At 43.5% G+C, this 288358-nt stretch overlaps 3 protein-coding genes, 2 non-coding genes and 1 pseudogene across 11 annotated transcripts; 2 read left to right on the plus strand and 4 right to left on the minus strand.

Moving 5' to 3' along the window:
* Positions 1–78721: 78721 nt before the first annotated feature.
* On the minus strand, positions 78722–174603 carry OTOA (otoancorin). Of its 3 annotated transcripts, XM_054455614.2 has the most exons (29): positions 174339–174603; positions 160029–160123; positions 159693–159721; positions 159570–159600; positions 159425–159452; positions 157117–157204; positions 153620–153751; positions 151329–151564; positions 147288–147391; positions 141078–141178; positions 137927–138066; positions 133664–133787; positions 129040–129255; positions 124594–124761; positions 122686–122826; positions 120578–120636; positions 120265–120382; positions 116814–116887; positions 113122–113257; positions 111360–111550; positions 108854–108947; positions 103043–103172; positions 98490–98677; positions 94326–94481; positions 87357–87499; positions 86963–87099; positions 86342–86439; positions 82197–82392; positions 78722–78981 (listed from the first exon to the last, which is right to left on the minus strand). In XM_054455614.2, the coding sequence occupies exons 2-29, from the start codon at positions 160117–160119 to the stop codon at positions 78911–78913; spliced, it is 3420 nt and encodes a 1139-aa protein (XP_054311589.2). In that variant the 5' UTR covers positions 160120–160123; positions 174339–174603; the 3' UTR covers positions 78722–78910. The 3 variants fall into 3 exon arrangements, with proteins under 3 accessions (XP_054311589.2, XP_054311590.2, XP_054311591.1); XM_054455615.2 differs by lacking the exons at positions 157117–157204; positions 159425–159452; positions 159570–159600; ... (1 more) ...; positions 160029–160123; positions 174339–174603 and adding an exon at positions 154397–154520; XM_054455616.1 differs by lacking the exons at positions 137927–138066; positions 141078–141178; positions 147288–147391; ... (6 more) ...; positions 160029–160123; positions 174339–174603 and adding an exon at positions 133919–133993.
* A 6507-nt stretch (positions 174604–181110) lies between these two features.
* Positions 181111–239203, minus strand: METTL9 (methyltransferase 9, His-X-His N1(pi)-histidine). 4 transcript variants are annotated; one of them, XR_010124234.1, is made up of 6 exons: positions 238746–239203; positions 225844–226034; positions 220569–220778; positions 213470–213654; positions 182725–183339; positions 181111–181896 (listed from the first exon to the last, which is right to left on the minus strand). XR_010124234.1 is itself a non-coding variant. In XM_054455618.1 (5 exons), exons 1-5 carry the CDS (start codon positions 238908–238910, stop codon positions 183134–183136), a joined length of 954 nt encoding a protein of 317 aa, XP_054311593.1. In that variant the 5' UTR covers positions 238911–239203; the 3' UTR covers positions 182630–183133. The 4 variants fall into 4 exon arrangements, 2 of the variants coding, with proteins under 2 accessions (XP_054311593.1, XP_054311592.1); XR_010124235.1 differs by having other exon boundaries at positions 182725–183336; positions 238746–239178; XM_054455618.1 differs by lacking the exon at positions 181111–181896 and having other exon boundaries at positions 182630–183336.
* On the plus strand, positions 185659–199042 carry IGSF6 (immunoglobulin superfamily member 6). Of its 2 annotated transcripts, none has more exons than XM_054455619.2 (6): positions 185659–186029; positions 191103–191462; positions 194213–194319; positions 195017–195067; positions 195462–195539; positions 197004–199042. In XM_054455619.2, the coding sequence occupies exons 1-6, from the start codon at positions 185963–185965 to the stop codon at positions 197061–197063; spliced, it is 723 nt and encodes a 240-aa protein (XP_054311594.1). In that variant the 5' UTR covers positions 185659–185962; the 3' UTR covers positions 197064–199042. The 2 variants fall into 2 exon arrangements, with proteins under 2 accessions (XP_054311594.1, XP_054311595.1); XM_054455620.2 differs by having other exon boundaries at positions 191151–191462; positions 197004–197826.
* LOC129016374 (U6 spliceosomal RNA) lies at positions 196216–196304 on the minus strand (annotated as a pseudogene).
* LOC129016445 (U6 spliceosomal RNA) lies at positions 196434–196540 on the minus strand. The gene has a single exon (XR_008494834.1). It is a non-coding gene; the product is annotated as a U6 spliceosomal RNA (small nuclear RNA).
* A 16797-nt stretch (positions 239204–256000) lies between the features above and the next one.
* On the plus strand, positions 256001–256284 carry LOC129016404 (small Cajal body-specific RNA 6). Its single transcript, XR_008494806.1, has one exon. It is a non-coding gene; the product is annotated as a small Cajal body-specific RNA 6 (non-coding RNA).
* The last annotated feature ends 32074 nt before the right edge of the window (positions 256285–288358 follow it).

Genomic DNA, 288358 nt, shown 5'->3' on the forward strand with positions numbered 1-288358 from the left:
AGTCTGGTTATTTTATTTTTTCATTGCTATTGCACAAAATACTTTTAATAATAGTTTCCTTATTTGTTACTGATTTTCAGAGGTTTATCTCACATCTGACCACTTTCCTGAACTGTCTTATTGAGATTGTTATAATTCTTATCATATAATCATGTCACTTATAAATGATACATTGGTTTCTTTCATTCTCATAGTTCTGTCTCTTATTTCTCTCTTACACCATTGGTCAAAAACTTCACAGCAGGCCAGGAATGGGGTCTCAGGCCTGTAATCCTGGCACTTTGGGAGGCTGAGGCGGGAGGATCACTTGAACCCAGGAATTCAAGACCAGCCTGAGCAATATAGTGAGGCCTCATCTCTTAAAAAGTAAAAAATAGCTGGGTATAGTTGTGTGCACCTGTAATCTCAGCTACTCAGGAGGCTGAGGTGAGAGGATCACTTGAACCTGGGAGGCTGAGGCTGCAGTGAGCAGAGATCATGCCACTGCACTCCAGCCTGGGTGACAGAGCAAGACCCTGTCTCAAAAGAAAAAAAAAATCACAGCACACTTAGATCAGTAAACAAAAGGATATTAGTTTACTAGGGCTGCCTAATGAAGTACCACAGACGAGGTGGGTGGCTTACACAACAGAAATTTATTTTCTCCTGGTTCTAGAAGCTAGAAGCTTAACATCAAGGTGTCAGCAGGGTCTGTTTCTTCTGAGGCCTCTCTCCTTGGCTTACAGACGGCCATCTTCTCCCTGTGTCTTCACGTGGTCTTGCCTCTGTACATGTCTGTGTTCTTATTTTCTCTTTTTATAAGGACATCAGTTATACAGGATTAGTACCCACCCTAACGACCTCACTTTAACATAGTTACCTCCTTAAAGGTAATGTCTCTAAGACATATTCAGAGGCATTTGGGGTTAGGAATTCAACATAAGAATTTTGGAGAAATGGGTCAGGTGTCGTGGCTCACACCTGTAATCCCAGAACTTCGGGAGGCAGAGGCGGGTAGATCACCTGAGGTCACGAGTTCGAGACCACCCTGGCCAACATGGCTAAACCCTGTCTCTACTAAAAATACAAAAATTAGCTGGGCTTGATGGCAAGCACCTGTCATCCCAGCTACTCGGGAGGCTGAGGCAGGAGAATCACCTGAACCCAGGAGGCGGAGGTTGCAGTGACCCTAGATCGCACCACTGCACTCCAGCTAAGGTGACAGAGTGAGACTCTGTCTCAAAAAAAAAAAAAAAAAAAGGAATTTTGGGGAAATGCAATTCAATCCATAACAGTGAACTCTTCTTGTCTCTAATAGGAAGATATCTGATGTTTCTTCAAGCCTGATGTGTACTTTGATTTAAAAGAGATATTTTTATCACATTTCTATCTCAAATTTTCAAAGAGCTTTTCTATCAGGAATGGATATCAGGCCTATTGAATGCCTTTTGGTACTTATTGACTAAATCATACAGAATTTTTATCTCTTCCTTTGATAGAATACATTAATAGGTTTCCTGTTATTAAACAGTCCTGGGTCGGCATTGAGAATATAAAAAGAAATCCTACAAATCAATAGGAAAGGGATTTTTTTTAAATCTAGTATAAATCAGACAATGGATACAGACAGACAATTCTGGATATGGGAAGTACTCCAGATCAATAAACAGTGGAAAAATTTCCACCTCACTAGTAATCAGGGAAATGCAAATAAAAATGGGAATAAAATCACATCCCACACAAGAGTTAACAAGAATGTGGAAGACAAAACTCTCACACTCTGTTGATAGGACAGTAAACTGCCACAACCTTATTCATACATGACAGTGTAAAAAATGTGCACCATGTTTGTTATAGCATTGTTTATAATAGCTACCGAAAAAAATAAAACAACCCAAATTTGTCTTAGTTCAGGCTGCTATAACAAAATATCATAAACTGGGTAGCTTATAAACAACAGAAATGTATTGCTCACGGTTCTGGGGGCTGGAAGTCTGAGATCGGGGTGCCAGCATGGTCGGGTTCTGGTGAGGGCTCTCTTCCGGATTGCGGGTGGCTACCTTCTTGTTGTATCCTTACATGGGGGAATGAGGGGAAGAAAGCTCCCAGGGGTCATTTGTGTAATGGCACTGACTCCATTCAGGAGGCTTCACCCTTGTGACCTAATCACTTCCCAAAGGATCTACCTTCTAATACTATCAAATCGGGAGTTAGGATTTCAACATTTCAATTTGGGGGACGAGGGACACAAACATTCAGTCTACATGTAAAAAATTATAAATAATGGCACTTTTTTTTCTTTTGAGATGGAGTCTCACTCTGTTGCCCAGGCTGGAGTGCAGAGGCATGATCTTGGCTCACTGCAACCTCTGCCTCCTGGGTTCAAGCGATTCTCATGTCTCAGCCTCCTGAGTAGCTGGGACTAAGGCACGCACCATCACTCCCGGCTAAATTTTGTATTTTTAGTAGAGTCAGGGTTTCACCATGTTGGCCAGGCTGGTCTCGAACTCCTGACCTCACGTGATCTGCCCACCTCTGCCTCCCAAAGTGCTGGGATTACAGGCGTGAGCCACCATGCCCCACCAGTACATTTATACAATGAATGAGCTAGATCTACTTGTATCAACGTGGATAATCTCAAAAACAGAAGGCTAAATGAACAAAGGCCAGTTCCACAGGAACACACCTAGAATAAAACCAGTTATGGAATTTTAAAGAACATACAAGATAATATGTAGCTAAATATTGATGGATACTTATAAAAGTTGTAGGGATATGAAACATATATTGGAAAGATAAATATCAACTTCAAAATAGTCCTTATCTCTGGTTTTTGCAAGTTATAGGGGATGGAAAAAGGAAGAGAAGAAAACCCAGGAGGGGTACAAAAAGTGTCACTGTAACCTATAAGATTTATTTTTTTTTTAATAAAATGATTTGAAAAACAAACGTCTTTGCATTCGTAGGCTAAATCCTCCTTGGTCATGGTTAGTGACTCTATTAATGTATTATTGAATTCTGTTTGCTATTATTTTATTTATAGTTTTTCATCTAGTGCCTTGGTCTTCTGTTCTATTTTTTTTTCCACTATACTCTTCAAGATTGAATTTCAGGATTGTATCGTTCTCGTAAAATGAAAGTTTTCCATGGTTTTCTATAATCTGGAACCATCCATTGAGTATAGGAATAAATTTGTCATCAGAAAATTTGCAGAGAAAAAAATACATTAGAAAAATCTATTTAAGGAGGCTATTTTAAAATGACCATTTGATAATACTTTAACTTTTTTATTTTTATTTACTTTATTTTTTAAAGAGATGGGGTCTTATTCTGTCACCCAGCCTGGAGTGCAGTGGTGTGATCATAGCTCACTGCATCTTCAAACTCCTGGTCTCAAGGGATCCTACCACCTCAGCCTCCGAAGTAGCTGGAAATACAGGTGCACACCTCCAAGCCCAGATAGTTTTTTATTTTTTGTAAAGATCAGGATCTCACAATGTTGCCCAGGATGGTCTCAGACTCCTGGCCTCAAGCAATCCTCCTGCCTCGGCCTCCCAAAAAGTTGCTGGGATTATAGGTGTGAGCCACCATGCCCAAGCACTTTTATTTTTGTATATTTACTTTTTTATTCCAGACATTACTTTTTCATTCCAGACATTACTTTTTCATAAGTCAATTTTTATAATTCATATTTTATTAAAAATATCTGCATCATTGAATCATTTGTATTTCCTTACATAGAGTCACACTGTAATATCTTGGTTATTATTATTATTTTTTTTTTTTTGAGACAGAACCTCTCTCTGTTACCCAGGCTGGAGTCCAATGACACAATCTCGGCTCTCTGCAACTCCGCCTCCTGGGTTCAAGCGATTCTCTTGTCTCAGCCTCTGGAATAGCTGGGATTACAAGCATGTGCCACCACACCCGGCTAATTTTTGTATTTTTAGTAGAGATGGGGTTTCACCATGTTGGCCAGGCTGGTCTCGAACTCCTGACCTCAGGTGATCCACCTGCCTCGGCCTCCCAGAGTGCTGAGATTACAGGCATGAGCCACTGCACCCAGCCCCTCCTGATATATTCTAAGTTGGGCCTAAGATTTCTCCGCACTTAGTGAACTGTAACCTAACTGGATGTGTCAGTAGTCTGTAACCTACTCTTGTGCCAGTCACCAAGTTTCGGCCAATCACGGGCAACCAACTGTTCAAACTGTGTTCAAATATGACAAATGCCAAGCTGTGACCAAGCCAGCTGTTTCTGCACCTCATCTCCCTTTTCTGTCCATAAATCCTCTCCAACCACACGGCAGTGCAGAAGTCTCTCTGAAAAGGAGGACTGCCCTATTCTCAAATTGTTCTTTGCTCAGTTATACTCTGTTAAATTTCATTTGTCTAAAGTTCTTCCTCTGGGCCAAGCATGGTTGTTCACACCTGTAATCCCAGCACTTTGAGAGGCTGAGGCAGGAGGATTGCTTGAGACCAGGAGTTCGAGACCAGCCTGGGCAACATAATGAGACCCCATCACTAAAAAATATTTTTAAATCAGCTGAGGTGCGGTGGTGAGCAGCTGTAGTCCTAGCTCCTCAGGAGGATGAGGTGGGAGGATCATCTGAGCCCAGGGAGGTTGAGGCTGCAATGAGCTGTGATTGTGCCACTGCACTCCAGCCTGGGCAACAGAATGATACCCTGTCTCAAAAAACTATACACCATGGAATACTACACAGCCATAAAAAAGAATGAGCTCATGTCCTTTACAGAGACATGGATGAAGCTGGAAACCATCATTCTGAGCAAACTATCGCAAGGACAGAAAACCAAACACCACATGTTCTCACTCATAGGTGGGAATTGAACAATAAGAACACATGGACACAGGGTGGGGAACATCACACACTGGGGCCTGCTGGGGGGTGGGGGGAGCGGGGAGGGATAGCATTAGGAGATATACCTAATGTAAATGAGTTAACGGGTACAGCACACCAACATGGCACATGTATACATATGTAACAAACCTGCACGTTGTGCACAAGCACCCTAGAACTTGAAGTAAAATAAATAAATAAATAGGAAAAAAAAGAAAAAAATAAAAGTAGAAGGCAAAGAAAAAAATAAAAATAAAATAAAATAAAATAAAGTTCTTTAAACACCCTGAAACAGACCTTGACAAGACATGCATATCCCCGTATGCCTACCCCAAGATTTAGGATGTCACACAGGATGTACCTGTATCTTCAGGACACAGGTACAAGTTATCGTGTTTTATATGCACTTTAATGAATTTTCACTTCAAATTCAAGTTGCAGTATATGTCACATGCCCCCTTCCCTTCAAAGTAACTAATGTCAACAATTTACTATGTATTTTTCCATGTTTTTCCTGAGTTCACGCAAACATCATACATGAAAAGCCACATGAAAGGTTTTCTTTTCTTTTTTTTTTTTTCCAGAAATAGGATGATATTACACAAATGTGCTTCTTTACTTAACAAGAAACTATAGGCATCTCTCCATATACCTGGCTTTTTTCAACAGTTGCATAAAATTCTAAAACATAAAACATTATAATTTATTCAATAAATCCCTGCTTTTGGATATTAATTTTGTTTCCAGATTTTTGCAAGAATCAGGTACTTAAAGTAATAAACATTTTTCTATGGAATTGGTACTTCTATTTCTGCATGCAAAAAGTGAAATTTCTGAGTCAAAGCATAAGTACATTTTGAATTCCAGTAGCTACTTTCAGATTTTTCTTGAATGGTTAAAGCAACTCTTACTCATAACAGCAAAGTATGAGAGTCTTTTCTTCCTCCATACAATCATAAGTGATGGTGATAAATCATTTCTGTTAGGGTCAAATTGATTAATTTCTAAAGTAATTATTGTCATTTTTATTTACATTTCCCCTTCCCCCATAAGAATGAGCATAATTTAATTTGTTTATTGGCTATTTGCATTTCCGCTTCTGAAGATTGCCTACTTCTATTCTTTACCTATTTCTGTACTGGATTTTTAAGTCTTTTTCAATTTGCAGAAGTTATTTGTGGATTAGAAAAACTAGCCCTGGTTAGATCAACCTAAATACCCCTCAATGAGAGATGGATAAAGAAAATGTGGTACATATATACCCTGGAATACTCTGCAGCCATAAAAAACAAGATTATGTCCCTTGCAGGCACACGGATGGAGCTGGGGGCCATTATCCTTAGCAAACTAACACATGAACAGAAAACTAAATACCACACGTTCTCATAAGTGGGAGCTAAATGATGAGAACACATGGACACATAGAGGGGAACAACACACACTGGGTCCTTTCAGAGAGTGGAGGGTGGGAGCAGGAGAGGATCCAGAAAAATAACTAATGGGTACTAGGCTTAATTCCTGGATGATTAAATAATCTACAGCAAACCCCTATGACACAAGTTTACCTAAGGAGCAAACCTGCACTTGTATCCCTGAACTTAAAATAAAAGTTTAAAAAAGAAAAGAAACAAAAAACTAGCCCTGGCGCCCTCCCAACAATTTTTCCTGAAACTATCAAAAAAAAAAAAAAAAGAGGCCATCTTTCTTTCTGGGATCACTGGAATAAAAGCAATGGGAACCTACAGGTGCCAATGCCATATTTGCTGCCATGTAGATAGAGTTTGATAAAAAAGAAAATAGATATAGAGAAAACAAGTCAGAGTGGGGGAAAAGAAAGAGCTAATGACATCATTTGGACACCTACATACAGCCATACTTGAAGCTGGAAGGGTTTATCCATTAAATTTCTGGGTTACAAGAGCCAATGATTTTCCTTTGGGGTTTGTGCTGGGTTTCTGCCACTTGCAACCAAAATCTTCCCAACTGTGGTGAGTTTGCATATATTGAGACCACACCCTGATTCTAGAACAAGACCTTTGCATCCATAAGAACTGGACTTTCTAAATGCTGGGTCCAGGTAATATTGAACTGGTCTCATCATTGTTCCTGGATAGCTCTCTGGTTTCCTACTATAAGGCAACCTCTAGAGGATTCTTGGCTCAATAATGCACCAAGCTCATGGGACGAGTTCACAGTGTGTACCCATTATATTGGTCACAACAAGAATTTGAGTCTCTACAAACCTCATGGCTTACACCACTGTATATTGGCTGGACACACTTAAATGAGGTCCAGGCCAGAACATGTACAGAAACCCAAGTTATAAATTACAAGTTACTCTGGATAATTTTGGAAAGGGGGTCCTTGAATTCACAGGTCTGCCAGAAAGCCTATGCAGGCCAGATCTCCAAAGGCTCATTTGAAAACACAGTACCTTCCTAAACAGACTTTTATCATAAGGCTTTTTGCCCTTTCTTAAACTATATACCACAGGACTATTCAATAGTGTTGTAAGGGAAAGAAGGAAGTCAATAGAACTGTGCATTAGAAGGCTTTGTAAACTCTTTAGCAGAGGGGAATAAAAGTGCTCGATGTGAAGCTTCTGTTCTGATCAGGTGGAAAGGCAAGACATTGAAATACTAAGAGTTTAAATAAACTTTGAACATACCATCAGAATATTCCAAATAGGATCATTTAGCTGTAATACATAGACATCCCCAACTACAACAACAATAATAGGAAGCACTAATATTTACCGAGTACTTGTGTGCCAGCACTAAATGAAACACTTTTTGTTAATTACTTCATTATTCTTCCTCATATAACAACCCAATGAAGTCGGTACCAAAGCTTAGAAGAAATCAAAGCTTATAGAGCTTCTATAAGGCAGGATAAGCTACGTGACGCTGAAGTAACAAAAACCTCAACATCTCAATGGCTTAATTTCTTGCTCATGTTGCACAAACAATTCAGGCTGGCAGAGAAGACGCCACTCGTCTTGGGCTAATGGGGCTTTTGTCTGAATTGTGTTTCCATGACCACTGCAGCAGGAGGAAGAAAATATGAGAAATTGCACTCTAGTCCATATGGGTGCTTCCAAATGGAACAGACAGATATTGCTTCTTCTTGCATTTCATTGACCAAACGAGTCCCATGCCCATATTTGACTTCAAGGTGAAGAGAGCGGAGGAGTATGATCCAATTTGTGCCCAGAAATAACAGAATTGGAAATATTTAATTAACAGCATTGAACACAACCGCAGGGCACAAGCTGGTCTGTCCTCTTCTAGAAACACAGATGTCACAATAACCGTGGAAAATTCAGTTTATCTTTCTGCCGTTGCTCCAAGTGAAAACTTTAAAGTTGAAAATCTCTTTGCTTCAATTGCCCACATCATAACAGAAATTCTCTCTCCTTTCCCTCCGGACCCCCATTTCTGTCTGTAACAGCTTCCTATAGGAATTATCATCTTTTCACTTTATTATAATAGAATTTGTGGTCTCCTGGGCATAAAACTCTTTAAAGGGACACATTTGAGTCAGGGGGATTGTGAGGTTTTTTTATTTTTTCCTCCAAAGAAAGTTTAAAAACCTTCATTTTGTATTCAGGAATAAATGAGAAGTGGTGTTATTTATAATTGGCTCCCTCTAATTCAGACTAAATGTAGATTAATCCTAATTGATAAGACATAAAATTTAATTAAACCTTAATAAAAAACCTGGGAAAGAGTTCTCAATAGATGATATCAATGGTAATGTTGGATGCTGCATGCTGCAGTACTTGAGATAAAACACAATTCGCAGAAGTATTTTCAGGGCTTTGTGCAAGTCAAGATATGGGTCATTATCTCAAACACAGCATTCATTAAAATTATGGATAAATCTGAGAGATGGTGTTCTCCATACAGCTCACCAATAAGAGTCTGGCCCACAAGAACTCCCAACAATCTCCCCAGCCTGTTGGTCAGGAGGCCGCTCAGTTCCTTGACCTTGAAGCCACACTGAGTCACAGAAGTTGCTGTCACAGACTACAGTGTAATCAGATAAACCCCAACCCACTGAATATCCCATTGTAGAAATCCAATTAACAATGCTACATAAACATCACCCTTCTGATCGATGTTCCCAGCACGTAACATTTTTATTTCATGTACTCATGGTATTTTTATGTGTTCAGGAGTGATTGAGAACTGATCTTTCATGGTCAATCAACCCGGTATCTAATTACTGGAAACATGAATAGAGAGCCCAGGCAGAGGGGAAGATCCAGCTCCCAGGAACGGAACTCCTTCCTTGCAAATGGGAGCATGGACACTCCCGTTGCTAGCAAAGCATATCAAAGGAAGCAAACCCAGATACCTCCAGGTGCCAGAATTCAAAAAGGAAAATGAGCTCGGTTGGCACCACAGCAAACTGGAGAGGGTCTGCCTGATCTAAAGAGGGCAACTTTTCTCTACTCTGCCCACAGTTGCCATGAAGGAATGAGGGTCCAAAGCTGGCAAATCATTTCACTCTTCTTTAAAATTTGTGTATTTGGATGGTAATCTGAAACAAAACCACGTTTTTAAGTGGGAAGAAAAAACTTTTTTCAACAAAGTTTTTTTAAAAAACTTATTCCTTCCCTTTGGTTATTCCTTCCCTTTGGTTCATTTTTCCCTTTAACAAATACTTAATGAATGCTTAATATGTCCCAGGCGTTGTTGTAGGCACTGGAGATAGAAAAATGAAGAAAACAAAGATCCCTGTCTTTAGGAAGCCTATATTCTAGAAGAGGGAGATTGACCATAAGCAATAAACATGATAAGTAAGGCATGTGGTATGTTAAATGGGAGAGGTGCTAAGAAAAGACAGAAAAAGCACTGTGGGGAGGGAACTGGAAATCATGCAGGGGTTGCCTATTGGTATTTAGACACAGTGGTCATACAGAAGGTGACATTGGAAAAGAGATTTGTAGAAGAATAGGAAATTAGCCATGCAAATATCTAGGAAAAGAGCATTGGAAGAAGGAATGGCCAGTGCAAAGTCCCCGAAGTAGAAATGTACCCAGTGTGTTCAAGAAACAGTAAAGAAAGTAGGTGGCTGAAATGAATTGAATGAGGGAGAGACTGGCAGGAGGTGAGAAGAGAGAGGTATCAGGGAGGGAGCAGAGCACATGGGGCTTCCTAGGTCATTGGAATGACTTTGGTTTTTACTCTGGGGTAGTTGCAGAACCACTGGAGTGTTTTGAGTGAAGAAGAGACACAGACAGACTTGTATTTTTACCGGGATCCCTCTGGCTACTACGTTGAAAGAAGCCTGTAGGAATCAAGGATGGGGAGGCACGTTGTGCACATGTACCCTAAAACTTAAAGTATAATAATAATAAAATTAAAAAAAGAAGAAGAAGGCAATGGAGGTGTTAAGAAGTAGCTAGATTCTGGAATATCCAGACTCTATAAGGGATTTAAACAAATTAACAATCAAAAAACAAACAACTCCATTAAAAAATAGCCAAAGGTCATGGACAGACACTTCTCAAAAGAAGACATGCATGTGGACAACAAACATATGAACATAATGCTTAATATCACTGATCAGAGAAATGCAAATCAGAACCACGATGAGATACTATCTCACACCTGTCAGAATGGCTACTATTAAAAAGTCAAAAACAACAGGTGCTGGTGAGGTTGCAGAGAAAAGGTAATGTGTATACAATGCTGGTGTGAATGTAAATTAGTTCAACCACTGTGGAAAGTAGTTTGGAGATTTCTCAAAGAACTTGAAACAGAGCTACAATTAGACCCAGCAATCGCATTACTGGGTATACAACCAAAAGAATATAAATCATTCTACCATAAAGACACATGCATGCAGCCAGTTGTGGTGGCTCATGCCTGTAATCCTGACACTTTGGGAGACCAAAGCAGGTGGATTGCTTGAGCCTAGGAGTTTGAGACCAGCCTGGGCAAGATGGCAAAACCCTGTTTCTACAAAAAAAAAAAAAAAAAAGAAAAAAAGAAAAGCACAAAAATTGGCCAGGCATGGTAGCACATACCTGTAGTCCCAGCTACTCAGAAGGCTGAGGTGGGGGGATCACCTGAGCCCAGGAGGTCAAGGCTGCAGTGAGCCCTGATTGCACAACTGCACTCCAGCCTGGGCAACAGAGTGAGACCCTGTCTCAAAAAATATATAAAGATATATGCATGCATTTGTTCATCACAGCACTATTCACAATAGCAAAGACATTGAATCAACCAAAATGCCTATCAGTGGGGGACTGGATAAAGAAAATATGGTACATATACACCATGGAATAATATGCAGCCATAATAAAGGATGAAATCATGTCATTTGCAGCAATATGGATGGAACTGGAGGCCATTATCCTAAGCGAATTAACGCAGGAACAGAAAACCAAATACTGCCTGTTCTTACTTATAAGTGGAAGCTAAACACTGAGTACACATGGACACAAAGAAAGGAACAACAGACACTGGGGCCTACTTGAGGATAGAGGGTGTGAGGAGGGCAAGGATCAAAAAACTACCTGTTAGGTACTATGCCCATTACCTGGGTGACAAAATAATCTGTACACCAAACCCCAGTGACACGCAATTTACTCATGTAACACATCAGCACACATACCCTCTGAACCTAAAATAGAAGTCGAAAAGGAAAAAAAATCACTGATCGATAGAGAAATGTTATTTGAAATGCATTTGATAATATGTATTTTACATTGTCCTCTGAATTTTGCCAAAAAAAAGAAATGAAGTATCTTGACTCTACCTAGATTATAAGGTAGAATCAACAAGAATATCCGATGGACGGATTGTGGGAAGTGAAAAAAATGGAAGATTCAAGGACAACTCTAAGCTTTTTAGGTTGAACAATTGAAAGAACAAGAAGTCTCTATAAATACCCACCAGATCCCACATTTCTGACACAATTTAAGACAGTCAGTATACCCCATTTATCACTTGCTGTTCAATAATAAGGATGGTAATAACAATTACTATCTTTTTATTGAGCATTTATTATATGGCAAGACATTTTATATGTATATTGCATTTAATCCTACACCCACTCCATAGCTAGACAGATTTTTAGCCCTGTTTTTCCCGATGAGGACACTGAGGCTCAGAAAAGTTAAATAACTTGTCAAGTTCACTTACTAGTGGCAGGGCCCATAATGAAGCCCAGGACTCTATGGCTGCAAGGTCCATGACCACAATGGCATGGCATACTGTCTCTTCAATTCCATAATTTTCTAACTACTTATCATGAGTCAGGCATAGGCTGAGGCATTTTAAATACGCAATTTCATTTAATCTTTACAATAATCCTATGAAGCAGGTATTCTCATTCCCATTTTCAGATGGAAGCTAATTGAAATATCCAAGCCCTACTTCCCTTGTTCCAAAACCACGGTTCTCCAGGAAAATACGATAGAGCATGCTGTGGGCTGAATGTTTGTGTCACCCCAAAATTCATACATTGAAACCCTAATGCCCTATGTGATTGTATTTGGAGATGAGCTTCTGGGAGGTAATTAGGTCATGAGGGTGGAGCCCTGTTGATGGGATTAGTACCGATTTATTTATTTATTTATTTATTTATTTATTTATTTATTTATTTTGAGACGGAATTTCACTCTTGTTGCTCAGGCTAGAGTGCAATGGCACAATCTCTGCTCATTGCAACCTCCGCCTCCCAGATTGAAGCAATTCTCCTGCCTCAGCCTCCTGAGTAGCTGGGATTACAGACGTGTGCCACCACGCCTGGCTAATTTTGTATTTTTAGTAGAGATAGGGTTTCTCCATGTTGATCAGGCCGGTCTTGAACTCCCAACCTCAGTTGATCCACCCACCTCAGCCTCCCAAAGTTCTGGGATTACAGGCATGAGCCCCCACACCCGGCCAGGATTAGTACCTTTCTAAGATGAGATGGAGCATTCTTGAGTTCACTCTCCTTTCTCTCTCTTTCTCTCTCTCTCTCTCTCTCTCATCCCTCACTCCACCCCCATCTCTCTCTCTTTCTGCCATGTGAAGATACAGCAAGAAGGTGTCTGTCTGCAAACCAGGAAGAAAACTCTCTCCAAATCAAATCATCTAGAAAGTTGATCTTGGACTTCCCAGACTCAGAACTGTAAGAAAGAAATTTCTGCTATTTAAGCCACACAATCTATGGTATTTGTGTTACAGCAACCTGAACTAAAATAGGGCAAGTAGTGTCCCACCCACCTGCCCTGATATTAGCTGGAGGGGAACAAGAAACTGAGTAAAGTGGGAGAGGGAGTACAAAAAGGCACAAGGCACAGTCTCTGCATTTAGGGGGCATGACTCTCCTGGGGAAGATGATCAATTACCCACAGCCAGCCAAATGCCAATACGTCTCAAGTATGTACCTTCCTTCAGTGGGTAGCCCACCCACACTGAAGGTTCGCCCCATGCCACAGACACTACTGTACATTGAGGATACAAAGATGGACCAGAGGAAGCTCCCACAAAATCTATGAGCAATGAAGAATTTTGGAGGCATATGCATTCTGTAAATGATTTGCAAGGCTTATTTAAATGCATCATAACTGCTACTGAGCCGAACGTCTATTCCCAGTTCTTTTCCTTAAATGTTAAAGACTAAAGACAGCACTTACCATCTGCTGTAGCTTGAGATCTGCTCCTTCCCCCAAGGTCTCTCGACATGGCAGGCCCTGGCTGGCAGTCCCATATGACACAGCACACAACCCACCAGGAACATCTAACAGTCAGAACATCTGCTGGCCTTTTCTCTGCACTTTGCAGCTGTTTTAAACTTGTAACTGTTCCCTCTCTGAGGTCACTTCAGGCTTGTGGACAAACATGAAGTGTCTTAGAGTATTTATCTCAGTCTCCAACGAGTCTGGGTCCTTGGACTTCTGCTTATTTATTTAACAAATACTTACTAAGCATTGGCTATTTGCCAAACATGGTCTCGATGATACAATGGTGAACAAGAAAGATGCAGGTTCTGCCCTCATGAAACAAAGTCTAGAAGGGAAAACAAACTTTCAGTAAGTTAACTGGCTATTGGGAAGATGTACAGAGTATGGCTATTGGAAAGATGTACAGAGGACACCAGGAACATATCATGGTAGATCTAAACCAGCATGGCGTCTCCTGGAGTAAGTGATATCTGAGCTAAGAAGTGAAGCAGTTGTTAGCTGGATGGTAGGGGGGACAGATGAATCATTCCAGGCAGAAGGAATAATGTGAGAAAAGGCCCTGAGTCAGGATACAGCATGTCAGCTTTGAATAAGAGAAAGAACTGTAGAACAAGGAAGAGAGTGATGTAAGATAAAGCTAAGATACTGGATCATATTGGGCCTGACAGGTCATCTCAGGGAGTCCATATTTATCCTGAAGGCAGGGGAAAGCCATTAAATGATCTAAGCAAAGGAGTGACTGGATTCTATTTGCATTCTTAAAGATCATTCTAATGGCTGTGTGGGAAGAAATAAGAGAACAAGGAGGAAGTAAATTGCAGTCCTTTGCAGTTGTCCAGATGAAAGCTGGCCATTTTCAGTGGCTAAACCATTGGAAATGAAATGGACGGTATCTAGGCATGTTTTTGGTAAGTGCAACAAAACCTGGTGAAAGACTGCATGAGGCCAGAGACATACAGGCAGCCAACAAGCATATGAAGGTAGAGAAGTTAGCATGGAGGCTGATTTAACCTTTTAAGGACAATGGTGTCATTCTGAGATAGGGAAAACTGAAGGAGGGGTAGGTTTGATGAGTAACGGTGGTGAGTTCATTTCTAGACATGCTGAATTTGAGATGACTGCAAGGCATTCAAGAGGATATGTCCAGAAAGAAAATTCAACCAGCCTCCTATATTTGTTCTGACTCTCCTTATGTAAAGAAGAAACAGCCAGGAAAGAAAAGCCTCTATCCTGTGAGTCTTATTTGATTTGTGCCCCTGCTGTTGCTGACAAAAACCATGCTGATACATTTCATATTCAGGAATGTGTCAAAACCCATTGTGTAGCACCTTGGACCGCTCCCCCAGTGGCCCTTTTGACAAATCTAGGTTTAAATCAGCCTCCTATGTATCTTGCCTTCTATCCTATCCTTCACTGCCCCACTGACCTCCTCAAATGCTATACTACAAGAGAACTGGCTGAAAAATTATTCATGCTCAACAGATCCTTCCAAAGGCTAACGTTCATTCAGGGAGTCAAGATTACAGTGAGCCCTGCAGAATATAGGGTGAGAGAAACTGGGAAAATGGCCTGGGGAGATAATGGAAAGAAGGGTAGCTTCAGGAGAGCACTCACTTTTTTAAACTTTTATTTTAGGTTCGGGATACATGTGCAGGTTTGTTATATAGGTAAACTTGTGTCACAGGGGGTTGATGCACAGATGATTTCATCACCCAGGTACCAAGCCCAATACCCAATAGTTATTTTTTTCTGATCTTGTCCCTCCCCTCACTCTCCACCTTCTGATAAGCCCCAGTGTGTGTTGTTCCCCTCTGTGTCCATGTGTTCTCATCAACTTTGCTCCCACTTATAAGTGAGAATATGTGGTATTTGGTTTTTTGTTCCCACATTAGTTTGCTAAGAATGATGGCCTCTAGCTCCATCCATGTTCCTGTAAAGAATATGACTTCATTCTTTTTTATGGCTGTGTAGCATTCCACTGTGTATATGTACCACATTTTCGTCATCCGGTCTACCATTGGTGGGCATTTAAGTTAAATATATGTCTTTCCTATTGTGAATAGTGCTGCAATGAACATATGCATGTATGTATCTTTATAATGGAATGATTTATATTTCTTTGGGTATATACCCAGTAATGGGATTGCTGGGTTGAATGACAGTTTTGTTTTTAGCTCTTTGAGGAATAGCCATACTGCTTTCCACAACGGTTAAAGTAATTTACACTCCCACCAACAGTGTATAAGTGTTCCCTTTTCTCCACAACCTTTCCAGCACCTGTTATTTTTTTACTTTTTAATATAGCCATTAGCCATTCAGGGCTGGGCACAGTGGCTCACGCCTGTAATCCCAGCATGGTAGGCCAAGGCAGGCAGATTTGAGGTCAGGAGTTCGAGACCAACCTGGTCAACATGGTGAAACCCCATCTCTACTAAAAAAATTACAAAATTTAGCTGGACGTGGTGGCACACCCTGCAGTCCCAGCTACTCGGGAGGCCGAGGCAAGAGAATTGCCTGAACCTGGGAGGCAGAGTTTGCAGTGAGCCGAGATTGTGCCACCGCACTCCAGCCTAGGTGACAGAGTGAGATTCTGTCTCAAAAAATAATAATAATAATAGCCTTTCTGACAGATGTGAGATGGTATTTCATTGTGGTTTTGATTTGCGTTTCTCTAATCATCAGTGATATTGAGCTTTTTTTCATATGCTTGTTGGCTGCATGTATGTCTTTTTGTGAAAATGTTCACGAGGAGAGGACTCGATGTAGTTTCAGAAACACCGAAGAACTGTGTACACTTAAAAATGCAGCCTCAGTTTAAGGATGTAGCTTGGTATGCAGAAAAACACTGCAATAACAGTATTGGTTTAGGTCCAAAACTTCTAATTAAGAGATAAAAGAAAGAGCAAGAGAAAAAGAATTCTTTATGTGCTCACATAGCATCATACTCACAATATACTCTATTTTGAGAGGGAAGGGAAGGACAGCTTGTAGTATAGAATGCATAGTATAATCTTGTTTATGTTTGCATAGAAAACTTTTCAAAGTCTGGAAAAATATACCCTAAACTGTTAATGGTAGGCATCTCTGAGAGGAGGGATCATAGTGAGATTTTACTTTCTCACTAGTATTTTCATTTTTTATAATAATTCTGTCTTAGTCTGTTTGGCTGCTATAACAAAAATATCACAAACTGGGTGGCTTATAAACAGCAAATATTCTCATGACTCACAGTTCTAGAGGATGGGAAGTCCAATATCACTGGCAGATTCAGTGCCTAGTGAGGGCCCATTCCTCACTGAGAGCAACTTTTAGCTGAGGTTTCGGCCTTCATGACCTAATCACCTACTGAAGGCCCCACTCTTAATACCATCACACTGGGGGTTAGGTTCCAACTTATGAATTTGGGGAGACACCAATATTCAGACCATAGCAGATTCTATATTGGGTTGACATGTGGCTAATATGCAGTATGTTTCACCAGCTGTGTGGGTATTTAAAATAATAAAATGCTTCTGTACTGGTTGGAAAAAGCCACTGTCCCAAGCCCCACAAGAAGTCTCCCCAATCCACTCATGATCCAGCAGGTGAAGGGTTAACACCAAGAACACCCGGGAGCTTCCAGATTCCCTAATGTAACTCTAAGACCGGGGTCCATTCAGCTTGATCTGTTTACAGGCTGGGAAAATTGTTAATTTTTAAAATATCTTTTGTTCTTTTCCCCTCCCCAAAAAAGTGTTGTTGTTGTTGTTGTTGTTTTTTAAGCCTCATGTTGGCTCCAATCAGAATCGCATAATGATGCTCCTGCTGGAAGAATTTTAGAACATCGGTTCGCAATTTTTATTGCGGTCATGACTCACATGTCAAATGACTTTTACATAAAAGACTCACTCCCATAGGCTTACCCAAATTTTAAAAATGATTCTGGTTTGCATTTCGCCCAGATGCAAGCTGCTGAATTGGGATTGCTACCCAAGACTCTCCCTGATGTCATGTCACGCACCCGAGTGTGTTCATTGTTTTCTGCAGGCCTGTGTCAGCTCCCTTCCTTCCACTTATTTCATACTTAGCCTCTGTTGCTTAATATTTCTTGTTATTACGTTCTGTCACCCCGACTGCTTTGTAAGCACTGTGAAGACATACAGCTGGGCAACTTTTTTTTTTTTTTTTTTTTTTGGCCTCACTGTGTACCTAGCCTACTGACTGGTTTATAGTAGACCTTCAAGGATATTTATTGGCTGGTTCACATCTATAATCCCAGCACTTTGGGAGGCCGAGGTGGGAGAATTGCTTGAGCCCAGGAGTTTGAGACCAGCCTGGATGACATAGGGAGACCCTGTCTCTACAAAAAAAAAAAAAAAAAAAAATACAAAAAGTTAGCTGTGCATTGTGGCATGCAGCTGTGGTCCCAGTTACTTGAGAGGCTGAGGTGGGAGGATCATCTGAGCCTGGAGGTTGAGGCTGCAGTGAGCTATGATCACGCCACTGCACTCTGGCCCTATTTACTGCTATTGATACATGTTATTTGTAAAGGGATCCTCTTCCCTGGTTACTGCCACAATTGTCACTGCATGGTTAGTGCTTGGACAATACAGAGCCTATTACTGGAGGCTTGAACAGGACTGGGGTGAGAAATACTCTCCCATCTTAAGGGGCAGAAATTATTTGTCTGCCTGTTTGTCACAATGGACATTGCTTTTACAGACCTCTCTCATCCTTAATATTTTTATCTACTCTTTTCTGATAACAAATATTATTCCCTTTTCACCTAGAATGTTTGTCACAGGACAAAAACTTTTTACCCATCCCATATGCTTCGTGCCAGACATTAGAAACCATCTTTGCTCTTAGCAGCATCCCTGTGTCAGGAAGCCAAAGTGCCTCCAGCCAGGTGAAAGTCTTCAGTATCCTGATGATTGGTCAGTGTATGGTTAATGAGGGTGATCCAAATCAATGTCATAAGAAAATCCCTCCAATTCCAGTGGTTTCGCTTATTTCTCATGCACATAAAGCACAGTGGGGGTGTATCTGATCAACAGGCAACTTTCTTCCACACAGTGATTCAGGGACCCAGGCTCTTTCCATCTTACAGTTCCACTTTTCCCTAAAGCTTTGGGATTATCTGCACTCCGCTGGCAGAGAAGGAAAGAGAAATAAAGAAGGAAAGAGGGTACCCACTTCTTAAAAAAAAAAAGAATCCTGACCTAACACATGGACATAAAGATGGGAACAACAGACATTGGGGAATACAAAATGGAGGAGGGGCGAAGTGGGGCAAGATTTAAAAAACTACCTATTGGGTACTATCCTCACTACCTGGGTGACAGACTCATTTGTATTCCAAACTTCAGCATCACACAATACACCTTTACAACAAACCTGCACATGTACCTCTAAAATAAACGTTGGGGAAAAAAAAGAAAAGAGAGAAACTCGCAAAACGTAAATAAATAAGTAAAGCTAACCCAGAGGTAACACACATCACTTCTGCTCGTGTTCCTGTGATGAGAGCTAATCACATGACTCCCTGCTGATGTGAGAGAAACTGGGAAATGGCATTGCTGGCCTAGAAGTTGCCTCACAGCAACCACTTCATGCTATAGAAAGGGGATCAGGAATTTTTCATGGATAGCTAGTCATCTGCCATAGCCAATGAATTGCAAAGGACTCAAATTATCTTCTAATTAGAATTAGAAGATCATCTAATGAGACTCTTAAGAAATCTCCAGGCCGGGCGCCATGGCTCACACCTGTAATCCAAGCACTTTGGGAGGCCGAGGCGGGCGGATCACTTGAGGTCAGGAGTTCAAGGCCAGCCTGGCCAACATGGTGAAACCTGTCTCAACTAAAAATACAAAAATTAGCCGAGTGTGGTGGTGCATGCCTGTAGTCCCAGCTACTCAGGAGGTTGAGGCAGGAGAATTGCTTGAACCTGGGAGGTGGAGGTTGCAGTGAGCTGAGATCGTGCCACTGCACTCCAGCCTGGGTGACAGAGTGAGACTGTCTCAAAAAAAAAAAAAAAACGCAACATTTTCAGATTTATTTATTTTAATAGGCTCTCACTCTGTCACCCAGGCTGGAGTGCAGTGGCGGGATCATAGCTCACTGCAGCCTTGAACTCCTAAGCTTAATCAATCCACCTCCTTTAGCCTCCCAACTAGCTGGGACTACAGACGAGCGCCACTATGCCTAGCTATTTTTTTTCTTTTAGAGAGATCAGGTCTTGCTATGTTGCCCAGGCTAGTCTCAAGCTCCTGGCCTCAAGCATTCCTCCTGCCTGGGCCTCCCAAAGTGCTGGGATTACAGGTGTGAGCCACCACACCTGGCCTATTCTTTCCAAGTCTCTTAACACTCCTGTTCCCTGTCACAGGATATAGGTTTTTATGCCAATGGGTAAAGACTTCGAACTGGGAGGGGATTATGCAGTGTGACAAGGTTATAACCTACATAAACCTTTAAATTAGGCTTTAAGCATGGTCTGCTGCCATAAAGCTTGTGGGCATCAGGAAGCCAAGAAAGCATCCTACTATTCTCTGACTGAAATTAATCTCCATTCTCTATGTGACTGCTCTTCACCAGGGCATCGTGGTGCTATGATCAGCCACACTTCCTGTCCTTGAAATCCGAATCAAGCCTGTGAAGGAAGCCTGGAATAAACTCCCAGGACACATGTCTAATAAAGCTATTTTCTTTTTTAAAATATAAGCAACTGCTACGGTTCCATAATGAACATTTTTATTTTTAAAGTACTTTCTTTCATAGGAAAGAAATGTAATGCATTCTTTTCCCCCAAAATAATAAAGAAAATTGCTACTGGGAAAGGTTTGGCATTTGAAACCTAGTGGGAGATTTCTCCAGCAGATGGTTTAGTGGCAAAAAGCTTTTAAGAATTTCTGACTGCTAGAGAAAGAGGGAGAGGGAAGGTGGGGGTTGGGGGGAGATTGATTTGATGTGATAAAGAAAAGATGTATCCAAAGAAAGCAATTCTTATTCAAGTTCTGATGACTCAAATGATCCATAGACTAGATCACAGATTCCAAAGCCTGACTGTGCATCAGAATAGCATGGGAAGCTCGTTTAAAATACCGATGGAATCAGAATATCTGTGGGTGGTGACCAGACATGCATATGTTTTCAAGCTCCATAGGTGATTTTGTTGAAATGCAGTGGCCTATCTCTTTGTTTAATTCTGATGGTAGCCACGGAGCTAGGCAGTACTATTAGCTTAGCAAATATTTTGTACTCTTAACCACTTCGCTAGCATTTGCTTTATACCCAAGCCCACCAGCAGCAGGCTCTTTACTGGGTCTCTCATCTTTTTACAAAAAGCATTTGGATGATATACTTGAGAACCCCATGGATGAGGATGCCAATGCATTTGATTATTTCATTTGGAAGCAAGGGAGGCAAAATTCACAGCCAATCCACCCAGCACTCTCTGCAAAGAATCACAGCTATGTTACAGCAAATAGCTCTGTTGAACACCTTTGGCTGCATCCCCTGGGAAGGCAGGATGGTGTCCTGGGAAGAGCAGAGACTGTAGCAGATTGGCTTTAACTCCCAGCACAGCTGCCTGCTAGCTGGGGGCCCAGGATACGTTCTTTCAACCCTGTTTGTTGTTTGTAAAACTGGAAAGAATTCTACTGACCCCATAGTAATATAAGTTTCAAATGGGGCCTGACACAGTGGCTCATGCCTGCAATCCCAACACTTTGGGAGGTCAAGGTGGGTGGATCACCTAAGGTCAGGAGTTCGAAACCAGCCTAGCCAACATGGTGAAACCCCATCGCTACTAAAAATACAAAAAAAAAAAAAAAATTAGCTGGGCATGGTGGCAGGGACCTGTAATCTCAGCTACTCAGAAGGCTGAGGCAGGAGAATCACTTGAACTTGGAGGCATGGGTTGCAGTAAGCCAAGATCATGTCATTGAACTCCAGCCTGGGCAACAAGAGCAAGACTCCATCCAAAAAAGAAAAAGAGTTTCAAATGGGGAAAATGTAAGAAAAGCATCTGGGGAAGAACCTGCCATGGAGTAGGAACTTTATAAATGGTACTCAACTCACTACATTTCTTTTAACCTCCTTACCCCTGGAAAGAGGAGAATCAATTAGCAACAGCTAAGAAAAGACATTCACGTTTTCCCAATACTCCTGAATTTTCTACACGAGGGTTATCCAGGGTAGAATTTGGAGACAGACGTCCTTCTCTATTTTCCTTTACGGAAGTTGACTACCACTGTATAGACACTTACCTCCAGTCCCAGGTGTCACCCCAACCAGAAAGCCTCTCCTAAAACATGGGACCAATCCTGGGAAATGCCAGATATAGCTTTTGTAACTTAGGTAATAGAAACGATCTCTGTGAGTCCCACATGATCAAATACAAAATTATACAGGATTCAAATTAATCACATGGACAGGCATAAAACACCAGACTCTAAATATTATTTATCCAGCATCAAGCAGATGTTTGTTTCCAAAGCTACAATCTCCTCTAATTGGCTGACGCTGTGCTGTATAGACTCCAATGCAAGCTTATGTTCTATAATGAATGACAAATGCCTAGAAGAATCCTCTGTGAATTGGCAACCTCCCCCTCTAGCATGCAAATTATGCCGCAATCCCATCAGCAGACACAGATAAGCTCATCTGCATGATTGGCAAACTAGTGGATAAACACCCCAGGATTCATTGTCCAAATTCAATTTGGTGGGTTCATCTCCATTTTCAGTGATCATTTATTTGTTAATTTATTCATTCAGCCAACACGATGGAGCAGCTATTCGGAAACAGGCACTGTCTTAGGCTTTAGGAATACAAAGGTAAATAAAGATATGGTCTCTTCCTTCAAGAAGTCCACGATGAAGGAAGTGAGATGAGGCCGGGAAAGAAAACGAACTAGGAACAAGTACAAAACTAGAGATGTGGGCAAATGTCAGTGGTGATACAGAGGAGGGGTGATCAACTCTGCCTACAGGGGTTGGAGATGGTGCCACAGATTTTCATGGTGTAGCTTAGAGGAAGATGTTAGCTAGACAGACAAACTGTAGAAAGCGGGGTTTCCGTCAAGAGTGTTCTCTTGCTGTTGCAAGAACACATGACGACACGCGTCCTGTTCTGGGAACCATAGGAGTTTTATCTGGCTAAAGCAGAAGGTGCCAGTGTCTGTTCTATTTTGGCTCCTTTAAAAATCCACCCAAGGCCAGCTGTTGTGGCTCACGCCTGTAATCCCAACACTTTGGGAGGCCGAGGTGAGAGGATCGCTTGAGGCCAGGAGTTTAGGACCAGCCTGGACAACATAGCAAGACATCCCCGTCTCTACAAAACATAAAAAATCAGCTAAGCATGGTGATGTACGCCTGTAGGCCCAGCTACAGGGAGGCTGAGGCAAGAGAATCCCTTAAGCCCAGGGAATTCAAGGCTGCAATGAGCTATGATCTCACGTCACTGCACTCCAGCATGAGTGACAAAGTGAGATCCTGTCTCTAAATAAATAAATAATTTTTCAAATTAAATAAGTATAAATAAAAAGCTTTTAAAAATAAAATCCACCCAGGTGGACATGTAAACTGCCCAACCCCTTTGAAAGGCAGCATGGCTATGTCTACTGAAATTTAAAATGTGCCTGTCTCTGTAATAATGACAGAGGCAATGGATTCAGGTCCTCATGGCCCAGTTAGTTTTTCTCTGTCTCACAAGCCTAATTATAATTTCCTCCACAAAATGTGTGATCACAAGGGAAAAAAAAAATCTTGGGTGGGTTAACAGAGGTTCATATTCATTATGGAAATACATTACAGTTGTGTTTTCTTTCTAAGGCCTGTTGTCCTAACAAGATCTTAAGCATTGTGAGAAGAAAGGCTGTGCCTGTTCTGTGAATCCTGTTATCAGCAGTGCCTAAGATAATGCCACCACACAAGACCTCAGCAAATATTTAGTACAGACATACATGCTTGGATAACTGAATGAATGAATAAAACATCTCAAAGCCTAAATCTACAAAAATTTTAAAAAATAATAAAATGCTTGTGTCTTGTTTGTAGTAGCAAAAGATCAGGGAAAAGTGATCTATAAGAGACTAGTTAAAAAAATTAAAGCACATCAATGTAAAGAAATACTATGTAAATTAAACATTATGTAAAAAGGCACGAGTTAGCCAGGTGCCTTGGCTCACACCTGTAATCCCAGCACTTTAGGAGGCCGAGGCAGGTGGATCGCTTGAGGTCAGGAGTTCAAGACCAGCCTGGCCAACATGGTGAAACCCCGTCTCTACTAAAAGTACAAAAATTAGCCAGGCATGGTGGCACGTGCCTGTAATCCCAGCTACTCAGGGGGCTGAGGCAATAGAACCACTTGAACCCAGGAGGTGGAGGTTGCAGTGAGCTGAGACTGTGCCACTGCACTCCAGCCTGGGCCACAGAGCAAGACTCTGTCTCCAAAAAAAGAAAGAAAAATAGCATGAGTATACAATCTCTATAGTTATAGAAGATTTATGGTTATGGGAAGAGCTCCAGGATATATTATCAAGTGAAAAAAAATGTGAAATAAAGAAGAATATATATACATAGTATGGTATCTTTTGTGTAAGAAAGAAAAGAAAGAAGAGAAAATAGGAATACATGTTCTTCTTTGCTTTATTTTCATAAAGGAACCGTGGAGGTATACACAAGAAACTAATACCTACAGGGGTGAGAGAAGGGAAAATGGATCAGGAAAAAGATGGGGGAAAGACTTTGTGACATATATCTTACATATCATTTTTTATTTTTGAATTAACTAAATGTGTGACCTATTCAAAAAGGAGAACTTAATTTTAAGATGGACCTGCCTCATGGCCCAGAAATTTCAGTCTTGGTATCAACCATAGAGAATCACTCACACATGTGCATAAGGAGGTATATAGAAGGATATTTGTTGTAGTACTGCTTATTATAGAGGAAAACACAGTAGAAATAACCAAAATGTTCATTAATGGAGTTACAGAATAAACTGTGGCATGTTCATACTTTGAATATTATGCAGGAGTTAAAACCACACGGTAGATCTATGTCTACTAATATGGACAAATCTCCAAGATTTACTATTGCATAAGAAAAAGCGAGAATGGTGATTGTCAGGGGCAAGGGGAGGGGAAAGCGATGGGCAGAAGTAGGTCAAAGGGTACAAAGCTTCAGTTAGGAATAAGTTCAGGAGATCCATTGCATAGCATGGTGACTGTAGTTAATAATAACATATTGTAAGCAAGGCTCAGTGGCTCACGGCTGTAATCCTAGCCCTTTAGGAGGCCGAGGTGGGCAGATAACTTGAGCTCGGGAGTTCGAGACCAGCCTGGCCAACATGGTGAAACCTCATCTCTACAAAAAATACAAAACTTAGCCTGGCGTAGTGGCGTGCGCCTGTAATCCCGGCTACTTGGGAGGCTGAGACATAAGAATCACTTGAACTGGGGAGGGGGAGGTTGCAGTGAGCTGAGATGGTACCACTGCACTCCAGCCTGGGTGACAGAGCAAGACTCTGTCCAAAGTAATAATAATAATAATAATAATAATGTATTGTATACTTGAAAATTGCTAACAGTAGATTTTTTTTTTTTTTTTTTTTTTTTTTTTTGAGACGGAGTCTCAATCTGTTGCCCAGGCTGGAGTGCAGTGGTGTGATTTTGGCTCACTGCAACCTCCGCCTCCCTGGTTCAGGTGATTCTTCTGCCTCAGCCTCCCGAGTAGCTGGGACTACAGGTGCACCACCATGCCCCGCTAATTTTTTTGTATTTTTAGTAGAGACGGGGTTTCACCGTGTTAGCTAGGACGGTCTCTATCTCCTGACCTCAGGTGATCTGCCTGCCTTGGCCTCCCAAAGTGCTGGGATTACAGGTGTGAGCCACCGCGCCCAGGCTAAGAATAGATTTTAAATGTTCTCACAACAAAAAAAAAATAAGTCTGTGAGGTGGTAAATATGTTAATTAGGTTGATTTAGCCATCCCACAGTGTATACATATATCAAAACATCACACTGTACACCATAAACATACAATTTTTTTTCTGTGACAGGGTCTCTCTCTGTCGCCCAGGCTGGAGTGCAGTGGCACAATCATCACTCACTGCAGCTTTGAACTCCTGGGCTTAAGCGATTCTCCAGACTCAGCCTCCTGAGTAGCTGGCACCACAGGCACATGCCACCATGCCCAGCTACTTTTTGTATTTTTTGTAGAGACAAGGTCTCACCATGTTTCCCAGGCTGGTCTGAAACTCCTGAACTCAAGCTGTCCTCCCACTTTGGCCTCATAAAGTGCTGGGACTACAGGCGTGAGCCACCACACATGGTCAACATTTACAATTTTTATTTGTCAACTAGACAACAAGAAAATGTGCAAAAATATATAATACCGTTAATGTCACACACACACACACACACACACACATCAATACAGAGCTTTATGAGCTGAAACAATTCACATCAAACTGGCAACAGTGCTTGTTTCTGGAGATGATCTAGGAGAGTGGTTGGTAAACCTCTTTTGTAAAAAGCCAGATAGTAAATATTTTAGGCTCTGCAGGCCTTAGGGGCTCTGTCATGACTAATCAGCAATTCCTTTGGAGTGTGGATGCAGCCACAGATAATATACATATGAATGAGCTGTGTTTTAATAAAACTTTATTTCAATAAAGACGGCGAGCCAGATTGGGCCTGCAGTAGTTTTCCAACTCCTGGTCTAGAGAACCAAGAGGAGAAGTGTGAAGCCGCTCATGTTTAATTTTTTTTTTTTTTTTACAGGGAGAATGAAAGCATCTCTTACATATGTAATTAAAATGAATTTGAAACAAAGATGTGGGTGTATTAGTCTGCTTAGGCTGCTAAAAGAAAATAGTACAGACTGTGTGGCTTTAAAAACAGACATTTGTTAGCCAGGTGTGGTGGCTCACGCCTGTAATCTCAGCACTTTGGGAGGCTAAGCCAGGTGGATCACCTGAGGTCAGGAGTTCAAGACCAGCCTGCCTCCTAAACTCAGGAGGCAGAGGTTGCAGTTAGCCAAGATTGCACCACTATACCCCAGCCTGGGTGACACAGCGAGACTGTCTCAGAAAAAAAAAAAAAAAACAGACATTTATTTTCTCACCTTCTGGAGGTTAAAATCCATGATCAAGGTGCCAGGGTTGGTTTCTATAATTTTATAAATACGTACATACAAGATTGACTGATTTATTTATTAAGAGATAGGATCTCGCTATGTTGCCCAGGCTGGTCTCGAACTTCTGAGCCCAAGTGGTCCTCCCACCTTGGCCTCCCAAAGTGCTGGGATTACAGGCATGAACCACCACGCCCAGCTCAGGGTTGGTTTCTAGTGAGCCCTTTCTTCCTGGTTTGCAGACGGCTGACTTCCCACTGTATCCTCACATTGTTTTTTCTCTGCACTTACACCAAGAAGGAGGGGAAGAGGCGCTCTCTCTAGTATCTCTGCTTCTTCTTCTAAGGACATCAGTCCTATTAGATTAGGGCCCCATCCTTATGACCTCGTTTAACCTTAATTACCTCCCTAAATGCCCTATATCCAAATACAGTCACACTGGGGGTTAAGGCTTCAACATATAAATTTGGGAAGGACACAGTTCTGTCCATAACAATGGGCCATGACTTGTATCCTGTAACAACAACACACAGGCTCCTTTTCTCAGAATCCTGGACAAATCAGTCAAGATCATGATGGTTCCCAAAATGAGGAGGCCCAGCCAGAGATTATACCTTCCTCCTCTAATTTTCTTCTCCTTCTCCCTAAGGGTGTGCTGTTGTCCTGCTCTAAGAAGTCTTTGCCCCACCATTCGCTTTCCCTTGGATATCTCCTTACCTGTTAGACATCCTAGAAAAGGGTGCATTGAGAAATAACTATGGCAATAGACCCAGACCCCCTTTGGTTGAGCTGTACCAGTACAAAGCAGGTCTCTAATTCCCCACCTTTGAAGAAAGAAAGAGACACAGGACCAGAGCCTGATGAGGGGTAATAAGGTGAAGACCTTCAAACTTCTAAGGTCTAAGTATTTTTTCAACATGTATTTAGGAAGACACTGGGCCTATCAGGGGAAAGGGAGAGACGATGGGTGTGTGTTGACAATGCACAGCCTCTCCTACGCATCCTCAGCAATTCCTCTCTGATCTGATTTCATGCCCCAGCCAGCAAAACCAAAGCCCCAAAATCAATAAGGCCCCTTACAAGGCCAATTAGCAGCCACCTGTAATTCTACTAAGATCATACCCCCTTCTGCAAAGAAAGGAGAGGTTCCTGTTCCCTGTCCCAAAGATCTGAGAGTTGGATTCTTTCCAGCTGCATTTAGTAGTCTCCCAGAGTGTTCCCATGGGTAAAATGTTCTCCTCTCATCACATTTCCGGAAGTTTTTAGCATCATAGACATACTTTAATGTCCTTTATAAGCGAGCATTGCATGCAGCAGCCTGGCTGGCCCATTCCATAATCCAGCATTAAAGGAGCATATGGACTTAAAGGTGAGAAAGGCACAATCTTTCTTTCTTTCTTTTTTTTTTTTTTTTTTTTTGAGACAGCGTCTCACTGTCACGAAGGCCAGCATGCAGTGGTAGTGGCACGATCATAGCTCACTGCAGCCCCAACCTCCTGGGCTCAAACAATCCTCCCAACTCAGCCTCTGGGGTGGCTGGGACTACAGGAGCACAGCATCATGCTCAGGTAATTTTTTATCTTTTTGTAGAGATGGGGGTCTCACTTTGTGGTCCAGGCCGGTCTTGAACTCCTGGACTCAAGCGATTCAAGTGATCCGCCCACCTTGGCCTCCTAGGATTACAGGTGTGAGCCACCACACCCAGCCACAATCTTTCTTAAAGTCTCTCTCTCCCCCCCGCCCCCCGCCACCGCTCTCTCTCTCTCCCACCCCCCTCTGAATTTGGCTAACCTTCTATACTGGAACTAGCTCTACCTGTCTGGAGCTCATCTTATTGGTGTAAAATGGAGAATATTCTTCACAAGTCCATCCATCCACCCTCTTTAGGTGAGCCAGCCTCTTTGGAGTAGTAATGCCAAACTTACTACTCTTTGGAGTAGTAAGTTTCATGGGCTTCTTGTTCTTTGTAAGTATACAGTGATTGATCCTCATGAGATTACTTAACAGTGTGTGTCTGCTGGTTGAACCCTAAAGGCTGGGCAGTGCGCCAAGGTCATAGCGCCCAGCCAATGAGCAGGTGTCCCTGACAACCCAAACATCCCACAGTATATCTGGGATTATACCGAGAAAAAGTCTCATTGTATGCAATAGGTAAAGAGCCAAAATAGGTAGCTTAATAGCAGCTTACAGACAGGAGGCGGGTGGGTCTCTGGAGCTGTCTTGCTGCCACCCAGGAGTACCCTGTAGGTAAGTCCCAATAAACTCATCTACTCATCAAGCTGGACTGGTCCAAGTCATTCTTTGGTCTCTTGGCTCCTTCCCAGTTTGGGGGGACATTCTTCCATACAGTTCCAGGTTTTTCTCATAACATCCTGTGGCTCAGAGGTAGAGGGACTTTCTTCTTCACTGTTGCCTCTCATCTATAGCTGCAAAATAAACTTACACCCACATTACCTTTCCCTGTCAAGGAACTGGATCAGGTATTTTTATAGTGCTGCTTAGCCAAATGAAGAAGAGAAGAATCTAGAATAGCTTGGAAATTTCTGGGCTGGGTCTCATTACCCAAGCTAGGAAAATACAAGAAGGTCCTGGGCTGAGGCAAGGAAAGAGGTGATGATTTGTTCTCTTTGGGGCTATGGTAAATTTGAGGCACATCTAGGATATCCGAGTAGAGTGTCAGATGTTCAAATCTAGAGCTTGGCCCTAGAGAAAAACCCAAATCAAAAAAGGGACAAAGAATATGATCACTCAGTTCTCAGAAAAGGACATAAACAGCTCTTAAATATAGGAAAAAGATGTTCAACCTCACTCATAATATAAGAAATGCAAATTGACTACCTGAATAACATTTCTCACCTATCAAATTGGAAAAAACCCAAACGTTTGGTAACACATTTTGTTGATAAGGGCTGTGGGGAAACAGGAATGCTTCTACATTGCTGGTGAGGATTTAATTTCATATAATCACTCTGCAGAGCAATTTGGCACTCCAATGAAATTATGAATGTACATATCCTTTATTCAAAAAATTCCACTTTGGAGAATTTATCCTAAGGATATACATGCACATGTGTGAATTGTATTTGCACAAAATTACTCATTACAACATCATTTGTAATGCAAGTGTATTAGTCAGGGTCCTCGAGAGAAACAGACCAACAGGACACACAAACACAAACACACACACACACCCTGTTGGTTCTGTTTCTCTAGAGAACCCTGACTAATACAAATGTGTATGTATAAGTACATGCATATGTATGTGAGTGTGTGTTTGAAGAGGAGAGAGAGAAAGGGACAGAGAGAAAGAGAATACAAGGAAATGGCTCACACAATTATGGAAGCTGAGAAGTCCAGACCCAAGAGAACCGATGGAGTAAGTTCTATCCAAGTCCATGTCTGAAGGCAAAATAAGACTGATGTCTCAGCTCAAAGACAGGCAGAGAAAGAGCCTTACTTAGCCTTTTATTTTATTCAGACCTTCAATAGATTTGATGAGGGCCACCCACAGTAGAAGACAGTTTGCTTGATTGATTCAGCCCATCAATTCAAATGTTAATCTCATCCAGAAACACCCTCATGTCAAACACACCCAGAAATATGTTTAACCAAACATCTGGGCAGCCTGTGGCCCAGTCAAGGTGACACATAAAATTATCCAACATGACAAGCAACTGGAAACAGCTCACATGCCTATCAATAGGAAACTGGTTAAGTAAATGATGGGACATCCAGACAATAGAACACTTGCAATTATAAATTTTAAAAAGAAAAAGAAGAACGAAGATATTCTGTGTATGCTATCACAGAAAGATCTAAAGTGAAAAAAGCAAAGTGTAGAATTTGTGTGTAATATGACACATTTGAGGGAAAATGAGGAAAAATTACAATTTTTATATGAATCTTTTTGCATACGTGTAAAGAACTTCTGGAATGAGTCATAAGAAACCAAGAGTGCCAGGCATGGTGGCTCTCACCCATAATGCTAGCACTGTGGCAAGCTGAGGCAGGAGGATCACTTGAGCCTGGGATTTGGAGGCTGCAGTGAGCTATGACTGCACCACTGCATTCTAGCCTGGGTGACAGAGCAAGACTTTGTTAAGAAAGGAAATGAAAGGGGCTGGGGGAAAGGAAAGGAAAGGAATGCAAAATTAAGTGCAATAATCTCTCATGAGGACAGAAACTAGGCATATACAAGACAAAGAAGAGAGAGAATTTTTACTGACTGCTTATACTATCTGGATTTTTAACTATGAAAATGCAGTGCCCATTCAAAAAGATTTTAAATAACTGAGAAGGGAAAAAAAGAGCTGTGTGCCTAGGAAGGTACAACTTGGAAGCCATCAGCACACAGCCAGCATTTAAAGCCATGAAGAAGGTGAAGTTGTCTAGACAGATGTGAAGAGAGAAGGAAGTTTAAGGAGTGGGGTAGAAGAAAAGGTGGTGGAGAAGCAGTCCAAAAAACAGAAGACAGAAGAGGCAGGTGGTCTCAGAGGGTATATAATGGTCTCACGGCAAGAAATATAAAATGCAAACTCAAGCATTTGGCAGCTGGGTCGTTTCTGGGATGATATATTTAACCAGATAGTCTGTATTGTGTTTGCACTTTCTGTAGGAAATATATCATGTAGTTACATCTCATCCTTGGAATTCCTTTCTCTCCTGTCAGTGCAACCTGATTTGAGATGTAAATAAACTGCGGAGATAATGCGGGAGTCTCGTCAGATGCCCAGTTCTCCTGCCAGCCGAGGATGGGAGTGATGATGAATGGTGCCAGGCCCGCTGCATAATCTTTTCTGTTTTAATACTCGATTATCATGTCCCTCATCTTCCCCGGACCCGAGACTCAACACATTAAAATCTCTTTGTTTCTTCCACAATGCTTCTATCTCCATTGCATCTCCAGCCTCCTTTAATATTGTTCATTATTGAAGGGAACACAGAAAACCAATTACCCAGGTGGCAGCCGGAGTTGGTCATGTGCCCACCCAGCCACACGGAGAGACCGGTTCCCTGTTCAGATGAATGAGAATCCTCACGCCCTGCCAAGTCCCTCACCTGTCCTCAGGCTCCTGGGAGCTACCACTGACATGGCCACACAAGCATTAGACATTCACATTCAGCTAATTCAATTGGTGTTTGTCAATGCCAGGTGCTTTGGGAGGGCCAGGCAGTTCTGCAGGCAAAGCAGTTGTTCACACAGTGGTTGAGAGCAGAGACTTCCAGAATACCTGAGTTTGAATCCTGAGTCCGCTGATAAAGCTGTGTGACCTTGGACAGATTCCTAATCTTTCAGTCCTTTTGAGTTCCCATTTGTAAAATGGAAATAATAATAGTACCCATATGTTGTGGGTTAAATTGTACCCCCCCCCCAAAAAAAAGATATGTTAAAGTCTCAACCCCTGGTACCTGTGAATGTGACCTTATTTGGAAATAGGGTCTTTGCAGATGTAATCAAGTGAAGAAGAGGTCATGCGGAATTAGGGAGACCCCTAAATCTAATGACTGGTGTTCTTATGAGGAAGGAGAGATTTGGAGACGCAGAGACAGATGCATCAGGAAGGCCACATGAGGCCACAGCAGAGAATGGAGAGATTCATCTGCAAGCCAGGGAATGCCAGTATCCACGAGAATCTGGAAGAGGCAAGGAAAGATTCTTCCCTTAAGGCTTTGGAGGGACTTTAGACTTCGAGCTTCCAGAATTATGAAAGAATACATTTCTGTTGTCTTAAGCCACACAGTTTGTGGTCATTTGTTACAGTAGCCCTGGGACATTAATACCCCAGCTCAGAGGGTGTCGATTGACATCAGAGGGTGTCAAATGAGGATTGATTATACATGCAACACATTGAAGTGCTTAGGAGAGTGTCTGACATCTGGTGAATCATACAAGTGTGGGGTAGTTGTTATTATTTGTTGATATTATTGTGGTTGCTTTGCCCCATAAGCAGACATCCCTTATCATTACAGCAATAGCAGACAATGGATAGATAAGTTGCCTGCCCATCTGCACAGACACCTGGAGTTGACTACTGGCAAGCAGGCTCTCAGTCCATCCCCTGATACAAGGGAAGAGGCCAAGCTCTCCCACGTACAGGGCTTGCATTGCTCACCTTTGCAGGGAAATTATAAGAGGGAGGATGCCAAGCACATGTGCGTAGGTTGACAACTTTCTAAAGACTGAACTGGTTTCTGTTATACTGAGACCTCCTAAGGGGAAGAGTCAATTCCTTAGTCAACATAATTGGGGCAAGGGATAGCGTTGTGGTGAAGCACATGGGTCTTGGGGTCAGAGTATCTGGCTCAAATCTCACTTCTTCTACCTACTAGTTCTGTGACGTTCAGCAATACTTTAGCCCTTTTTTTTTTTTTTTTTTTTTGAGACCATGTCTCACTCTGTCACCCAGGCTGGAGTGCAGTGGTGTGATCTCGGCTCACTGCAACCTCCGGGCTCAAGCGATTCTTGTGCCACAGCCTCCAGAGTAGCAGGATTACATGCATGCACCACGATCTCCAGCTAATTTTTGTTTTTTGGTAGAGATGGGGTTTTGCCATGTTGGCCAGGCTGGTCTCAAACTCCTGACCTCAAGTGATCTGCTCGCCTTGGCCTCCCAAATAGCTGGGATTATAGACACGAGCCACCCTGCCCAGCCCTTTAGCCTGTTTCCTCATGTGTTAAATGGCAAAGGCTAACATAAAGTGTATCATAATGTATTGGTGGATAATCTAGAGTGGATAGAAAAGGGCAGTTTTTTCAGGGCCAACACAGCTCCCTTGGTCCCGCACACACACACATATCTGTTGGCACTCTGAGGTCACTTTCACACCCACTGTCATTATCTGTTCCCTGTAATTATCTGTTGAATTTTTTGCCAAAATTATTTACCATTCAGTCCTCTACAGAAAAAGTTTGTTGATCCCTGCATTAAATCAACTCACTTTTTAATTTAAATGTATTTCTGAATAGGACACATGATATAGCCAATGTAATTGAAAACCACTATTTCTTGCCATAGATGGAAGGTAACAATAAAATAAATGTGTAACTACAATTATTAGTGTGAGTCAAAGAAGGAACACTCAGAGTAGAAGGAGAAAAAGGAGGATTTATAATGGCAGGGAATCAAAGGAACTCGGGGGAAATAGGCCATTGAGAAAGGTAGTGAAGGCTGTAATAGAAATACAGCTCATCACGAGGGAGCAGAGTAAATAAAAGCGTCAGGGAAAAAGGACACTGAGAACCAAAAAAAAAAAAAAAAAAAATGATTTCTTTTCAACATCTGAAAGTAATAAGCATAATTTATAAACTAGATTAGAAAAGAACTTCTCAGCACATTTATAATGAAAACCGCTGATGCTAATGAGAGCAATAACATTTAAATAGAAATCTGTTTACCTTTGGGAAATTCATGCATAACTTCAATGCTGTACTGATTGACTTAAGGACCAGGGACTGGACTGATTAACCTTCCCAGGTTTTTGTTTTCAAAAGGGGAGCTGGCTGAGGTGCAACAGCCTGACGAGAACTCAACAGCCTAAACCTATGATTGGGAGTAATTGGAACCAGTGGAACCGAGGTCAGAGTAGCCAACCTGGTCATATGCTACAGTTCTTTCCGGTATGAGCATCCCAGGCTTCTTTGAAAACCTGAAGAAAGCTATGCTCTTCCTTCTCAGAAAAACACACAAAAATACACACACCAAAACTTTTGCATTTAATTTGTTTTACATTGGAAATGTATGTCTTGTATATCAATAGAAGTTAAAAGCTGTCTTAAAAAAAAACAACCCTGATCTAATTATTTTAGAACTTATTCTAAGAGTTAAGGCCTATTTAAATGGTAAAGGGGGTCAATCCAAAATTGCAAATAAAACAGAAATGTTTAAAATTTTCTTCTTCTCAAAATCACATTTTAATGAAAATACTATAACTTCTTGGCTTGAATTAAAAGTTGGCTTTGTGAAGTAGTCTTTGATATCAATCCCAAATCAATTTTAAATTTTCCGTTAAATGGCACTAAGGGTCAAAAACCCTGAACCCCCAAAATGCACAGGAAAAGACAAAATTAACATTCCCATTGCTTGCTTTGCTGAGTTAGAGTGGGGCTATGTCAATAAACACCAAATCCTCCAAGACTTTGTAAATTAAATTCATGTCACCTGTTTTCTTTTGTCCTTAAGTTAATGAGGCTGGGTCAACGAGGGAAGAGTTTATGAATCTATCATTAAATTTGAAGATGATCTGAGTGTAAGTAACCTTCAAATGACTTTATCAGTGTTTCAAGGTGTTTTCAGATTTGGATGCGCCATGAAATTTATAAGGCTGTCATTTTTGGCTCCAATCTGCAGAAGCGCTTTCATTCAGCCTTGAGAAGTTTGCAGTTATCCCCCCGCAGGGTAAGATTTTGGTTCACACAGCAGTTCAGAGCAGAGACTTCACCACTGCAGGTTAACATTTTTGCCAAAAAAAGCTCCCGATTTGTCTGCACTGACTATAATGGTAACTGAAGGACCTTGCATGGAAATATTGGCTTCATTGTGGTGAACAATAATTTCTTCCAAGTAAGTCCAGTGGTAAAAGAATTTCCTGCCAAATTGTTCTGCAAAGGAGCTTTTCTTCTTCTTCTTCTTCTTCTTCTTCTTATTATTATTATTATTATTATTATTATTATTATTATTATTATACTTTAAGTTCTAGGGTACACGTGCACAACGTGCAGCTTTGTTACATATGTATACATGTGCCATGTTGGTGTGCTGCATCCATTAACTAGTAATTTACATTAGGTATTCCTCCTAATGCTATCCCTGCCCCCTCCCTATTCAGCCATAAAAAAGGATGTGTTCATGTCCTTTGTAGGGACATGGATGAAGCTGGAAACCATCATTCTGAGCAAACTATCACAAGGACAGAAAAGCAAACACCGCGTGTTCTCACTCATAGGTGGGAACTGAACAATGAGAACACTTGGACACAGGGTGGGGAACTGCAAAGGAGCTTTTCATACTCTCATAAAGGTGAAAATTCTGCCCCATGTTCAATCAAGAGCTTGGGGGAGTTGTTTTCTGGAAAGGCAGCATACTTATATGTAAATAGGAAGAACACGATATTCTGCATCCATTCGGTAGCAAAAACTCCTCAAAAGGCCAGCTTTTAGGGCACGAGACAAGACTCCCTTCAGGATTTTGGCCGAGTCCCCATGCCAGTATAGAAAGTAATAAAGCACGCAGCGTCTCCATTAAAACAAGGAAGCCATATGTGTTGTAAGGCATGCCAGATGCTGTCATCCATACCCAGACATTTTCCCCAGTTAAAGTTGTGTCTGAAGAAAATTAACTTTTCAGGCATGATGTTTCCAAAGGGACCCACCAAAAGAAAATGTTTCTTCTGAAGGCGTCAGAATGCACATAGTGGATGAAGAGTGCATGAAGAGTACTACCTCCGCACTGAAAGGCGTCGGCAGTTGCACGCAGTTGCAAGCTGAAGGAAGGAGAAATCGCTACAATTCTTGCTTTAAAATATCCCAAAGAAATAAGCGTTCATCGGCCGGGCGCGGTGGCTCACGCCTGTAATCCCAGCACTTTGGGAGGCCGAGGCGGGCGGATCACGAGGTCAGGAGATCGAGACCATCCTGGCTAACACAGTGAAACCCCGTCTCTACTAAACATGCAAAAAAAAAAAAAAAAAAAAAAATTAGCCGGACGTGGTGGCGGGCGCCTGTAGTCCCAGCTACTTGGGAGGCTGAGGCAGGAGAATGGCGTGAACCCGGGAGGCGGAGCTTGCAGTGAGCCAAGATCGCGCCACTGCACTCCAGCCTGGGCGCCAGAGCAAGAAAGAAAAAAAAAAGAAATAAGTGTTCATCTTTTGGAGTAGGTGAGGTTATTTGAGAGAGGCACTACTTTATTGATTTCTCTGCTCCAAGTTATAAACCAGCTTGATCACTGCTAGGGTACTGGCTTCTTCCAGATATCCCCAGTTGTACAGATACTCTGTATTTTTGCCAATGTGAGTGACAATGTTGTAGAATGTTTCTAAATATGGCATTGGGGCTGGGACAAACGTAAGATCAGGTGGAGTTCCAGCCTTTCCAAATTTAAGGTTTGTCTCAGGAAACACACCCACACTGCAAGATGCTGAAATGGAAGTTGCTTCTTCGGTTTTGTTTGTTTTATGCACCCTCTGATGAGTGATTTGCATTCACAGAACCATTGTGGCTTTAGTATCCCATAATGTTCAATGAGGAAAGCAAAACCAAGGGATACGTCAGTTGCATCATGCTTTTATCTCTTGATACTTCCCAATTTAGCTAAACTTGATGTGAACAAAGACAGATTCCCTTGAGTATTAAGGCAAGGCATATCTTCTTTAATTTTTGTCAGTGAGAAATTAATATAGGCATTGACACAACCATAACCATAAACTTTGTATATTACCATTCCACAACTGTTTGAAATGGAACAATATCATAATCATATAATTTGACACCAAATTTTTTTCAAAGATGACTTTCAAAGTAACAGAAAGAAAACTGGAAGAAAAGCTGTGTGTGTGTGTTTGTGTGTGTGTGTGTGTGTATGTGTGTGTGCGTGTGTGTGTGTGTATCTGATTCACAGAACTCTTCTGAGATGGAGTGTCGCCCTGTCGCCCAGGCTGGAGTTCAGTGGCACAATCTCAGCTCACTGCAACCTCCGCCTCCCAAGTTCAAATGATTCTCCTCCCTCAGCATCCTAAGTAGCTGGGATTACAGGCATGCACCACCAGGCCCAGCTAATTTTTGTATTTTTAGTAAACACGGGGTTTCACCATGTTGGCCAGGCTGGTCTCGAACTCCTGATCTCGTGATCGGCCTGCCTCAGCCTCCCAAAGTTCTGGGATTACAGGCATAAACCACTGCGCCTGGCCTGATGCACTGAACTCTTGATACTCATCCATATGCCCCTTCTCTGACCCCTTCTTTCTCCCCCACTACTCTAGGCTAAGAAACTCTGCAATTAATATTGATACTAGACACCAACCCACCAATGTTTTTTGTTTGTTTGTTTAGACAGGGTCTTGCTTTGTCACCCAGGCTGGAGTGCAGTGGTATAATCCCGGCTCACTGCAGCCTCCACCTCCCCGGGCTTGGTTGATCCTCCCACCTTAGCCTCCTGAGTAGCTGGGACCATAGGTGCACTCTGCCTCACCTGGCTAATTTTTTACTTTCTTGTAGAAACAGAGTTTTGCCATGTTTGTCGGGTTGGTCTCAAACTCCTGGGCTCAAGTGATCCGCCCGCCTCAGCCTCCCAAAGAGCCGGGATTGCAGTCGTGAGCCACTGCATCCAGCAAATCCACCAATGCTTGTACGGACTACTGGGACAGCAACTTTAAGTGGGGATAATCAAATAGAGTTATAATGAATTGCTCTGACCAACCATACCAAGGGACAGAGATCTCTAGTCAACATACATTTCAAGCCCAAATTGGCCCACACTCCCTATTCTTCTCTGTTTTATACTCTAATGTTGTCCAACTCCTTATTAATGGATAGAGTTCTTCACTGATAACTGATGTTCCCTTCATGATATCTGTAGAGCCTGGATTGTTAGAGCTTAGACCCTTCACTTTCTTCCTGAGGCAATGTAGCCTAGTGGTCAAGTGAATAGGTTTGAGCCAGGCGTAGTGGCTCTTTTTAATCCCAGCACTTCGGGGGTCCAAGGCAGGTAGATCACTTGAAGCCCAGAGTTTGAGATCAGCCTGGGCAACAGGGCGAGACCCCATCTTTACCAAAAAAGGAAAAAAGAACTGAATAGGTTTGGAAGTCAGATGGGCCAGAGTTTGACTCTAGTTCCACTATTTTATTTTTTTAATAGCCCTGTGGCCTATTTAAGCCTATTTTCTTCTCTGTAACTAGGTATTAAAGGAAATAATATATCTGTAATAATCTCACTCCATTTTTGATATCTGACTGCTGATAGCTTTCAAGCCCCAACCTTTCCTCTTCCTCTTCTGCCTCACATCTGAACAGGCCAATAACAGAGCCTGGATGTTCTGTCCTTTGGTGATGCCAAGAAGTTCAACACTATATAAGCCTGACTTATGGGCAGGAACCCACAACCCAACCCTATCCCCCAGCTACCATCAAACCCAAGCCAACCTCCATTCTTTGCTTTCTCAAGCCATTTTGGACCTACTAGGGAAGCCTGCCTTGCTTATTACGTGAGTAATAAACCTTGTCTCGTGTGTGTGTGTGTGTGTGTGTGTGTGTGTGTACGGCATATGAACAAATCTGGAGTGATAGAGTCCATCCCCCTTTTGCAGGGTGACCACAACTCTGTGAGCAGTATGCCTAGGCAATGACCACCACCACCGAGGGTCATTCTTCTTTGGCTTTGACTTGTGAACAGGCCCTGCTGCCTGCTGGCTTGCATGCGCTTTGAGTTGTGCCACTGCCGGCAGGCTGGCTTGCTCTTTGAGCTGAGCTGCTTTCTGCTGAATTTGCTGAGCTTTCAAGCCTCTGTTATATACTTAACAAACCTAAATCAGAAGTTTCACTAATTGGCATTTAGAAACAGGAGCATGGGATTGGGGCCCTCCTTGAAGTGACCTTGGATAATGTGTCTGGACTCCTTTGTGTGTCTTAATTCCAGCATAAGCCATGACTGCCACTGGGCTCAGGGGAATGACTCTTACTCTGTTACCATTCATTGTATGTCTTAACAGGACTTTAGTCCCCATTTTATAGAGTGCTTGGGGAAAGACAGATACCCTATGCAATATGCATGCCATTGAGTGGTCCTTGCATGGAAGTATATGCTGAAGTCATACTCCTGAAAACAGGTGACTCAGTAGGACCCTACAGAATGGTTTTGCTGCTGCCGCTGCTGCCTATGTGTTTCTCACAACAAAGTTCTCAATCCTGAGAGTTATACAGAAAAAAAATACGCTTTGCACCCTGGTGGCATAGCCAAAGGGTTAATTCAAACACAACTTAAACCCTGGGTCCTTAAACCCAATAAAGCAACCATTTCTAAAAGGCAGGCCCCTAATTTGGACTGTATTAATTTCACGCTCTTTGAGATGAAATTTCTAAATATAAGCAAGGTAGAGAACATCCACTCCCTGAAGTATATCAAGTAACCATCAAAAAATAATAACAATAATGACACCTGGATGCCAGAGCCAGAGGAAACAACAACAACAACAACAAAACAGAAACAGAGGTCCTCAATTTGACCCAATTGGAAATCCAAGATGCACCAAAAAATGTATACAATAAAAAGATAAAAGATTGGCCTTTACAGCTCTGCAGCATAGATTGTGAATTAACTTCAAAATCTACTGAGATGTACCAGTTGGCAAATTGTAATGGCCTTCATCAACACGGGGGCTAAAATTATGGTCATACCTGGGATCCCACTAAATTTAAACAAGGTACCCCCTATAATCTTGGGAGAGTTACTGAACATAGGTGGAAGACAAATAGGTATGCCTCTCCTTAACCACCAGAAATATTGCCTTACCTAAACTCCGCCTAGTTAATATGCCCATGGCCCCAAAATATCTCATAGTGGGCAGGGATGCTCTAACCCAAAGTGTGATAACTTAAAGTTAAATTAGGTTTTTGACACTTACAATGGGCTTAACACAAAATGTGACCCCCTGGACCTCCCTGACCCTAGTTAGAATATTTAAGATGTCCCTGACCCTAGTTAGAATATTTAATAAGATCTAATATAAATTAAAACTAGGCATTTAAGATTGAAACTCATCATGCAAGGTCCGTTTTGAAAAGGGAATGATTATTCCCACTACTTCTCCATTTAATAGCTCAATTTGACCTCTTTTACCTTGGAAGGAAAGAATAGTGCCTCACTATAGACACTGAAGTCTTCGTTTCTTTTTTTGAGACAAGGTCTATCTGTCACTCAGAGTGACTGTAGTGCAGTGGCGCTATCATAGCTCACTGCAGCCTCGAACTTCTGGACTCAAGCAATCCTCCTGCCTCAGCCTACAGAGTAGCTGGGACTACAGCTGTGTACCACCACACCCAGCTAATTTTTTTTTTATTTTGTATAGAGACAGGATCTCACCGTATAGTCCGGGTGAGTCTCAAACTCTTGGCCTCAAGCAATCCTTTCACCTTGGCCTCCCAAAGTGCTGGGATTACAGGTGTGCACCACTGCACCTGGCCGATACTGTAATAATGTCACAATGCCTTACCCATTGAGGTCCTCATACCCAATATTACTTAAACTATTGACTTCATCGAATCAGCAACTTGTAAATACCTTGCAGTCATAGATTTAGCTAAATCTCTTATGTTCAATGCCTATTTTTACAGTCTCTTAGCTGCACTTTGTCTTCACCATCAAAGGGATACAATATACCTTTGCTGGAGCACTCAACAGCCTTGCCATTGCACACAATCTTTGTGGGAGAGATCTTAACCACATTCAATGTGATGGGGCTTGCTAGAAAGCTGCTGCATTCCATCCCTAACCAGGACATTCTTGAAAAAGGAGAGGATCCAAAGGTTAACACAGTTGGCGGAACTTCAGGAAGTAATCTTAGCCCAGGATGCCTTGGCTAATAATCAGCCCCGTCCACACATCTTTACAGACTCATGGACCACTGCCAATCATCTGGCCATCTAGTCTTGCCAATGGCAGGAACAACAATTTCTTACCCAGAGTTTCTGCCTTTGGAGTACAGAACTCCACGAATCTCTTGCCTCATAGATACCCAACATATAAATCAAGGTCACTCATGTCTCTGTACCTACAAAAACCACAGTACGAAGCCTCCCTAAGACACTTCTTATATCATTTTGTGTTCCGAACAAAGCACGCATTTCACTTCTCAACAGATATAATGCTGGGCTCTGGAATGAGTCATTCAATGGGACTTTCAATTTCCTTACCAGCCTCAGGACACAAGCCTCATAGAGAACCATAATGGCTTAATTAAACCAGTTCAAACTCAATTAACTGAAACATGGCACATTTTTAGTCATCAAACATCAAGGGCAAATTGCAATGAAAGCCCTGCCAACAATTTTGACTCTGGGTATATAACCCAAAAGAATTGAAAGCAGATTATTGAAGAGATATTTATACACCCCTCCATGTTCATAGCAGCACAATTCCCAATGGCTAAAATCCAATGCTTATCCATTGACAGACAAATGGATAAGAAAAATGTGGTATATTCATACAATGGAATATTATTCAGCCTTAAAAAGGAAGGAAGGCCAGGCACAGTGGCTCACACCTGTAATCCCAGCACTTTGGGAAGCCAAGGCAGGCGGATCATGAGATCAGGAGTTCGAGGCCAGCCTGGCCAACATTGTAAAACTCCATCTCTACTAAAAATACAAAAATTAGCTGGGTGTGGTGGTGGGCGCCTGTAATCCCAGCTACTCAGGAGGCTGAGGCAGGAGAATCACTTGAACCCAGGAGGCAGAGGTTGCAGTGAGCTGAGATCGTGCCATTGCACTCCAGCCTGGGTGACAAGAGCAAGACTCCACCAAAAAAAAAAAAAAAAAAAGGAATTTCTGCAATACGCTACAACATGAATGGTTTTGTAGGACATTACGCTAAGTAAAATAAGCCAGTCACAGAAAAACAAATACTGTATGGTTCTACTTAAAGGAAGCCCATAGAGTTGTCAAAATTAGAGAGATAGAAAGTAGAATGGTGGTCCCCAGGGGCTGCAGAAAGAGAGAATGGGGAAATTATTGTTTAATGGGTACAGAGTTTTCATTTTACAGGATGAAGACTTGTGGATATGGATGGTGGTGATGGTTGCACAACAATATGAATTTATTTTATACCACTGAACCGTGCACTTCAAAATGGTTAAGATGGTAAATTTTATGTTGTGTATTTTGCCATAATAAAAAAATTGTAGAGGGAAAAACAGTCTGCCTCCACTTTTGATATGGGACTGCTAACATCTTCCACCCTGCCTCTCCCCCTCTGCCCCACATCTGGGCAAGCTAAGAAAGCCTGCTGCTCTCTCCTCTGGCACCAGCAGGAAATTCATACCCAACAAGCCCTAGCCCTCCCACCAGACCCACATTTCATCCCCATCCCCATCCCATCCCCATCCCCATCCCCATCCCCATCCCTAACCACCATAAATGCTGAGGGAGTCTCCTTGCCCAGTTCTCTGAAGCCATTTTTGAACCTGCTTGGGAATCTGCCCTGCTCTCTCAGAAAGCTTCATTATATGAGCAATAAACCTTTTCCTACCCTCTTGGTGCGTGGTGTGTCATCAGTCTTGACATCTAGAACAAATTTTGGGTGGTGGGGTCCATGTCTTTGCAGGGTGACCACGATAGTACCTGGCACATTATGTGTTTAATAAACAGAGATTACTGTCATATTTATTTTATTTTATTTTTTGAGATGAAATTTCACTCTTTTCGCCTAGGCTGGGGTGTAGTGGTGCGATCTTGGCTCACTGCAACCTCCACCTCCCAGGTTCAAGTGATTCTCCTGCCTCAGCCTCCCAAGGAGCTGAGATTACAGGCATGCGCCACCACACCTGGCTAATTTTGTATTTTTAGTAGGGATGGGGTTTCACCATGTTAGCCAGACTGGTCTCGAACTCCTGACCTCAGATGATCCACCCACCTTGACCTCCCAAAGTGCTGGGATTACAGGCATGAGCCACCGTGCCTGGTCTCTGTTATATTTATTTCTCTACTTAAATTGATGGATATATGCAAACCTGATCATTATCATACTTATGCTTGGACACAAGAGAGGCAATAAACTAATCTAAGTGATGCTTGTGATGCCAAAGATGTCAGAACACTTTCTGGGCCAATGGCAGATACCTCATGTCACCAGATGCTAAGGGTCCACAATAAAAAGCACTGAATGAAAACTTTGAGGATAAATATCTCCAGGTTGAGGAAGAAGGTTGCACATATTGGGTGCTCAATAAACATTTGTCGAATGAATGAATAAGTGAATGGCCCCAGTGTGTGGGGCTTGGGAAGTGATTGGATATAGGCAGAGAAAAGGAACAAGTCAAAAATAATTCAGAAATCAAGAACAAGCAAGTTGCCTTGATACACTTCATTCCTACACTTGGCAAACTTTAGTGATTAAGGAAACAATGTTTTAAAAAAAGTTTTGGTGATGAGACATTCAGGAAGATCTATCAATAAATAGCAAACCTGGTCCTTTTTAAGACACTGTGTATAAAAAAATTCCAAAAAGATTAAAATCAGTGCAGAAACCAAAGAACCATTTTTTTCTATACCATATTGATCATTTCAAGTGGAACTGTTAGCTATCTTAGAAAAATTGTGGTTCTCAATTGCTTTTGCCTCTAACTCTGAACCACCATTCCTAAAGGAAAACATTCAACCAGAAAATTTTAGCACATCACAATCTCTCTGAAGATTAAGAAGTCTCTCTGAAGAAGTCTCAATGTATAAATTGAAAAATTTTTGCTGTCATATTCAGGTATAAGTGAAACCGTTCTTCATACCCCCTTCCTTCCCATCTGTAGCTCACCTGTGTCAACTTTCCTCTCAGAAGTGAAATAAAATTAAAGCTATGACACTGAGTGTCAGTCATGGAGGGACACGTTCCCCACTTAGCCTTTGCTGAACTGTTTCCAGAGTCAACTGTCTAAGGCCAGGTCCCCACTTAGTGGGCTGCACTTTTCTACTCATTTGAACATAATCCAGAAGTCACATTTTGGGTTCACAGTTTCCACTGGGGTAACCTCATTAGGCCTGGCCACCTCTGTGCTTCTTGTGAAATCTCTGATTTGAAGGATTAGTATCCTTTCCAGACTGTGTGGGTTGACTTTCACCCATCTGGAGTTGCTTGGAACAAAAATAGCTACCTCAACTCCTTGTCACGAAAGCAAAAAAAAGATAGCATTAGAGTTCTGAGAACAGGATGTCATTACAAGTTGTGCCTTGTCAGCTACAGGTAAGATATTTGAGTGGCTCCTTAAGCCTCCCCAACCCCCTCTCCGACCTCACTACACAGTCTTCCCAGGTCTGGTATTTGACCTCCAGACGGCCGCCCAGAAAGCAACTCAGAGCTCAGCAAAACCATGATGATGAAACACAAATATCTGGGCCCCCAATTTCTGAGACTCCACTGGTTGCTTTTGTGCAGCTCTTTCTATATAACTTTCAAAGTGGCAGCCAACCCTCTCAACTGTTGGTTGATCTGAATATGTAAAGTTCAGCCTTCAAATCCAGCAAACAGTCAGCTATAGGATAGAGTTCAGGTGCTGGGGAATGACCACGGTTGGCTGCTACATTGAGAACCCTGGTGACATCACATATGGACCTGGGAATGTAAAGAAACGTAGGAAATCAGACTTTATGACTTTTCTAATCTCTCTATCGGGATCCTTTTTTGGAATCAAGATGATTTTCCTTCTAAAAAGGTCATTTTATTACAGTAATGGGCAGGGTAGACATACCTCAGTAGCGTACTCTCAAAATTTCTTGCCTGCATATGCTTTCTACTACAATGTGAACAAGCCTACGAAAGCTAGCCTAATGGAGGATGAGAGACCACGTGGAGAAGAGCTGAAGTGCCCCAGCCAACAGCTAGCCTACACCCACAGCTATTTTGCCTATGTTCCACTTGTCCTATTTGCATAATATTGTTCCTTAAGTTAACCCATTCTTAATTTATTGTTTTAATCTTAAGCAATAATATTCAAGAACTAATGCGTTTGGTGTATTCATTATATTTTCCATAATATATATTATACTAATAAATGCCTATTCAAATTTTTGTCTGAGTGCTCAAGTGGGTATCATTTAAAATAATCTTATATACTATATATAACAGTCAAGGTTTAGGCAACACAACAGAAACTGCATGAGTTTATTTTATCAGAATTTTTTAAACAGTATGGGAGAACCAAAAAAGTAAAAAAGGGAACGCTTGAGTTAACAAAGAGATAAGAACTATGTAAAGTAGTTACTGCCCTGAAGGAATAAAGGGAAGAGCATGGGGTTATTAGAACCTAGAAGTTTGGAACCACCAGGAGCTGGGACCCTATGAGGAGAGGGTTGGCCCCTGACAATGCTGGTCTCTCTAAGGGAGCTCCTGAGGCTGATTCTAGCAGTGTAGGGAAAGAAACTGGAAACTGGAACGATTTCCTCTGTAATCAATGGCCCTTGCCAAGGTAAAGAATCACTGCTGAAGAGATGCTACTGGAAGAGCAAGCAAACAAAAAGGAGGGTGTCCCTTCCCCTTCTTCCTTCCTTCCAGTCTCCCTCATGAAGGAGCATCTGGCTGGTGATGGGAAAAGGTGCTCCACAGAGCACCACCCCAACATCACACAGGCATCTGCTGACCCACAGCTGACTGCAGATGAGGAAGCTCAGCCTAGGTCACACAAACACCTCCCAGCTGAGTCTAGCCTAAATTGCCAACCTGCCAAATCATGAACTAATAAGTGACTATTGTTTTAAGCCACCACCTTTAAGGGAATTCAGTATGCAGCAATAGCTATCTGATTCATATAGGCCTACAAGACTATAGAAAAACTATCACATGTAATCCCAGCACTTTGGGAGGCCAGGGTGGGCGGATCAACCAAGGTCAGGAGTTCGAGACCAGCCTGACCAACATGGAGAAACCTCATCCCTACTAAAAACACAAAATTAGCCAGGCGTGGTGGTGCATGCCTGTAATCCCAGCTACTTGGGAGGCTGAGGCAGGAGAATCACTTGAACCTGGGAGGCAGAGGTTGCAGTGAGCCAAGATCATGTCATTGCACTCCAGCCTGGGCAAAAAGAGCAAAACTCTGTCAAAAAAAAAAGAAAAAAAAGAAAAAGAAATAAAGAAAGAGAAAGAGAGAGAAAGAAAGGAGAAAGGCCACTGCAGAGAAAAGTCTAGAAGGATGGGTTCATGGGTTCATTGAGAGACAATAGCTTAACAACCAGCACACCATAGCTGGCAAAACACTATCATTAAAAAAAAACATGCTCAAAAGGGGAAACGCCAGTTTGGGTAAATATGCTTTTGTGTTGGAGAGAAAGAATTTGGAACAGGCTTTTCAGACCCCCTTAAGGCCCAACAAACAAATTATAATTTAGGCAAGTCTGGGATTCTTCACAGCTCAGCTTGTGGTGATGGTATTAGCTTCGCAACTCCAAACAAGTTAAGCTGTCTGTGTGAAATCTCCTCAACAACACCTCACTGGCAAACCTGGAGGTGCTGAAAACAGAGCTTTCAATTCTTGTTTGCAACCAAGGGAGTTGAGTTGGCAGATGGGCATATGTCCAGCCTTGGGAAAGGACATCGCAGACTTTGCATCCTAAGAACTCATAACCACAACGGCAAGGTAAGACACAAGCTCTTGAAAGTTTCCTTCACAGTGCAGCACAAATGACCTTGGCTATGTGCCCTGTTATTGCTGGTCCCTGCTTAAAAATCTCCTGTGACTTTCAACCACACAAATTTCCTATCTGGTTGCAAAAATGCCCTTGATAATTCACCCCTCCCTCTATCCTGCCCCCTTTACAATGTGGCTTGGCAGCTCCTCCCATCAAGAGTTAAAATCTATTTCCTCACCCCTTGAATCTAGGCTGGCCATGGGACTTGCTTTGGCCAATAGATGTGGCAGAAATTATGGAGTGCCAGTTCTAAGCATAAGTCTCAAGAGGCTTTGCATGCAGCAACTTTCTCTTAGAACCCTGCCACCATGTGAACAATCCTGCCTGAGCTAGCCTAATGGAGGATGAGAGACCATGTGGAAGAGAGCTAAGGTGCCCCAGCCAACAACCAGCCTACCCCAGAAGCAGAGGCATCTGCTGACCCACAGCTGACTCCAGATGCATAAGGGAGCTCAGCCTAGATCCAGAACTCCTCCCAGCTGAGTCTAGCCTAGACTGCCAGCCTGCCAAATCATGAAGTAATAAGGGACTATTGTTTTAAGTCACTACCTTTTGGGGGAATTTGATATGCAACAATAGCTCTCTGATACATACAGGCCTACAAGTCTATAGAAAAACTATGCTGCCTCTCTCTCCAGCCACACAATTTCTTTCTCTTCTCATTTACTATTCTAATTCCTCTGTGTTATAGTCTGTGTCCCAAAATTCATGTCAAAATCCTACTCTCCAAGGTAATGGTATTAGAAGGTAGATCTTTGGTAGGTGATCAGGTCATAAGGGTGGAGCCCTCATGAATGGGATTAGTATCCTTATAAAAGAGAACCCAGAGAGCTCATTTGCTCCTTCTTCCATGTGAAGATACAGTGAAAAAAGAAGCAGGCCCTTGCCAGACACGAGTTTGCCAATGCCTTGATCTTGGACTTCCCAGCCTCCAGAACTGTAAGCAGTAAGTTTCTATTGTTTATAAGCTACCCAGCCTATGGTATTTTGTTACAGCAGCCTAAATGGACTAAGACAGTCTACCTAGACCATTATTTCCCTTTCATCATCCACCAGCCAATTCCAGCACATCTTTTATATCTCACCTTAAATACTCCCTCCAAGACCTCCCTCTATCTCTAACATGAATGAAATCCATGTCTCAAGTTCTTCACAGAATCCTCTACCCTTTCCTTCATGGAACTTATCATAATTTATAATTATATATCTAGCAAAGTTCTTTGTTGTTAAACATCTACTTCCTCCACCCTCCTAGAAACTCCACAAGGACCTCCCTGCACCCAGTGCCTAGGCAATGCCAGACACATAGCAGATGCTCCATTAATTATCTGTCGAATGACTGAATGGCTTCCAAGTTAGTTAACTGGGCACCGTTGATAACAGATTCTGGCCTATTTGAAGGATCAAAGAAGAAAGTGGTGCTACCTTCTCCCCTGCCACTATCTTCCCCACTTGTGGTGCCAGTTCAGGAGGTTTGGAATGGATGTGGCTAATGATAGACATAGACTTATTATTGCCTTTCTTGGATCATAATTCTGCCAGGCTCTGAGTCCGTGTGGCATAGATGGCTAATTGTCCTCCAAAATTTATCCCCTCTTCTTCCATTTATACTCTCCCATGGAGTTTTAACAGGGCATGTGGCCACCCTACTGGGATCTCACTTCTCAGCTTCCCTTGCAACTGGATGTGGCCTTGTGACTAAATTCTCATGAACAGAATGTGAGTGCAAGTGATGTGTCAGTATCTTCATCACTTTCCTAAAAAGGGAACTGCTGGTCCTCAACTTCCTCTCGTTTACCCTTCCAATGAGCCAGAACATGCATGTGATGCTGGTGAGTCAGCTTCAGTCACATGAATAAAAACAAACTCCAGGAGATGACTAAGCAATAAGACAGAAGGAACCCAAGTCCCTAGACAAGTTCACAGAACCAAGCTACCTATCCAACCCTGGGCCCACCTGGATTACAACATGAGAAAAAAATAAGTCCTAATCATATGTTTGAAGCACTGCATTTTAGGGCTTCTTTGTGACAGCAGCCTACCCTCTAGTCTAATCAATATACCTCACCAAGTCTCCTGCTCCTAAGGGAGACAAAGAAGCAAAATGAGTCTCAAAACATCATCCAAATGGAATAGATATAGACCTGTGGGAGCCCAAGGCGGGTGGATCACTTGAGGTCAGGAGTTTGAGACCAACCTGGCCAACATGGCAAAACTCTGTCTCTACTAAAAATACAAAAATTAGCCAGATGTGGTGTTGTGCACCTGTAATCCCGCCTACCCACGAGGCTAAGCCAGGAGAATTGCTTGAACCCGGGAGGGGGAGGTTGCAGTGAGCCAAGATCATGCCACTGCACTCCAGCCTGGGTAACAGAGTAAGACTCTGTCTCAAAAAAATAAATAAAAATAAAAATAAATAGACCACTAATTAATAGATATAGCCTTGGTCTTGACCAAAGCTCAGAATGTTATGATATTCCTTTCCTATGTCACCTCAACTTGCCCCTGTCATCAGACAGGACAAATTCCCCACTGGTCCTTTGCACTCACAGCTGTTACATTTGAAATGGGAGCTTAGCCTTCCCTGCCCTGGTTCCTCCTTAGACTCATTTGGGAAAACAGGAAACGTAATTATTTCTGCCATAACCTTTATCTCATGGAGCCTGACAGAGTGTAACTAATGGTAGGAATTAAAACATTCTAATTGCCAACTCGTAACAACTCCCGAAAAAAATCATTTTAACTCATTATACATATTAAATTATGACATGCTTAATGTCCAAACCTAATAGATTCAGTACTCAGGAAATCCCTTATACAGGTAGACACCTTTCCTCCTGTACTTTAAGAAAATTTTACATCAATATGCGGGACTTCTCAAACTTTTCTATCGCAGTTTTCTTAATAGGAAGGAGAATTTGTGCCAAAAGATGTATGGAAATTTAGCACAAAGTAGCCCTTTACAAGCAGAGGATTTCTTTAAAGCATTGTATTTTATCTCAAGATTCCAAGGCAAATGTTTATATTCTCTGCTTGTTTTAGTATGAAATAGTTTTCATTTGCTTGCCATCATTTTTAAGGAGTTGAAAACACAATCAACCTCACTCATCATAAAATAAAAGCAAATTAAAACTAATGTGACATATTTTCACCTATAAAATTGAGAACATTTTAAAATGTGATAATACTTCTATTAACGAGGGTGTGAGAAAACAATTCTCAGGCAGGGCATGGTGGCTCACTCCTGTCATCCCAGAGCTTTGGGAGGCCAAAGTGGGAGGATCGCTTGAGCTCAGGAATTTAAGATCCACCTAGGCAACATAGTGAGACTCTGTCTCTACAAAAAGTAAAATATAAATTAGCTGGGTGTGGTGGCATGCGGCTATTGTCCCAGCTACTGGGGAGGCTGAGGCAGGAGGATTGCTTGAACTGGGGAAGGCCAGGTTGCCATGAGCCAGGATCACGCCACTGTATTCTAGCCTGGGTGGCAGGACAGGACCCTGTCTCAAAAAAAAAAAAAAATCCCTCTTCCCTGATTGGTGGGACGGTAAGCTGGTGCAACCTCTTGGGAGGAGCAGGTGGTTAGAAAATGTGTATCAAATTTTTATGCAAAATTTAAATAGACCCACAATTAGACCCTAGGAATTTATTCTCCAGATATTCTCATGCATGTGCGCAAGGTATATTTGCAAAGATTCGTATCCAGCACTATCTGTAATTGCAAAAATCCAGAAGCAACCTCAGTGTCAATCCTTAGAAGACTGTATACATGAGATACTGTACATGTTGGTTGGGTTCTCTGAGAAGCGCATGCCCAGATAGAATGCAAAAGATTCATTAGGGAGTAACACCTCTGCCAGAAAAGCAGAAGAGATAGGATTGGGCAGGAGGGGCCATTAGAGCACAATTTAGAGCTAACACCATTTCAGAAGGCAGCAAAGATTACCTGTTAGAGAAATGATCAGGCCCTTGTACCCTCAGTTACTGGCTGGGAGCCACTCCAAGAAGAGCATGACCATGACTTAACAGCTAAGGGTACCCTGAAAGAGCTGCCAGGTTAAGGCTATCAGCTCCTCACTCCCCACAGCTGGACAGAGGCCTTTTTTTAAGGAGGATCTGAGCAGCTCACTTCCAAGTCTGGCACAAGGGTTACCCATAGGACGAAGATGAAAGACATGAATCTATATGTATTAGTATGGAACAATCTCCATGATAGATTTTTAAGTAAAAGAGTAATAGTAAATTGCAAAAGAGAACACAACGTTTTGGGACTAGGCAGAAGTGATAACCGAACAACAGTGTGAATGGAGTAAAATGTCACTGAATTGTACACTTTAAAGTGGCTAATTTTGCTATGTGAATTTCACCTCAATTTTTTTTGTTTTGTTTTTTGAGATGGTGTTTCACTCTTGTCCAAGCTGGAGTGCAATGGCACAGTCTCGGCTCACCACAACCTCCGCCTCCTGGGTTCAAGCAATTCTCCTGCCTCAGCCTCCTGAGTAGCTGGGATTACAGGTGCGTGCCACCACACCCGGCTAATTTTGTATTTTTAGTAGAGACGGGGTTTCTCCATGTTGGTCAGGCTGGTCTTGAACTCCCGATCTCAGGTGATCCGCCTGCCTCGGCCTCCCAAAGTGTGGGATTACAGGCATGAGCCACTGCGCCTGACCCCACCTCAATGTTTTAAAAGAGAGAGAATACAGCAGGCTGTCATTTGTGTTAATTTTAAAAAGGAAATGAATTTATGTGCATGCATAAATGCTAGACACGGAATCTCTCTGAAAGGAGCCGTGAAACACTTGTACTATGGTCTCCAGTCAGGAAAGAGACTTAATTTTCACTGAACACCCTTGGTGCTGCTTAAATTTTTACCATGTGCATGTAATTACACCCCCTCTTTAAAAATCATTAAAGATGTTTAATTGTTCTGATGAAGGAATACATTACTTGCCATCAAGAAAAACGAATGAAAAATTTTCTGCGAGACCATTTTTAGCAAGACACTGTTGTATTGATCATTCAAGTTCAGAAAATTCAGCCTCCGTCAAGGGGCACAAACATCATATATCAGGTTCAGTTTGTCCTCTCTCTCAGAGTCAAAGTGCTTTAGGAACATAGACACAATAAGTTTCTGGAACCAAATGGCAAATATCAAAACTTGCTAGAACAGGAGAAAAGTGTATCTTATTGAAAATTCACCAGCTGCTATACCATTCAGCATTGGGAAAATCAGCATGCCTTCTTAGACTTCATTATTTTAAAGATGGCAAAATAGCCAAGTCACGGATGTCTCCCCTTTCATCAAAATGTAAAGAACTAGCTGCCTCTGGGACTCTCCACCAATTTTCAAGTACATCTTTTGAACCCATTTGATGGTGTCACTCAATAAGGGCACCTTTTTCAACTTGGCTGCCTCTTTTTGACCCAAAATAATTTCAACCCTTTCTGCAGCTCTGGGCTTCACCAGGCTTTCTATTATTGCATGTACCTTTCACAGTGATTCTAAACTGACCTTGAATGAAGAGACAAACAATTTTGTATCTATTTGTTTGATTGCGCTTCTCATTGTACCGCTCCAAGATAAGGCTTGTCTTTTGAGTTGCAAAAAATACTAGCGCTCTATTTCCAAAGTCAAACAAGTGGCTTTTCAATGTCTCTGCAAGTGTTTTGTTTCATGCAGTCAGTGCTGACTTTTCTCGATGGAGAGACATATGGTTTGGGCCCATTTTAGCAACTCTATAATAAAAGTGATTATAAAAATAAGCATCTAAGAATATCTTAGGCTTTTAAGATTGACACCACTGCTCGCTACTCAATTGCTAGTTGTGGTCGGCAGTGCACACAGTGTCTTTGTGGTCAAGTTCACTGTGGCAAGCTCAGAGGTCATGTCAGATCACAACACAGGGACTTTGAATTTGGACATCCATTCATTACGTGGCACACGTCACGAGCTTCAAGGTTTTGCTTCAAAAACTCTTCTGTCTTCTAGGTGAAAGTGTAAGTTTAAACCTACTGCTCTTTAAGAAAGTAAATGAAAAATGACACTAAAGTCCCAAAAGCCAGAATTGTCAGCAATCCTAGGTGCAGTTCATTCATTCATTCATTCACGTATTCATTCAATAAATATTTATGGAGGGCCTATTTACCTGGCAGCACTTCATGAGGCCCTGGAAATACAATAGTGAGCAATAAAAACACACTCCTTCACCAGGTGGAGCTACAATCTATTAGGGAGATATAGATGTTAAACAAATTATCACACAGGCCAGGCATGGTGGCTCACACCTGTAATCCCAGCACTTTGGGAGGCCGAGGCGGGCGGATCACCTGAGGTCAGGAGTAGGAGTTCAAGACCAGCCTGACTAACATGGCGAAACCCTATCTCTACTAAAAATACAAAATTAGCTAGGCATGGTGGTGCACGCCTGTAATCCAAGCTACTTGGGAGGCTGAGGCAGGAGAATTGCTTGAGCCGAGATCGCACCATTGCACTCCAGCCTGGGCAACAAGAGCGAAACTCCAACTCAAAAAAAAAAAAAATTATCGCACAAACAAGTACATAATTCTATATTGTGAAGTGTCCCAAAGAAAAATATGCTACTCTCAATAAGTACAGGAGGCTTACTTTAATTTGGAAAGTTAGAAAAGTGATATTTAAAGTGAGAACTGTAAGACAAGTCACATCGTCAGTGCAAAGTGGAAGGAAAGTATTTTAAGTAGCAAGGAGAGCATGAGTAAAGACCACGGAGAAGGAAAGCGAGGATGCAGTTAGAGAAATGAAAGGACCACATTGGTGGGGCACCGGGATGAAGGAGTTGATGAAGAAGATGTAACCAGAAAGGCTGGCAGGGACAAAGTCATGCTGGGTCTTGAAGGCCCGCATGAGCATTTGAGATTCTTAAAGTAATTCTTAAAGGGAGCCTTTGAGGGTTTTAATGAGGGCAGTATCTTTATTAGATGTGCACTTGTTTGGGGTTTCTCTGGATTTTGTTGAAAGAACAGTTTAAGCAGAAGGCAGATTAGGAAATAGGAGAATCGAGAGGCTGTATATGTTGAGACGCGATGGTAGCCTAGGGTGACCATGCAGGAAATGGGAAGCAGTGGATGAACTGGGGGTATGTTTTGAAGGTAGAATAGATGATGGCTGGGAAGACAGTGACTGTTCAAGGGCAGGGGGGTGGGGGGAGGTATCAAGAATGTTTAGAATATAGCTAACCGTATACCCTTTTAGAAACAGTCTTCTCTGAACATCTCTCCTGTCTCCAAGCCTCAGTTTCCTCATCTATGAAATAAGAACACTACTACTTCCTTTTTAAGGCTGTTAAACTGGTTAAATGAGATTATGCAGGGAAAGCATCACTAGTCAGTGCTCAAAAATGTGCTTTTTAAATTTCCCCCCTTTGCCTCATATTCTCAACTTTGTCCTTTGTAATATTATTGTTCTTTAAGTGGGTTTGGTTTTGTCCTATCTTTGCCCATTCACTCACCGCTCCCCACCCACCCAAATCCCCTCTGTATTCTGTTTATGCAAGACTGAGGTTACCCCTTCTCAGTCCATTGACTTATCTCTCCTCACTCATTGACTTGTCCCAGGCAATTTATTCTGCAATCTTGGACAAAAATCTGGATTTTCAGCCAGGTGCAGTGGCTCACACCTGTAAACCCAGCACTTTGGGAGGCCAAGGCAGGTAGATCATTTGAGGTCAGGAGTTTGACACCAGCCTGACCAACATGAGGAAACCCTGTCTCTACTAGAAATACAAAAATTAGCTGGGCGTGGTGACGTGTGCCTGTAATTCCAGGCACACCTGTAATCCCAGCTACTCGGGACGCTGAGGCAGGAGAATCGCTTGAACCCGGGAGGCAGAGGTTGCAGTCAGGCGAGCTCATGCCACTGTATTCCAGCCTGGGCAACAGAGCGAGACTTCATCTCAAAAAAAATAATAATAATTAATTATGTAATCCAGCTTTGAAACACTCTTTGGCTATACTTCTGTATGCTTTAAGGAGGAACAAAACACAGATGGTCCCCAACTTACATTGGTTAAACCTACAATTTTTCAACTTTACAATGGTGCAAAAACAATACGCATTCAGTAGAAACTGTACTTCAAGTACCCATACAACCATTCTGGTTTGCCCCTTCAGTACAATGTTCAATAAATTATGTGAGATATTCAACACTTTATTATAAAACAGGCTTTGTTTTAGATGATTTTGCCCAACCTTAGGCTAATGTAAGTATTCCAAGCATGTTTAAGGTAGGCTAGGCTAAGCTATGATGTTCAGTAGGTTAGGTGTATTAAAGCAAGTTTTACTTAAGATATTTTCAAGTTACAATGGGTTTATTGAGATGCAACCTCATTGTAAGTCAAGGAACATCTGTACTTCAGAAGTCATCAAAGCTGCAAGAGCAGAACACAAGTCATATGAAAAGCCAGGTAGACATAATGCTATAGAAAATCCCTCCATTGGGCCGGGCACGGTGGCTCACGCCTGTAATCCCAGCACTTTGGGAGGCTGAGGAGGGCAGATCACGAGGTCAGGAGATCGAGACCATCCTGACTAACACAGTGAAACCCCGTTTCTACTAAAAATACAAAAAATTAACCGGGCATGGTGGTGGGTACCTGTAGTCCCAGCTACTCGGGAAGCTGAGGCAGGAGAATGGCGAGAACCCGGGAGGCAGAGCTTGCAGTGAGCCGAGATCGCGCCACTGCACTCCAACCTGGGTGACAGAGCAAGACTCCATCAAAAAAAAAAAAAAAAAAAAAAAAAAAAAATCCCTCCATCGTCAGAGTGTGAGCTTCCAGCTCATTATCCCAGAAGCCCGAGATAGCAGCAGTTCTCAGGTCTTGTGATAAAGGTCATCTCCTATCCTGGGGCTCTCAGGACCGTTATGCAAAAGTCTCCCTCTAAACCTGCCAGCCCCAGGGCCTTTCCCATCCTAAGTCCTGAAAAGTTCACTGGGCCAAATGGTGAACCACGCACTTATTGCCCCATAACCCTTGGCACAAATGTCTTCAAATATATCCACCAAGCCTACCTGCAGTACTGAGAATAACAACAGTAGCTAACATTGATTGGACACTTCTAAGCCCCTTAAATCCATTATCTTACTTAATTCTCACAACACTGATCAAGAGTTGGATAAAATAATCCACTCTCAAGCCAGCAAATCTAAACCAGCCACTCTTCCGTATGGATTCCTGCTCTTATGGTAACAAGGGCTTGCCTTCCCCACATTTATTCCTAATGCTTCTGGAAAACCTCTGCTCCTCCTTTTCTGAGATGGAAAAATTTATAAGTGAAAAACCATTCCATCTTTCTGAGGTGTGGAGGGAGGAAAACAATCAGTCCTGCCTTCAACTAAGAGTGTGAAAAATAAGCTTAACTAAACCTGAAATACATTTTCAAATGCCTTTGAAAAGACTTATAAATCAAATCACATTTGTCCATCTCTCTGCTCTTCAAAATTATCATGCATGCATCTGAAGTTTAAGCAAAGAAATCCATTAAACAAACAAACCTAAAATCATAAAACCCAGATTTAGAGATTTATCCGCTCAGTCTAATGAATGTCCGATTCAGAATACAATTTTGTCTTCAAAGAGCCCTGAAGGTTCTTATCTTTGTTATCTTTCTACACTGTTAGCAGAAATATTACATCTTTGAAAAGAAGAAAAACATTATTCCCAGAGCTAAAACAGAAAAGGCTTTGAACTATTTTAGGGATAAATTAACTCACAGTTACCAATAAACCAAAAAGAATAAAAAAGACTATTTCAAACCAAGTTGACTACTCTTACATATATTCAAGTGTCAACTTACAAATCAGTCTTTAAATATACACATACACTTTCTAACTCTCCTGAAATGTCACCCAAGCCCCCATTCAATCAGCTAAAAACAATTTAATTCTTTCTCTAGGGAGAAAATCAGGTTATCAGATAAGTAAACCTTAAATACCATTTCTAGGCCTGGTGTGGTGGCTCATGCCTGTAATCCCAGCACTTTGGGAGGCCAAGGCACGTGGATCACTTGAGGTCAGGAGTTTGAGACCAGCTTGGCCACATGATGAAACCCTGTCTCTACTAAAAATACAAAACTTAGCCAGGCATGGTGACAGGCACCTGTAATCCCAACTACTCAAGATAATCTGCATACCAGTTGTGGGTAGACATAGGTTTTTGTCCAGAGCCCTCCACAGACCCATCCCTTACCTACCATTGTCTCTCGGGCTTCAACCTTATTTGAAAGTCTGGATTTCCAGTTCCACATACTGCAAACACAAGACCCATTCTTTCTGGTCCTTATATTTTACCTGGAGATTAAAATACAGGCTGGGCGTGGTGGCTTATGCCTGTAATCCTAGCACTTTGGGAGGCCAAGGTGGGTGGATCGCATGAGGCCAGGAGTTTAAGACCAGCCTGGGCAACATGGTGAAACCCCTGTCTCTACTAAAAATACAAAAGTCATCCGGGTGTGGTGGTGTGTGCTGACAGTCCCAACTACTCGGGTATCTGAGGCATAAGAATCGCTTGAACCCAGGAGGCAGAGGTTGCAGTGAGCTGAAATCTCACCACTGTACTACAGCCTGGGCAACAAGGCGAGACTGTCTCCAAAAAAAAAAATAAGTTTCTGTCTAACAATATCATAAGAAAATGGCTGGACAGGTTTTCACCAAAGTTGGAGGGTACTTTTGTGATGGGTTTGGTTTAAATTGGTTTAAAATATAAGACACATAGTCCATAGAGAATTCACCTATGGACTATGCTGCTAAGAGAATCTCAAAGAGATGCACTGTTATGCTCCGGAGTTTTGTGAGAGGCCACTAAGGTCAGGAGACACACACCATATATATCAAGATGCTGTCAACAGAGAAAACCAGTGAGGTTTCAAACAGAAGCCCCAGTCCATTCAACCAGGCAGCCACTCCTCATTGCAGGTGCTGACCTGGGCTTCGGCTGCTTCTCACATGGGCAACTCTATATACTCTATTCCTGGGAGAAGGGCAGCAAAGACCCACTTATTAAATGATGTTTAACAATCCTCCAGGCAATTGCGTGACAGCTGGAATGAAAAATCAGGGGCAAATTGTACATATAAGGGAACAATTGTCCATATTTGTGTAAGTTACCCTCCAGAGTCTGCAAGTTAAAAGGCACACTTTAATCAATTTGGCAACTTGCGTGGCATTTTCCTCCACTATTTGTAGGATGCTGGTATCTCCTTAATAGGTACTGTTTTCCTATGCAACACACAATGACTTCTTGAACACTTGGCAGCTCTTCATTCGTTCATTTAACGAATATTTATTGAGTTACTACTATGTGCCAAACACCATTATAAAGGTACTGAGGATACAGCGGTGAACAAGATGGACAAAAATCCCTGCCTTTGTACTACATTCTGGAGTGGGTGTGAGGAGACAATGAACCAAAGAATAAACAAACTATGTACTGTGCAGGTGTGTCATGGGAAAAAATGAAGGAGGGAAGAAAAGCGGAAAAGCAGAAAATGTCAGGAATGCACTTTCGTGGGGAGTGGCCAGGCAGGTGGCCAAGAAGTGACATTTGATCTAAAGAAGGTATAAGTGAGCAAGCCATGAGGGAATTTGGCAAGAGTCTTGGAGGCAGAGGTCACAGCCAGCAGGTGCAAAGACCTGGGGCAGGAGTGGGTCCAGGGCATTGGATGGATGGGGAGAAGGTCAGCATGGCTGAAGGAAGTAGGGGGTAAGCTCAAACAAGTCGCAGGTGGGAGACTGAGTGTGTTGGACCTTGTAGGCAATTTTAAGAACTTTAGTTTCCACTCATTAACATGGAAAACCACTGGAAGGTTTTGGGCAAAGGAATAACATAATCTGCCTTTTTTTCTTCAAATGCTGTGAAACAGATACTTATTTGACCCTATCACCATTTCTACCTTTGGAAAGGCTATGGTGTGTTACTGGATGTTGAGGATAGCTTACTCTTCAATGCGCAGTAACCAAACTGAATTCATTCTTTCTCAAGATAAGAGAAAGATAAGCCAGTTGTGGTGGCTTTCTTAGATAAGCCAGGTATGGTGGCTCACGCCTGTGAGCTGAGGCGAGAGGATCACTTGAGGCCAGGAGTTGAAGACCAGCCTGGGCAACATAGTGAGACCCTTCATCTCTTAAAAATTTATTTTTAGTTAGCCAGACATTGTGGCATCCACCTGTAATCCCAGCTCTTCAGGAAGCTGGAGTGAGCTATGATCACGCCACTGCACCCCAGCCTGGGTGACAGAGTGAGACCCCCATCTCTAATTTTAAAAAAAGAAAAAAAGACTGGATAGGGCCTGGTTAATACAATTAACTCCCCAAAATTCAAGTTTTTCATATATGTCTTTTTTTAAATAGCTTTAATTGACATAAAATTCACCCATTTAAAGTTTACAATTCAATGGATTTTTATATATTCACAGTGTAGTACAACCATCACCATAATCTTTTTTTGTTTTGTTTTGTTTTGTTTTGAGACAAAATCTAGCTCCATTGCCCAGAGCTGGAGTGCAGTGGCGTGATCTCAGCTCACTGCAACCTCCGCCTCCTGAGTTCAAGCGATTCTCCCACTTTGGCCTCCCAAGTAACTAGAATTACAGGCATGTGCCATCACGCCTGGCTAATTTTTGTATTTTTAGTAGAGATGGGGTTTCTCCATGTTGGCCACACTTGTCTCAAACTCCTGGCCTCAAGAGATCCACCTGCCTCGGATCCAAAGTGCTGGGATTACAGGCATGAGCCACCGCATCTGGCTGTAATCTACTTTAGAACTTGTTATCATCCCACCACCACCAAAAAGTCTTTACCCATTAGCAATCACTCCCCGTTTTCTCAACCCTTCCTGCAAAACCCCCACCCAGCCTTGGGCAACCACTAATCTACTTTCTATACATTTGCCTATTCTGAACATTTCGTATCAATGGAATCATACAACATGCGACATTTTGCATCTGGCTTCTTAGAATAAGATTTTCAAGGTTCATCTATGTTGCAGCATATATCAGCACTTCAGTCCTTTTGGGTTTTTTTTTTTAACAATCTTTACCATTTTCAAGTGTATAGTTTCATGGCAGTAAGTATATTCACACTGTTGTGTAACCATACCCACCATCCATCTCCAGAACTCTTGTCACCTCTCCAAACTGAAACTCTGTACCCATTAAACAACAACTCCCATTCCCCACCCCACCCCAGTCCCTGGCATGGCAACCACCATTGTACTTTCTGTCTCCATAAATATGACTACTCGTACTTCATGTTTTAAATTGCCAAGTAATGTTTCATTGCATGGATATACTGTACAACAATTTAACTATCTATTCAGCTAATGGACATTTGGGGGTTTTTTAACCTTTTGGCTATCATGAATAATGTTCTGATACTTCGTGTGTGTGTATAGATAGATAAATTAAATAGAAGATAGATAGGAGACAGAGAGAGAGATTGGAGACAGGGTCTCACTCTGTCACTCAGGCTGGAATGCAGTGGCAGGGACACATCTCCCTGCAGCCTCGACCTCCCAGGCTCAGGTGATCCTCCCACCTCAGCCTCCCAAGCAGCTGGGACTACAGGCATGTGCCACCACACCTGACTAATGTATGTATTTACTTATTTATTTATTTACTGTAAAGACAGAGTCTAGCTATGTTGCCCAGGCTGGTCTCAAACTCCTGACCTCAAGTGATCCTTCCTACCTCAGCCTCCCAAAGTACCAAGATTACAGGCATGAGCCCCCACGCCCAGTCTGATACTTTTTTTTTTTTTAAGTATTGTTCCAGTTGCCTTGTTGAAAATAGACCCCAAGAAAGCAAATCTCAGACAGAGAAAACTGCTAGGAAGTTCTTGCTGGAAGCCAGGTGAGAACAGATAGAGGCTCACATTTGAATGAAGTAGTCGGAAATAGCCACATTTGGATGTATTTTTATACAATTCCTGCTCCTGAAGTCTTCCCCACTTCTTTTTTTTTTTTTTTTTTAACCATTACTACAATTACTTTGCTGCCTTTTTACTGATTTATTGGATCACGTGTTTAAAACACTGATGTGAACACCTACATTTAGCCTTCTTACTGGATATGTGTTAGGTATGTAACAAAGTCTTAGTTCTCCTGGGGTCTGCCTGCATGAACCAACCAAATATAAATCTGCAAAATGGGAACTCTACAGTGTCTCTTCAGTTTTGCTGTCAAGATTTCACAGCCTCAGCTTCTAAAATTATTTCATCAAGTTCAATGGATACATATTCTTGAACTCCTTTCTAGCCTATATTTTCCAACAATGTTGCTAACTATATTTCCATACCAGCCTTCTTATCTAACATACTGGTTAAAATGTCAAAAAGCAGAGGGTTTAGAAAGCTTTTCTCGGTGGAATGTGCTTCTCCTTCATACATGATATAACTTGACTTGAACAATGTCATAAAGATATTTTCTCCACTAGATTAAAATTTTGTTTGCATGAATTTTTCAATAGCTTTAAGCAGTTGAATAGCAATATATGCAGGAAGAAGCTGAGAGACTTATGTAATAGATATTTCATATATCTATAACCCACACTGCTGCCCAGGAAAGGTGGGCTGCATTAATAGAGAGGAATTTTTCCTGCTGAATACCTTGAGGAGTTGGCCAACACGTTTGGGAGTAGAAGTCAGAAAGGGCCAGGTGTGATGGCTCATGCCTGTAATCCCAGCACTCTGGGAGGCCAAGTGGGGAGGACTGCTTAAGCCCAGGAATTTGAGGCCAGCCTGGGCAACAGAGTGAGACTCCATCTCTAAAGAAAAAAAAAAATCATAAAAAACTAAAATTCTCTGCCAAAATGGACACAGAAAAAAACTGACAATCCAGAGAAAGATAATATGCAATGAAGCTAGACATGGTCAAATTAGGAAATGATATTGAGAGAGAATAAGAGCAAGAAAGAGGAGCCCTCAGCATTGAGAGGGCTGAGGATGCACAGAAGTGACTGATGGGTTGGTTAGTTAGTTACTTTTTGTGAAGTGTGCAATGTAAATTTCACTTTGCTCTCCCCACTGGAATCATCAGCTAAAGTCTACACTGCTATATCAGCTATCTATTGCTGTGTAACAAATTATTCCAAAACTCAGTGGCCTAAAACAACACGCATTTATTATCTCACAGTTTCTGTGGGTTAGGAATTCGAAGATGGGCCCCCTGCTTCAGGGTCTCCCATGGGTTGCTATCAAGGTGTCAGCTAGGTCTCATCTCAAGATTCAACTGGGGCAGGATCCACTTCCAAGTGCACCCACTTGATTATTGGCAAGATTCGTTTCTCATGAACTGTTGTCAGAAGCCACTTTCAGATCCTTGCCACGTGGGCCTCTCCGTAGGGCAGTTCACAACACAACAGCTTGATTTATCAGAGCAAGCAGGCAATGAGGCAGAACAGGGAACTGTCTTAGGGACATGCAGCACTCCCGCCCTCAAACATAGAAATAAAGAAAAATCTTAAGTTCCTTTAAGAAAAATTCCAGGAACTTAGCTAGCCCTTAAAAAATAAGTAAGGCTGGGCACGGGGGCTCATGCCTGTAATCCCAGAACTTTGGGAAGCCGAGGCAGGTGGATCACTTGAAGTCAGGAGTTCAAGACCAGCCTGGCCAACATGACAAAACCCCATCTCTACTGAAAATACAAAATTAGCCAGGAGTGGTGGTGCATGCCTGTATTCCCAGCTACTCAGGAGGCTGAAGCAAGAGAACTACTTGAACCCAGGAGGTGGAGGTTGCAGTGAGCCGAGATCAGGCCATTGCACTCCAGCCTGGGCAATGGAGAAAGACTTTGTCTCAAAAATAAATAAATACATAAATAAGCAACTTAATAAGCAAGAAGTTAATAGTAGCTTAGAATAATGGGCAAGAAAGTTAAAATCATGGGATGTTTGGCTTCCCTATAAAAACTAATGTTCATAGATGGTTTTACAAAAATGAGGACTCCCCACTAAATGGGTCCACTGACACATAGGACACAGATAACGGGGAACTGAAGGCTAAATTCTTAACACTCTTCTCGGTTCTAAATTTCTTCCTAAGGGGAGTAGAGGAAGTCACACCCCAGGCCAGAACTAACATTCCGCTGCTCTCAAATTTTTAAACAAGGCTTTTCCTCCTAAGCCAATTACAAATCAAAACATCTTTAAATCTACCTTTGACCCATGGGTTTCCGCTTTGAGACGTCCTGCCTTTTTAGGTCAAACCAATGTAGAGCCTCCCATATATTGATTTATAACTTTGCATGTAACCTCTGCCTTCCCGCAATTATAAATCCTTACCTATAAGCCATCGGGGAGCTTGGGACTTAAGCATTAACTAATTTTCTTTGCTTGTGCCCCTCCAATAAATACCCCACTTCCTCTTGCTACAATCCCAATATCAATGTTTGGTTTTGCTGTGCTGGGCAGGGGGACCCAAGTTAGGTTCAGTAACAGCAAGAAGGCAAGACAGAGTGTGTGCTAGCAAGACAGAAGTCCGTGTGTTTGGTAACCTAATCTCAAACTGAAATGCCATCACCTTTGCTGTGTTCTACTGATTAAAAGCTAGTCACTCATATGTTCACCGCAGCACTATTCACAAAAGCAAAGACATGGAATCAACCTAGGTGCCCATCAATGGAGGATTGGAAAAAGAAAATGTGGTACATATATACCATGGAATACTACACAGCCATAAAAAGGAACAAAATCATACCCTTTGCAGCTACATGGATGCAGCTGGCAGCCATTTTCCTAGGTGAATTAACGTAGGAATGGAAAACCAAATACTGCATGTTCTCATTTATAAGCAAGAGCTAAACATTGGGTACACATGGATATAAACATACGAACAATAAAAACTGGGGACTACGGCTGGGCATGGTGGCTCACACCTATAATCCCAGCACTTTGGGAGGCCAAGCTGGGCGGATCACTTGAGGTCAGGAGTTCAAGACCAGCCTGGCCAACATGGCAAAACCCTGTCTCTACTAAAAATACAAAAATTAGCAGGGCGTGGTGGCAAGCACCTGTAATCCCAGCTACTCAGGAGGCTGAGGCATGAGGATCACTTGAATCTGGAAGGTGGAGGTTGCAGTGAGCCAAGATCATGCCACTGCACTCCAGTCTGGGCAACAGAACAAGACTCTGTCTTAAAAAATAAAAAAAATATAAAAAAATGAATTAAAAAAAAACGGGGACTGCTAGATGAGAGAGAAAGGGAGGGACAAAAGGGCTGACAAACTATGCTCACTATTTGGGTGACAGAACCAGTCATACCCCAAACATCAGCAACAGACAACATACCTATGTAACAAACCTGCACATGTATCCCCTACATCTAAAATAAAAGTTGAAATTATAGGCTGTTCACAGTGGCTCATGCCAGTAACCCCAGCATCTTGGGAGGCTGGGGCAGAAGGATCACTTGAGTCTAGGAAATCAAGACCAGCCTGGGCAACATAGGGAGACCTCCTCTCTACAATAAAATTAAAAATTAGCCAGGCATAGTGGTGTGCACCTGTGGTCCCAACTACTTGGAAGGCTGAGGTGGGAGGATTGCTTGAGCCCAGGAGTTCAAGGCTGCAGTGAGCCATGATTGTGTCACTGTACTCATCCTGGGCCACAGAGCAAGACCCTGTCTCATAAAAAGAGACAGCTCACTGTCAGCTCACTGCAACCCCCACCTCCTGGGTTCAAGCAATTCTCCTGCCTCAGCTTCCCAAGTAGCTGGGACTACAGGAGTGCACCACCATACCCGGCTAATTTTTGTATTTTTTTTTAGTAGAGACGAGGTTTCACTGTTTTGGCCAGGCTGGTCTTGAACTCCTGACCTCATGATCCACCCTCCTCAGCCTCCCATAGTGCTGGGATTACAGGCGTGAGCCACCGCACCTGGCCGAGAAATTATTTTTTTAATGAAAATTAAAAAATAAAAGCTAGTCACTAGGTCCAGCCCACAGTCAGGGCAAGGGGTCACAAAAGGACACGAATATGAGGTGGCAGGGATCATTTGGGGTCATCTTAGAAGCTGTCTACCACAATGTTCCACTATGGTTTCGTATGAATGAATTATTTCAGAGGATTCACACCTGGGGCGAGGAGGTACATTGATAGCATGCAACTAGAAGGAGTCCTGAGACAGTCATTTGCAGAAACCCTGGTGAGGTTTTGGTTTTCCTTGGCCATGGAATCAGGGGCTCCTCACTGGCTGATGGACTCAGCTGACACCCAGATTAATTTGAGAACTGTAACCACAGTCATTAACTACAGGGCAGTGCCCAGCTGTCCCCAAGCCAGAAGTAAAAGGTATGCATCTTCAGGACCTCAATGACAAACTTGATCATATAAAATAAGTAGCATTCATTGACCTGGTTCAGGCTACACTGGAGGTGGACTACCACCTGGAAACAGAGAGACATTGCGGAAGCTTCCCTGAGGTTCCCCTTGCAGCCTTCAGGGGTGAATTCTTTGATATTGGGTGTTTGAAATGGAGCAATCAGGCCCCAGCAAAAAACAGATGCACACTCCAATGGGGTAATTGAGGACAGTTTAGGAAAGAGATTATTTACAGAAGTATGGACAGGATTAAGAGAAAACAAGGATGTGGAGCACACTGGTATTATCAACAGTGGGGTCTAAAAGGGAAGGAGAGAGAGAGAGAATCCTGGAACCCAGAGAGAGCTGTCACTGTAAGACAAAGCCACCCAACAGGAACTGTGGCCTTTAGGGAGAAACTGAGCCACTGCAAACTCTCAGTCCGGAAGGAAAGAAGCCAAGGGAATAAATACCCTGACGTCTCCTTCCACTCTCCAATCTCCTACTGGGTCCCCATTGGCCAGTCTGGCTCCTTGGGCACACCAAAGTTGAGAAGAATGGAGAGCGGATTTGGAGGCGCAAGCAGAAAGTATCCAAAACCTAGACAGAAAGCCAGGCAGCTTCACATGAGCTTTTTAAAAGTGTAGAAGTCATAAAAATTCTCCTGGGAATGAGCAAACACATGGGCTCTCAGAAGCTGAACACAAAATAGCTTTTAAAATGAAAGTCTGTTCTGGAAGGGAAAAGGTGGTTCCTGGCAATGTGCAGAGGAGGATTAAAGTCCCCACCCTCAACTCCAGGCTGCTGCATCTTCCAAGAGAGAATTCCCCAGAGCCTGGACTAGGGAAGCATTGGCGCCTCTGGGAAAAGCTGCTACAGCCCTTGTTGGGCGGCCCTTTCTCACAGCTACTGAAGCTGCCTTTGCAAAGATTATGACAGTGAGAGAATCTGGTGTTGCTGACTCCATCTTGTTTCTAGCCTCACAGGCCAAGTTAATCATGGGATGAATTTTTTTATTTTATTTATATGCTTTTTGAGACAAGGCCTCGCTCTGTCGCCCAGGCTGGAGTGCAGTGGCATGATCACGGCTCACCACAGCCTCGAACTCCCTGGTCTCAGGGTGGTCCTCCCACCTCAGCCTCCGGAGTAGCTAGGACTGCAGGTGCATGTTAATTTTTTTGTATTTTTTGTGGAGATGGGGCTTCACCATGTTGTCCAGTCTGGTCTTGAACTCCTGGGCTCAAGCGATCTGCCTGCCTCGGCATCCCAAAGTGCTGGGATTGCAGGTGTAAGCTACTGCACCTGGACAGGAATTTAGTTTATAGTTTAATTTGAAAGCAAGGATGATAATAGTGTTCCACTAAAACTGATTCCCTCATTATTTCAGGGCTGAAACCACCTTTGTAAAACTAAGGAAAAGCCACAAGATTAGGGAGGGGCCTGAATTCTGCTAAAATGGAGGCATAGTCTTAGGCATAGTTTTAGAACCAGCCATTGTTCTATAAGTCACAAGATTTGTGACTTCCCCAATTGCTCCTATGGATAACATCACTATTATAGAACCTAGGATTGGTCTTTTGAGATATTTTTCAGACTTCGCATTCTGGCAAATAACTGACCCCACCTGGACTTGTAACTCATGACTCAACTGGTCCTGTGGCCCCTACCCAGAGGTGGACTCAGAGCACAAGGACCATTTCCCACACCCCTATTGCATCCCCAACTAATCAGCAGCACCCATTGCCTAGTCCTCTGCCCATCAAACTATCTTTGAAAAACCACAGGCTGGGTGCGGTGGCTCATACCTGTAATCTCGGCACTTTGGGAGGCCAAGTCAGGGGGATCATCTGAGGTCAGGAGTTCGAGACCAGCCTGACCAACATGGAGAAGCCGTGTCTCTATAAAAATACAAAATTAGCCGGGCATGGTGGTGCATGCCTGTAATGCCAGCTACTTGGGAGGCTGAAGCAGGAGAATCACTTGAAACCGGGAGGCGGAGGTTGTGGTAAGCCAAGAGCACACCATTGCACACCAGCCCAGGCAACAAGAGCAAAACTCCACCTCAAAAAGAAAAGAAAAGAAAAGAAAAACCACAGCCTCCAAGTTTTTGGGGAGACTGATTTGAGTGATAACTCCAGTTCTTCCATATGGCCAGACTCAGGTTAATTAAACTCTTTCTTCACTGCAATACCACAGTCTCAGTAAACTGGTTTTGTCTATGCATTGGGTAGGGAGGTTGAGTAATTACACTACAGTTCTTTCTGGATTCCAGGAGTCTCTCTCCCCTTTCCCCTTCCCTTTTAGACCTGGTTAGTAAGGGCTCTGTGCTGTTGACAATTCCAGAGTACCTCACGTCCTTTGTTTCATTTAACCCAGTCCATGCTTCTGTAAATACTCTCTTTGCTAAACTGTCCTCAAGTAATTGATTTTAATGTGCATCCATTGCCTGCCAGGACCTGATTAGTCCATTTCAAGCATCCAATATCAAAGAATGCACCCAAAACAAAGACGCTGTTAGGAAACACAGAACTGGGCACTGCAAAGGTCTTTGAGCATGACACAAGGATGTTGCAAGAGCGGCAGGCCCAGAAGGGAAGTGGGGATTGAAGAACCTTAACAGCATATTCACAGGGCTCAGTCCTAGGATTCAGCATCATGACATATCACCTCCAAGCTTCCATGCTTTCATTTGTATAGCTAAGACTTGACAAGACTAGTGAGGGTGTCCGATGATGAGGACAGTCAGGGATGTTAAATTCCTGACTATACATTAACAAGGAGGAAAAAAAACTAACAAACCTGCATCAGTGTGAAGACCAGAAAGGCCTGTCCACAGAGCCAAATGACAAGGTACAACAGGATGCTGTTGAAAAAAATCAGACTAGATAAGAGCAGGTTGCTGTGTGAGCAAACTCAGACCATACAAGAGAACTATAGGCCCCTCTCCTCCAGCCCAGAATTCCTGCCCTGAGTGATGCTAAATCAGGAGGAAGAAAAGCAGGAGATGATATTGGCTACCCTCAGGGGACGGGAAGCATCACCTGGTTGGACTAGCAGACTGCCATTCAAACTTAGATACATGGAGTCAGTCGGGTATGACTCAGTCCCCTGAGGCCAAATGTCAGCGAGGAGAGTGGGAGGAGCAAATCTCTCTCCTCCAATTAGAGTTGTCTCCGGAACAAACCCAGGTCTCAAGGCAAAGGCCTCACACACTATTTTGCTATTTTGTCACCCACGTAAAGTTTTCAAAAACAGGATCCCTGTAGCTCATCAGGCACTCAGGTGCATCAAAGCTGAATTCAGGGTAAAGATTGATGCTGTGGCCCAGTGAAGCTGAGATGCCCATACTCTCTCTGTTCAGGTTATAGAGAAAATGGGCACTTTGTGATCACTTATACCCATAATAAAAAACAATTTGTGTGCATCTCATGAGCAAGAAAAATAAACAGGAAAAAAGAAAGCAACCCAACTACTTGTAAGTGTAAGGAAATCCAACCCAAATTTGTTCATATAACTGAAAGGTCCAGGGGCAAACCTGCAGGTATGGTCTGATGCAGGTGCCAAAATCTTTTGCCAGGACCCAGTGTTTCTCATACCCTTTCTTTTTTCTTTTTTTCTTTCTTTCTTTTTCTTTTTTTCTTTCCTTCTTTCTTTTTCTTTTTTTTTTTAAACAGGATCTCACTCTGTCACCCAGGCTGGAGTGCAATGGTGCAATCTCAGCTCACTATAGCCTCAACCTCCCAGGCTCAAGCAATCCTCCCACCTCAGCCTCCTGAGTGGCTAGGACCACAGGCACGCACCACAATGCCCAGCTAATTCTTTTTATTATTTATAGAAACAGGGAGTCTCACTACGTTGCCAGGGCTGGTTTCGAACTCCTGGGCTCAAGTGATCCTCCCTCCCACCTAAGCCTCCCAAAGTTCTGGGATTACAGGTGTCAGCCACCATGCCTGACCTCACACCATTTCTTAACTCCGTTCTTCTCACTCCATTTCTTAATTTCATTCCTTTAGAAAGCTTCTCTTCTTACTATTTCAAGATGGCTGCCCAATTCATGTGCAGAGGAAAGAACTTCCCTTTCCTCTGTGTTACACTGCAGGAGCTGTAACACAACCACTTCAGTAAAGCTGTTTTCTTCTTCCTCCAGCTTGCCCTTGAATTCTTTCCTGGGCAAGGCCAAGAACCCTCACAGGCTAAGCCCCAGTTTAGAGTTCATCTACCCTGCATCATTATGACTGAGGTCTTGTTTTCCTACTGGCTATCGAAAGGAAAGAGAAAGAGAAAGAACTTCTCTTTCTCTTTACTCTGACAGTTGAATAAAACATCCAAAGCCTGGCTCTCTTTGGTCCATCCCTGAATCAGTCATTATGGCCTGGGGAATGGAGTATGCTAATTGACTTAAGGGAATCAGGGCCCAGCACTGGAGTGAAGGTGGGGCTAATGCCACTTAATCCACAGGAGAGTACCAAAAGTGTGCTTCCCCAAAGGAAATTCACAATACTGTGGGAAAAGATGAATTGATGCTGAGTCACTATAAATGACAAATGCAAAAGATAAACATACCAGGCCCCATTCCTTGCAGGAAGCAAAAGATCCTAGAGGGAGAGGCTGACATGGGACAGGATGCCTGACCAATAAAACTTCTTCCAATGAGGATTCAGAGACATAGCCATACCTTCCAGGCTAAGTAAGGCTCAATTCCAGGCAGCTGTCTGTCTCAGCTCCTCATGCACATCGTCGCTTTTGTCTACCCGGCATTTGTTTCTCCCTTATTCAGTTCTCATTGCTGTGTAACGAATTGACAGAAGTGCATCAACTAAAGCAACACAAATATATTATCTCACAGCTCTATAGGTCAAAATCCAAGCATGGCTCAACCGGATTCTCTGCTCAGGGTCTCATGGGGCTGAAATCAAGGTGTCAGCTGGAGTTGCAGTCTTAACTAAAGCTCAGGGTCTTCTTCCAGGATGACTGGTTGTTTTCAGACTTCTTTTCCTTCTGATTATCTTGAGATAGGAGGCAGGACTTGACTCTGGAGGTGGGGCTTGGACGCCGAACCAAGTTCAGGACTAACTAAAACAGAGCTGGGAGGGAAGTAGCTTTCCCTAAGACACACCCACCAGTGTGCCAGGTCAGTTTACCGTTGACACGGCAATACCTGGGAGTTACCACTCCTTTCCATGGCAATGACCTGATGACCTAAAAGTCACTACCCCTTCCCTAGAAATTTCTGCAGAAACCACCCTTTAATCTGCATATAATTAAAAGCAGGTATAAATATGACTGCAAAACTGCCCAGAGATGCTACTGTTTATGGGGTAGCCCTGCTCTGCAGGAGCCGTCATGGAGCTGTAACACTGCAGGAGCTGTAACACAACCACTTCAGTAAAGCTGTTTTCTTCTTCCTCCAGCTTGCCCTTGAATTCTTTCCTGGGCAAGGCCAAGAACCCTCACAGGCTAAGCCCCAGTTTAGAGTTCATCTACCCTGCATCATTATGACTGAGGTCTTGTTTTCCTACTGGCTATCGACCAGAGACCTCTCTTACCTCCTAAAGACCACCCTAGGTCCTTGCTCTGTGGCTTCTCCATAGGATTTCTCACACTTTGAGCATCTCTGACTTCAGGAAGGGCCTAGTCCCTTTTAAAGGTGCACCCGATTAGGTCAGGCCCACCCACATGCTCTCCCTTTTGATTAACTCAAAATCGACTAACTAGTAGCCCAGTCATGGCAGGGCTATTCCATCACATCCTCTAGTTTTGCAGCACTGGAGAGGAGGAGATTGCACAGAGTGTGCACAGCAGGGAGCAGGGATCTTGGGGGCCTTCTCAGAATTCTGCTTACCACATTTAGTAATTGATCTCTTCTGGAATCAGTCCTTTCCTGCTCAGTCAATGTTATTTGTGGTAGGATTTAGGGTAATCAGACCTAGCCTTGGCCAATTGGTGTAACCATTGTCTGGGCCACAGTTGTCGGATGAGAAATGGGCATCTGCCTCAAGCAAGCCCAATCAGACCTAACCTGGAGACTTTTGCTGAAGTAACTAGGAAATATCTCTCTCTCTCTTTCTCTCTCTCGTTATTGTGGAAGTGTTAGGCTGTAAACTTAGAGCTGATGGTGGACACCATGTGCTATGATTCAAATGACCCCCCCAAAACTCATGTTGAAACTGAATCCCAAATGTGGCAGCATTGAGAGGGGGGACCTTGAAGAAGCAATTGTATCCCTCTTGAGGGCAGAGCCTTTCCTGACCACCTAATGTTTTATTAAAGCTTGTTCTCCACCACCCCTATCCCTACCATCACCATCTGGAGCTCTCAATCCTTTCCTCCAGATTTCTTTGCTCCATAATATTTATCACTATCTGATACAGGGGTGTGTGGATGTGAACATGTATGTGTGTGCATGTGTGTGTTTATGATCTGCCTCTCCCAGCCCCCAGTAGACTGTAAACTTCATGAAAGCAGGTCTTTGTGTGCTGTTGTTTCTGTAGCACGGGGTCTGCCAAAAAAATAGGTTCTCCATAAATGTTTGTTAAATGAATATGTTCTGATTCTATCTCCCTTCCTCCTCCAGAATGGAGGTAAATTTTCCCAATCTTTGCCTGAGTGAATGTCCTACTGAGTTCAGTTTTGTTTGAGAAAGGATGTGTGCATGTTCACCCATACACTGCACAAATATGTAACGGACACCAGCCATGACCAGCCTATTGGGGACTGCTTGGCAGTAGCAACACAGCAGCGAACAAGACAGATGAACCTCCTGCCCACAGAAGCTTACATTCGGGTGGAATACAGGCTGGTGAGTTGTCATGTTGATTCCTCCAACTCCAAACCCTTTCCATTATGGCAGGTCCTGGAGCTGGACTGGCCACCACTGAGAATCCACCCAACTGCCCATCAGCATCTCAAGTTCCCTGTTGCAAGATGCCAGGGAGCGTGAGAGAGGACCACGGTGGAGAGTGAGCTCTCAATGAACCTGGTGTGGCAGGGAGAAGACAAAGATGGGGCAGATCTCCAGGGGGAAGACAACTTAAGGGCAGACTTGTTGAACTAAGTTACTTCAAAGGGTCTTCTGTCTTCCAGCATGAGCAGAGAAGATGACCACACACCTGAGGGAGAGTCAGATGGCTTCTTCAATTGGAACGTTCCTCCCTAAGGATGAGCTAATATAGCACATGACCTGAAAATCCTTCTGAGAGACTCCAGGTAAAAGGGCCTTGATTGCTCCAGGGAGAGAAGCTAAGTTATAGATTTGGGGGAAATGAGTGTTAGAACAGTGAGTGCTCAAGGTGAAGTAGTTAAGTGAGCCATGAGATACAAAGTCTGCCATGGCAAAATAGGTGGAACAACCATGTTATGAGTATAAGCTCTGACCCCAGCTTTCCTGTGATTTCTATGACCCCTGGTCTTGGAGATGGGAAATAAATGGGTGCATGACAGAAGTTAAAGACCATTATCAGGTATCAAGTACCATAGCACTTTTTGGAGGCAGAAGAGCTTGACAAATGGGCATAGTGTACATAGTAAATGATGGTAAGGGTAAAGGATAAAATGTATCATCTTCCTGTCATCAGAATGGGACCAGCACTGTGTAAGGTGGGCATGTTAATGACATGATATATAAGACAGGTTTTGCTACAATAACAAAGAACTCCCTAGGCCTGGTACGGTGGCTCATGCCTGTAACCCCAGCACTTTGGGAGGCTAAGGTGAGTGGATTACCTGAGGTCAGGAGTTCGAGACCAGCCTGGCCATCATGGCGAAACCCTGTCTCTACCAAAAAATACAAAAATTAGCCAAGCAAGGTGGCACATGCCTGTAATCCCAGATACTCGGGAGTTTGAGGCACTAGTGGTGCTTGAACCCAGGAGGCAGAGGTTGCAGTGAGCCGAGATCACTCCACTGCACTCCAGCCTGGGTGACAAAGCGAGACTCCATCTCAAAAAAAATAATAACTTAAAAAAAGAGAAATAACTCTCAAATCCCAATGGATCCCTATAACAAATATTTGTTTCTTGCTTCTGAGTCTTCAGGTTGGCTGTGATTACACTGGGTTTGGCTTGGCTGAGCTCAGCTAGGTTCTACTGAGCTCAGCTTGGCTCCAAGATTTGGGTTGAGTTCAGGTCTGCTCCACATGTCCCTTCACATGAGAAGCAATTGCCAAGAGGTCAAGTCAAATCATGCAGCACATTTAAAACTTCTGCTGGGGGAAAATGTTGTGTCTGCTCACATTCCAATGATCAAAGCCCAAAGTTAGAAGGGCAAGGAATTAGACTCTACCTATTGAGATGTACTACAAAGTCACATGGCAAAAAGCTTATAATTCTAATAAAGGAACTAAGCGGAATCACTAGGAGCAATCACCTAGTTCGCCACACATGGAGATGTGCCACAGGGACTCAGAGACTGGAAGGAATTTCCCAGGGCCAGAGTTCTCCTGGGAAACTACAGCCTCCACCATTGCCTCCCAGATTTCATCAGCATCTCTGTAGTCTGGCTCATCAGAGGCCACAATGGAGATAAAGGCAAATAAAGACTTCAGCTGCTGCCAAGCTGCAGATATCTCCATGGATCAGTCAAGCCCATGTCTCTTTCTGAAACAATCAGTAATCGGGGAAGTGACAACAGAAAAGTGTAATACAAACTACCTATGGTATTGGAAGAATCCCAGGAATCGTTGGAGGTCTTGAATGAATTTGAAGAGGGTACTCAGTTCAAGACTACTTTAAGACACACACTTTGTAGATGTCCCAACTAGACACTGTGTGGCCTGGGAATTCTGCAATGTTTACTTTTTTTCAATTATATTATATTATGTTATAATATATTTATAAGATATATATAATCTTATATATAAGATTATATATATCTTAGATATCTTCGATATCTAAGATATTTAGATATCTTCGATATCTATATATAATATACATATCTTATATATCTAAATATAATCTTATATATGATATATATCTCATATATTATCTTATATATGACATATTATCATATACATGAGTTATATGTATCTCATATATATTATCTTCTTATATATGATATATATCTCATATATATAAGATATAGGAGCTATATATCTCATATACAGATAGATATAGATATCTATCTGCATCTATATTCCCAGGCCACACAGTGTCTAGTTGGGACATCTACAAAATGTGTGTCTTAAAGTAGTCTTGAAGTGAGTACCCGCTTCAAATTCATTCAAGACCTCCAACGATTCCTGGGATTCTTCCAATACCATAGATAGTTTGTATATATATATATATATATATATGTATATTACATATATATCATATATGAGAGATATATATATCTCATATACAGATAGATATAGATCATTCCATCACCCAGGCTGGAGTGCAGTGGCACAATCATAGTTCATTGCAGCCTCAAAATTCTGGGCTCAACTGATCCTCCCACTTCAGCCTCCTGAGTGGCTGGGATTACAGGCGTGTGCCACCAGGCAGGGGCTAATTTTTCTTTTTTTGGAGACAGAGTCTCACTCTGTTGCCCAGACTCAGATGCAGTGGTGCAATCTCAGCTCACTGCAACCTCCACCTCCCAGGTTCAAGCAATTCTCCTGCTTAGCCTCCCAAGTAGCTGGGACTACAGGCACGTGCAACCACTCCCAGCTAATTTTTTGTATTTTAGTAGAGACGGGGTTTCACCACGTTGCCCAGGCTGGTCTTGAACTCCTGAGCTCAGATACCTGCCCACCTCAGCCTCCTAAAATACTGGGATTACAGGAGTGACCCACCCAGTGCCCCTAGGCTTTTTTTTTTTTTTTTTTTTTTTTTGGTAGGGACAGGATCTCCCTATGTTGCCCATGCTGGACATGAACTCCTGGCCTCAAGTGATCCTCCTGCCTCAGCCTCCCAAAGTGCTAAGATTATAGGTATGAGCCACCATGCCTGGCCCAATATTTTTAAAGGCCCCTCAAGAGGCAAAAGTGGGCAAAGGACTTTTAAGGACAAAAAAATGCCTAGTATTGAATATTAAGTTGTTTGCTGTGTTGTAACTCTCTTCTATGACTTCAGTAAAGCAGAGTAAACATACACACACACCAAGACACAGTAACCTCTCTTTGGTAGTACAGCCCATCACAAGCAGCTGTGGCTGAACCCCTGGGTACCAAGACTAGAGAGAATAAGTTCATTCTAAGTTCCACTGGATGTTAGGCTGAAGTTGCAGCCCCCATCAAGCCAGGCTTGGTGTCTGGAGCAGGCCTGAAGGTGGAGATTCTGCAAAAGGATCTAACTGGGGTGACATTCAAAAAATTTAGAAGCCAGAATGGCACAGGTCCTGACCGATAAGAACCAAAGCCAACACGCTGTGATCTGCATACAATTGCCAGTGATCCCTGCCTCCAGCTGAGGAGGGCTGTGGAGGATGGAGGCTAGAAATCCATCAGGAGAGCTGACATTGAAAGGGGAATGGGAGCAGCACCTGCCAGCATGGCCTGCTGCTTTCCTGCATGCAAAGGACTGCGCATTTCAACCTGAGACCCTGGGGTTCCTGCAGAGCATCAGCTAGATTTGTCTTCCTGCCTGGAGCGATCACCAATTATATGTGCTGTGAGGCAAACTGGCCTCCCACCAGAGGAGGAGGTGAAGGGATTTACAGAATCTCTCTCTGATCTGACTTATTAGAGAAGTTAAAGGACACCCATCCAGGAGGCAGCACTGTGCAGGGATAAAGAAGTCAGGATTCAAATTCGTCCTATCTGGGAAGCTTAGACAAGAGCTCCTTAACCTCTCTCAGGCTCAGTCCCTTCACCTGGAAAATGGGAATCTTAACAGTGCCTACCTGGCAGGATCATAGCCACAATGAAATGAGCTAATGACAAAGTGAAAGCCCTTAGACAGCCTGACCCAGAGTCAGCCCTCTGTAATGGGAGTCATTATTCAAGACGGGAGGAAGGAAACAGGAATTAGATCAGAAACAAATGACCAGAAAGAGAGATGAAATACAAAAGCTACATGAAGTTGGCAGCGTGAAGCCTGACTCACAGGAGAGTGGATTTTGTTACTGTTTGCTTTTTCTTGTCCAGGATAATCCAAGACCGGCAGAAAGTGAGAATAACGATTGAGATCCAAGGACATCCTCATGGGAGTCTGTGCAGACACGTTCTCATCAAGCACCCCTCTCCAAGCAGCTGGTCCAGCCCAGCTAAACTGGGGGCTGCTGTTTGTAAGAAAATTAATGTTCTGGGCCAGGCACGGTGGCTCATGCCTGTAATCTCAGCACTTTAGGAGGCCAAGGCAGGCGGATCACTTGAGGCCAGGAGTTCAAGACCAGCCTGGCCAACATGGTGAAATCCCATCTCCACCAAAAATGCAAAACTTAGCCGGGCGTGGTGGTGCATGCCTGTAATCCCAGCTACACAGGATGCTGAGGCAGGAGAATCACTTGAACCCGGGAGGTGGATGTTGCAGTGAACCAAGATCATGCCACTGCACTCCAGCCTGGGTGACAGAGTGAGGCTCCATCTCAAAAACAAAAACAAAAAAAATTAATGTTCTGTACCTGAGGAGCACCATTTGCTGCCACTTCCCTGCTGGGATGAAGGAAAACCAAGTCAGACATTAAATAACACACGTAGGATCACACCTTTCACACTGCAGTCTTAGTTTTCTATAAAACCACGTGACCTCTGAAAATACACTCCAGCCTCTGCAACACCTACTCATGATGCTTTGTAAAATCCACCGCCTTTTAGGGACACCAAGATTTTCGGAAACATGCAGAGTTTTCTTACCTCCAGATGAGATGTCTACTGTGGATGGGTGACTAGGAGGAGAACCCAAGGTGTGCTGGTGGCAGAACAGAAGCGCCTAGGATGCCACCAGAGAAACACCCTGCCAAGCAGCTGTGATGCTGTCTTCGAGAAGGTGTTTGCAAACACCACTGCTGCCCCCCTTCCCTGAGCCCTGACTTCCTAAACCTAAGGCTAAAAGCATCCTGGCAATTCCCGGAAGTAACTTCATTCTAGCAGGATCGAGCCAGTGGGTGGAGTTTTCTCAGCTGCGCCAGGATCACATCAGTGACTGACTTACCCAACGTACTTTTATTTTTTATTTCAACCAATTCCCCAAAGCCCAGAGCAACTTAAAACCAGAAGAGCCACCACCATCTCCACCAAAAACAGGGAATATTTTGAGAGTTTAATGATAACTTCACAGCCATCCATTCAGCTGAGTCCCAAGGAAATGGAAGACATCTGAAAAACGTATTTTTAAATTGATTTAACGTTGAGCCATGTTAAATGTTTTAATTTCCAACCAATGCAATGCCCACCAAAACATCAATTAGTCCCAGTAATCAGGCAAGAATATTGGCTTCTGCTCAGGGATTCATTTATTTCAGCTCTGCTAAATATCGTAGAGGAGAAATCCAATGTAGCCTGTAGCTTCAAGAAAGTGAAATTAAGCCCAAGTAGAAACTAGATGAGGCCCTGGCTAAAATGGTGCCTTTTTTTGCACTGCCTCTCTCTGGTATCTCTATAAAGTGAGGGCAGCAACTTGATTGTAAGGGTCTCGTGCTGTTAATGGAAAACACCCTTCCTTCCCCACAGGTTCTCTGTCTCCAAGCTGGAAAACAAAAGAGGCTGCAATGGGACAGAGAAGGGCTTCCTGCTGAGGAGATGAGCGGGCTTAAGAATTTGCAAGATCAAAAATCAAAACAATGAAACCCATGGAGATAGAGTAGAAGGAGAGTGAACAGAGGCTGGGAAGGGTAATGGGAGAGTTGGTGGGGAGGAGGCAGATGGTTAACGGGTACAAAAAAACAGAAAGATGAGTAAGACCTACTCTTCCATAGCACAACAGGATGACTGTAGTCAACAGTAACTTTTTTTTTTTTTTGAGATAAAGTCACTCTGTCACCCAGGCTAGAGGGTAGTGGCATGGTCTCTGCCCGCTGCAACTTCTGCCTCCCCAGTTCAAGCGATTCTCCTGCCTCAGCCTCCCAAGTAGCTGGAATTACAGGCGCACACCACCATGTCCAGCTAATTTTTGTATTTTTATAGAGATGGGGTTTCACCATGTTGGCCAGGCTGGTCTTGAACTCCTGACTTCAGGTGATCCACCCGCTTCGGCCTCCCACAGTGCTGGGATTACAGGCGTGAGCCACTGCACCCGACCCTATAGTCAATAGTAATTTAATCGTACATTTTAAAATAACTAAAAGAGTACAATGGGATTGTTTGTAACACAAAGGATAAAGGCTTGAGGTAATGGATACCCCATTTTACATGATGTGATTATTACATATCGCATGCCTGTATCAAAACATCTCATGTACCCCATAAATATATATACCTACTATGTACTAACGAAAATTAAAATTTAAAAAAATTAAAAATAATTTGCAAGATCATTTTTAATAATTATTTTTCATTTGGGGTGCATTTTCACCATCAAGGCCCCAGGGTCTCCCTGCCCTAGATGAGGGTCTGGATCCAGGGAAGGGTGTCCCACCATCTGGAGCATCCTGTCTCTACACGCGTTGGCCAGCTGCTTGGGGCAACACAGGACGATGTGCTCACGCCACTCACCACAGGGGCTTGGCCATTAGAACCAGCAGGGGACAACCAAGCCAAAGACCCAATGACTGGAGAGCTCCTAAAAGCAAATACAAAATAAGAGTACACATGAAGTTCTGGCAGCAAGCAGAAGGTGGACATGTCATGTCCAACTCCCCGAGTCTCTCTCTGGGACCACTTGATGCAGAGCCTTGATTTGTTCATCTCTTAAATGGGAACAATGACCCCTAAAGAGGAGGAGAGGTGGGGGAGTGAGAATTAAATGAGATTGTGTCAGTCAGCATGTACTAGGGAGCTTGTTAGAAACACCAATTCCAGGATCCCCTGGAGATTCTGATTTAGCAAGTCTGCCAGGAGACCCAGGAATTTGTATTTTAAGCATCTCTCCCAGGTGATTCTGATAATTAAGCAACTTTAGGAAACAAAAGATTACGGCTCTGTTCCATAGGAAGGGTTCACCCAATGGCAGCCTTCACTTAGGCCCTTGGGGTGAAGGAAGGAGGGGCATCCAGGATCTTGCCCAGCCAGGGACATGCAGGGAACATCTTTTTAAGGGGCCCTCATCACTTTCTGACACTGCTGTTTCAAGGGAAATCTGGTCACACCTTTCTGCAGGGGATTTGACAACATCCATTAAAAAAAAAAAAATTTAAGACAGAGTCTCGATCTGTCACCTAGGATGGAATGCAATGGCACCATCTCGGCTCACTGTAGCCTCCGCCTCCCAGGTTCAAGCGATTCCTCTGCCTCAGCTTCCCTAGTAACCGGGATTAAGGCACGTGCCACCACACCTGGCTAATTTTTGCATTTTTAGTAGAGACGGGGTTTCACCATGTTGGCCAGGCTCATCTCAAACTTCTAATCCCAAGTGATCCACCTGCCTCAGCCTCCCAAAGTGCTGGGATTACAGGCATGAGCTGCCACACCCAACCGACATCCATCAAAATTATAAATGCAGACCCTGTGATCTAGCAATCTCACTTTGAAGAGTTTATTCTACAGACATACTTGCACAGATGCAAATTATATCAGGTCAGGAACTGCAGCATTGTTCGTAACAGCAAAAAAAAAAAAAAAAAATAGAAACAACTGCAAGTCCATCTACAGACCTCTGGTTGAATACAGTTATGGCATAGCCATAAAACCAACAATGGCACAGCTCCTGTGCACAGATACAGAACTCCCTCCAAAGTATATTGTTAGGTGAAAAATACAAGGTGCAGAATAAGGTGTATAATAAGCTTTTGTGAAAAGTGCAGAGATTATCTATATTTGATTTGCTGTGTATGCACAGAATATCTCTGGACAAATACACAAGAAGCTGGTAACATTGGTTGCCTCTGGGGAGGAAACTGGGTGGCTGGGGGACAGGGGATGGAGGAAAAGGTTTCACCACATGCCTTTCAGACTTTATATATTTGGAACCCTGTGCATTATCTATTGCACATATTATCTATTCGTGCAAAACGCTGTAACATTTACAAATAACTTTTAAATATATGCATATCATATTTCAATGGAAAGTTTTTGTTGTTGTTGTTTGTTTGTTTGTGATGGAGTTTTGCTCTTTTGCCCAGGCTGGAGTGAACTGGCATGATCTCAGCTCACTGCAACCTCTGCACCCAGTGTTCAAGCAATTCTCCTGCCTTAGCCTCCCGAATAGCTGGGATTACAGGTGCCCCCCACCACATCCGGATAATTTTTGTATTTTTAGTAGAGACGGGGTTTCGCCATGTTGGCCAGGCTGGTGTCAAAACTCCTGACCTCAGGTGATCCGCCCACCTCAGCCTCCCAAAGTGCTAGGATTACATGCATGAGCCAATGTGCCCAGCCTCAACGAAAAGTGTTTTAAAGTAATAATATAATACATCAAAAGGCATGATTTATGTTTTCAAGTGCCACCTCTGGCCACTTGTGGCTGCAGAAATGGGGAATACTCCAATTCACCATCCCTTTGTGAAGGTAGGGTAGGGAGACATTCAAGTCAGGAAAAGGTGGAGTGGAGGTTTTAGTCAAGCACCAAATCCTCTGACTTCTCTGGGCACTTGCCCATGCTGGTACCTACTCCTGAGACACTGTCTACCTCGCTAAGCCCATCTTCTTCACACCTTGTGTCTCACCTGAGACATCACCGACTTTAGGAGGTTTCCTGACCCATGTGTGTTCCCTGTGTGTTCCCCATCTCAGCACCCAGCACCTGCCTCATGCTCACTAGGGTACATGTCTTCCCTCCACGCCAGGCTGCACTGAGAGCTCAATGAGGGCAGGGAACATCTCTGTTCCCCATCTTGTTAGAAGCTATCTCCCCAGAGCATGGTCCAAATGTGGTGTTAAGAACAGAAGGCATCACAAAGAAGTGAGAAAGTGAAGGGGAAATGGGGAGAGCTGTAAGAAAGGCATGGGGGAGAAAAAGGAAAGAAGGCCATGTTCCCAGGATCCAGTGCCACTCCCTGGGGAGGCTTCTCTATCTTAGCTCAGCCCTCAGTCACTATCACCCTCCCTGGTCTTGTCAGATTTGAAATATCTTCTTCATTTACAAGAGGGCCTTATCTATCTTGCTCACCTCTGTATTCCCAGCCCCTACTGCAGACTTGGAACATAGTAGGTGCCCAGTAAACATGGGTTGAATTAATTAATATTGGACAGGCCAGGCTTGGTGGCTCGCGCATGTAATCCCAACACTTTGGGAGGCTGAGGTGGGCAGATGACCCGAGGTCATGAGTTCAAGACCAGCCTGGCCAACATGGTGAAACCCCATCTCTACTAAAAATACAAACATTAACCAGGTGTGGTGGCACACACCTGTGATCCTAGCTACTGGGAGGCTGAGGAGGGAGGATCGCTTGAGCCTTGGAGGTGGAGGTTGCAGTGAGCCGAGATCGCGGCACTGCACTCCAGCCTGGGCGACAGGGCGAGACTCTGAGTCAAAATAATAATAATAATAATAATAATAATAGTTCATTATTATTGCATAGTGAGGAGGGAGTTTGCAAAGGAGCGGCTAAAATGAATTTAGTCCTGCGATTCTGATGTTATGCGTTCTGGGTAGGGGCGGGAGAACTGGAAGATTTTTAATGCTCCCCGCCCAAGTGCAGCCATAGTTGAGAATCACTAATTCCGAAGCTTGGTAGGGAAGCTTGATAGGGACTTTGGGTTTTTCACTGAGGGCAGAATCCCCAGTGACTGTCAGAGACCTCGCTCTGAATCTTAAGAATCTCCCCACCCCAGGCCTGACAGGGGCGACACGGAAGGAGAGTGGGGCTGGGACACGGGGCAGAGGGCGCCTCTGCTCACCTGCGGGAGAACGCGAGGATGAGGTCCTAGTGGGACTGGCGCTAGCGGGCGCGTCCTGCCAGGAGTGAGTCTTGGCGCCATCTAGCGCCTGCTGGAGGCTCTGCAGCTGCAGTGGACTGAGCCGCCGGCGCTGGGCGTGGGTCACCGCCGCGGCGTTCTCGGGACCCAGGGAGGCGATCTGCTCCGCGGACAGCTCCTGAAGGAGGCAAAGGGGCAGCACCCTCACACGGGGCCCCTCCCCGGATTTCCCACACCTCGGGCGTCCGCGCCGGATGCGCACAACTTTGCCATCCCCTTGTGTGTATCATGTGTGGTCCTCTTTAAGATATTTCCTTAAAATTAGATCACTCTTGCACTACCAAAATAAACGCATTTAAAAATAGAAAATTTAAAATGGAAATTTCCAAAAACGGAAAGCCGGCAGACTTGCCATAAGCAAGCATTAAATAGGAGCCGCAAAATAAAAATAAAACAATATTGTTGAATCCTAGCTAGATTTGTCCGCCAACAATATCTGAACCCCTGGCCTCTTAAAAAAAAAAAAAGAGAGAGAGAGAGAATGTAAAATGTACTATATAGGTGTTAAATTGACACTTCCTCCTTGAGGTAATTAGAAGTACTAATGGAGAGTTGAAAACGGAGGCATGATTTCCTCCCTATGTGGCAATGTTGTTTAATGCAATGCAAGACAGCTTCCCAGTGCTTCAAAACTGAAACACTGATGTGGAGGGGGAAACACAGGCCCTAAAGACCAGAGGCCTGAATTCGAGCCCATGCTCTGCCACATGCTTGCTGTGTCGCCTTGGACAAATTACACAGCCTCCCTGGGCTTTGGGGATAAATGTGAGACGGCATAGAGAACTCATCTCCTCTGCTGACTGATTCTGATCCTTTGGTTTGACTGCCTGAGCACCATGTGATGAGCTCTGTGAGGGCTCAATGGAGGGAAAATGCAGTCATCTATTGGTGATATCTGCTATGGACAACATGAGTTGGAAATTCTGCCGGCCAGACTATGTCTTCAAGGACTGTGAACAAGGTGTCTTCTGAAGTCACTTCCAGATCAAAGGACTTGGTGACTCGTTCCAATGGGACTGGAATACGAAGGGGACTCTACATCATCATGTTTATTTTCTAAAGGCCCTGAAGAATCTGGGAAAGATGCTTATGCTCCCTTATCCCTTCCTCTCCTGTCAGTCACCCTCTCCTCCTCTTTTGTCCAGGTAGATACTTCCCTGGAATCATATCCCTCTGTGTAAAGCCCTTCAAGGCACCCCACTCCAGAACACAGTTCAGGCTCCTGGAAAAAACTCTGCCCACCTCTCCAGCCTCACACCTGGCATTCTTCACTCCAGGAGAGTGGGTGCCAATATTTACAGTTCCCTAGAGGCAGCATCTTTCTGTGCACCTCCTTCTGCCTGGAACACTGTTTCTTCTTCATCGCCAGCTGTCCTCCAAGATTCAGCATCTGGTTGGTCAAGCACCATGGCTCATGCCTACAATCCCAGCACTTTAGGAGGCTGAGGCAGAATGATTAACGGAGCCCAGGAGTTCGAGACCAGCCTGGGCAACACAGTGAGACCCCCTCCTCTACAAAAAGTTTTTTTAATTAGCCAAGTGTGTAGTCCTAGTTACTTAGGCTGACGTGAGAGGATTGCTTGAGCCCAGGGGATCAAGGGTGCAGTGGGCCATCATTGTGCCACTGCACTCCCTTGGGCAACAGAGTGAGACTTTGTCTCAAAAAAATTAAAATTCAGCATCACCTCCTCTCCTCTCACTACACACACACACACACACACACACACACACACACACACGGTGGGGTGGTCACACAGGTACTTTTTTGGCTTCCATATAACATTAACACAGAGTCTGTGTTCTAAAAATTATCTCTTTTATCAATGTTGCTGACTTGCGACCCACAGGCCAGATTGAATCTCTAGGCCTACGGCACTGTGTTTTCAAAAATAAATTCAGATTGGCTGCCAACATTTAATTATCAAGCAATTCCATATGAAAATGAAGATTTCTGACTTCTTCTCGGAAAAAGTAAAAAGGAAAATTCAGCAATCCTGGGCCCACATGGTCACACTGCATGAATGTGCTAGGAATGAGAAGCAGCCTCCACATTTAGACAGGGCTCTCCAGTTCACTTCGGTCTCTACCTAGCCTACTGCACCTTATGTTACCTTTCAGGCCCCTGAAGGCACTATGTGATAACCCCTTCACCTGTGCATCCTTAGTTGCACCTACCCTGGAGCCTACCACAATGTAGGTGATCGGTAGGGATTTCTGGAATAGATAAATACCTGTACAAGGAAGCAGCACAACAGCACTCCAAAAAAGACCAAGAGAAAGTGCTTAGCAAAATGCCAGCATCCAAGACCAAGCTGCTTGTCCCATGCAGAGTGCCCCAGAGGGGAAGCAGGTATTTGCTCAATGGCTTTGAGGACTGCTATTTATTGCCCTCAAACAGCTATTATGCCTGCAATGTGCTCGGAACTGTCCAGGGTGCTGAAGTGATTGAAGGTCGGCTTTCTTTTTTTTTTTTTTGAGATGAAGTCTCACTCTGTCGCCCAGGCTAGAATGTAGTGGAGCGATCTTGGCTCACTGCAAGCTCCACCTCCTGGGTTCACGCCATTCTTCTGCCTCAGCCTTCCAAGTAGCTGGGACTACAGGCACACGCGACCACCCCAGCTAATTTTTTTGTATTTTTAGTAGAGACAGGGTTTCACCATGTTAACCACTATGGTCTCAATCTCCTGACCTCGTGATCCACCCTCCTCGGCCTCCCAAAGTGCTGGGATTACAGGTGTGAGCCACTGCACCCGGCCTCGGCTATCTTTCTTGAAATGAACAAGTGATGTGGCACTGGGGGAGTTTGTTGAGCCTGGTTTGCGTGTTTTATCCAGAAGTGGTGGACAAAATGTGTTCCCACATTACCAAGCAAACAGGAACCCCAGAGTCACTGCCTCCTCATCAGAGCAGACTATTCTCACCAAACACTCCCCTAATCTTGTAAACAGACAGAAAAAAAGGACCTGTCATTAGATACCCTGCTTCCCTTACTTCAAATGATCCAATTTCACCCTCTCAATTTTTTCCATAGCAGTTTTTCACCTGTCCTCTTGTGATTTTCCTAATACTTTTCTTTAAATCAACTAAAAAAATAGAGAGAAAGAAAAAATATGTAGAGAGAGAGAGCGAGAGAGATGGTTTCACTCTTGTTGCCCAGGCAGGAGTGCAATGGTGTGGTCTTGGCTCATTGCAACCTCTATCTCCCGGGTTCAAGTGATTCTCCTGCCTCAGCCTCCCAAGTAACTGGGATTACAGGCATCTACCACCATGCCCAGCTAATTTTGTATTTTTCATAGAGACGGGGTTTCACCATGTTGGCCAGGCTGGTCTCGAACTCCTGACCTCAGGTGATTGGCCTGTCTCAGCCTCCCAAAATGTTGGGATTACAGGTGTGAGCCACCATGCCTGACCTAAATCAACTAAAATATTTTTATTTAATTATGTCTTAAAAGGAAATGTTACAAAGGTCCACAATCCCTCATCTGCAATTCTGAAGTCCAAAAATAATCTGAAAACTGCAAGTTTTCCCCCAAAGTTTAAGTCAAACTTATTTATCAGCAAAACTTTACCTGAAGTGATGTGAGGCTATTTGTTTATAGTCTCTATTTATTCCAATTAGTGTGGCTTGTCACAGATTTCTTCACAGAAATATTAATGTGTTTGCTTACAAGGCGCTTCCCCAGACACTGCTGGGGGTATGAAGTTACATACGGTAAATGTACAGGGTGATCTTTTCAAAATCTGAGAAATTCTGAATTCTGAACTATATTTGTCCCCAGGGGTTTTCATAAGGGTTTATGAACCTGTCATACCACCATAAGTAGAAAATCAGTACTACCTGCTGGAAGAAGAGAAGATGACCATAAAAATAAATATAATTAAACTACATGTTGTAATTTTAAGAAAAAATGTTTTTTTAAAAACACCTAAACTCATACAGATCTCCTCTGACCCCATCAGCAGAGCCTGGTCACAAGCCTCTAAATTCCAAGGCCCATCACCTGTTTCCCTGTGTGATTTGAAATGGGGTCAAGCTCCCATTTCTCCTTGAAGTACCGAGCACCTACTTTGAATATCTCATCAGGAAGGCATTTTATTGCTGATGGCTGGAAATATGGCATCAAATCCTTGTCAAGCATCCGGAGCTCTGCCTTAGTTAATCCAGCTGGGGAGAAAAAGGAATCACGGGGGTTTAGTTCAAGCCATCAGAACTCCGCTTGTTTTATTAATGGTGCTGCATAATGCTCAGATCTGAGTGTTCGAGGCAAGCATCATTCCTTACAAAAGGCCCTGGAAATCACACTGGGGAATCAAGTTCCTTCATCAACTCAGAAAAAAAATAAATGTGGGTCACATTAGCCCTGACTGGCCTCCTACAGTGAAACGCATGCCCAGAAGGAACTTCAATGTACACACTTTCAAATTTTGTATAAACCTACTTAGGGGCCAATTAAATCACATTCTAAACTAGCGGTTTTCCAAACTTTAGTGTACACAAGAATCTCCAAGAGAACTTGTTTTAAAAGCAGATTTGCAGACCCACCCTCTGCAACTTCAAATCATGAAATGTAGGTTCTACTGTAACGCCACTGATGTTTGCTACACGTGGCCAAGGATCATGTTTTATTTTGTGTCCCCACATTTAAGTTTGGAAAGGGAGAGAAAGGCATGTTCAGGGTGAGTCTTACCTGCAATGGTCCCAAGCTCCTGCAGGACAGAACTGGTCCACTCAGTGGGATCCCCAAACACGACTTCAGCCTTCCTCTTAAACTCGGCCAAGACATGTGTGCCGCAGAGCAGGGTCCCAATTCTGGCCACTACCACCCTGGTAGTGGTTAAAGAGGGAGGGATATAATATGAGCTTGGACTCTTCAGCCAAAAACAAACACACACACACACACACACACACACACACATGCACACTGCACAGTAGGCTCAGCAGGGACAGCAGATCCAGCTTATCCCATTAGCCCAGTGGGATTTTAGCCTAGAAAGGTGCCAAGTGTCAGGAGGTGGAATATCTGGATGGATGGATGGATGAATTAACCCATTTGCCATTTTGCACATTCATATTTTAGTTACCTGAATTCTGAGATCTTTATAAGTGGGATTTCAGTGATGTTTATAGCACACAGGGTTGCACCAAGTCCTACCAAATGAAAGCTCCTCAGGTCCTGGATACTGTATCCTGAATCATCCAGGTACCCTTGCAAAATGGATTCAGCCTAAAAAATAGTAAGAATAAAAGATAAACCATCCAGGAATGATCAAGGTCCCCAGGCCTGAGGGGATAAATAAGCTGTTGCTGTAGTCTCCTGACTGATCTCCCATCCTACTCCTCTGGAATCCCCACTCCAAACCATCCTGGCCTCTGCATCCAAGTTCATGTCCTTAAGATGCTACTTCAACTGAGTATGTCCCCTAATCTATGGAGGTGTCTTCAGGCAACGAATCTCTTATATCCTTCACCAATATTAAAGGCACTTGTGTCCTGTGTCTCTGCTGCTTATTTCCTTCAGTCACTCTTATGACCTTCAGACAGTTTGGACATACAACTTCTTCTGCATCAGGATCCAAACTTTTCCAGCATCTTTTTCCACAACGTTTCTTTTCCTTTTTTTTTTTTTTTTCTTTTTTTGGAGACGGAGTCTTGCTCTGTCACCCAGGCTGGAGTGCAGTGGCACAGTCTCAGCTCGCTGCAACCTCCACCTCCCCAGGTTCAAGCAATTCTCGTGTTTTAGCCACCCAAGTAGCTAGAATTACAGGTGCACATCACCACATCTGGCTTTTTGTATTTTTTGTAGAGACGGGGTTTCACCATGTTGCCCAGGCTGGTATCAAACTCCTGACCTCAAGTGATCCACCCACCTCGGCCTCCCAAAGTGCTGGGATTATAGGCATGAGCCACTGCACCCAGCCTTTCCACAACTTCACAACAAAACCTTATAATTTCCTGTCTCTTTGCCTTTGTTCAAACCAGTCCTTTCATCTGAAATGCCCTTCTGCACTTCCAAGTGCAGACATTCTTTTTTTTTTTTTTTTTTTTTTTTTTTGGTTCAACTCAAATGTCACCTTCTTCATGATGTTTCAGCCAGAATGATTTTTTCTTCCTCTATGGTCCTACAGAAATATGTTTACCTCTTCAATTCCAATGTTTACTCTTCAATTCCAAGAGTAGCACACAAAATGCTTTGGTGTTAAACTATTTTAAACTAAACCTTGATTTAAGGCGACTGACACATAGGTCTCCATAATTCTAGCACAGTGGCTATTCATCGTTCATAACTTCCTCTGGAGAACCACCTCTCTTGTATTCCTGCTTCATGTGGTTCAGTCAAAGCTAACTGCACCAAGTTCCAGGAGTGATGAATTTCAATTCATACCTTAGCCTAGCTGCAGTCACTGGTTCTGGATTGGTCATGTGATTTAACCAGAGTCAACCAGAACTTTGAGTGGAGCATTAGGAGAAGAGCTTTCTTTACTCTGGACTTGAACTTAGAAGGATATACACAAGGATCTGCTGGAACCTACCACATGCAGGCATAGAGCCTGTCTCTCAATGAAGCCAACACAAAGAAAAGCAAAGTTCAAAAACATGATAAGAGACAGATTACCACCAAGAGTGTTGAAGATCCTGGATCCGGCTGTACAAGGTCTCACTCTGTCACCCAGCCTGGAGTGCAGTGGCATGATCTCTGCTCACTGCAACCTCCCTCTCCTGGGTTCAAGCGATTCTCATGCCTCAGCCTCCCCAGTAGCTGGGATTACAGGCAGGCATGAACATGCCTGGCTAATTTTTGTATTTTTAGTAGAGAAGTAGTTTCACTGTTGGCCAGGCTGGTCTCAAACTCCTGACCTCAAGTGATCTGCCCGTCTCAGCCTCCCAAAGTTCTAGGACTACAGGTGTGAGCCACTGCACACTGCACCCAGCCCCTTTATTTGTTCAAGCCAGTTTGTGTTGGGTTTTCTGCCACTTGTAACTAAACATGTGCTGATTCATTTGATCTACCTATGTAGGACCTGAGGAGGCATCCAAGCCAATCCTATGAAGATCAGCTATAAAATAAAGTCTGAGCCGGGCACGGTGGCTCACACCTGTAATCCCAGCACTTTGGGAGGCCGAGGCAGGAAGATCCCTACTTAAAGTCAGGAGTTTGAGACCAGCTTGGCCAACATGGTGAAAGCTTGTCTCTACCAAAAAATACAAAAATTAGCCAGGCGTGGTGGCACATGCCTGTGGTCTCAGCTACTTGGGAGGCTGAGGTGGGAGGATTGCTTGAGCCTGGGAGGTGGAAGTTGCAGTGATCCAAGACTGCACCACTGCACTCCAGCCTGGGTGACAGAGTGAGACTCTGTCTCACAAAATAAAGTCTGGTTCCTTCAGTGCTCATGGGAGCAAGTAAAGGGATTATAAGACCTCACAAGGCAAAGATGAGGAGACATCCAAGGACAGACATCTAAGTGGAAGTGAAAATCACAGGCTATAGTCAATCTTCCCATCTCTCTTTTTTTTTTTTTTTTTTTTTTTTTTTTTTTGAGACAGAGTCTCACTGTGTCACCCAGGCTGGAGTGCAGTGACATGATCTTGGCTTACTGCAACCTCCATCCCCCAGGGTTCAAGTAATTCTTATGCCTCTGACTCCCGAGTAGCTGGGATTACAGGCACCCGCCACCACACCCAACTAATTTTTTGTGTTTTTAGTAGAGACAGGGTTTCACCATTTTGGCCAGGCTGGTCTCAAACTCCTGGCCTCAAGTGATCTACCCACCTCAGCCTCCCAAAGTGCTGGGATCACAGGTGTGAGCCACCATGCCCGGCTCCCATCTCCGTTTAATGTTAGTCATCCCCATCACACAATATAGATCACTAAGGTGTTGAGAGAAAGTGTTGAGGAAGATTGTGAAATGTTGCAATGAAATTCCATCTTCATGGGCTGGTGCTTCCCACCCCTCAGGTCTGTTTAAATGCTGCCTACTCAGAGAAAACTGCCCTCTGGACTCTTTCATCTCAAACAGGCCTTCTTCCCACTATTCCCATGAGCACCTTGTCCATTTTCCACATCACTTATCGTGATTTTTCAAATTTTTCACTTTGATTACTCACTTTTTTGTCTGTATCACCAAGTAGGCTCCCAAAAGAAAAGGACCATATCCAGGTAGTTTACCAATGAGTCCCCAGCACCTAGCATAATGCCTGCCACACAGTAGGAGTTCAATAAGTACTTCTTGAGTAAATGAATGAATGAATGAATCAATCAATGAAAGAAACAACATCTGAGTGAGTGACTTACAGAAGTCATGGGCAATATATATTATTTGACATGCTTCATTTTGCTGCCTTCATGTAATAGACTGGCTTCAGGAAGATTTCTCATGTTTCTGAAAATCGGACTGGTCAGTGTCCTCATCAAGTTGTCCTCCATGATTACAAAGCTCACAGCTACTATGGGGGTGGGGGATTCAGTAACACCATGCTTAGACTTATATGTCTTTGACTTAATGGGACTGTATATCCAAAGTGGTAATAGCTAACATTTATTGTAGCTAACATTTCTTGTAGCTAACATTTCTTGAGTGCATACTGTGTGCTGGCACTACTTTGACCACTTTACACATACTATCTCATCTAATCCTCCTAAATAACCCTATGAGGTAAGTATTAATAGTATCCCTCGTTTGCAGATGAGCAAACTGAGGCAAGGAGAGGTTAAGTAACTAGGCCAAGATCACACAGCTAGAAAATGATCGTTCTGGCCAGGCACGGTGGCTCCTGCCCGTAATCCCAGCACTTTGGGAGACCAAGGCGGGCGGATCACCTGAGGTCGGGAGTTCGAGACCAGCCTGACCAACATGGAGAAACCCCGTCTCTACTAAAAATACAAAATAAGCCGGGTGTGATGGTGCATGCCTGTAATCCCAGCTACTCAGGAGGCTGAGGCAGAAGAATTGCTTGATCCTGGGAGGCAGAGGTTGCAGTGAGTGGAGATTACACTCCAGCCTGGGCAACAAGAGCAAAACTCATTCTAAAAAAAAAAAAAAGAAGAAGAAGAAAGAAAAAAGAAAATGATGGTTCTAGAATCAAAACCCACGCAGTCTGATTCCAGGGCCAATACTCTTAGCCAGTGAAGGTGTTTGGCTATGGAGAAAAGATGGAGATTCAAGTTAGCTTTCAAATTTTTCTTATTAAGTCTTCACAATCAGGTTTCACTAGTTGACTCAGAGCAATTTGGGCTCCTCAACTATCAGGCATGCTCACTTTAAAATGAAAGTGCAAAAATACAATTTAAATAAAATTACTTTGAAGATATGGTATTAAATTGTCCTTGCCACTGAAACCCAGAAAATGCAAACTCAGCCTGCAAGGTGATAAGTTAAAATAAATTTCCTTGAGTGACTAGACCAGCGTATATGTAATGATTCCAAGACAATTAATACCAACACTTTTAGGCAATATTAACTGTTGAAAAATGAATAGCTTTAAGATTTCAATCTCTCTGTTCATCCCTCTGGCTTCTATAATAGTTTTTTCCCTTATATTGGTTTTCGAGCTGAACTATCTGTTAATGTAGTTCCGTCAGGTCTGACTATTAATCTAGAAACATGCATTCAAGGTTGATTGGGAGCTAAAGTTGAAGAACTGACTACAAATGATACATGCAAATGTTAGGTTTTCATATCCTCTTCAAACATATTGATAAATCTCACTGCCATCCATGAGAATTAAAATCGGTGCGAAAGGAAGGAGATACCCTAGTTTCTGGATGTATTTTTCTGTTTCTCCCAGACTGCAAATAGAATGATTTTAATAGCACAGCGTGATGTGGCACTTCTCAAACTAGTCAAAACCAGTTTTAGAGTCAAAGAACCATGGGATTATAGAATATCAGACTGGAAGGAACCTCAGATTGTTGGGGCTAACCCTCTCATCTTGCAAAGGAGGAGACTAACCCAGAGAAAGGGGCTGTAATGACGGTGATAATGTTGATAATGACAATGCAATGATGTCAATGTCAACATGAAAACAGCTAATTTTTATTGACTACTATGTACCAGACATTGTTCAAAATGTTTTCAAGTATTAACTCATGTAATCTTCATGGCCAGGATCTGCATGTTGCCCAGATCCAGGGGTGCACCATTCACACTGTATTCTGTTTGAATGGTGCCACTCAGAGTTATGAAACATGGCAACTGTGATTACAAAAAGCTCACAAGAGTAGAGGGACATTCACTGGTTTTGGCTGCTCAGCGTCCACACTTTTTCTTTGGAAAAGTACCCTCTATTAGCTTCCTATTGCTACTCTACCAAATTACCATAAACATAGTGGCTTTAAAAATACACATTTATTCTCTTATAGTTCTGGAGGCTGTACGTCCTAAAATGGACTAGAAGAATGGGTTCCTTCTGGGAGTTCTAAGAAGAATTCATTTTCTTGCTTTTTCTAGCTTCAAGAGGCCACCTGCATATCCTTGGCTCATAGCCCCATCCTCCATCTCCAAAATCAGCAGCAGAGCACCTTCAGATCTCTTTCTAGGTCCCTCTGCTTCCATTATCACGTCACCTTCTCTATCTACGACCCTCCTTGCCCCTTCTTAAAAGGACCCTTGTGATTACATTGGGCCCACCCAAATAATCCAAGATAACCTCCCCATCTCAAGATCCTTAATCACATCTTCAAAGTCCCTTTTGCTCTGTAAGTTAACATATTCACAGCTTCCAGGGATTCAGACATGGACATCTTTGGGGGACCTTAATCAGCCTACCACATACCCTTCCCCACTCAGCTCACGTGGTCATGAGATGGTGATAAGATGGACTCCGCTCCCTGATGCAGGCCTCGCCAACCAACATATTCAACCCCTGACCAGAGTGGTTGCTCAGGGGTGGGCAACTACATGAGTGGAGTCAACGCTGGGGCTTTTCCAAAAACTAATAAAGAAAAGGCACATTTTTATGGGCTTGTTAATAGGTTGTATATAAGCCTAGTGCTGAAAATGACCACTGAGAGAGCTGCCTCAGAATGAAGATAACATGGAAGGGCTAATACTTCCCTTTCCAGCAGTACAGAGGATTAGACACCCTAAACTTCTCTCCCAATCAAAACAATTAAAATTCTGGGAAGAACTTCTTCTTTAGCCCATAAAGGATTAATTAACATAAGAATTGTCCACCCACCATAAACAACTAGAAAACTTAACAAAATATATCAGACAACTGCATCTGGATATGGAACAACAGAATCATAATCCCAGAAGAAGAAAAACAAACAAGATGAGTCCTAAAATTACCCTCACTTACTGCCAAAAAGCAGTTTCCAGGACATGGATCAGGAAGAGGAACCAAAACAAGCGCAGTGGCCCAGTTGAGTTGAGGATACAGAGATCCAAGTTCAGAGAGGCCAGGGCACTTATCACTTGTGGGGCAAAGTGTCGGAGAGGAGGAAACTGCAGAAAGTTCCAGAAGGCTGCAGAGATGTCTAGCATTGACTGCTAATTTGCACATGCAAAGAGTGAAACTCCACATAGGCAGGAAAAGAGTCATCAGTAATCAAAAAGGATTAGGCTGAGCAATTTCCAGAGCTCATGTGGAGCTGGAAATAGTTCACATTCTCACCAGCCAAAGTAGAGAGGTCTTGAAATACATGGAGCATTAGGTAGCATCCTCAAAGGAATCATGTCACAGTAATGATGATAAATTAACAATAGAATAAAGGTCACTCTGGTTTTGCCCTAACAAAGCTCAAAAGGAAGCATCAAAAGGATCAAGCTGATTTGAAAGTAACTTAAGTGTATGACAGGACAAAGCCCAACACTCTTCAAAGAAATACAACTAAATCAAATACTCAACAATGTAAAATCCACAATGCTCATCACCCAATCAAAATTGCTAGGCTTGCAAACAAAAAAAGAAAATATGACCCATAACTAAGAGAAAAATCAGTCAACAGAAACAGACTCAAAAATGACTGTGATGATGAAATTAACAGTAAAGACATGAAGACAGCTCTTATAAATATGGAATAGTTAAAAGACCCAGAAACACCCACCCACCTGTCCTGGGGTCCATTCTGTTTGCCGGCTTAGGGAAGCCACAGTGTCTATGGAGCTGAGGTCCAGCTGCTCCAGCTCACTCTCATTAAGAGCCAGAGCAATGCGCCCCAGGGAAACGATATGGTGTTCTCTCCAGTAAGATGGCATGTCCCAAACCTTTAGGCAAAAAAAGGAAACAGATTAGACTGAACACTGGTGATGGTATTTACTATGATTTGAATGTTTGTGCCCCCCTAAAATGCATATGTTAAAACTTAATCTCCAATGTGATAGTATTGGAAGGTTGGGCTTTGGGAGATGATTAGGTCATAAGGGTGGAGCCCTCATGAGTGGGATTAGTGCCCTTGAAAAAGAGACCCCAGAGAGCTAGCTACAAGCTAGTCCCTTTCCACCATGTGAGGACACAGTGAGAAAGCAGCATCTATGAAAAACAAGTCCTTACCAGATATTGGATCTGCCAGTGCTTCAATTTTTGATTTCTCACCCCCCAGAACTGTGAGAAATAAATTTCTGTTTATAAGTTACCAGTCTATGATATTTTGTTATAGCAGCCTGAATGGACAAAGACAGTATCTAAAACAGACATAGGAGGCCAGGTGCGGTAGCTCACACTTGGAATCTCAGCATTTTTGGAGGTCAAGACATGCAGATCACATGAGGCCAGGAGTTCAAGACCAGCCTGGCCAACATAACGAAACCATGCTGCTACAAAAAATACAAAAAAAAATTAGCTGTGCATGGTGGCGCACACCTGTAATCCCAGCCACTTGGGTGGCTGAGGAACAAGACTCACTTGCAGAAGTTGCAGTTAGCCAAGATGGTGCCACTGTACTCCAGCCTGGGTGACAGAGCGAGACCCTGTCTCAAAGAAATAAAAATAAAACAGAAATAGGGAAATCTATTGTGCAACATGGTGACCGTAGTTGATAATAATGTGTTGAATGCTTGAAAATTGTGAAGAGAGTAGATGTTAAATATTCTCACAACAAAAACTGACAACGGACAAGTATGAAAGGTGATTGACATGTTAGCTTGCTTTAACCATTCCCCAATGTATACATATATCAAAACATCATATTGTATATATGTGTACACCATAAATATATATAATTTGTATTTGTCAACTATCCCTTAATACAAAATAAATAAAAATTAAAAATTAAAAAGACAGGGTAAATCTTAACATAAAGCTCTCTTTTAAATCAATAATAAAAAGATGACTATATTTGTTTTAAAAAAAGATAGACAAAAGACATCAACAAGCAATTCGCAAAAGAAAAATTAAATGTATGGGGAAAAGTTTATTCTCAGTCATAATTAAAGAAATATACATTAAAAACAATCAGAGAAGACCATGTTGATGCATCACATGACAAGAAGTAAAAAGAATTATCATCATTTATGATACTGGAAAGATACAAGGTAAGGGATATCCTCATTTGTTGTAGTTGAGAATATAAGCTGGTACATGCTCTTGAGAGGGCAATTTGGCTATCTGTATCAAAAGCTTTTAACATATTTATATTCTTTGACCCAGAAATTCTACCTCTGGAAATTTAGCCTGAGTAAATGAGACAAGTACCCAACAGTATATGTATAAAGGCATACATTGTGGCATTTTTTTTAATGCAACCCGAAAGTCTAACAATTAGCTAAATAAATAAGAACTAACCATAAATAAAATGAAGTTGCCCCTGTAGATACCTCCACCAAGGATTGGTTCCAGGACTCCTTAAAGATACCAAAATCCACGGATATTCAAGTCCCTTATATAAAATGGTGTAGTATTTGCATATAATCCATGCACATCCTCCTGTATACTTTAAATCATCTCTAGATTACTTATAATACCTGATGCAATGTAAGTGTTATGCAAATATGTACAAAATGTTGTGTCAAAAATGCTACTGTATTTTTATGTGTATTGTTTTTTATTGTTATATTGTTATTTGGAGCGTTTTTTCTAAATACATTCTACCTGAGGTTGGTTGAATCTGCAGATGTGGAATCCATTGATATGGAAGGCTAATTGTATTACAAAGCTATCTAAAATGCTGATATAGGCTAGATGCAGTGGCTCACGCCTGTAATCCCAACACTTTGGGAGGGCAAGGCAGACAGATCACTTGAGGTCAGGAGTTCGAGACCAGCCTGGCCAACATTGTGAAACCCCATCTCTACTAAAAATACAAAAATTAGCCGGGCATGGTGGCAGATGCCTGTAATCTCAGCTACTTGGGAGGATGAGGCAGGAGAATTGCTTGAACCTGGGAGGCAGAAGTTGCAATAAGGCAAGACCACACTATTGTACTCCAGCCTGGGCAACAAGAACAAAACTCCATCTCAAAAAATAAATAAATAAAATACTGACACGGATTTACATTTTGGATATGAAAAAATATGCAGTCTGTGTTGTTGGGTGTAGAAAGCAAGTTATTGAATAGTAGGTAAGTGTAATATCATTTTTGTAAAACATGAGATATATGTATGAAATATATAAAATAATATTTTTATACACATAGTTTTGGAGTCTGGTAAGCTTCAAGTGAATATACCAAAATATCAACAGTGCTTATCTGCTGATCAGTGCTTATCAAAATATCAACAGTGAGTAAAAGATTATCACTGATTTTCTTCTTTATTATTTTCTGACTTTTCTACAATAAACTTGAAGTACTCATATAATACATAAATACAGTTATATTTACAATTTTAAGAAATTGAATTGTTTAACCCTTGAGGGTAACTAGATATTCCACAACCATATAAAGAGCTAAAACAGGGCTGGGTGCAGTGGCTCATGCCTGTAATCCCAGCACTGTGGGAGGCCAAGGTGAGCAGATCTCTTGAGGATAGGGGTTTGAGACAAGCCTGGCCAAACAAACCCCATCTCTACTAAAATACAATTATTAGCCAGGCATGGTGGCTTGTGCCTGTAGTCCCAGCTACTCAGGTGGCTGAGACACAAGAATCACTTGAACCCAAGAGGCAGAGTTTGCAGTGAACCACAGATTGTGCTGCTGCACTCCAGCCTGTGCGACAGAGCAAGACTCTGTCTTAAAAGAAAAAAAAAAAAGAAGAAAGAAAGAAAAGCTAAACCAGGCCACAAAGGGACTTTTTCTTTTATTTATTTATTTATGTATGTATTTATTTGAGACAGAGTCTCGCTCTGTCGCCAGGCTGGAGTGTAGTGATGCAATCTCGGCTCACGGCAACCTCCGCCTCCCGGGTTCAAGCAATTCTCCTGCCTCAGCCTCCCGAGTAGCTGGAACTACAGGTGCATGCCACCACACCCGGCTAATTTTTGCATTTTGAGTAGAGATGGAATTTCACCATGTTGGCCAGGCTGGTCTCGATCTCTTGACCTCCCAAAGTGCTGGGATTACAGGCATGAGCCACTGCACCCAGCCTATTTTTATTCATTTTTGAGACAAAGTCTCAGCTCTGACACCCAGGCTAGAGTGCACTGGCGCAATCTTGGCTTACTGCAACCTCCACCTCCCGGGTTCAAGCCATTCTCCTACCTCACCCTCCTGAGTAGCTGGAACTACAGGCACATGACACCATGCCTGGCTGATTTTTGCATTTTGAGTAGAGACAGGGTTTCACCATGTTGGCCAGCCTGGTCTCGAGCTCCTGACCTCCCGTGATCCGCCCGCCTCGGCCTCCCAAAGTGTTGGGATTACAGGCATAAGCCACCGCACCCAGCCAACAAAGGGACCTTCTTAAAGATGGAAAGCTACTTCCAGTCCTCTTTTTACTCCTTTCTGTTATATTCTCAGACAAATTTGCAACAGACTCTGAGAAAACCTGCTGTGAGCAGCAGCTTGGGCTCTCCAGGTGAAGGAATAAAAGGCCTAATTCCTGCAAGCCGCCTTGGTCAGAGGCATTGGGACATCCACAGAACTTGATTCACTGAGCATCTGCTAGATGCCAAGACACATCTCATCCCATTCTCTGCCACAGCCCTAAGAGGGAGGAACTGGAAATTTCCTCCTTTCTCAGATAAGGAGATCACAATATCACTGAGCTGACGCAGTAAAATTTCAAGATGATGTATGTGAAAACTCCTTGAGGAGGGCTCTATGTGCAGAAATGCTGAACTGATTTTGGTGTTTTTCTTTTTTCCTCTGTTTAACGTTTCCTCCCTGAGGTGGGCTTCACCTGTATTGCTTTCTCCTTCAGGGTCATCAGCTGAGGCCGGCTGAAACCCTGGACAGCTCCCAGCAGTTCCACAGTCCTGATGAATGTGTCTTCTTCCATGCACCGCAGGTCCTCCAGGGCCCAGCAGGCGTTGGCTTCAGCCAACTTGAAGATGTCATCAGAAGAGGGGGCCACGACTCCATGGCAACCTGAACAAAGGGGAGATGCAGGGAAGGAGAAGAGGAAACAGAATTTCAGGAAATGTTAGTCTGTGTATTGAAATGAGTAACATTCTTCGCCAGTCAGATTTATGCATGGAAGCGACTACAGAGTAAAAGCAGAGAGCAGGAGCCCAGGGACCAGTTTGAATCCCACTTCTGCCATTTCTTGCTAATTACTGGGTAACAAAGTCATGGAAATGCCAGCTTTTTGCACATCCATATGCACAAACTAGGAGTGGTGCAACATTACAATTAAACTGCAAATTCCTTGAGGGCAGTAAGAGCTGTTGGTGAACAGTCCTGACTTTCTATTCAAATCCAAGGCTATTTAACCTCTCTGTATTTCAGTTTTCTTGTCTATAAAATGGAAATAAAATCGCCTCATAAGATGGTTGTGAAAACTAAATGTGTTATATATAAAGCACTTAGAACAGTGCCACGCATACAGTAAGCACTCAATACACAATTTCTGTTGCCTATCTCACCCCCTATGCCTTTGAGTTTGCAACCCAGCATAAAGGTTCCAAAACTATGAAGGAGCCTTCCTATAAAAATGGGAAGATGGGCTGCGCAGTGGCACATGTCTTTAATCCCAGCACTTTGGGAGGCCAAGGCAGAAGGATCACTTGAGCCCAGGAATTCAAGACCAGCCTGGGCAGCATGGCAAGACCTCACCTCTAAAAAAAAAAAACTACAAAATATTAGCTGGGCATGGTGGCACATGCCTGTAGTCCCAGCTACCCAGCAAGCTGAGGTGGGAGGATCACCTGAGCCTGGGAGGTCAAGACTGCAGTGAGCCATGATCACACTACTACTCTCCAGCCTGGGTAACAGTGAGACCCTGTGTCAAAATAAAATAAAAAATAAAAACCAGGAAGATGAGTTGCTGTCCATGAAAATCATAGTGGGGGTTGTGGCTTTCCCATCCCAAGAGAAAAGAAAAATGAGCCCATTGCATTTCCCTTGGCAACAGGAAAAACATCCATTTCAGTCTTTGAATAACGTGAACCTTACCTACTCAAACCAGTTACCAACCAACATGCAAATGAGATATTGTCTTTGCTGGATCTGATGTGCCCAACCTGGGAGAAAACTCTAGGATCCTTAAGAGCAACCCTGGATTTCTTGTCTTAGCAGCAGACCACCACTGATGCTGACAGATGCACCAACCCCACCCGAGGCCAGGGCATTTCCCAAGCCCATGGCCTCTCTCTTCTCATTGCACCTTCAATGGAAATTCACTGCATTCCAATCAAGAGGCAAAAGTAGACCAGATCAAAGATGCCAGTTGTGGTCCTCAAACATCTTTATCATAAGCCACTTAGAGAGGACTAAAGACCCGTCGTTCCCTAGGCCAACCCCTACCTCACCCTCTAGTGAAAACAACGTCAGTGATAGCACAGAACTAGAGAGGGCAGAATGGTTGACTAGTACATCAGGGACTTGGTCTTATCACTGTGTCTGTCCAGGGCTTAGAATAGAGCCTGGTACATAGTAGGTGTTCAGCAAATATCTGTGGAGTGAGTGAACACACACACACACACACACACACACACACAAATTAATATAAAGCCAAGCAGTAATTCTGCTAATCCATTAATCACTAAAGCATAGCAGCAATTAATACCCAGAACCAACTAAAGAACACTCAAACTATGCACTGATACCAGAGCTTCCTTCCCCTGAGCAAGGAAAGCCTTACTTTTGTATACCACATGCACATAGTAAGAGCTCTGCAATATGATGACATGGACTGCTAGACCTTGAGGGCAGTGGGAGCCAGTAGTGGTCACCACCAGCTTTGGGTACAAATCCAAGAACTGCCATTTACTAACTCTGTGACTTTAGACAAGTCCCTTAGTCTCCTAAGCCCCAGTTTCCTTCATTTAAAAATCAAGAGAACACCTAAGCCTGGAAATGTGCAGCCCTAAATGGGAATAGGCATTCCTGTTTTCACACCCAAATGTTAGCTTTTGGCCTGCCACATCCCACTATCTCGTACCCATGTAAACCCCAAACACCAGGCTCCATGAGCATACAAACAGATGAGCAGATGAATAGAAGAGAAGAGGAGCAGAAGAGCAGCATGGCAGAGAAAGGAACGTCTGAATGCCAAGAAGAGTTTGGCTGGGGACAGTTGGAGAGGAGATTGGCCACAGGACAGCGAAACTCCAGGGGAAGATCATCTTCCCACTCCATCCCCTTTCTAGCTCCCCATCCATCCCACTGAGAGCCACCTCCATTACCCAATAAAATCCCCACATTCACCAAGAAAAAAAAAAAAACGGGAGAACAAGATAATGCATTGAGGGATAATCACCCAAGGTAGACATAAATCCAATTGTGACACTTCTTTGCTCTATGTCACATGATGCCTCCACCCAGAGTAAAAGCCAAAGTCATTAGGGTTTTCTTTATCAGTCCCTACATGGCTGGCCTTATCTCTCACTCCCCTCCAAACACACTGGCCCTTACCTCCCACTCATGGAAGTGATCCTGTCGCATTCTCTGCCTGGAAGACTCTAATTGAAAATATCCACATGGCCCACTCTCCCTTGGGTCTTCATTCAAATGTCACCTTCTCAATGAGACGTTCCTTCATGATTCTCTTTTCACATGACAGTCCCCCTCCCAACACTCGTGGCCCATTCCCTTGCTTTATTTTCCTTCTTGGCACTTTTCATACAATATATCATATATTTTACTTATGTATGGAATTTATTGTCTTGCTACCCTCCATTTGAAAGTAAGCTCTTTGTTCACAAAATTGGTGCTTAATGAATATTTGTTGGGTGGATGAAAGCAAGCACTGACCGTCAACTACTATCATTGGGTCTGATTAACTTTGTCTCCTCATGCCTGGCCCCAGTCTGCACTTAGTAGGTGTATGGTAATGATAATAAAATATCTAACACTTGGACAGGCATGGTGGCTCACATCTATAATCCCAGCACTATGGGAGACCAAGGCAGGAGGATCACTTGAGGCTCAGAGTTCAAGATCAGCCTGGGCAACATAGCAAGACCCTATCTCTACAAAAAATTAAAAATTATCCAGATGTGGCGGTGCATGCCTGTAGTCCCAACTACTTGTGAAGCTGAGGTGGGAGGATCTCTTGAGTCCAGGAGGTCGAGGCTGTAGTGAGCCATGATTACACCACTGCACTCCAGCCTGGGTGACAGAGTGAGGCCCTGCCTCTATAAAATCAAATTTTAGGCAGGGCGCAGTGGCTCACGCCTGTAATCCCAGCACTTCGGGAGGCCAAGGTGGGTGGACCACCTGAGGCCAGCGTTCAAGACCAGCCTGGCCAACATGGTGAAACCCCATCTTTACTAATAGTACAAAACTTAGCCAGGCATGGTGGCACATGCCTATAATCCAAGCTAGTCAGGAGGCTGAGGCAGGAGAGTTGCTGGAATCTGGGAGGTGGAGGTTGCAGTGGGCTGAGATCATGCCATTGTACTCCTGCCTGGGTGACACTCCAGCGAGACTCCATCTCAAAAAATAAAAAAAAATCAAATTTTAAAAATATCTAATACTTATTAAAGATCTGCTACATGCCAGGCATTCCTATAAACATGTTTCTGGGTTTAAACCCATTAATTCTCACAATAACCCAGTGAGGTGGAGACTTTCATTATCCCCATTTGATAAAGGATGAAAACTGAGGCACACAGAGGTTAAAGAGCTTACCCAAAGCCACACAGCCAGTAAGTGGCAGACTCAGGAGTGAAATCTAGCCAGCCCAGCCCTGTCACTGCTATGTTAAACCACTAACCCATGTTGGTCCTTTAAGTCAATCCTACTGAAATGTTTGTTACACATATTCACGCATTAAACCTACTAGCCTGGGTATGGAGTATGGGACATGATTCCAGGTCACTTTACAAAAGTGTAACTCTTTTTTTTTTTTTTTTTTTGAGACAGAGTCTTGCTGTCACCCAGGCTGGAGTGCAGTGGTGCCATCTCAGCTCACTGCAACCTTCTCCTCCTGGGTTCAAGCAATCCTCAAGCCTCAGCCTCCTGAGTAGCTGGGACTACAGGCACTCACCACCATGCCTGGCTAATTTTTGTGTTTTTAGTAGAGACAGGGTTTCGCCATGTTGGCCAGGCTGGTCTCGAACTGCTGACTTCAAGTGATCTGCCTGCCTCAGCCTCACAAAGTGCTAGGATTACAGGCTTGAGCAACCGCACCTGACCCAAAGTGTAATTCTTTTGCCTATAGATTTTGTCATTCTATTGCTTTGCAGACATTTCATCCAGTTCCCTGCATAAGGAGGCCTCTTGATGTCAGGGACCCTGCCCAAAACATTGCTATCCCAGCAGTGGCTCAGATACCCTGGAAACACTCACCAAGTATAGGGTCAGAGCTGGGGATCTTTTCACTGCTGTTCCGAACAGATTCAAAGACAGCCCAGAGGAATTCTTTAGGGGGCAGAGTCATGGCCATCTTGGAAGCTGCTTGTAGAAGGATGTCAGGAAACTGTGTGAGAGAAGATAAAAGAAGAGGAATATAATTAAAACCCCTTAAATACAGATTGAAATCAGAGTTGAAACTGTCGCACTACTTACTGCCTTCATTCTTTGTTATAGCAACTTCTCATATAAATGTAATCCCTCGTCCCACTAATGTGGTCTCTATAAAGAATCCTATAAAATGATACTCAACCAATAAAAATCCAATAAAGTCTAAAAAACATAAGTACATCACTTTTCACCAGATTGTCAAAAATAAAATAAAGTGCTAATACTTAATGCTGGGCACATTCATTTTTCTGTGGGACTGTCAAATTGTGCACTATTAGCAGAGCAATCTGGTAATATCGGCAAAAAATGTAGGTTAGGCCAGGTGTGGTGGCTCATACCTGTAATCCCAGCATTTTGGGAGGTCGAGGTGGGCAAATCACTTGAGGTCAGGAGCTCAAGACTGGGCTGGCCAACATGGTGAAACCCCATCTCTACTAAAAATACAAAAATTAGCCAGGCGTGGTGGCATGAGCCTGTCATCCCAGCCACTTAGGAGACTGAGGCAGAAGGATCACTTGAGTCCAGGAGGCGGAGTTTGTAGTGAGTCCAGAGCATGCCACTGCACTCCAGCCTGGGCGATGGGAATAAAAACCCTGTCTCAGAAAAAAAACAAAAAAAAAAGTATGTGTACCTACCCCTTTTTTGGTTTGGTGCTGTTTCAAAGTTTTTGCTAAACTTTATATTTGATATAGTTTGGATGTGTACCCCACCCAAATCTCATATTGAAATGTAATCCCCAGTGTTGGAGGTGGGGCCGAGTGAGAGGTGATTGGATCATGGGGGCAGATTTCTCATGAATGGTTAAATACAATCCCCTTGATACTGTCCTCACAATAGTGCATGCATTCTCTCGAGATCTTGTTGTTTAAATGCATGTAGCACCTCCCCCATCACTCTCTTGCTCCTGCGTCGGCCAAGTAAGACATGCCTCCTACCCCTTCGCCTTCCGCCATGATTGTAAGTTTACTGAGGCCTTCCCAGAAGCTGGGCAGATGCCAGCATCATACTTCCTGTACAGTCTGCAGAGCCATGAGCCAATCAATCCTCTTTTCTTGTCTTTTTTTTTTCTTTTCAAACAGAGTCTCTCTCTTTTGCTCAAGCTGGAGTACAGCGGTGTGATCTCCACTCACGGCAACCTCCACCTCCCAGGCTCAAGTAATTCTCGTGCCTGAGCCTCCTGAGTAGCTGGGATTACAGGCATGCAACACCAAGCCAGGCTAATTTTTTTTTTATTTTTAGTGTAGACAGGGTTTCACTCTCTTGGCCTGGCTGGTCTCAAACTCCTGGCCTCAAGTGATTCACCCACCTCGGCCTCCCAAAGTGCTAGGATTATAGGTGTGAGCCACTGCCACTGTGCCTGGCCTTTTTTTTTTTCTTTTGGAGACAGAGTCTCGCTGTGTCGCCCAGGCTGGAGTGCAGTGGCGCAATCTCGGCTCACTGCAAGCTCCGCCTCCTGGGTTCACGCCATTCTCCTGCCTCAGACTCCCGAGTAGCTGGGACTACAGGCGCCCGCCACCATGCCCAGCTAATTTTTTGTATTTTTTAGTAGAGACGGGGTTTCACCGTGTTAGCCAGGATGGTCTGGATCTCCTGACCTCGTGATCCGCCTGCCTTGGCCTCCCAAAGTGCTGGGATTACAGGCGTGAGCCACTGCGCCCGGCCCTTTTTTTTTTTTTAATTTAACTTTTATTTTAAGTTCAGGGGTACATGGCAGGTTTGTTACATAGGTAAGCTTGTGTCATGGAGGTTTGTTGTACAAATTATTTCATCACCCAGGTATTCAGCCTAGTACCCATTAGTTATTTTTCCTGATCCTTTCCCTCCTCCCACCCTTCACTCTCCAATAGGCCCCAGTGTCTGCTGTTCCATTCTATGTGACAATGTGTTCTCATCATTTAGCTCCCACTTGTAAGTGAGAACATGCGGTATTTGGTTTTCTGTTCCTGCATTAGTTTGCTAAGGATGATGGCCTCCAGCTCCATCCATGTCCCTGCAAAGAACACGATCTCATTCTTTTTTATGGCCACATAGTATTCCATGTAAACCTCCTTTCTTTATAAATTACCCAGTCTCAGGTATTTCTTTATAGCAATGCAAAAATTGCCTAACACAGGTCAGGTGAGGTGGCTCACATCTGTAATCCTAGCACTTTGGGAGGCCCAAGCGGGCAGAAACCTGATGTCAGGGGTTCGAGACCAGCCTGGCCAACATGGTAATACCCTGTCTCTACAAAAAATACAAAAATTAGCTGGGCGTGGTGGTATATGCCTGTAATCCCAGCTACTCGGGAGGCTGAGGCAGGAGAATCACTTGAACCCAGGAGGCAGAGGTTGCAGTGAGCTGAGATCGTGCCATTGCACTCCAGCCTGGGCAACAGAGCAAGACTCCATCTAAAAAAAAAAAGAAAAAAGAAAAGAAAAAAAGAAAGAAAGAATTGCCTAACACAACATTTGTCATGAAAAGGAGGTGAAAAAGGGTTGTCTCAACATTCTGGGTGGAGACTAGCAATGAGGGGACTTAGGGGACTTTGGGTTTCCTTGGAGAAAGTGCCATTTCTCATCTAGAATGAATGCACTTTGTCAAGACTTGGGATTTTTTTTTTTTTTTTTTTTTTTTTTTTGACGGAGTCTCGCTCTGTCACCCAGGCTGGAGTGCAGTGGCACGATCTCGGCTCACTGCAAGCTCCGCCTCCTGGGTTCACGCCATTCTCCTGCCTCAGCCTCCCGAGTAGCTGGGACTACAGGCACCTGCCAACACGCCTGGCTAATTTTTGTACTTTTAGTAGAGACAGGGTTTCACCTTGTTAGCCAGGATGGTCTTGAGCTTCTGACCTCGTGATCTGCCCGTCTCGGCCTCCCAAAGTGCTGGGATTATAGGTGTGAGCCACCGTGTCCAGCCAGCTTGGTATATTATTAGGAGGCCTGTCCATGGGCCCAGATAATTCATCAAGCTCTACAAACAGCTATGCCTCACTGGGTCCCAGCTCACCCAGAGAGAAAGTCTCTCAGCCTATGCAGCTCCCCTTTCTAGTCTCATCTTCAGAATTAGAGTCACAGTCTAGGCCAGTAGTTCTCAACCCTGGCTGTACGTAAGAGTCACCTGGGACACCCAGAGCCAGCCCCTAAAGATTCTGACTCAGTTAGTCTGGGCTGGATACCATGGATTGGTCCATCTTGGAATCTCCCCAGGTGATTCTAATGCGAAGCTAAGGCTGAAAGCAACTGCTCTAAGACGGTTAACTTTTAGAAAGCAATGTGCATAGCGGAGTGAACAGTATTTTCCATTTTGTATTTTTTAAAGAAAAGTATGTATGTGCTCTTGTGTTTTTAGTAGAGACAGGGTTTCGCCATGTTGGCAAGGCTTGTTATATAGGTATTTTTATACCTATGTAAAACTCATTATATAGGTAGTCAGGATTTTTCTGAAAGGATGCAGAAGAGACTGGGGACAGCAATTGCCCTCTGAAGAGGGAGGCTAGGGAACTAGAAGTCTGGGGTGGGAGGGAGACTTGCTTCTCATCCTATTACTTTTGGTGCAATTGGGATTTGTTAACCAGGAGCATGTATTACTTGTTTTATTAAACATTTCCAGTATTTAAAAAAAGAGTATACAGAATAATACAACAAAACACCCATGTCCTCACAACCCAGCTTAAGAAATAAAACATCACAATATAAATAATAAGTCCCTCCTTCACTCTTTGCCTTCCTCCTTCCCCAGAAGTAACTGTCACTCTGAATTTGGCATTCACTTTTACACTTCTCTTACATATAAACTCGGTTTACATTTGCTTTAAATTAATTCAGCTAGTATTTATTTATTTACTTTGTATCCTACTATAGATATTCTTTTGCAATCTGGGTTTTTTTTTTTAACTCTACACTGTGTTTTTGAGGTTTCACAGTGTTGATACAAGACTTTTTCAATTTCAGAAGTTGATTTTTTTAAGATTAGATAGATATATGGATGTTCTCACTGATATGTGGGAGCTAAACTATGAGGACCCAAAGGCATAAGAATGATAAAATGGACTTTGGGGACTTGGATGGAAGAGTGGGACAGGGCAAGGGATAAAAGACTACAAATATGGTGCAGTGTGTACTGCTCAGGTGATGGGTGCACCAAAATCTCACAAATCACCACTAAAGAACTTACTCATGTAACCAAACACCACCCATTCCCCAATAACTTATGGAAAAATAAAAATAATAATAAACATCTAAACATAAGAAAAACAAGGAAGGAAAAAAAATAGATGGATATATAACATTTGTACAACAGGGCCAGGCATGGTGGCTCATGCCTGTAATCCCAGCACTTGGGAGGCCGAGGCGGGCAGATCACTTGAGGTCAGGAGTTCAAGACCAGGCTGGCCAACACGGTGAAACCCGGTATCTACTAAAAATATAAAAATTCACTGGGCATAGTGCCAGGCGCCTGTAATCCCAGCTACTAGGGAAGCTGAGGCAGGAGAATCACTTGAACCTGGGAGGCGGAGGTTGCAGTGAGCCGAGATTGCATCACTATACTCCAGCCTGGGCAACAGAGGGAGACTCCATCTCAAAATAAAATAAAATAATAAAATAAAAATAAACATTTGTGCATCAACTGTTTATATGTCTGGACATCCAGAATATGATTTTACTGTGACTGCACTTCAGAATGTGTGCTGCACATGCAGGATCCTAGGTGATGTTCTGTGTGTTCAGGCCCTGCTGAGCTTGTGTGACCATGCGCACCTGGCACCTGCAAGTGCAGGTATGAGAGTGTGTGGATGTGCTTCGTGAGGGATCTGATTATCGTTCAGCAAACATTCACTCCTTTCCTACCCTCTACCTCCATGGAAGGAAACTCCTTCCTGCCCCATTAAAGTTGGTCTTGGTCATGTAACTTACTTTGGCCATTGGAGTGTAGCAGAAGTGATAGCATGCCAATTTCCAGCCTAGGACTTAAGGAGAATTGTACTTATCCCTTCCCTTTTTGGTAGTTTCACACCTTCATGGTGAGAAGAACAAGTTCTAGAGGCTGGGCTCCAAAGGCAGCCTTATGGAGCAGGGCTGCCACAGTGACCCACAAATCAGGCAGCAAGAAACATATGTGAATTGTTTTATGCCCTTGAGATTGTGTGGCTTTGTTATGCAGCAAAAATGACCAATTCATGCTTATTTTGCATGTCCCTTGGCCTAGACTGCCTAACTTCTGGAGCCTTACTCCAAGAAAAGTGTCATGCCCAAATGTAATGATCAATAAAGACTTGTTATTGGATTAAATGTGTTTGCACATGTGATTGCATACACTGGACATACATGTGCATAGGGCACCAGCCAGTGTGAGAGCCAGAACAGGCGTGCGTGTGAGATGCACACTAATAGCAGAGTGGTAGCTAAGTAACAACTGTCTGCACACATCTGCCTGGGGGGACACACAAAAGGGCCTGAGTTCATTTAGCTGTGGGCCTCACTCCCTTTTCCAGAAACTTGCACATCCTGGAATGGAGCTGGAAACATCTTAGCCCTTTGAGGCAGGGAGGAAGCTTCCAGAACCATAGACAGCAGTAAACCCAATGCTGTATAACTGACCACACTTTCTCTCCCCTTCAAACTCCTTCAGCTTTCTTAAGATGGAGCACAACATTACCTTTGTGGCTATAGAGCTTAATTCATCTCCTGAGAAAAGTACTAGAAAGGGTCCCAAGTCCTTCGTGGTCTCGGCTGTCCAGTGCTGAGGGAATCTAAAAAGAGATAATAACCACTAAAGTGAAAAAACATGCTGTGGTGGACATCTGTTGCCTTTTCCCCCAGCACCCTTTTCTTTCAGGAACAAATTGTCTTATACTCAGAGAAACTGTCAATCACATGGTCCTACTTCCTTGACCAAGAAAATTGTCATGTGATGCAGGCTGACCAATCAGAGTCATCCCTGGGAATTTTGATGGAACTATCAGAGAAGCTCTCCTTTCTCTGGTATCTCTGGCAGGAAAGAGGATATTGGAGGACATTCATATTACCAAGTGGAAAAAGTAAAGACCACACCAAGGAACACAGAGCTGAGGGATGGGAGGAATGTATTCCTGATGATATCATTTGAGACACTGGATTCAGCCACGCCTGAAGACCACCAGTGAGTTTCCCGTTACATTCCATTCCTGAATTCAATACATTCCCATTCTGTTTAGTTTGAATTAAATTATTGAATTTCTGCCATTTACATCACAGTGTTTCCTTCTTCCCCCTCTTCAATAAAATAGTAATTATATATTTCTTCCTTTTAATTTACCATAACAGTCTTCTCTTAGAATAAGAAAAAAACTTTCTCTTGAACTTGGCAGGATGAAATAAAAGCACTGACCCAGAATCCACTGTTGTTCTTATATAGATCATAAATGCCTACAGTGAAGAGCATTACACTATCTTTGGTGACATCTCTAAAGGAGGTCTGCCCAATTAGCAGTGACAGCTGGTGGGAATGCAAAATCATACAGCCACTTTGGAAGACATTTTGTTGGCTTCTTACAAAAGCAAACATGTTTTTGCCATATAACCCAGCAAACACACTCTTTGGTATTTACGCAAAGGAGTTGAAAACTTACGTCTACATGAAAACCTGTATATGGATGTTGATAGCAGCTTTATCCATAATTGCCAAAACTTGGAAGCAAACAAATGTCCTTCTGTACATGAATGGCTAAACTGTGGTTCATTAAGACAATGAAATATTATTCAGCACTAAAAAGAAATGAGCTATCAAGCCAAAAAAGGACCTGGAGAAAACTTAAGTGCATATTACTAAGTGAAAGAAGTCTATCTGAAAAGGCTATCTACTGTATGATTCCAAATATATGATATTCTAAAAAGGCAAAAGTATCAGTGGTTGCCAGGAATTAGGAGTGGGGGAGGAATGAACAGGCAAAGCCCAGAAGGATTTTTAGGGCAGTGAAAATACTCCGTATGATACTATAATGGTGAATACATGTTATTATATACTTGTCTGAACCCATAGAATGTGAAGCACCAAGAGTGAACCCTAATGTAAAATATGGACTTTGGATGATAATGAGAATCCAATGACGATAATGTCAACATAGGTTCATCAGTTCTAATAAATGTACACCTTTGGTGGGGGATATTGATCATGTGGAGCTTATGCATGTATAGGGTCAGAGGGATATGGGAAATCTCTATCCTCTCCATTTTTCTGAGAACCTAAAACTAGTCTTAAAAATAGTCTCTAGGGTCAGGCATGGTGGCCCATACCTATAATTCCAACACTGTGGGAGGCTTAGGTGGGTGAATCCCTTGAGCCCAGGAGTTCAAGACCCACCTAGGCAACATGGTGAAATTCCATCCCTTAAAAAAAAAATTAAAAAATTAGCTGGGTACGGTGATGTGCACCTGTGGTCTCAGCTACTTGGGAGGCTGAGGTGGGAAGATCACCTGAGCCCAGGGAGGCAGAGGCTGCAGTGAGCCATTACTGTGCCACAGCACTCTAGCCTGGGTGACAGAGAGAGACCCCATTTCAAAAAAAAAAAAAAAGTCTTTAAACTAATAATAATACCACTACCTTGCATCTGTAAAGGGCCGCCTTTTCCAGATTTCCCCTTCATATGCCAAGCTGTGTAAGTAACAACTCTTTGAGATTTGTAGGGCAGCTACTATTGATTCCACTTTACAGCAAACCTGAAGCCAAGGCCGAGCGCGGTGGCTCATGCCTGTAATCCCAGCACTTTGGGAGGCCGAGGCGGGTGGATCACGAGGTCAGGAGATCGAGACCATCTTGGCCAACATGGTGAAACCCCGTCTCTACTAAAAACACAAAAATTAGCTGGGTGTGGTGGCACATGCCTGTAATCCCAGCTACTCAGGAGGCTGAGGCAGGAGAATTGCTTGAACCAGGGAGTCAGAGGTTGCAGTGAGCCGAGGTCGCACCACTGCACTCCAGCCTGGCCACAGAGCGAGACTCCGTCTCAAAAAAAAAAAAAAAAAATCTGAAGCCAAAAGAAGAAAGGTCACATTTCCAAAATAAGCATAAGAATTTTATCTCATCCTAAACCAGAGACTCTGTTTGCAGGGTAGGAGAGCCAAAGTTGAGTGTGCCTCCACAGAGCATACCACACCCCCAAAAGCCAAGCCCAGCCACTCCTTACCCGTACTGTCCCAGGAGCTTGAGCCTCACTGCAGCCTTTTGCTCAGGGTTGAGGTCTGGGCAGTCTCTGAGGCCGTGTAGAGCAGTCGCCCAAGCCCTGGGGGAGATCCCCCTGTCAATGATGGCTGCCGGCAAGTGACACAGCAGGTTCCCCATGATGTCCACAGTGTACTCGTCAGCAATGGAGTCGTCCTGAACCCAAAAAGTGGAGCCAATGGGCAGTTCCAGCAGAGCATAAGATCGTGAGCCATTAGAAACACATCCTGTGGGGTGGGCACTGTGGCTCACGCCTATAATCCAGCACTCTGGGAGGCCGAGGCAGGCAGATCATTTGAGGCCAGGAGTTCAAAATCAGTCTGGCCAACATGGTGAAACCCCAACTATACTAAAAATACAAAAATTAGCCAGGCATCGTGGTGCGTGCCTGTAGTCCCAGCTACTCAGGAGGCTGAGGCACAAGAATCACTTGAACCCGGGAGGCGGAGGTTGCAGTGAGCCTAGATGATCATGCCATTGCACTCCAGCCTGGGTGACAGAGGAAAACTCTGTCTCAAAAAAAAAAAAAAGTTCCGATCCCAAACTTCTTAAAGATTATTCCAGGATCTGAATTGCCTACCCTGCCGTGGATTCCTAGAGATGGAACAGGACCTGATCTTCCCCAGGGATGCAGGCCTCAGAAATCTGGAAAACCCTGGCTTGGCACACCAGGAGCACTCAGTAATTGAGCGCTACTGTCACTGTTATTGCTCTGAGAATATTCCAGAGTTCAACCACCATTATACTATTAGCACCACAACAATGAAAACAGCACTTCAAAGTTTGTATGCCACTTGAAAGCCTTCAAAGCTCTTTTGCACTTTCACAAAATGACAAAAATAGTTGACATTTATTGTGTGTTTCCTATGTGCGGGCACTGTCCTGAGTATCTATGGGTCTCAATCTAGTCATCTTCAAAGTAACTGTAAGAAGTAAGTACTACTATTATCCATTTTTTAAAGAAAAAGAAACTGCCAGCTAATGGCAAGGCTAGGATTCACACCTAGACAATCTGGCCTTTGAGCTTTTACATTAAATAATACATTGCCCATGTCATGTTCTCATTACTCTATGAGGAGGCTAGGTATGGTGGCTCATGTCTGTAATCTCAACACTTTGGGAGGCCGAAGTGGATGGATCACCTGATGTCAGGAGTTTGAGACCATCCTGGCCAACATGGTGAAACCCTATCTCTACTAAAAAAACAAAAAATAGCCGAGTGTAGTGGTACGCACCTGTAGTCCCAGCTACTTGGGAGGCTGAGGCAGGAGAATCACTTGAACCTGGGAGGCAGAGGTTGCAGTGAGCTGAGATCGCACTACTGCACTCCAGCCTGGGTGACAGAGTGAGACTCTGTCCAAAAAAAAAAAGTACTCTACAGGAGATGTGCTACTACCGCCACCTTACAGATGAGAAGACTGAGGCTCAGGGAGGAAAGGTGATTCACCCAAAGCCACATAACCAATCACTGGCACCCAGTCTCTGGGTACTGTGCTCTTTCCATTCCTCCAGAGTAGCCTCCTCTCCTTTGGGCCCTGGGGCAGAAGTCTCCAGAACCAATGGAAAAGATTGTTCCAACCAGCAGCTTTAGAGTAAGCTTCAAGACCCACCAGTCAGACTTCTGGCCATCCAAGCAGGCTCAAGAGCCTAGCCAGATCCCTCACAGGGCTCCCCAACATGGCCACAGATACCCAGAGGGAGGGGACACCCAGGAAGAGTTTTCTTACCAGGCACTGCTGCACTTTCCTGAGGACTGAAGTCTTTTTGTGGGAATCTAAAACCAAGGAGTCCAACCAGCTCTTCCCCAGGCTGATCAGAAAGGGCACACACTGGGAGGCTGGGACAGAAGCCAGGTAGCGGGCCCTGGAGAGAGATGGGGAGAACAAGAGGAGGAACACATGGCTGCTCCTGTTGGCCCCTAAAATCAGGGTCCGCATGCCCAAGAGCTCATCCCAAAGACATTCTTTAAATGTTTGTTCTCCCCAGTGATGCTTTGGCTCCCTGCAGCAGGTAGCAAGCTTCCTACCCATCATGCTCCTCTTCTGTGGGTGGGAACAAACTTCCCATCATGCTCCCCTTCTATGAATGGGCAACAAACTTCCCATCATGCTCTCTTCTATGGGTGGGAACAAACTTCCCATCACGACCCTCTTCTGTGGGTGGGAACAAACTTCCCATCATGCTCCTCTTCTATGCCCCAGAACATTGATCAGAGAATGGGTTCTCCGTAAATAAACACGTTGATTGATGGACTGGTTGAGGGGAGATGAAAAAGAAAGGAAAAAGTAGATGAAAAAAGAGACAAAGAGGAGAGAGAATAACTAGAAAGTGAGAAAGAAAGATAAGAAAAAGAGTGGAAAGAGAAATTCTGTCATCTCCAGTCCAGAACTCTGCCTTCAGCTCTTGATCCTTCAGCTCTTGACAATGTATTCTCAACAGGGTCAAAGTCACCCTCAAGAAGGAGAAACTGGTTTGGATGGGAGATAAAAAAGACTGTTATGACAAAGATCTGTAACCCACTGAAGCTCATTCCTACTCAAAATATTTTTCCTCAGTGTATAATTTCTTTCATTCAGGAGAAATTAAAATTTTCTCCTTTGGAAGGCAATAATAAAAGTTGAGAAAGTCTGCATGAAACCCATCCGGCCTACTCAACCCCACCACTTGACTGTTCCAAAACCAGATACAACATCTTCCCCCAAACATGTTCTTCCGCCTCTATGCTATCCCACACTCCTTTTTTTCTTTATCCCAAGCCTGTCATTGCTATCTCCTTAGTATTATCCCAATCTGTTCTTACTTCTGGCCAGGTGTGGTGGCTCACACCTGTAATCCCAGCACTTTGGGAGGCCAAAGTGGGTCACCTGAGATCAGGAGTTTGAGACCAGCCTGAGCAACATGGTGAAATCCCATCTCTACCAAAAATACAAAAAAAATGAGCTGGGCATGGTGGCACACACACCTGGGGTTTCAGCTACTCTAGAGGCTGAAGTGGAAGAATCACTTGAACATGGGAGACAGAGGTTGCAGTGAGCTGAGATCGCACCACTGCACTCCAACCTGGGTGACAGAATGAGACCCCGTCTCAAAACAACAACAACAAAAAAAACTATTCTAACTTCCCCATTCCCAGTACCACTGTCTTATTTATTTCTTCATTCATCCAGCAAATATCTACAAAGCATCTACAGTAAGCCAGGCACTGTTCTAGTCACCAAATATAACAATGAACGAGACACATGTGGTCCTTAATTCTAGCAGAGAGAAGAAACACAGAAACCAGTGAATAAAACAAGACATTTCAGCTATTAATAAATGCAAGGAAGAAGGCCGGCATGGTGGCTCACGCCTGTAATCCCAGCACTTTGGGAGGCCGAGGCAAGCAGATCATCTGAGGTCAGGAGTTTGAGACCAGCCTGGCCATCATGGTGAAACCCTGTCTCTACCAAAAAATACAAAAATTAGCCAGGCGTGGTGGCACACACCTGTAATCCCAGCTACTGGGGAGGCTGAGGTAGGAGAATCTCTTGAACCCAGGTAGTGGAGGTTGCAATGAGCCAAGATTACACCCCTGCACTCCAGCCTGGGTGACAGGGAGAGACTCTGTCTCAAAAATAAATTAATTAATTAATTAATTAATGTAAGGAAGAAAATAAAATGGCTCTGTAAAACAGAATGACAATGGGGATAATCAAACGAGCCCCTTCTAAGGCAGTTTCATTTGAGCTGAGATGAATGAGTGGTAGAAGTGCCATGCCAAGATCTGGGTTACTGAAATAATCTTCAGCTGTCTCCCTTCTTTCCATTCAGCCTCCCTGCATTCTATCCTCTATGTGGGTAGTGGCTATGATCTTTCTGAAATATAAATCTGATGGCTGCACACAGAATATGAGTGAAACACCTCACTTCACAAAGCCCCCATGATCTGATGTCCCTTAACTCTCTGGCCTTCTCTCCCCTATCTACTCTACAGTTATACCCCCATGTGTTCTCAGAGTGATTTGCTTTTCTTACCCACTGCTGAACCGGACATACCCATTCCACTGCCTGGAATGTCCATCTTAAACTCTCTATCCAGCATTAGTTCGGTCTCCCCTGTCTCTCCAGTCTATGGGTGATATTCCCTCCTCTATGTCCAGTGCTCATTATCCCTCCCCTTTGCCTCTCCTTTGGAAGGCAATAAAAAAGTTGAGAAAGGCTGCATGAAACCCATCTGGCCTAGTCAACCCCACCACTTGACTGTTCAAAAACCAGATTCAACATCTTCCCCCAAACATGTTCTTCCACCTCTGTCCTAACAGAGGTGTGTAACAGCACCTGGCTTTCTTGGAAAGCACCTAGTTTTTCTTGGAGAACCATCTCCCTCACTCTAAGTCCTTGTGGTTTCTCTCCAGCTCCAGGGGTGCAATACAGATTGAAGTCAGTCAAAGTTACCCATCCTCCCAACCTCACTGATTGGTTCAAGGAAAACAAATTCTCCCAATTAAGGTCAATGAGAGTCAAACCCAAGATGTGTATTGAGAATGATGGGAAGAGAACATTTTTCTCTTTTCCCTGAATATGAAACTGGGAAAATTTAACCTTAGATCTTCCAGGGTTTCCACAGAGGAATAACTTGCCTGATAGTGAAGCCAACAGAGAAAAACTGGGACAAGAGACAAATGACATCATTTGCACCCCTAGATCCAGCCATGCCTGAAGTCCGTCTCTGAACTTTCCAGTTAACTGAACCAAAAATTCCCTTTTATTGCATAAGCCAGTTTCAGTTTCAGTTCTGTTGCTTTCAACCAAATATCAACCTGATATTATAATTGGCTTCATGCTTGTGTATTCCCTCTCCCACCATGAGATTATAAGGTCTTATAAATTAACAGGAATTTCTAAGTTTTCAGATAGAAAATTTAGCTATCTGAGAACTAGCACACAGCAAGTACTCAATGAAATTTTTTTTTTGAATGAATGAAGACAATAAGAGCAAAAGAAGGTAGACAGAAATAAAGAAGGAGAGAAGGAGAGAAACAATGTCCAGATCATGTTTGCAAAGCAGGGCTACCCTGCAGGCCTGAAAGCTCACACATGCCAGGAGAAACGCCTACTGCTCCCCTCAGCCCTGATTCTCCTGGAGCCTGGCACAGCCACAAAGCCAGGCCAGATGGGACCTGCCTCACTGACACTCATTCAGGCTTGGGTTGCTTTGGCTTGGTTTTTACATAACAAGAAAAGCAAGAAAGTCTGTCTCAAATGTCTGTGTGATACTCAGAATTGAAATCCTGGATCTCCAGGGCTTAACTGTCTAAGGCACGCTCCACTCTGCGTCTGGTTCCTCAAGAAAACCCAGTGGTGAGAGAATCATTTTGACTTCAGTGATTCCCACCGATCTCACTGCTGAGCCAGAAGGTGGGGGCTGATGTTCACTTACGGGAGTGCAGCCAAGAGGAAAGGTGGCATAGACAACCTGGAAACTTCCCAGTATTTCCACGCCAAACAATTAACCTGAAAGATTAAGCAGTTCTGGGGATTTAATGCAGTAAGAAGAAGAACAAACACAGTGCTTTCCGTTGCCAGGTACTATTCTAAGTGCTTCATATGTGTTCATTTATGCAATAGAGCACCCTATGATGTAGGTACCACTACTGTGCCCAGTTTATGGATGAGAACATTGAGGCAATAACAAACATGAACACAGACATTTAAGTGTGAGAATGCTCCTCGCAATTTTGCTTATATCTGCAAGAAAGGGAGATACAATTTTAATGTTCCTCAGCAGGGGACTGGTTAAGTAAATTATGGTATACACATACAACGGAATAGTGCACCTACTTTGTTTTAATAAGGTAGATTTATATATATATTAACACTAAATGATGTCTCTGCTATTTTATGCATGTGCATATATATAGTTATATATAATGTAAAAACCACAAATGGGCTCATATTGTGCACACAATTCTGTTAAACTATATATATAGCTTAACTATACATATAGTTATACAGTTATATTTAACTATATATAGTTATATTTAATTATACATAGTTATATATAGCTTAACTATATATATAGTTTTATACATATATATATCTCTCTCTCTTAGCTATATATATAAACAGAACAGTATGTATAGTATGAGCTCACTTGTGGTTTTTTTTTTTTTTTTGAGACAGTCTCACTCTGTCACCTAGGCTGTAGTACAGTGGCGTAATCTTAGCTCACTGCAACCTCTGCCTTCCGGATTCAAGCAATTCTCCTGCATCAGCCTCCCGAGTAGCTGGGATTACAGGCACCCCCGACCATGCACAGCTAATTTTTTTTTTTGTATTTTTAGTATTTTTTTTTTGTATTTTTTTTATTTTGTAGGTTGGCCAGGCTGGTTTCGAACTCCTAACCTCAAGTGATCCACCCATCTCGGCCTCCTAAAGTGCTAAGATTACTGATGTGAGCCACTGTGCCCGGCCCACTTGTGGTTTTTATATTACATGTAAATAGATACTTTTTTTAAATTTGGTTTAGAGATAGAGTCTCACTCTGTCACCCAGGCTGAAATGCAGTGACTCAATCATAGCTCACTGCCGCCTTGAACTCCCGGGTTCAAGTGATCCTCCTGCCTCAGTTCCCCAAGTAGCTAGGACTACAGGCATGTGCCACCATATTTGGGTAATTTTTGTATTTTTTTGTAGAGTTAGAGTCTTGGTATATGTTTCCCAGGTTGGTTTCAAAGTCCTATCCTCAAATGAACCTCCCACCTCAGCCTCCCAAAGTGCTAGAATTACAGGCATGAGTCATTGCACCCGGCCTATATTTTATATATAAAAGAAAACTCTCAAAAGTAATAGCAAACTGTTCTTTATAGTTACCTCTGAAACACGGTTGCTCACCTCAGTATTATTGACATTTTCGACCAGATACCTCTGTGTAGTGGTGCTGTCCTACGCATTGTAGGATGTTGAGCTGCACCCCTGGCCTCTACCCACTAGATGCCAGTAGCTCTGCTCCAGTTGTGACAATCAAAAATGTTTGCAGACATGGCCAAAAGTCCCCTAAGAGGGCAAAACAGTACTCTGTTGAGAACAACTGCTCTGGGGAAAATTTGGGGAAATTTTACTTTCTCCGTATTGGTTGTTTGTGTGTGTGTGTAATAATTATGTGTTTTCAGGATGGGCGTGGTGGCTCATGCCTGTAATCCCAGCACTTTAGGAGGCTGAGGCTGATGGATCACTGGAGGTCAGGAGTTCAAGACCAGCCTGGCCAACATGATGAAACCCCGTCCCTACTAAAAATACAAAAATTAGCCAGGTGTGGTGGTGTGCACCTAGAATCCCAGCTAGTCAGGAGACTGAGGCAGGAGAATCACTTGAACCCAGGGGCGGAGGCTGCAGTGAGATTGAACCACTACATTCCAGCCTGGGCAACAGAGCAAGGCCCTGTCTCAATAATAATAATAATAATAACAATAATAATAATAATAATAATAATAATGTGTTTTAGTAAAAATATAAATGAGAAAGGCAAATTTTCTAATTAACTGGTATTTGAAGGTTCTGAGAGCTGGAAGCCTAGGAAAGCACCTTCACTGGGGCAACTCTTCCTGCTCGAACATGTAGGTCTTCCTCAAAGCAGGTCTAGCTTCCATCCATTTGCTCAGTTATTGGCTTGCCCACCTGGGCAGGTCTTTTAAAATAGTTCAGTGGTTTGTACCAGCAAACTGATTAGAAATGCAAAGTCTCAGACCTCACCCCTTACCTACTATATGTAAAACTCTGGGAGTGGGGCCCCCAATTTGTGTTTTTACAGCCTTCCACACAATGCTGACGCAAGCTCAACTTTGAGACTCACTAACAGAATTAACAGTCCAAGGGAATGAGAGAGCTTCATTAAAACTTTGCATATTCCTCTAATGATCTTGAAGGAGTATACACCAAGCACTCTATGCTTCCTGGTTTTCTGGAAGATAATTTACTCTTTGGAAATTCTTCATTCTGGTCTGAAACACAAGGCCAGAGTTGAGAAGGTGCTTTTTAATATCCATTACAGGAGTCTGTAAGCCAACGGTTCACACCAAAAGTTCAAATGTTGCAAAGCCCGTGTTTACTAGCTTAGACACTGAAAAATCAGTCACTGGCTGGGTGCAGTGGCTCATGCCTGTCATCCCAGCACTTTGAGAGGCTGAGGCAGGAGGATCACTTGAGCCCAGGAATTTGAGACCAGCCTAGGCAACATATCAAGACCCTATCTCTGCAAAAAATAAATAAATTAGCCAGGCATGGTGGTGTGTGCCTTTAGTCCCAGCTACTCAAGAAGTTGAGTCGGAAGGATCTCTTGAGCCCAGGAGGTTGAGGCTGCAATGAACCATGATTATGCCACTGTACTCCAGCCTGGGCGACAGGGCAAGACCGTGTCTCAAAAAAAAAAAAAAAAAAAAAATTCAGTTACTGCTTCTAGTCTCCCCAAAGGGTTAAATAGCCTCCATAACCTTTTGGAAAATGAAGTTTTAAGTGAGAAAGAAAATGTTCTCAGAGTACTGTTTGCATTCACAGCTACTCCTGGAAAGTGTTGGAATATTAGCTGAAGGAGTACCTTCCATCCCACGGGAACATAATTACGAACACACAAAATACTATCCCTTATGAATATATTTTAAGGCTCAAATTTGAGTATGGAATAACCAATCCGTTGATACTTTGGCTGTAGAGATGTGGGTATTTGGAGCTGTTTAAAAAGAAACTGGAAAAAACCTGGCTCAATCTTTGGCCCTAAGTCATCACTTGGATCTGAATAATTCTGGCATGAAGATCTTTAGATGCCACAGCCAATCCAGGCCCAGTGACTGGGGTAGGGAGAGAGAATTAGAAGCTGGAAAATGCTTTAACGGTACCTGATAGGGTGAAAGCAGGGCAAAGTTGTTCTGAAAATCCTGGAAATGAGCCAGAAAGAAGTCAGTGCTCATGGCATCAATGTGTGAGCAGGTCACGCCTTTGACCAGCTGCCCAGCACTAGAAAACAAAACAAGGGACTCAGGAGAGAAAGGAGGTGAGGAAGAGAGGAAAGAAAGAACAAGAGAAGGCAGATATGATCAGATACAAGCTACAGACATGACTGCCTAACTCTCCCTCCTGGGAAAGTAGGCTGCTCTGGCAGAAGGCTCTGAAAGGCCTGTTTGGCACCCAGGCTGAGTTACATTTTCCTACCTCAAAAGCTCCTCAGGCCTTCTGGTGGTCTTTAACAGAAGCTCATACAGGAAGAGAGCCTGCGAGAAGAGAATGATCGTTAGCACTGATGGCACACTCAGCGTGTGCCCAACACTGCGAGGCACTATCAGGAAGGCGCTCCACAATCCCATTTTACAGATGGGGAAATGGAGGCTTAACAGGCTATGTGAGTTACCTAGGACTAGATCATTGCTAAGTGGCAGTGCCTGGATTTGAACCACTGTCAAGGTAATTCCAGAGCCCCACTCTCACACTCCAGGTGATTCTCTACACCCCATGAGGCAGATGAGAGGCAAAGACATTGGTGGCAGGGCTGGAGTTTTACTTCCTGTGCTTTAGGAAGCTGCTGACCAGTTGAGAACTCCCTGTGGCTCCTATTTACATGTGCACCTGCCAGGTCCTGAACACCAAGCATCCCAGAATAGACCAGGATGGGCTAGAAAGCACCAGCAATAAAGTACCTGCAGCTAGCAGCATGCACTCCCTTCAAACCACCCCCCGATGAGCACTCTAGAACAATGCCAAGTAGACAGGGGAGTCATTTGTTTTAAGGAATATAATTTTACAGAATCCCTAACTTGCAGACGCAATCAAGTACTACATTTGTCTATTTTATAGACTCTGAAACTTTGAGCATCATTCCCTAAACAGAATAAATTATGAGCTAGCGTTAGACATGGTAGCCCAGGCAAAAGGGGTGGGCGATGGAGGGAAGTTCTGGACACTGTGGCCCCAGAGATTTCCTTGGGCTCAGGGTCAAATTCTGGGACCCTTCCACGGTCTTCCCCATCTCAGGAAATGGCAATCCCATCAGCTCAATGGCCGAGACAAAAGTATCTTGAAGTCTTCGGTGGCAGGATGTATTTTCCAAATAAAACTATTGGCCGGGTGCCCTGGTTCATGCCTGTAATCCCAGGACTTTGGGAGGCCAAGGCGGGCAGGTCACTTGAGGTCAAGAGTTCGACACCAGCTTGGCCAACATGGTGAAACCCTGTCTCTGTAAAAAATACAAAAAATTAGCCAGGCATGACGGCGTGTGCCTGTAATCCAAGCTACTCAGGAGGCAGAGCCATGAGGATTGCTTGAACTCGGGAGGAGGAGGTTACAGTGAGCCAAGATTGTGCCACTGCACTCCAGCCTGGGTGACCGAGAGAGACTCTGTCTCAAAAAATAAAACAAAATAAAATAAAACAGTTGTCACTGTCACTAAATTTAGAGGTGGTTTGTGACACAGCAATAGATCAGCGGGACATCATCCAGCCTCATGAGAGACCCTGAGCAAGAGCCCCTGGAACAGACGGATTTGTGTCTGTTTCATTCACTTTTGCACACTCAGCACTGTGAGCAGCGCCTGGCGCATTGTTGGGCGGTGCTTGATAAACATTTGCTGGGTGCATGTAATGAAGACTGACTGAATACAAAGGTAGTCAACAATGGTACTAAGGCAGAGCATCTACTTCAACAGCACCATCCCCCCAAGTGGCCTCAATGCTCACAGCATTTAATAATACACATAATAGCCGCGAATATTTACAGCACACGGCCCAGGTGGCATGTATCAGTGACCCTCATTTTATTATAAAAATTATCCCCATTTTGCACATGAGAAAACTGAGGCCATATAAGGAACTTCTCCAAAGCTAATAAATAAGTGGGAGCCAGAATTCATGCTCAGATCTTGTCTAACTTTTTTTTTAAGAGACAGGGTCTTGCTCTGTTGCCCAGACTGGAGTGCAGTAGCGTGACCATAACTCACTGCATTGGGGAACTCCCAGGCTCATGTGATCCTCCTGCCTCAGCCTCCTGAGTAGCTGGGAACACAGACATGCATCACCATGCCTGGCTAATTTTTTAACTTTTTGTAGAGACGGGATCTTGCTATATTGCCCAGGCTGGTCTCAAACTCCTGGCGTCAAGCGATCCTCCTGCCTCAGCCTGTCCAACTTCTTAACACTATACTATTCTGCCTCCTATATTAATCACACAGAAATAAATTTCTTTTATCAAATTAACCTTTAAACAGACCATTCATTCTCACAAGACAGACAGTCAGAAATACAGGATCAGTCTGTGCTTCATGGTAATACCTGGCTCCTTCCAAGTTCCTTATCCTTCAGGACTGTAGAGTTGAATCCAGGTTGCCTCCTTAAATCAAACAGAGACACTTCCTTAAAGAAAGCCCCTTGTATCTCCACGATGCCTGGGGCAGTGTCTTCCGCTTGGACCATCTGCCAAAAGTGAGAAGCAACAAAACAACATTGTAAAAAATGCATTGAGCTTTGAGGAAGGGCCAGGCACTACATCACAGGCAATAAAATCCATCAGACCCGCTCAGCAACCCTAGGAAGTGGAGAGTAGCATCATCCCCATTTCACAGGTGAGGAAACAGAGACTTAAAGTGTGATGAGTTGAAAGTCAGTAAGTGAGATTCAAGCCCAAGTCTGTCTGATTCCAAAACCCATGCTCCTTATTTCTTTATTTTAACTGTATGGGCTACTTGCTGTCTGCAAGGTATTGGTGTTTTAGGCCAAACCCCTTAGGTTTTAGGGTTTTTTTTCTTTTTTCCTTCTTTCTTTTTTTTTTTTTTTTTTGAGATGAGAGTCTCCCTCTGTCACCAGGGTGGAGTTCAGTGGCACGATCTTGGCTCGCTGCAATCTCCGCCTCCTGGGTTCAAGCAATTTCCCTGCCTCAGCCTCCCGAGTAGCTGGGACTACAGGAGTGCACCACAACACCCGGCTAATTTTTTGTATTTTTAGTAGAGACGGGGTTTCACCACGTTGGCCAGGCTGGTCTCGATTTCCTAACCTCGTGATCCACCCACCTTGGCCTCCCAAAGTGCTGGGATTACAGGCGTGAGCCACCTCACCTGGCCAAGTTTTGGTTTCTTAACAGATTTTGCCATTGGACAGAACGGACCTGATAGAGCAAGATGCCAAAAGACTCCTGACAAGTAAAAAAGGGGCCAGGCATGGTGGCTTACACCTGTAATCCCAGCACTGTAGGAGGCCGAGGCGGGTGGATCACTTGAGCCTAGGAGTTTGAGACCAGCCTGGGCAACATGGCAAGACCCCATCTCTAGAAAAACAAAAATTAGTGAGCAGCACAGGTCTGTAGTCCCAACTACTTGGGAGGCTGAGGTGGGAGGATCACTTGAGCCCCAGAGGTCGAGGCTGCAGCCAACCAAGATCATGCCACTGCATGCTGACTGGGGTAATAGAGGAAGACCCTATCTAAACAAACAAACAAAAAAACAGAATATGGACATGGCTGTGGACCATGAAAAGGGCTTTCAGATGCACCCTAGAATTTTGGGGTTTATTTTTAGATTTGAAAAACAAATTTTAGGCCAGGCACAGTGGCTCACACCTGTAATCCCAGCACTTTGGGAGGCCGATGCAGAAGGATTATTTGAGGCCAGGAGTTGAAGACCAGCCTGGTCAATATAGCAATACTCCATCTCTACAAAAAATTAATAAATTAGCCAGACATGGTGGCTTGAGGCCAGGAGTTTGAGACTAGCCTGGGCAACATAGCAAGACCATGTCTCTACAAAAAGTTAAAAAAATTAGCCAGGCATGGTATGCCTGTGGTCCCAGCTACTTAGGAGGTTGAGGCAGGAGGATTGCTTGACCCCAGGAGACTGTGGTGAGCTATGATCACACCACTGTACTCCAGCCTGGGCAACACAAAAAGACAGTCTCAAAAAAAAAAAAACTTGAAGTGTTATAAGATCAGTAAACCTGATTTAAGAAAAGTCTCCCAGATTAGACTGTCTGGGAGAACAAAGCGGTCTGGGAAGAATGACAGCATGACCGAAGGGCTCCGTCTGGAAAGGAAGGAAGGTGTGCCACCAGGAGAAGGCAGAGCAACCCCAGACACCAACAGCTGAGACAATCCCAGCCCTGGGTTCATGGCCCAAAGTCACAGCCCACTCACCAACCCCAAAAACACACCCCCTGTGACATGTGGCTGAGCACCAGACATCTTCCTCTCACCTTGCTGAGGATACCTTGCTGCTGGGCAGGTGACAATTCGGATACATACTGGGAGACGGCACTTCTCAGGACCTGCGAGAGGTCCTTGCGGTTCATGCTACAGAAGGCCTGGGTGCTGACCCCAGCCAGCAGCGCGCCCATCTGGCTGACATTGTAGAAAGACAGCACCTGGAAGAGGAGCGGCCGCGTAGTCAGGCTCTGCTCCTGCCTTTCACCTCTCCAACGTGCACTCAGCCCATCTATGTGCCAAGTATAGGGATGGGTGACACCTTAGGGGCACAGCAGTGAGCCAGACAGATGCTGCCTCCACAGGCCTTCCTTCCTTCTGTCAAGAAAGAGAGTTGGCTGGGCGTGGTGGCTCACGCCTGTAATCCCAGCACTTTAAGAGGCCAAGGCAGGTGGATCACCTGAGGTCAGGAGTTCGAGACCAGCCTGGCCAACGTGGTGCAACCCCATCTCTACTAAAAATACAAAAATTAGCCAGGCGTGGTAGCAGGTTCCTGTAATCCAAGCTACTTGGGAGACTGAGGCAGAAGAATTGCTTGAACCCATGAGGCGGAGGTTGCAGTGAGCTGAGATTGTGCCATGGCACTCCAGACTGGGCAACAAGAGCAAAACTCCATCTCAAAAAAAAGAAAGAAAGAAATTATACTTGGGTTCTTTTCTTTCCTTTAGAGTGAAGATGCTAGAAAGTTTTCCATATAATCAAGGACATGCTTTGGTTCTATGAAAAGACAGCTGAGTGGGTTCCTTTAGTTATTCTGTGTATAATGGGTGATCTCATGCTGCCTTCAAAGAAGGCAAGACCTTTTGACCACTTGCCTTCTGAGTAAAAGTGGCCTCACCCCTCAGTAGGAAGAGTTGGATATTAGGAAAGAGACAAACCACTTTGTCCTGGGCTGGGAGGGAACAAAACAGTCTCCCTCAACTCCCTAAAATCAAATTCAGAGAGGACTGTCAAGGTGGACCCATGGAGCCCCAATCAAGGTCCAGAAACAAGGATTCAAAGCCTTCAACATAAAGTCACCACGAGGCTAGAAGAGACCAGATGAATGGGCTGGCCTGGTACCTGAGTCAGAAAGTGGGAATGGGTGGACATTGGTCCTGGTGCCATGACGGAGACAGTGAGCACGGGAGTTAAACAAGACGGCTCTGAGGCCAGGTGCCCTGGGTTCAATCCCAGCTGTGTAACTTTCACGTGGCCTTTTCCAGTTCCCTTACACACTCTGTACCTCACATGAATGAACTGGAAAATGAAGACTATAGCACTCCTGACTTCAGAGGATTGTTGGATTAAATGATTAACTCACTTAGAACACAACCTGGCACATAGTAAGTGTTCAGTAAATGTTTGTTATTCCACACCCCCACTCCCTTGGCCCCACGATGGAGGAAGCAGGCTAGGACCAGCCCTCAGAGCTGCAGCTGCCCTTCATCCCTCCCTCGCCCTCTCTGCTGACATCCTGCTCCAGTTCCCACTTGGATTTACTTTGGGGAATGTGGTTGGAATATATCTGGCTCAGAACCATGACATACCAAACCCAGTTTTAAAAATCTGAAGAAATTTAAAAAGACTTGGATGCCAAGAAGAAATCCCCTACTCCTGCTCTTTGGGAGGCCAAGGCGAGTAGATTGCTTGAGCCCAGGAGTTTGAGATCTGCCTGGGCAACATTGCAAAATCCCATCTCTACAAAAAAACGCAAAAATCAGCCCAGCATTGTGGCATGCGTCTGTGGTCCCAGCTACTCAGGAGGCTCAGGTGGGAGGATCACCTGAGCCTGGGGGGTCAAGGCTGAATTGACCCAAGATCAGATCACTGCACTCCAGCCTGGGCAAAATAGTGAGACCCTGTCTCAAAAAAGAAAAAAAGAAGAAGAAACCCCCCAGTTCCTGAGGCTGACTCCAGCACTGCCTTCCGGATGCATGGATTCTACTCTATAACCCTTAAACCCCTTTACTACCTGAATCAAAAGCTTTTGTTTTCATTTCCAACCTCAGTGATTTTCTTCTTTGTGAGACACTGTGGTATTTTGCTTTAGAGCAAGCAAAATGGGGCCCCTTACATTTTCAACATCTTCACCTCTTCCCATATTCTCCTTCCAGCTGCATGGGAGGTACTAACACTGGAATTATGGTGCTAGGTTAATAAACATGACGTTTATGGAGTAGTCTCTCCTTTATTCTTTGGGATTTCTACTACTTTTTTTTTTTTTAAGACAGAGTCTTGCTCTGTAGCCCAGCCCAGTCTGGAGTACAGTGGCACGATCTCGGCTCACTACAACCTCCTCCGCCTCCTGGGTTCAAGTGATTCTCCTGCTTCGGCCTTCCAAGTAGCTGAAATTACGGACGTGCACCATCATGGCCAGCTAATTTTTCTATTTTTAATAGAGACAGGGTTTCACCATGTTGTCCAGGCTGGTCTCAAACTCCTAGCCTCAAGTGATCCATTCATCTTGGCCTCCCAAACTGCTGGGATTGCAGGCATGAGCCACCACGTCCAGCCTACTACCTTTTGTCAAAAGAAAAATTGATGAGTTTTGTATAGTTGGTCAGACACAGTTAAAACTAAATTCACAGTTTAGCAATTATAATGGGTGCTTGTTAAACATCTTGGTAGTAAATTATGTTGTTTCAAGGTAATTAAAATTAATATCCAGAAGCCAAAAATAAATAAATGTTTGTTACTATTATTTGATTGGAATGGGTCCTAATCCAATCCTTGTGAGCCAGTTTGCATCCTGGGAAGTGGCCATGAGTGTGGACTAAATGAGAAGGACACCAAAAGCCAGGCGCGGTGGCTAATGCCTGTAATCCCAGCACTTTGGGAGGCTGAGGCGGGTGGATTACGAGGTCAGGAGTTCAAGACCAGCCTGGCCAACATGGCGAAACCTTGTCTCTACTAAAAACACAAAAATTCACTGGGTGTGGTGGTGGGTGCCTGTAATCCCAGCTACTCAGAAGGCTGAGGCAGGAGAATTGCTTGAACCTGGGAGGCGGAGGTTGCAATGAGCTGAGGTTGTGCCATTGCACTCCAGCATGGGCGACAAGGGCAAGACTCCATCTCAAAAAAAAAAAAATAGATGACACCAAAATGCTTAGAACTCAAGTCTCCCAGATTTGGAGCCCTCTGGACTGGACTCAACCCAGGGACATTAATTGTCCTCAAAAGAATGTCCATTTTCCACCCCAGGAGCAGCTAGAACACAGATTAAGACTCCTGTCCCCACCAAAAAGGACTGTCTGCCTGACAGTTCCCTCTCTGCAGCCCAAGATTGGAATAAAATAGCATCATCCCTAATCCCAAAGTAATGGCAAAAACCGCAATTACTTTTTGCATCAACCTAATAGCAGCTTAACAGCAGGCAGGAAAATCCTGGGATGAGTCCCACATGTTGATCCCACTCAGGGACGGCTAACGCCCCTTGAGCTCATACTCTGTGGTGTTACCTGGTGGTCTAGCTTCTTCATGTGTACCAACTCACATAATATTCACAGCAATGCTACAGGATAAGTGCTACTGATTTGTTGTTGTTGTTTAATTTTTTTTGAAACGGAGTCTTGCTCTGTCGCCCAGGCTGGAGTGCAGTGGCACAATCTCTGCTCACTGCAACCTCTGCCTCCCAGATTCAAGCCATCCTCCTGCCTCAGCCTCCCAAGTAGCTGGGATTACAGGCATGCACCACCACGCCCAGCTAATTTTTGTATTTTTAGTAGAGACAGGATTTCACCACGTTGATCAGGCTGATCCCAAACTCCTGGCCTCAGGTGATCCTCCCACCTCAGCCTTCCAAAGTGCTGGGATTGCAGCTGTGAGCCACCTTGCCTGGCAGTAAGTGCTATTGTTGTCCACATTTTACAAATAAAGAAACTGAGTCAAAGTGAAAGTAGCAAATTGCCTAGTGTCACACAGCTAGTAAATGGCAGAGCAAGGATTTGAACCCAGGCAGTCCTCCTCAGCATCATCTTCTTACTGATTGGTTGCCCCCTGCTGTGTGTGTATAACTGACTGTTATGGATTAAATATTTGTGTTTCCCAAGAATTCATATGTCAAAGTCCTAACCTCTAACGTGATGGCATTGGGAGGAAGGACCTTTAAGAGGCCTTTAAGGGTTAGATGAGGTCATGAGATAATGAGGGTCAGGTGGGGCCCTGATCCAATGGGATTAGTTTCCTTGTAAGAAGCAACACCAGAGAGCTTGCTCTCGTGTGGTCAGGTGAGCACACAGCAAGATGTTGGCCACCTACAGGCCAAGAGAAGAGGCGTCAGAATAAAACCTACCTTTCTGACACCTCGATGTTGGACTTCCCCGTCTCCGCAACTGTGAGAAATAAATTTATGTTGTTTATGCCACTCAATCTACGGTATATTGTTATGGCAGCCTGGGAGGACTAATACATTTAGGTCATCTCAGGAAAATAAAGAAGAGTTTAAAACTCCAGCTGACCTTCTCATGGGCCAAGTATTTGGCAGACAAGATGATGACCTGGCTCTTGGCCCAACCTGAGACCTGGCTGAGGGTGGAGATGGCTCCGTGCACAGCCTCGGGGGAGAGGGATTCCAGTTGGCTGTAGGTCAAACCTACAACTGCATCCGACAAAGAACCCAGGGTCTCATTGAGGGTCTGGTTCTCCACGGCAATGTCCAGGAGTTCTGCTTTGAGCTGGAAGGAGAGCAAACTGGAATGAGTGTTGACAGGAAGCAGGGCGGTGACTCCCTCTGACCATATCCAGGGCTATTAGGACTCCACAGGACCCTCCCTCGACCCTGTCCCATCAAAGCTTCTGGGCCCAGAAACAAGGAAGGAAAGGGACTCCTGCCATGCCCAGACAGTGAGACATCACACGGAGGACACCTCCTCTGGCCTTGCCTTTCATGTGCCAAAAATTCCCTTTGTACTTCATTTAAATATTAATTTGTTATTAAATCAACCTTAATCCATGTCAGAAAGAAATGTTCCCTTTATAACTCCACCACACTCTTATAGCATCTATTGTCCTCTGGTGACCTTGAACTCTATATTCATATATATAGGCTGTTTTCCTTTCATGAAATAGCCATGGGCCTTTTCACAATAATTTATAATCTGTGTAAAAATAACTTTTTTTTTTCTTAAGACAGTTTTGCTCTTGTCACCCAGACTGGAGTATAATAGCATGGTCTCGGCTCACTGCAACACTGCAACCTCCACCTTCCAGGTTCAAGCAATTCTCCTGCCTCAGTCTTCTGAGTAGCTGGGATTACAGGCACCCACCACCACACCAGGCTAATTTTTGTATTTTTAGTAGAGACGGGGTTTCACCACGTTGGCCAGGCTGATCTCCAGCTCCTGACCTCAAGTGATCCGCCCACCTCAGCCTCCCAAAGTGCTGGGATTACAGGCACAAGCCACCACACCCGGCCAAAAATAACTCTTCACAGTACAAGAAAGTAAAAGTCTCCTGAACATCCTACCTCATAAAAATAACCATGATTAGCAATTGGATGTATATGCTTCCAAGATTTCTTATACTTTTATACAGACACGATGTAGTTTTTACAGAGTTGTAATATGAACAGGAGCACAATTTGCTCTTCTATATTTCTCGTTAAAATTATCTCTTGCACCTGTTTGCACGTTTCTATGATCATTTTAATAATTATTTTATTGCAATATGCCTGCCTAGTGATAGTAAAGTGTGCATTACAACTGCTTTCGGTAAGGAATGTGATAAAGTCACCTACTATACAATGAGCTCTGTAACAAAAAACAAGAATGGTTCATGTTTTAACACCCGAATTTACGTAATAACGTAGTCATTTCAGACAGGTGCACAAAACGGGTTTCTGGCCATATTGAAATAGCCACTGGGGGGCAGCAGAGTGAAGTAGAAGAAACAACTGTCAGCGCCTGGGTTCTCTAAGTTCAGCAACTGCCTTCCCTAGAAATCAGTTTTCACATCTGTAAAACGAAGGGGTGGACTACAGTGACAGCTCTCAAAGTGTGGAGCACACCCAGCGGCATCTGCAACACCTGGGAACTTGTTAGAAATGCAGATTGCCAGGCTGCTCCCGGACCTCCTGAATCAGAGACTGGGTGGGGCTCTGAAATCCGGGGATCCCCAGCCCCCGGGTCACAGATGGGGACCACCGGGACCCTGGCCTGTTAGGAACCAGCCACAGCAGGAGGTGAGCAGCAGGCCAGTGAGCATTACCGCCTGAGCTCTGCCTCCTGCCAGATCAGAGGCAGCATTAGATCCTCATAAGAGCAGACCCTGTTGTGAACTGTGCATGTGAGGGACCTAGTCTGTGTGCTTCTTCTGAGAATCTAATGCCTGATGATCTGTCACTGTCTCTCATCACCCCCAGATGGGACTGTCTAGTTGCAGGAAAACAAGCTCAGAGCTCCCACTGATTTCACATTATGGTGAGTTGAATAGTTATTTCGTTATGTATTACAATGTAATAATAGAAATAAAGTACACAGACTAGGCGCGGTGGCTCACACCTGTAGTCCCAGTACTTTAAGAAGCCATGGCAGGCGGATCATGAGGTCAAGAGAATGAGACCATCCTGGCCACATGGTGAAACCCCGTCTCTACTACAAATACAATAAATAGCTGGGCATGGTGGCGTGCACCTGTAGTCCCAGCTACTCGGGAGGCTGAGGCAGAGAATTGCTTGAACCTGGGAGGCAGAGGTTGCAGTGAGCCAAGATCGTGCTACTGCACTTCAGCCTGGCAACAGAGCGAGACTCCATCAAGAGAGGAGAGGAGAGGGGAAGGGGAAGGGGACGGGGGGGAGGGGGAGGGAAGGGGGAGGGAGGAAGGGAAGGAGGAAAGAGAGAGAGTGAGAAAGAGAAGAAAGGAAGGAAGAAAGAAAGAGAAAGAAAGAAAAGAAGGAAGGAAGGAGAAGGAAGGAAGGAAGGAGAAGGAAGGAAGGAAGGAAGGGAGGAAGGGAGGGAGGAAAGGAGGGAGGAAGGGAGGGAAGGAAGGAAGAGCACAATAAATGTAATGCACTTGAATCATCCTGAAACAATCCCCCGGCCCCAGTCCATGGAAAAAATTGTCTTCCACAAAACCGGTCCCTGGCCAAAAAATTGTCTTCCACAAAACTGGACCACTGCCACAAGCTGTATTTTAACAGGCCCTCCCTGTGATTTAGATGCACTCTCCAGTTTGAGAACGATTGAGCTAGATGAAAGGGCTCCCTCATATCTAATTGTATGCCACCTTCTCCTTGGTCAGGGCTGCCACATGTTGAGACCCCTGGGCCTTAAAATACATTTATCTTCTTATTTTTGCTTGAGCTTGCTTGGGAGGGATTCTTTTCCTTGGAAACAAAAATATGCATTCACAGGCCAGGCTCAGTGGCTCATGCCTGTAATCCCAGTACTTTGGGAGGCCAAGGCAGGTGGATCACTTGAGGTCAGGAGTTCAAGACCAGCCTGGTCAACATGGTGAAACCCCATCTCTACTAAAAATACAAAAAATTAGCCAGGCATGGTGGCATGCACCTGTAGTCCTAGCTACTCCAGAGGCTGAGGCAAGGCGAAGGTTGCAATGAGCTGAGATTGTGCCACTTGAACCCGGAAGGCAGAGGTTGCAGTGAGCTGAGATTATGCCACTGCATTCCACCCTGGGTGACAGAATGAAACTCAAAAAAAAAAAAAAATGAATCTTAAAAAAAAAAAGATGCGCTGACCAAGATAGATGACCACACTCTCAAATGTCAAATGTGTTTGGGGACTTTATGGTGATGTGTGGAAAACTGCTGAGAAATTATTGATGGCTTTATCAAAATTTCATTTAATATGATTTTCATGTCATCTTTTCGATTTTAAGCAAATTGAAAAGGGCCACAAAAAGTGGAATGGAAGGGGGTAGATTTGAGACTTGACTGGAAGGAAGAAGAGAGAGATGGAGAGGAAGGAAAATGAGAGAGAGTGTGTTTGCTCATCTGGTCTTGGGAACTCATAACCACTCTGCAATCCAGTGTTCTCAATCCTGGCTGCATTGAAATCACCTGAGAAGCATTAAAATCAGGCCATACCTCAGGCCACACCCCAGAACAATAACATCAGATTCTCTGGGGGTGGCACCTGGCAGGGATGTTACTAATCTAGAGGCAGGTTGAGAACCACTGCTTTATCTCCTGCCACTCCAGGCGTGCTCACCAGAGCAGCGGTTCCAGAATCACCCGGAAGCTTGTTGGAAGTGCAGCGTCAGCTGGGCGCAATGGCTCACACCTGTAATCCCAACACTTTGGGAGGCCAAGGGAAGAAGGAGGAAGAAGAGGAAGATGGGAGTCCTGGGCCTCAACCAAGAGCTCCTGAATCAGAATCTGCATTTAAGATCCCCAGGTGATCTGTATGCATATTTAAGTTTGAGGTAGCTGTCCCTTTCTTTTCTTTCCTTTTCTTTTCTTTTTTTTTAGATAGCTGCTCTGTCATCCAGCTGGAGTGCAAAGTCACTATCATAGCTCACTGCAGGCTGGCACTCCTGGGCTCAAGCAATCCTCCTACCTCAGCCTCCCAAGTAGCTGGCACTATAGGCACATGGCTTTTTTTTTTCTTTTGAGACAGAGTCTCACTCTGTCACCCAGGCTGGAGTGCAGTGGCACGATCTCAGCTCGCCACAACCTCTACCTCCCAGGCTCAAGCAATTCTCCTGCCTCAGCCTCCTGAGTAGCTCGGATTACAGGCGCATGCCACCACGCCTGGCTAATTTTTGTATTTTTAGTAGAGACAGGGTTTCACCATGTTGGCCATGCTGGTCTCAAACTGACCTCAGGTGATCTGCCCGCCTTGGCCTCCCAAAGTGATGGGATTACAGGCATGAGCCACCGCGCCTGGCTGAGACAGCTGTTCTGATTAAATTTTGATCTCCCCAGGGTCTGTTCCTTTGCCATTTTCTGTCTGGGCTTCGATGTTACACTTATCTCAGTATTTGAGATGCCATCTGCTGTGACTGGACTTAAATCCCGACTAGTGCTGTGTGTTTTCTCTCAAAGGCTAAGCTAGGCTGTTCTCCCCATTTCTCTGGCTAGTGAAACTGCAGCAGAGGCCTCAGGGCCTTGCACCCCAGCTGTACCTTCTGGACGCCAGCCTGGAAGCCCCTCAGGTGGCTGCACTTGATCATCTGGTGAAGCAGGACTTGAGCCACAGTGGCATCCAGCAATTCCAGGTCATTGTAGAAACAAACCAGCAGCCCCAGCCTGTGTGAGAAGAGGAGGGATGGTGGTGGAGGTGTAACCGCAGAACCAGCCCATTCTGGTTCAATTTTGTGCAATAAAATGGTGAGTTGTTTTTCAGTTGCCACGGACTCCCAGGTTGAAGGTCACATAACCTGAACATCCTCAGATGAACAAAATGTGCAACCACAGGTGGAACCTAAGTGCTCAGACAGGACCGAGGAATGGGGGCTGAATTATGAAGTGGACACCACATGGCATGGTCCATGATCCAATCAGATTGAGCCCTGGCATCACCTCATGGCATGATCCAATCAGATCACACCTCCCAGCATCACCTCATAGCAAGACCCAATCAGATCAAGTCTCGTTACCCTCTGCCTATAAAACCTGCCCCAGTCCCCAGCTCAGAGACACAGATTTGAGCACTGCCTTCTGTCTCCTTGGCAGTTGATTCACAGTAAATGTTTCTCTCTACAAAAACCTGGTGCTTCAGTGTTTGGTTTTCCATTGTGCATGGGCAAACAGACCCAGTTTGGTTCCATAACAGAGGGCTGAGAGCTGGTGGACACAATGACACCCCCTCCCCAGTCCAAACCAATGGGGTCCTGATCATATTAATAGCAGCTACCACTTATCAGGTCTTGCGCTGAGCCGTTTACCTGCATTATCTCATCACAGCAACCCTACAAGGCAGGTGCTCTCAGCCCCATTTCACAGATGGGGAAACTGAGATTTGATTTGTCCAAGGCAAGTCGGTGGAGCTGGGACTTAAATGTAGATCCATCCACCTATGCCATCTCTCCACCTGGGACGAATAAAGGGAATAAGGAAAGAAAGGTGCCAGTAGCCACAGAAAACTCCCCATTTTCCACATTACAATCACTAAATTCTAGAGCTGATCTCACCCTGAGGGATTTTCTGAGGCAGAGATCTGTTTCTAGGATGCCTTCTGGTACCCACCCAGATGATGCAAAGATTTCAGAAGGAAAACAAAAAAGACTGGAGGAAAACAATGAAAGGGCAGAAGTGGGATTGGAACCCTAGTATAACTGAGAGCAATGTGTCTAATCATTAAGAGCATTTTCAGGCCTACTGCAGTCTGCAGCCCAGCTCTGTGAGATGTTTGATCTCCACCAAGTTACTTAACTTCTCTGTGAGACTGCTATACACAGTTCTGCAGTGCATACTCTGTACTCCTGTACTGTACAGAGACAGGATGCCTCTCCCTCTCTGAGCCTCTAATAAATGGGAGGTTTTCTTTGTTCATCGCAGCACATCATAATAAATATGAGTGAAAGAAAGAGGATGATTGTGAAAGTTAAATGAGAAGTGGTATACCAACTGATTTGCATACTTCCTGGTGGATACCAAGCACTCATTCATTAATGAATGCTCTTAGAGTTGGAATGAAGACTACGTAGTTGACCACAGTCAGCCTGGCTCCACCCTCTCAGAGCGATATTGACATATTCAGACATGCCCACAGGAGAGCTGCCAGGTCCAGGGAAAAGATTTGAAATTGTGTCTCATGAGGAAAAGAGATCTGCTTAACTTCGAGAGAAGAAGGCTCAGGGGAAGCGAGGGCTGAGTGTTAATAACCACGTTGAGAATAACTATTCACAATAGCCAAGACATGGAATCATCCTAAGTGTCTGACACGTCAGTGGATGAATGGGTTTTTTTTTTAATTTGGTGGATACACAACGGAATGCTCTTCAGCTTTGATAAAGAAGGAAATTCTATCATATGAGACCCCATGGATGAACTTGGAGGATCTCATGCTAATTGCAATAAGCCAGGCACAGAAAGACAAATACTGTATGACCTCATTTATATTATGAATCTGAAAAACAAATAAACAAACGTCATACTCATGGAAGCAGAGCCTTAGAATGGTTGTTACCAGGGGCTGGAGGTGGGAAGGGAGTTGGAGAGACTTGGACAAAGGATACAATGTTTCAGTTAAATAGGAAAATAGGTTCTGGAGATCTATTGTACATGCTGACTACAGTTAATAACAATGTATCATATACTCGAAAATTGCTAAGAATAGATTTTAAGTGTTCTCACCGCAAAAAAAGTATGTGAGGTAATGATAATTAGCTTGATTTAGCCATTCCACAATGAATATATATCTCAAAACATCATGTTGCACACCATAGATATAATTTTTATTTATCAATTTAAAAAAATAAATTATAAAAGAAAAAATAGGCTGGGCCCGGTGGTTCACGCCTGTAATCCCAGCACTTTGGGAGGCCGAGGTGGGCAGATCACAAGGTCAAGAGATCAAGACCATCCTGGCCAACATGGTGAAACCCCGTCTCTACTAAAAATACAAAAATTATCTGGGCGTGGTGGCGTGTGCCTGTAGTCCCAGCTACTCGGGAGGCTGAGGCAGGAGAATCACTGGAACCCAGGAGGCGGAGGTTGCAGTGAGCCGAGATTGTGCTACTGCACTCCAGCCTGGCGACAGAGTGAGACTTCGTCTCAAAAAATAAATAAATAAAAAGAAAAAATATTATTTATTGAGCACTTACTATGTGTCAAGTGTGCAAATCCCTACAAAGACCTTAATTCAGTAGGCATATTTTTATCTCCCATTTTACAGACGGGGAAGTGGAAGCATAGAGAGGTGATGTAAAAATAGCAAAGATCACACCATTAGTAAGCAGCAGGGCAGGATTAAGCCACAAAGTCTGGCTCAACGTCCCATGTTCTTAATCATGAGGCTATTTTTGTGTGTCTGAAACCATAGAAAAATGGGACACATGCTAATAAGTGAAAATTCCTAAAGGTAGGTGAAACAGATGTAATTGTTTCCTATGAGTACATTCCCTAAGAGTGGCTCATTTGAAAAACCTTAAGGTAATATGGGATAGGAGCAGTGTGGCAATAAGACCTTGAGAGACGGACAGAAGAGGATTGAATGATGGCCCAGCACAGTGGCTCACGCCTATAATCTCAGCACTTTGGAAGTCCAAGATGGGTGGATCACTTGAGGTCAGGAGTTTGAGAACAGCCTGGCCAACATGGCGAAACCCAGTCTCCACTAAAAATAGAAAAATTAGCTGGGTGTGGTGGCACGCGCCTGTAATCCCAGCTACTTGGGAGGCTGAGGCGGGAGAATCTCTTGAACCCGGAGGTGGAGGTTGTAGTGAGCTGATATTGCACCACTGCCCTCCAGCCTGGACAATAAAGTGAGACTCTGTCTCAAAAAAAAAAAAAAAAAAGAAGAGGCTTGAATGGGCCAGGTGTGGTGGCTCATGCCTGTAATCCCAGCACTTTGGGAGGCCAAGGCAGGCAGACCACCTGAGGTCAGGAGTTCAAGAGGTCAGGAGTTTGAGACCAGCCTGACCAACATGGCAAAACCCCATCTCTACTAAAAATACAAAAAAAATTAGCTGGGCATGGTGGCACACATCTGTAGTCCCAGCTACTCTGGAGGCTGAGGCGTGAGGATTGCTTGAACCCAGGAGGTGGAGGTTGCAGTGAGCCAAGATCACGTCACTGCACTCCAGCCTGGGTGACAGGACAAGACTCTGTCTCAAAAAAATAAATAAATAAATAAAAGGAAAAGGAGGGCGTATTGAGCTGTACTCACCACCTCCTTCCCATTGCCCACTCCCTTCCTGACACCCCTGGAATGTAGAGTTCCTGTCCCTCCTCCCCTGCTGGGAATGGTTTTAGGGAGGATCACATTACAGACACTAAATTCTAGAGCTGATCTTATCCAGGGGCTCCCCAGCTAAGAGTCTGATAAGCGGTTCCCAAATACGGGGACCCATGAGTTATTTCCAACACTTGACTCAACTTAAACAGAAATCACACATTCACTTTGGAACAGGACCCAGTCCTGAGTATTTAAAATGTTTCATTTCTGTGCTGAGAGCCAGAATTAGCACTTGATAAGATTGCATAAAATGCCTGGCACACAGGAGATGCTTAGAAAGCATTTACCTTTTGACCCTGCTTCATAACCTCTTCATAAAAAACGTTGCAGACACCTCTCCTCACATGCACAGAGAAACATGGGACTATTCAAAGAGATGGACCAGCCACCTCCCTTCTCTCCGTGGGTGTTTTGCTACTCAGAGAATTCTGATGCTTAGATCACATCTTGGGAAAGAGCTCCAAGGCCCAGAACCCCATGCCCTTGCCTGTGGATGGTGGAGGTATTCCTCATGTTAAAGTTGGAGGAGCTGATCCTCTCCAGAAACGCCTGGGCCAGTTCAGGTGTGATGTCATAGACCGTGTCCAGCTGCTTGGTGGCGTTGTCATAGCTAATAAACAGCCCAATCTGGTTGGTGGACAAGGACGAGAATATCAGTGAGGAGGGTGGAAGTGGCCCAGTGTGGCCCCACCCTGGTGGTCTGCACTGTGCCGCATCATGGACACTTGGATACACCTCCTCGTTCCTGGTTCTCATTGTCATTGATGTCTTTTTTTTTTTTTTTTTTTTGAGATGGAGTCTCACTCTGTCGCCCAGGCTGGAGTGCAGTGACATGATCTCAGTTCACTGCAACCTCCACCTCCTGAGTTCAAGCAATTCTCCTGCCTCAGCCTGCGGAGTAGCTGGGACTACAGGTGCCCACCACCATGCTTGGCTAATATTTGTATTTTTAGTAGAGATGGAGATTCACCATGTTGTCCAGGCTGGTCTTGAACTCCCGACATCAAGTGATCCACCCGCCTCGGCCTCCCAAAGTGCAGGGATTACAGGCGTGAGCCACCGTGCCTGGCCTCATTGTCACTGATTTCTTAGTGGTCTGTAACTGCTACTTTGGTTTCCTCCTCAACCTAACTATTCTTTAGGAAAGAAATATTTTTTAATATCTGAGAAACTGAGCTTTTTAAAAGCTAATCTTTGCACATTTATTTCTAGATTTGTTATATTGAGGTCAGAGAATGTGGTCCACAAACTTTCTGCTTTGAAGAATCAGAATTTTTTTAATAGATGAATGAGTTTATAAATGGCCCTTGGGTGATGGAAAAGAGTATGTGTTCTCTTTGTAAGACACAGAGTTTGGTGCATATATATTCAACTTATTAAATATACTATACAGATTCCCAACATTCTTGTTCCTTTTTGGCCGACATGTCCAAGGGTGCCATATGCAAGTCTTCTACTACTATAGGACTCATATCTATCTATTCTTCCTTGTATTTCTAGCAGATTATACATTATATACATAATTTTGGGGGGACACTGACTCACTCTTTTTATTTTTATTTTTATTTTTATTTTTACTTTTACTTTTTTGAGATGGAGTCTCGCTCTGTCACCCAGGCTAAAGTGCAGTGGCACGATCTCAGCTCACTGCAACCTCAGCCTCCCAGGTTCAAGTGATACTCCTGCCTCAGCCTCCCCAGTAGCTGGGATTACAGGCATGTGCCACCATGCCCGGCTAATTTTTGTATTTTTAGTAGAGATGGGGTTTCGCCATGTTGGCCAGGCTGGTCTCGAACACCTGACCTCACATGATCCACCCGCCTCAGCCTCCCAAAGTGCTGGGAGTACAGGTGTGAGCCACCGCACCCAGCCAAGACACGGTCTCACTCTTTTACCCAGGCTTGGGTGCAGTGGTGTGATCATGGCTTATTGCAGCCTCGACCTCCTGGGCTCAACTGATCCTCCCACCTCAGCCTCCCAAGTAACTGAGACTACAGGCACACACCACTACACCTGGCTAATTTTTAAATTTTTTTTGTAGAGATGAGGTTTCACTATGTTGCCCAGGCTGGTCTTGCACTTCTGGGCTCAAGTGATCCTCCCGCCTTGGCCTCCCAAAGTGCTGGGATTACCAGCATGGGCCACAGCAGCTGGCACATTCTATATTTTGAGGTACTATTACACTGTGCTCAAAGGGGCTCATAAAGTTGTCTCTCCTTTGTGGATTGTACTCTTTGTCCATATAAAATTCCTTTTTAGGCTGGGTGCGGTGGCTCACACCTGTAATACCAGCACTTTGGGAGGCTGAGGCAAGGCAGATCACCTGAGGTCAAGAGTTCAAGACCAGCCTGGCCAACATGGCGAAACCCCGTCTCTACTAAAAATACAAAAATTAGCCAGGCGTGGTGGCACGTGCCTGTAATCCCAGCTACTCAAGAGGCTGAGGCAGGAGAATCAGTTGAATCTGGGAGAAGGAGGTTGCAGTGAGTTGAGATCATGCCACTGCACTTCAGCCTGGATGACAGAACAAGACTCCGTCTCATAAATAAACAAATAAAATAAAATAAAATTCCCTTTTACCAGTGTTATTCTTGACTTCTCCCTTCTCTACATTTGTAAAGAATAAAAAGTTGCAAATGAGTGCTTGATCTTAGAAATTTCCTCTAGGGGGCTCAGCTGTCTAAGAATTTAAGCTGTTACCTACTCAAAGCAACTCTACATTGAGAGAGTAAATGGCAGTGGGGTGGGGGGTTAATTCTAGGACTGCGGGTTATAAAAATCAGAAGACACTCGAAATACTCCCAGCCCCCTAGGTAAAAGACAGAAACCTCATTCTGCCTCTGGTTTCATAATAACCAGATATTGCTGGGTCAACGGGTCCTTGAACAGGCCAGTCATTTGATGCAAACACTTCTCTCACTAGCCAGAAGAGTCAGGGCACATATGATTTAAAAAAAAAAAAAGAAGAAGAAGAAGAAAAATTGGAAGCAAGGCCCACAGTCTCTTCATGAATCCCTTTGTGTTGGCAGCATTCTTTGGAGACCGCATTCAAAAATCATGATGCCTAAGGGATTTTAGTGTCATTGGGTCAACATCAAAAGGAGAGGGACAGGTTAACTAGTGAGTTAAGTAATCCTAGACTGTGTGTATTTCTCCACTGTAAACTCTAGAATTAAAATCTAACCATTGCTCATGCTCAAGTAGCTATTAACAGAAGTAGCTATAAATAGAAGTAGCTATTAATCCATTTTGCTTTTGCTTTGAGTTCATGCTTCCAAGGATGGGAAACTTTATATCTTTTGTCCTTGGCCTTCTCCAGTACAAAAATACCCTTAAGTGATTTTTGGTTCATAGCCAACAATTCCTTTAAATCATGTTTGCTCACATCAGAGATGTGATCTTAATTGTCCACAATTCTTTTTCTTTTCTTAGCCCTTCCACACTAAAACAATCCCATGACTGCCCACTTGAAACTTTCTTCCAATAGTTTTCTTCAGAGGCCCAAGCTCTATTGGGCTGAGGAGGGTATACAGTTTCCAAGGCACCTTGACTGGCTGGATGAACATTAGAGTTTGAGAATACACCTTACCCCAAGTGTATTAGTAATGGTGACATATAAATGTACTTTTCCAACTTACTTCTATAGGACTAATTTTCATAATTTCTTCAAACGATAGGTGAACAATGTATCTGCCCAAAACCCATAAGTGTTCCGCACTGACCCATGAAGCAGAGTCATCTACAAAAAATAAGAAATGAATAAATGAGTAATAAATAAATAAAAGCCTTTACACTGGTATGTGATAGTCAACAGCATCTTTGCTGTCAAGACCTCCTTCTTGCATTCATTAATTCATTATTTTGTTTTTCGGGGTTTTTTGAGATGGGATCTCACTCTGTTGCCTAGGTTGGAATGCAGTGGTGTGATCTCAGCTCATTGCAACATCCGCCTCCCAGTTCAAGTGATTCTCCTGCCTCAGTCTCCCAGGTAGCTGGGATTACAGACACCCACCACCATGCCCAGCTAATTTTTGTATTTTTAGTAGAAACAGGATTTCACCATGTTGGCCAGGTTGGTCTCAAACTCCTGACCTCAGGTGATCTGCCCGCCTCCACCTCCCCAAGTGCTGGGATTACAGGCATGAGCCACCGCGCCCAGCCACATTAATTTATTATTAACTCATTCAACAACCATACACATAGGGCCTACCTGTGAGATCACACGTAGGATGTGACCACAGATTCGCACCACCTCAGACCTCATTACTCAATAGTGTGGTCTTTGGAATTGCATCAGTGTCACCTGGCCACTTGTTAGAAATGCAGATTTTTCTTTCTGGCCAGGCACCTGTAATCTCAGCACTTTGGGAGGCTGAGGCAGGAGGATTGCTTGAGGCCAGGAGTTTGAGACCAGCCTGAGCAATATATCAAGACCCTCATCGCTACAAAAAAAAAAAAAAAAAGCCAGCTGCCGTGACATGTACTTGTAGTCCCAGCTACTCAGGAAACTGAGAAGGGAGGATCGCTTGAAACCAGGAATTTGAGGCTACAGTGAGCTATGCGCTCACTCTGCTGCACTCCAGCCTGGGCAACAGAGTGAGACCCTGTCTCTTTAAAAAATAATAATAATTAAAAATAAATAAATAAGAAAGGCAGATTATTTTTAATACTTAAAACCTACAAAATGTAGTTTTATTTTTTCATTCAATTGGTTACTAAATAATCTGGAAACAAGAGGCCAGGTGTAGTGGCTCACACCTGTAATCACGAAATCCCGTCTCTACTAAAAATACAAAGAAAAATTAGCCGGGGGTAGTGGTGCCTGTAATCCCAGCTACCTGGAAGGCTGAGGCAGGAGAATCTCTTGAGCCCGGGAGGTGGAGGCTGCAGTGAGCCGGGATCACATCACTGCATTCCAGCCTGGGCGACAGAGCAAGACTCTAATAATAATAATAATCTGGCAACATGAAATATGTTTGACTCTCTTGCATCACTACCACTAATAAGGATCATCTTCACTGATTATCACCATGTTACTGTACTTGAACCAAAGCAAACTACTTGTACTTCCCCAAAACGTTCTCCAAATCTTGGCTGGCCTTGGCCCTACTCACCACCTGCAATGCTTTTCCTTAACCCTTCTGCATGCAAATCCTACTTTAAGATCAAGCTCAAATTTTCCTCTCCCTTAAAGCCTTCTCTTATCTCCTTCACAAGAAGTACCTCCTCCCTCCACTGAATTCCCAGAGGACTCTCTCTGACACCCTGTTCTGGCTTTTGAAATTCCCCACCACTGAGATGTCAGTGGAATTTTAAAAACCATCAAGTCAGCCGGGTGCGGTGGCTCACGCCTGTAATCCCAGAACTTTGGGAGGCCGAGGCAGGTGGATCACAAGGTCAGGAGATTGAGACCATACTGATCAACATGGTGAAACACCATCTCTACTAAAACTACAAAAATTACCCAGGCGTGGTAGCGCACGCCTGTAGTCCCAGCTACTCAGGAAGCTGAGGCAAGAGAATCGCTTGAACCCAGGAGGCAGAAGTTGCAGTGAGCTGAGATCGTACCACTGCACTCCAGCCTGAGTGAGAGAGCCAGATTTCATCTCAGAAAAAAAAAAAAAAAATATATATATATATATATATATATCTCAAGTCTAGGATCAGACTTCAAGTTTCACTGAGCTGGAAGTGGCTGCCAATGCTCCCCAGTTCTTTAGCGAAAGACATTTACACACAACAACATTGTATTGGAGGCATTTGGGGAAAATGAAAGAAGTGGGGAGCATTTGCAGGGTGCAGTGACTCTTAACACCAAGAGCTATTTGCAGAAGCCGTGGGCAATGACAGATGCCCAAACGAGACGGAGAATCAACTTTTATATGGACTGATTCACAAGAAAATATGGAGTGCCTCCCCCAAACCAGGAATCAAAGATGTTGGGGTGACACAGGCAGACTCCTACGATCCTCTAGATGGGGACCCTGGACATTTGCCTTGCCTGTATAGAGGGCTGGAAAATTTTGAGGCTAGAACCACACATTCACAAAGAACCAAGCTTAGTTGTTTATTTTTTAACTCATTACTAAGTATAAACTGTATTTCTGCAGATCAATCATCCCCAAGCTTGGGATTTTTTTTTCCTCTGTTGTCCAGGCTGGAGTGCAGTGGGATGATCATAGCTCACTGAAGCCTCAAACTCCTGCCTCAGCCTCCCTAGTAGCTAGGACTACAGGCACACATCACCATATCAGGCTAATCTTTTAATTTTTTTGTATAAACAGGGGTCTCACTACATTGCCCAGGCTGGCCTTGAACTCCTGGCCTCAAGCAATCCTCCTTCCTCAGCCTTCCAAAATGCTAGGATTACAGGTGTAAGCGACCACACCTGGCCAGCAAGGTTGGGATATTTTTAACAGCCAACGTATTTCCAGTTCCCTCAAGGGCCTTCATGGAAAAAAAAATTTAAGTCCAAACAGAATTAATTTTAACTCACTGTAGTTTAATAATGAAGCACACCGTATAAGAATTTTAGAAGTAAAGTCTGTGCCTAATTAAACTCTGGCAATAAAGACAGAGAAGTCTGAAGGTTGAGCGGCTTTCTCATGGTTACCCAGTGTGAGACTCTGATTCCTGGAGACCATAATTATGCACCAGGCAGAGGGAATTCTACTATGCATTTGAGACTTTGATTATGATGTTGTTTAATGTTCATTATGCACAAATCTCAGAGCTGAATCCCAGGAAAAGATTGATTGGCATTCCCCATCCTCCAGCCCCATCTGCTTTCCTTCTGTTTTCCCCACGCCGAGCTCATTCCCATCTCAGGATCTTTGTATTTCCTGGGCTCTCTCTCTGGGATGCCTTTTCTCCAGAGCCTTACATGACTGGTTCCATCTCCTCATTTTGGTATTGATTCAAATGTCACCCACTTGAGAGGTCTTCCCTGATTCCTTAGTCCAAGAGTTGGCAAACTACAATCCATGGGGCAAACTCAGCCCACCACCTGTTTTTATACAGCCCGTGAGCCAAAAGTGGTTTTTACATTTATTATTTTGGACTTTTTTTTAGAGACAAGGTCTCACTCTGTCACCCAGGCTGGAGTCCAGTGGCGCCATCACGGCTCACAGCAGCCTCAAACTCCTAGGTTCAAGGGATCCTCCCCGCCTCAGCCTCCAGAGTAGCTGGGACTACAGGCATGTACCAGGACACCGGCTATTTTTTTTTAATTTTTTAAGAAATGGGGTCTTGCTATGTTGCCTAGGCTAGTCTTGAACTTTTGGCTTCAAGTAATCCTCCTGCCTGGGCCTCCCAAAGTGCTGGGATTACAAGCATGAGCCACTGCACCCTGCCTGCTTTTTACCTTTTTTAATAGCTGAAAGTAAAATCAAAAGAAGAATCCTGTTTGGTGACACATGAAAATTATACAAATTTCAAATTTCAGCAACCATTAATAAAGCTTTACTGGGACACAGGCATGCTCGTTCATCTATTGTCTACAGCTGTTTTCAAGCTGCAATATCAGAGCTGAATAGTTGAGGCAGAGATGGTAGGCTTACAAAGCCTAAAATATTTACTTGGTCCTTTACAGAAAACATTTGCCAAGCGCTCTTCTAGTCTAAAGTACCTGTAATAATCCTTTCTGGCTGGGTGCAGTGGCTCATGCCTGTAATCCCAGCACTTTGGGAGGCAAGCCGGCTGGATCACTTGAGGTCAGGAGTTGGAGACCAGCCTGGCCAACATGGAGGAATCAGGTCTCTACTAAAAATACAAAAATTACCTGGGCATGGTGGCAGGCACCTATAATCTCAGCTATTTGGGAGCTGAGAAAAGAGAATCACTTGAACCGGGGAGGCAGAGGTTGCAGTGAGCTGAGATTGTGCCACTGCACTCCAGCCTGGGTGACAGAGCAAGATTCCGTCTCAACAAACTATTTTATTTTCTTCATAGCAGCTACCAGTATCTAAACTTCTAAGTTCTCTCTCTCTCTCTTTATTTACTTACATGTTTAAAAAAATTTTCTCCACCAACCCTCCCACAATAAAACAATAGGGCCGTAAGAGTAGAGACTTTGTTTTGTTTCCTTCTCTATCTTCAGCTATTGATACATAATGGGCTTTTAAAAAGTTTATTCTGTTTACATTACTGACATTAAAGGTTTAACAAATTGAAGCGATCTGAGAAATTGTTTGTATTGCTAATCTATATAGCCATTCTTTTCTGTCCTTTTTGTTTGTTTGTTTGTTTGTTTGTTTTGAGACAAGGTCTCACTCCATCACTCAGGCTGGAGTGCAGTGGCACAATCCCAGCTCACTGCAACTTCTGCCTCCCGGGTTCAAGCGATTTTCCCGCCTCAGCCTCCTGAGTAGCTGGGACCACAGGTGTGCGTCACCACACCTGGCTTTTTTTTTTTTTTTTTTTTTTTTTGTATGTTTTTGGTAAAGACAGAGTTTCGCCATGTTGGCCAGGCTGGTCTCAAACTCCTAACCTCAAGTGATCCACCCATCTCAGCCTCCCAAAGTTCTGGGATTACAGGTGTGAGCCACCGCACTCGGCCCCAATTTTCTTTTCTTTTTTTTTTTTTTTTTTTTTTTTGAGACAGAGTCTTTCTCTGTCATCCAAGACACAGTGCAATTGTGTGATCTCAGCTCACTGCAACCTCCGCCTCCTGGGTTCAAGCGATTCTCCTGCCTCAGCCTCCTAAGTAGCTGGGATTACAGACACGCACCACCACGCCAGGCTAATTTTTTGTATTTTTAGTAGAGAGGGGGGTTCACCATGTTGGCCAGGCTGGTCTTCAACTCCTGACCTCAGCTGATCTGCCTGCCTCAGCCTCCCAAAATGCCAGGATTGCAGGCATGAGCCACCGTGCCCAGCCCACCTGGCCCCATTTTTAAGTGTACAGTTGAGCAGTAGTAAGTACATTCACATTCACATTATTGTGCAACCGTCACCACCAGCCATATCCAGAATTTTTTGCACCTTGCAAAATCAAAACTCTACCACCATTCTAATTTCTGTCTCTATGAATTTGACTGCTGTAGGACACAAGGAGGCTTTTAATCAACATCCATCAAATAAATAAATCCTGACCTATCTGCTTTGGTTGCCAGGACACTTAGAGTTAAATTTCTGTGCTTTATTGCCTAGATTTCCTAACAAAATTCTCTTCTCTCTCTCTCTCTCTCTTTTTTTTTTTTCTTTTTTGAGATGGATCCTCACTCTGTCACCCAGGCCAGAGTGCAGTGGTGCAATCTCAGCTCACTGCAATCTCTGCCTCCCCGGTTGAAGCGATTCTCCTGCCTCAGCCTCCTGAGTAGCTGGGATTACAGGTGCCCACCACCACGCCCGGTTAATTTTTGTATTTTTAGTAGAGATGGGGTTTCACCATGTTGGCCAGGCTGGTCTCAAACTCCTGACCTCAAGTAATCCTCCCACCTCAGCCTCCCAAAGTGCTGGGATTGCAGGCATGAGCCACCGCACCCAGCCTCTTCTCTCATTTTAATATAGATTTTTTAATACAGATTTTGAACTTGTAACCCTACTCAAGGTTCACATTGAATCTAAATTACCATCATTATTTATATTCCACTGAAAAACTAGGACACAACATGGATTGTGAAATACAAACACATCATTATTTCAGAGACTTCCACATGTGCAAATTGCATTGACGAAATGGGGTATGTGTTTTACTCCATAAGCCGTGTCAAACTGTTTTTCAAAGTGGTGGGAGGTGGTAAAAATCAGAAAAGAACAACATCAAATCCATGTTTTCGGAGATGAAGCACCTCTTTTGAAGATATTCTTCCCCCAAAAAGTGACCCCACCTCCGAGTACAGGCTCACCAGTGGCATTGGAGGATGTCTGCAATATTCCAGTCATCCAGGAATAGAGAGCTCTCTGGGAATGAGCCGAGGTTTTGTCGTAAAGATCTTTGAACACTGCAGATCTAAATGACACAAACACAGGCATCAATTAATAACAAGCAGGTGGAGGCTGCTTTAAAGAGGGAGTCACAACAGCAAATGTGACCCAAAGCTGTCTTGTGTTAAAACTCTTCCCTCTCCTGGATGTGGAGAAATAGGAATGCTTTTACACTGTTGGTTGGAATGTAAATTGATTCAACGATTGTGGAAGACAGTGTGGCGATTCCTCAAGGATCTAGACCTAGAATTACCATTTGACCCAGCAATCCCATTACTGGGTATGTACCCAAAGGATTATAAATCATGCTACTATAAAGACATATGCACACGTATATTTATTGCGGCACTATTCACAATAGCAAAGACTTGGAACCAACCCGAATGTCCATCAATGATGGACTGGATTAAGAAAATGTGGCACATATACACCATGGAATACTATGCAGCCCTAAAAAAGGATGAGTTCATGTCCTTTGCAGGGACATGGATGAAGCTGGAAACCATCATTCTCAGCAAACTATCACAAGGACAAAAAACCAAACACCACATGTTCTCACTCATAGGTGGGAATTGAACAATGAGATGACCTGGGCACAGGAAGGGGAACATCACACACCAGGGCCTGTCGGGGGGTGGGGGGAGAGGGAAGGGATAGCATTAGGAGACATACCTAATGTAAATGATGAGTTGATGGGTGCAGCAAACTAACATGGCACATGTATACCTATGTATCAAACCTGCACGTCGTGCACATGTACCCTAGAAATTAAAGTATATTTAAAAAAAAAAAAAACCTTCCCTTTCCTGAATGTGAATTGGTTCAACCATTGTGGAAGACAGTGTAGCGATTCCTCAAAGATCTAGAACTAGAAATACCATTTGATCCAGCAATCCCATTACAGGGTATATACCCAAAGAAAATATAAATCATTCTGTCACAAAGATAAATGCACACATGTTCATTGCAGCACTGTTCACAATAGTAAAGACATGTAGTCAACACAAATGCCCATCAATAATAGACTGGATAAAGAAAATGTGGTACACATATACCATGGAATACTATGCAGCCGTAAAAATGAACAAGATTATGTCTTTTGCAGGGACATGAATGGACCTGGAAGCCATTATCCTCAGCAAACTAACGCAGGAACAGAAAATGAAACACCCCATGTTCTCACTTATAAGTGGAAGCTGAACAATGAGATCACATGGACACAGGGAGGGGAACAACACACACTGGGGCCTGTTAGGGGGTGGGATGGGGGAAGGGAGAGCATTAGGAAAAATATCTAATGCATGCTGGGCTTAATACCTAGGTGATGGGTTGATAGGTACAGCAAACCACCATGGCACACGTTTACCTATGTAACAAACCTGCACATCTTGCACATGTACCCCAGAACTTAAAAATAAAAAATACCCCCACAACACACTCCTTAGCTATATGTAACTATTTTTCCCATTTTCCTCTTCCCCCTCACAGCTAAACACCTTCCAAAGAATATTCCATACATATTGTCTCCACTTCCTCACCTCTTGGTCCTTTTTTGGGGAAGTGGGGGCAGCTCTGTTGAGATATAATTCACACACCTTACAATTCACCCATTTAAAGTACACAATTGGGCCGGGTGCAGTGGCTCACACCTGTAATCCCAGCACTTTGGGAGGTCAAGGCAGGCCAATCACCTGAGGTCAGGAGTTCGAGACCAGCCTGACCAATATGATGAAACTCTGTCTCTACTAAAAATACAAAAAGTAGCCAGGCGTGGTGGCATGCACCTGTAATCCCAGCTACTTGGGAGGCTGAGACAGGAGAATCACTTGAACCTGGGAGGTAGAGGTTGCACTGAGCCGAGATGGGGCCATTGCACTCCCAGCCTGGGCAACAAGAGTGAAACTCTGTCTCAAAAAAAAAAAAAATTAAATAAATAAAGTACACAATTCAGTGGTTTTCAGCATATAAGACAAAGAGCCAAAGATGTTCCTGATGGCATCATTTGAGTCTCTGGATCCAGCTGTGTCTGAAGTCAGCCCTACACCTAAAACTATTCAATTACATGTTCCAATAATTCCTTTTTTGCTTCAAGCCAGTTTGAATGGGTTTTTCTGCCACTTGGGCTTACTGCTTACTCAGGTGAGCAGTAACCAATAAACTCTCTCTCCCAATGATGTTCTCTTCCACAACCTGCATGAACGGAGGAGAGAGGAGATGCTGAATTTGAAAGGAATAGTGTAATAGCCTGCAGAGCAAAAGGGTTTCATGTATATATATCTTAGTGAAAAAAAACTGACAACCTAGAGAAACGATGAGGTCAGCATACTGTCTATTTTCCCTGCTGTCCTTTGGCTGCAAAAGATAAAAGGAATCTCCCACATTGTTATCATCATATTGGTCTTTTCCTTCTTCTAAATCATTTTTAGATTTAGAAAGAGTGCTTTATGGCCATAAAGTGCTACGATTAGTAAAAGGAGGGAGTTGGTGGTGGTTGTCATGCCTATGGCCCTTCAAGTCCTAGACACAGTCCTCGAATTTGGTTTACATCAAAGCGCAATTTCATGCAGGGCTAGGTGTAACCAATCTAAGCTGGCACGGCGTCTCAAAAGAAGAAAAGTCCTCCTTTTTCAGTGCTCTGTTACTCCTTCTGCTATCCCTCAAGAACGAAGTCTCAGTTTAGTGCCAGTGAATCTTTAAAACACACTCAGATTGTTTTTAAATCAATAGAAAAAGACCCAGGCTCAGAGCCTTTGTGCTGTGGACTGAATGTTTGCGTTTCCCCAAATTTCATGTGTTGAAATCCTAACTCCCAACATGAAGGTATTAAGAGGTGGAGTTTTGAGGAGGTGGTTTGGTCATGAGGCTGGATACCTCATGAATGGGATTAGTGCCCTTATAAAAGAGATCCCAGAGGGCTTGCTCACCCCTTCCACCACAAGTGGACACGGCGAGAAGGTGCCACCTATAAACCAGAAAGCGAGCCCTCACCAGACACCAAGTCTGTCAGCACCTTGATCTTGGACTTCCCAGCCTCTAGAACCATGAGAAATAAATGCTTGTTGTTTATTAGCCACACAGTCTATGGTATTTTTGTTATAACAGCCCAACCTGACTAACACACTTAAGCAAGCAACATATCTAGCTAGGATTTAGTAACACTTTTTTTCCCACTGTATTTATTTATGTGGGTTTTTTTGTTTTTTTGTTTGTTTGTTTTTGTTTTTGAGATGGAGTCTCACTCTGTCACCCAGGCTGGAGTGCAGCTGATCCCGACTCACTGCAACCTCCACCTTGCAGGTTCAAGCAATTCTCCTGCCTCAAGCCTCCCAAGTAGCTGAGATTACAGGCACCCACCACCATGCCCAGCTAATTTTTGTATTTTTAGTAGAGACGTGGTTTCACCATGTTGGCCAGGCTGGTCTCAAACTGCTGACCTCATGATCCCCCCACCTCTGCTTCCCAAAGTGCTGAGATCACAGGTGTGAGCTACCACACCCAGCCTAACTCTACAGATGTTAAGCTTTTGCTCCAAAACGTGCATATCAACCTGTCCCCACCTGTCTTCTCCCTGCTGCCAGGTGATATCTCTTTGAATTCTCACGTCAGCCCCTGAAGGATAGTGTGATGAGTTAAGAAGGTGGGAGCGGCTGGATACAGTGGCTCACGCCTGTAATCCAAGCACTTTGGGAGGCCAAGGCAGGTGGATCACTTGAGGTCAGGAGTTCAAAACCAGCCTGGCCAACATGGTGAAACTCCATCTCTACAAAAATACAAAACTTAGTCGGGTGTGGTAGGTGCTCCTGTAGTCCCAGCTACTTGGAATCGAGGCAAGAGAATCACTTGAACCTGGGAGGTGGAGGTTGCAGTGAGCCGAGACTGCGCCACCGCACTCCAACCTGGGTGACAGAGTGAAACTCCATCTCCAAAAAAAAAAAAAAAAAAAGGTCGGAGGAACCACTCACAGGTTCTTAAAGGCATCCTCGCGCAGATCCCGAGGGAGCCGCTCTGTGATGTCTGGCTGGAGAAAGCTGCCTGAGGAACCCCTCAGCACCTTGCCCAGGATCTCCACACACTCCAGGGAGTTCAGCACCTGGAAACACCTCTCCAGTGTGATGAGAAACAGGCTGCGGTTCACGCCAGGGCTCTGCAAGGCTCGTTCTCGAATCTCTCCTAAGTCGATGATGATGTCTTTCAGGTCCTAAAGCAATGACAGAAGCCAGGGTCAGCTTGAGAGTTGCCTCTCAATCTGGAAGTCCTGGGTGGGACCACACATTGCAACAGTGGGGAAAGTCAGGATCACTGTTTAACACCATGCTGCTATGTTGAAACTTCTAGAACTTTACATTCCCTGCAGAACAAAGTGAAGGCCTTTACCTGCTCCACTAACTCTGGAGCCTCCCCACTCTCCAGATACACCTGACCGGCATACCTCAGGCCCTTGGTCTACCTGGAATTCTGCATCTTTCCTTTTTCTGGCGAAATCTAGCTCATCCTTTAAGTCTGGGCTCCATTGCCATTTCCTTGGTGAAGTCTCTGATCTCTCCAACTTCCTACTTCAGATCAGATTTCCCTCCCTTATGTGGCCCCAGGGCATCGTGAACCAAACTCTATAATGCATTAAAGGAACTCATGTGTCTTTCCTCCAAGCCCGTGGTTCTCATCTCTGGGTGCACATCAGAATCACCTGGGGAGCTTTTTTAAAGTTTTATTTTATTTTTGAGACAGGGTCTCGCTCTGTCACCCAGTCTGCAGTGCAGCGGTGTGATTATAGCTCACTGCAGCCTCAACCTCCTGGGATTGAGCAATCCTCCCACCTCAGCCTCCCAAGTAGCTGGGACTACAGGCACACACCACCACGCTCAGCTGTTTTTTGTAGAGATGGAGTTTTGCCATGTTGGCCAGGCTGGTCTCAAACTACTGGGATCAAGCAATCTGCCTACAACCTCCCAAAGTGCTAGGGTTACAGGTATGAGCCACCATGCCCAGCCCATCTGGGGAGCTTTTGAAAAGGACTGATTGGCCTGGCACAGTGGCTCACATCTATAACCCCAGCATGTCGGGAGGCTGAGGCAGGTTGATCACTTGAGCCCAGGAGTTTGAGACCAGCCTGGGCAACATAGGGAGACCCCATCCCTAAAAAATAAATTTTTTTAAATTAGCTGGGTGTGCTAGTGCACACCTGTAGTCTTAGCTGCTTGAGAGGCTGAGGTGGGAGGATCACTTGGGCTCAGGATATCAAGGCTGCAGTGAGCTATAATTACACCACTGCACTCCAGCCTGGATGACAGAGCAAGCCCCTGTCTCTAAGAAAAAAAAAAAAAAAGCCTCCATTTTACTGAGCATTGACTCTACTGTGCCAAGCTTGGAGCAAACGCATCATCTGATTAATTTTCATGACACTCCTACAGGTTAAGCCCCATGGGTACTAGGGTCAGGCATTCCCAGGTTCCAATCCCAGGGCCTCCATTATCTGTGTGTCCTGAGCAAATGACTTACCTTTTTTAAGTCCCAGTTTTTAAGGTCTCAGAGGCCTTGCTTTGTGATATTCTTGGATCACTAACCTCATTCTGTGGAAATTAACTGTTTCTGTTTTTTGTCTCCCCTCCAGACTGTGAGCTCCTTGAGTGCAGGAGGATCTCTGTGTCCACTGGTGCGTAGTAATTTTTATTAGTGGATGTTTATTGACCCAAACAACCAGCAGATCCTCAGATCCTTAATTAGGACCCCTCATTTCTTAGTACTGACAAAAATATGAATTAGGACAGGCATAGTGGCTCACACCTGTAATCCCAGCACTTTGGGAGGCCAAGGCAGGCAAATTGCCTGAGGCCAGGAGTTTGAGACCAGCCTGGCAAAATCTCGTCTCCACTAAAAATACAAAAATTAGCCAGGCATGGTGGGGCACACTTGTAATCCCAGCTACTTGGGAGGCTGAGGCACAAGAATCACTTAAACCCAGGAGGCAGAAGTTACAGTGAGCTGAGATTGTGCCACTGCACTCCAGCCTGAGTGAGAGTGAGACTCTGTCTAAAACAAAAATAAAATAAAAAATTGTAAGGCTCTTCATTTTAACTTTGGAGAAAGTAAGTGAGAAAACTTAGATCCTAAAGCTCCCAGGGGTTGGAGGAGGCAGAAGGAGAGAGGAAGAGACAATGAAGGGCCAAGGCCTAAGTCAGGCTCCATTTTATTCAATTCAACAAACACCACGTGGTGCTAGACTTCCTCTATCCCCGGGATGCCAAGGGCGCCTCACCAAGCGGTCCTTCTTGTCTTCTAAGAGGCATTTCATGGCAGTGCGGAACTGCTGGGCATCTGTCTTCCTCAGGTCCTCCAGCAGCTTCTGGGGCTGATGCAGACGCTGCTCCAGGTGGTTTTCCACGGCTGCCTGTATTTGGGGTGTTGGGAGACTCGGTGAGAACAGAAAGAGCAGGAGCACATGGTCAGCACCATGGCCAGCAGCCCGGCCCGGCCACCTCATTCCCTGCAGAGACCACAACTAGTGGCCAGCAGTCTCGTTTGGCCACCTCCAAATTTCCTCATTAGCAGCCAACATTTAAAAATGAGAGGCCGGGTGCAGTGGCTCATGCCTGTAATCCCAGCACTTTGGGAGGCCGAGGCAGGTGGATCACGAGGTCAAGAGATCAAGACCATCCTGGCCAACATGGTGAAACCCCGTCTCTACTAAAAATACAAAAATTAGCTGGGTGTGGTGGCGCACGCCTGTAGTCCCAGCTACTTGGGAGGCTGAGGCAGGAGAATCGCTTAAACCCGGGAGGCGGAGGTTGCAGTGAGCCGAGATCACGCCACTGCACTCCAGCCTGGTGACAGGGCGAGACTCCATCTAAAAAAAAATAATAATAAGGGGATTCCTCAGAAGATCAAGATTTCCAACTTCTCCTGAAAAACGTAAAGGTTTGGCAACACCGGGCGCACATCCCCTTTTTGGTAATAATTGGCAAGCCAAGGGACAGCTGCTTGTTGAAGTAACTCTCAGGCCCAGCCTGCCCGATTCCCCCATTCCATGGCCTGCCTGGTCCCTGTAGGTGATTGAGTTTCCCATCCACAGCAGCTGGCCTTTGTCCAGGAAGTTTAGAACCCCAGATGGCACTGTGGCCAAACCCAAGCTACCAGCGCAGGAGCAAAATACAGGCGAAATGAACAAACTCTGTGGCGCCCTGTACAGGGCAAGGAGCAGAAGCCATCAGCCTCTCCTGAAAGAGATTTCCTCTGCTGTCTGGGGAATTGTTCTCTAAACCTCCCTTAAACAGACATGCCCAGTGTGATGTCATGGGCAAAAGGTGAACTCTAGACCCAGACAAGCCACGTGCAAATCCCCGCCTTGACACTTACTAGCTGTGTGGCTTGGACAAGTTACTTAACTAGGGTTGCTGGGTAAAATAGAGGATGCTCAGTTAAATTTGAATTTCGGGAAAAATTACACATTTTTTTTTAGTATAAGTATGTCTCAAATGTTGCATAGGACATACTTAACTTAAAAAATCACTCATTGTTTGCCAGGCACGGTGGTCCACACCTGTAATCCCAGCATTTTGGGAGGCCAAGACAGGCGGATCATGAGGTCAGGAGTTTGAGACCAGCCTGGCCAATATAGTGAAATCCCATCTCTACTAAAAATACAAAAATTAGCCAGGTATGATGGCATGCACCTGTAGTCCCAGCTACTCAGGAGGCTGAGGCAAGAGAATCGCTTGAACCTGAGAGGCAGAGGTTGCGGTGAGCTGAGGTGGCACCACTGCACTCCAGCCTGGGCAATAGAGTGAGACTCTGTCTCGAAAAAAAAATCACGCATTATTTATCTGAAATTGAAACGAAATTGGACATTTGTTTTTTGTTTTTGTTTTAGAGATGGGGTCTTGCTCTGCTGCCCAGGCTGGAATGCAGTGGTATGATCATAGCTCACTGTAACCTCAAACTCCTGGGCTCAAGCAATCCTCCTGCCTCAGTCTTCCAAGAAGCTGGGACTACAGGCCACACCACCATACTCAGCTAATTTTTTGTTTGTTTTTGTAGAGACAGGGTCTCGCTATGTTGCCAGGGGTTGTCTCCAACTCCTAGTATCAAGCAATCCTCCCACCTATGCCTCCCAAAGTCCTGGGATTACAGGCATGAGCCACCACACAGAGCCATATCTGTATTTTTATTTGCTAAATCAGCAACACTTCTGGGCCTCAGTTTTCTTATCTGCAAAATGGAGGCAATAAGAGGACTTACCACATAGAGTTATTATGAGGATTGAGTGTGTAACGTGTTTTCAATAGTGGCTAGCACACAGTAGGTGCTCAGTAGTGCCAGCTATTATTCTCTATCTTGACCAAGGTGAATAATAGCTTACTTAAAGCCTCACCCTTAAAATGAAAGGTCCTTGTGGGTAGTATCATGACTGTCTTGTTCTCTACTGAGTCCTCAGTGTCTGGATCTATGCCTGGCAGAAAGCAGAGTTAACTCAGTACATATTGAATGAATAAATAAATATGGCATATACACAGGAAGAGACGTATCAGGTTAAAGTAGATACATCTCATGAGTATCCATTACTGCTAGAGAGAAAAGGGGCAAGCATTGCTTCTCTTTCATTTGCCCTGACTGATGAAGAAGAGAAGAAAAGCAGATGCCATGTGGGGCCAACAGCCACCTCCAGCTAGTGGCTGTCCTGGGACCTGGCAGACAACAAGCTCTCTGAGTATATTTGTGATATCAATGTTGGTTGATGTTTCCATTTTCATTAAAACCTAAGTAAAAATGGAAACAATGAAGACATATGTCAGAACTTTATTCATTAATTAATGACATAAATGGCCTTTTGCTAAACTGAATAATTGTTTCTCAATACTGAAAGAATTTTTCTCCAATTTTCTGTGTTATCCACAGTGTGATGATAAAGACACAACATGCCACACTAGGCTAATAGTCGGGCAGGTGCTGTGCAGTTCACCGCAGTCACCACCACAGGCATGAGCCCTATTTCCCCTTAAGGCAAATATCCTTTGCCACCTATCAACACACTTGTGCTATTGTTTTCATTACAGTAGAGTTAAAAGAGGAAAAAGTACATTTCTTGGACCCATGGTAGAAAGACTGATCACTATATCCAAATAGCCACTCTCTCGCTGCTTTTCATCAATTGACCCCTTCAACTTTTAGTTGGGTACATGGCTCCTTTGCAGTAAGATGTGACTACGGTGTGTGAGCCAAGCTAATGTGTGCAGAGGGAATTGTGTAACTTGCAAGTCATATCCTCAGAAGAGAAGATGCTTATCCTTGTCTTCTTCTTCCCACCCCTCCCCTGGATTGGAGAAGGGAAGAGGTGTTTCCACCACATGGCAATAACTCCCCAGGAGATGACAAAGCAAAAAGATAAAAGGAACCTGGGTCCTTGGAGAACCTCATGGAATAGAGCTGCCTTTTCTCTGTGGCTTTCCCACTTAGCTCTGGACTATTGTACGAGAAAGAAATAAACTAAATTGTTTGAGCTGCTGTCATCTGGGGGGTCTTTTTGTTATAGCAGCTCAGCCTATATCCTAATATACCATGTCTTCATCAAAGGTGGGAAAATGAAAGAAAGACAAAATAGCTTATATCACGTTTCAAGAAAAACTGGACAGAACCCTTTTCCTTGGAGAAGCAAAGACTATCTCTACATCCAGCCCACTTCTCCAACTTACCTGGCCCCTGAGTTTGCAATCCCTGAGCACTGAGATGGGAACATATAGATGGGTCTCAGGTACACACCTGCAGGCTGGGGATGGTGAAGGCAACATTCCGGGAATTCAGATAGGCCAGGACTCTGTGGGACAGGTCATCCGTCCACAAGTGGGAGCTTCAGTTGAAGATAGACAGGAAAAGATCACAATGACAGATTCTCCTACAAGCACTACTGTACTAGCTAAGTGCCCAGGGGACAGGTAGGGATGGACCAGGGGTGTTAGGACTTTGTGCTTGGAAGTGGGAGGTTTCTCTTTTCTTTTCCTTCCTTTTTTCTTTTCTTTTTTTTTTTGAAACAGGATCTTGCTCTGTTGCACGATCACGGCTCACTGCAGCCTCAATCTCCCCAGCCCAAGTGATCTTCCAACCTCAGCTACCCAAGCAGCTGGGATCACAGGTGCATGCCACCACACCCAGCTAATTTTGTTTATTTTTTGTAGAGATGGGGTCTCACTATGTTGCCCAGGCTGGTCTCAAACTCCTGGGCTCAAGCAATCCTCCCACCTCTGCCTCCCAAAGTGCTGGGATTACAGGAGTGAGCCACTGCATCCAGCCTGAAGTAAAAAATTTCTTAACCAGGCACAGTGACAGGAGAGTTTCCAATTCTAGGAATCTGCCTGGATCCCATTCTCTCAAAGCCAATTCCCAAATTTCTAAGCTGTATGCAATATTCTAATTCCTGTAACAATCTGCTTAGATTGACTGAAATCCAAACTGATTGCGTTAGAAAGATGTACATTTAAAAAAGAAGATGCTAGGTATACCATGAGAGGCTGGAATAGCATAGTTAGGAGTGTGGGCTCCAAAGTGGATTTGAATCCTAGTTCCATCGCTTAGTTGTGTGACTTGAGACAATTTGCTAAATTTTCTTATGCCTCAGTTTCCCTTTATATGAAATATGGCTAACGACTGTGAGATTAAAATTTGTTCACACATGAAAATTGTGTAAGACAGTGCCCAACCAGTAAATGCCCATGAATAGCCTTTTCTCGTTTTTTTTTTTTTTTTTTTTTTTTTGGAGACAGAGTCTCACTCTGTCACCCAGGCTGGAGTGCAGTGGTGCAATCTCAGCTCACTGCAACCTCCGCCTCCCAGGTTCAAGCGATTCTCCTGCCTCAGCCTTCCAAGTAGATGGAATTACAGGCGTGCACCACCACACCCAGCTCATTTTTCTATTTTTAGTAGAGACTGAGTTTTGCCATGTTGGCCAGGCTGGGCTGGAACTCCTGGCCTTAAGTGATCCTCCCACCTTGGCCTCCCAAAGTGATGGGATTACAGGGATGAGCCACGGCACCCAGCCTGTAATCTTATAAAGAGATGGATGGATGGATGGATGGATGGATGGATGGATGGATGGATGGATGGATGGATAAATTAATAAATAAATAAAATACTTAGACTGAAAGAATATATCCAAAATTACCCATTGGTGTTATCTTAGGGAAAGGAGTGGTTATGGGGATCTTTCACTTTAACTGGGTATCCCTGACTTGGGGCCCCAAGATCCCTATTTCTTATCCATCATAGTACTCATCATATTAGAATTGTTTCTTAATATTGGCGTTTCCACACTACCTAGTTCCCTGCCCCATGTCCGTGGTATCTGTCTGTATGCAGCTTATAGCGCAACAGTAAAGGGAATGGGTCCTGGAGCCAGGCCACTGGTTCACATCCCAGTTGTGTGTCCTTGATTTACCCTCCCTGGACCTCAGTTTCACCATTGTGTGCAATGGGATAACAACAGGACCTACCTTGTGTGGCACTTGTGAGGATTAGATTGTTTCTATACCAAGCACTTAGTAGAATACCCACTATATAGAAAGCACTCAATAAATTTCAGCTCTTAGGCCGGGTGTGGTGGCTAACGCCTGTAATCCCAGCACTTTGGGAGGCCGAGGCGGGCGGATCACCTGAGGTCAGGAGTTTGAGACCAGCCTGGCCAACGTGGTGAAAACCCATCTCTACTAAAAATAGAAAAATTAGTCGGGCATGGTGAGAGGTGCCTGTAATCCCAGCTACTCAGGAGGCTGAGGCAGGAAAATTGCTTGAACCCCACAGGCAGAGGTTGCAGTAGTGAGCCAAGATAGCACCACTGCACTCCAGCCTGGGCAACAAGAGCAAAACTCCGTCCAAAAAAAAAAAAAAAATCGGCTCTTATGCTAGAGTGAGGAGGAATGATGTCCGTGGAGCAAGGGTGTTGACTTTTAAAACATTGTGCATTGATTGACATTTTTTGTAATGAGCACATATTACTTTTTACAATTAAGAGACTTCCATTAAGAATTTTTATTAAAAATCTATACCATCCCTTCCCCTCTCCTCTAGGGCAGGTTACCTTTGAAACTGTATGAGATCCAGCAGTGCTACAATGGGAATAAAATGAAGAGACATCTTTAAAAGGAATCATTCCAGAGACATCACAGCTGCATTCTGTTTGAAATTCTTAGAAGAAGCAAGTGGAGATCAAGGGGGCACATTACCATTCAGATAGCTTCCATCTATTATTTCTTCCTAAAAGGCAAAGAGATAACATCAAGTATAACATCCAAAAGTTGGCAATTCCAGTAGAGGGGACTCTGATTAACAGAAAATAGAATACTCACCGCCATTTTTTGCAACAATGGATGCAAATCTGTAAGAAAGCCATTGAATGTATAACTAGAATTGAATTATGTGACCTTCAAAACTACAAATATGGGTTAGAGGAAAAGCCCCAGAAAGCCACTCATGAAGGAAATTTTTAGTGAATTTTAATTATAACTGTCCACTCTGAGAAAACCATGGCTTGAAAAATCCTCTTAGAATAATCCTGAAAAATCATACATGCACACACACACCCCCAAAAACAACTTACAGCATCATGTACCTAATGTATCTATCCCACCTCATTCCCTAAACTGTGTGGAAACCACAAAGGGTGTTCTTCCCTCAGGACTTACCCTGCCTGGAATTTGGCACTGTATAACTCGACACTCCATGGCTCAGAAAAAGGAATAGGAAAAGGGAGTATGTTGTAGGTTCCTGAGACATTCTCCTGTAGTTAATTTAAGAATAGAAGTTATTCATGTTTTTTTAATATATATATACACATACACATATATACATGTATATAAACATATATATATATATGGACATTCAGAAGACAAAAGGAAAAACCAAGTAGACTCAGAATCCCTTGAAGTCTTTTTAAAAAATAATTTTAAAACTCACCTACTTTCCTCCTTCTAAACCCCCATTCTAGTCTAAGACACTATCATCTCTCTTCTTGGTGACTACAGTGGCCTGTTTATCTTACCACTACCCCCAACTCCTCTCAATCCAGCAAAAAGGTATAGTCAAAAGTAGACTCTGGGCCAAGCATGGTGGCTCACACCTGTAATCCCAGCACTTTGGGAGGCCAAGGTGGGTGGATCACTTGAGGTCAGGAGTTCAACACCAGCCTGGCCAACATAGTGAAACCCTGTCTCTACTAAAAATAAAAAATTAACTGGGTATGGTGGCGCATGTCTGTAGACCCAGCTACTTGGGAGGCTGAGACAGGAGAAGTGCCTGAATCTGTGAGGTAGAGGTTGCAGTGAGCCAAGATTGTGCCACTGCACTCCAGCCTGGGCAACAGAGCAAGACTCTGTCTGGAAAAAAAAAAGTTTAGACTCTATTTTATCTGCAAGAAATTTATATCCAGAATATAAAAACTACTCTTATAATTCAATAAGAAGATATACAAGCCAAGGGGAAAAAATGTTAAAAAGATATGAAGTTGGCCAGGCGCAGTGGCTCACGCCTGTAATCCCAGCACTTTGGGAGGCCGAGGTGGGCGGATCACAAGGTCAGGAGATCCAGACCATCCTGGCTAACACGGTGAAACCCCATCTCTAATAAAAATACAAAAAAATTAGACGGGCGTGGTGGCACGCACCTGTAGTCCCAGCTACTTGGGAGGCTGAGGCAGGAGAATGGCGTGAACCCTGGAGGCAGAGCTTGCAGTAAGCCGAGATCACACCACTGCACTCCAGCCTGGGCGACAGAGCAAGGCTCCGTCTCAAAAAAAAAAAAAAAAAAAAGATATGAAGCTAAACTTCATAAAAACAGATGTAAAAATGGCTAATAAGCACACAAACGATTATCACAACATTAGCTAACAAGAACTAGCAAATTAAACTCAAAACGAGACCACTAAAAGGCACTAGAATGGGCAAAAATTTCAAAGACTGACTATCAAATGTTGGTGATGATACGGAACAACAGAAACTCTGATACAGCTGCTTGGAAAAACTGTTTGACAGTGTCTTACAGAGTTAAATATACAATACCCTATGATCAAGAAATGCCACCCCTAGGTATTTAAGCAAGAGAAATGAAAACATGTCTACACAAAGATTTATATAGCTTCATTCATAGTAGCCAGATGTTGGAAACAATCATATATCCAATAACAGGTGAAAGGTTAAACATGGTATCTCCATTCAGTGGGATACCACTCAGTAATAACAGTAAAAAGAAATTAGTTATAATTTTATTCTAGCTATGATGGAGTAATTGGTAGTGGGTAAACCTTCCTGCCTCAAATAATTAAAAAGCTGGCTGAAATATGTGGACGCAAATGTTTTTCAGACATTGGGCAGCAGGTAGCACAAGACTAAGATCCCTGAGCAAGGAAAGCAAACAAGCTGAGCTCTATAATTGCTCCTGATCACTTCCTGGAGTCTCCATTCCATAGCACAAGGAGGGAGAATCCAAACAGCCTACAGATCTCACTGAGCAGAAGAGACAGAGTGGAACTTCAGGGAAATCAAGGCAGCTAGAATCCATAAGAAGAATACTTGGAGAGGAGGAAGTTGCACAGAGAGAAAGTTCTGGAGATCTGAAGAAGGGTCTTTTGAGACTTTGCCTGAATACTTATCTACCTATGCATGTAAGAAACCATCTGAGGCTGGAGAATGAACCACCAGTAGGCAGAACAATCCTTGGACCTCACAGGGGAATGAGAATAGCTCCTACAAGCTGCAATGGAAAAACCTCCAAATACATTGGGCAACAGGGTCAATCATCAAAGAATAATTGCCTCCATGATAGGCCAAATTAGCCCTAGGCTAAAGTTTATTCTAGATGTGCCCTAACAAAGCTCAAAAGCAAGTCTTGGAAGGATCTAATTGATTCCAAGTAACTGAATTGCATTCCAGAACAAAACCCAATAATATTTAAAGCAGTGTCATAAAACCCAGAAACTTTAGAAAACCAGAAGATGGAGCAAGAAAAAAGAGAAAAAAAAAATCCAGCAATGTAAAATCCAAAGTGTCCAGTATCCAATCAAAAATTTTCAGGCAGACCAGGCACAGTGGCTCATGCCTATAATCCTAGCCCTTTGGGAGGCCAAGGAGGGTGAACTGCCTGAGCTCTGGAGTTTGTGACCAGCCTGGGCAACATGGTGAAACTCTGTCTTTACCAAAAATGCAAAAATTTGCCAGGGATGTGGCAGGTGCCCAACTACTCAGGAGGCTGAGGTGGGAGGATCACTGAAGCCTGGAAAGTTGAGGCTGCAGTGAGCCATGATTATGCCACTGCACTCCAGCCAGGGTGACAGAGTGAGACCCTGTCCCAAAGAAATTTTTTAATAAATAAATAAAAATTACCAGGCATACTAGGAAGCAGGAAAATATGGCTGATTATCAGGAGAAAAATCCAATCAACAGAACAGATCCAGAAATGACACAGAAGATCCAATTAATGGACAAGGATGTTTATTATAAATATACTCTGTAAGTTCAAGAAAGTAGGCAAAACTGTGAACATGTTAAAGGAAGAGACATGGTAGGTATGAAAAAAACCCCAAGAGGAACTTCTAGAGATAAAAATACAATATCTGAAATGAAAATACACTGGATAGAGTTAACAGCATATTAGACCCTGCAGAAGAAAAAATAGTGAACTTGAAGTCATAGCAAAATAAATTATCCAAAGTAAAATGCAGGGAGAAAAAGACTGAAAAAATTAAGAGGGCTCTGGAGCAATATGAAACTATTTGAAATTGTGTAATTGGAGTCCCAGGAAAGGAGGGGGTGGCAGAAAAATATCTGAGTAAATCATTAGCAGGGCACAGTGGCTCATGCCTGTAATCCCAACACTTTGGAAGGTTGAGGCGGGCAAATCACTAGAGGCCAAGAGTTCAAAACCAGCCTGGCCAACATGGTGAAGCCCCATCTCTACAAAAAAAAAAAAAAAAAAATTAGCCAGGTGTGATGGTTGTAATCCCAGCTACTCAGGAGCCTGGGCACAAGAATCACTTGAACCTGGGAGGCGGAAGTTGTAGTGAGCCAAGATTGCACCACTGCACTCCAGCCTGGGTGACAGAGCGAGACTGAAAAAAAAAGAGAAAGAGAAAGAAAAAGAAAGAAGGAAGGAAGGAAAGAAGGAAGGAAGGAAGGAAGGAAGAAAGGAGGGAGGGAGGGAAAGATAGAAAGAAAGAAAGAGAGAGAGAGAGAAAGAAAGAAAGAAGGAAGGAAGGAAGGAAAGAAAGAAAGAAAGAGAAAAAAAACATGATATCATGACCAAATTTGTGTAAAGTTTGATAGAACTACAGATCCACAGATCCAAGAAGCTCAACCAACCCCAAGCAGAGGAATCATGAATAAAGCCATGCCAAGGCATATAATAATCAAATCGCTAAAAAAAAAAAAAAAAAAAAAATTTAAATCCAACAAAAAGGAGTTGCATCTAGACTATATTGAAAAAACTCTCAAAACTAAAAAATAAATAAATAAGCAATCCAATCAGAAAATGAGCAGAAGACATGAGCAGATATATCATCAAAGTATATATACAGATAGCAAATAAACACATGGGAAGATACTCAGCATTATTAGCCATTAGGAAAATGACCATTGAAACTACAATATAATCACAGACCTATCAGATGGCTAAAATAAAAAATAACCATAATGAAGCCAGGTGCAGCGAATCACGCCTGTAATCCCAGCACTTTGGAAGGCTGAGGTGGGTGAACCACCTGAGATCAGGAGTTCGAGACCAGCCTGGCAAACATGGTGAAAACCCATCTCTACTAAAAATACAAAAATACACCACCGGGCGTGGTGGCTCATCCCTGTAGTCCCAGCTACTCAGGAGGCTAAGGCAGGAGAATTGCTTGAACCGAGGAGGCGGAGGTTGCAGTGACTGGGAGGCAGAGGTTGCAGTGAGCCAAGATTGCGCCACTGCACTCCAGCCTGGGCAACAGAGTGAGACTTCATCTCAAAAATAAATAAGTAAATATAACCATAATGCCATTAACTGGAAAGGATGAGGAGAAACTGGATCACTCACACATTGCTGATGAGAATATAACATGGTACAGCTATTCTGGAAAATAGTTTTGTTGTTTCTTATAAAATTAAATGTGTACTTAACATACAGCCTAACAATTGCACTCTTGGGCATTTATCCCAGAAAAATGAAAATTTATGTTCACATAAAAACCTGGACACAGGCCTGGCACAGTGGCTCACGCCTGTAATCCTAGCACTTTGGGAGGCTGAGGCGGGTGGATCATGAGGTCAGGAGATCGAGACCATCCTGGCTAACACAGTGAAACCCTATCTCTACTAAAAATGCAAAAAAATTAGCTGGGCCTGGTGGCGGGTGCCTGTAGTCCCAGCTACTTGGGAGGCTGAGGCAGGAGAATGGCATGAACCCAGGAGACAGAGCTTGCAGTGATGCAGTGAGCCAAGATTGCACCACCTCACTCCAGCCTGGGCGACAGTGCAAGACTCCATCTCAAAAAAAAAAAAAAAAGAAAACAAACAACAAAAAAACCTGTACACAAATGTTCATAGCATCTTTATCCATAGTAGTCAAAAAATTGAATCAATCTAAATGTCATTCCATAGGTGAATGGTTAAACTAACTGTGATAAGTCCATGCCATTGAATACTACTCAGCAATGAAAAGGGATGAGCTATTGATACAGGCAACAACTTTGATGGACCTAAAGGGAATTATGCTGAGGGAAGAAAACCAATCACTGTAAGTTATATACTGATGATTCCAATTATAAAACATTCTTGAAACAAAATTATAGAAATGCAGAACAGGTTAGTATTTGCCATGGGGAGAGGGAGATAAGGCTATCAAGGGATGCATGAAGGAGGCTTGTGATCACCAGGAGAGTTCTGGGTCCTGATTAGGGTAGCTTTACATTAATCTACACGTCACAAAATTGAAGAAAACGATATAAAATATACACACAAAGAAGTGCATGTAAAACTAGTGAAATCTGAATAAGCCCTGAATTTGTACCATGATTTCCTGAATTTTATATGGTACTGTTGTTACATAACATGTAACCAATGGGGGAAACTGGGTGAAGAGTACACAGGATATTTCTTTTGCAACTTCGCTATGAATCTGTAGTTATTTCAAATTCTTTTTTATTTTTTTGAGAGACAGAGTGTTTCTCTGTCACCCAGCCTGCAGTGCAGTGGCATGATCATGGCTTACTGCAGCCTTGAACTCCTGGGTTCAAGCGATCCTCTGGCCTCAGCCTCCTGAGGAGCTGAGACTACAGGCATGCACTACCATGCCCAGCTAACTTTTTCAGTTCTTGTAGAAATGGGTTCTTGCTATGTTTCCCAGGCTGATCTCAAACTCCTGGCCTCAAGCAATCCTCCCACCTCGGCCTCCCAAAGTGCTAGGAATACAGGCATGAGCCACCATCCCTGGCCACACAATTTTTTTTTAATTTAGTTATAGTATTCTGTACCACTGTAGGATGACAATAGTTAACAATAATATATAGTTTCAAATAGCTAGAAGGAGGATATTGAACAGAAAGAAATGAGAAATGTTTGAGACGGCAGACATGCTAATTACCCTGATCTGATCACCATACATTACACACATCAAAACATCATTATGTACCCCATAAATATGTACAATTATTACATGTCAATTTTTATTTTTGAGATGGAGTCTCACTCTGTCACCCAGGCTGGAGTGTAGTGGCACAATCTCCGCTCACTGCAACCTCTGCCTCCCAGGTGCAAGCGATTCTCCTGCCTCAGCCTCCCGAGTAGCTGGGATAACAGGCATGCGCCACCACACCCAGCTAATTTTTGTATTTTTAGTAGAGACGGGGTTTCACCATGTTGGTCAGGCTGGTCTGGAACTCCTGACCTCTGGTGATCTGCCTGCTTCGGCCTCCCAAAGTGCTGGGATTACAGGTGTGAGCCACCGTGCCCAGCGTATATGTCAATTTTTTAAATAAATAAAATAATAAATTTTTAAGCACCCAAAGGGAAAAAACACAATTATATGCATAGGAAAAGGAACACACTACTGATATAGGCAACAACACAGATGAACCTCAGAAACATTGTGCTTATGCTGAGCAAAATAAGCCAGTCAAAAAAAACCACATAACATATGATTCAATTTCTGTGAAACTCTAGGTTATGCAGAATAATCTTCAGTGACACAAAACAAATTAGGAATGGTCTGGGGCATTATTAGGGTGCAATGGGAAAAGTTTATTGCAACAGGGCACAAGGGAACTTCTTGGGGTGATGGAAAATTTTTTTTCTAGAGATAGGGTCTCACTATATTGCCCAAGCTAGTCTCAAACTCCTGGTTTCAAGCAATCCTCCCTTCAAGCTTCCCAAAGTCCTAGGATTACAGGTGGATGCCATTGCACCCAGCCCCCATTTTTTGTATCTTGATTGTGGCGGTTGTCACACAGATACATATATTTATCAGATCTCACTGAACTGTACAGTTAGCGTGCATTGTATTGCCTGTAAATTTATACCTCACAAGTCAGTATCAAACAGAAATGGAAAAGCATGGACTGTGGAGCCAGTCACCTGTTCTGAATCGTATCTCTGCCACTTACTAGCTGTGCGATGTTGGACATATTTCTTTTTTTTTTCTTTTTTCTTCTTTTTTTTTTTTTTTGATATGCAGTGCAGTGGTGCAATGTAGGCTCACTGCAACCTCTGCTTCCCGGGTTCAAGCAATTCTCCTGCCTCAGCCTCCTGAGTAGCTAGGATTACAGGTACCCACCACCACACCAGGCTAATTTTTGTATTTCTAGTAGAGACAGGCTCCCATCATGTTGGCCAGGCTGATCTCGAAGTCCTGACCTCAAGTGATCCACCTGCTTTGGCCTCCCAAAGTGCTGAGATTACAGGTGTGAGCCACTGCGCCCGGCCTTGGACAAGTTTCTTAATCTCTCTGCACTCCAATTTTCTCGTCTGTAAAATGAGATTAATGATGGTACCAGCATCATTGTGTCGTATGAGGGTAAAATGAGTTGTTAATAGTGAATCACTTCAAACAGGGCTTGACAAAAAGTCAGCTCTGTATACAAGTTTATTAAATAAGCAAATAAACCAGATTGCTGTTTTCAAACAGATGCTGTTTTGAAAAACACCATCTCAATAAACTCATGTCACCCTCCTCCTCTCCCCATTACCCTCAAGATAAAGCCCAAAGCCTTTTCAGTGGCTGTATCACCCGCCTCTTTGCCCCTCATTCCCCAAGGTTCCTGCCCGGGCCATCTGTCTGTCCCTCCAAGGTGCTATCCTCCCCAAATTAAGACCCTCTCACAGGCTGTTCCTCGGCCCAGAGGATTCGTCCCCTTCCTCTTTGCCCAGCTAAGATCAATTCACTGTAAATTTCAAGTCTTCAATGAAGCCTTCCCTGAATTCTCTGACCAGGCCAAAGCAATTAGCCAGAAGAAAAGGCCAATACTTCTCTTTTATAGCACCAAGCACAGCTATAATACATATTTATGTTTGTGTAATTATTTCATGCTTTCATTCTTCAAATATTTGTTGAGTACTGCTGTGAGCCAGGCATTATTCTATGCTCTGAGAATACAGCAGTTTACAAAACTGCTGGTGTGTTGGAATGAACCAGGCAGAAAATAAATAGATAATCAAATAACTATATTATGTCAGGGAGTGATGAGTGCCATGGAGAAAAATACAACAGGGTAGGAAAAAGGAGCCAAAGAAGGAGCAGGTACTATTATAGACAGTTTGGTCAGGGAAGACCTGAGGAGGTGACATTTAAGCAGAGACCTCAGGAAGTGAAGGAATGAATCATGGGAATATCTGGAGAAAGAAAGTTCCAGAAAGAAAAGAAAATGACAGTGCAAAGGCTTTGACATTAGGAGCATAATTTGCATGTTCTTCAGTAAATTGCATGAAGAGGATATAACAGTAGGACATGGGGTTGGAGAGGTATCAGGGCCAGAGTGAGTAGGGTCTTTCAGGCCATTGTGAGCGCTCTGACTTTTACTTGGAGGGAGGTGGGAGCCACTGAAGGGATATTAGCCAGGATGGATGCTCTGACTTGTTTTTGTTTTTTGTTTTGTTTTGTTTGAGATGGTGTCTCACTCTGTCGCCCAGGCTAGAGTGCAGTGGCACAAACTCAGCTCACTGCAACCTCTGCCTCCCCGGCTCAAGTGATTCTCTTGCCTCAGCCTCTCTAGTAGCCGGGATTATAGGTGCCCACCACCACACCCAGCTAATTTTTGTATATTTGGTAGAGACGGGGTTTCACCCTGTTAGCCAGGCTGGTCTCGAACTCCTAACCTCAAGTGATCCACCCGCCTCAGCCTCCCAAAGGGCTGGGATTACAGGTGTGAGCCACTGTGCCTGGCCCTGACTTTTATTTTAACTGGATCAAGCACATCAAGCACATTGATTGCTGTGTTGAGAATACCCTGGAGTGGAACAATGGCTGTAGCAGGCAGACCAATCTAGGAAAGAGATGACAATAACTTGGTCATTGATAGCAGTGAAGGTGGTGAGAAGTGGTTGGATTTTGGAGGTATTTGGAAGGCGGAACCAAAAGATCCAATGTAGGGAATAAAAGAAATAGACAGGTCAAAGACAATGACAAGGACTTGGCCTGAGCACGTAGAGAGGGAGATGGGAAAACCATGGGCGTTCCAAATTTAGGTGAGGATCCCTGGAGCTCAGTTTTGGACATACTAAGCTTGAGAAGCCTTTTAGAGTGCAGACAGCACAGCAAGTAGGCAGTTTGGTGTTTCAGCCTGCAGGTTGGGGAGAGGTGCGGTCAGAAGCAGCTATCTAAACAGAGATAATCAGTGGTTTTTGTTTGTTTGTTTGTTTGTTTTGTTTTTGGGGTTTTTTTGGGGTGGGGGACAGAGTCTCGCTCTTTCACCCATGCTGGAGTGCAGTGGCGCAATCTCAGCTCACTGCAACCTCTGCCTCCCGGGTTCAAGCGATTCTCATGCCTCAACCTCCCGAGTAGCTGGGACTACAGGCTTGTGCCACCACACCAGCTAATTTTTGTATTTTTAGTAGAGACGGGGTTTCACCATGTTGGCCAGGCTGGTCTCAAACTCCTGACCTCAAGGGATCCACCTGACATGGGCTCCCAAAGTGCTGAGATTACAGGCATGTAATCCCACTGCACCCAGCCCCAGATAGTCAGCATGTATTTAAACCCTGAATGACATCACCAAGAAAGTAAATTTATGGAGAAATTAGGTGAGTTTTAAGGACTGAGGCCCTTGGCACCCCCATTGCCAAGACATTGAGTAGACTAGGTGCAGCCAGAGAAATCAAGACTGTGGAAAACTCCCCAAAACAAACAACCTAGTTTCTTTAGCCAATATATTACAGAGAGAGAGAGAAAGAAAACCTATTAACTCAAAAACAAAAGATTGATCCCTTGTAGAATCTAGACTTTATTTGGATCCTGATTCAAACACATCATGTCTGGGCACAGTGGCTCACACCTGTAATCCCAGCACTTTGGGAGGCCGAGGCGGGCAGATCACTTGAGGTCAGGAGTTTGAGACCAGCCTGGCCAACACGGTGAAAACCCATCTCTACTAAAAATACAAAAACTTAGCTGGGCATGGTGGCGCATACTAGTAATCCCAGCTACTCGGGAGGCTGAGGCAGGAGAATCTCTTGAACCTGGGAGGCAGAGGTTGCAGTGACCCTAGATCATCCCATTGCACTCAGGCGTGGACGACAAGAGTGAAACTCTGTTTCAAAAAAAAAAAAAAAGAAACAAAGCAAACAAACAAAAAATACCATAAAATAAAATAAAAAATTAGGCCAGGCACAGTGGCTCACACCTAATCCCAGTGCTTTGGGAGGCCAAGGCAGGAGGATTGTTTGAGGCCAGGAGTTTGAGACCAGCCTGGGCAACATAGCATGACTCCTTCTCTATAAAAATATTTAAAATTTAGCCTGGCGTGGTGGTGCACACCTGTAGTCCTAGCCACTCAGGAGGAGGCTGAGATGGGACAATCTCTTAAGCTCCAGAATTTGAGGCTGCAGTGAGCTATGATCATGCCACAGCACTCCAGCCTGAGTGACAGAACAAGATCCTGTCTCAAAAAAACCCAAAAAATTGTGAGACAGTTGAGGAAATTTGAATCCCTGATTAGATATTTGAAGATTTTAAAGAATTATTGTTAATAGTTTTAAGTATGATAATGAAACCATGGTCATATTTTTAAAGGAGTCGTTATTGTTTCAAGGAGGGGTTAATAAAGTATCACCCACGGGCCAAATCGAAATGGCCGCCTGATTTTGCGTGACTCATGAGCTTAAAATGATATTTTAGGTTGTTTAAATAGTTTTTTAAAACCAAAAGAATAACATTTATTTACACATGAAAATTTCCTGTGTGAAATTTAAATTTCAGTGTCTATAAATAAAGTTTTATTGGCACATGTCCATGCCCATTCATTGGCCTATTGTCCATGGCAGCTTCCTGCTACCATAGCAGAGTTGAGTACTTGAGACAGGGACCACACGGCCTCCAAAGCTCAAAATATGTATTCCATGTTCCCTTACTGAAAAAGTTTGCCAGCCCTTTTTAAATTTTATGTATTTATTTAATTGTTTTTTTTTTTTAAGACAGAGTCTCTCTCTGTTACCCACGCTGGAGTTACCATGCCTCAGCCTCCCAAGTGCTGGGACTACAGGCGCCCGCCACTACGCCCGACTAATTTTTTGTATTTTTAGTAGAGACAGGGTTTCACTGTGTTAGCCAGGATGTTCTCGATCTCCTGACCCTGTGATCTGTCCACCTCGGCCTCCCAAAGTGCTGGGATTACAGGCGTGAGCCGCACTGCGCCCAGCCGCCATCCCAGCATTCTTTAATACAGATATCCCTCGTATTGTCTAACTTGTTATGCAAATAGATTATTTTTCCCCCAAGGGGACCTCCACAACCAGCTTTGAAAACAATTATGCTTATTTTACTGCCCAGGACAAAAACAGTAAAACTTTTGTAGTTCTCAGACACCAAAAGCCATGCATTCTAACAGGTTTTGAGCAAACCTGATCCCAAAGCACTTTGTAGGTGTGTTGGCCCACCATCACTGTCCTGTTACTGGAATGCTCAACTCCAGTTAGAAGTCTTCCTGGTTTGGGTCGTTTGGGGCTTTGGGGAAACCTTTGGCCCTTTTTCTCCCTTCCCTTTGGGCAGCTGCCCTGGGGCATTGGCCCCATTCACAATTCTCCAGTTTCCCAGACAATGTGGCTTCTTGTGCTCTTTGCTTGGGCCCCTCTATTAACCCTACAGAGAGGTTTAAAGTTACTGAAACAGACGCCTTGCTTTCTGCTGTGCATAATGTCCTTTTTTCAGCAAGAAACTGCAGCCCATCAGGATTTGGTTTTCATTAAAGGCCCTTTGGGTCACTTTTTTTAGCAGATTGGTCAAAAGGACTGAAAGGACTGGGCAGGGTGATGGTGATTTGGAGGTCGATAGCTTTCTCTATGGGCCATACCCCTTCCCCACCGAAAGATTCCCCCGCTGCAGACTGGAGGAAATCAGTCAGGCAAGGATCCCTGTGGTGAAAACTACTCGAAAACAGCAACAATAACCACAAACCTGAAATGAAGACAATTTCCTGAGAAACTATGAACGTTTGGACGTGCAGGGTGATCAACTCTCCCAGTTGCCCGGGACTAAAAGGTTTCCCAGGACTCAAAACTTTCCGTTTTAAAATCAGAAAGTCACAGGCAAACCGGGAGGAGTTGGTCAACCCATGGATCAGAGTCACTTCATCTTCTGTGAAATTTGCAAAGATGCTAGGAGGTTCCCCTCCTGCTGGGACACCCCAGCCCAGACACAAACCATTAATTCACAATTACATGGAGTTTCACTGTCTGCAAGGCTGCTCCATTTAAGCTCTGAGTCATGAACACATAACTCTAGGCATACTGACACTAGCTGGGAGATTTTTCACCAAAAAAAAAAAAAAAAAAAATGCCATTTCATGACTATTAATCCAAAATAGGCAAATGTGTCTGGCTTGTAGAATACCAGCCTGATTACAAATGCTTGGTGTTGGAATGACCCAGCTCACAGTGGTTGTAGAAGTCCAGTAGGGCCAGGCTTGGTGGCTCACGCCTGTAACCCCAGCACTTTGGGAGGCCAAGGCGGGAGGATCACTTGAGTCCAGAAGTTCAAGACCAGCCTGGGCAACACAGGGAGACTCCATTTCTACAAATAATGAAAAAATTAGCCGGGTGTGGTGGTGCATGCTTGTAGCCCTAGCTACTCAGGAGGCTGAGGCAGGAAAATTGCCTGAGCCTGGGAGGTCGAGGCCACAGTGAGCCGCAATCACATGTCACTACACTCCAGCCTGGGCGACAGAGCAAAATCCTGGCTGAAAAAAAAAAAAAATTAAAGCAGTCAAGGGGATGGGAGCTTGGTGGATTAGAGATGCCCAGGCTTAAGTTCCTGTCCCAGCCCTGCCCCTAATAGTGAGATTTTAGGCACAGCTATTCCCCTTCTTCTCTCTTAAGTCTCCAGAGAACAAATGGCTTTGGATTCAATGAGGAAAAGAAGGAAAGAAAGGAAGAAACTGGTCTCACTGAGCATCCTCTATGAGCTGCGCATCACACCAAACCCTCCTCCCTGCCATTTACTCTTTCCACCAGCCTTGAAGGTTTACCGTACTGTTTCACAGATGAGTTCAGTGCACATGAACAATCACACAGCAAGCAAACGGCAGGGAGGGGGTTACGATGCAGGGCTGCTGGGCTCCCTAGTAACCTTAATCCCAGCAGTCATTTAATGAGACAGAACTAGGTACATGCCCCTCTAACATACATTGTCTCGCTTAATTCTTGCAGAATCTTTGAGGTAAGCATTACCATTATCTCTACTTCACAGATGAGCAAATGGGTTCTAAGAGGTCAAGTGACCTGCCCAAGGTGACACAGCTATGCATGCACAGCCAGGTGGCAAACCCAGAGCTAAATGATTCCAATGCTTACTGGCTTTGCTTTCCAGTCTCAGCTCAGCAGCCCTGAACCTAAAACTCCAGGTGGCGGGTGCCACCCCAGGGATAAGACCCCAGCTTTAACCTGAACCAAACCTTAACCAGCTGTGTGCTATTGGGCAAATTCCTTAACCTCTATAGGCTTGCATTTCCTCCTCTGCATAATAGGCATGGCACTCATACCTCCCTCACAAAAAACTATCAACTTTATTTATTTATTTATTTATTCATGAGACAGAGTCTCCCTGTGTCACCCAGGATGGTGGGCAGTGGCCTGATCTCGGCTCACTGCAACCTCCGCCTTCCGGATTCATGCGATTCTCCTGCCTCAGCCTCCGGAGTAGCTGGGATTACAGGCGCCCGCCACCGCACCTGGCTAATATTTGTATTTTTAGTTGAGATGGAGTTTCACCACGTTGGCCAGGCTGGTCTCGAACTCCTGGCCTCAAGTGATTCACCTGCCTCGGCCTCCCAAAGTGCTAGGATTACAGGTGTGAGCCCCGGCCTTTACCTGCATTTTTCCATTTCTTCCTCACAACTGCTATGAGGTAGGCATTACTTTATACATAAAATACATAAAGAACTAAGCCCAGCACTCGCACATATAAGAATGCAATGAATCGTAGCTATTATTACTAATGCTATTGTTTTTACTGCTGCTATATTATTATAACAAATAATCATTGTGATAGTTATTGCAATAGTTGTCATCGCTGTTATTATATTACTAAGTAGTTTTGGATCCCTTTTCTCGAAGTTTCATCATCCCCCCCCCAGTGCCCTCCAATTCCAGGAGCCCTTAAAGCCGCTGCACCCACACTTTGCCCACCCTCTTTCTCTCGGTCTGTCCCCCACGCCATCCATGCACTCCTGCGCCCCTTCCCTAGGGAGGCCCAGCGGTGAGCGCCCACCCGCTCCCCCAGAGCTTTGCCCCGCGGGTCCACCGCCCAGGCCCCCGCGCGCGCCTCACCTGCGGAGCCCGGCTTGGCCGCACTGAGTCCCACGGGCGGGCAGGTGGCGCAGGGCGGGGCCGCGGGGCTCACGCGGGGCGCGGGCAGGCAGGGGAGCGGCGGGGCGGCGCCAGCCGGCAGCTCTGCGACCTCCTCCTTGCAGCGGCCCGGGTGGGAATTCAGCCAGGGCAGCGGCGGGGGTCACAGTCCCCACCTAGGACTTCCTATCTGTCGAAGCGTGCAAGACGCACAAATGCCTGCTCCCCAGCCACTCTTCGGGGCGGCAGCCAGGAAGCGAGGATGGGGAGCGCTAGAGAGCTATCCACCAATCGCTACATGGGAACTTTATTTAGATCTGAATTCAAACCGTTAAAAGAAGTTATAGGACGGGCACGGTGGCTCACGCCTGTAATCCCAGCACTTTTGGGAAGCCAAGGCGGGCGGATCACTTGAGGCCAGGAGTTCGAGACTAGCCTAGCCAACAGGGCGAAACCCTCGCTCTACTAAAAATACAAAGATTAGCCAGGCGCGGTGGCGGGAGCCTGTAATCCCAATACTTGGGAGGCTGAGGCAGGAGAATCGCTTGAACCCGGGAGGGGGAGGTTGCAGTGAGCCGAGATTGTGCCATTGCACTCCAGCCTGGGCGACAGAGCAAGACTCCCTCTCAAAAAAAAAAAAAAAAATTATAAGAAAATTGGAGCAATGTTGTCGCTGGATATTTAATGGCTAGGTTTCTTTCGTTTCTTTTTTCTTTTTTTTTTTTTTTTTTGAGACGCAGTCTCGCTCTGTCGCCCAGGCTGGAGTGCAATGGCGCAATCTCAGCTCACTGGAACCTCCGCCCCCGGGTTCCAGCGATTCTCCTGCTTCAGCCTCCCAAGTAACGAGGATTACAAGCGCCCACCACCACGCCCCGCTAATTTTTTTGTATTTTCAGCAGAGGCCAGGTTTCTCCATGTTGGCTGGGCTGGTCTCAAACTCCTGACCTCAGGTGATCCGCCGGCCTGGGCCTCCCAAAGTGCTGGGATTACAGGCGTGAGCCATCGCACCCAGCCGGGTTTCTTAATGACTAATTGTAATGTGGCTATCTTTTCAGAGTGGTTATCTTTTACAGTTATATATTTACAAAACTGAAATGATGCATCTGGGATTTGCTTGGCAATAGTGGAACCAAGGAGTCGTGGGGGTAGGGATGAAACAAGGTGGGCCGCGTGTTGATAAATGCTGAGGCTGGTTGGGGAGGATTCATTATTACCTTTCTTTTTTATGTACTTGGAATTTTCCATAATAAAAATAATTAATAGTATGACCTATAATAGATGTATACATACAGAGTGGTAGAAAAAAATTCATCCTAAATGTCCACCAATAATGAAATGTTTAAATAAATGGATACATAAACGCTGTGGATTACACAGTCATTAAAATTGTTCTTAACAAAGACCACATAATTAGCACAAGGAAATAATTTTATATCCAAAACAAAAAAGCCAATGTTAAGAAATACATGTATTTGAACTTTTATTAAAACCAGAAGCTAGGGGCTGGGTGTGGAGCCTCACACCTGTAATCCCAGCACTTTGGGAGGCCAAGGCAGGCTGATCACTTGAGGTCAAGAGTTTGAGACCAGCCTGGCCAACATGGTGAAACCTCGTCTCTACTAAAAGTACAAAAATTAGCCGGGCATGGTGGTGGGCACCTGTAATCCCCGTTACTTGGGAGGCTGAGGCAGGAGAATTGCATGAGCTGGGGAGGTGGTGGTTGCAGTGATCTGAGATGGCCCCACTGCCCTCCCACCTGGACAACAGAGCAAGACTCCGTCTCAAAAACAAAACAAAACAAAACAAAAAACTAGAAGGCAAGGCTGGGTGGGGTGGCTCAGACCTGTAATTCCAACACTTTAGGAGGCTGAGGTGGGTGGATCACTTGAGGTCAAAAGTTTGAGACCAGCCTGGCCAACACGGCAAAACCCCATCTCTACTAAAAATACAAAAATGAGCTTGCATGGTGGCGCACGTCCTGTAATCCCAGCTACTCAGGAGGCTGAGGTAGGAGAATCCCTTGAACCCGAGAGGCGGAGGTTGCAGTGAGCTGCGATCATGCCACTGCACTCCAGCCTGGGCAACGGAGTGAGACTCTGCCTCAAAAAAAAAATAAATAAATAAAATAAAAAAAATCTGGAAGGCAATGCATTAAAATATTAGCTTTGCATGATAGGATTATGCATAACTGTTTTGCATCTTTCCTAATGAAAATATAATTGTAGACTCAAGAGGTTTCCTTGCAATCCTTCACATTTAATGAAACACATCTAATACCCGTAATATTTCAAAGTAATTATTGAAATGCCCAATGCTAACATTAGTTTGCCAGTGGCACAATTAAAACATTATCTTCAGAAATGACCAACTGTAGCATTCTGCTGCCCATCTGGTAGTAATTTATATAATGCTAATGTCCAGCATCCTCAAAAACATCCTTTTATCCCCAGGGTCTTTATTTAATCCTTTAAATAAAAAGCTTAACCTCAGCCGGGCGCGGTGGCTCACGTCTGTAATCCCAGCAGACGTGGGAGGCTGAGACGGGCAGATCACGAGGTCAGGAGATCGAGACCATCTGGCTAATACAGTGAAATCCCGTCTCTACTAAAAATACAAAAAATTAGCCAGGCGTGGTGACGGGCGCCTGTAGTCCCAGCTACTCAGAAGGCTGAGGCAGGAGAATGGTATGAACCTGGGAGGCAGAGCTTGCAGTGAGCCAAGATCATGCCACTGCACTCCAGCCTGGGTGACAGAGCGAGACTCTTTCTCAAAAAAAAACTTAACCTCAAGCTTTAAATGACAGGACATGGCTTCCATCCTTTGTCAATTTTTGATTTAGAATATAAGTGCCTAGGAGTCTCACATGACTCGTCTCAGAACAAAAGGACCTTTTCATTTTTACATATTTTAATGTTTAAACATTTATAAATGTGTGTATATATACATGCACAGAAAAAAAAAAAAGTATGGAAGGCATAAGCCAAATTGTCAGTAGTGAGAATCTCTCAAGGTTATGGGGTAAGTAAAGTTAATTTTCATTTTATACTTTTTCTGCAATGAACGTTAATATGGTTTGGCTTTGTGTCCCCACCCAAATCTCATGTGGAATTGTAATCCCCAGTGTTGGAGGAGGGGCCTGGTGGGAGGTGATTGGATCATGGGGCTGACTTCCCTCTCAATACTGCTTTCGTGATAGTGAGTGAGTGCTCAGTTGTTTAAAAGTGTGTGGTACCTTCTCCTTGGTTCTCTCTTAGTTCTGCTTCCACCATGTAAGACATGCTGGCTTCCCCTTCACTTTCCACCATGATTATAAGTTTCCTGAGGCCTCCCTAGAAGCAGAAGCCTATACACCCTGCAGAACCATGAGCCAATTAAACCTCTTTTCTTTATAAATTACCCAGTCTTAAGTATGTCTTTACAGCAGTGTGAGAAAGGACTAATACAAACGTGTTACTTATAATGGAAAAACCAGTAGGACTTTACGATCAGTCATGGCCACCCTATAAATAATAAAAACAAGATGGAGGCTGGGCGAGGTGGCTCACACCTATAATCCCAGCACTTTGGGAGGCCGAGGCAGGTGGATAACCTGAGGTCAAGAGTCTGAGACCAGCCTGACCAACATGGCAAAACCCCATCTCTACTAAAAATGCAAAAATTAGCGGGGCATGGTGGCACATGCCTATAATCCCAGCTACTTGAGAGGTTGAGGCAGGAGAATCACTTGAACCCGGGAGGTGGAGGTTGCAATGAGCCAAGATTGCACCACTGCACTCCAGCCTGGGCGACAGAGGAAGGCTCCATCTCAAAAAAAAAAAAAAAAAAGAATTGCCAATGTATTCACTTGAAGTCTAGCATTTAGAAAAGTGTTGAGAGTTCACAGTCGTTTAAAACCAGCGTTCTGTGTTGAATCCTAAACAGGATATAAGAAAATAGCATTTGGGCATTCTATCTGTTCTTATTTTCCAGAACTTAAGAAGTACAAGTATATAAGACATCCCAATTTACATGGTCATTTACTTGAGAGAAAAAATACTTACTTTTCATTTTACATGTATTGAAAGTAATTTTAAAGTGACTTTCTAACAAAAGCATATTATTTAATTCATGTGAATACAGCATACTGACCCAAATCCAGAGGGAATTCTTAAGTTCAGTTATGTAATGATATTCTCCCTGTTCTCCAAAAGTATAAAATTTCACAGTGAAAAAGAAGTATTTTGTTATCACTGAATACTGACTCCAATTCAGTGATACTGATATAGATAGCAAGCTACAAACCACAATTTACTAGTAAATGAAGCCAAATGCCATACAAGTTGTATTATAAAAACAAATGATGCACTAGTCATTAGAGAAATGCAAATCAAAACCACAAGCTACCACCTTACAACGATTAGGATAGCTACTACTAAAAAAACAAAATAGGCTGGACATGGTGGCTCACACCTGTAATCCCAGCACTTTGGGAGGCCAAGGCAGGCAGATCACCTGAGGTCAAGAGTTCAAGACCAGCCTGGCCAACATGGTGAAACCCCAAAACCCCATCTCTACTAAAAATATAAAAATTAGCCAAGTGTAGTGGTAGGTGCCTGTAATGCCAGCTACTCGGGAGGCTGAGGCAGGAGAATCACTTGAACCCAAGAGATGGAGGTTGCAGTGAGCCAAGATCATGCCCTGCACTCCAGCCTGGGCGACAGAGCAAGACTCCATCCCAAAACAAAACAAGATAATATTGGTGAAGATGTGGAGGCACTGGAACGGTTGTGAACTGTTGGCAAAAATGTTAAATGGTGCAGAAAACAGCACTGTGGTTCCTCAAATAATTAAAAATAGAATTACCACATGATCCAGTAATTTCACTTCTGGTTATATACCCAAAAGAATTAAAAGCAGGGTCACAAGATACTTGTACACTCATGTTCACAGTAGGGTTATTCAGAACAGCTAAAAGGTAGTAGCAACCCAATAGTTCATCAACAGACTAATGGATAAGCAAAATATGGTCTATCCATACAATAGATTATTCAGCCTTAAAAAGGAAGGAAATTCTGGCCGGTGCGGTGGCTCACGCCTGTAATCCCAGCACTTTGGGAGGCCAAGGCAGGTAGATCACCTGAGGTCAGGAGTTTGAGACCAGCCTGGCCAACACGGTGTAACCCTGTCTCTACTAAAAATACAAAAATCAGCCAGGCATGGTGGCAGGCACCTGTAATCTCAGCTACGCAGGAGGCTGAGGTAAGAGAATGGCTTGAACCCAGCAGCCGGAGGCTGCAGTGAGCCGAGATCGCACCACTGAACTCCAGCCTGGGGAACAGAAAGAGACTCCGTCTCAAAAAAAAAGAGGAAGGAAATTCTGACACCCTCCACAACATCGGTGAACCCTGAGGGCACTGTGCTAAGTGAAATAAGCCAGTCATGGGCCGGGTGCGGTGGCTCACGCCTGTAATCCTGGCACTTTAGGAGGCCAGGGTAGGCGGATCACAAGGCCAGGAGTTCGAGACCAACCTGGCCAACATGGCGAAACCCCATCTCTACTAAAAATACAAAAATTAGCCAGGAGTGGTGGTGCACGCCTGTAATCCTAGCTACTCAGGAGGCTAAGGCAGGATTGCTTGAACCCGGGAGGCAAAGGTTGAAGTAAGCTGAGATTGCGTCACTGCACTCCAGCCTGGGCAACAGAGTGAGACTGTCTCAGAAAAAAAAAAAAAAAGAAGAAGAAGAAGAAGAAGAAGCCGGTCACAAAAAGGCAAATACTGTGTAATTCCAATTATATGGGAGGTGATTGGATCATGGGGCGGATCATGACTACCTAGAGTAGTCAAAGGGACAGAAAGTAGAATGATAGTTGCTAGAGGGTGGGGTGGAGAAAATGGAGAGTTCTTGTTTATGAGCATAGTTTCAGTTTTGCAAGATAAAGGGAGTGCTAGGCCAGGGGCAGTGGCTCACACCTGCAGTCCCACCACTTTGGGAGGCCAAGGTGGAAGGATCACTTGAGGCCAGGAGTTTAAGATCAGCCTAGGCAACATAGTCCTGATTTGTCTCAAGTTACTTTTGAGCCCAGTTTTGTGCTCAGTGCACTCCTAGACAGTACAACTCAGTCCAGGCTGCCCTGATTCCATGCACTATCTTCTAGCCGGCAGAAGCACTGGATATAAGGTAACTAGGGGTGCTTAAGCATCTGCACTAACATGGTAGGTCACTTTAGTCACTGGAAGCCCATGATACTATACTGACATTGCTAGAGAAAAAGGATCATGTAACACCTTCATCAGTAACCAAGTAGTGGGAAGCAATTAATGAAAACATCTTGCTTCATTAATACTGTAAATAACATACGCAGTATAACCTATTAATACTATACTCAGAATGAAGTGAAAACAAAGCTTTGCTCAGGAAGACTTGAAACATCTACACTTTATTTTCCAGCTCAACTTTTTTCTGTTAAAAGCCAACCATGTAAAAACTGATGACAGGTCACACTGGATGGCAGAAAATACAGTATTGCTTTTAACTACTCTGTACAAGGGATAAATGACTAAGGGCCTTGTACCTCCTTTCTTCCCCTTCTCTGAGATCAGTGGTCTGAGCACTTTAGGAGCTTCAAATGCAGGTGCAGGGAGCTAGGAATCAGAGGTGTGGCTTGCATTTCAACCTTTAAGGTCAATTGGTTAGCTTGCTTTTACCACAAATAAAGCTCTTCTTAATTTCTCTAGTACAGTCTTAACTTGATATGAAGCACTTACACGAGGAATGGTGCAGACAAGGCAGCTTTATTGTACTTTGGGGGAGAAAAACATGATTCCATTTACGGGGAAAAAAGCCATTGACACTCAGTAAGCAACACTGCCATCTAGTGGAATGGTGACACACCACCGAGAATTTCAAGACCCGATAGGAAATGTGAGTGGATTTGGTTTGAATTTTCACCACAAAACAGCACTTTTAATAAGCTGGTTTTCAGAGAACTTCCGATTTTTTTGAGAAAGTACTTTTTATCTTTAAAATGCATAAATGTATGTGTTTTCTCTGTTTTGGGGGGTGGTTAAGAATGAGTTGTATTTTTCTTATTAGACCATAAAATTCTCTACTTGAAAGTTAGAAAACACTTTGGGGCAACCTGCCTCTTTGAACATCCATCACTTCTGCTTGACAGTCTAACAGCAACCCCTGATTTTGACAGACAGTTTATAAAGAAGCAAAACTCAACTGTACAAGAACGACATTAAGTTTTCTCATTTCCTCTTTCTATTTTTACAATCTATGGTGCTAAGTATTTGTACTTCACTTACTTGAATTCCTGGAAAAAAATCATTAGAACACACCAATAACAATTTTGCATAAATCACATAACCCAACTCTTATTATGACTGCACAATAACAGTGGAAGATATTGGTGTGAGGATGTGGGAATGCAGTTCTTAATGAATAATAAAGTAATTCTTCAGGTTTTAATTCGCCTTTATACCCAGGTGTTGGAGTGAATGTGTTGATCTGATGACTTCTATGAGCACATAAATGAGAATACTTAATGAAACACCTGGATGAAAAAAGAAATAAAGTTGTGAGAATAACATATTAATAACCACAATCTCATATCGACATTTCTGTTATTACTGAGATTTCAGATTCTGGGTTAAGTGCTCTGCTCTTTGGAATATCCACGATGGTTATTGATCTTGCTAATGGGTTCCTCTATTGCAGCATTTCTGGGTTTATGGTTGGAGGCACTCACGGATTCCAGAATGCATGAGTCTGACACGGTCTTCAACAAACCATATTCTTGGCAAATAATAAACTCCTTTAAGGATTTCAGGGAAGAGCCAAGCTCTGGGAGAGAGGTATATAAGTGTAGAGTAAGAAGTTGAATTAAAACATTTTTAGTTGCATTTTGTCAGTAGACAAAACTGAATGTTTCAATTCTGAGAACCTGAGATTGTCCAGAAAAAAACAAAGTTCAGTGTATGGGACATGAGTGATCACAAAGTCAGAACCAGGTTATTTTGCATTTTTCACAGCAGCATTAACTGGGTGGAGGGGGGTCCCTGAAGTTCTATATCTGAATGAGGCTGGGGTTTTTTTTTTTTTTTTACTGCCTCAGTGTTCACTGCAATTTGCAATCATCTCCCCTTCCCCCCAGTCTGAAGCCTTCCTTCCTACCTATTCAAATTGTCTGCATCATTCACATAATGCTACTATTTGGGTACTCCTGAAGGCAAAACCAATAAAAAATGCTAGGGGAGCCTTATATGAATTCAAACATGATGCCAAAGTCATCTCCAAAAAAGTTTATTAGCATGATTAAAAACATTTTCTTGAATAATAACAGAAAGAATTTCTAAACATGAAAGAATATCAGCGGCTATACCTTAAAATCAGTATTTGGAATTGAATGGACAGCTTTATTGCCAGTCTTCAAAAAACAATCCATTGATTGGTTCCATGAAGTCGTGACTATTGCTTTGTCTGGGAATGAGTCCCTACTGCAATTAAGTATAAAAAATATCTTCCATCATAATTGGAGTGTGACCTGCATTGGAGAGTGGCTCTGAGTAAAGAGTTGATAAAAATCCACAAAGAGTTGGGTTTTTGTCTTTTAAAAACATTCCTTTACACACTACAAAGAAATAATTAGTATTTTGGCTTTTTAAATTCCTACATGATATTTAGAATGGTGGTCCCCAAGGGTCCTCCCTTCACGTAATTGTGAACACAGACTCTCTTCCAAGGGCACATCCCGGAGGGCGCGGACTCTGAAGACTTCGACCTCCACATGTTTATACTGGTTTGAGAACAAAGACAGCATCATCCAGAACGTAGTAGTCATTATACATGTCGCCTTCACACAGGTATGGCAGTCTGGTGAAAGCTTCAATAACAAAACCGGCTTTTCTGAAAACTTCAGGCAGACTATTCACTTGTTCTTCCCAGTTCTGTCCCTTGATTTCCAAAATTTCTGATGGTTTCTCCCACTTGCCACCTACTAATACAAATAAGAACATTCAGTTAAATTCTTGAACAAACAAGTGATTTAAAGAGGAAAGCAGGGAGGAGCCATATCTACCAAGGACTTGATATGTTCCAGGCCGGAGGGCTTCATGAGTTACCTCTTTTGTACTTCCCAGGTACTCTTTGAGACAGGTGGGCAGATAAAGAACAGACTCAGAAGGGCTGAAGAACTTGCCCACACTTGCAAGGTTAATGAGTGTCAGTACGGAAATGTAAGCCCAGGTTTGTCTGGATCCAAGGCCCACACTGTTATCTTCTCTGACAGTTTCGGGTAGTATCTGCCAATAGACTGACTGCGGGGTGTAATGGTTAATGAGTTTGGAAAACTGGTCATTAAATGCTGGAATACTGAAACACAGAGTAACATGTAATATTTGAAAGACAGTTTTGGACAAATGCAAGAAAATACCACTGGTGTAGTAAACTTATGCAACTTACTACCTAGAGAGATTTATTAGGCTGAAAATAAAAACAGGCTCATGAAGGATTTTAATTTAGAAAAACAGATCATTGGGGAGTTTTTCAAGGGAAGTTGACTCATTCTTTGCCTTTTCAGAACAATTTTATAAACATTAAGCTCCAGGACCAGAGAGAGGTGGAACAGTAGGATGGATACACCGTCTGGCATTTCTTGGATTAGAGATGAAGCCTCTATCAGTCATTTCCAAACTTATGAGCAGGAGATGCCTGGGGGACAAGGGGACTAGGGAAGGTCCTCAAATTCACATACAAACCTGGCACTGACTACAGACAAACACACAGAGATGACAGTATATTTAACTTTGGGGGTACTTTTTAGGTGCTATGGTGATACAAAAACTACATACATCTGTTGAAGTGTTAAAACCAGACTGAGGCCGGGCATGGTGGCTCACACCTGTAATCCCAGCACTTTGGGAGGCCGAGGCGGGCGGATCACGAGGTCAGGAGATCAAGACCATCCTGACTAACACAGTGAAACCCCGTCTCTACTAAAAAAAAAAATACAAAAAAATTAGCCGGGCATGGCAACATGCACCTGTAGTCCCAGCTACTTGGGAGGCTGAGGCAGAAGAATGGTGTGAACCCAGGAGGTGGAGCTTGCAGTAAGCCAACATAGCGCCACTGCACTCCAGCCTGGGTGACAGAGCGAGACTCTGTCTCCAAAAAAAAAAAACCAGATTGAGAATAACTTTCTGTTAATAAGAAAATATATCATAAGCAGATGCCAAGGGCACAGACATCATATCATGGTGGGGAGATTTTTCATAATTTTCAGTGGTGCAGATGATGCTCTTCCCATGTCTGGGGAATTGCCTGCCCAGAGTCTGGGAGAGAGGCAAGGCCTGGGAGCCGCTTTCCTGGTCTGCCGTGCAGCTGAGGCACTGGCACGCAGCCTGAGCCAGGAACACTTGCCCATGCCCTGGAATGGAGAGCCAGTGACCCAGAGTAGTGGGGATGTGAGCTTCTCCTTCTCTGGGGGTGGAGCAATGGCAATGAGACCAAGGGGCTGGGACAGTGGTTGAGGGATGCTGACAACAGGGCTGATGGCACCTAGTGTTTGGTAGTGGCAGCAGCATCCTCTTCAGACCTGTTTACGGTGTGATTTGAGGCATTCTTCCTGGCTGTGGACCCCACACAAGATTCACTAGCCCTCCCAGTGACTCTAGGAGCTACCTTCAAATGCTTGCATAAATTTCCTTTTAAGTCAGCCTGAGTCTGTTTCTGCTGCTTTACAAAGAAGACCCTTACTGAATCACCACTAAGTGCTGGGGGAGAGAACACAGAGGACAGAGGGCTCACATATTTGTTTCTCGACACATTAAAAGGGGGTCTTTGGGCCAGGCATGGTGGCTCACACCTGTAATCCTAACACTATGGGAGGCCAAGTCAGGGGGATCGCTTGAGGCCAGGACTAGCCTAGACAACATAGAATCTACAAAAAAATAAAATATTAGCCAGGGGTGGTGGTGCATGCCTGTAGTCCCAGCTACTCAGGAAGCTGAGGCTGCAATGAGCTGCAATCTTGCCACTGCACTCCAGCCTGGGTGATAGAGACCCTGTCAAAAAATGGGGGAAAGCAGGTGTCTTTGGATGATTCAAAACTGGAGTACAAAAAGTTAATAACAGACAATTTATTTATTCGCTGCACTAGAATGTGTTGTTTACTAACTTTTCTCATCTCTACACAAAGCCACTTCTCCTTCTGCTGTTTCTTTGTTCCCAGCAGTTACTGGCCCAGAGTGGCACCCACAGCAGGTACCCTGGACAGTGGCTGAACTGTTCTGAAAAATCCAAGTATGAATTATCTGCCAAACAATACTCCTTCTTCCTGGGAATATGTGATAGGTGTAAATCAAAATCTCACCCAAAAACATCTAACACCTATGAGGACTGTAAAATCCATGAAAAAAAAAAAAAATGATACGCACATTTCTAAATGTGCTCCAGGCCAAAATCTCAACGTTAAATGGTGAAGCCATCCTTGCACAATTTCAAGAAGTTCCTGATTATGGTTCCTTCATAAGAGGTTCCTCTCTTCAGCTCTTCCCTTCTGAAAAAAGAAAGCCAACTTTCCTTTCAAATACACACCCCAACCCGCCCCGGCATACACAGAAATGGGGACTGTGAGCAGAAGCAACATCGCTCGCCATCTGCAAACCAATCTCGTTCTATTTTGTGTCGGTAAGGTTCTTTTTCTTCTCCTCCTTCATTTTATTTAAATCAATTGCTATTTTTCACCTAATGCATTTATATTTTAAGCTCCTTCAGATTAATTTTTAAATGTATAACATTATGGAAACTGCCTAAGAGGATAAGTTTCCTTTTTCCCCTGAGAAATAGATAATAAAAAAATAGCTGAGAAAAAGTTTCATATTAACCTTGAAAAGTCTCTTTGCTATTATGCTAATTGGAGACAATCTGACCAAACAAAGGGTTGAAAATATTCTTAAAATCGTAGGTATAAGTCATCAACAATTTAATTATCATACAAACTTGATCTGCACATAGAAAGCAATAAACAATTATTTGCTGAATATTTTCGCGCAATTTCTATAAAAGTACTTTTCATTTAAGAAAAAAAAAAACTGCCATGACTCCTTCTATAGAGAATAGCCATCCCATAATATATCTATTTTTAAAATTCTGCCTACCCCTGTTTTTTATCTACTAAAGAGAAAGTATTTCCAATGCATCTAATAATCTCAGATTTGCCCATACAATTTGGATTATAAGGCAGGGAAGGGGGAAAAGTTCTTAAAATTAATTTTTTCTCATCTGTGAAGAAATACATCAAAATGTTAATGGGAGTTATTTCAGGCAAAAGGACTATGGGTGACTTTTCGCTTCTACTTTTAATAATCTGTTTTTTGCTGATAAGTATATATTACTTTCATAGACTATTTTAATTAGCATTATTTCAAAGAAGAATTCTTGTCTTTTAGAGATATATTCTGAAATATATGCAGATAAAATGGCTGGGATTTGCTCTAAAATAATATGGGAGTGAGGGAGTAGGTGGGAGGAGAAAAGAAACGAGATTGGGTCAAAGCCATGTGATGGCAGGGTGTTGACTGTACTACTTTGCTACTCTAATGTGTTAGAAATTTGAAATCTAATATAATAAACAAAGCTTTGGGCTGGGTGTGTGGTTCACGCCTGTAATCCCAGCACTTTGGGGGCCAAGGTGAGATGATCGCTTGAGCCCAGGAGTTCAACACCAGCATGAACAACATAATGAGACTCCCATTTCTACACAATAAAAAAAATAGCTGAGTGTGATGGCATGCACCTACAGTCCCACTTACTTGGGAGGCTGAGGCAGGAGGATCACTTGAGCCCAGGACTTTGAGGCTACAGGGAGCTGTGATTGTGCCACTGCACTCCAGCCTGGGCAGCAGAGCAAGACATTTACTTACTTCTTACTTACTAGATAGAGATACAGCCTTGTTTAAATGTCAAGAATTAGTTCTCTACTTACTTTCAATATGGCTTTTTTGTTTGTTTGTTTGTTTGTTCTTTTGAGATGGAGTCTCGCTCTGTCACCCAGGCTAGAGTGCAGTGGCGAGATCTCGGCTCATGGCAAGCTCCGCCTCCCGGGTTCACGCCATTCTCCTGCCTCAGCCTCCCGAGTAGCTGGGACTACAGGCGCCTGCCACCACACCCGGCTAACTTTTTGTATTCGGCTAGTTTTTTGTATTTTTAGTAGAGCCAGGGTTTCACCGTGTTAGCCAGGATGGTCTCGATCTCCTGACCTCGTGATCCGCCCACCTCGGCCTCCCAAAGTGCTGGGATTACAGGCATGAGCCCAGCCTCAATATGGTTTTTTAAAATGATAAGCATAATGATAAGAATAATCTTTCTATTCCCTCCACGGAGGAAATAAATCCTCAACCTTTTCATTGGATACTGTGTTTAAAAAACAATTCCTAGAATATGAGGATTCTTAAAAGAAACCGTTCCCAGAAGCAGGCTGTGGTGTGACATATCCAAACTTCTAACTTCTCTTTTTTGTTAATAGGTTGCCTAACTGGTTGGGGGAGGGAACACAAGTCCCTGCTCACATAGGAAATCATTACAATTGGTTTTCTCCCACACATAGACTAATTGGGAAGAAGGTGGAAATAAGTAGAGATATGAAATTCCAAAGTTACAAATACCTGTTTTTATCTTATACTACTAGCTTTTAAAGAAAAGTGTTAAAAGTCAGCTACCCCCGCTACCCCAACCTTTTTTTTTTTTTTTTTTTTTTTTGAGACAAGAGTCTCACTCTGTCACCCAGGCTGGAGTGCAGTGGCACAATCTCAGCTCACTGCAACCTCTGCCTCCCGCGTTCAAGCGATTCTCCTGCTTCAGCCTCCCAAGTAGCTGGGATTACAGGTGTCCACCACCACACCTGGCTAATTTTTTGTATTTGTAGTAAAGACAGGGTTTTACCATGTTGGCCAGGTTAGTCTTGAACTCCCAACCTCAGGTGATCTGCCTGCCTCGGCATCCCAAAGTGCTGGGATTACAGGCGTGAGCCACCACGCCCAGCCTCTATTTCTTTTATAGAGACAGGGTCTCACAATGCTGCCCAGGCTGGAGTGCACGTCCAGCCTCTATTCCTTTTATAGAGACAGGGACTCACAATGTTGCCCAGGCTGGAGTGCAGTGGTGCCATCACAGCTCACTGCAGCCTGGAATTCCTGGGCTCAATCAGCCTCCAGTCTCAGCCTCCTGAATAGCTGTGACTAATGGCCACACCACCATGCCCGGCTCTTTGGCTTCCCTTTTAAAAACACTAGCCGATTTGGAAGGCTGAGGTGAGTGGATTGCTTGAGCCCAGGAGTTTAAGACCAGGCTGGCCAACATCGCAAAACCCTGTCTCTACTAAAAATAAAAAAATCAGCCAGGCGTGGTGGTGCGCACCTGTAGTCTCAGCTATTCCAGAGGCTGCAGTGAGAGGATTGCTTGAGCCCAGAAGACAAAGGCTACAGTAAGCCGAGATCACACCACTGCATTCCAGTTTGGGCGACACAGTGGGACCCTATCTCAAAAATAAAAATGTGTAAATAATGGAATCGTCCACTTTTTAAAAATAATTTTACAAATAAAAATAAAAACATTATCTGAAAAATGACTTGAGACTGAGACAGTGCTTAACCTTGCTAAGTTTTGGCAGACCCAATTCCATTTTAAATTTCCACCCAGTATATACTATAAAATGTTTCACTGTACTTGTAAGGTGCTTGAGTCTGGGCAGGAGACAAGTCGTATTTCTCAGACTTGAGAGGGAATCCAATCCCCTTGGCTGGAGATGGAGCTGAGCTGGGCCTCCCGCAGACACGAAGCTCTGAGAAGCTTGCAGGCCTCCTCCAGGTGACTGCACCCTCTTGTCTGTTTTGCATTTATCAGGTCACCACAGAGCTCCCAGCTCATCTCACATTGCACAAATACTAAAATATAACATGGTGAGAAGAGAGCCAGGCGCAGTGGCTCACATCTGTAATCCCAGCACTTTGGAAGGCCGAGGCAAGCGGGTCACTTGAGTTTAGGGGTACGAGACCAGCCTGGGCAACAAGGCGAGACCCCATCTCTACAAAAAATACAAAAATTAGTTGGGCACAGTGCTGCAGGCCTGTAGTCCCAGCTACTTTTGAGAAGCTAAGGCAGGATGATGGCTTGAACTTGGGAGGTCAGGGTTACAGTGAGCCGTGATTGCACCATTGCACTCCAGCCTGGGAGACAGAGACTCTGTCCAAAAACAATAACAAAAACGAAAACAAAAACCAAAAAACATGGTGAGAAGAGACTCGCATCACAAACGCCATGGCTCTAACTTTAATTCCTCTGCTGTTATGAATGGGGATCCATAAGAGAAATGCTAAGAGAAAAAAGCCCCTGTCTGAAAATTAAGCATCAGACCACTTGGATGACTTTTCAATTTCATTTATAGTAGCAAAGGACAAACTCACACAAATAGGACCATTTGGGAATATATGACCAGGCAGAAGTCAGACCAAAAACTTGATAAATTCCAATTTGTCTCAACCAATACTATTTTACCTATGGCCTCCCCTGCCGCGAGAAGGGTTTAGGGCGGGTCTTTCCATTTGTGCACTCGAGTGGCTTTCCAGCTTCACATGCCTGGGATATAAATGCCAAGGTGGGGGACTCAATCCTCATAACTTGGAAGAGCACCGCATGGTGGACAGTGCACTGGAGTGGGTGACTAATCCCAGCTCTGTGAACACCTCGTGGCTAGACGTCCACAATCATCTCTCCAACAGCCATCTGACACTGTGGGAACAGCAGCAGTGGCGGCTGCAGCAGCAATCGCTCCCTTGTATTTAATACTTACTATAGCTTAGGCAGGTAAACACTTCCTAGGCATCATCTTGAACGTCACACTAACTGCATGAGGTCAACAATACTATCCCCATTTTCTAATGAGGAAACTGAGATACTGAGATTATAATGCTGGGAACAGGCAGAGCTAGGATCTGAACTCAAGTCTGTGCTCTTTATCACAATATTGTTAATTAAATAAGATAAATGCTACAAGGGGCTACAAAGCAGCACACACGCCAGGAAGAAACCAAATCTGCTTAGCTATGGCCTGGCGAGTTCATTTGGTCCCTGCTCAGTAATCAAAGACATGGTAGGCTAAGCCAGGGCTGCATTTACACAGGGGTACATCTTGCCTTTTATCATGTTTCCCAAAGGGACACCAGGCTCACAAAGGAACAATTGTGAATGGCCATGAATTCCTGGCGATCTCAACTCCCACAAAGCACAAACATTGCTGCTGCTCATAGGCTCCATCAGCGGCAGCAGCGTTCGTCTCGGGACACAGGTTACCACACTGAACACAGCACTCTGGGGAGGCCAGGGTGCGGACAAGAAAGCAGGCAGGAGATTAAGTGACTGGATCGAAGGAAAGCTTGTAAGGAGCAAGAGTCACAGATGGACCCCAAACTTCTGACTCCAATACGGTGCCGCCTCTGTGCAGGACTCTGTTCCCCTGAAGCCTCTCTAGGGCTGGCCTCCAGTGAACAGACATCATGTGACCCAGCAGGTCAAGGTCAGAAAACAGAAGGAGCTGGGACAAGTGAGGACCACTGGTGTTTATTTTTAGTCTTATTTATATTGGGATTAAGGTAAGAAAAATAACAGAATGGCTGGGTTTCCTACCTCAAAAATATAAGTAAAATAAAAGCACAGACAAAGTGAGGTGACAGGGCCATTAACCCACTCATCTGCTTCCTCCCGCAGGTGCTGTGGGCGCCTGTACTGTCTCTGTCACACAACCGTGGTACCTAGAAGTGGACTACACTCACGAGGCTGTCACCATAAAGTGTAACTTCTCCGCAACCGGATGCCCTTCTGAGCAACCAACACGACTGTGGTTTCGCTATGGCGCTCACCAGCCTGAGAACCTGTGCTTGGACGGGTGCAAAAGTGAGGCAGACAAGTTCACAGTGAGGGAGGCCCTCAAAGAAAACCAAGTTTCCCTCACTGTAAACAGAGTGACTTCAAATGACAGTGCAATTTACATCTGTGGAATAGCATTCCCCAGTGTGCCAGAAGCGAGAGCTAAACAGACAGGAGGAGGGACCACACTGGTGGTAAGAGGTCAGTCAGTGAGGCTTTATTTCAGTGCATCACTGCATCTTGTTCAGGCCTGTAAAATCTACCTCACTCACATGTAGAAATCAGGAGATAAATTTGCTAAGTTAATACCCTAGCCAGTGAAGGGTGTGATCTGAACACAAGTCACCATGAGGTTTGGACTACAGAACTACTCCAACTGGCTGGGCATGGTGGCTTACACCTGTAATCCCAGCACTTTGGGAGGCTGAGGTGGACGAATCACTTGAGGTCAGGAGTTCAAGACCAGCCTGGCCAACATGGTGAAACCCCATCTCTACTCAGAATACAAAAATTAGCTGAGCATGGTGGCATGCACCTGTAGTCCCAGCTACTTGGGAGGTTGAGGCAGGAGAATCGCTTGTAACCCAGGAGGTGAAGGTTGCAGTGAGGCGAGATCGCACTACTACACTCCACCCTGGGCAACAGAGCAAGACTCCGTCTCAGAAAAACAAAACAAAAGAACTACTCCAATCCATCTCGAACATCCACTAACACAAAGTCAGTGATTTGCTGGGTGCTCTATTCTCCCTCCATAATGGCATTTAACCAACTATGTTCATCCCTTTTGTATATTACAGTGATTTAGTGTAAAGTACCATGTCCAAAGGGAACCTTGTGGTGAGTAACTATCAGCTTTCTCGGGAACTAGTCTGGTAATGCACCACCTAGAACAAAGCACTAGAGAAGTGTAAAAGATCAATAAATTGGACCCAGAGAAACTATGCAACATGGAGAATAAGCACAGATTTGGAGAGAAGCTACTCAGGGATCCGTGACCCTTCCCATTCTGCCTGGACATCAGTGAACGGAAAGTGATGACTCTCACTTCCTGAGATTTGATAAAACCCATGACAATTCCTCACCCGAGCGAGGACATCAAACATAGCTAAATCCTATCAGTAATTTCACCAAGTCATTCCCGTGAGTAGACTGAGATTAAGAAATTTCCGAGAAAAAAAAAAGGGAATTTCAGAGAAAAAGCTTTACATGATTCTGAAGGAAAAAAGACAACAGCAGCAACTCCTCGCCTTGTTGGGGTCTCTTCCCTTAGGAAGGACCCTGGTATGATGAGCACAGAGATTGTTAAAACATGAACTCAAAATCAACCAGCCCTTCGATTTCAAAATAGGAGTCTGAGGAAGGGAGACCATCCAGTATTATAACCCGTGCTTTTAAACTACTAGGGTTCTAATGGGCTTTTGATATTCAAATGTCATTTAACCTTAGTTTATTCTCATCTGTCAGCTAAATTATAAATAAGTTAAGGCACTTAAAGCATTTTTAATAGTGCCTGGCATATAGCAAATAACAAATGTTAGCTACTGATATGAAAACACACACAGCTTTAGAGATTTGTATGTCTCACTGCATTAGCCTTCTAAAAACATGTTAGTCAAAAGGAAAAATGGCTTGTAAAAAGATGAAGGTCTCAAAACTGCAAGGCTTATATAAAGTGAAGTGAAAGTGAAAGGCAGAATTGAAAGTGTTAAGGCAGACATGGCAACTTCCTGTCTCTTCTACAGAACTCCTATTTTCGCACTGAAGCTTTTTTATTTAAGTTGTATAGATGTGGTTAATTTGTTAGTTTCACAAATAAAAATGTATGCTGCATAAACTGCATTCACAGAATAAGCATCTATGGGATTTTTCTTTTTTTCTTTTTTTTTTTTTTTAAGACAAGAGTCTTGCTCTGTCGCCCGGGTTGGAGTGCAGTGGTGTGATCTCAGCTCACTGCAACCAACCTCCACCTTCTGGGTTCAAGCAATTCTCCTGCCTCAACCTCCTGAGTAGCTGGGATTACAGGCATGCGCCACCACACCCGGCCAATTTTTGTATTTTTCGTAGAGATGGGGTTTCACCATGTTGGCCAGGCTGGTCTCAAACTCCTGACCTCAAGTGATCTGCCTGCCTCGGCCTCCCAAAGTGCTGGGATTACAGGCATGAGCCATCACACCCAGTCTCATCTATGGGATATTTAGTTGGAAAATACAGGCTATTCAGACAGTAAGTAAAAATCTAATTGTATTTGTAATCCAAATAGTCAGGTAATTGAAGACATGGCATGTTACTTAATCCCTACCCAGAGCACAAGACAATTTCTGCAAGGAGAAAGAAATTCCGAATGTGAAAATGGATTCAATAACTCTATTTCCAGAATTTTATCATAAAGAAAGAAGAGCACATTCGGCAAAAGTGCCTGTCTTTCAAGCACGCAGTGAGCACTGCACTCCTCAATGTAGGGCCTTCCCAGGTTCTTTCACAGATGGACTCTTCAGCTATGTGTACTAGTTCCAAGGCTATAAATATCACCCTTAACAAATACATATGAAAATATCTTAACCACATAGGCAGACTCTTGATGATGCTGCTAAACCATTTCTACCAAAAGAGATTTTAGATGCCCTTGAACAAATTGTCTGGAAATGTTTATCTAACTTCAAATAATCCTTTATCTAAAAAGTGATGCTTAGCAATATGACAAATGGTTGGTTGAATTTTTTTAATGTTTAAAAACTAGTAACATTTTTGGTTTAACACATTTAAAGAACTGATGAACTAGCTTTAACTATCACATACTTGGGTACTTTTTGAGGTCTAGTTTTTATATGAATAGGCAAGCAGAGTAAGTTCACGTTTCACCTCTAACATGCAGTGTCAAGGATACTTTACACATGTATTTGAAAGAATAAACTTTAATAGTGAATGTGCTTCTTTCTGTTTTTGTCATTAAGAAATTAAGCTGCTCAGCAAGGAACTGCGGAGCTTCCTGACAGCTCTTGTATCACTGCTCTCTGTCTATGTGACCGGTGTATGCGTGGCCTTCATACTCCTCTCCAAAGTAAGTCAAATCTTCTTGCATGGAATGTCCCTATATCCTTGAATATTATCAGAAGAAAAATAATTTCTATCTCTCCACAAGTTATGGGCCTCAGCAAGAGCTCCCTATTAATATTTTCCTGTGCATCTGCAGGGAACACCACCTGCAGAAGAGGTCTTTCGAAGAAGGCATCATACATTCTCATCACTAAAATTATTAGCCGGGGGACATAATTTGCTGTGTTTTCTCTTTAAAGCCCAGTAGCATGGGATTAAGAAGAGAGCCATCCACTATGCTATCTTTCTGCTGTAGGGGTGAGGTGTGGGCAGGTGGAGGGCGAGATATTACTGTTATCTACGAAAGCCTTAAGAACAGTCTTTAAGAACAAAAATGGGTTGATGAAGAGACTAAAAGCCGCCTTAAAATCCTCAAAAAGGGCTAAAGTTATTGAAAAAGAATACCTTTTGGCTATGCGTATATTAAAAGAAGGGAGATGTATACCATTGTGTTAGGATTACTATAAATCCTACAATCAACATCAGTTTGTTCAATTAGTTTTTAATGGAGTAAAAGCATCTCAAAAATGATGTAAAAATTAACTCTCATTGTATATCACTTAAATATTAAGTTAGTTTAATCTTATTAGGGCATGAGATATCTGCCACCATTGTTATGAGTACATAAAATGTTTCATAGACTTTCCTTCTCTTCTTGGCAGTCAAAATCCAACCCTCTAAGAAACAAAGAAATAAAAGAAGACTCACAAAAGGTACAGACCAACACTTGCAAAATATTTTTTAAATTGTGGCTGGTTGCAACTATTTCAAAACTGAAATATTTTTTAGCTTTTAAATATTTAAATGTTAAGTTTAAACAGAATATCAAGGTAACTTTCAACTACAGACACTGTTTCCTATTGCTGAGAAACTCAATGATAAAATAATCTCAAGGGGTAAACTGTGATTTAAATTGGACAGTTCTCAACCATAAATTCTATTTAAAGTTCTCAAATACAAAAGAGTTAACTGTAGGCACAGATGTGTTGGGGGAAGGGGGTAGTTTTTGGGACCGGTGGCAATAGAGCAAGAAAAGTTCTGATGATGTGTCGTTATCATTGCTTATATTCCCGAAAGAGAATTTTTTTTTCCCATTTGTCTTTATAGAAGAAGAGTGCTCGGCGTATTTTTCAGGAAATTGCTCAAGAACTATACCATAAGAGACATGTGGAAACAAATCAATCTGTGAGTGTAAAATGTCAAAAAAAAATGTAAATACAGATATAAAGCATGTTTGAAAAAACTAAGCTGCCAAGGAGCTGTCAAGAACCATGTTTTCCTTCAGAAGAGTCTGAAAGAGAACTTTCACAAGAAATGTATTTTTATACAGAACCTGTTTTAATAAATACATAACAAAAGACATCTGATACAATATTAAATAGCCCCAGGCTGGCATCTTAGTGACATGGAAACTTTCAGAAACACATTAGACACGAGCAATGTTTTCAATACAGACAATGATGCTTTAAAAGGATGGATTAAAAGCTACTCTGTACAGTATCCTGCACGCAGTGGTAGGCGTTCAGTAGATACTGCAAACGTTTGTGGGTCAAATTATGAAAAAAGTTACTTGTTACTTATAAGGCAAAAATAAATTCACATTAGAAAAGATACAGCTAATGATATTAAAAAACAAGTATTTCTCCAGGGTCTGGAGTTGAACTGAAAAGAAGAATACATGTATATCTATAATACATCCTGAAAGTATTCCTTTAAAGTCTTATATAAACAGGTTCCTCAAACAAAATGTTATCTTAATGCCAATAGAACAGATACTTTATTTCCATGATGCATGATGAGATAGCTCAAATAAGCTAAAATGTATACAAAATAAGGTTAACTTATTTTTATTTATTTTTTAAAATTTATGGAATGCTTCACAAATTTGCATGTCATCTTTTCTTCTCTGTATCATTCCAATTTTAGTGTAAATGCTGCCAAAGTGAGCACAAAATAAGCTGAACTGATAAACTAGTAAAGATATTTTCCTCTTAAACAGCAGCCAAGAGGGCAAATGCATCAAGAGACTGAAATAAGGCGATCTTTTTAAGTCCAGCTTTTACTTTGTTTTCTTTTTAAAAAAATATGGAACACTTCACGAACTTGTGTGTCATCCTTGCCCAGGGGCCATGCTAATCTTCTCTATATTGTTCCAATTTTAGTGTATGTGCTACCAAAGCAAGCGCTAAAAATCTGACTTTCACAAAGGATTTTTGCCAAGGAAAGAATATTGTCTAAGTAGTTGTTTCATCCTACAGTGTATATATGAATACATAAAGATAGGTGGTCTAATTAATAAGATGCCATGCTGAGTAATTATAAGTCATTTTTCTTTCTGAGGCTGGGACATGTTTTCAACAACAAGGCCAAGGTATGTGGCCTGAAAGCAATCTTAGAAGTGAGAATTGTAAAGCTCCCAGCCACGATTTTGACAATAGCATCCAAACAACAACAAAAAAAAGTATTTTTCAGTTCCCACATCCTACTCTAAATACGGATGGGGAAAACGGTAACCTGGCCTTTAAGATTACCATACGGGCACTTAGGACCCAGAATCCAAGATGGCCCAGTGGTTTGCATGTTTCTTGGCAGTTGGCTTCATTGGTTACATAACCTTAAACATGGCTTTCTATTTATTTATTATTGCAGGAGAAAGATAACAACACTTACGAAAACAGAAGAGTACTTTCCAACTATGAAAGACCATAGAAACGTTTTAATTTTCAATGAAGTCACTGAAAATCCAACTCCAGGAGCTATGGCAGTGTTAACGAACATATATCATCAGGTCTTAAAAAAAAAAAATAAAGGTAAACAGAAGAGATAACTGGCTACAAAGAAGGATGCCAGAATGTAAGGAAACTACAGCTAATAGTCATTACCAAAATACTAAAACCCAACAAAATGCAACTGAAAAATACCTTCCAAATTTGCCAAGAAAAAAAACTCTATTTTAAACATGTATCCTGAGTTTGTTTCATTCAACATGAGATGTGTGATGACTGCCAAACCATGTGCCTCAGTCTTGAGTGGAAGAATCACCTTTATGGTTTGTGGAAATCATGGCACAATTAAAATAAGTTGGGAGGGACAACGTGACAAAATCTGAGTTAGAGACATTCATTTTGAAAAGCACCTTAGTAAAGTTATTTCCTCTGATGTTGTAATGGGGCAATGGGGTAACGCACATTTGCCTGCCAGGGTATGCAAAGTAACTTACATCATGCTATCAGCAAAATGAGAATAGAATAGTGGCTAAAGTAAGACCATAAAAGCCAAAATACAGAAAATCCAAAGCTGAAGGTTAAACAGAGGAAACTTCAGAACAAATAAGCCACAACGGACTCTAGATGTCAGTGTTGTGCCAAATAACAGCACCAGGGAAGATGTGGGCAACACATCTACTTTACAAGCACGTTTGTAATACTTATTTTTTTTTTCTCTTTTCTTTTCTTTTCTTTTTTGAGACAGAGTCTCGTTCTGTCGCCCAGGCTGGAGTGCAGTGGTGCAATCTCGGCTCACTACAACCTCCACCTCCCGGGTTCATGCCATTCTTCTGCCTCAGTTTCCCAAGTAGCTGGGATTACAGGTGCGCACCACCACGCCTGGCTGATTTTTTTTTTTTTTTTTTTTTTTTGTATTTTTAGTAGAGATGGGGTTTCGCCATGTTGGCCAGGCTGGTCTCAAACTCATGACCTCGGATGATCTGCCTGCAATGGCCTCCCAAAGTGCTGGGATTACAGGCGTGAGCCACCGCACTCAGTCTATAATACTTATTTTTAACCAATTTAGAAGGGAAATATCAGATAGGAGGCATGGTACGAGGATATTTATGGAATTCATTACCACTTCACTAAGAAAACATGATATAAATTGTCCTTTGAAAGCCACTTTGGTATAAAAAAATCTAAAGTGCCCATAAGTATGCATTCATTATTAGACACAAATTACAACCTTACAACCCACTATGTTTATTTCATTAAAGTGTCTCTTTCAGGCCGGGTGCAGTGGCTCACGCCTGTAATCCCAGCACTTTGGGAGGCCGAGGTGGGTGAATCATGAGATCAGGAGTTCGAGACCAGCCTGAACAACATGATGAAACCCGTCTCTACTAAAAATACAAGAAAAATTAGCGGGGTTTGGTGGCACACACTTGTAATCCCAGCTACTCAGGAGGCTGAGGCAGGAGATCGCTTGAACCCAGGATGCGGAGGTTGCAGTGAGCTGAGATCACGCCACTGCACCCCAGCCTGGTGACAGAGCAAGACTCTGTCTCAAAATAAATAAATAAATAAATAAATAAATAAATAAAATAAAGTGTTTCTTTTAAACTGGTATTGCCTAAGGTGTGTTCTTTATAAAACTTAGAATTGTTAAATATTTTAAGATTCCTTTGAAAGTGCTTTTGCATTGATGGTTTAAATCAGTGATATCAAACTTTCCTGATCATATGTGCCCAGAAAAATGGGCAGGGAAAAGGAGGCAGCATGGAACCTCATTTTTTTGTGTGTATCTGTGTATACACGTGAGTGCACATGTGTATATGTGTGGGGCCACATGTGTTTTGTATACAGTATATGCATGAATATGTATGTTTGTACCTTATACACAAAAACAAATTAAACAATGGCATAAGCAGCAATATAAATAAAAAATGCTAACATTTTCCTGCCATATTCCAAAATAAACTGTCTTGTGTACTCTGCAGTGTGTACTTCCCCACTCTGAGACCACTAGCTCAGGTAAAGTAATAAGCTTCTAAGCCAGACTGCAAAAAAGGGCAAGCACTAATACCATCGAAATGAACAGAAGTGTTGAATTCAATCATTTGCTTTTCGTTTCTGGGAGTCATTACATTTTGGTACTGAAATCCAGGACTGAAAATACACTGTTCATTGTCTAACCAGGAGACAAAATCCCTAAGATAAGCTAGTATTTGACTCACAATATGCCTTTCCCATGTAAGCAAGGATCGTGTTTCAAAGATTGATTTTGAAGCTGAAATATGGAATATACTTTTGCAAAGAGTTCCATTCCTCTAGGTCATATATAAGAATATCTGGTGTATACACAGTATTCATTCATTTATTCATCTATCTCACCAACAGTATTCATTTTCAAACTTCAAAATAAGTTTTATTTGGGAAGAGTTTCTTATTTTGTTAAAGCTACAAGCAAGTTTCTTTCCCAATTACACTTCTAGAGATCTAGCAGTTTCAGAGATTTCAGTGTTCAGAGGTATATTTCAAAATTAACAGCAAAACCAAACCCACACCAAAAGGAAATAGCTTTGAGATTAGTTTGGAATGTACAGTCATTGATTTCAGGTGCCAACAATATTTACTGAGTGCTACACTATACAATCAAAGGCCTCTTTTGCAAACTATCCTTGGGTCATACTGAACTTGCTCCACCCCCACACAAACCTTACTCACACCTTCATGCTTTTGCACATGCTGTTCCCCTCAGCCTGGTAAAATGCTTCAGACTACAAACACAGCTCACCTCAACATGAAACCTTCCCTAACTCATCCACAGGCTAACAGATCTATTTGTCTCTAATTCTTCAGTACTTAGTTTGACATATTTCTTACCACAATTTCCTGCCATTATCTGTTTCTCTCTATATTGTGTACTATTCTGTGTTTTAAGAGCAAAAGCGTGATTCTCATTTACCTTTGTATTTCCACTTGGTACACAGTAGGCCCTCAAATGCCTTTCCATAAATGCAATTGAACAATGTTTCTATAGAAAAATGTTCCTTCAGCATTTAAATTCAGATATGTAGCATACTTCAGTCCCTCACAATGAAGCTTCACCCCTTTCCATAAAGACCATTCAACAAACCCCAACAGTATTAACTGTCCTGCTGTCTGAGCATCCGGAAAAGAATTAAGCTGTAACTTTTTTTTTTCTTGTTGAGATGGAGTTTTGCTCTTGACGCTCAGGCTGGAGTACAATGGCGTGATCTTGGCTCACTGCAACCTCTGCCTCCAGGGTTCAAGTGATTCTCCTGCCTCAGCCTCCTGAGTAGCTGGGATTACAGGCACCTGCCACCACGCCTGGCTAATTTTTGTATTTTTAGTAGAGATGGGGTTTCACTACGTTAGCCAGGCTGGTCTCAAACTCCTGACCTCAGGTGATCTGCCCACCTTGGCCTCCCAAAATGCTAGGATTACAGGCATAAGCCACCGCACCCAGCCTAAGCTGTAACTTTCTGTTTAGATTTGGGTTTCCTATGACAACTAAAAAAGAACTGATACTGAAACAACTTGTTTTACTTCAAGCTGCAAAAACAAATTACCATAGACTGAGTGGCTTATTGAGAGGTAACAATGTGCTAGCAGCCCTCGCTCGCTCTCGGCGCCTCCTCGGCCTCGGTGTCCGCTCTGACTGCACTCGAGGAGCACTTCAGCCCGCCGCTGTGCTGTGGGGACCCCTCTCTGGGGCTGGCCGAGGCTGGAGCCGGCTCTTTCTGCTCGCAGGGAGGTGTGGAGGGGAGGCGCGGGCGGGAGCCAGAGCTGGGCGCAGCACTCACGGGCAGGCGCAGGTTCCAGGTGGGTGTGGGCTCTGCGGGCCCAGCACTTGGCACCACCGGCTGGCGCCTGCTGGGCTTAATTGGGGGACAAGCTCCCTCTGGGCTGCCGGAGTGCCCAGGCTAGGTGCCGCAAAGTCCCACAGCCAGTGCCATTGAGAGGTGAAGCTGGCTGGACTTCTGGGCCAGGTGGGGACCTGGAGAACTTTTCTGTCTAGCTAAAGGTTGTAAATGTACCAATCAGCACTCTGTGTCTACCTAAAGGTTTGTAAATGCACCAATCAGCGCTCTGTGTCTAGCTAATGGTTTGTAAACACACAAATCAGCGCTCTGTCAAAACGGACCAATCAGCGCTCTGTAAAATGGACCAATCAGCTCTCTGTAAAATGGACCAATCAGCAGGATGTTGGTGGGGCCAGATAAGGGAATAAAAGCAGGCCACCCGAGCCAGCAGCGGCAACCCACTCGGGTCCCCTTCCATGCTGTGTAAGCTTTGTTCTTTCACTCTTTGCAATAAATCTTGCTGCTGCTCACTCTTTGGGTCCGTGCTGCCTTTAAGAGCTGTAACACTCACTGCAAAGGTCTGCAGCTTCACTCCTGAGGCCAGCGAGACCACGAACCCACCAGAAGGAACAAACAACTCCAGATGTGCTGCCTTTATGAACTGTAACACCACAAAGGTCTGCAGCTTCACTCCTGAAGTCAGTGAGACCAAGAACCCACCAATTCCAGACACATTTTGGCAACCCAGATGGGACTATCGCCTATCGTCAAGCGGTGAGACTATCGCCTATTGCCAAGCGATGAGTACCATCGGACCCTTTTCACTTGCTATTCTGTCCTATTTTTCCTTAGAGTTCAGGGGCTAAATACCAGGCACCTGTCGGCCAGTTAAAAGTGACTAGCGCGGCCGCCGGGCTAAAGACATGGGTGTCAGGTTTTCTGGGAAAGGGCTAACAACCCCCAACTCTTCGGAGTTGGGAGCGCTGGTTGGCCTGGAACCAGCTTCCGCTTTTCCAGTACTTCTGGGCTGAGCCGAGGGTAGACAGAGAGGAAAGCCATTCAGCTCTGGGGTCCCAACAACAAGTTGGTTGACCCTGCGGCCATGAGCAGAACTCTCAAAGTCATGTCGCCCAAGCAAGACTCACTCATCTATTCTATCTACCCTGACCCTTGCCTCCTGGGTCCTAACGCCTGTCAGACAAACTTCCTCTCACCTCTCAGAGTCTCCGAGGCTAGTCCCCCTTCTAAAAATCACTCCCTGTCTCTGGTGCTTTTCAGTTTCTCCTATGAGAATGATTTCTAGTATAAACTCCAGGAGTCTATTCCCTTCTTTAGGCACCTGGGCTCACCAATCAGAAAGACATAATTTTTGCCCAAAGCCCTGTTGTAGGGGGAACTCTGGAATTTTAGGATCCCCCCTTAGACAAGCAGGCCTAACAAATGCTATTCCTGAAGCTAGGATATGGGGAGCCTCAGAAATTGTATTCTTCCTATTCATATAAGTGAGGACAAAAGGTGTCACTCTTCCAACCCTGAAGATCCCTTCCCTCCCTCAGAGTATGGCCCTCCACTTCATTTTTGGGGCACAACATCTTTATAGGACACGGGTAAGGTCCCAATACTAACAGGAGAATGCATAGGACTCTAACAGGTTTTCGAGAATGCGTCGGTAAAGGCCACTAAATCCAATTTTTCTCGGTCTTCTTTGTGGTCTAGGAGGACAGGCAAGGGTGCAGGTTTTCGAGAATGCGTCAGTAAGGGCCACTATATCTGGCCTTCCTCGTTCCCCCTTGTGGTCTGGGAGGAAAACTAGTGTTTCTGCTGCTGCTTTGGTGAGCACAACTATTCCAATCAGCAGGGTCCAGGGACTGCTGCAGGTTCTTGGGCAGGGGGAGAAACAAAACAAATCAAAACCACAGGCGGTTTTGTCTTTCAGATGGGAAACAGGCATCAACAGGCTCACCCTTGAAATGCATCCTAAGCCATTGGGACCAATTTGACCCGCAAACCCTGAAAAAGAAGCAGCTCATTTTTTTCTGCACTACGGCCTAGCCCCAGTATTCTCTCTTTGATGGGGAAAAATGGCCACCTGAGGGAAGTATAAATTACAATACTATCCTGCAGCTTGACCTTTTCTGTAAGAGGGAAGGCAAATGGAGTGAAATACCTTATGTCCAAGCTTTCTTTTCATTGAAGGAGAATACACAACTATACAAAGCTTGCAATTTACATCCCACAGGAGGACCTCTCAGCTTACCCCCATATCCTAGCCTCCCTATAGCTCCCCTTCCTATTAATGATAATCCTCCTCCAATCTCCCCTGCCCAGAAGGAAATAAGCAAAGAAATCTCCAAAGGACCACAAACCCCCCCAGGCTATCAGTTATGTTCCCTTCAAGCTGTAAGGGGAGGGGAATTTGGCCCAACCTGGGTACATGTCCCCTTCTCCCTCTCTGATTTAAAGCAGATCAAGGCAGACCTGGGGAAGTTTTCAGATGATCCTGATATGTACACAGATGTCCTACAGGGTCTAGGGCAAACCTTCAACCTTGCTTGGAGAGATGTCATGCTACTGTTAGATCAAACCCTGGCCTTTAATGAAAAGAATAAGGCTTTAGCTGCAGTCCGAGGGTCTGGAGATACCTGGTATCTTAGTCAAGTAAATGATAGAATGACAGCCGAAGAAAAGGATAAATTCTCTACTGGTCAGCCAGCCGTCCCCACTACGGATCCCCACTGGGACCTTGATGCAGATCATGGGGACTGGAGTCATAAACATCTGTTGACCTGTGTTCTAGAAGGACTAAGGAGAATTAGGAAAAAGCCCATGAATTATTCAATGATGTCCACCGTAACTCAGGGAAAAGAAGAAAATCCTTCTGCCTTCCTTGAGCAGCTACGGGAGGCCTTAAGAAAATATACTCCCCTGTCACCCGAATCACTCAAGGGTCAACTGATCCTAAAAGGTAAGTTTATTACCCAATCGGCTGCAGATATCAAGAGAAAGCTCCAAAAGCAAGCCCTGGGCCCTGAACAAAATCTGGAGGCATTATTAAACCTGGCAACCTCGGTATTCTATAATAGGGACAGGCCCAAAAGGAAAAGCGAGATCAGAGAAAGGCCACAGCCTTAGTCATGGCCTTCAGACAAACAAACCTTGGTGGTTCAGAGAGGACACAAAATGGGGCAGGCCAATCACCCAGTAGGGCTTGTTATCAATGTGGTTTACAAGGACACTTTAAGAAAAACTGTCCAATGAAAAACAAGCTGCCCCCTCGTCCATGTCTGCTATGCCGAGGCAATCACTGGAAGGTACACTGCCCCAGATGACAAGGGTTCTCTGGGTCAGAAGCCCCCAACCGGATGATCCAACAACAGGATTGAGGGTGCCCGGGGCAAGCGCCAGCTCATGTCATCATCCTCACTGAGCCCCAGGTATGCTTAACCATTGAGTGCCAGGAAATTGACTTCCTCATGGCCTTCTCAGTGTTAATCTCCTGTCCAGATGACTGTCCTCAAGGTCCGTTACCATCCGAAGAATCCTGGGACAGCCTGTAACCAGGTATTTCTCCCACCTCCTCAGTTGTAATTGGGAGACTTTGCTCTTTTCACATGCCTTTCTTGTTAAGCCTGAAAGTCCCACATCCTTATTAGGGAGGGATATATTAGCCAAATCTGGAGCTATTATCTACATTAATATGGGGAACAAGTTACCCATTTGTTGTCCCCTACTTGAGGAGGGAATCAACCCTGAAGTCTGGACGTTGGAAGGGCAATTTGGAAGGGCAAAAAAATGCCCGCCCAGTCCAAATCAGGCTAAAAGACCCCACCACTTTTCCTTATCAAAGGCACTATCCCTTAAGGCCTAAAGCTCATAAAGAATTACAGGATATTGTTAAACATTTAAAAGCTCAAGGCTTACTATGGAAATGCAGCAGTCCCTGCAACACCCCAATTCTAGGAGTACAAAAACCAAACGGTCAGTGGAGACTAGTGCAAGATCTTAGACTCATCAATGAGGCAGTAATTCCTCTATATCCAGTTGTACCCAACCCCTATACCCTGCTCTCTTAAATAACAGAGGAAGCAGAATGGTGCACTGTTCTGGACCTCAAGGATGCCTTCTTCTGTATTCCCCTGCACTCTGACTCCCAGTTTCTCTTTGCCTTTGAGGATCCCACAGACCACACATCCCAACTTACGTGGACGGTCCTGCCCCAAGGGTTTAGGGATAGCCCTCACCTGTTTGGTCAGGCACTGGCCCAAGATCTAGGCCACTTCTCAAGTCCAGGCACTCTGATCCTTCAGTATGTGGATGATTTACTTTTGGCTACCAGTTCAGAAGCCTCGTGCCAGCAGGCTACTCTAGATCTCTTAAACGTTCTAGCTAATCAAGGGTAGAAGGTGTCTAGGTCAAAGGCCCAGCTTTGCCTACAGCAGGTCAAATATCTAGGCCTAATCTTAGCCAGAGGGACCAGGGCCCTCAGCAAGGAACGAATACAGCCTATACTGGCTTATCCTTGCCCTAAGACATTAAAACAGTTGCGGTGGTTCCTTAGAATCACAGGCTTTTGCCGACTATGGATCCCCGGATACAGTGAGATAGCCAGACCCCTCTATACTCTAATCAAGGAGACCCAGAGAGCAAATACTCATCTAGTAGAATGGGAACCAGAGGCAGAAACAGTCTTCATAACCGTAAAGCAGGCCCTACTACAAGCTCTGAATTTAAGCCTTCCCACAGAACAAAACTTCTCTTTATACATGACAGAGAGAGCAGGGATAGCTCTTGGAGTCCTTACTCAGACTTGTGGGACAACCCCACAACCAGTGGCATACCTAAGTAAGGAAACTGATGTAGTAGCAAAAGCCTGGCCTCACTGTTTACGGGTAGTTGCGGCGGTGGCCATCTTAATGTCAGAGGCTATCAAAATAATATAAGAAAAGGATCTCACTGTCTGGACTACTCATGATATAAGTGGCATACTAGGTGCCAAAGGAAGTTTATGGCTATCAGACAACTGCCTGCTTAGATACCAGGCGCTACTCCTTGAGGGACCAGTGCTTCAAATATGTATGTGCGTGGCCCTCAACCCTGCCACTTTTCTCCCAGAGGATGGGGAACCAATCGAGCATGACTGCCAACAAATTATAGTCCAGACTTATGCCGCCCGAGATGATCTCTTAGAAGTCCCCCTAGCTAATCCTGACCTTAACCTATATACCGATGGAAGTTCATTTGTGGAGAATGGGATGCAAAAGGCAGATTATGCCATAGTTCGTGATGTAACCATACTTGAAAGTAAGCCTCTTCCCCCAGGGACCAGTGCCCAGTTAGCATAACTAGTGGCACTTACCCGAGCCTTAGAAGTGGAAAAGGAAAAAGAATAAATGTGTATACAGATAGCAAGTATGCTTATGTAATCCTACATGCCCATGCTGCAATATGGAAAGAAAGGGAGTTCCTAACCTCTGGGGGACCCCGCATTAAATACCACAAGGCAATTATGGACTTATTGCATGCAGTGCAAAAACCCAAGGAGGTGGCAGTCTTACACTGCCAAAGCCATCAAAAGGGGAAGGAAAGGGGAGAACAGCAGGATAAGCGGCTGGCAGAGGCAGGGAAAGACCAGCAGAAAGGGAAGAGAGGAAGAGACAGAGGGAGTCAGAGAGAAAGAAAGAAAGAGACAAAGTCAAAGAGACAGAGAAGGGAAGAGACAGAGACAAAGAGGGAGTCAGAGAGAGAGACAAAGAGAAAGAGAGATGGAAGTAGTAAAGAAAAAAGTGTACCCTATTCCTTTAAAAGCCAGGGTAAAGTTAAAACCTATAATTGATAATTGAAGGTCTTCTCTGTAACCCTGTAACACTCCAATACTACCTTGTTGTCAGTGTAAACAAGGGCATAGCCCGAAAGCACTGAGGCCACTGACAACCCATAGCCTTCCTAGCAAAAATCCTTAACCCAGCAGGTTTCCTAACAGGGGATCTAAATCTTAATTAATCACCATACAAAGGTCCGACCAGACATAGGAGGAACTCCCTTCAGGACAGGACGATAGATGGTTCCTCTCAGGCGATTAAGGAAAAAAGACACAATGAGTATTCAGTAAATGATAAGGAAACTCTTGTAGAAACAGAGTTAGGAAAATTGCCTAATAATTGGTCTGCTCAAACTTGCAAGCTGTTTGCACTCAGCTAAACCTTAAAGTACTTACAGAATCAGGAAGGAGCCATCTATACCAATTCTAAGTTAATATAGACTAAACGAGATCTTATTAATAGCAAAGAATAATTGAAATCCCAAACTTACAAGGTTTTCAACAAAAGTAAAGTCTGCTAAAAGTTAACAGCGTAAACATATATTATCCTAACTTCTAATCTTGTGGAAATCAGACCCTATCAGTACTCTTCAAAGCTCAAGTCTGTCAGCGCAGAGCCATACAACTAATACGCCTAGTTATAGGGTTAGGAATGGCTGCTACAGGAACCAGAATAGCCAGTTTATCTACTTCATTATCCTACTATTACACACTATCAAAGGATTTCTCAGATAGTTTGCAAGAAATAACAAAATCTATCCATACTCTATAATCCCAAATAGACTCTCTGGCAACAGTGACTCTCCAAAACCGCTGAGGCCTAGACCTCCTCACTGCTGAGAAGGGAGGACTCTGTACCTTCTTAGGGGAACAGTGTTGTTTTTACACTAACCAGTCAGGGACAGTACGAGATGCTGCCCAGCGTTTACAGGAAAAGGCTTCTGAAATCAGACACCACCTTTCAAACTCTAATACCAACCTCTGGAGTTGGGCAACATGGCTTCTCCCCTTTCTAGGTCCTGTGGCAGCCATCTTGCTGTTACTCACCTTTGGGACCTGTAATTTTAACCTTCTTTTCAAATTTGTTTCCTCTAGAATGGAGGCCATCAAGCTATAGATGGTCTTACAAATGGAACCCCAAATGAGCTCAACTAACAACTTCTACCAAGGACCCCTGGACCAACCCGCTGGCCCTTCCACTGGCCTAAAGAGTTCCCCTCTGGAGGACACTACAACTGCAGGGCCTCTTCTTCGCCCCTATCCAGCAGGAAGTAGCTAGAGCAGTCATCGGCCAAATTCCCAACAGCGGTTGGGGGTATCCTGTTTAGACGGGGGATTGAGAGGTGACAACGTGCTAGCAGCTCTCACTCGCTCTCGGCGCCTCCTCGGCCACGGCATCGGCTCTGACCGTGCTCAAGGAGCCCTTCAGCCCATGGCTGTGCTGTCTATAGAGGCCTCCTCTCTGGGGCTGGCCGAGGCTGAAGCCGGCTCCCTCTGCTTGTGGGGAGGTGTGGAGGGAGAGGCGCAGGCGGGAGCCAGCGCGGGTTCCGGGTGGGCGCAGGCTCAGCATGCCCCGCACTTGGCGCCACCAGCCAGCTCCTGCTGGGCTTGATCAGGGGACGAGCTCCCACTGGGCTGTCGGAGTGCCCAGGCTAGGTGCCGCAAAGTCCCGCAGCCAGTGCCATTGAGAGGTGAAGCCGGCTGGGCTTCTGGGTCGGGTGGGGACCTGGAGAACTTTTCGGTCTAGCTAAAGGTTTGTAAATGTACCAATCAGCACTCTATGTCTACCTAAAAGTTTGTAAATGCACCAATCAGCGCTCTGTGTCTAGCTAATGGTTTGTAAATGCACCAATCAGCGTTCTGGGTCTAGCTAATCGGGTAGGGGACTTGCAGAACTTTTGTGTCTAGTTAAGGGATTGTAAATGCACCAATCAGCACTCTGTGTCTAACTAAAGGTTTGTAAATGCACCAATCAGCTCTCTGTAAAACAGACCAATCAGCTCTCTGTAAAATGGACCAATCAGCAGGCTGTGGGTGGGGCCAAATAAGGGAATAAAAGCAGGCCACCCAAGCCAGCAGCAGCAACCTGCTGGGTCCCCTTCCATGCTGAAGCTTTGTTCTTTCGCTCTTTGCAATAACTCTTACTGCTGCTCACGCTTTGGATCCATGCCACCTTTAAGAGCTGTAACATTCACCACGAAGGTCTGCAGCTTCACTCCTGAGGCCAGCAAGACCATGAACCCACCAGAAGGAACAAACAACTCCAGACACGCCGCCTTTATGAACTGTAACACTCACCGCAAAGGTCTGCAGCTTCATTCCTGAAGTCAGCGAGACCAAGAACCCACCAATTCCAGACACAGAACAATAGAAATTTACTTCTCTCAGTTCTGGAGGCTGGAAGTCTGAGATAAAGGTGCCAGCATCGTTGAGTTCTGGTGAGGACCCTCTTTCTAGGTACACGCTGCTGACCTCTTGTTGTATCCTTGCATGGCAGAAGGCAGAGAGAAGCAAGGTCTCTCAGAACTCTTAAAAGGGCATTCATTCCATTCAGGAGGGCTCTACTCTCATGATCTCATCTAATCCTAATCACCTCCCAAAGACCCCTTCCTAATACCATCATGATGGGGGGTGGGGGCCTCAAAATATATACCTGGGAGGAACACAAACAAACACGCAGTCTATAACACAACTTTAAGAGGGAAATGTAATCACAGCACTTTGGGAGACTGAGGTGGGGGCATCACTTGAGGTCAGGAGTTCAAGATCAGCCTGGCCAACATAGTGAAACCCTGTCTCTACTAAAAATACAAAAATGAGACGGGCATGGTGGCACACATCTATAACCCCAGCTACTCAGCAGGCTGAGTCAGGAAAATCACTTGAACCCAGGAGGCAGAGGTTGCAGCGAGTGAGCCAAGATTGTGCCACCACATTCCAGCCTCGGTGACAGAGTGAGACTCCATCTCCAAAAAAAAAAAAAGAACCATCTCAAGCCAAACAACAGCAACTTCAAGTAAAAAAAAAAAAAATTAGCATCATATTTAAAGTAGAAATATTTTCATTAAAGTTAGAAAAAAGGCCAGGTGCAGTGGCTCACACCTATAATCCCAACACGTTGGGAGGCCAAGGCAGGCCAATCACTTGATTCCAGGAGTTCAAGACCAGCCTGGGCAATGCCACCAGACCCCCTCTCTGCCAAAAAAATACAAAAGTTAGATGGGTGTGGTGGCATGCACCTGTAGTCCCAGTTACTCAGGAGGCTGAGGTGGGAGAATAGCTTGAGCCCAGGAGGTCAAGGCTGCAGTGAGCTGTGATAGCACCACTGCACCCCAGTCTGGGCAACAGAGCAAGTCCCTTTCAGAAAAGAAAGAAAAAGAAAAAAAGAAAAGAAAAAAAAGAAAAAGAAAAAAGTAGGGGAGGGTGTTTTGTTTTTAAACATTACAAAGCAAATTGCTATCTAGAGACCTCCTCTAGTAAAGTTATACATCTAGTGGTGTGCTGGTAAATGTGTAACTACCAGCTTGGAGAAGAAAATGGCTATTTGCAGTGTTTGCCAATTTCTACAGTGTAAATACTCCCATCATGGTCAATTTCAATAATGGCCATGTTTAACAACCAGTTCACTTAAATTCCTACCAAAACAACAATCAGCTCTCATGAACCAGTCCACGCCAGCTCCAGCATCTACAGCTTATATCTAGACAACCATGTGGAGACATATGTACTGGTAAGAACTACTTTCCTAGATACATTTAAGTGGAAAAAGGCAATAGAAGTTATTTATAATTGGGTACTGCCTGTATAATTTTTTTAATGTACATATGTACTTACATTTGCATAGACTATCTTTTAAAGAATATTCAAGAAACCTGAACAAGATTGTGGAACTGGACTGGATGAGAAACTTTTTTTGTTTTGTTTGTTTTTTGAGACGGAGTCTGGCTCTGTTACCCAGGCTGGAGTGCAGTGGCACAATCTCGGCTCACAGCAAGCTCCACCTCCTGGGTTCACGCCATTCTCCCACCTCAGCTTCCCCAGTAGCTGGACTACAGGCGCCCACCACCACGCCCGGCTCATTTTGTTTTTATATTTTTAGCAGAGACAGGGTTTCAACGTGTTAACTCAGGATGGTCTCGATCTCTTGACCTTGTGATCTGCCCGCCTCGGCCTCCCAAAGTGCTGGGATTACAAGCATGAGCTACCATGCACAGCCAATAAACTTTTTATTGTAAACCCTCTAGTAAGTTGCTTGAAGAATTACTGAATTACTTTTCAATAAAAATTACAATTTTGAAAAATTAAACATCATTAAATTTTTACAATATAATTATCCTTCTCTTGACTTCATATCTTTCCTTCTTTGGAGGGTGCTTAAAATAATTCTCACTAGATTCAATAACCCCTAGCCAAAACTGGGTCAGTAAACCAAATAAACTGAAATTAGAATCATATTTTTTTCATTTTGTTTTTTTCCAAATAGCAAAACTGCTGTGGTTCAACTTCAAGCCATTTACCAAAACAATTACCTAAGTAATCATTTCACCTACAACTACTTTCAGTTAAAAAAAAACAAATTAAGCCAAGTATGCAAAGCACACTCAGATATCCTCCAACAGTCCAGCATTCATGAATCTACACAGCAAGACCATTTTGCATCTCTCAGTCCTCACAGTTTCACATGGAAATCATCAGGATCTAATTAGTGACTCAGAGAAAGAAAGCAATAATAGAGTGCCGAGGCATGCCTGCAAAATTTATAGGTCACTAAAAGTCACCCATAGCAACAAGGCTTCTTGTCTCAGGTCTGCAGTGTGTCACATGCCAGGCTCCTCAGACTCAACAGGCAGCTCTGCACATCCAAAATCAAGGAGCTTGTTTTCCACACTTCATGGAGACATCCCTCTTGTCTAGTTTGACTTCCTCTCCATTTTTAGCAGCAGCAACACAAGGAAATAAAATTCGTGGTTAGATTGATGTTTCTTCCCCCTGCTCTTTCATCTCCTGCTATGCCAGGAAGTAGCATTAAAGTTCTATCATGTGGTTGCCCAACAGGACACAGGAACCCAGGACCTTCCAACCTGATGACTAGTGAGTGCAATGCAGAGAGCTGGAGCTGAGGCTTAATTACACAGGAAGGAGTAGCACTGAAGTTAAGATCAGGTTGCTGAATCATGAAGGAGGACATTTTGCAACATATAGATGATATATGCACACTCACATTTAAAAGCATTTTTTCTTTACCATGACAAACCACTCGACAACAGGAACATTAAAATGGAGATCTAAGATGGGAAAGGGGAGATATGTTCTCTCTGCTCTTTTCCACACCCTTTTATATCGAAAGAATTCCCCATTTTCCCTATTATCAACACAAATCTGAAACCATTTGGTAAATATTTAGACAAGCATTAAATCTGAAGGCACTAAGATCTGGGGAGAAAAAATAACAGACAAGAAATTAAATTAATTTGTGACACCACAAATCCACACAGAATCCAATGGTTATATGAAACGGGCATTATTCCTTAAGACATAGATTTTCATATTTGATAATGATGACATTTGCAAAATCCTAATAGATTTCTTCAAAATGTCTGTGAGCTCTTAAGAGTTTCTGAAGTCAAGGTCAATCGAGGCAGTAAAATAGAAAATCTAAAGATTTTTCAGCCAGGGATGGTGGCTCACACCTATAATCTCAACATTTTGGGAGGCAGAGACGGGAGGATCACCTGAGATCAGGAGTTAGAGACCAGCCTGGTCAACATGGCGAAACCCCACCTCTACTGAAAATAAAAAAATTAGCCAGGCATAGTGGCATGTGCCTGTAGTCCCAGTTACTTGGGACTCAGGAGGCTGAGGCCGGAGAATTGCCTGAACCCACGAGGTAGAGGTTGCAGTGAGCCGAGATAGCGCCACTGCACTCCAGCCTGGGCGACAGAGCAAGGCTCTGTCTCAAAAAAAAAAAAAAAAGAAACACTAAGGATTTTTAAATAGTAACTTGTATTATTCACAAAATAAATAATTTTATATTAATGTACATTAACTTATGAAAATGCAGGAGACTTAAAATTGTAACTTTCAAGATGACCTAAAATGCAAACCACATAAACTAAAACTATAAATTAATGTGGCATTAAGTCAGAATGGCCAGAAGTCACAGTAACTATGAAGTGATATGAAATCAACCCATTTCTTCTAACACATTCTTCATTCAATATTGCTGAAGAGCAAGACCATGCAATCAAAAAATCAAATGTTACAGAAAGAAATGATACATGCTGCAACACACATGGTCTTCAAAAGAGAAAAAAAACAGATAAGAGCATTTATCATTTTTAGAGTCTGGCACGAGAGATGCAAAACGGAAAACAAAACAGCCATGACATTCAGCAAGTATATATGACCAGATTTAAAGGCACTGTTTATTGCTCGATTTAGTTGTAAAGCTAATAAATAAATGGTTCAAGCTCCACTTAAAACCAGAGATACAGATGCATTTTTGGCTTTCAATCTCAAGCAGTCAGACCCCGCTAAATATTAATTATTACCACTGCAAGGGGAATGCTAGATCTCTATAAAGTCCACCTTAAGGTGAACATTAACCAAGATGGTGTTTTACATGGATTAACTGGATTACTTTAAATTGCAGGCTATTATAAGAAATACTAGACAATGTTTAATTGTACACAGCACAAAATCACAAATACCAATAAACCGCTATCCTCAGTAAGAGCTAGCCTGACTGACCACACTTACCGTTTTCCACATAGGGATGAAAGGGGAGGACCAGGGCAAGGATGACCCTGCCTCTAGTTGGCTCCAAGACACTTCTGATATCTTTTAACAAAGTCAGGGGCTGATCACAGCGGTCCAGCAAGTTCAGGCAGCTGATGACATCATACTGGAACCCTGTATTCTGCCATTCATTTATACCAAGGACTCTAGAAAAATCAGAAATAACTGTATTAACATAAAGTCCCTCTAAAGATATCTTTAAAAATAACTGAGATGACAATAAAGGCTTTAGCTTTGTCTTCTAAATTAAGTTCAAAATCTTCTGTTATAATTTATGTTTGCAATAATGACATGGCCAAGGAAGAGAAAAATAACAACCATATTTTTTTTTTTTTTGAATTTTTTTTTTTTTTTTTTTGAGACAAAGCCTCACTCTGTTGCCCAGGCTGGAGTACAGTGGAGCAATCTCGGCTCACTGCAACCTCCGCCTCCCGGGTTCAAGCGATTCTCCTGCCTCCGCCTCCCCAGTAGCTGAGATTACGGGCAGTTGCCACGATGCCCGGCTAATTTTTGTATTTTTGGTAGAGACGAGGTTTCACCACGTTAGCTAAGCTGATCTTGAACTCCTAACCTCAAGCGATCCGAATGCCTCGGCCTCCCAAAGTGCTGGGATTACAGGCGTGAGCTACCACGCCTGGCCCATACTTCTTTAAATTTAGTATTTCACCTATTTCCAAATCTCAACACACACGAAGTTTCCTTTACAAGAACTAATCATGTTTAGTAAGTATGAAGATGTAACCTGACAAAGTTATGAAACTAAAATATCAAATTCTTTTGAATATCAGTTAATGAACAAGAGTCCAGCTTTTTACCATTCATTGGAACTTAATCAAAAAATGCATCATATAATTAATGTTTTCTATTCCTAGGATCCCTTCTATTCTTAAAAATGGCTGGGAGTGGTATAAAATAATTTCCATTGATAACTTATGACCTTTGAGCACATTTCCGTTCCCAGGAAAGACATATTTCATACTTGAGAATCTTCATATCTGAATAACTATACAGAAAAGGACCGGACACGGTGGCTCACGCCTGTAATCCTAGCACTTTGGGAGGCCAAGGCAGGTGGATCATGAGGTCAGGAGATTGAGACCATCCAGGCCAACATGGTGAAACACTGTCTCTACTAAAAATACAAAAATTAGCTGGGTGTGGTGGCGCGTGCCTGTAATCCCAGCTACCCGGGAGGCTGAGGTAGGAGAATCGCTTGAATCAGGGAGGCGGAGGCTGCAGTGAGCTGAGATCACATCACTGCACTCCAGCCTGAGGACAGAGCCAGACTCCATCTCAAAACAAAACAAAACAAAAACTACACAGAAAAGATAAAGCCCAGGACATCCTATTAACACTAAGAGCATGGTTTAAAAAAAACCACTCTCGACCCTCTATCTCTCACTTTCATACACACGTACACAGAACACAGAGAACATTTTCAGTCCTCTACAATGTTGTTATCTCTAGAAAGGGGGAGTTTTTATATCAAGAGTCTTTGTTAGCCACACAATTAGGCAATTTTACAAATTACTTACTCCTGCTTGGTTATACCAATCAGAATGTGGTAGGTGAGACATGTTATGATAGAGACAGGTAAAAAAGGAAATATAAAAAAAGGATCTTTGGTAAACAAGTCTTTAGTAATGTTGAGCAAATACAGTAAGATAGCTCAGAAAATTCTAAAAGTATAATAAGGGTTGTTTTGAAAACCTCATTAGCATAATGATATTTATAGCATTTCTGAATAGCAAAATTTTAAAAACACAAAGCACTTAGCTGCATTTTCTTTTCAATCTATATTTTTATCAAACTAAAGCCTCTTCCAAATAGCAGCCTAATAAACTTCCAGGGACTAGTCAGATTCCTTACTGGTGCAGGTGTTTCATTGCACTAAATACTGTCTGAAATAAGTATGGCATTCAGGCTTTAAAATCACTTTGTTGTACTAAGTCAACTGTGATAGTAATTTTGGAAATTCAATTTAACTCATTCCAAGAGTTTCCAAACATTACTAAGAAGACTACTTTCAGAACAAAAATGTCATCAATTCCCATTCTAAAAAATGGAAATGAATAAAGGACTATTTGTATATATATTAATATTTGTATATATATTAATACATATATACAACTATATATTGGCTGCCTTAACTAAGCAGCCAATTTAAAGACACAAATTGTAAAACACAAATTATATATTTGATTTTTAAAAACAAAACAACAAAAAAATCTGATGTCTATCTGCAATGAAGCAGAAGCCAAACATCATCAGCATGTTCTAATTTAGAATAACCTCACTAAATCTACCTCAGAATGAGTTTCAGATAGGTAGCCTCTGTGTTGGTAATTTTGGAAGAGAAATATATGCTCATAACAGAAAACGGTGACTAACACTAAGACAGTTAAATCTATACCTATAGAAGCTCAAGTGCATTCTTACTTATGTTTTGTGATTTTTATTTGTAAACTCACTCATTTCCACTGATGAAGACAAATTGCTTAGCCCCACTAAAACGGCGTATTAGCCCAGGAATCCTAACAAGTTGTCAGAATTTTCCTTTTTCTAAAACAGTATTTCTAAACCTAGAATGAGGGTATCTATTCACGGGATTATTATTTTCAAGAAAATGAGTTAATACTTCCAGAAGGATGTAAAATATATTTCTCCTTAGAGAATGATAAAGCAGTCAGGTGCGGTAGCTAACATCTGTAATTCCAGCACTTTGGGAGGATCGCTTGAGCCTAGGAGTTTGAGACCAGCTGGGGCAACACAACAAGACCCCATCTCTATAAAAAATTAAAAATAGCCAAGGATGGTGGCACACGCCTGTAGTCCTACCTAAGCTACTTGGGCAGCTGAGGCAGGAGGATAGCTTGAACACAAGAGTTTGAGGTTACAGTGAGCTATGATTGTGTCACCGCACTCCAGCCTGGACGACAAAGCAAGATCCTGTCTCAAAAAAAAAAAAAAAAAAAAGGCCAGGCACGGTGGCTCACACCTATAATCCTAGCACTTTGGGAGGCCAAAGCAGGCAGATTGCCTGAGCTCAGGAGTTCAAGACCAGCTGGGCAACACAGTGAAACCCCATCTCTACTAAAATACAAAAACTTAGCTGGGCGTGGCAGCGTGCGCCTGTAGTCCCAGCTACTCGGGAGGTTGAGGCAGGAGAATTGCTTGAACCCAGGAGGTAGAGGTTGCACAGTAAGCCGAGATGGCGCCACTGCACTCCAGCCTGGGCAACAGGGCGAGATTCCGTCTCCCAAAAAAAAAAGAAAAAATGCCTTGCCATCTCGGGTTGGGAAAGCTCTAAACTTAGGAAATAAGCAATCAGTATTTTGATAAATCCTAAATAAAAACTGAAACACTAACAGTATAAAGAAAATTTACTGTCTTGCTGTAAAAATCAAAACCACATCCTTTAGTTTTACAATTGGGTTTTCTGGCATAAACGACAACTTGGGAATACAAAGGAAAAACTTGGCCATTTTCTGTTTATTGACCTATTTTTAAAATGCAGCAACTTTGGCTGGGCACAGTGGCTCATGCCTGTAATCCCAGCACTTTGGGAGGCCAAGGTGGGCGGATTGCCTGAGCTCAGGAGTTCGAGACCAGCCTGGGCAACACGGTGAAACCTTATCTCTGCTAAAATACAAAAAATTTAGCTGGGTGTGGCAGCATGCACCTGTAATCCCAGCTACTTTGGAGGCTGAGGCAGGCAAATCACTTGAACCCAGGAGGCAGAGGTTGCAGTGAGCTGAGATTGTGCCACTGCACTCCAGCCTGGGTGATGGAGCGAGACTTCGTCTCAAAAAAAAAAAAATTACAGAACCTTTATTTAAAAAGGTGTGTTTTGCTCATGCCTGTAATCTCAGCACTCTGGGAGGCCAAGGGAGGAGGACTGTTTGAGGCCAGGAGTTCAAGACTGGCCTGGTCAACATAATGAAACTCCTGTCTCTACACACACAACACACAAAAACACACACACACACACCCTCTCTCTCAAATTAGCCAGATATGGTGGCAGGCACCTGTAGTCCCAGCTACTGAGGAGGCTGAGGTGAGAGGATCACTTGAGCCTGGAAGTTCAAGGCTACAGTGAGCTATAATCACACCACGTGCTCTAGCCCAGGTGACAGAGAGAGACCTGTCTCTAAAAATATATATATTAATTAATAAAAAGCCTGTTTTTCATGGCCCAGATATTGAAGAGAAATAGAAAATAGCTCTAATCTCAAAAGGAAGAAAAAAATGTAAAATTAAGCTGAAAGTCTGCCTTGCCATCTTGGATTGGGGGACCTCTAAACTTAGGAAATAAAGATACTACTTCCTCATTAAAACCTCAAACTGCACCAATAGTCACAAAATTTACCACTTTTGTGAAAATGTTTTCACTTCATACTAATATTATGAAAGGAATGCCAATCAGTATGAATTTCCTATGCAGGTCAAACTGCAGATTTTTGGCTTATATGCTGTATATTAGGGAAAAAATTAAACCAAGTATTTTTCATGTGGTAGATATCTTTACATACCATGTACACTCCAGATATATTACTAATTCAAACATCTGAAGCTTCACTGAAAATTCCCATTTAGGCACTTAGCATCAAAGCAAAAGAAGGCTGGGGCGGTCAATCATCTGAAGATGGGTTTAACACCTTCCTCTTCGAACCACTTCAAAGCATGGATTTTTTTAAGTGGGGGGAGGTGGAATCAGATTAGGAATTCAGCCTGACTTAAGCCACTGTTATAACAAAGGTCAAAGGATTCCAAGTTTTGAAATGCCTAATTAATTTCTAACTGAAGGAAAACATGTCAATTATTAGCATGCAGACCCACCAGAACCTTATCTGAGACAGACTGCTAAAGCTAAGGGGCTTTCCAATCACTCAGTTCAAACTCACATCTTCCTTATGTCTCTTCCTATAACAATCCTAACAGCAATTTAAACACTGACAGTGATAAGGACTTAAACAGTGCAAGCTAGGAAGGTCGATCTCCCTAAGCTGTAACTCAACTTCTAAGGCATAGCTGTGCCTGGTTATACCAGATACTATACCTATTCCTTTTCTTCCATATAAAAATCCCACAGAGTATCTGTTCACAGAAATCTTCCCTTCTCCAGGCTAAAAATTTCCATGTTTTGCAAATGCTTAAACCGGTCCTGCTCCAAAAGCTACACTGATGCTCTATCTCTAGGATTAATCTGTAAAAGTAGAAACATGTGGATAGGAAAGTGAGTGATTACATAATTCCTTCTCCTTTCTTTCTAAGGCTAACCAGACTTCCAAAAATATCACAGAGAAAGAGGCTGACTCCAGCTCTACCTCCCTGATTCTGCACTGAGCCAATATATAGAAATCTCCCAATCAATACATCATACTGAAATAAGAATACCCTTCTTCCAGCCGGGTGCAGTGGCTCACGCCTGTAATCCCAACTCTTTGGGAGGCCAAGGCAGGCAGATCACGAGGTCAGCAGTTTGAGACCAGCCTGGCTAACATAGTGAAACCCTGTCTCTACTAAAAACACACACACAAAAAAAAATTAGCTGGGCATAGTGGCATGTGCCTGTAGTCACAGCTACTCAGGAGGCTGAGGCAGTAGAATTGCTTGAATCCAGGAGGTGGAGGTTTCAGTGAGCTGAGATCACGCCACTGCACTCCAGCTTGGGCAAGTGAAACTTCATCTCCAGAAAAAAAAAAAAGGCCCTTCTTCCTAGTCTTTCAAACTCCAGATGACCTTAAAACCAAGATTAACACTGACAACTATATATTAAAAGCAAAACAAAACAGAAAATAGCAAGTATTGTCAAGGAGTGGAGAAACTGGAACCCTTGTATTACATTGCTGGTGGGAATGTAAAATGGTGCGGCAGCAATGGAAAAGTATTGCAATTCCTCAAAAAATTAAACCCAGACTTAGCCATGTGATCAAGCAACTCCACTTCTGGGTCTATACCCAAAAGAAGTAAAAATAGGGGCTCAAGTAGGTATCTGTACACCCATGTTCATAGCAGCATTATTCACAACAGCCAAATGGTAGAAACAACCCAAGTATCCACTGACAGATAAATGGGTAAACAAAATGTGGTACATGCATACAGCAAATTATTATTCATCCTTAAAGAAAATTTTGAGCCGGGCGCAGTGGCTCACACCTGTAATCCCAGCACTCTGGATTACTTGAGGTCAGGAGTTCAAGACCAGCCTGGCCAAATAGTGAAACCCTATCGCCACTAAAACTACAAAAAAATTAGCCAGGCATGGTGGCATATGCCTGTAATCCCAGCTACTTGGGAGGCTGAGGCAGGAGAATTGCTTGAACCTGAGAGGTAGAGGTTGTAGTGAGCCGAGATCGTGCCACTGCACTCCAGTCTGGGTAACAGAGCAAGACTCCGTCTCAAAAAAAAAAGAAAAGAAAAGAAAAGAAAATTTTGGCCCATGGTACAACATGAGTAAACCTTGAAGACATTATGCTACATGCAATAAGCCAGTCACAAGGAGCTAATGTGTATAATTCCTCTTATATGAAGTACCCAGAATAGTCAAATTCATAGACAAAGTAGAATGGTGGTTGTCAAGGGTTAAGAGGAGGGAAAAATGGGGAGTTATTGTTTATTGGGTACAGAGTTTCCGTTTTGGAAGACAAAAAAGTTCTGGAGACGAATAGTGGTGATGATTGTGCAACAATGTAAATGTACTTAATACCACTGAACTGTACATTTAAAAATAGTTACAACAGTAAATTCTACCCTATGTGTATTTTACCACTACTTAAAAAAAATTTTTTTGAGAATGCCAGATTCTGATTAGGGAAGAAGTCCCTTCTTCTGATCTGCCTTTTCCAAGTTGTCTCTCGCTAGTCCTTTTCTTCCCTATAGTGCCAACCCCTCTGCTCCAGAAAAATACTGCTACCAGAAGATTATTTCTCTACATTTCCAGTTAATTATGTATGAGATGATTTTTTAAATTTCTAATCATGGAAGATCATTTTTGATTCATATCCTTTAAATAATATACTTTCAAGAAGAAATGCATCTAAAACCAAGAAAATTATACCTGTATTTCTTTTTCTGAAGCTGCCATATCATAGTTTCAGAAAGCTCAGTGGCATAGATTTCTTCAAAATGAGGGCTCATGATTTTTGTGACTTCTCCATCTCCAGCACCTAAATCAAGAAGTCTGTGGGTTTTCCAGTCTGGATTAATTTTAAGCAGTCTCTGAAACTGATCTGGTGAAAACACAAACATTGAGCCTCTTCCTAGCAACCTGAAAAAAAAAGGACAAAAATGGAAGTGTCTATGCAAATTAAGCACCCCTCACCATACACACACAAAGTGAATATAGTGACTCAGCACCAACAACCATAATCACTTGTTACTTGGTTAAGATTTTTTTTTTTGTTTTTAGACAAGGTCTCACTCTGTCGCGCAGGCTGGAGTACAGTGGCATGATCTCGGCTCACTGCAACCTTCGCCTCCTAGGTTCAAGCGATTCCCCTGTCCCAGCCTCCCGAGTAGCTGGGATTACAGGCATGCACCACCACACCCGGCTTATTTTTTGTATTTTTAATGGAGACAGGGTTTCACCATGTCGGCCAGGCTGGTCTCGAACTCCTGACCTCAGGTGATCCACCCACCTCGGCCTCCCAAAGTGCTGGGATTACAGGCATGGGCCACTGCACCTGGCCTAATTTTTTTTTTTCTTTTTTTTTTTTGAGACAGAGTCTCACTCTGCTGTCGCCCAGACTGGAGTGCAGTGGCACTATCTCCGCTCACTGCAAGCTCCGCCTCCCAGGTTCATGCCATTCTCCTGCCTCAGCCTCTCGAGTAGCTGGGACTACAGGCGCCCGCCACCACGCCCGGCTAATTTTTTGTATTTTTAGTAGAAATGGGGTTTCATCATGTTAGCCAGGATGGTCTCGATCTCCTGACCTCGTGATCTACCCGCCTCTGCCTCCAAAGTGCTGGGATTACAGGCATGAGCCACCGTGCCCAGCAAAGTATTATCTTTTATATCATTTCTATGATTAGAAGACAAAGTTAATAAAATAAGAAAATGCCTCCAGATACCATTTGTCTTTGGAGTTGCAAATAATGCCCCAAAAAAGCATGGGAGGAGGGAAATAAAAGGTGGGAGGAGGGAAATAAAAGGTGGAAAGTGGAAAGGATGACAGGGGAAGGAAGAAGAAATAAGTAAGAGATGAATGTGAAGAACTTAAGTCAAAATAGGAAGGAAAAGTGGAAGGAGTAACAGAAAACATGTTTATCAGTTGAAAAAGATGACAAGCTAACACAGCCAGACCACAGTAGCAGAGAAACCAAATAGGAAAAAAAAGTGATTTCAAATATGGAACTAAACCATGGATCAGGAAAAAAGAGCTTTAGTATAATAGATTTTTAAGAGACACTAGAGAAAAGAGGGAAAAGAGTAGTCCTTGTGATGTCGGTTAATATGCATTAAAGTAGATTCGTACTTATGTCAGTTTATGTGGTTACAACTGTCTGGGTCCTATTATTTCTAAAGGTCCTAGAAAACACTCAAAACCATAGTGATGCCTTTGAAAAAAAGAGACTGAGGGGAGTTTAAATGGAGATCAAAGAGAACCCTCAGAAAAGCAACTATAGGTCCAACCAAGTCTCATGGTAGCATCACCCTGGGAAATAAAACGCAATCCCTATTTAGGACTTGTTTTCTAGCTCTGAAATTCTAGTTTATCTAGGACAGGGATTCTCAACCCTCCTTTTAGCAGCAGAACCCTTTCTTTAAATGAAGTGGAACTCACAGACAACATAAGATCCTAAGAGAGCTGCTGCTGTTCGAATGAGGTTGGGAGCCCAGGAGCTGTAGCCAGCCCACTTCTAGGCCTTTCTCTGCAGCCTGAAGCAGTTCCTGAGGCACCTCCTCCTCAGACCCTAGAAAACAGTTTGGGGACCACTGGTCTAGGAAGTGGCAGGGAAACCTGTTCTGTACTGCTGCTCTCTGGAAACAATCATAAGGTACAGAATGTTTGCTGCTATACAGTGACTGGAAAGATGCATGTAACATGGTGCCCAAGGTAAGACCAGTTTTAGGAAAAAATACAAATAATGGAGTTCATGTAACAAAGTCCCCCTTCCTTTTCCCATTAAGGCCATAGGAGAGTTTAACCAAGTTTACAGTAAATCTTCTGCCCCACAGAAATGCTAAAAAGTTGGAGAAAGACCTCAGAGACCACTAAACGTGATGCTACCGACTACAACTGCTTACCAAAGAAAATCACGTCTCATAAAAGACAAGTTGTTTTAATCCTCAATTGTTCATACATTACAGTAAGAAAATAAGCAAATCTGAACTTGCTGAAGCAGCTGTACAAAATTTAACACAATTTAGAAGACACAGAAACCAGTCACAGCAGAAAGAGACTACTGGCAGCATGGCTGAGGGGAGGCAAATTTCAAATACTGATGCTGACTTGCCACAGGACCAAAAGTAAGTCACAAAATAGTTATTTTGCTTAAATTTTCCCAGAGCATACTTCCCAAGCCATCTCCTTGGGATGTGAGGAATCTTGACATGATAATCATAAAATTCTAGAACAAGAGGTCACCTGAGCTCAGAGCTCACAAGTTCATCTGAATGGTCTACATTTATAGGCACTAGAGGCTGGGCATGGTGGCTCACGTCTGTAATCCCAGCATTTTGGGAGGCCAAGGCGGGAGGATCTCTTGAACCCAGGAGTTTGAGACCAGCCTGGGCAACACGGTGAAACCCTGTCTCTACAAAAAATACAAAAATTAGCCAGGCACGGTGGCATGAGCCTCTAGTCCTAACTACCTGGGAGACTGAGGCAGGAGGATTGCCTGAGCCTGAGGAGGTCAAGGCTGCAGTGAGCCATGACTGTGACACTGCACTCCAGCCTAGGCAACAGAGTGAGACCCTGTCTCCAAAAAAGAAAGAAAGAAGGCACTAGACAGAGAGGGGAAGCATTGTCCTATTTTGAAAGAACATTAGCAACAGGGGCTCTACAAAAAGATTAACACTGTCAAAAAATAAATCAAAATCCATCAAGCCCAGTGTTTATCAACCAGGATTGATTTTGCCCTCTAGGGGGCAATGGGAGTAGACAGGAGAGTTTCCAGTAATCACAAGGACCTGGCAGTACTACTGACATTTAGTGGGCAAGGCCAGAAAAGTTAGACTTCCTGCAGTGTGGGGGGCAGTCTCGCACAATGAAAAACAGTCTCACCTAAAATACCAAGCCCAATACAAAGTTTCCCATAAACACTTTAAACCATGAAGAGATATGACCTTCTAATTTGGGTTTAACTTTAGTGTTTAATAACCATGCCAGGATCTCTGGTCACAATCTAAGTTCTCTCTAGACTTAAGAGTCTATGGAGAGATGTGCCTCTTCCTTATAAAATAAACTCTGGAACATCTATTAAGTCTTTCCTTACTTGGCCTTCTCCTTCCCAAAATAAAGGAAGTTTGATAAGTATCTTAAGGTAATACAAGACAGTACCACAGTAATGATTTCTGTGAGAGATGGCCACCTGTAGTAAGATTATTACTTAATCTCCCACTGCCATGACTGGAAAGTACTGATGGGCCCTAAAATTTAGTTTTTAGCTGAGAATGGGACACAAGGCAAGAAGGACTGAAAGCAGGGTGGGTATCGAAGGAAAAAGCAGAAGAGTTTTAAGTAAGGGAAGCCAAAAGGGGTTTATTAACTGCATTGCCTCTTTGATCAAACTGTGAAATTCTAGAGCACGGAATTTTAACCAGGGTCTTATGGGTACAGGAAAGGAGAAATAAAAGTTTGAAACCCCCAAAATCATACACAAAATATTGAATGTAAGCACTTTTTGAAGAGAGGATTCCTACCTTTTATCACTTTCAAAGAGCTACAGGACCCCAGAAAGGATAAGAATCTCTGCTACAGTGACTCATCTGAATTCCAAAGGCAGAATAAATGGTATAGAACAGAAATTCAATATAACCAATTTAAGGAACAAAATGTCAGACCAAGTTGTATCAACTCAACCACCCATATGAAAATAACAACTGTTTGCCAAAGCAAACGTATGGCAATTTCACATAAACAATGAAGAAAATCAACTGAGAAATCTTGAGAAATGGCTTGCGGTCCCTGAAGACATATTTAAGGACCCGATGATACACTGGGGATCCAGACAGTCAGTAGAAACTGGCTCCAAACCTCAAGGGAAAAGAAAAGTGGGCCCAACCAGTGGTTTGAGTGGTCCAATGAGATTTTTTAACTATTGAGCCTGTTGCTTTTCTCTTTGGCATTTTAGAGTCTAGGTCCTTAGGAATGCTTGAAAATATGGCCAAGAAAGGATTGAAGAAAAAAAAAAAAAAAAACTCCTAAACCTTTTTCTATGGATTTATATGAGGGAACCACTCTGGGGACAGAGATTTCCACAGTAAGTTTATAAAATTCTGGTGAACCTAGACATTATTTAAGAACAGATGCAGGACTCTTCACTCAAGCCATCATCCACTGTTGGGCTGACTAATTAGATCTCCCAAAAAAAATTTGCCACTGTGAAGTATGTTTAAGGCAAAGGTTTTACTTTTCAGCCTAAGGGCGTAAAGCCCTCAGCTTCAGGGCTTGGTTCCAGGAGTCTTGCTACTTTGTGGTCCAGAACCAGCAGCATTCAGCATCACTGGCATCGTCTAAGAGCTTGTTAAAAATGCAGACTCTCCAGGCGCAGTGCCTCCCACCCATAATCCCAGCACTTTGGGAGGCAAAGGTGGACGGATCACTTGAGGTCAGTTAGAGACCAGCCTGGCCAACATAGAAACCTCGTCTCTACTAAAAATACAAAAATTAGCCAGGCGTGGTGGTGCACACCTGTAATCCCAGCTACTTGGGAGGCTGAGGCATGAGAATTGCTTAAACCCGGGAGATGGAGGCTGCAGTGAGCCCAGATCACGCCACTGCACTCCAGTCTGGGAAACAGAGCAGGACTGTCTTAAAAAAAAAAAAAAAAAAAAAGCAGACTCTCAGGCCTAGCCCCTGACGTACTAACTCATAAACTGCATTTTAACAAGACCCCCAGGTGATTCCTATGTACATCAAAGCCAAGAAGCACTACCCTAAGTAACTCCCGCTATGAATACACATACTAATGAGGGGGTCATGTTATGGTGAATTTAAAGGGTAGAACCACAGAAAGCTAGAACGCTGGACCAACTGCCAAGGTTCTGACTAGTAGAAATATTGTAGCTCAGGTAGTCAACATGCTGAACAAGATAACTTTTCTTTTTGTGTTTTTCCTTTTGTAAACCTAAGGATAAAGAAAAAAATAAATGTCCAAGATTCACTTACCCATTGATAGATGTTCTAGACATAAACAGGCTAAAAACAGACGACACAAAAGAATGATATAATTGGATAAATAGCCAGCCCGATTTCTCAATGCTGTTGTTTAAGAAGATCTGTGTTCCTTGATCAAGGTAACTCTGAACAAAGACAGCCTGGAGTGATTCGCATAATTTCTCTCTGTTGCACACATACCACTAAAAAAAAAAAAGAAGAACAAAAATTAAAACACACAACTGAAGTGTCACCTAAGAAATCCAAAAACAAAAAACCAGAAGACTAAATCAAATCTAAGATTTCCAAATATTACCATCTCATGATACTCTGAGAATAATCATTTCGTATACTCACATAACCTATAAAATATAAAGTACTTCTTCAGACCATGACTTCTCATTTAATTCTCTTACAGCCCTCAAGGTAGGTAGAGTGGGTGAGGGAAGGGTGGAGAGGCTTTTGGGTCATTCAGCTTAGTAAGCAGCAGAACCAGACCACAGTTCAGGCACTCGGACTCCCAGCCCAGTGCTTCAGTCACTGTACCCGAGATTTAGAAAGCTCTGCTGGCCTCTCTTTCACTGAGATTCAACATCAGAAGGCAAACAGCTATCAGTATCCTTGTTTTTAGACAAGAAAACAGTCACATAACCCAATGCCTTAACTCCAAATCACCAAACAAACCCAAATAGAATTTAACACTCCAGTGACCAGATTAAGTTGCCTTTCTTCTTGTGGGCTATGTAAAAGAGAACTTTAGAAATCCTGAAGTATGCTTTACAAATAGGTCATATGACATTCTCACAGAGGCAACATGTGCTCAAGAAAGATTAAGAAGTTACTTAAGGTCATACTGCAATCAATGAGAAGACCAAGTAGTAATATGCTAAGAACCAGATTTCCAGGAATCGGCTCTACCCAGAATCCACATTCTAGAACAAAATTCAAAGAGCTTCACCTGTAGATGAAATTTAATCTTTCATAATAAATGAGTTGGCATACCAGAGAGGTGGGGAAGCAGACTGTACGTCAGCTTTAGCGTCAGCCTCACAATCAAGTCCCGGCTCTGCCCTTCCTATGTGAGCTCAGACAAATCACTTAATCTCTGAGCCTCCATTCATTTGCAGACTAGAGACGTCACTGGGGTCTATCTATCCTGGTAGGGTACGATGAGGATTAAACAAGATAATGTAGGCAAGTCCTCAACATAATACAAAGCACATAGTGAGAATCCTACAATAATAATAGCAATGAGATTCCTCTAACATAGCCTGATAAATAAGAATAAGCCCGTTAAGTACAGTGATGAAACTAAAAGTATATCAGTTATTATTAACCCATTATCTGCCATGAAACACAAATTTTTCCCAGTCAATTGGCCAAGAGTAATTTGCTTCCCCCTGACAAACATGACGTTTTATCAGCGGTAGACGTCCCATAAGTGCTTGCACAATTGATGGACCAGCTTTACAGTCATCCTAAGCTTACTAAATGTTCAGTGAAATCTTAAGTAACATTCCTGATGCTAACGTTAAAAGGAACTAGTTACAAATCAACACAAACAAACAGGCACATTAAATTTCAGAGATTAATCATTTTACAAACTCTGTTCCCTAAATTGGGTAAACCAAGCCTTTCCAGTAGTGGACTGATTTGTGCTAATTTGCCATTTCATCACAGTTATCAAAACTGCTTGGACTTTATATATAAAACTATTTTTATTTTTCCTACTCTATATGACAAGCTATGAAGCTTTTTACATTCACTGCCTACATTTTTTTCCCTTGGTCTGAAAATGTTCTTGCTTAATGATTTTCTAATTCTTAATACTTATTGTGCCTGAAGTTATGCTCCAGTGCAGGTCATAAACCGTTTTTTATTATACTCATGACCTCCTGGTGCACGTTCTGAACTCTGTAATATGGAGGCCACTCTGACTTTTATTTATTTTTTATTCTCTGAAATGGCTAATCAAGATGAAAACCATCACCTTGATAACAGGCAATCAGGTACATTCTATTAATGTGGATCAGAAGTCATTCAAGTGAAACAGAGGAGCTAAGAATTCCTTGGCATTCACTTGTAAATAGACTAGAACAACAATAGATTCTGACTTCCAGAACCAAGCAGGAACTGGCACCATTAGCTTCAAATAGTGCTTTCAAGCACCAAGAGGAAAACTCAAGTTTTTAATAGCATTTTTCTCAATTCATCAACATTAACACGTGTGGTTGAACCTTTATTGTCACACAGGTCTTTCAGGAAAGAAACTGCTTATTGAACAGAACGTGCTACAGAACAAAAATAGAGCAAAGCTCTTCTCTTTAAAAAGAAAGGTGAAACGTATGTCCTTTCTGACCATTTGCATGACACAAATGTCAATTTCACAGCAGCATTGTCAGAAAGTGAAAACAAGTCAAATGTCCATCAAATGGTGGATAAGCAAGATGTGATAACAGATTCATATAAAATAATAGCATATTCTGCCATACAAAGGAATGAAGCACTGCTCCATGCTCCAGCATGGATGAACCTTGACAACATTATGCTAAGTGAAATAAGTCAGTCACAAAAGACCACATACTGTATAATTCCACTTACATGAAATGTCTTGAATATGCAAATCCAGAGATAGAAAGTAGATAGTAGATTGTGGCTGCCAGGGGCTGGGGAGCTGGGACAATGTGGAGTAGCTGCTAATGGACATGAGGTTTCTTTTTGGTGTGATGAAATGTTCCAAAATTAATACTGGTGATGGCTGCACAATTCTGTGATTATACTAAAAATCAATGAATTATACTCTTTAAAAGGATAAATTTCATGGTGTGTGAATTATATCCCAATAAAGCTGTTTTTTAACACACACACACACCCCTCCCTAAATATGCAGGTGGCAGTCAGATCTTCCAGAAATTAAAAGTGGCCTGAAAACATAAGTAACCTAGCAAACCTCTTAAAATGCAAATTTTAAATGCAAATCTGATCACATCACTACCCTGCTTAACAGGAATCTTAGGATAACATCCAAAATGCTTAATATGGCTTACAAGGCCCTGAACGATTTTTGTTCATTCTGTGTCTCCAGCCTCACCTCATGACATTCCCTACCAACCCATGACCCCTGGACCCTCACTCCATCACACTGCTCCACCCCTTCGTTTTTTTTTCTGGAAGGCCCCTTTCCCGTGGCTGTCTCACATGGTATTTGCTCTGCCCCCCGACATTTCCCACCATCTAACCCACTCTCTCTTCACCTGGTTCGTTCAACTTCAGCCTAAATATTTCCTAGGTATATTTTCTTTTCAAAGGAAAATATACCTAGGAAAGGCTAGGCTAGGCCCCCTGTTCTAATACCCTTTCATACATCCCATTTGTTCCTTTGGTAATATTTACAATCTCTGAATTGAATAATTGTAGACAATCGCATGTTCAGTGCCTATCTTCCCAGGTAGACTGAGAGCTTCATAAAGGCAGAGAAAATGAATGGCTTCAGTGCCTGGCACAGATACAGACAAACAATAAATGTTCATCAACAGGCAGCCTAAACAGAATTTGGAGTTTCTAACAAAGTCCTAGAGGAAACATAAGGATAACCACAGAGACTGCTGCCATGGGGTTTCTGTCAATTTCTCAAACCCTGCAAGGCCTTGCTTAAACCTAATTTTGCAAACAGCGGTTAAAGCTACCCACTCACCACAAAATTGCATTACCACAAGCAAGGAAGCAAGCAATGAAGGAAGACACCAACTGAGCACCTATCATGCACCAGGCACCAAGCCAAGTGCTTTACATTTCATTTACCACCTTGCAATTTCTGAACAAATGGGAAGCATAGGGTCCCTAAGCAGCTCTAGCTGTTTCAAGCTCCTGCTCCAGGTACGTGTTGTTTTATAAGCGTTTCTTTCAAAGAAGCTTCTCTTCACTTAACTCTACCCAGTGTGTCTGCTAAAGAAAAGAAAGCAGGACTATCCTGCCAATTAAACTGAACTACATGTGTATAGAGAAAAGATAATCTGGTCTAGATAGTAACTAAAGTCCTGTAAGCCAGGGTTTCTTAGCCTTCACACTACTGACATCTGGAGCTGAACGATCCTTTGTTATAGGGGCTGACCTGCACATTGTAGGATGTTTAGCAGCATTCCTAGTGCCTACCCATCAGGTTACAGTGGCACTAGCCCAAATGACAGCCCAAAATGTCCCAGGCATTGCCAAATGTCCCCTGGGAGGCAAAACTGCCACTGCTTGAGAACTCATACATGGACTTACCCACAAAATGTTACTGTACTGACTCTCCAGTAGTGTTTCCCACTATCCCAGCTTAACTATGGTCTAGGGACTCCAGCTGACTGAATTAAAAGATGGACTCGCTGGCCTCAGAGAACTTACATTCCAGAGTGAAAATAAAATCAGAAACCAAGGGAAACAAGTAATGTGACTATGATCTTGGCAACGAGCTTCAGAGCCTTAAAGGAGCAGTCACCTTGCCCTTAAGGTGAAATACCAAGGAGAGAGAAAATCTGCAGGAACCCCTTTAATCCAATGGGCAGGACTCCTGGTTTCACCTCTCTCCAAAGAACCAGCTTAGATAAAAAGCTACGCTGAGCTCGCAGCACTGGGTGGTTTGTCTGTAGGCTCCTGTGTACTTTCAAGCAGGTGAGTTCTTCGTTTTTGTTTTTTTTGAGACAGAGTCTTGCTCTGTCGCCCAGGATGGAGTGCAGTGGTACGATCTAGGCTCTCTGCAACCTCTGCCTGCTGGGTTCAAGCAATTCTCTCACCTCAGCCTCCCAAGCAGCTGGGATTACAGGCACCCACCACCCCGCCTGGCTAATTTTTGTATTTTTAGTAGAGATGGGGTTTCACCATGTTGGCCAGGTTGGTCTTGATCTCCTGACCTCAGGTGATCTGCCTGCCTCCGCCTCGCAAAGTGCTGGGATTATAAGGCGTGAGCCGCCACGCCCAGCCGCAGGTGAGTTCTTTAAATGTGTGCTCCTTAAAGACTACAGAGACAAAGGTGCACAGGCAAGAACAAAGTACTATGCTCATTAAGTTCACACACTGACAGGACTACATGCCCACTCTACTGTGAGGCTGGACTCCTTGGCTGGAGCCTACCATGTCTGAAAAAGCGTCTTATTAGCATCTGCCTTTAAAGCTCACTCAAATGTTGTTCGATCTAAATAAACAAGGGAATCTTTTAAATGACAAACTCTAATCAAATGAGAATGATTCCATTCAGTCATCTGCTGATGCCAAGTACAGAACTGGATGTGATAACTAAACATAACATCTAAAAATTACAGTAAATAGCAATATTCTCCCTACTGGCAACACAACTGCAAAGATACTAATAATTGGCCAGGCAGGTGGCTGCCAGGCGTTTGGAATGCATGTCTGACAGTATTCGCCAACCGAAGTGATTAAATATTAGGTCATACTGTCTTAAAAATTTCCTGGCTAGCTATGGTGGCTCACACCTGTAATCCCAGCAATTTGGAGGCCCAGGTGGGCATATCACTTGAAGTCAAGAGTTCAAGACCAGCCTGGCCAACATGGTGAAACCCCGTCTCTACTAAAAATACAAAAATTAGCCAGGCGTGGTGGCAAGCACCTATAATCCCAGCTACTTGGGAGGCTAACGCAAAAGAATCACTTGAACCAGAGAGACGGAGGTTGTAGTGAGCACAGATTGTGCCACTGCACTCCAGCCTGGGCAACAAAGCAAGACTGTCAAAAAAAAAAAAAAAAACAACAAATTCTCATTAAGCCCATGAACTCCTCCTAACATTTATATATAACCTTGGTTGATGAATCACTTGTTCAAAGTAGGAATGCAATTTTCCTATAAAATTATATTTGCTAATCAGACCAAAGAATATGGTTAAAAGTTTTTCTGAAATTATTTTTGGAGTTTATCAACTAATCAAACATGTAATATATAACATATTCAAAATACAACATTCCCAAAATAAAGGATTTAAGCACACTAGCAGAGTCAGAAAGTAATTTTAAAAACTGACTGATTTTAGATAATGTGGTATAATAAAAAATACATATTTGATCTTTGTCCCAGGTTCCTGATAGAGAGTTCCTAAAACCCTTGGGGAATCTCAGCGTGATTAAGAGTATGTTTTGTATGCTAACAGGATGACTCCTGATAGTGGTGGGAGACCCAGACAGCTTCAGGATGGGGACCAGGATGTGGGTATAAGGTTCAAACTTTCAGCCCCACCTTCCAATCTCCAAGGATGAGAAAGGAGTTGAAGACTGAGTCTAATCATGCCTACATAATGACACCCCTAAACTATGGGGTCCTGGGAGCTTTTAGGTTGCTGAATAAATACATTGATATGATGGTTGGGTGGCTCATCAGAGGAAAGAGAAACTCTACACCACCTCCCACACCTCACCCTATGCACCTCTTCCACTTGGCCGTTCCCCAGTTGTATCCTTTGTAATAAACCAGTAAACCTAGGTAGTTTATTATTATTATTATTATTATTATTTTGAGACGGAGTCTCGCTCTGTCGCTCAGGCTGGAGTGCAGTGGCGCCATCTCAGCTCACTGCAACCTCCACCTCCAGGGTTCAAGCGATTCTCCTGCCTCAGCCTCCCCAGTAGCTGGGATTACAGGCACGTGCCACCACGCCCAGCTAATTTTTTTGTATTTTTAGTAGAGACCACGTTTCACTGTGTTAGCTAGGATGGTCTTGATCTCCTGACCTCGTGATCCATCCGCCTCAGCCTCCCAAAGTGCCGGGATTACAGGCATGAGCCACCGCGCCCGGCCCCTAAGTGTTTTCCTAAGTTCTATGAGTCATTCTATTATAGGAAATTATGGGGTAGAATGGGGTAGAGTGAAGGTAGAGTTGTGGGAACTCCCAAATTTGTTCAAGGTGGACAAAAGCACTGGTAGCCTGGGGACTCAGGACTTGCAGCTGGCCTCTGAAGTGAGGGCAGTCTTGTGGGACTGAGCCCTTAACTCTGTAAAGCGTGACCCTAACTCCAGGTAGTTAGTGTCAGAACAGGATTGAACAATTAAACACCCACTTGGTGATGGAAAATTAGAGAATGGCTGATGTCAGAAAAAAAAGACAATACATGTAAGAATCTTTTTTCAACTTTAAGCCTTAAAAAAAGCATGCACAAACCAGATAAAGGCCAGAACTTCAAGCAGCTGTCCTATTCTCATCTAATTCACAAACTGCAAAATCTTCAACTAGTGTTGTGCACACAGCTACCTAACTTCAGTGTCTACACAGAGGCCTCACTAGAATGAGGGCAGTTTCCTATTCAGAAGGCAAGCCTAGGCCAGGAGCAGTGGCTCATGCCTGTAATCCCAGCACTTTGGGAGACTGAGGCAGGAGGACTGCTTGAGGCCAGGAGTTTGAGACCAGCCTGGACAACATGGCAAGACCCTGCCTCTACAAAAGATTTAGAAGCTACTCAGGAGGCTGAGGCAGGAGGATGTACTGAGGCCAGGAGTTTGAGGCTGCAGTGAGATATGATCAGGCCACTGCATTCCAACTTGGGTGACAGAGCAAGAACTTGTTTCTCAAAAAAAAAATGAAGGCAAGCCTATTTTTACCACCCCTCAGACAACACAAGGTTTACTAGGAGGGGCATCATAAAGCAGTAGAAAATGCGTTGCCTTGAAACCAAAGCTGGGTGCAAAGCCCAACTCTATCATCCATTAACTCTGTGCCGGTGAGCAAGTCTCTTCTCTCTCTCAGCCTCACTCTTCTGTTTGTAAAGTGCAGATGATACCACCAACCTCCAAGAGTTCTATGTAGACTACTGGGGATAATATATTTGAAGTGCCTGGCACACAATAGAAGGCCAGTAGCTGTTCATATTTCCTTCCCCTTTCTCTCCAAGGCAAGGGCTGGTCAGAAGAGAAGTACAGTTGAAGGGAATGCCTAAAAACCACACTGCAGGTCTGGGCATCCAGCCATTCTCAAAAGAAATGGGTAATCAAAGACCCAAGGCATTCGGGGCTACCAAAAACAATCAGAAAAGCTCCACTGCTCAGGATCTATGAACACAGAATCTTTTCTGAGTTGGCCAGACCAACTCCATCAACAGACCTTGACAGCTAAGGATTCAAAATTCACATTCTAAGATTTTACAATGCAATCAACTCAGTCCACACATTTCACCATGCACACCTTGCATTTAAGCACATCATAGGCGTAAATATTCAGACCATTCACCATTTTCCCACAAACAATATAAACCCAAACCAATAACCTCTTTATGTGAGATTTCAATATGTAGAGTGACAGGCACCCTCATACCCATGAGGGGAATCAATTAAAACAGATTAAATTCCTTCAGCTTTGATTTAATAACAAATTACTGGCAATCCTCATTGCAAATACTAAATACTCACTCCCCGTAGGACAGGATAATCCTAAAATTTTAACAAAGCTTCAGAGGGTCTACACAACAGAGCTTTTCACTGGAAGCTATTAGGGTCTTCTAGGGCACCTTCAAAGGGAAACATAAAGACTCCTGGTATATCCAGCACAAGAAAGAGATTCTAGTGTTCTGTGAAACTGAAGCAAACACTTGGGGTTTCAACACAGATTATGAGGAAGGAAAGAAATCCTTTCTGAAGTCTCTTTGGTATTCAGCTGCAAAGGCCTCCGGACTCTCGAAGGCAGTTCAGAGAAGGATGCCAATCCATCAGTGTCTGTCCGGCTTAGCTGGCTGACTATCCTTGAAGCATTGTTAACTCATGCCTGACTCCAGTCTGCCTCCACAAGGTAAGTGAGGGGTAAAGGGACAGGAAACACTCTGTCCTTTAGCACAGTGTTTGGCTCTGGCTATGCTGTCCAAGTATTTTTTCATTTGGGGGAAAAAAAGGATTTTAATTCTTTCTTGAATTCATCACTTGTGGCATAGCACAGTTCTGAGCTTATATAAGAAAGTGAAAAAAAAAAGTCACAAAAATATACACATACTTGCAATTTTAAGTTACACCTTAATAATTCCAGATATTGAATGTTATCTGTGCTTTTAAAAAATCTTGCAGTATGTCACCTGGAGAAATCGTTGTGGTTTCGTTCAGCAAGTTCTATGACAATTTTTTCACTCCATCAATTGAGAAGCTACTGAACGGCTATTATTACCAAGAACCTGGGGCCTAAGGGTCCTTTCAAAGTTTCAGTAGCTCCATAATAGTTGCATTAACTTTAAGCGCTAGGTGCAATGCATCAAAAATAATAGATCCTAAGTTTTTTGTTGTTGTCTTTTTAAATTCTGAGTCTGCCGACATTGAAAAGTGACGATATCTACTAGTTTCTCACTGCCTGCCTCTATTTCTTCCCAGTGAGTCAATCTACCCACCCTGCAACCTGTGATTAAGAATATGCTGTTGGAGGCTGGGTGCAGTGGCTCACTCCTGTAATCCCAGCACTTTGGGAAGCCGATGTGGGTAGATCACTTGAGGCCAGGAGTTCAAGACCAGCCTGGCCAACATGGTGAAGCCCTGTCTCTACTAAAACTACAAAAATTAGCCGGGTGTGCTGGCACATGCCTGTAATCCCAGCTACTGAGAGGCTGAGGCACGAGAATTGCTTGAACCCAGGAGGTCGAGGCTGCAGTGAGCTGAGATTGTGCCACTACACTCCAGCCTGGGTGACACAGTGAGACCCTGTCTCCCAAGAAAAAAAAAAAAAATAGCTGTTTGTTAAGGAAGCTGGGAGTTTCTCTTGGAAAAATTCTTTATTCTGTAAGAAGCCACGTAGTAAATGTTTTAGGCTTGCAGGCCATACAGTAGCAAATATGCTGCTGTTGTAGCCAGGGAGCTCATAGACCACAGGTAAATGAATGTGGTAGTTCTCTTTCAATAAAACTTTATTTGTGGGCTGGGTGTAGTACCTCACGCCTGTAATCCCAGCACTTTGGGAGGCCCAGGAAGAAGGATCACTTGAGGTCAGGAGTTCGAGACCAGCCTAACCAACATAGTGAAACCCCATCTCTACTGAAAACTACAAAAATTATCTGGGTGTGGTGGCGTTCACCTGTAATCCCAGCTACTCGGGAGGCTGAGACATGAGAATTGCTTGAACCTGGGAGGCAGAGGTTGCAGTGAACCAAAACTGGGCCACTGCACTCCAGCCTGGGTGACAGAGCGAGACTCCATCTCAAAAAAAAAAAAAACTTTGTGGACACTGAAATAAATTTGAATTTCATAAGTGAAACTTCATGTATTACAAAACGTTATTTTGATATTTTCTTGGTAACCATTTAAAAATATAAAACTATTCTTATTTCATAGGCTGTAAAATAAGTCTGTGAGACCAATCTGGCCTCCCAGCCACTTCCCTGCTCTAAGTGAAACCCTGCTTCTTGCTTGCCCAAAGTGAAACATAATCCCAGTTTTGAAGCTAGCACACCAAACCAAGTTACTAAAATGGCACTGCTACTACAGTTTTAGAGCAGCTTTAGCCCAAAGGAGCCTTGCCTCTCCAAACTATACTAACAAAATAGCCATTTTTAACGAATAAACATTGCCCAAGATCTCTCTTTTAACCACAGAATCCTCCATCATAATTCCTTAATAAAATAACCAGAAGGAAAACTTTTGCTAAGTATGGTTCAATCAAATCCACAACCCTACTTTTATGCAACTCCAAAAGAACCAGATGTGGCTGGCTATGGAACTCACACACCCAACTGAACACTTAGAAGACCTTGTATAAAACTATTAATCTGAAGGAGGAAAAACAGTTACAGTTACTTCACAAGCAACGAAGTTGTAAGGCAAACCCAGGATCCTGGAATATTAAGTGGAAAACAAATTATCAACTCAGCCACAGTGCAGAAAGGACAGTTTCCTACTTTATCTCATGGTGGTTTCTACACACCTTTCTTCTGTTCATTTTAATCTTTATTCATGCACGATTATTTTCATAATATGAATGTATTCATGTCAAAATAATGTCTGGATTCATTATTCTAAGGAAAAGAGTTGACCCGTCCCCCACCTATTCAGAAAACACCATATTAAGTCTTCAGCCTAAAGAAATTATCTGCTGAATTGTTAGTGAAGGGACACACACACACACACACAGAGAATATAAATACGGTATCTGAAATAAATGTATCTGAAACCAGTGTTAGTTTTCATTAGAACTTAACAGATTCAGCTTTTAAAAGGTACACAATTAGAAAGTATCCTCTGCTGGGAGATATTCTGAGACTATGTCTACAGCTGCAATTCCGCCTCCATACAAATCACGGTGTTGAAATAGTGTTTCAATTTTTAAAATAAGTGCAATTCTTTTATGAGCACTGAAAACCTATCAAGTGGCTGCAGTAGGGGTAATCATGATAAGTGTTATAAATACCAATAGCTAAGAGACTCAACCATAATCCTCCATCAATGGAGATAAATCGCTTTTTCTCCTATCCAGGACCTTATTTCTATCAACTGCTTAAAAATGTTAAAAATGACATTTCTAATTCATTGTCTACACCACTGTTCCATATGTGACATTCTGATAACTGTACAGTTAACGGTACAGTACCTTTGAGTTGTCTCTATAAGAATGAACTAGTGTAAGTAAATAATCCACAGGAATAAATGTGGTTTTGCAATTTAAGTTTACATACATTCCTAACCATATCATACAAGTGATCAATGATACTGATATTGCACCTAACAAACTGCAATGGCTGGAGGCTTTCAAAAAAATTTACAGAAATTTAGGATTCCCTTAAAAATAGAAAAAAGCCCAATATAAATATTACTAAAAACTAAATGCTACTTTTCTAAATTGCTCTATCTCCTTCTTAGACAAGTCTCTACCCTCATTAAAACACATGAAATCAACCTGGGTGTAAATTCTCTCAACACCTGGCATAATAAAAAAGTAATGTAGGAAAATGAGAAATGTATGAAAATGATGAGACACAAGATGATATAGAGAATAATTAATGCTCTATGGAAAAGCAAAATGTATTATAAATGCTAGCTATGACGAGCCAACACTCTGGCAGAGTTCAAAAGCCTCTTTTCAATGAATTTAACATTAACTGCAAACTATGTTAAGGTCATATACGAAATATCTCACTTAATTCTACAGTTAACCTGTACACGTTTAAGTGGCGCAAGACTGAGCTAATGAAAAGCCTACCTACCCGGTCACAGCGTAACGCTCACGATGCATAACTAAAACTCCCTCCCGTCCCGTTCTGTTTTAAAAACCCTTCCTGTAAAACTTGCATAATCTTCCTCCTCATCACACACAATCTTTCTAGCAGGCTGACTAAATCCAAGTTTAAAGGAGATCTCTGCTAGGCAGGAGGGGAAGGTTCCGTAGGATGGTAGCGACAACCTGTCAAACCCACTTTTTAAGTGCTTAGGGAGAAATGTCACCCCAATCAGCCTGGAGAGTTCAATGGCTTGCAATGTACAGTTACATTTCTTTACGACCCTTTGTACGTTCCGGGATTCAACGAGACAAAAAGAGGGGCTGGCTTTTCGTTTTGTTTCTCGGGGATAATGGATCTGGCCGGGTCTCTTCAGTCTCAGGCCTCGGTGCCAGGCGGGCGCCCCTGGCCACGCTCTGGTCCCAAAGTTCCCCAGTCCTGCCGCCGGGCGTCCGCAGTCACCGCCCGGGACCCTGGAACAATGCGGGGCTCCGGGCCGCTCACGATCGGGCCCGGGAGGCCATGCCCCGCCTGCGCCGCGGAACAAAAGGCGCTCGCGGGGCCGCGGCCGGGTGCCCGGGGCTCGCGGAGTCGACGCCCGGCGGGGAAGGCGCGGGGAAAACTTTCCGAGGGGCCGAGGCGGAGGGGCGAGGGCCGGGCCGCCCCCTCGCGGAGCCGCGCCGCACAATAGCCGGGCCCAGCGCGGGAAGGCCGGGCCGCCACGCCCCCGCCCCGGCCCCGGCCCCGGCCCGTACCTGGTGGTTCTCCTTCCTGCCGCCCGCGGCCGCCGCCGGCCCGCCCGGGCCGCTCGTCATGTTCACGTACAGGGAGCGGGTGAGCGGGCTCCGCAGCGTCCACATCCTCCGCGCCAGCCACACGGACGCCAGGCTCAGGCACAGCCAGCCCGCCAGCAGTCTCATCGGGGGCCGCGGCCGCTCGCTCGGATCACCGCCGGCGCCGGGGCGAGGAGGAGGAGGCACCGCCGCCTCCGGCCACCGCCGCCACCGCCCCAGCTCGAGCCATCGCGGCCGACTTGCCCATCCAGCCCCCTTCAGGGCAGAGGCTGGGGGTGGGGAGGAGCAGCCGGCGCGCAGCCTCGGCACCTCCCCCTTCCCTTTCGGCCGCGGAACGCCGGTGCCCCCTGCACCAGTTTCCACCCGGAGCACTTACGAGCGGCCGCGGCGCTTCCTCCCCCGGCGCCCTCCCTCCGTCCAATGAGCGGGCCGCTGGGAGGCGGGACAAAGGGAGCGCGCATCCGCCCGGAGCGCGTTCTCGTGTCTCGGCCTTGCCTCGGCCTCTAGTAATGGCGGAGGTGGTTTTAATTCTTTTGAGGGCTGAGGAGACCACTTCCGAAGGCGGTAACTGCAGCCTCCCTGCCCCTCCAAGGTGGTGCTGAAAGGATCTCTAGTCTTTCTTCGCCTTAGTCGTTACCTCTCGAACCTCATCCAACTCCACGGCGGGACTTTGACAGGGTCGTGCAGTTAACCCCGGGGGCGCAAAGAGGGGAGTCATTCCTTTTGTGCATCCTGACACTCACAGGTTCTTCCCGGAGACGAATGCTGCCAGTGCTGGTTACCCGCTCGCATGCGTAGTTTCCAGTTTACATTTAGAACCGACCTGCCAGACTCCCTCTTCTACTCTCCCCACCACCACGACCCGCCTGCCCCGTTCCCCAAGACTGAGAAGTTGCTGGCTACGTGTTTCTATAAGGAATGAGTGAAAATTCTGCCTTTTGGGGAAGCTACCGCAGCTGGGGTACCCACAAGTAATGTTTTAGATGTATTGATGGCCCTGCCCAAGAATGAAGACCTCAAGTTAGACTGCTTGGCTGCCTTGTGTCCTTGAATTAGCACAGGGAAGTTGGACCCAACACTCTTAGAGTGAACTCAGCTCTGGGAGCAGTGTTTAACCCGGATATTTATTTGATCATTTATAACACAAGGAGACCTAGCAACATTTCAGAACTGAAGGGTTAGTTACACTGTGTTCCTGTCTGCAGTTCTTCCTGCTATTATCCAAGCCACAATTAAGGAGTAACATTTCGTGGGAGTCCCTAACTTTAATACTTTCCTAGGTTTGTTTGGAAAGTGCTTTTAATTTAACTGCACCAGAAATAATGTAAGTGTGTCTAAGTTCAAAACAAAAGAAGTAAGCCTTTTGGTTAATTCAATGTTGCACATCAGAGATTTTCATTTATGAAACAGGGGTGGTGAGCCACAGATGGGGAACAAAATCATTCCTTACCCAACAGCTTTTTTTTTTTTTTTTTGAAACGGAGTGGAGTCTTGCTCTGTCTCCAGGCTGGAGTTCAGTGGCTCGATCTCGGCTCACTTCAAACTCCGCCTCCCGGGTTCAAGCAATTCTTCTGTCTCAGCCTCCCGAGCAGCTGGGACTACGGGTGCGCGCCACCATGCCCAGCTAATTTTTGTGTTTTTCGTAGAGACGGGATTTCACCATGTTGGCCAGGATGGTCTCCATCTCTTGACCTCGTGATCCGCCTGCCTCGGCCTTCCAAAGTGCTGGGATTACAGGCGTGAGCCACCGCGCCTGGCCCAACGGCTCTTTTATTAGCTTTTAAGAATCTCAGCTTGGCACCTTTGGCTAACAAGGATATCTTGTTGCCTAATGTAACAGGCTGTAACAACAAACAAAAAGGCACAGGGTGGGTGGGGGCCGGTATTCTGTGTTCTCTCGTTCCAATATACTCCCTGACTGCTTCCTGCCAAAACCCCGAAAAGCCCAAGCCTTACTAAATGTAGTTCAAACCTCTAGTGGTCCTGGCCCAAATCATCAAAAAGGAACTATGTTAGCAAGTCCAATAACTGTTTATTTACTATGTCACCTCTCCTTCCTGTCTCTTAGGATCAGTGTAACAGACAAAGCAACTCTGTCACAAAAGGAAGCCTTCATCTTTTTAAAGTGGGGGTGAAAGCAGCAGGAGTGCATAAAATGGCATATTTCCTTTCTGAAGACAAAGGAGACAAAAAGGTATGCCCCAGCTATAGAGTGAGACCACATAGCTGTAGCTCAGAGACTGCAAAATGTTATCAGATGAACAAGCAAGTAGATGGCTGCTGTAGTCAGAAGGATTTTGGGGTCAGTTGACTGCCACGAAGCCTAACAGCTCAAAGGAGCAGATTTTGTTTTATATCTGAGCAGCTGGCCTGGAAAAATAAATCACTCATACATTTAAAATACTCTATAATAACCACAAAACACTCAAACCCATGCTATTTACATTTAGCAGGCAAGGAAGAAACCAGAGCATCCGATGATCAAATGATTTGCCTGAAGGTAGCAGAGCAAATTCAATAGCTGACCTTTTCATAGAACTTGGTATCCCAGCTCGTGGTCTTTCGATCCATCTAAGAAGCTTTGCTGTCCCTTCTCAGAGAGCCTCCTGAATTACAAATGAGGAGGAAGGAAAACAGCAAGAGTAAATATACAAAGCAGAAGTTCAGATTGCCCATTGGGGACAGCAACCATTCCTTCATCTACTAGAATGTCACTGCCGTATATTAAAACCTCAATTATCCATAATGGAGACGGGAAGAGGCAAGATAACACAAAAAGCCAAATAGGAGCCAATACTGGTTCTAACATGATCTTGAGATGCAGTTAGTGATATTCAAAAGACACACAAATGACCCTCTGCACCGAACTCTGCTCATTGACCCCAGGTGTCCCACTTGGGTCACAGCCCTGTACACAGGCCCAAAATTTTGTCGGGATCACTTTCCTATCTAGATCTCTAGGCAAAGGCTTTTTGTTATTGTTGTTCTTTGAAGTTACAAAGCTTGGCATTTTCATATTCTCTTTTCAATTACAAAGTATCATGTTAAGAGAATCCACAAGCAGAGAGTTTGGATCTATACAAAACCTATTGATGATTGTTATCTCTTTGAAGAGATAATGATTTAAAAAGAACTATATAGACCAGGCAGGGTGGCTCATGCTTGTAATCCCAGCACTTTGGGAAGCCAAGGCAGGTGGATGGCTTGAGCCCAGGAGTTCAAGGCCAGCCTAGGCAACATGGAGAAACCCTGTGTCTACAAAAAATACAAAAATAAGACAGGCGTGGTGATATGCACCTGTAGACCCATCTACTCAGGAGGCTGAGGTGGGAGGATCACCTGAGCCTGGGAGGCTGAGGTTGCAGTGAACTGAGATTGTGCCACTGCACACCAGCTTGGGTGACCCTGCATCAAAAAATAAAAATAAAAATAAAAATAACTCATATAATCACTTTTTTTTCCGGAGATGGAGTCTTGCTCTGTTGCCCAGGCTGGAGTGCAGTGGCATGATCTCGGCTTGCTGCAACCTCTGCCTCCCGGGTTCAAGCAATTCTCCTGCCTCAGCCTCCCGAGTAGCTGGGATTATAGGCGCCTGCCACCACACCCGGCTATTTTTTGTATTTTTAGTAGAGATGGGGTTTCACCATGCTGGCCAGGCTGGTCTCAAACTCCTGACCTCGTGATCCGCCTGCCGCAGCCTCCCAAAGTGCTAGGATTACAGGCATGAGCCACTGCACCTGGCCATAATCATGTTTTTATGGACAGATATTTTTTATGCTTCTTAATGTTGTTTTGTATACCTTCAGAGAAAGATACAGCTTTTTCCCAGTATATTCAATAGAATATGTCCTGTAGTTATTAAGCAATGAGCACCTCTAACAAAATTAGCAAATGTACTCAACAATTTGTTTAATTAATTAATGTAGGAGATTTTTATCTGAATTTAGTTGATACAATTTCAGTCCTATGCAATGATATCACTGTGGGCTCCAGTTGATGAATTCTAAGTCAAGGCAAAACTGCAGACAGCTTTAAAAAAAAAAATTAGTAGCCTAGGCCAGGCACCATGGCTCATGCTTGTAATCCCAGCTACTCAGGAGGCTGATGCAGGAGAATCGCTTGAACCCAGGAGGCAGAGGCCGCAGTGAGCCGAGATCATGCCACTGTACTCCAGCCTGGGCAACACAGTGAAACTCCATCTCAAAAAAAAAAAAAAAAAAAAAAAAAAAAAAAGCCTCAAGTAGCAGAATTGAACCAGGGGTTAGAAGATGTTAGTAGGTGGCCAGGTGCAGTGGCTCACACCTGTAATCCCAGCACTTTGGGAGGTTGAGGTGGGTGGATCACGAGGTCAGGAGTTTGAGACCAGCCTGGCCAACATGGTGAAACCCCGTCTCTACTAAAAATACAAAAAAAAATTAGCCAGAGGTGATGGCCTGCACCTGCAATCCCAGCTACTCATGAGGCTGATGCAGGAGAATTGCTTCAACCTGAGAGGTGGAAGTTGCAGTGAGCCGAGATCACACCACTGCACTCCAGCCTGGGTGAGACTCCATCTCAAAAAAAAGAAGACGTTAGTAGCAAATACAAGTAACACCGTGTGCTTCATTGGAGAACTCCCAGTGCTACTCATTAGCATAGTAGTTTATCATCTGCACTTTGAGCCAGACTATCTGGGTTTTAAGCTGGGCTCTATGCTTCTTGATTATGCAATTTGAGGCAAATTACTTGACCTCTACATGTCTGTTTCCTCATCTGTAAAATGGAAATAATAATAATGGTTACCTATTTCATAAGGATGCAGTGAATATCATGTTATATACTCTAAATATAAAGGGCTTAGTAAGTGCCTCAACATTTAGTAAACACTCAAAAAATGTTCATTTGTTTTCACTTTAACTTCGGTAAATCAGCCTCATCTGAGCCTCTCTTTCCTCATCTGTAAACTAAGAGCCATGGTTCTGAGCTGTCTGCTTCACAAGACATTTGTGAGAATTAGATGATCTGAGAGTTTTTTAAACTGTAAAACATCAACCAAAGTTATCATAATAAAGATGCTCAGTCCTAATGTAAAATGTCCACGTGAGGGATCTAGGTGGCCATCCTGTAAGAATCTAATGTCTGATGATCTGTCAGAGACTTTGGTCTCTGCAAAGCCACTCTCCGTAAAACATTCTCTTAGAACCCATGATGATAGCATCTCTTAATAACGTGTCTATCTTCACACATGTGTCTATCCGAATGACATTTCAAAGTGAGTGGGGAAAAGAATATAAAACACAAAACTAGGCCGAGGTGGGAAGATCATTTGAGGCCAGGAATCCAAGACCAGCCTGGACAACATGTTGAAACCCCATCTCTACTAAAAATACAAAAATTAGCTGGGTGTGGTTGTGCAGGTACTTGGGAGGCTGAGGCATGAGAATGACTTGCACCCAGGAAGCAGAGGTTGCAATGATCTGAGATCGCACCACTGCACTCCAGCTTGGCTGACAGAGCAAAAGTCTGTCTCCAAAAACAAAGTAAAACAAATAAACACAGAACTATAAAAAAAAAAATTCAAACCTAAAAGCAAAATCAGCTGGGCACAGTGGCTCATGTCTACAATCCCAGCACTTTGGGAGGCCAAGGCAGGCAGATGGCTTGAGCCCAGGAGTTCCACACCACCCTGGGCAACATGACAAAATCCTGTGTCTACCCAAAAAAAAAAAAAAACTACAAAAATTAGTTGGGTGAGGTGGTGTGTGCCTGTACACTCAGGAGGCTGAGGCAGGAGCATCAACTGAGCCCGGGAGGTCGAGGCTGCAGTGAGCCATGACCACAGCACTGCACTCCAGCCTGGGTGACAGCACAAGACCATGTCTCCAAAAATAAAATAAAAATCAGGGAGTAAACTCAAGTTACCTACTTGTCAAAAGATGCCTGTCTTTTTAGTAGGAAAGTCTTTTCCCCTCTGATATATAAAATTCTTCCCAGCTGGCTCACCTGTTTACCCAGTCTCTACCCGCCAGGGCATTTCACCTGCTTACAGAACCTTCTGAACTCCCATGATTTTCTCCCTCATCAGTCTCACATCTGTTTGAGGTTATGTCAGGAATATTAACCGAAAGACAAAGAAATGCCACTTTCACATATGCAATAAATATTTATTGGGTACATGGAATATACCAGGCCCTGGATTTACGGGAATAGAAAGCAAAATAAACACAATGTCTCACCTTCATAGAGCTTACCGTCTAGTAAGGAGATACCCAAATACATAATTACAAACTGCTGAGAGCGAGAAAGGATTTGTATACTGTTACGAGAACTTGGAGAGATCTGACTTAATTAGGGGTGGAGGGCATGGAGGAAGGAGAGTGTTCAGGGAAAGCTGCCTTGAGGAAATGTGCTTTGTGGTCATTTTGACATCCGCTGGCCAAACTTGAAAGCTTCCAGATTTCCCAAGTTCCTCCTGGACTACAGGTATCCCCAATAATTGTGACAACAGAAATGGAGATAATGCAGGACAGGCAAGCCCCAAAGTGGCGCTTAGCCCTCTGGGTTCTTGGCTTTATCAGGAAGGAGTTCAAAGGCAAGCCAGAGGTAGAAGAAACCAGCTGTATTGAATAGGCTGCAGGAACTCCATGACTGCTCCTGCAGAGCAGGGCTACCCCATAGGGAGAGAGTAGCAGCTGAGGGTAGTTTTGCAGCCATCTTTATACCCACTTTTTTTTTTTTTTTTTTTTTGAGACGGAGTCTCGCTCTGTCGCCAGGCTGGAGTGCAGTGGCACGATCTCAGCTCACTGCAACCTCCACCTCCCAGGTTCAAGTGACTCTCCTGCCTCAGCATCCTGAGTAGCTGGGACTGCCTCAGCCTCCTGAGTAGCTGGGACCACAGGCATGCGCCACCACGTCCAACTAATTTTTCTTTTTTTTTTTTAATTTTTTTTATTATTATTATTATACTTTAAGTTTTAGGGTACATGTGCACAATGTGCAGGTTAGTTACATATGTATACATGTGCCATGCTGGTGTGCTGCACCCATTAACTCGTCATTTAGCATTAGGTATATCTCCTAATGCTATCCCTCCCCGCTCCCCCCACCCCACAACAGTCCCTGGTGTGTGATGTTCCCCTTCCTGTGTCCATGTGTTCTCACTGTTCAATTCCCACCTATGAGTGAGAACATGCGGTGTTTGGTTTTTTGTCCTTGCAATAGTTTACTGAGAATGATGATTTCCGATTTCATCCGTGTCCCTACAAAGGACATGAACTCATCATCTTTTATGGCTGCATAGTATTCCATGGTGTATATGTGCCACATTTTCTTAATCCAGTCTATCATTGTTGGACATTTGGGTTGGTTCCAAGTCTTTGCTATTGTGAATAGTGCCGCAATAAACATACGTGTGCATGTGTCTTTAAGCAGCATGATTTATAGTCCTTTGGGTATATACCCAGTAATGGGATGGCTGGGTCAAATGGTATTTCTAGTTCTAGATCCCTGAGGAATCGCCACACTGACTTCCACATTGGTTGAACTAGTTTACAGTCCCACCAACAGTGTAAAAGTGTTCCTATTTCTCCACATCCTCTCCAGCACCTGTTGTTTCCTGACTTTTTAATGATTGCCATTCTAACTGGTGTGAGATGCTATCTCACTGTGGTTTTGATTTGCATTTCTCTGATGGCCAGTGATGATGAGCATTTTTTCATGTGTTTTTTGGCTGCATAAATGTCTTCTTTTGAGAAGTGTCTGTTCATGTCCTTTGCCCACTTTTTGATGGGGTTGTTTGTTTTTTTCTTGTAAATTTGTTGGAGTTCACTGTAGATTCTGGATATTAGCCCTTTGTCAGATGAGTAGGTTGCGAAAATTTTCTCCCATTGTGTAGGTTGCCTGTTCACTCTGATGGTAGTTTCTTTTGTTGTGCAGAAGCTCTTTAGTTTAATTAGATCCCATTTGTCAATTTTGGCTTTTGTTGCCATTGCGTTTGCATTCTTATACACCAATAACAGAAAAACAGAGAGCCAAATCATGAGTGAACTCCTATTCACAATTGCTTCAAAGAGAATAAAATACTTAGGAATCCAACTTACAAGGGACGTGAAGGACCTCTTCGAGAACTACAAACCACTGCTGAATGAAATAAAAGAGGATACAAACAAATGGAAGAACATTCCATGCTCATGGGTAGGAAGAATCAATATCGTGAAAATGGCCATACTGCCCAAGGTAATTTATAGATCCAATGCCATCACCATCAAGCTACCAATGACTTTCTTCACAGAATTGGAAAAAACTACTTTAAAGTTCATATGGAACCAAAAAAGAGCCCACATTGCCAAGTCAATCCTAAGCCAAAAGAACAAAGCTGGAGGCATCATGCTACCTGACTTCAAACTATACTACAAGGCTACAGTAACCAAAACAGCATGATACTGGTACCAAAACAGAGATATAGATCAATGGAACAGAACGGAGCCCTCAGAAATAACGCTGCATATCTACAACTATCTGATCTTTGACAAACCTGAGAAAAACAAGCAATGGGGAAAGGATTCCCTGTTTAATAAATGGTGCTGGGAAAACTGGCTAACCATATGTAGAAAGCTGAAACTGGATCCCTTCCTTACACTTTATACAAAAATTAATTCAAGATGGATTAAAGACTTAAACGTTAGACCTAAAACCATAAAAACCCTAGAAGAAAACCTAGGCATTACCATTCAGGACATAGGCACGGGCAAGGACTTCATGTCTAAAACACCAAAAGAAAAGAATTTTCAAACCAGAATTTCATATCCAGCCAAACTAAGCTTCTTAAGTGGAGGAGAAATAAAATACTTTACAGACAAGCAAATGCTGAGAGATTTTGTCACCACCAGGCCTGCCCTAAAAGAGCTCCTGAAGGAAGCACTAAACATGGAAAGGAACAACCGGTACCCGCCACTGCAAAATCATGCCAAATTGTAAAGACCATCGAGGCTAGGAAGAAACTGCATCAACTAACGAGCAAAATAACCAGCTAACATCATAATGACAGGATCAAATTCACACATAACAATATTAACTTTAAATGTAAATGGACTAAATGCTCCAATTAAAAGACACAGACTGGCAAATTGGATAGTCAAGACCCATCAGTGTGCTGTATTCAGGAAACCCATCTCACGTGCAGAGACACACATAGGCTCAAAATAAAAGGATGGAGGAAGATCTACCAAGCAAATGGAAAACAAAAAAAGGCAGGGGTTGCAATCCTAGTCTCTGATAAAACAGACTTTAAACCAACAAAGATCAAAAGAGACAAAGAAGGCCATTACATAATGGTAAAGGGATCAATTCAACAAGAGCTAACTATCCTAAATATATATGTACCCAATACAGGAGCACCCAGATTCATAAAGCAAGTCCTGAGTGACCTACAAAGAGACTTAGACTCCCACACAATAATAATGGGAGACTTTAACACCCCACTGTTAACATTAGACAGATCAATGAGACAGAAAGTTAACAAGGATACCCAGGAATTGAACTCAGCTCTGCACCAAGTGGACCTAATAGACATCTACAGAACTCTCCACCCCAAATCAACAGAATATACATTTTTTTCAGCACCACACCACACCTATTCCAAAATTGACTACATAGTTGGGAGTAAAGCTCTCCTCAGCAAATGTAAAAGAACAGAAATTATAACAAACTGTTTCTCAGACCACAGTGCAATCAAACTAGAACTCAGGATTAAGAAACTCACTCAAAACTGTTCAACTACATGGAAACTGAACAACCTGCTCCTGAATGACTACTGGGTACATAACGAAATGAAGGCAGAAATAAAGATGTTCTTTGAGACTAACGAGAACAAAGACACAACATACCAGAATCCCTGGGACACATTCAAAGCAGTGTGTAGAGGGAAATTTATAGCACTAAATGTCCACAAGAGAAAGCAGGAAAGATCCAAAATTGACACCCTAACATCACAATTAAAAGAACTAGAAAAGCAAGAGCAAACACATTCAAAAGCTAGCAGAAGGCAAGAAATAACTAAAATCGGAGCAGAACTGAAGGAAATAGAGACACAAAAAACCCTTCAAAACATTAATGAATCCAGGAGCTGGTTTTTTGAAAGGATCAACAAAATTGATAGACCGCTAGCAAGACTAATAAAGAAGAAAAGAGAGAAGAATCAAACAGACGCAATAAAAAATGATAAAGAGGATATCAGCACTGATCCCACAGAAATACAAACTACCATCAGAGAATACTACAAACACCTCTACGCAAATAAACTAGAAAATCTACAAGAAATGGATAAATTCCTCAACACATACACCCTCCCAAGACTAAACCAGGAAGAAGTTGAATCCCTGAATAGACCAATAACAGGCTCTGAAATTGTGGCAATAATCAATAGCTTACCAACCAAAAAGAGTTCAGGACCAGATGGATTCACAGCTGAATTCTACCAGAGGTACAAGAGGAACTGGTACCATTCCTTCTGAAACTATTCCAATCAATAGAAAAAGAGGGAATCCTCCCTAACTCATTTTATGAGGCCAGCATCATCCTGATACCAAAGGCTGGCAGAGACACAACCAAAAAAGAGAATTTTAGACCAATATCCTTGATGAACATTGATGCAAAAATCCTCAATAAAATACTGGCAAACAGAATCCAGCAGCACATCAAAAAGCTTATTCACCATGATCAAGTGGGCTTCATCCCTGGGATGCAAGGCTGGTTCAATATATGCAAATCAATAAATGTAATCCAGCATATAAACAGAACCAAAGACAAAAACCACATGATTATCTCAATAGATGCAGAAAAGGCCTTTGACAAAATTCAACAACCCTTCATGCTAAAAACTCTCAATAAATTAGGTATTGATGGGACGTATCTCAAAATAATAAGAGCTATCTATGACAAACCCACAGCCAATATCATACTGAATGGGCAAAAACTGGAAGCATTCCCTTTGAAAACTGGCACAAGACAGGGATGCCCTCTCTCACCACTTCTATTCAACATAGTGTTGGAAGTTCTGGCCAGGGCAATTAGGCAGGAGAAGGAAATAAAGGGTATTCAATTAGGAAAAGAGAAAGTCAAATTGTCCCTGTTTGCAGATGACATGATTGTATATCTAGAAAACCCCATTGTCTCACCCCAAAATCTCCTTAAGCTGATAAGCAACTTCAGCAAAATCTCAGGATACAAAATCAATGTACAAAAATCACAAGCATTCTTATACACCAATAACAGAAAAACAGAGAGCCAAATCATGAGTGAACTCCCATTCACAATTGCTTCACAGAGAATAAAATACCTGGGAATCCAACTTACAAGGGACGTGAAGGACCTCTTCAAGGAGAACTACAAACCACTGCTGAATGAAATAAAAGAGGATACAAACAAATGGAATAACATTCCATGCTCATGGGTAGGAAGAATCAATATCGTGAAAATGGCCATACTGCCCAAGGTAATTTATAGATTCAATGCCATCACCATCAAGCTACCAATGACTTTCTTCACAAAATTGGAAAAAACTACTTTAAAGTTCATATGGAACCAAAAAAGAGCCCGCATCGCCAAGTCAATCCTAAGCCAAAAGAACAAAGCTGGAGGCATCATGCTACCTGACTTCAAACTATACTACAAGGCTACAGTAACCAAAACAGCATGGTACTGGTACCAAAACAGAGATATAGATCAATGGAACAGAACAGAGCCCTCAGAAATAACGCTGCATATCTACAACTATCTGATCTTTGACAAACCTGAGAAAAACAAGCAATGGGGAAAGGATTCCCTATTTAATAAATGGTGCTGGGAAAACTGGCTAGCCATATGTAGAAAGCTGAAACTGGATCCCTTCCTTACACCTTATACGAAAATTAATTCAAGGTGGATTAAAGACTTAAATGTTAGACCTAAAACCATAAAAACCCTAGAAGAAAACCTAGGCATTACCAATCAGGACATAGGCATGGGAAAGAACTTCATGTCTAAAACACCAAAAGCAATGGCAACAGAAACCAAAATTGACAAATGGGATCTAATTAAACTAAAGAGCTGGGTGGTGTACGCCCAGCTACTCTGGAGGCTGACGCAGGAGAATTGCTTGAACCCAGGAGGCGGAGGTTGCAGTGAGCTGAGATTGCGCCACTGCACTCCAGCCTGGCAACAGAGTGAGACTCTGTCTCTAAATAAATAAATAAATAAATAAATAAATAAATACCTCATTAAAAATAATTTTAAGACGTTTAAGGCCGGGCGCGGTGGCTCACGCCTGTAATCCCAGCACTTTGGGAGGCCGAGGCGGGCGGATCACGAGGTTGGGAGATCGAGACCATCCCGGCTAGCACGGTGAAACACCGTCTCTACCAAAAATACAAAAAAATTAGCCGGGCATGGCAGCGGGCGCCTGTAGTCCCAGCTACTCGGGAGGCTGAGGCAGGAGAATGGCGAGAACCCGGGAGGCGGAGCTTTGCAGTGAGCCGAGATCGCGCCACTGCACTCCAGCCTGGGCGACAGAGCTCGACTCCGTCTCAAAAAATAAATAAATAAAAAATATAAAAAAAGACGTTTAAGTACTTTTTAATTATATAAATTACATATTACTTTTGCTGAAGATTCTGAATCAGTATACCTGGGATAGCCAAGGAAGCGGCATTTTAACCAGCCCCACAGGTGATCCTGTGGGCTAGTGATCTGAGGCCTGTTTTAAAAAACACTAAGGCACTGGCCAACATGGTGAAATCCGTCTCTACTAAAAATACAAAAATTAGCTGGGTATGGTTGCGAGTGCCTGTAATCCCAGCTACTTGGGAGGCTGAGGCAGGAGAATCACTTGAACCCAGGTGGCAGAGGTTGCAGTGAACCGAGATTGTGCCACTGTACTCCAGCCTGGGTGACAAGAGCTAAACTCCATTTCAAACCAAACCAAACCAAACCAAACCAAAAAAACCACTAAGGCGGCTGGGCACAAGAAGAATTGTCTTGGGCCACACAGAATACACTAACACTTGCTGAGCACGGTGGCTCATGCCTGTAATCCCAGCACTTTGGGAGGCCGAGGTGGGCAGATCACCCGAGGTCGGGAGTTCGAGACCAGCCTGACCAACATGGAGAAACCGCGTCTCTACTAAAAATACAAAATTAGCCAGGCGTGGTGGTGCATCCCTGTAGTCCCAGCTACTCGGGAGGCTGAGGCAGGAGAATTGCTTGAACCCAGGAGGCGGAGTTTATGGTGAGCTGAGATCACATCATTGCACTCCAGCCTGGGCAACAAGAGCAAAACTCTATCTCCAAAACAAAACAAAACAAAACAAAACAAAAACCTCTAAGGCCAGGAGCAATGGCTCATGCCTGTAATCCTGATACTTTGAGAGGCTGAGGCAAAAGGATCCCTTGAGGCCAGGAGTTTGAGACCAGCCTGGGCAACGAGGCAAGACCATCTCTGCAAAAATATATATATATTTTTTTTTGAGATGGAGTTTCACTCTTGTTGCTCAGGGTGGAGTGCAATGGCACAATCTTGGCTCACTGCAACCTCCACCTCCTGGGTTCAAGCAATTCTCCTGCCTCAGCCTCCTGAGTAGCTGGGATTACAGGCAAGCACGTGCCACCACGCCTGGCTAATTTTTTGTATTTTTAGTAGAGACGGGGTTTCACCATGTTGGCCAGTCTCGAACTCCTGACCTCAGGTTATCCACCCGCCTTGGCCTCCCAAAGTGCTAGGATTACAGGGGTCAGCCACTGTGCCCGTCCTGCAAAAAAAAATTTTACAAAAGTAAATAAACACTAGGAGGCGGTAAAGCATTGTGGTGAAGAATGAGGGTTCTGCAACCCGACTGCCTAGTTTAAAATCCTGCTTCGGCCAGGCACGGTGCTGTAATTCCAGCACTTTGGGAGGCTGAGGTGGAAAGATCACTTGAGCCCAGGAATTCGAGACCAGTCTGTGCAATGTAGCAAAACCCCGTCTCTACAAAAAATACAAAAATTAGGTGGGCATGCCTGGGTATGGGTGCGTGCCTGACGTCTCAGCTGCTCAGGAGGCTGAGGTGGGAAGATCACTTGAGCCCGGGAGGTGGTGGTTGCAGGGAGCAGAGATCATGCCACTGCACTCCAGCCTGGGTGACAGAGAAAGACCCTGTCTCAAAAAAAAAAAAAAAAAAAAAAAATCCTGCCTCAACCACTTATTTCTGCCTTGGATTATTTTCTATAAAAAGGTGGTAATAATAGTATCCACCTCATTTGATTGTTAGGAGGATTAAAAGATATGGCAGACCAGGCGTGCTGGCTCACGCCTGTAATCCCAGCACTTTGTGAGGCCAAGGCAGGTGGATCACTTGAGGGCAGGAGTTTGAGACCAGCCTGGCCAACATGGTGAACCCCTGTCTCTGCTAAAAATGCAAAAGTTAACCAAGCGTGGTGGTGCGCGCCTATAATCCCAGCTACCCAGGAGGCTGAGGCAGGAGAATCTCTTGAACCCGGGAGGCGGAGGAGGTTGCATGAGCTGAGATCGAGCCATTGCACTGCAGCCTGAGTGACAGAGTGAGATTCTGTCTCAAAAAAAAAAAAAAAAAAAAGATGGCATATGGAAAGCACTAGCACAATGTCTGGCACTTAGTTGTGCTGTCACTGTTCTAAGTGACATGCGGTACCCTTGCAGTGCTGTTGTAGGAGGCTTTCTTTCATGGAGAGTAGGCTGTGGCCCAGATCTAGAATGTCATGGAGTAAAAATATATCTATTTCCATTTCATTTCTAGAGTTTTTTTTTCCCCCTCCCAGGTACTTCACAGTAGACCAGGCAAGCCTTACAGTATGAAACAGAGCAGGGGTGTGTGTGTGTGTGTGTGTGTGTGTGTGTGTGTGTGTGTGTGTGTGTGTGTGTGTGTGTGTGTGTGTGATGAACATACAGGGGTAAGAAAGGCAAGGATTTTGATTTCAGGTCATAAGGTGATAATTTGTCAAGCACATAGTTCTCAAAAGAAAAGATCATCTCCGTTTATAAACATTGTCACAGGTATGGTACTGTTTGTAATAAATTCTTGTTTTACGGAGGATTATGGAACTCTGAATTTGTGAGACTTGGTTTTTTAAAGAAAACAAAGAAAATTATACCACTTCTGTTGCATTACTAAGTACAGATGTATTTATATTAGAATTTGGAAAAAATTCACATAATTCATAATTCACCAAAGAAAGTAAGCAGGTGATGGTCCATACCTTTACGCATGGGTGGTCTTGATTGATTAGTATTTATTTATTTACTTACTTTCTTTTTATTTTTTGAGACAGAGTTTCGCTCTCTCACCCAGACTGGAGTGCAGTGGCGTGATCTCAGCTCACTGCAAACTCCCCTCCTGGGTTCAAGCGATTCTCCTGCCTCAGCCTCCCGAGTAGCTGGGACTACAGGTGTGTACCACCACACCCGGTTAGTATTTGTATTTTTAGTAGAAACAGGGTTTCGCCATGTTGGCCAGGCTGGCCTCGAACTCCTGACCTCAAGTGATCCACCCACCTTGGCCTCCCAAAGTGCTGGGATTTTAGGTGTGAGCCACCACTTCTGGCCAGTTGATTACTATTTTTAAAGACAAGGTAGTTGGGGTTATGTGATTTTTCCAAAATCACATGGAAAGTGTAAAGGAAGTAACTAGAATGTGGGCTTCCTGCCTCTTGATGTAAATCAAACATATCCAACCCATGGCCTGTGGGCCACATGCGGCCCGGGATGGCTTTGAATGCAGCCCCACACAAATTTGTAATCTTAAAACTTCATGAGATTTTGGCCTGGCGAGGTGGCTCACACCTGTAATCCTAGCACTTTGGGAGGGTGAGGCGGGCAGATCACCTGAGGTCAGGAGTTGGAACTCCTGACCAATATGGCAAAACCCTGTCTCTACTGAAAATGCAGCGCATGGTGGTACGTGCCTGTAATCCCAGCTACTCGGGAGGTTGAGGCAGGAGAATCACTTAAGCCTGGGAGGTAGACGGCAGAAGTTGCAGTGAGTCCTGATTGTGCCACTGCACTCCGTCTGGGCAATTGTCTCAAAACTGTCTCAAAACAAACAAAACCACATTATGAGTCTTTTGCAATTTTATTTTGTTTGTTTGTTTATGAGAAGGAGTCTCTCTCTGTCACCCAGGCTGGAGTGCAGTGGTGTGATCTTGGCTCCCTTCAACCTCCACCTCCCAGGCTCAACCAATTCTCCTGCCTCAGCTTCCCGAGTAGCTGGGACTACAGGCGTGTGCCACTATGCCTGGCTAATTTTTGTATTTTTAATAGAGACACGGTTTTACCATGTTGCCCAGGCTGCTCTCGAACTCCTGGCCTCATGTGATCCATCTGCCTCGGCCTCCCAAAGTGCTGAGATTACAGGCATGAGCCACCATGCCCAGCAAGTGTTAGTATATTCTATGTGCGGCCCAAGACAATTCTTCTTCCAATGTGGCCCAGGGAAGCCAAAAGATTGGATACCCCTGACCCCTGATGTAAATGTTTACTCCGATTTTGATGGTAAAGATAGAGCTGGTGGCCAGGCACAGTGGCTCACACCTGTAATCTCAGCACTGGGAGGCCAAAGTAGGCTGATTGCTTGAAACCAGGAGTGTGAGACCAGCCTGGGCAACATGGCAAGACTCTGTCTCTATGAAAAAATACAAAAATTACCTAGGCGTGGTGGCACATGCCTGTGGTCCCAGCTACTCAGGAGGCTGAGGTGGGAGGATCACCTGAGCTTGGAGAGGTGGAGGCTGCAGTGGGCCAAGATCACACCATTGCACTCCAACTTGGGTGACAGAGTGAGAACCAGTCTCAAAAAAAAAATACATATATATGTATATGTATATATATATCCCCATATGTGTATATACACACCACATATATACATCATGGAGCCATATATGTATACACACATATATGTGGGTGTACAATAAATTTGAGGGGCTAGGCGCAGTGGCTCACACCTGTAATCCCAGCACTTTGGGAGGCCGAGGTGGGGGGATCACCTGAGGTCGGGAGTTTGAGACCAGCCTGACCAACATGGAGAAACCCCATCTCTATTAAAAATACAAAATTAGCTGGGCGTGGTGGCACATGCCTGTAATCCCAGCTACTTGGGAGGCTGAGGCAAGAGAATCGCTTGAACCTGGGAAGTGGAGGTTGCAGTGAGCCAAGATCACGCCATTGCACTCCAGCCTGGGCAACAAGAGTGAAACTCCGTCTCAAAAAAAAAAAAAAAAAAAGATTTGAGTAAAGACATGCAAAGTCACCTTTAAAAAAGGCAGGTCCCCCAGCAGCCCATTTTTTTTTTCCTCCCATCACATTTAAGTCATGTGTATGGGATCATGAAGGAGGTGATAATTTGGGATTTTGTCAGTGTATGTTTCTGAGAGTGAATGGTTCACAGCTGACGAGTATCCAACAGAACCAGTTACACAGGAGATTGAGGAGTGGCTGTCATGGCTGTGACAGTGCATGATCTCAAGTTTTCAATCTGAGACCTCCTAAGGAAAAAAGGAAAAAAAAAAAAAAAAAAGGCAGGCCTTAAGCCAAGACTTGACTTCAAATTGACTGAAGTATAACATAATTGTAGAAATAACAGCTCATTGCAGTTGGAGGGTGAGGAGGAGGTTGGTCAGCCATAAAAACATAATTTTTGTAATTTTTTATAGAGGCAAGATTTTACCATATTGCTCAGGCTGGTCTCAAACTCCTGGGCTTAAGCAATCCACCTGTGTTGGCCTCCCAAAGTGCTAGGATTACAGGCATGAGCCACCATGCCCAGCCTATATGTATGTTTTAAAGTGTGGTTCTCAGACAGCAATTTTATTTCTCTATTTCCAGAGATTTTTCAGGGCGATTTTCTGATTAACTCTATATACAGCTTAATATGTCAAAAAGACCTGACTTAAATTTTTTTCTTGAAACAGCCTTTAACATATGTCAAAAATATAATATATTCCTGATACTTGTGTCCACGCAGATATAAGTTCTAAATAGGGCAAAGGATCTAATGAATGCTTGATGTCCTCAAATGTGCTATGATTTACCATCTGTCAAGATGAAAATACACCCAGGTATATGCGGCTATTTAAAGTATCATAGGCTGGGTGCAGTGGCTCACACCTGTAATCCCAGTACTTTGGAAGGCTGAGGTGGGTGGATCACTTGAGGTCAGGAGTTTGAGACCAGCCTGGAAAACATGGCAAAACCCCATCTCTACTAAAAATACAAAAATTAGCTGGGTGTGGTGGTAGATGCCTGTAATCCCAGCTACTTGGGAGGCTTAGGCAGAATTGCTTTAACTCAGGAGGTGGAGGTTGCAGTGAGCCGAGATGGCACCACTGCACTCCGGCCTGGGAGACAGAGCAAGCAAGAAAGAAAAGAACGGAAAGAAATAAAGAAATAAAGGAAAGGAAGGAAGGTAGGAGGAAGGAAGGAAGGAAGTAAAGAGAAAGAAGGAAGGAAAGAAAGAAAGAGAGAGAAAGAAAAGAAAGAATCATAATGGGGTCAGGTGTGGTGGCTCATGCCTGTAATCCCAGCACTTTGGGAGGCTGAGGTGGGTGGATCACGTGAGGTCAGGAGTTGGAGACCAGCCTGGCCAACATGGTGAAACTCTGTCCCTACTAAAAATACAAAAATTAGCTGGGTGTGGTCGTGGATGCCTGTAATCCCAGCTACTGGGCTGAAGCAGGAGAATTGCTTGAACCAGGAGGCGGAGGTTGTAGTGAGCCAAGATTGTGCCATTGCACTCCAGCCTGGGTGACAAAGCAAGACTCCATCTCAAAAAAGAAAAATAAATAAAATAAAGTATCATAATGGGCTGGAATGGTGGCTCACACCTGTAATCCCAGCACTTTGGGAGGCCGTGGTAGAAGTATCACTTGAGGACAGGAGTTAATGTTGTCCTGAATAGGTGGGCTTCGGAGGGAATTGAAGGAGAGGAAGTTGAAGAGGAAGCACTAGTCCACATAGCAAGATCCCATCTCTGTGAGAAAAAAAAAAGCACAATAATGGAGAAATTCCAGCACATGAATCAAACAGGATGTTGCAGATTCTAAACATGAATCCAATGTACTGTCAAAACTGTACAAGGATAACTTAGATTTTTTTTCCTGAAGCCTTCCTTCATTGAATAATTATAATGAACATTGTAGATGTGGTAAAAATTATCTGTAAATATGTCTCCTTATGAAAGCAAAAACTGGATATAATGAACCTAAAGCAATTTGTTTAACTTGTAAGATGTCTGTCCAAAAAGTAGCAAATTTGGCTCCACTGTCATTTATAGTTTTGGTTATAAAAATGGATTTATGTTGGACGGAGAACAGCATGCTCTATATTCACACATAACAAACTACACTTTATTGTGGTTCCTGAGCAAAGCCAGCTTCTCCATGCCCTCTGGGGTGGTGTGAGAGGGGGAAGCTGGAATCTGAATGGGAAAAATTCTTCATGGTGGGGGAGAGCTGCTAGCCTCTGATGCCTGCTGCTGTCACATCTCAAACTTCTCCAAAAGACTTGAGCATAGAAAGCTAATGAACTTAGGCCGGGCACAGTGGCTCACACCTATAATCCCAGCACTTTGGGAGGCTGAGGCAGGCAGATCACTTGAGCTCAGGAGTTTGAGACCAGCCTGGGCAACGTGACGATACCCTATCTCTCAAAGAAATACAAAAATTAGCTGAGTGTGGTGGCATGTACCTGTAGTCCCAGCTACTCAGGAGGCTGAAGCAGGATAGATTCAGCCCACGGGGGCTGCAGTGAGCTGTGATCATACCGCTGCACTCCAGCCTGGGAGACAGAACATTACACTGGTCTGAAAAAAGAAAAGAAAAGCTAATGAACTTAGAAATAAAATTTCTATTGTAGAAAAACTTAATAGCTGTTATCAGTATTGACTTTGTCAATTTCAAGAAACTGTATAGCACAAAGAATTCTTGGTAAGAGGAGACCATAAAGGGAGATGAAAACTGTAGTGGGAGTCTTACAATGCCACAGTTTTGGTGATCTGATAGCCAAATGCCTTTCCTCTGATTGAATGAGTTGTGCACACAATAAATTTGAGGAAGATCCTGGGCTAACTTGTAAAACAAGCTCAGATTAGCTGTGGCTACTAAAAAATCAATCATAGTTTTCACCAGAGAAGGGAGACAGTTCTGTCTGATTTTCAGGTTGGTTGATTGCTCAAGTATCCTCTTTCATAAATGTATTCTTCCTCATTTTCTGATCAGTTTTGGTTGATCAGAAAAACAGTGGTTTTATTTCATGCCAGTAGAAATGTGGTTATTTTGTGGTATGTTTTACAAACTCTTTAAAATCACTTATGTTTATGTATATATACATTTGGTCTATTGTAAAATATTTACATTTTAAGTTTTAAAAGATTTCTCATAATACAGTACACTTTCCCCCATGTATTTCATATAAACCATAAGTTTTAATGTTTCATATTTATAAAATAAGAAGCCTTTATAGTTTCAAAATAAATACCCACGGTGAATTTGGTGGAGAGGAAGCAGTCATTTAGAAGACCAAGCCCACATACATGCAAGAGACAGCAATTAAGAGGCCAAGGACAGGGTTGTTTCCAAAGGATATTTAAAACCAGATGAAAGATATTTGGACCTTCAAAAATGCCCTAGAAACTGAATGCAAGCAACAGCCTTCTGTCTTTTGTCAGAGCTGTGACTCATAGACCTGTTATTGGAAGGACATTATTTAGTTGAAATATATATTTAAAAATACTTATATTCCTTTAAGTAGCTTATACTGTATATGAAGATGTCTTTTAAGGATTCAGAAGCACAGGCAGAAGGATCTGTATAAATACAGAAGTGGGCTGGGCGTGGTGGCTCACGCCTGTAATCCCAGCACTTTGGGAGGCCGAGGCAGGGTGGATCACCTGAGGTTGGAAGTTCGAGACTAGCCTGACCTACATGGAGAAACCTCATCTCTACTAAAAATACAAAAAAAATCAGCCAGGCATGGTGGCACATGCCTGTAATCCCAGCTACTCAGGAGGCTAAGGCAGGAGAATCGCTTGAACCCAGGAGGCGGAGCTTGCAGTAAGCCGAGATCCCGCCATTGCACTCCAGCCTGGGTAACAAGAGTGACAGTCCGTCTTGAAAAAATAAAAATAAAAAAAAAGCACAACTTAGGTGGTACAAAACATGTGTATTAAAATGCCTAATTTAGAGGCCAGGCATGGTAGCTCATGCCTGTAATCCTGGCACTTTGGGAGGTCGAGGCAGGCAGATCACTTGAGTCCATGAGTTCAAGACCAGCCTGGGCAACATGGCGAACTGTGTCTCTATAAGATAACACAAAAAACTAGCCAGGCATGGTGGTACGTGCCTGTAGCCCCAGCTACTTGGGAGGCTGAGGTGGGAGGATTGCTTGAGCTAGGAGGCGGAGGTTGCAGTGAGCTGAGATTGTGCAACTGCACTCCAGCCTAGGCAACAGGGACCCTGTCTCAAAAAATAATAATAAAATAAAATAAAATGCCTAATTCACACAGTTCTGTTGGAGAAACTGATTCGTTTGGTGGAGCCCAGGATTTAGGTTGAAGGACTCTCCCTAATTAATTTGTCTTATAGTAGACTAAGTTTAAAGTAGATGGCTGTTCATCTCTTGGACTGCTTAAGTAACTTGTGCAAGGAGAGCTAGGTTTACATCTGCCTTATGATTCCATAATAACCACCACAGCTACTATTTGAGAGCTGACTATATATATAAGGGATTGCGCTGACAGCTGTCCAGACAACTCATTTTGTTTTCTCCAGGACTCTGTGAGTGTATGTGAGGGACACTGGGATTCCTCACATTCTAGAAGGCTCTGTTGAGCAGTCTGAGGTAGCAGGTGGGACTCTACTCCAGAGGTGGAGCTCGGACACTGGAGTGGACACTGGACCAGATTAAGAACTAGCCAAAACAGGGCCTGAGCGAAAGTAGCTTTAATCAGACATGCTCACCAGTGTGCCATGTCGATTTACCACTGTCATGGCAACACTCGACAGTTACTGTCACTTTCCATGGCAGTGATCCAATGACCCAAGAGTTACTGCCCATTCCCTAGAAATTTCTGCATAAACAGCTCTTTAATCTACATGCAATTATTTATTTATTTATTTATTTATTTTTTGAGACAGAGTCCTGCTCTATTGCCCAGGCTGGAGTGCAGTGGCATGCAATCTCGGCTCACTGCAACCTCTGCCTCCCGGGTTCAAGCGACTCCTGCCTCAGCCTCCTGAGTAGCTGGGATTACAGGCACCTGCCAGCATGCCTGCCTTTTTTTTTGTATGTTTAGTAGAGATGGGGTTTCACCATGTTGGCCAGGCTGGTCTTGATCTCTTGAACTCGTGGTCTGCCCACCTCAGCCTCCCAAAGGTAATTATTTCTAAATAATATGTTGAGATAACCTAAAAGAAAGTCACATTTCATACTAATTTTTCATATATGTCTGGACTCTCTATTCTGTTCCATTTGTTTTTGTTTATTTGTTTTTGAGACGGAGTCTCGCTCTGTCACCCAGGCTGGAGTGCAGTGGCACGATCTCGGCTCACTGCAACCTCTGCCTCGCAGGTTCAAGCTGTTCTCCTGCCTCAGCCTCCCTGGTAGCTGGGACTACAGGCGTGCGCCACCAGGCCTGGCTAATTTTTGTGTTTTGAGTAGAGACAGGGTTTCACCGTGTTGGCCAGGCTGGTCTCGAACTCCTGACCACAAGTGATCTGCCTACCTCAGCCTCCAAAAGTGCTGGGATTACAGGCGTGAGCCACTGCGCCCAGCCTGCTGCATTTCTTAAATGGAATTTGTGAATTATCTGAGGACAACCTTCTAAAAATGAAATGAAAATAGTATTTACGATCTGTAAATTTTTTGTTGTTGTTGAGTTGGGGTCTCACTCTATAAGCCAGGCTGGAGTGCAGTGGCACGATCATGGTTCACCGCAGCCTTGACCTCCCCAAGCTCAAGTAATCCTCCCACTTGAGTTTTTGTAGTTTTAATAGAGATGGGTTTTTGCCATGTTGCCCAGGCTGGTCTCGAACTCCAGGGCTCAAGTGATTCGCCCGCCTCAGCCTCCCAAAGTGCTAGGATTACAAGTGTGGGCCACCATGCCTGACCAATGATCTATAAATTTTTTTAAATCAAGTAACTCACCCTCTGTAGTGTACAATTTATGAGTTTTGACAAATATATATAACTGTGTAATCACCACTGAAATCAAGATACAAAATGTTCCCATTACCTAAAAGAATTCCCTGTGCCCCTTTGTAATCAACCCTTCTCCCACTTCTAGGCTCTGGCAACCACTGTTATGTTTTCTACACTGATAGTTTTTCCTTTTTCAGAACATCATATACATGGAATCATACCGTAGATAGTCTTTTGAGTCTGACTTCTTTTACTTAGCACAATGCACTTGACATTTATCCATACTGTTGTATCAGTAAAGAGTCTTTTTATTGCTATGTAGTATTCTATGGTGTAGATGTACCACAGTTTGTTTACCCATTAACCAGTTGAAAGACATTTGGGTTGTTTCTCATTTTTTGGTGATTATGAATAAAGCTGCCATAAACATTTGTGCACATGTTTTGTGTGAATATAAGTTTTTCTTTCTGGTTTTTTTTTTTTTTTTTTTTTTTGAGACGGAGTCTTGCTCTGTGGCCCAGGCTGGAGTGCAGTGGCATGATCTCGGCTCACTGCAACCTCCGCCTCCCAAGTTCAAGCAGTTTTCTGCGTCAGCCTCCCGAGTAGCTGGGATTACAGATGCCCGCCACCACGCCCAGCTAATTTTTGTATTTTTGGTAGAGGTGAGGCTTCACCATGTTGGCCAGGCTGGTCTCAAATGGGAATACAGGCGTGAGCCACCACGCCCGGCCATAAGTTTTTGTTTCTCTTGGGAAAAAAGCTAGCAGTGGGATTTCTGGATCATATGTCAGCTGTATATTTAACTTTAAAAGAAACTGCCAAACTGTTTTTCAAAGTAGATGTATCATTTTAATTCCTACCAGGAATGTATGAGAGTTCTGGATGCTCCACATCCTTTGTCAGCACTTGGTATTCAGTTTTTATTTTAGCTATTCTAATTGTTATGTAGGAGTGACTCATTATGGCTTTAATTTGCATTTTCCTAATGACCAATGATGTTGAGCATCTTTTCATGGACTTACTTTCCATTTGTATATCTTCTTTGGTGAAGTGTCTGTTCAAATCTTTGCCCATTTTTATTTTGTTTTTTCAAGTCATCCATGGAATACAAACTGTATTAGTTGGGCCTCACACTGCTATGAAGAAATACCCGAGACTGGGTCACTTATAAAGGAAAAAGTTTAATTGACTCACAGTTCCACATTGCTGGGGAGGCCTTAGGAAACTTACAATCATGGCAGAAGGCAAAGAAGTGGGCACCTTCTTCACAGGGCAGCAGGATGGAGTGAGTGCAAGCACAGGGAATGCCAGATGGTTATAAAACCAGCGGATCTCCTGAGACTCACTCACTATCATGAGAACGGTATAGGGGAAACTGTCCTCATGATCCAAATACCTCCACCTAGTCTGCCCTTGACACATGGGGATTATGGGGATTACAATTCAAGATAAGATTTGGGTAGGGAAACAAAGCCTAATTACAAACTTTGCCTTTATTATTATTATTATTTTTTTTTGACTGGGTCTTCCTGTGTCACCCAGGCTGGAGTTCTGTGACATGATCATCATAGCTCACTGCAACCTTGAACTCCTGGGCTCAGGTAATCCTCCCACCCCAGCGTCCTGAGTCACTGGGATTACAGGTGTGTGCCACAATACCTAGCTAATTGTTAATTTTTTGTAGAGATGATGTCTCCCTACATTGCCCAGGCTGGTCTTGAACTCTGAGCCTCAAGTGATCCTCCCACCTCAGCCTCCCAAAGTACTGGGACTACAGGCAAGAGCCACTGTGCCCAGCCCACCATTTTTTAAGTTAGGTTGATTGTCATTTTATAATTGAATTGTGACAGTTATTCACATATTCTACATAGAAGTTTTTATCAAATAGGCATTTTGTTTTGTAAATATTTTCTTCCAGTCTGTGGTTCCCATTTTTCATTTTCTTAACCATGTCTCTCAAAGATCCAAAGTTTTAAATTTTGAAATCAAACTTACTAATTTTTCCACTTATGGTTGGCAATTGGGTATCATATTTAAGAAAATTTTCTCATTCCAGAGTCACAAAGATTTTTTCCTATGTTTTATTCTAAAAGATGTATGGTTTTAAATATTACATTTAGGTCTAAAATCCATTGGTGCAAGGTATGGGTTGAGATTCCTTTTTGTTCTTTTCTTAGGGGAGCAGGGACTAAGTGTCTCTCTGTGGCCCAGGCCGGAGTGCAGTGGCGTGATCTTGGCTCACTGCAACCTTAGTTTCCCAGGTTCAAGCAATTCTCCTGCCTCAGCCTCCTGAGTAGCTGGGACTACAGGCGTGCACCAACACTCCCTGCTAATTTTTTTGTATTTTTAGTAGAGACAGAGTTTCACCATGTTGGCCAGGCTGGTCTTGAGCCCCTGGTCTCAGATGATCCGCCCGCCTCTGCCTCCCAAAGTGTTGGGATTACAGGTATGAGCCACCGCGCCTGGCCAGAGGCGAAGAGTTTGAGACCAGCCTGGGCAACATAGTGAGACTCCATTTCTACAAAAAAAAAAAAAAATTTTTTTTTAATTAGCTGGGCATGGTGGCATGCACCTGTAATCCCAGCTACTAACGAGGCTGAGGTGGGAGGATTACTTGAGCCCAGGAGATTGAGGCTGCAGTAAGCTATGATTGCACCACTGCATTCCAGCCTGAGTAGCAGAGCAAGTTACTGTCTCGGCGGGCAGATCACCTGAGGTAGGGAGTTCGAGACCAGCCTGATCAATATAGAGAAACCCCATCTCTACTAAAAATACAAATTAGCTGGGTGTGGTGGCACATGCCTATAATCCCAGCTACTTGGGAGGCTGAGGCAGGAGAATCACTTGAACCTGGGAGGCAGGGGTTGCAGTGAGCCGAGATTGCGCCATTGCACGACAATTGCCCAGACATTGCCTGGGCAACAAGAGCAAAACTCCGTCTCAAATAAATAAATAAAGAATATAAATTTCCAGTTGTTCATTCCCAGTATATAGAAATACAACTGATTTTTATATATTGACCTTGTATCTTGTGACTTTGCTAAACATTTCCTAATAGAGTTTTATTTCTTCCTTTCCAATTTGTATGCCTTTAATCTATTTTTCTTGCCTTATTTTACTGGCTAGGATCTCCAGTATAATTTGGAATAGAAGTAGAAAAAACAAACATCCTTGCCTTTTTCCCAGTCTTAGGACAAAAGCATTCAGTAATATCACCTCTGCAGGATATCAGCAACACATTTTTTCGTAGAGGACTTTGTCAGGTTGAGGAATTGCACTTCTACTCTTAGTGGGCTAACAGTTTTTAGTGTGAGTGGATGTTGCATTTCATCAAATGCTTTTCCTACATCACGTAAGATGGCCATGGGGCTTTTATTCTTTTTCTGTTCATATGGTAAACTACACTGATTGATTTCAACACTGAGTGTTGAATCAACACCGCATTCCACAATTAACCCCATTTAGTTGTATTTATTTTCCTTTTCATATTAGCTAGATTAGATTTGCTGATATTCTGTTGAAGACTTTTGTATCTGTATTCATGAAGAATACTGGTCTATGTTTTCTTATGTCTTTGATTGAAGTATCAGGGTAATACTGATAAGATGAACTAGGAAGTGTTCTCTTCAATCTTCTGAAAGAGTTTGTGTTAAATTGGTATTATTTCTTTCTTAAATATTTGGTAGAATTTACCAGTAAAACCATCTGGGTCTGGAGTTTTCTTGGAAAAGATCTAAGTTGTCAGATTTACTGATATAAAGATTTCATAATATTTCCTTATTATCCTTTATATATCTGCAGAATCTGGACTGATGCCTCTTTTTTCATTTCTGATACTGGAAATTCATGTCTTCTTTTTTTCTTGACTAGTCTAGCAAGACGTTTATCGCTTTTATTGGTGTTTTCAAAGAAACAGTTTTGGCATAATTGATTTTGTTTTTTAAATGTTATTGTTTTCTGATCTTTATTATTTCCTCCTGTTTAAATTGGGTTTGATTTGCTCTCTTTCTCGTTTTTCTAACTTCTTAATAAAAGCATAGATCATTGATTTGAGCCCCTTCTTCTTGTTTTACTTTTTCTTTTTCTTTTTCTTTTTTTATACAGGGTCTTGCCTGTTACCTAGGCTGCAATGCAGTGGCATGATCACAGCTCACTGCAGCCTTGACCTTCCCGGGCTCAGGTGGTCCTCCCACCTCAGTCCCCCAAGTAGCTGAGACTACAGGCACACACCACCATGTCTGGCTAATTTTTGTATTTTTTGTAGAGATGTGGTTTTGCCATGTTTCCCAAGCTGGTCTCAAACTCCTGGGCTCAAGTGATCCTCCTGCCTCGGCCTCCCAAAGTGCTAGGATTACAGGCATGAGCCACTGCACCTGGCCAAGACCCTTTTCTAATATAAGCATTTTATGCCAAACATTTCCCTCTGTGCACTGTTTTTGTTACATCCCATGAATTTTGAACAGAAGTTTTCACTTCTGTTTAATTAAAACATTTTCTAATTTCCTTTGTGAGTTCCTCTTTGATTTATGAGTTATTTCTAAGTGTATTTTAAAACTTTTAGATATTTGAGAATTTCCCAAGTATATTTCTTATTGGTTTCTAATTCAATTCCATCGTGATCAAAGGAGATACTTTATATGGTTACTATTCTTTTACATTTGTTATGGTTTGCTTTATTTCCCAGAAGATGGTCTATCTTGGTAAATGTTCCATTTGACTGAAAAAGAATATGTATTCTCATGTGGTTGGGCAGTGTGTTCTATAAATGTCAATTGGGCCAAGTTTTGTTAGAGTATTGCTTACATCTTCTATATACTTATTGGTTTTCTGTCTACTTGTTCCATTGATTTATTTTTTTGTTTGTTTGATTTTGGTGTTTTGTTTTTGTGGGGTTTTTTCTTTTTTTTTTTTTGAGACAGTGTCTTGCTCTGTTGCCCAGGCTGGAGTGCAGTGACGTGATCACTGCTTACTGCAGCCTCAACCTCCTGGGCTCAAATGATTCTCTTACCTCAGCCTCCCAAGTAGCTGGGACTATAGGCACATGCCACCATGTCTGACTAATTTGTTGTTGCTGTTGTTGTTGTTTTTAGTAGAGACAGGATTTCACTATGTTGCCCTAGCTGGTCTCTAACTCTTGAGCTCACACTATCATCCCACCTCGGCCTCCCAAAGTGCTGGGATTACAGATGTGAGCCACCCTGCCCAGTGTTTTCTGTTAATTTCTAAAAGAGAAGTATTGAAATCTCCACCTGTAATTGTGGATTTGTCTATTTCTCCATTCTCTTCTATCAGCTTTTGCTTCATGAATTTTGAAGCTCTGTTGTTATGCACATACATATTTAGGATTATTTTATCTTCTTGATTAATTGACCCATTTTTCATAATATGGTCTTCCTCTTTATCATTGATAACATTCCTTCTTCTGAAGTCCACTTTGTCTACTATGAATACAGTTACTGCAACTTTGCTTAGTGCGTTTGCCTGTTTTTTGTTTGTTTGTTTCTGTTTTTGTTTTTTTTAGACAGAGTCTCGCTCTGTCGCTAGGCTGGAGTGCAGTGGCGTGATCTCGGCTCACTGCAGCCTCTGCCTCCCAGGTCCAAGCGATTCTCCCGCCTCAGCCTCCGGAGTAGCTGGGACTATAGGCGCCTGCCACCATGCCCAGCTAATTTTTGTATTTTTATTAGAGATGGGGTTTCACCAACTGGCCAGGCTGGTCTCGAACTCCTGACCTTGTGATAGGCCCACCTCGGCCTCCCAAAGTGCTGGGATTACAGGCGTGAGCCACCACGCCCGGCCTTGCCTGTTATTTTTTTAAAGTCTTTTCACCTTTTTTTTTTTTTTTTTTTTTTTGAGACTGAGTGTCACTCTATCGCCCAGGCTGGAGTTCAGTGGCGCAATCTCGGCTCACTGCACCTCTGCCTCCCAGGTTCAAGCAATTCTCCTGCCTCAGCCTCCCGAGTAGCTGGGATTATAGGGGCCTGCTATCATACCCGGCTAGTTTTTGTATTTTTATTAGAGATGGGGTTTTACCATGTTGGCCAGGCTGGTCTCAAACTTCTGACCTCAAGTGATCTGCCCACCTCGGCTTCCCAAAGTGCTGGGATTGCAGGCGTGAGCCACTGGACCCAACGTAAGTCTTTTTACTTTTAACATGTCTATATCTTTATTTATTTATTTATTTTTCCTTTTGGGAAAACAGGGTCCTGCTGTGTTGCCCAGGCAGGTCTCCAACCCCTGGGCTCAAGTAATCCTCTCACCTCCGCCTCCCTAAGTGCTGGGATTACAGGTATGAGCCACTGTGCCTGATAACATGTCTATATTTTTCTTTCTTTTTTTTTTTTTTTTTGAGACGGAGTCTTGCTGTGTCACCCAGGCTGGAGTGCAGTGGCATGCTCTTGGCTTACTGCAACCTCTACCTCCTGGGTTGAAGCAACTCTCCTGCCTCAGCCTCCCAAGTAGCTGGGACTACAGGTGCCCGCCACCACGCCTGGCTAATTTTTGTATTTTTAGTAGAGATGCGGGTTTCACTGTGTTGGCCAGGCTGGTCTGGAACTCCTGACCTCAAGTGATTCTCCCACCTTGGCCTCCCAAAGTGCTGGGATTACAGGCGTGAGCCATCACGCCCAGCCAACATGTCTATATCTTTTTTTTTTTTTTTTTTTTTTTGAGACGGAGTCTTGCTCTGTCACCCTGGCTAGAGTGCAGTGGTGCGATCTCAGCTCATTGCAACCGCCGCCTCCCGGGTTCAAGCGATTCTCCTGCCTCAGCCTCCCAAGTAGCTGGGATTACAGGCACCTGCCACAACACCTGGCTAATGTTTGTATTTTTTTTTGATACAGATGAGGTTTCACCATATTGGTCAGGCTGATCTCGAACTCCTGACCTCAAGTGATCCACCCGCCTCGGCCTCCCAAAGTGCTGGGATTATAGACAGGCATGAGCCACTGTGCCCAGCCTATTTATGCTCTTAAAGGTTATTAATATCTGATATATATATGTTGAAGTACAGTGGTGTGATCACAGCTCACTCCAACTTTGAACCCCTGACTCAAGCAATCCTCCTGCCTCAGCCTCCCAAGTAGCTGGGACTATAGGTGCATGCCACCACACCCCGCTAATTTTTATTTATGTATTTATTTGTAGAGTTCTCACTACACTGCCCAGGCTGGTCTTGAACTCCTTGGTTACAAGCATGAGCCACCATGCCCAGCCTGGTGGAAATATTTTATAATGGTATGTGACTGTTCATCAATTTCCAAATTTGTGTGCAGTGATATCACATTGATATCTTGAAACTGGCCATGGTAGAAGTATTTATACAATGGAAATCAGTATAAATTATTGTGTTGGTTTATTAATTGACTGAACAAGGGGGTCAGCAAACCTTTTCTATAACGAGCCAGATAATATTTTAGGCTTTGTGAGCCACGTACAGTCTCTGCTTCTTTGGTGGTTAGATCTCAGGCTGTACGAAAAAACAGGCCATGGGTTGGATTTGGCCCACAGGCTATAGTTTGCCTACCCCCGGTCTAGACATAAGAAAGTAGTAAAAAAGATGCTTGTAAAGATTGAACCCAAAACTGTCATTTCTTTTGCCATTATACTGCAAATGCACAACAAATTAACGAAATATTCTTCCCAGTATTAAAACCTATCATTTAATTCAGCAAAGAAGTTGCTCACATCACTAGTGACCAAGTGAAGTTCTAAAGTGGGTCTTCATTGTTTCACTTTTGTCTTACTCATTAAGATAAACAAAAATATAAAACAACATTTAGGTTGGAACTACACTCCTTGGTCAATGACAGGAGTGACTTGAATAGTAATCAAGCATTTATTCACAGTCTGGATTTTGTGACCCTGTTGATTCGTAAAATTTATAGTAAGTTACATATATATAGAATGCATAATATTTTTTTTCGAAGAGTCAGTTTTAAGCATTTCCAGCACACCAATGTCTACACATGTCCATCTGAGCTGATGATCACTCTTGGCTAAGAAAATCTGAACAGTCACAGAGAATCTGAATCAGTTAGATGAAGGTGGGCGACTGAACTTGTGTGTTGGGGGGGTGGGGGAAGGGGCCAGCTGCAGTGGCTCATGCCTGTAATCCCAACACTTTGGGAGGGTGAGATGGGTGGATCATTCGAGGCCAGGAGTTCGAGACCAGCCTGGCCATCATGGTGAAGACCCATCTCTACTAAAGATACAAAAGAATTAGCTGGGTGTGGTCAATTGCACACATGTATCCCAGCTACTTGGGAGGCTAAGGTGGGAGAATGGCTTGAACCCAGGAGGCAGAGGTTGCAGTGAGCCTAGATTATGCCACTTCATCCAGCCTGGGCAATAGAGTGAGACTCTATCTAAAAAAAAAAAAGAAAAAAAAATGGGAGAAGAAGAAAAAGAGAGACAGAGAAATGAAGCAGAGGTGTCAGAAACAGCAAAAGTCACCTCAGTCCCTGCTTGCCCACTCCAGTCTTTGTATAGCTTAACCGTGATTTCCTGTTCCTGGATGCCTATGAGTTTGCCTACTATATACTTCCAAAAAACCTCTTTAAAATCACTGAAATTGAATTCCCTTTTCTTGACCCTAAGAGTGTGCCATATAAATCTGGGTTATTCTCTAATTCTGGTCTTGAATTTCCCAAATCTGATCTTTTTCTTTTTTTTTCTTTTTTTTTTTTTTTTTTGAGACGGAGTCTCACTTGCCCAGGCTAGGGTGCAGTGGCATGATCTCCACTCACTGCAACCTCGGTCTCCTGGGTTCAAGCAATCCTCCTGCCTCAGCCTCCAGAGTAGCTGGGACTACAGGTGTGCACTACCATGCCTGGCTAATTTTTTTTTTTTTTTTTTTTTTTTGAGATGGAGTTTCACTCTTGTTGCCCAGGCTAGAGTGCAATGGCACAATCTTGGCTCACCGCAACCTCTGCCTCCCAGGTTCAAGCGATTCTCCTGCCTCAGCCTCCTGAGTAACTGGGATTACAGGCGCCCGCCACCACGCCTGGCTAATTTTTTGTGTTTTTGGCAGAAATGAAGTTTCGCGCTGTTGCCCAGGCTGGTTTCGAACTCCCGAGCTCAGGCAATCCACCTACCTTGGCCTCCCAAAGTGCTAGGATTGCAGGCATGAACCACCGTGCCTGGCCAATTTTTGTATTTTTTGTACAGATGGAGTTTCACCATGTTGCCCAGGCTGAGATCTTGAACTCCTGAGTTCAAGTGATCCTCCCACCTTGGCTCCCCAAAATGCTGGGATTACAGGTGTGAGCCAGGCTGGTCTTGAACTCCTGACCTCAAGTGATCTACCCACCTTGGCCTCCCAAAGTGCTGGGATTATAGACGTGGGCCACCGCGCCTGGCCTGTCATTTTTTTTTTCTTTTGAGACAGCGTGGTAGAAATACTTTATAATGGTATGTGACTACTCATCAATTTCCAAATTTGTGTTCAGTGATATCACATTGATATCTTGAAACTGACCATCGTAGAAGTCTCACTCTGTGGCCCAGGCTAGAGCGCAGTGGCTTGATCACAGCTCACTGCAGCCTCGAACTCCTGGGTTTGGGCGATCCTCCCACCTCACCCTCTTGAGTAGCTGGGACTACAGGCATGGACCACCATGCCTGGCCAATTTTTTGTATTATTATTTCTTTTTGTAGAGACGGTTTCGTAATTTTGCCCAGGCTGGTCTCGAACTCCTGGGCTCAAGCAGATTTGCCCACCTCAGGCTTCCAGTGCTGAAATTACAGGTGTAGGCACCATGCTGACCTCTTATTTTTTTGATAATAGCCTTTTTTTTTTTTAAGACGGAGTCTTGCTCTGTCGCCTAGGCTGGAGTACAGTGGCATGAGCTCGGCTCACTGCAATTTCTGCCTCCTTGGTTCAAGCGATTCCTCTGCCTCAGCCTCCTGAGTAACTGGGATTACAGGCATCCGCCACCACACCTAGCTAATTTTTTGTATTTTAGTAGAGACAGGGTTTCACTATGTTGGCCAGGATGGCCTCAATCTCCTGATCTCATGATCCGCCTGCCTCGGCCTCCCAAAGTGTTGGGATTACAGGTGTGAGCCACTGCACCCAGCCGAAATCGCCGTTCTAATAGGTGTGAGGTGATACCTCATTGTGGACTTATTTATTTATTTATTTATTTTTGAGATGGAGTCTTGCTCTGTCACCCAGGCTGGAGTACAATGGCATGATCTTGGCTCACTGCAACATCCACCTCCCGGGTTCAAGCAATTCTCCTGCCTCAGCCTCCTGAGTAGCTGGGATTACAGGTGCCCGCCACCAAGCCTGGCTAATTTTTATATTTTTAGTAGACATGGGGGTTTCACCACATTGGCCAGGCTGGTCTAGAACTCCTGACCTCAGTTGATCCACCTGCCCTCAGCCTCCCAAAGTGCTGGGATTATAGGCATGAGCCACCACACCTGTCCTTCATTGTGGTTTTAATTTGCATTTCCTTGATAATTAGAGATGTGGAACATTTTTTTCATATATCTGTTGGCCATTCATATGTCTTCTGTTGAGAAATAGAAAATCTGTTCACATCCTTTGCTCATTTTTTAGTCATGTTTTATCACTATTGAGTTGTTTTGAGTTCTTTATATATTGTGGATATTAGCCCCTTGTCAGATATATAGTTTGCAAATATTTTACCCTACTCTGTGGATTGTCTCTTCACTTTGTTAATTATTTCCTTTGCTGTGCAGAAGCTCTTTAGTTTGACCTAATCCCTTTTGTCTATTTTTGCTTTAGCTGCTTATGCTTTTGGAGTCCTACCCAAGAAATAATTGACCAGACCAATGTTCTGCAGCTTTCTTTTTTGTTTTTTTTCTGGTAGTTTTACAGTTTCAGGCCTTATGTTTAAGTTGTTACTTCATTTTGAGCTGATTTTTATATACGGTGAGAGGTAAGGGTCTAATTTCTGGGGGGTTTTTTTGTTTGTTTGTTTGTTTTTGAGACGGAGTTTCCCTCTGTCACCAGGCTGGAGTGCAGTAGCGTGATCTTGGCTCACTGCAACCTCTGCCTCCCAGGTTCAAGTGATTCTCCTGCCTCAGCCTCCCGAGTAGCTGGGACTACAGACACGCGCCACCACGCCCAGCTAATTTTTGTATTGTTAGTAGAGACGAGGTTTCACCATGTTGGCCAGGATGCTCTCGATCTCTTGACCTCATGATCTGCCCGCCTTGGCCTCCCAAAGTGTTAGGATTACAGGCATAAGCCACCGTGCCTGGCCAAAGTGTCCAATTTCATTCTGGATGTGGATATCCAGTTTTCCCATTACCATTTATTGAAGAGACTGTCCTTTCCCTGTTGTGTGTTCATGGCACCTTTGTTGAAAATCAATTGACTGTAAATGCCTGTGTTTTTTTCTGGGCTTTTTTGTGTTTTTTTTTTTTGAGATGGCATTTTTGCTCTCGTTGCCCAGGCTGGAGTGCAATGGCGTGATCTCTGCTCACTGCAACCTCCATCTCCCAGGTTCAAGCGATTCTCCTGCCTCGGCCTCCCCAGTAGCTGGAATTACAGGCATGCACAACCACGCCTGGCTAATTTTTTTTGTATTTTTAGTAGAGATGGGGTTTCACCATGTTGGCCAGGCTGGTCTCAAACTCCTGACCTCAGGTGATCCACCCACCTCGGCCTCCCAAAGTGTTGGGATTATATGTGTGAACCACAGCACCCAGCCCACTGGTCTGTTTTTATGTCAGCACCATGCTGTCTTCATTACAATCGTTTATAATTTATTTTGAAATCACGTTGTGTGGTGACCTTCTCCGCTATAAAATCACAGGTGAATCTACAGATGATGATGATGCAGTATTAATGAAAAACAAAAAACTGTTGTCTCACTAATAAAATTGGTCAGAGAAGCAACATGAGGTTTAAAAAAATAAAAGGGGCCGGGCATGGTGGCTTATGCCTATAATGCCAGCACTTTGTGATGCTGAGGTGGGCGGATCTCTTGAACCTGGGAAATTGAGGCTGCAGTGAGCTGTGATCGCACCACTGCACTCCAGCCTGGGCAACAGCACGAGACCTTGTCTCCGAAAAATATATAAATAAAATAAAAATGTTAAAAATAGAAAAATAATTTTAAAAAATTAGCCAGTTGTGGTGGCACACCCCTGTGGTCCCAGCTACTCGGGAGGCTGAGGCATGAGAATTGCTTCAACCTGGGAGGCAGAGGTTGCAGTGAGCCAAGATTGTGCCACTGCACTCTAGCCTGGGTGACAGAGCAAGACTCTTTCTCAAAAAAATAAAAAATAGGGTGGGTGCAGTGGCTCATGCCTGTAATCCCAGCACTTTGAGAGGCCGAGGTGGGTGGATCACCTGAGGTCAGGAGTTCAAAATCAGCCTGGCCAACATGGTGAAACCCCGTCTACTAAGAATACAAAAATTAGCCAGGCGTGGTGGCCGGCACCTGTAATCCCAACTACTCGGGAGGCTGAGACAGGAGAATTGCTTGAACCTGGGAGGCGGAGGTTGAAGTGAGCCAAGATCGCACCATTGTACTCCAGCCTGGGCCACAAGAGTGAAACTCTGTCTCAAAATAAATAAATAATAAAAAATAAATAAAATAAAAGGAAGTGGCATGCACAGCCCATGTGGTTGGTTTTCCCAGTGGGCTCTGGGAAACCCAAACCAATCCACATATGGAAATTCATTGATGAAGAGTTACAGCTGTGTCCAAGCTACAAGACCGCTTGGAAACAGCCAACAGACAGGCCTTACACCTGATATTTAACTTTCTAATTAGAGAGTCAAAAAGCTCTAAAACTTGTAGGATTTCTTTTTTGTTTTATTTGCTTTGTTTTCTAAACAAATTAGAGGTTAAAATGAACAGTTTTGCCTTCTGGCACGATGTAAACTCTATAAGAACAAACACTTGAAGTTTTGTTTGAATCCCATAACAGCCGGTGTTGGCCTTAAAGAGTCCCCATGTAGTCTGTCTTGTTTCTGACTGAAAAGGGGCTCCACGCCAGAATCTGAATTATTGCAATGCCCAGTGGGACCAGGCAAATCAAACTAAACATAGCATCATGAAGATCTAAAAGTGCACTAGGGGTGGAAAAAGATAGAGAACATAGTTTCTCCAATGGCTTCTTATTAATTCAAATTTGTTTAACAAAGGATTCGGAAAAGTTTTATCTATGAAACCATTTAAAAAGTAAGAGATTTTGGCCAGGCACAGTGGCTTATGCCTGTAATCCCAACACTTTAGGAGGCCAAGGCGGATGGATCACTTGAGGTCAGGAGTTCAAGACCAGCCTGGCCAACATGGTAAAACCCCGTCTCTACTAAAAACACAAAAATTAGCCGAGTGTGGTGGCAGCCACCTGTAATCTCAGCTACTCCAGAGGCTGAGGCAGGAGAATTGCTTGAACCCGGGAGGTGGAGGTTGCAGTGAGCCAAGATCATGCCACTGCACTCTAGCCTGGGCGACAAAGTAAGACTCGGTCTCAAAAAAAAAAAAAAAAGTAAGATATTTTATCAAACAATTTTGATTCTTTCAAATTATGGATAGCTGAGTCATCCCTACCTTCCAGTTTCTCATACCAGAGGAAGCTGACATGTCAACCTGTGATCACAATGCCTGGTGAAAAATGCAACAGCTATAACAGAGGACCAAGGATGGGGACAAGGGCACAAAGGATAGGCACATACATGTGTGTACTTGTAGTACTTTAGTCTTGAAATTACCATCCAACAGGTTTTTATTTTTTTTTTAGAGTCTGAGTCTTTCTCTGTTGCCCAGGCTGGAGTGCAGTGGCACAATCATGGCTCATTGCAGCCTTGAACTCCTGGGCTCCAGTGATCCTCCCACCTCAGCCTCCCAAATAGCTAGGACTACAGGCACGTGCCACCACACCCAGCTAATTTTTTTATGTTTTGTAGAGACAGGGTCTTGCTATGTTGCCCAGGCTGGTCTCAAACTCGTGGCCTCAAGCAATTCCCCCGCCTTCGCCTGTCAAAGTGCTGGGATGACGGGTGAGTCACTGCATCTGGCCCATCCAACAGGTTTTAAACAAAGTGGTAGGATCTGTGCATTCCTTTCTAGTATTAAACTTACTTCCATTCAACACACTTAGAGGTTACAGGAGGAAATCAGGGTTAATAATATTACTCAGAAGTGACATGGCCTGATTTTCTGCTGAGAACTTTCACGAAGCCCAAAGATTCCTATGGTTCTCAGTTAACGTTCCAGATAGATTGTATTTTTCATTTAAATCATGCACAGTAAAAGGGGGCCCTTGATTACTTAGAGGCCGATTGTCCAGTCTGCAGCTTCTTTTTGGTGACACGGTTATCTAAAATAGCACCTTATTAATTCTACCAATTGAGGAAAGATGTGAAAAAGTCAAACTACATGATAGAAGAAGAGGAGGCAGTTTGTTACATTTTCATACTAGAACCAGTGGCTATTACCAGAACCTCTGTATATAACTTATTCATCTAAAAAATAAATAGGTCCCATGCGATTATTAATGTGCTAGGCACTGGACTAAATACTGGGTATTCAATGGTAGGTGAAACTGCTAAAGTCTCTATCTTCATGGAGCCTACCTACCTCCTAGTGTGGGAGATAGATCTTATTTAAAAAGTCATAAGTTTGATTTACACATGATTACATAAGATGACTGTAGAAAGTGCTATGATAGAAAAAAAAGGTATTAAGTGAGAGCTCATTGTTAGAGGGTCTGGCTCATGCTGGGCAAGTGGAGGCCAGAGAATGCTCCCCAGAGGAAATATTTGAGCTGAGTCCTAAAGGGCAAGTAGGCATTAACTAGGAGGGTTCTGCCTAGAATCATGTGCAAAACCTCCAGCCACCACTACCTCCTCCTCTAAAAGCCATAGCTGGAGCCAGGCATGGTGGCTTATGGCTGTAATACCAACATTGTGGGAGGCCAAGGCAGGCAGATTGCTTGAGCCTAGGACTTTAAGACCAGCATGATCAACATGGTGAAACCCCATCTCTACAAAACATACAAAAATTAGCTGGGTGTAGTGGCGCTCAGCTGCAGTCCCAGCTACTTGGGGGGCCGAGGTGGGAGGATTGCTTGAACCTGGGAGGCAGAGGTTGCAGTGAGCCGAGATCATGCCACTACACTCCAGCCTGGGTGACAGAGCAAAACCAGAAGAAGAAGAAGATAAAAGATAAAAGCCATAACTGGGAATGTCCTTGGTGCTCTGAACTGGATGACATTTGTTAGGCATGGTCAACCCTCCCGCCCACTGCTCCTCAAGATCACCCTTCACTTATCCAAGAACTGATGGTTACCTACCCATGCTCTGCTCTTCTGCTGCTACTTTCTGGGCTCTGAGATGACCACAGAGGCCAGGGTCAAAGGCTGGGCCACTCACCACATACTGATGATGCTGTCAAAATGTGGTTACCCTTCTGCTCCACCTCAATTATCTATGGAAAACCTAATTTAAGGGGCATATGGTGTTTTGTCTGCCCGCATTTCTTCCTGTAAGAAACACCCTTTCCCCTCTTCCCTAGTAAACTGTCTCAGTCCTTATGAGTTGGTGGAGCTGAACTGCCTCACTTCCATCCCCAAGGTCAGGTACATGCCCAGATCTGGTCAGAGGACTCCATGTGTCAAGGTACAACTACTGCCTCAGCAATGAGCACTTGACTCATACAATGCCCATTAGCATCCACCTGGGGACTTTTTCTGTGCTACTGGAACAAAAGTGCATGTTTCCTCACCATCTTGGGCTGTTAGCCCCATGTCAGCATGGAGGTATCTTGCTGCCACGCGATGAAAAGCTTATACACAACACAGAGGGTAAGTCAGAGAAACCAGTTAATTACATAATTTGAGATCCAAATCTGCCTGACTTTTCAGCTACGGGAGCCGATAAATTCCCTTTTTTTTTCTTTTTTCTTTCTTTTTTTTCTTTTTTTTTTTTTTTGAGACAGAGTCTCACTGTCACCCAGCCTGGAGTACAGTGGTGCGATCTTGGTTCACCGCAACTTCCACCTCCCGGGTTCAAGTGTTTCTTCTGCCTCAGCCTCCCGAGTAGCTGGGACTACAGGCGTGCACTACCATGCCTGGCTAATTTTTTGTATTTATACTAGAGGCAGGGTTTCACCGTGTTGGCCAGGCTGGTTTAGAACTCCTGACCTTAGGTGATCCACCCGCCTCGGCCTCCCAAAATGCTGGGATTATAGGCATGAGCCACTGTCCCCAGCCTGAATTCCTTTTTTATTTAAGCTAACCTGCATTGAATTTCTGTCACTTGTAGCCAAAGTGGTTTGAATAATGCACCTTTCCAATTGGCACTTGTGCCCAAATTACCATAAACTGGCTGCCTCTGACCACTCTAGGGAAAGGATTTAGTGATTTCTAATTGACCACTACCAGTGAAGACACAGGAGGTTTGAAACAGCTGAGCCCAGATTCCGAAAACGACAGGACAAGGTCACGATTGTACTTTTGAACTTGATGTTGGAGGTGTTCACAAGCATGACGCCTCTCCTGGACTTTGTTTACTGATTGGAACCACAAGATAGACGAGACAGCAGAACTAGGCCAACAATGGGTGCAAGGTGCCAAAAAGGTAATAGAAACCCAAGTTCCACTTTGAAGCAGCATAAATCAGACATTTCTCAAACATTAAAAACGGAAGTGGCCTGATCAAGACCTTTAAACGGGGTAAAAAGCCACGAAGCCATGGCCATGAGCGGCTAGTCACAGAATTATTACAATATGTGCTCAGAGACACAGGGTTTCATGAAAAGCCCCGTCTCTGCCTGGCTGCAGCACCTCTGTGCTTTTTGTCCCAGCATTTGCTTAGCAGCAGGACCCCATTATCCTTCAGTGTTCTGTAGTTATAACAGATTCCAGCTTCAGGGAAAAAAAAAAAAAAATGGATTCCAGCTTCCAGGGGTTCTCTCTGGGAGATTTTCTATCTCTGAGACGGAATTGTCTTTTTCTCCCTTTTTTCATGGTGAGAGGGGCATGGAGTACACCTCTGATAATCTGCAGAGGCAAAGCCTTGCATGAGCATGCTGACAACCCTGCAGAGAAAAAGCCTTAGGCTGGAAGTTCAAGGGCAGCCAGGAGAATGAACACTTCGATGAATAAAGCAATTTGATAACTACCATGTTGTGGTCTAAGACCCACCACTTACAGGCTTACATGGTGATTACTGAAGCTGCAACTATTTTAATGGCTTCATCTGCTTTAAAGTACTGGTGATTTTTCTACTACTTCATTGAATCACCTGATGTTTCTTGGAAGAGTTCTTTGGTCTTTCTGCTAAAATGTTATTCCAAGCTAGGAGAGATGCCATGATTTCAGAGAATTTCTTTTCCTCTATAATATTATATATTTTCCTCTGGGGTATCAATGAACCTACTGACTACTTTGAGTATTATGCCTTTAGGATGTCTTCACCTCTCATTTCCTTAACATTTTTAAATGAATCTCGGATAGAAAAATGAATCTGAAGCCTTGCTTATGCTTTGATTCATTCAACAAATATTTATTGCACCCTTACTGTTTTAGATGTCTGGGATACAGAGTAAATAAATCAACAATGATCCTTGCCTTCAACAAAGCTTACATTCTAGTGGAGGCAAAGAGATAATAAATAAATATATTTAATATCATCTTTTGTAATAATAACCATTACACCTCTGGCTTATGAAAACAATTGCATTCATTTTTTGCTCACAATCTTCTTTTTTTTTTTTTTTGAGACAGAGTCTCACTCTGTCACCTAGGCTGGAGTGCAGTGGCATAATCATACTTCACTGCAACCTCTGCCTCCTGGGCTCAAGTGACCCTCCTGCATCAGCCCCACAAGTAGCTGGGACTACAGGCGCATGCCACAATGCCCAGCTAAATTTTGTATTTTTTGTAGAGATGGAATTTTGCCATGTTGCCCAGGCTGGTCTTGAACTCCTAGGCTCAAGTGATCTGCCTACCTCGGCCTCCCAAAGTGCTGGGATTACAGGCGCTGAGCCACTATGCCCAACTAATCTTCTATTCTCTTCCTTCCTTCCTTCCTTCCTTCCTTTCCTTCCTCTCTCTCTCTTCCTTCCTTCCTCTCTCTCCCTTCCTTCCTTCCTTTCCTTCCTCTCTTCCTTTCTCTCTCTCTCTTTTCTTTCTTTTCTCTGACGTCTTGCTCTGTCACTCAGGCTGGAGTGCAGTGGCACAATCTTGGCTCACTGCAACCTCCACCTCCTGGGTTCAAGTAATTCTCTTACCTCAGCCTCCTGAGTAGTTGGTATTACAGGCACACACCACCACAACCAGCTACTTTTTTTTTTTTTTTTTGTATTTTTAGTAGAGACGGGGTCTTGCTATGATGCCCAGGCTGGTCTCAAACTCCTAGACTCAAGTGATCTGCCTGCCTCAGCCTTCTATGAGCCACTGCACCCAGCCTAATCTTCTATTCTCAAAAGAAAAAAAATATCCACCCGCAGGTAACAGAATTCTAAAATATTACTGTCTGGAGCCCTTTACTTCATTTTCCTAGCTTATACCTGCCAAATTATTGGTAAATTCAGCTCTGTGAGGTGAAGAGGGCCATATAAATGATCATACTCTCACCTTGAATCCTATCTTTAGGATCTTCTACATCACGAGACTAAAGCAACGTCTGGCTCCTTTCTACTCTTCTGCTATCAACATCAGCTCAAAAATAAACAAAATTAATAAGGTTGCTTCCTGATGGCATCAGTGAAATAACTTTATGGTCATTCATATAAAAACAGACAACCCTGGCCCAGCACAGTGGCCCATACCTGTAATCCCAGCACTTTGGGAGGCTGAGGCAGGTGGATCACTTGAGGCCAAGAGTTTCAGACCAGCCTGGTAAACACGGCAAGACCGACCCTATCTCTATTTAAAAAAAAAACAAAGAGAAATAGAGAGAATCCTTTCAAGATCACCAAGTCAGTATCAGTGAGCACCTCTGCAGAAAAAAGAGGGGCTCAGAATGGACAAGGCCAGAGAAACCTCAGTAAGGTGAATGTGTCCGTATAGTTTCTTTTGAATTCATGTCAAGAAAACTTGAGTCCCTATAAACTGTTGCTACTTCAAGAATAGAGAGGGAATTTCTCCTTTCTGGGGTCAGCCTGACATGTCCCTTTTAAAAATAATGGTGTGAGATGCATCAAAGGCTTACTATTTGCCTGGCCCTATGTCTTAGCTTGGGCTGCCATAACAAAATATAGCACAGGTTGGGTAGCTATTTATTTATTTATTTATTTATTAAGAGGGCCTTGCTCTGTCACCCAGGCTAGAGTGCAGTAGATCCATCATAGCTCACTGCAGCCTCAATCTCCCAGACTCAAGTGAACCTTCCATCTCAGCCTCCCAAACAGCTAGGACTACAAGCACACACCACCAAGCCCAGCTAATTTTTTTAAATATTTTTTGTAGAAACAAGGTCTCACCATTGCCCAGGCTGGTCTTGAACTCTGGGCTTCAGCCTCCTCCCACCTTGGCCTTCCAAACTGCCAGGATTATATTGTGAGCCCCAAGACCTGGCCTAGGTGGCTTAAACAACAGACATTTATTTCTCCCAGTTGTGAAGGCCGGGAAGTCTGAGATCAGGGTGCCAGCATGGTTGGATTCTAGTGAGGACTGTCTACCTGGCTTGTAGACAGGAAACTATCTTCTTGTATGGGAGAGAGAAAAGGAGGGAAGAGGATGGGGGAGAGGGAGGGAGAAGGAGGGAGAATGGGAGGAGAGAGAGAGAGAAAGAGAGCTCTCCCATGTCTCTTCTTTTTTTTTTTTTTTTTTTTTGAGATGGAGTCTCGCTCTGTCCCTCAGGCTGGAGTGCAGTGGTGCGATCTCAGCTCACTGCAACCTCCACCTCCCAGGTTCAAGATATTCTCCTGCCTCAGCCTGCTGAGTAGCTGGGACTACAGGCACACCCCACCATGCCCAGCTAATTTTTGTACTTTTAGTAGATACGGGGTTTCACCATGTTGGCCAGGATGGTCTCCATCTCCTGACCTTGTGACTCACTCACCTCAGCCTTCCAAAGCACTGGGATTACAGGCATGAGCCACTGCGCTCAGCCTCATGTCTCTTCTTATGAGGACACTAATCCCAACATGCAGGCCCACCCTCATCACCTCAACTAAACCTAATCACCTCCAAAGGCCTTGTCTCAAAACAGCATCTCTTTAGGGTGTAGGGCTTCAACATATGAATTTTGGGGAGACAAAATTTAATCCATACCACCCTGTTGGAACATTTCCCTCATTGCTACTAATTTCACAACACCCCTGAAGAAGACACTGAGGCTTAGATAGGTTAATTAAATTGCCCAAAGTTATACGGCTAGTGAGTTTGGAGCTGAGGTTTTTTTACTTAGATATGAACTAAAAATCTCTTCAAGATAAAATGGTGGCGGTGCACGGTGACTCATGCCTGTAATCCCAGCACTTTGGGAGGCCAAGGCAGGCATATTACTTGAGGTCAGGAGTTCGAGACCAGCCTGGCCAACGTGGTGAAACTCTGTCTCTACTAAAAGTACAAAAAAAAAAAAAATAGCTGGGCGTTGAGGCTCATGCATGTAGTCCCAGCTACTTGGGAGGCTGAGGCAGGAGAATCACTCGAACCCAGGAGGCGGAGGCTGCAGCGAGCTGAGATCACACCACTGCACTCCAGCCTGGGTGAAAGAGCGAGACTCTGTCTCAAAAATAAAATAAAATAAAAATAAATAAAATGGTGTCTCTAATACAAATTTATCAGAAGGAAAAACCTCAGTTTCTAAGAAGATGGTCATATGCTTTTAGTAGAAATGAGTTAAGACACTCTCAACTGGAAGGGATCGCCTTTGACAAATCCTATCAAGTATCTAATAGTTCAAGACCTGCCTGGGCAACTGTGAGACCTTGTTTCTACAAAAAATGTTTCCCAGGCTGATCTCAAACCCCTGGGCTCAAGCAACACTCCTGCCTCAGCTTCCCAAAGTGCTGGGATTACAGGCATGAGCCATAATGTTTTGGGCCAAATATTCTTAATAATTTAGAATGCCACAAGTACTCATATTCATTACAGTTAGCAACTGGACTTAATTTAAAGAACCTTGTCAAAGACACAGTGATTATCCCAATGTTCATTTCAGCAATCCCAACAAATGAATATGATTATATGTACACAATTTTTTGGAGTTGTAATTTGTGCATGTTTTTTAATATTGTCTTCTAAAATACATAGTGCTGGCCGGGCACGGTGGCTAACGCCTATAATCCCAGCACTTTGGGAGGCCGAAGCAGGCAGATCACTTGAGGTTAGGAGTTTGAGACCAGCCTGGCCAACCAACATGGTGAAACCCAGTCTCGACTAAAATACAAAAATTAGCTGGGTGTGGTGGTATGCGCCTGTAATCTCTGTTACTCGGGAGTCTGAGGCAGGAGAATCACTTGAACCTGGGAGGCAGAGGTTGCAGTGAGCCAACATCGCACCACTGCACTCCAGCCTGGGTGACAGAGCAAGAGTTCATGTTGAAAACAAACAAACAAAAAACCCATGGTGCTGAAAGGGGGAAGTCATGTCTCACCAAAGTAATAAAATTTGACACTCAGAATATGTGGAATGTTCTAACTGCTGGCTATTCCTCGCCCTTCTAGTTGACCCAATAGTAGGCTGCATGAGCAATTCAGAAGAGGGTTTTTAAAATTATTATTATTTTTATTTTTTTGCTTTCCTTTCAAGGCACTGTGCTTCAATGGCTTTATAGGTCAATAATATGTAAAAACATTAATACAAAAATTTACAGCTGGGCATAGTGGTTCACGCCTACAATCCCAACACTTTGGGAGGCCAAGGAGGGAGGATTGCTTGAACCCACGAGTTTCAGACCAGCCTGGGCAACATAGTGAGACCTGTCTCTACCAAAAAAATAATAATAATAATAATTAGCTGGAAATGGTGGCATGTTCCCATAGTCCCAGCTACTCGGTAGGCTGAGAGGAGAGGATTGCTTGAACCCCGGAAGTCATGGCTGCAGTGAGCTATGATCCTGACACTGCACTCTAGCCTGGGCAACACAGTGAGGCCATGCCTTTAAAAAGAAAAAACAAACAAACAAAAAGAATAAGAAACTTACAATGGAGCATTTCAGAGCTACAGCAGAATCAAGAGTATGATACAGAATTGATACTTTGAAAGAACAAAGTCCACCAGCCCCAAGTATAATACATAAGATTAGCTCATTTCTCCCTAAGTAGCCTAATCTTTAACATGGCATAAAACCACCAATTTAGTCCTAATATGAAAAGAGGTCATTAAACAAGCAGGAGCCAGTTCTTGCCTGAGAATTTCCAGGTTGTTGCTTTAGTAAATATGGAAAGCACTTGTTTTCAAAAAGCAGTTTTAAAATTAGTTTTAAGAGCCGGGTGGGGTGCCTCATGCCTGTAATCCCAGCACTTTGGGAGGCTGAGGCTGGTGGATGACTTGAGCCCAGGAGTTCAAGACTAGCCTGGGCAACATGGTGAGATCCTGTCTCTACAAAAAATACAAAAATTAGCGGGGCGTGGTGGCACGTACCTGTAATACCAGCTACTCAGGAGGCTGAGGCAGGAGAATTGCTTGAACCCAGGAGGTGGAGGTTGCAGTGAGCCAAGGGTCACGCCACTGCACTCCAGCCTGAGTGACAGAGTGAGACTCCATCTCAAAAAAAAAAAAAAAAAAATTAGCCAGGCATGGTGGTATGCACCTGTGTCCTAGCTACCTGGGAGACTGAAGTGGGAGGATCGCTTGAGCCCAAGAGACTGCAGTGAGGTATGATCATGTCATGCCAGTGCATTCCAGCCTGGGCAATACAGCAAGTCTCTTAAAAATATATATATATATTAGGACTCTTTGTATCCCAGTTCCCAGCTCAGTGCTAATACCAGTAGGCACTCAAAAATGTTTGCTGAAGAAAGAATGCAAGCATGCTTAGTGGGCCGAGTGGAAGGAATAGCCCTTTTCCTTTCATATACGAGAACTTCATTGTCATTGTTTCTTCTTTGTGCAAAATGTGGACTTGTGTTGCAAGTTTTTTTTTGTTTTGTTTTGAGATAAGGTCTCACTGTCACCCAGCCTGGGGCACAGTGACATGATCTTGACTCATCGCAACCTCTGCTTCCTGGGCTCGTGATTTTCCAGCCTCAGCCTCCTGAGTAGCTGGGACTACAGGCGTGCGCCACTGCACCTGGCTAATTTTTGTATTTTTGTAGAGATGGGGTCTCACCATGTTGCCCAGGTTGGTCTCGAACTCCTGGGCTCAAGTCATCTGCCCGCCTAGGCCTCCCAAAGTGCTGGAATTACAGGCATGAGCCACCGCACCCAGCCACAAATTTTAATATGAGTTGGATGTATAAAACAATTAAGACAACCCATTTCTGACTTTACTACATGAAGTACCTTATCCCAGACAACTAGAAGAGATTATATGTTGGTTTTCCTGCCCAATTAATTACCCCAGTTATAGATCTCCATTAACAACAAACTTAACCATTACATTCACTGGCTGCTGGATAGTATATCTTTGGGTCACTATTAAATAAATAAATCTATAAAATGTAGTAAAATAATCTTCCCTGCAGAACCAACATTTCTGTAACTGTATCAAGGAATAAACCATCTTTTGAAAATCTCAGTGGGAAGAATCATACCCCTGAGCTATACAGTTCTGAGTATGTTAACAGTAAAATAATAATTGGATATTAGAAAACTTACTCATAGGTATGAAATTTATTTCAAATATATATTTTGCTGAATACTTTTTTTTTTTGAGACAAGATCTCACTGTGTCACCCAGGCTGGACTACAGTGCTGCGATCACAGCTCACTGCAGCATTGACCTCCCAGGCTGAAGAAATTCTCTTGCCTTAGCCTCCTGAGTAGCCGGAACTACAGGTGTGCACCACCACATGTGGCTAATTTGTGTATTTTTTGTAGAGACAGGGTCTTACCATGTTGCCCAGTCTGGCCTTGAACTCCTGGACTCAAGGGATCCAATGACAGATGAGAGCCACCATGCCCAGCCATATTTTTGCTAAATTCTTTACACTGGTGAATCTCAAAGAATTCTCTCATTATCACACCATATCCTGCTAAGTGTGCAATTAACCTGTGGACTTCAGTCGGACACTTTCAGATTAGCATTAGCTATGTGGGGCCACCAAATGCCAACTGTTAAATTATCACTCAAAGATAAATGATACTTGAGTGTGCTGTTTGAGTTTATACCTCTAAAAATGCTTATAGTACCATGAGACTATTGTGCCAACGTGTCTGGCTGCCAACGTGTCTATAGCTGAGCCAACAAGAATTAGTCTCTAGAGCCTCTGTTTCCAAGGAAGTCAATCTCTAGATTCCCACATTGGCTGCGTGATGGAATAAGCCAGGGGCTATGAAAAATACTGATGCCTGTTGAAGCTTGGAGGAGCTGGGGTTGGGGTGTAGGGCAGTGATGATCAGACATGAATAGAACTGGGAGTCTTTAGTGTTACTGGTGGCAATGTTGAAATGCATGAGGGTTGTTTATTGTATAATGAAGTATTTTTCACATGAAGTCATATGAAGTATTCCATTCCACTGTATTTGTTCTTATTTTAACCATACAACTAGGTAATAAAGGAAATGAAGTATTGTTTTATATTTTAAAAAAATACTTATGCCTGGATCTCACCCCCCAGACATTCTGATTTAACTGGTCTAGGGTATGGTCTGGGCATCAGGACTTTTTCAAGCTCCAAGTGATTCTAATGTGCAACAAGGTTGAGAACTATTGCTTTACGGCCTTCGTGTTCTTTGAGAATACAAAGAAAATTCAGAGAGATAGGTTAAAAACACACTCGCCATTCCTCCATTGCTCTGACATCTATCAGCAAATAAGCTATAACAGGAAATACAGGGCTTTGGGTCTTTTCTATTCCAGATTCTGTTCCTGTCCTCTTTTAGCCACCAGGGTTTTAATTTTATTTATTTATTTATTTGAGACAGAGTCTCGCTCTATTGCCCAGGCTGGAGTGCAGTGGCGTGATCTTGGCTCACTGTGACTTCTGCCTCCCGGGTTCCAACGATTCTCTTGCCTCAGCCTGCTGAGTAGCTGGGATTATAGGCACGCACCACCTCGCCCGGCTAATTTTTGTATTTTTAGTAGAGATGGGTTTCCACCATGTTGGCCAGGGTGGTCTCAAACTCCTGACCTCAGGTGATCTGCCTGCCTCAGCCTCCCAAAGTTCTGGGATTACAGACATGAGCCACGGAGCCCAGCCTAATGACTGATTGACTGATTGATTGTGAGACAGGGTCTCACTCTGTTGCCCAGGCTGAAGTACAGTAGTGAGATCATAGCTCACTACAGCCTCGAATTCCTGGGCTCAAGTGATACTCCTACCTCAGCCTCCAAAGTAGCTGGGACTACGGGCATGTGCCACCACTCCCGGCTAATTTTTTTTTTTTTTTTTTGAGACAGAGTCTTGCTCTGTCACCCAGGCTGGAGTGCAGTGGCGTGATCTTGGCTCACTGCAAGCTCAGCCTCCAGGGTTCACGCCATTCTCCTGACTCAGCCTCCCGAGTAGCTGGGACTATAGGCGCCTGCCACCATGCCCGGCTAATTTTTTTTGTATTTTTAGTAAAGATGGTGTTTCATTGTGTTAGCCAGGATGGTCTTGATCTCCTGACCTCGTGATCTGCCTGCCTCGGCCTCCCAAAGTGCTGGGATTGCAGGCGTGAGCCACCGCACCTGGCCACTCCCGGGTAATTAAAAAAAATTTTTTTGTAGGGATGGGGTCTTGCTATGTTGCCCAGACTGGTCTCAAACTCCTGGCCTCAAGTGATCCTCCTGCTCTGGCCTTCCAAAGTGCTGGAAGATGAGAGCTACAGATGAGAGCCACCACACTTGACCATCACCAGGGTTTTCTACTACAATATTGCTTGAGGCTTTTACTGCTACTTGGATTTCAAGCAATGTCCCCAGTTCAGGTGGAAAACAGTCACCTCGAAAATGGAGAAGATGAGTCTGAGGAAGAATTCTTTCACATTCTACAGAAGAAATGCGGTCCAGGACAGTCCACATTCACTTCCTTCATTCAGATACTCATTTCTTAGCCACAATTACCCAATTTTGAGCCATGCCTCTATAATGAAATACCACTGAGTTCTGCGGTTCTAACTCCTTAATCTCTCATGTCAGTCTCCTCTTGCCTTCTGTCTTCCACTGCTTTAGGGCTTGGATTACATGAGTGAGCCACCACACTGGCCCCATGCACAATATTAACCAGTGGAACCAGCATTCCTCATATAAAAAATCACTTTGTTAGTCCTCTAACTGTTCTTTGCAATCCAGCTAACATCCCTTCAAAACACACTTCAGGGTAATCTTTTATTTTTACTTATTTATTTTTTGAGAAAGGTCTGGCTCTGTCGTCCAGGCTGGAGTGCAGGGGCGCGA

This window comes from Pongo pygmaeus, chromosome 18, assembly GCF_028885625.2.
Source record: "Pongo pygmaeus isolate AG05252 chromosome 18, NHGRI_mPonPyg2-v2.0_pri, whole genome shotgun sequence".
NCBI lineage: Eukaryota > Metazoa > Chordata > Mammalia > Primates > Hominidae > Pongo > Pongo pygmaeus.

Excerpts from the sequence above, each read along its gene's own strand:
- METTL9 (XM_054455617.1), bottom strand. The coding sequence starts at position 238,910 with ATGAGACTGCTGGCGGGCTGGCTGTGCCTGAGCCTGGCGTCCGTGTGG. Across the intron at positions 220,779-225,843 it reads TCTAGAACATCTATCAATGG|GTTGCTAGGAAGAGGCTCAA; the intron begins GTAAGTGAATCT and ends TTTTTTTTTCAG. Across the intron at positions 183,340-213,469 it reads TCATCCCTATGTGGAAAACG|TAGGTGGCAAGTGGGAGAAA; the intron begins GTAAGTGTGGTC and ends TATTTGTATTAG.
- IGSF6 (XM_054455619.2), top strand. The coding sequence starts at position 185,963 with ATGGGGACTGTGAGCAGAAGCAACATCGCTCGCCATCTGCAAACCAAT. Across the intron at positions 191,463-194,212 it reads GACCACACTGGTGGTAAGAG|AAATTAAGCTGCTCAGCAAG; the intron begins GTCAGTCAGTGA and ends TTTGTCATTAAG. Across the intron at positions 195,540-197,003 it reads ATGTGGAAACAAATCAATCT|GAGAAAGATAACAACACTTA; the intron begins GTGAGTGTAAAA and ends TTATTATTGCAG.
- OTOA (XM_054455614.2), bottom strand. The coding sequence starts at position 160,119 with ATGTCTCAGGAACCTACAACATACTCCCTTTTCCTATTCCTTTTTCTG. Across the intron at positions 116,888-120,264 it reads CCCTGCTTTCACCCTATCAG|GTTAATTGTTTGGCGTGGAA; the intron begins GTACCGTTAAAG and ends TTAATCTTTCAG. Across the intron at positions 108,948-111,359 it reads AAGCTCCTGGGACAGTACGG|ATTCCCTCAGCACTGGACAG; the intron begins GTAAGGAGTGGC and ends ATCTCTTTTTAG.